Source organism: Dipodomys spectabilis, unplaced genomic scaffold, assembly GCF_019054845.1.
Source record: "Dipodomys spectabilis isolate Male_0828 unplaced genomic scaffold, ASM1905484v1 ptg000066l, whole genome shotgun sequence".
Lineage (NCBI taxonomy): Eukaryota > Metazoa > Chordata > Mammalia > Rodentia > Heteromyidae > Dipodomys > Dipodomys spectabilis.
In genome coordinates this window covers 10,097,440-10,385,797 of record NW_024870743.1, presented here as the reverse complement: position 1 = coordinate 10,385,797, position 288,358 = coordinate 10,097,440, and the positions used below count along the sequence as shown (strand labels likewise).

General features: G+C 40.0%; 5 protein-coding genes and 1 non-coding gene across 10 annotated transcripts; 2 read left to right on the top strand and 4 right to left on the bottom strand.

The window, feature by feature from the left end:
- Positions 1 to 43,685: 43,685 nt before the first annotated feature.
- Msgn1 (mesogenin 1) lies at positions 43,686 to 44,264 on the bottom strand. Its single transcript, XM_042680733.1, has one exon. The coding sequence runs from the start codon at positions 44,262 to 44,264 to the stop codon at positions 43,686 to 43,688; it is 579 nt and encodes a 192-aa protein (XP_042536667.1).
- A 29,664-nt stretch (positions 44,265 to 73,928) lies between these two features.
- Positions 73,929 to 101,886, bottom strand: Gen1 (GEN1 Holliday junction 5' flap endonuclease). 2 transcript variants are annotated; one of them, XM_042680844.1, is made up of 14 exons: positions 101,746 to 101,886; positions 94,935 to 95,117; positions 94,118 to 94,304; positions 90,013 to 90,189; positions 87,823 to 87,933; positions 86,573 to 86,646; positions 83,764 to 83,855; positions 82,315 to 82,465; positions 81,255 to 81,291; positions 81,085 to 81,165; positions 80,138 to 80,268; positions 77,816 to 77,877; positions 75,986 to 76,129; positions 73,929 to 75,372 (listed from the first exon to the last, which is right to left on the bottom strand). In XM_042680844.1, the coding sequence occupies exons 2-14, from the start codon at positions 95,093 to 95,095 to the stop codon at positions 74,063 to 74,065; spliced, it is 2,718 nt and encodes a 905-aa protein (XP_042536778.1). In that variant the 5' UTR covers positions 95,096 to 95,117; positions 101,746 to 101,886; the 3' UTR covers positions 73,929 to 74,062. The 2 variants fall into 2 exon arrangements, with proteins under 2 accessions (XP_042536778.1, XP_042536779.1); XM_042680845.1 differs by having other exon boundaries at positions 94,935 to 95,107.
- Positions 76,012 to 159,254, top strand: Smc6 (structural maintenance of chromosomes 6). Of its 4 annotated transcripts, XM_042680840.1 has the most exons (29): positions 76,012 to 76,080; positions 99,764 to 99,796; positions 101,128 to 101,155; positions 109,331 to 109,473; positions 110,978 to 111,095; positions 113,646 to 113,751; positions 115,459 to 115,595; positions 116,129 to 116,190; positions 119,788 to 119,868; positions 121,193 to 121,294; positions 126,482 to 126,601; positions 126,686 to 126,784; positions 127,575 to 127,721; positions 129,583 to 129,671; positions 129,837 to 130,001; positions 130,517 to 130,695; positions 132,000 to 132,204; positions 132,639 to 132,753; positions 133,078 to 133,238; positions 135,886 to 136,021; positions 136,744 to 136,824; positions 138,081 to 138,251; positions 141,112 to 141,249; positions 142,285 to 142,430; positions 146,421 to 146,546; positions 149,228 to 149,333; positions 155,659 to 155,811; positions 157,764 to 157,861; positions 158,732 to 159,254. In XM_042680840.1, exons 2-29 carry the CDS (start codon positions 99,794 to 99,796, stop codon positions 158,844 to 158,846), a joined length of 3,330 nt encoding a protein of 1,109 aa, XP_042536774.1. In that variant the 5' UTR covers positions 76,012 to 76,080; positions 99,764 to 99,793; the 3' UTR covers positions 158,847 to 159,254. The 4 variants fall into 4 exon arrangements, with proteins under 4 accessions (XP_042536774.1, XP_042536776.1, XP_042536773.1 ...); XM_042680842.1 differs by lacking the exons at positions 76,012 to 76,080; positions 99,764 to 99,796; positions 101,128 to 101,155 and adding an exon at positions 102,263 to 102,433; XM_042680839.1 differs by lacking the exons at positions 76,012 to 76,080; positions 99,764 to 99,796; positions 101,128 to 101,155 and having other exon boundaries at positions 129,840 to 130,001.
- Positions 159,255 to 165,246: 5,992 nt separating this feature from the next.
- Positions 165,247 to 259,779, bottom strand: Vsnl1 (visinin like 1). Its single transcript, XM_042680786.1, has 4 exons — positions 259,492 to 259,779; positions 212,710 to 212,876; positions 171,265 to 171,480; positions 165,247 to 166,519 (listed from the first exon to the last, which is right to left on the bottom strand). The coding sequence occupies exons 2-4, from the start codon at positions 212,869 to 212,871 to the stop codon at positions 166,322 to 166,324; spliced, it is 576 nt and encodes a 191-aa protein (XP_042536720.1). The 5' UTR covers positions 212,872 to 212,876; positions 259,492 to 259,779; the 3' UTR covers positions 165,247 to 166,321.
- LOC122108857 lies at positions 238,965 to 239,072 on the bottom strand. The gene has a single exon (XR_006147644.1). It is a non-coding gene; the product is annotated as a U6 spliceosomal RNA (small nuclear RNA).
- An 18,950-nt stretch (positions 259,780 to 278,729) lies between the features above and the next one.
- Rad51ap2 (RAD51 associated protein 2) lies at positions 278,730 to 282,951 on the top strand. Its single transcript, XM_042680778.1, is given in 3 exon segments — positions 278,730 to 281,736; positions 282,168 to 282,251; positions 282,767 to 282,951. Coding segments are annotated over 3 exon segments (3,276 nt in total).
- Positions 282,952 to 288,358: the final 5,407 nt, after the last annotated feature.

Sequence of the window (288,358 nt, the reverse complement as noted above, 5' to 3'; positions counted from 1 at the left end):
CGGATGTCATCTAGAGAGTAGAAGCCTCTCAGCATCCCAGATGTCATTCTAGTCATTGTATACATATGAAACCAGAACCCTAGCCAGATGTTGGTGGCTGACACTTGTCATTCTAGCTTCCCAGACAGTTGAGATCTGAGGATCACAGTTCAAAGCCAACACAGGCAGAAAAGTCCATGAAACTAATATCGTCAATAAACCACCAAAAAGCCGTAAGTGGAGATATGGCCCAAGTGGTAGAGTGAAAAGGTTAAGGGACAGTTTCTAGACTCTGAGTTCAAGTTCTAGTACACACACACACACACACACACACCAAAGCAAAAAAAAAAAAAAAAAGGCAACTATAAATACCAAACCCACCAGGCCTTCTTAGTGGAATTCCCTCTGCTTAGAACCATTTTCAACCACCAAGCCCTTCTTTCCTCAACAAACCATTGACTGTTGATAATCAGTACCCTCTGGTGAGTTTCTCATCATGAGTTATATATCCCCTTTCTATCGGATTAGCACCATGCCATGTCCTCCCCCGACCAAAGCTCCCATTCATAGCACCTAACACATGGATTTTTAACTATTCACTTTCCACTATTTAATGAGCTACTTAAACTTGTGTTTTCAGTAAGATCTGCATATTTGTGTAGTGAATAATTACAGAATGAGGTTGGATCCAGTCAGTTTCATCTGCTCCTGATAGGGACTTAATTCTTTTATCTCTATGCTTCCTTTTACCAGAAAAGAGAGAAAAATATGACTATCTTTCTCTCTTTATTCAGCTACTAGGAAGCTCAGAGCTAAATTTCTCTGAGTTAGATTTTATTCTTGATTAAATGCAATGTTCCTATTTCATATGATTTCAACATCGAACATGCTTATCATGTTTCTTTGAGTAAACTACGGTACATTTACCTTTCTGTTCTATGGCATTTTGTTTATTAAATATGCCTGAAAGCTTTATAGTCTTAAGGTCCAAAGACTTGAATTCCAGTTCACCTCTGCCCCTGATGATCTCAGCGGTATTTGCTCCCTGGCTGTCTATTCGGGTTTGGACCATACCATCTTTAAGGTCCTTGCCAGCTCTAAAAGCTTTATACTTCTGTAGATAAAAGGAAACAGTTTATAAATTATTAAAGAAAGAACCCAGTGGCTGAGCATGGCCCAAGTCTACAGGAACAAAGGCACACACTTGGAAATGCCCTTGAAGCACCCTTGAAGGTTACCCAAGGTGAGTCCCACAGAACACCTGTAACAATGAAAGGACTTTGGGCAAAAAATTCCACATTCTCTGCTGAATTACTCAGGAAAGGCTTTGTCTAACAAGTCAGACCATGCAAATACTCTAAGGGATGGTCTCACAGATGGTTCAGCATCTGGCCCAAACTTGACTTCTCACATTTCAAGCTCTTTACACTTTCTTCTCAGCCTTATTCATCCTCCCCTCCTCCCCCTCCCTTAGTGATCACCTTACATTACAGCCTTAGAGAACTGACCAATCTTTTCACCCTGCTCACTGCAGGCTATCTGAGCCTTCATCATGTCTGTGACCTGCCCCCTAATGCTTCACGTCTATATCTGGATGCTACCAATTTCAACTCTAGCATCAAGCCCAGTGTTACCTGTGCTGAGAGAACTTCTCTCATTCACTGTTAGGGCTTGACTGTGAAATGCTGCTCAAAGGCTCATGGTTGAACGTTCCTTATACAGTTGACAATGCTATTTGGAGAAGTGGTAGAAACTTTAGGAGATGGATTCTGGCTAGAGAAGGGGGTTACTTGGAGTTTGCCTTTGAAGGTGATACCTGACTCTAGTTCACCATGAGTCTCCCCGAAGATATCCCTGCCGCCACCGATATTCCATCTCACCACACATTTAGAATCAAAGGAGCCAAAGAGTATGGACTGAAACTTCTCAGATGACAAGTTAAAAGAAACATCCCTTATATTCCTTATGTCAGGTATGTTGTCACAGTGACAAGATAACTAATACAGAAAAACACAGTGGGGTCATTATTGTGATTAAACTTAACCATATGTTTTTGTTAATATGTGGGAATAATTTTCAGGAAGAATTTGAAAGAGTTTGGAGATATAGGCCAGTGAAGCTCTAGAATGCTATCAACAAATCTTAATGGGCTGTTCTGATGGAAGATCAGAAGGCCAGATGCTAATAGAAATATGGACCATAAACTGTGCACATTATCACTGTGCATTGAACTAATAGTGTTTCCGCTAGAAATGAAGACTCTATTAGTAATTAATTGGTCTACAGGCCACTATCATATTCTGGGAAGGAACTTGTTTATATGTTGTCTGTGTTCTGAAACTGTGGGATACTCCATGTAGTTAATCCTGCAATGAAATTTCAAGGCAGGCCAGTGTTTAGTCTGGGGTGTGGTTTTGGCTTGCTGCTTTTAGTCATATTTACAATGAGAATTGAGAATAAAAAGAAGGGACTAAAGATGAGGGAAAACTTACGGTTTGGTCCAAAGAGCCTGTGTAAAGGCATGGTTTCTGAAGAGATTGGCACCATGAAAAAGCTTGTGATTGGACAATATTAAGGATGCTTTGACATAATCTTGGGAATTGGCCAGACCATATCTATCAGTCTCAAGGGTACAAAGGATCAAACTTGGGGCTGGGAAGGTGGCTCAGTGGTAGAGCGCTTGCCTTGCATGCTCGAGGCCCTGGGTTCGATTCCTCAGCACCACATAAGCAAAAAGAAAAAAGCCAGAAATGGTGCTGTGGCTCAAGTGTTAGAGCGCTAGCCTTGAGCTGAAGAGCTGAGGGACAGCGCCCAGGCCTAGAGTTCAGGGCCCATGACCGGACCCAAAAAAAAAAAAAAAACAAAGGATCAAACTTACCTGCAAAGCTTTCTTTGGCAATGTCTGGTGCTCACACAAGGCCATCTAAGAAATTGTATTCTCTGGATTTGTTTCGTGGTACTCAGCTTCTCAGGAACTCGGAGGCTAGTAGAGCCACAGTCCCAGGGAGCCTGGCTACTGCTCAAGCTGGGGACAGACCTTAGCATCATCCATGTGATGCTGGTGTTTCATTTATACTGATTGCAAGAGTTATGAGAACATGGAGGTGCCCAGACAGATTTCAAAGGCAAGCCTTGTAGTCAAGACAATATGGGACATTAGGGGAGTGGGGAGGGTCCCTGCAGACCGCTCCTGCAAGAGTGATGCATAAAACTATGAGAGTGCAGTGAAGATTCAAGGTGCTGTTGGGGGAAGAAGCAGAGATGCCAGAAATAGGGAACCTCTGTCAGGTAAAGTCAGGGCAATGAGCAGAATCACTTTGAGAGAGGCCATTCAGCTGCAACTGGCAAGGCCATAGCTGTGGAACTGCCCAAACCCATTGGAGCTAAAATTATTAAACCCCTGCTCTACATGCAGCACATGGAGCTATGTAGGATTTCACATTTTCACTACTGGATTTGGACTTGCTTTGGTTTCATAGTTTCTCCTAACTATTTTCCTACTCTACCTGTTTAGAATGGGAATCTTTCCTTGGTGCCATTACCATTGGAAATATCTACATCACAGAACCTCCCTATGCTCCTGAGAGTCAAACTGCTCAGGACTGAGGATTCTGGGTTTTCACTTTTAAAACTGGAATAGTTCAAGACAAACTGGGAAGAACTGGTCACTCTGATACCTAGGTAACAATTGGAGATAAGTATGGAAGATACAAAAAGTTCCATGGGGTGTGTGGAGTAGCCCCTGTCATGAAGATGCTCTTTGCTCTTCTCATTGTAAACAAGGGATAGACTATAAATTCCAGTCCACACACAAAGAGCTAGCTACATTTTATCTTAGAAAAGTGCACCTTTCTGTTTTATTTCACAGGAGCTCACAGCTAAAAGTTTTCTTTGAGTCTCCATGGAGACTTTTCAACTTTTGAACAATGTTGGAACTGTTAAGGCTTTAGGGGTTCTGGGAGATGGACTAAATGCATTTTGCCTCATGAGGCAGCCATGACCCCTTACGGGCCAGTAGTGGGATGTTATGGCTTGAATATGAAATACCTGCCCAACCCCACAGGCTCTTGTTGAACACTTGGTCCTTAGCCGGTGGTGCCATTTGTGGAAGGAGTGGATACCTCAGGAGATGGGTCATAGCTAGAGGAAGCAGGCCATTGTGAACATGCCTTTAAAACTTACACCTGGTCCCAAGTCCATTCCTCTCCCTGTTTCTGGTCCACTATGAATTGAACAACTCATTCCTCCATACACTCCCACAGCATTCTGCCTCATTAATGGACCAGAATCAATAAAGTCAAGGGCTGTGAATGAAACCTCTGAAATGATGAACTAAAATAAATCTCCCCTTACGTTGTTTCTATCTTGTCACAATGATAAGAAAAGTAACTAATAAGTTCATGGACCAATTCTATACCTCTTGAGTAACCCTTCGTCTACTGGTTTACATTACACTCTATACAAAGCTTTAATTCTAGCTATACTCCTATATTAATAAATACTTGTTTGGGTTGAGTCTCTTGAATCAAACTGTGTGTTTGATTGAGGATAAAAACCACATGGAGTCATTCATCTTGATACCTTCAGAATCCTATGATTCTTCGATACATTATGTGATGTGTGTGTGTGTGTGTGTGTGTGTGTGTGTGTGTGTGTCTGTCTGTCTGTCTGTCTGTCTGTCTGTCTGTCTGTCTATGTCTATTTTGGTACTAGTACTAAGACTTAAACTCAAGGCTTTACAATCACACTCCACTTTTTCACTTGTGGCTGGCACTGAGCCAAGTGAACTATTCCTCCAATTAAGCTTTTGGCTGGTTGATTAGAAATAAGCATTGCTCAGACTTGTCTGCTGGCTCCAAATTGTGATCCTCAGATATGTGTAGCTAAGATTACAGGTATAAGCCACTAGTGCCTAGCTCAATAGATGCTTTAAGAATGAAAAAGTGGGTGCTAGAAGATTGGTGAATGGATGGATGGATGGATGGACTTTGTGGGAAGATGCAGAAGAGCAAACCAGGGGGTAACCAAAATTAGAAATACAGCCCTCATGGTTTTCCCCCAGGGAAATTCTATACTTCTTGAGTAACCCTGTGGATTCAGCTTATAGCTTAGCACTATCTCCAACTAGTACAGTGAAGGGATAGAAACTGTTCAACAGACCTCCATAAGATTTTCTACTTCCTCAGTCAGTACATCCAATGACTGTCCAGGTATTAGGGTGACTAACTCTTCCTTGTTTAAAATTACTCCAGTTTTAAAACAGAAAACCTGACATCCTGAGAATAACCTCAGTCTAGGGCAAACCAGGACAGTTGGCTATTCTCCTAGCACATTGCTGCTGAGGATAAAATCTGCATGCCTTACCCTCCTCTGAAATAGAGAAGGGTATGTGACTTAGTTATTTCCAATAAGATACCAGAAGAAGTGGCATGTCCAGCTTCTGAATCATACCCTCAAAAAAGGAAAAAGGAGGTGTCCCCCTCCTCTCTTTTTTGTCTTCGTGCCCTCTGCCCTATAGAGAAGACAGGTAGATCTGGACCACATACGCCGCATGACAAAGGTAGCAAAGAAATAGATGAAAGGGGCCTGTGTGACCTTAACAGCCATGTCTTCTTCTAGTCATAGGAGGGGAAAATGTATTATATTTAAGCCATTGTTATTTGAGGTTTTTCTCTCATTCCCTGATGACCCTCATGTTCGTTTATGGATGTTGCCCTCAGACCTGGTTACAGGATTGACAAGGCTCTTCCTCCTAAATGTCCTGAGCCTCTTGGATTCCAGTTAGATTCCTTGTGTTGCTGGAAGTCATTGCTCCAAGGGCAGAAACTTCCTTCAGCCCTATCTGCGAGAACTGGCAAACTCATTCCCCAGCTTCACGGGAGCTATTAAGAAAAAACAAGACACCTGGAGTGATCCAGGATCAGAGAAGAGTAAGATATGAGGACTCATCACTGAGATGTGAAGGGTTCTCAAAACACTCGAGTGTTGTCCTCATCATCTTCCAACATAGAGCTCAAGTCCTCTTAAAGATCGAACTGTATACAGAGGAGAGCTGTACATGCCATTAACTGGCTTTATCTAGGAGGAAAGGTTCCTGCTCTTCTAAGAGAAAGAAAAGGAACATTAGAAGCCCTTTAGGACATAAGTTCCCAGGAAACGCCATCTGCCCTGCCCTGAATGGCTCCTTAGGTGGTAGGCTGGCATGAGGTCACAGCCAGAGGCCCATTTGGGGCAATGAAGGGAGTCCAAGCAGGTGTCCTGCAGAAATGGCCAGGAGAGTGGTAACTAGAACACTAGTTTCTTAGGATTCAAAAACAAAAATTCTTTGGGGTATGTTTCTCTACATTTCTAGCTACTCTACATATTTCCTCTTCTTTCATTTTCTCATAAAGTTTCTCTTTAATAAAACAACTGTTAGCGAAAGGAGCCCCTTTCCCATAGCTTAGTCCACTCCCTCCCCTCTCCACAGCTTAGCCTGCTAGCTTCCTAGGCAACACCAGGCCCATGTAGTAAAGGCAGTAAATAATCAACCTCCCCCCCCTTTACCTAGGGATGGCACTTCTCTGGGGCAGCTACCACCACATAAGACAACAAGAAACCCTGAAAGTGACCTGCAGGATCCTTATCTGTTTGGACAGCAGCCATCAATCCTGGTCCACCATGATGAAGCCCCTGGCCCTCAAATCCATACCAGGGTCTCCACCTCCTAGCCCCTTTAGCCCCTCCTAAACCTCCTAGGTTATATAGGTTACCCCAGACAATAGCCAGTACTTCTTCTCACTTCTCCCTTGTGAGAAATAGTCTTGCTAGCCTCCTTTCCTGGCAATAAACCTTTCTTTGTTCCCTGTACCTGGATGTCTGTGTGGCTCTCTGGCAAAGTCTAATAATCTATTATTTAAGCTTTCAACAACATTTTAGCATTTTCCAGGGGTTCGTGCCTACAATCCCAGCTATGAGGGAGGTGGTTGAGATTGAGGATCTCAGTTTCAGGCCACCCCAAGATTTAAAAAAAGTTTGAAATGTCCATTTCTCATCAGGAAATGCTGAGTTTGGTGGCCCACACTTATTATCCCAGTTATGGGTTATGATAGAAAGCCTAAAATAGGTCTCAATCCAGGCACTAGCTTGGGGGAACAAAAGCAAGACACTAACTCAAAATAAGCAGTGCAAAAAAAAAAAAAAAGGTGGAGGCATGGCTTAGTAGTATTTCATATTTCATCTGCCTAGCTAAGTACAAGGCCTTGAATTCAAAACTCCCATATTGTCCCTCCCCCCCACAAAAAAAATAATCATTTTTGCTACATTGGAGATGTGACCCAGAGCCCCACCTATGCTAGGCAAGTGCTTCACCAAGGAGTTAATTACTAGCCCCAAAGCTGTAATTCCCTACCACAATAATGAGGAGAGTTTCTACCATATCAGGATTCGGTGGTAAGGAAGAGTTCAAGGTCTTTCTGAAGGAGATACGTGGACAGCCAAGGCCCTGCTTTCTGCAGGCAATAACTGGCAGGTCATGTCACACTTCCCTGTCCCTCTCACTCTACACAAAGGGCCACACCAATGTGCTTATTGATAGCCTTTGGCTTCCATGTGTCCTTGTCAAATGTCTATGACTGCATGGAACACATCTACTTTTAGTTTATACAATGGTAATATGTCCTTTAGCCCAATCTTCTCTAGTCTATTGAATGCAATAGACGTCATGACCTTACGTCCACCCCCTATTGCTCTATGTGAATCTGGTCTGTTTTATTCCACCATATAGCCTCATATGCTACTCATCTCCTCTCCAAAGAGAGAAGCGTTACGTCCCAATGCCACACACAATAATGGAGTGACCCTCCTTGGTTGGTAAATTGCTTTGTTCCTGATCTCCCTGAGTAGCTTTCCCATTGCTGTAGCTCTTTCTCTAGGACTCTTTCGGATTGTCTACAATCTAGCAACAAAATATTTTATGCCAAGATCAGTTAAAATGATAGTCTTTTCAGGAGTTGTTAATTAATTTGATTATCATTCATAGATGTGGAAATTCTTACTATGATTGTCTCAGTCCTTACTTTTTTGCTCTCTTCAGATATGATCAATAGGAAAGCCCAAGTTCTCCTCTTGAAATAAGGACACCAGATCTAAGTAACAATGTCTGTTCCTCACAGCCATCCTGGTGCCTTGCTGTGTGGTGGGGGCTTTTCATCCAGCTCTGAAAAGCATCCAGAGGTGAGAAAGGCCATTCTTTGAACTGTAGATGCATCATGTATTTTAGCTCCAATAGAGCTCAGAGAGCTCTGCTCCAGAGAATATGTTGATTCAGTCAGCCCAGGAAAGTTTTGCTGAGGAGAATGCTGGATCATGATTACTCCTTTGTATGGTTTGCTTCTGTTGGGCTTGTGTCCCCACCCCAAACATGGGGTTTTTGCCTTTAAAAACTTTGTGCAAGCTACTTTCTGGGCTGCCGGTCTTTGAGACAGGAGTCCACCTGCTTTCTAATAAAGACTCCCAATTTGACATCTCAAAATATGGCTTCTCTATATCTTACTATTGAATTCCAGTATAACACTCACAGCTGGACCATCTGCACCCTACTGTATCCTCGGGCTCTTAGGTTTCACCTCTTTGACAGCTCATAAAGCTGCTCAATAAGCCAAATACATCTTCCCAAGGATGAGAGAAAAACCTCCTACCTTTCTCTCACTACAAAACCTGCCTTCCACAGGGGAACCAAGTAAAGAAAAAGGAATTTTTAATGGCAGTAACCTGATAGGCTACCTCCTGGGGGGAAGGGGGGCGCAGACAATAGTTGGGCTCTAAGCACAGTTTTATAGGGTTGGGTTCATGTAGAATGTGAGAGTGGGAAACTGCATTGTGGAAGGGGTTAACATCGTGCAGTTTTAACTGCACAAACAATGGGGAGGGAAATTGTATTTGGGGGAGGGGCTGACATTTGAGATTGCAGCTACCTGTGTCACTTGTTTCCAGGTAAGCCTGCATCTCCTGTCTTCAGGGAAAGGCCTTTGTCACCTAATTTTAGGGTAAGGCATGTTTTGTTTCTGCCAAAGGTCTAAGGTGGCAGGCTGGGCAGGAAGATAGAGGTGGTTAGGCTATCACACAGCTCCTCTTGATTCGTTCTGCTGCTGAGTATCATTTCATAGAGCCCTGCATAACCTATAGCATCCTCCTCCCTTGGCATGTGAGGGAATGTAACAACAAACTACTACTGGCCATCATCTCTCCATTGTTCAGTGTCCTGCATTCAGCCACTGCAATGTAGGACATCGAATGTGGTATATAGAAAGTAATCACAAAAACTGCCATCTCAAAGACTAAAGGGAATAGCACACTTGAAGCACTAAACACTGGTAGAAGCTCATTCAAACAAAGAGAAAAGCAAACAAGAAGTTGGTTCAGCTGGTGACAGACAGAAGGTAAGGTGGGAATCCACTAGAAGGTTTTTTTATTGTGCTTCTGAAAAGACCTACCTGAGGCTGACTAGCTTGATGTTTTCCTCACCAAAAAAGAAAACACATAGAAAATGCCTTCTGTTATCTTGGTACAATGATAAAATGTTGTTATTCATAAGTGAAGTAGTGGCTCCATAGACAGATTACATTACTGCATTGCCAGGATTTGAAAAATGAAGGTATAATATAATGGCTGCTTTCTTCCCCAAATCACTTATAGAAGACAATGGGTCTCTGCAATTCACAGCAGCTAACGGGTGATAAATAACCACGGGGTGGCTGGTGGCAGACTGACTCTCTCCTCAGTTCTAACATTCATCTGCACCGTAAGTCACTTATCTCCCTTTGGCTGCTTTCTGACTGGTAAAAGGGATTTTGAACTTATGGATATGCCAGTTAGAAAGCTAAAGAACACCGGGAAGACTGACAAGTCCCTCCCTGAAAGAACTCCCAATTCAAATGTGTTAATGCCATCTGACTTCACCACCAAGTAGGTGAGTTCAGATGAGCTGGGATTATAGAGTTCAGAGATAAGAGCACCGTGTGCCAGGGCAGGGAATGCCACTAACACTCCATTTCCATTCTTCCCATTCATGTTAGAAACAGAACTTCAGTGTTTTCAGACTAGTCACATGACTAAACACATTCACTTCCTAACTTTTCCTGCAACCAGTGTGGCTATTCCGACATTTTAGTCAAATTTAAGCACACGTGTTCTGAAGTTTTTCCAAGAAGGCTCTTGGTAAGGAAAAAGTGTAGGAGTTGATGTAAATCTAGAATGCCACTACTTGTGGCATTTAGCAATCTAAAATTGCTACTATCTGCACCCCTTTCTACAATTCTCGGTTTTCTTTTAATCTCAACTTGGAATTAATAGCTCCTGCCCTCAGAGCTTATGAGTTGAATAAACTCCCCTCACAGGTTATTCAAGGGGCCCTCTGCTAGTCAGCAAACTTGTTCATTCAACTCCAGTTTCCCTAGTACTTCCCACAAAGTCTCATCCAAGTCCCTTCCACTCTAAATCCTGAAATGTCTGCATCCTAATTCAACAAACAGAATTCAGCAGGAGCTGATACCAGCAGCCATTGAAGAAGCAAGAAAATAGAGGCAATTGAAGTATAGTTCCTCAGCTCCTTCTTGTCTATCTTCAAGAGTTCCTGGTCCCACAAATGTCCTTCTTTCTCTTCTGCTTTGAATTATAAAGCCTTAAGTTATAGAGGAGGTGTTGGTCAGAATTAGGATTGCTGTGATGAATGCATGGCATAAACAACTTTGAGGCAGGAGGGGTTCATTTCAAGCTTGCAATTCAAAGGTTTCTAGTCCATAGTCCTTGGACCCACTGATTATCGTGAGGATGTGAACATGTGGCAGACGCTATTCACCTCGTGGAAGACAGCAAGCAAAAAGGGCCTGGGACAAGGTATAGGCCAATGTATGCCCTGTGACCTACTTCCTCCATTGGAGACCCACCTCCTAAGATTCTTACCCCACCCAAAATAGTGCCACCAGCTGATGACCAGCTGCTGGGGGTATTTTCTATTCAAACCATAACCTCCAGCATCAAATGTTGTGGCTATCCCAAAGTATCAAATGCATAAAGTTCTTTAGCTCCAAAAATCCCCAAACAGTTCCAACATTTTTTCAAAAGTTTCTGGTCCAGAGGCTCAAGTGAAACTAACAACAACAAAAAACCCTTATCTGTGAACACTGGTGAATATCAAATGTCAAGTTAGATATTTCCAACACACAATGACACCAGGTTTTAAAAAAATGGAGAAACAGAGGCATAGAAAGGAGAAATCAAAAAAACAACCAACAAAGTGGGGCAAACTCTATGACATGAGCTCCTAAGGGAATAGGCCGCATTGCTTCTACAGTCTTTCCAGCTGTATCCCATGAGCCCTCTCTCCTGACTCTGCTCAGCTTGTTTCCAGCTTTCCTTTGCCCATGGTTCACATTTCTGGCATCTCCATCATCCTGGGGTCTTAACTGCATCTTCAGCTTCACCACCATAGTTTTACCCATCACTCTTGCAAATTCTCCCATTGCAGTGACTCCAACCACATCAAGTATTACCCAGCCTGCCACACTTTCCTCTGAAATCTGAGTGGAAGCCTCCATGACCCCATAACTCTTCTACTTTTTTTCTCGATCATGGGGCTTGAACTCTGGGCTTGGGCGTTGTCCCTCAGCTCTTCAGCTCAAGGCTAGCACTCTACCACTTGAGCTACAGTGCCACTTCCAGTTCTCTGAAGTCTCATGGACTTTCCTGCCCTGGCTGGCTTTGAACTTCCATCCTCAGATCTCAGCCTCCTGAGTTAGCTAGTACAGGTGTGAGCCACAGGCACCTGGCTAGTCTATCACCTTTTAACTCAGCTTCATGCAAAGTTTTAAGACACAAGCAAAATATAAACAAATTCTCAGTCCAAATATAGCCTGTAGTCCAATTCCCCAGGTCTTTGTTCCAATCTGAAACATCATGAACACAGATTTTTCTATACACTTCTATTGCCATTTTGATATTCTAAGCTGCAACCATAAATACCCATTACGTTCTACTTAAAGCATTTTAGGCTTTTCCTCCAAACTTTTCAGATTCCTCCCACAGATTTTTTTAACCAAATTAAACTACTTTAACCAAGTTCAAGTTTAGTCATAGCAATAGCCTTCCTCCGATATGTATTTTCTTTTTTTAAATTTTATTTCATTGTAAAGATGCTGTACAGAGGGGTGACAGTTACATCAGTAAGGTAATGAGTCCATTTCTTGTTGAGCGTTGTTACCCCCTCCTGTGTTGTTCTCCCACTATCCCTTCTCTCCCCCACCTCAATCACTCCTCCCCCCTCCCCAAAGGTGTAAAATTCATTTCCAATATACTGTCCTGTGGGTATCATTGTTGCAGTGGGTCATCCTGGGTCCTTGTTTCAGCATTTTGTTATTCCCCTTCCCCTCCCCAGATTAGACAAATGTACATACAAGATGCAGGGTACCAAAATCAAAAACAGTGACAACAGGGGATATACCATAGGTGGAAGAACATATAAAGGAAACAAAAAAATAACATAGTACATTAAAAACAACAACGAAGAAAGGCCTCTTGTGTCCATCTCTTGGGGTTCATTTTGCTTAGCTTCATCTTATATGGTCCTATGTGCACAGCTTTTGAGCTTATCTGCTCACCTGATAAAACTATCCTAGACGTATACTAGTTATTGCTAATGAGTGAACCCATGGGACCTGTATTTCTGTATTCGACTTTGCATGGCTTTGACAAAATGCCTGACATAAAGAAGTTAAAAAGATTTAAGTTCATGGTTTCAGAGGTTTCAATCCATAGTCTTTGGCTCCACTGATGCTGGGCCTATGGTAAATACAGCATCATAAGGCAGAGACCACTCCACTCGTGCCAGCCAGGAAACCAGGAGTCAGAGCTGAGAGGCTTGAGCCAAGAAAGATCCCCCAAGGATAGGCACTCAGTGATCTACTAGGCTTCATCTCCTAATGTTTTCAGAACTGAAAACCAAATAGTTCCCACCAGCAGCTCAAGACTAAGCTTCATGAGTTTGAGCGGGACATTCCATATTCAAACCATAACAGAGCACATCTAACAGACCACCAGAGAACTAATATTGGAGAGAGAACTTCCAAATGTCAAGGATGCAGGAATGCTGTAGGCAGAGAGTACCCATAGCAACCATAGAACTGTTTATACATGAGAGAAAGCAGATAAATTGAACCACTTTGGAAGGCCCATGTGCATGATTTATCCTTTAAAAAAACATCAGACATCACAGTGGGGGAAAAATACCTTATGAATGCAATGAATATGGAAAAGCCTTCAGCTGCAATCCATCACTTAGTGGACACAAGAAAATCCACAGGATAAACGAATGCCTTCCCAAAGAATGTGTAAAAACTATATTTGAACAAAAGTCTGGTTTAAATCGGTGATTCTATCCTTAAAGGTGTCAAGGCTCAGATTTAAAGGCTTGACATAATCACATAGACTTTTTCATTTTTCCCATTGCATATATCAATACTATATTGGTAAATACCAGCTACTGGCACATTGTCACAAAGTAATTAAGAAAAAAAGACTGAACCGTAAATTCAAAAATAAATGCATAAAATAAATGATCATTATTATTATTTGAATGCATCCTCCCAAATTCTGGTGCTGAAAGTTAAGAGACATCGTGATAGTAATTTTTAAGTATTTTAACCGGGGATAGGTGTTGGTTGCTCACACCTGAAATTGTCACTACTCGGGAGGCTAATATCTGAAGACAGTGTCTAAAGTCACCCTGAGCAGAAAAGTCCATGAGACCTTAACTCCAATTAACCAGCAAAAAGCCTGATTTGGAGGTAGAGCTCAAATGACAGAGTGCCAGCCTTGAGTGAAAGAGCCAAATCAGAGCTCAAAGCCCTGAGTTCAAGTTCCAGTACTAGTACACATAAAAAGTAAGGTTAGAACTGGGTGTTGGTAGCTCATGCCTGTAATCTTAGCTACGCAGGAGGCTGAGGTCTCAGTATCACAGATGGAAGGCAGCCTGAGCAGAAAAATCCATGAGCTTCTTAGCTCCAATAAACTACCAAGAAAAAGCTGGAAGTAGTGCTGTGGCTCAAGGAGCAGAGCACTGGCCTTAAGTGAAAGAAATTCAGGCACAGCTCCTGGGGCCCTGAGTTCAAGCTCCAGGACCAGCACAAAACAATAACAACAACAACAACAACAATAATAATAATATAGAGCCCCTATTAAAGTCTTGCATAAGTGAGCTCCCCCTTTTCTGCTCTTCTACCATGTAAGGACACATGATAGAAGATACCATTTGGAAGCAATAACTAGACTGATGGGGGCCTCAATCTTGAACTTTCTAGCCTCCAAAACTATCAAAAATGAATTTTTATTACTTATAGATTGTCTGGTCTTATTTTCTTACAACAGCACATACAGATCTATGATCATCTCCAGGGAGCTAATTTACAACCATGGTATGTCCTTCATGACATTATAAAAAAATATATAGGCTTCTTCAGTCATTTACAAGCTCAACTAGGTATGGCCTGTGCAGCCTTGAACATGTGATATAGCTTATATTCATTAATTTATTCAGTCCATCTATGAGGGTCTATTGAGCGCTTAGTGCACAAACAAAAGCCACAATTTAACAATTATAAAATGAAGGTGAAACTAATACTAACTTACAAGTTTGTCTTGAGGCATCAGCGCCCAGCCAAGCACAATAGGGAATAATAAATGTGAATTACCATCTATTATCCTTCCTGGCTCTTCATAACCATACTGCTTTTCTGTCTATAAAGAGATTTCTCATAAAACAAGTTCCTAGTTGGATAATGAAGATCGTCAATATAAATCCTAAATAAACTTCCAGGCATCCTCTTCCACTCTGATAATGGAGTACTGATCTATGAGCAGTGTGGTTCAACTAAATCCTTATTTTTGTGTAAATCAGACCAGGACAAAGTCACCCAGTACTGGTATATGATGACAAGTAGGATCCTGTAGGCTAGAGGGCTGGCAGTGTGGCCAAACACACTCTGTCCCACAATCTTTCTTCTTTCCCTCAATTAACAATTGTTTTCTAAACTTTAATATAATACTAGGAAGAGTGCAAAGAATCAGGACTGTTGTAAATGTTTTTAATTGTCTTTATTCCTCTATCACAGGATTTATAACAGCAGAAAACAGTAAGCATCAGTTTTAAATAGAAAAGCAATGGGGATGGGGGAGCAAAGGTATGCATTCTTACAGTTACAGGTGTGGCCTGGCTGGTCTTTATCCCGGTTCTGCTTCTTTTGGGTTCCAGAGAAGTTGTTATAACTATCATCATTTAAGGATCATTTAAGGGTGCCAGCCAATCTGGTTCCAGTGAGGTAGCTCCTTCTGCTCCAGGATACACTCTGATCATGCCTTGTAATAATCTCTTTTCTCTGCCACATTTCTTTCCCAATAAATTTTCCTATCACTTTCATCTGCCTGAATTCTCTCATCAGAAGCAAGGACTAAGCTAGGATCTCTGCTCTTGTTCCAGGAACAACTCCACTGATCGAACTTAATTACCTTTGCAGGACTCAGAAACTCACTCCATAAATCAGAAATCCTTAGTCTATTTCTAAACTGCTCACCCAGCTACTCTGGTTCAAATGTCGTGCTGAAAGCCCATTGTCTCCACATGGTTTTAAAAAATAGAATTGAGCCAATCACCAGTGGCTCATGCCTGTAATCCTAGATACTCAGGAGGCTGAGATCTAAGGATCACAGTTGAAAGCCAGACCAGGCAGGTTACATTTACCAGGGTTACATTTACATCAGTAAGGTAATGGGCACATTTCTAGTGGAGCATTGTTACCCCTCCTTTGTTGTTCTCCCACTATCCCTTCCCTCTTCCACCTCCCTCACTCCTTCTTCCCTCCCCAAGTTGTAAAGTTCATTTCCAATATACTATCTGGTGGTTAACATTGTTGCAATGGGTCATCCTGTGTCCTTGTTTCAGTGTTTTGTTATTCCCCTTCCCCTCTCCAAATTAGACAAATGTATATACAAGATTCAGAGTACCAAAATCAAGTACAGTGACCATAGGGGGAAGAACATACAAAGGAATAAAAAAAATCACATAGTACATTAAAAAAACAACAACATTGTTGTGAGACTCTAATCGCCAACTCATGACCCAAAAGCTGGGAATGGGGCTGTGGCTCACATAATAGAGCATTAGACTTGAGCCAAAGAGCTTAGAAACAGTGCTTAGGCCCTAAGTTCAAGCCCAGGACTGACACAATTAATTAATTAATTAATTTTTAATTTAAAAAACAGTACTGGTATCTTCTACTTTGAAATCTTTCCAAAGCTACCTGGGGTTTCCACCTTTCCCTTTTTCTAAAGCTCTCACCAATGTTCTCAAATTTAAGTCCCACAGGTCTCCAAGCCACCTGATGCTCCACTTCTCACAGCAAGCTTTATAAACTCATCTCAATTTTCCATCTGTTGTTTGTCCCAGAATCCAGGCTCTGGTACTTCAGTAATTAATCCCTTTCTTTCAGAGTTATTGATATGATCTTCAAGAGCCTATTTTGCAAGTCAAAGGTGAAATTATGGCACTTCCATTTTGCATTTCTATAGTAAAAATAAAAATAAAAATCCCAGTCTTCCCTAAGGTAACAGGCTGGCTCTGACTAAATAAGTACGGAGGACATCTGCAGGAAAGAATACAGAAAGTCAAACATCCCAATTCATGTTTTAAAGTATTATTACACTAAGTATAAATCATACATAGTCCCTGCCTTGAAAATATTTGGCCAGTGGGAAATTTTCACTAAATGCTGAGAAAGCCAATTGAACATATTGGACATAAACCGAAAAGATTAACTGTGGTAACAAAACTGGTTTGTAATCCCTAGATTCAGCCCTAACTCAAACATTCTGGGGTCAGGATTAGAGCACAAACCCAACTCTATTCTGATTCCTTCCAATCAGAACTAGAATTGCCTTTTAAGTGTGTGTGTGTGCACGCGCGCGCCTCATATTCTTCCTAAAGGGCACCTAAACCCAAACATTCAAGATGTCTGTAAAGTGTGGTTTAAGGGCATATTATACCAAAAAGCTTTTACTTTTGTTATAAGTGGCTTGGGTGTTCCAGATGTTTCTTGTTTCTTGGGTATAATACCTAAGATATAGCTACTGCCCCAGGTGCAGCAAAAAGAAACATGAAGACGAGGAAGACAACAAAGTGTGGTTTATTAGGAAAGTGTAATTGTACCTTAAGGGGTGCAGAAATAGGGACACAGGAAAGCTGATTAGGCTCAGGCAGAGATGACAGCTGAGAATATGACTTTTCCATCATTGGGCCAGCAGAATTGTAGTTTTCATGAAATGAAATAGCCTTCATATCCAAGAGCAAAATGCTACTCTGCAGCCTGGAGGTGGGAAATGTAATTAAATGTTAAAGTCTTGAGAGGCCCAAATGAGATAAGTAGCAGGATTAAGATCTGATCCAGGTGATCGTTATCTCAGGATTGAGACCTTGTCAGGGGGAGAAATTTTAAGTCTCCGGAAAAAATCATATTAAGTGAAGTAAGCCAGGCTCAAAGAGACAAAGGGCAAAAGTTTCTTCTCATATGTGGAAGCGAGACCTAATTTATAAATGTGCTTGTAAACACTTCCTAGCTGCATTTAAGTGTACACAAGTATATTAATTGAAATATGGTATTTTCAGATGAGAACTCAAATGGTGTAATTCTTAGAAAGGCTAACTCACCGTCCAACAAAATGATTGAGTACTTGAAAGGTGCAGGGTGGGGTCAAAGGGAGGGAGGTAGATGAATGAGGAGAGGAAGGAGGGGAGAATAAACTCATTCAATTTAATGCTTATCCAATAAAATTAAGAGAATTGATGGGAAGAGTAGAATTGGCGGGGAGGGAAGAATGATGAAAGGGGTAGCAAAGACAAAGATGCCTTGTATTCATAAACTGATGTGTTGAATGGTAACTCCTTGGTTCCACTACTTACTGATAATAAATAAAGTACATAGTGAAACGAAAAAAGAGGGAGGGAGGGAAGGAAGGAAGGAAGAAGGGAGGAAGGGAGGGAGGGAGGGAAGGAGGAAAGAAGGAAGTGTTAGTATTATGCTCACATTTGCTCCTCAGCTCCACCCACAGCTGAGTTCTTCCCATTCCTGGAGTTCCTGCCATACAGCTGGCCCCTCCCTTTGTCAGCCCAGACCAACCTGAACTCCCATCTACCTCACTTCCTATCCCCCCCCCCCCCCCCCGACCCTCCTGCTACCTGGACAGGTGCCATGTGCTCCCTCTTGGGGGAAATATGGCTCCTCTAATAAACCTTATATTAAATAATAATCGTTCTGCTGTGCCTGCCTCTGTGTGGTCCCCTGGGATGGATGTGTGGGATCCTTCAGAAAAGAAGGAAGGAAGGGAGGAAGGGAGGAAGGAAGGGAGGGAGGGAGGGAGGGAGGGAGGGAGGGAGGGAGAGGAAAGGAGGAGGAAAGGGAGGGACGAAGGGAGGAAAGGAAGAAAGGAAGGAAGAAAGGGAGGGAGGCAGGCAGGCAGGCAGGGAGGAAGGAAGTGAGGGAAAGAGGAAGTTATTAGTGGCTAAGGGGATTTGCTTATTGTCCAAAGAAGTTTATCAGTTGCTAGAGAAGACGCTGATCCAGAACAAGGAATCATACCATTTGAAGCAGAACCTTGGTGGGTTCTTGTTAAGCAGTTTAAGATAATTTTATGGTTTTTTTATTAGCATGCATTAGTTTTACAAAGGGGAAGAGCTCACTGTGACATTTCCACACATGTAAACAATGCAGCCTGGTTCCATGGGCCGCCTCTTATTCTCCCTTCTCCCACTCCCCTACTAATGCAATTTCAACAGGTATCTGTTTTATTTTCATATATGCAAAAAACCCACCCAATCCTACTTTGAGAGGATTCATCCTCATTCACCCTCACCATTTGCCTTTTCTTCTCCCACTGTATCTTAAGTACCTGTTTTAACTCCCTGTGTTTAGACATTTCTCATTCTTGATAGAAACTGAGTGTTGGTCAATCTACCTTCATAAGGTACTGTGTACAGATAAACTAGTCCAACAAATCCTACTGGCTGAAGCAAAAACAGCCAGATGTTTAAGCCTAGAGACAGAAATATTATAAAGCAAATTATAAGAGGGAGTCAAAGATCAGGGCATCAGTGGCTCATGCCTATAATCCTAGCTATTCAGGAGGCTGAGATCTGAGGATATTGAGGTTTGAAGCCAGCCTGGGCAGGAAAGTCTGTGAGACTCCTATCTCCGATAATCGCCTAATCACCAGGAAACCTGAAGTGGTGCTGTGACTCAAAGTGGTAGAGCACTACCCTGGAGCAAAAAGGCTCAGGGACAGCACCCAGGCCCTGAGTGTAAGTCCCATGACAAAAAAAAAAAAAAAAGAGGGAGTCCAAGTCAGAAGATAGGCATTTTATCTATGAAGTGTTTTACTGTCAGGTAACCATGCATAAAACCTTTTCTCCATAACATCTTAGCTTCAAGTTCTTTTGAAAGGTTTGGTTGAATTGATTCCATTTTTGCTGTTGATTTTCAGATAACCTATACAGATGGAGTTATCCTAGAACTTGCAATGTAGCTGTTAGATTATTTTAGACTTTGCCCGAAAACCACACAGACATCCAGGTAGGAAGAACAAAGAAAAAGAAAAGGTTTATTGCCAGGAAAGGGGCCGGCAAGAAGTAAGAAGAAGTGCCGGCTATTGTCTGAGGTGACATATATACCCTCAGAGGTTTAGGAGGGGCTAGAAGGGGCTAGGAGGCAGAGACCCTGGTGTGGATGTGAAGGCCAGGGGCTTCATCATGGTGGACTAGGATTGATGGCTGCTGTCCAAATAGTAGAAAAGGAGCTCTGCAGCTGCTCAGACCTGAAGGTCACTGTAAGGGGCTCTTGCTGCCTTATATGGTGATAGCTACCCCAGAGAAGTGTCATCTCAAAGCAAAGGGTGTTGGAAGCTGATTATTTACTGCCTTGACTACGTGGGCCTGGTGTTGCCTAGGAAGGGAGCATGCCAAGCTGTGGGAGGGGGAAGGAGCATGCTAAGCTATGGGAAGGGAGCTCATTGAGCTAACAGTATCTCAGGCTACAAACTCATGATCCTCCTGCATCCTCCTCCCAAATGTTAGAGCTACAGGCATGTAGCATAATACTCAGCTTCATTCCATTTTTATTCTGACAATTTCTCCTCTTATGCCTAGACAATTTTCTCTGAAAACATCTCTGATTAATCTTTCTTTGGCTTGGCTTTAATGGCCCCCCCCATTGCAGCTGTGGGAATGAGATTTTGCAGTCTGATTTGATACTATGATGGGAAAAAGTGAGTCAGCTGGGAGTCAATGTCAATAAGACTATTTTGGCCCAATTGAAGCACTATCTTTGAGACTTGGCTTACCTTAAGTTCATTTTGAAGTTTAATTCTGTCCCTCCTGTAGATGGTGTCTCAGAACACTGCTCAGGTTATATTGGTAGAAGCTAGGATTCTATAGAATATCAACAGGCAAAAGTTACCAAGTTTTGGAAGGAAAATACAAGAAAAGCCAGCATGAGCAAATATTTAAAGAAAATCAACTAGCCGGGCTCTGGTGGCTCATGCCTGTAATCCTAGCTACTCAGGAGGCTGAGATCTAAGGATCGTGGTTCAAAGCCAGCCCAGGCAGGAAAGACTGAGACTCCTATCTCCAATAAACCACCAGAAAACCGGAAGTGGCGCTGTAGCTCAAGTGGTAGAGCGCTTGCCTTGAGCTGAAGAGCTGAGGGACAGCACCCCCCAAGACCGATCCAAAAAAAGAAAAGAAAATCAATTTGTATGACAAGTAAGTACTTGTAAGAGGCAGGCTCTGTGTGCAGAAAAGGAAGCAAACTATTAAGAGATTATGAAGGAGTCAGATCTGAAAAGAACAGGAAGACTACTTCCTTTGGGGTTTTGTAATCTAGACCTGGGTTTCTGCATAAAGCCATAAATGCGTGGATATACTGGCCTTCTGATGATATCCCCCAAACTTCTACAGGATAGGTACTTTAAGAAGATATTGTTGTCTGTGTATGTGTTTGGTAGGCCAGTATATCCCATCTCTCAGAGTATATTGGAGATGAATATATAAAGACATTTTTTACTTGAGAAGGAGCAGCTGACTTCCTTCCAGTGGTATTGAGACAACCCAAAGGAGAATCCTGAGGTAGGGAAGACTGGTTCCCCATTTCTGAAAGAAAGAGGACAAGTACATAAAATCCAAGACAGGTGGTTGAGGACAACCCTTCCACATGAACCTACCTAGAGGGGGTGTGTTCTTCACTTCCTGTGATGACTCTGGGTGAATCTCTGAACCTGGGTGTCATGTCAGAGGCCCTGCACTAGGTCCTCCTTTATGTCCAATTGAGCATACGTTTCGTGGCCCATGATGGGCACCTAACCTGGATAAACATCCGATAACTGCAAATCCTTCAATCCATTGTTCTCTTAAATAAACAGACCACTATTTGTTGGCTGGCCATGATCTATAATCTTAAAGGTCCATGAATGCAGAGTCTTTATAGATTCTCTTAGCTTCTAACCTATGACCTTGGAGGAGATGACTAAGAACAGCAGATGGGTTCTAAATCAAAGTGTAAAAGAGGTCTTATTTCATGAGATATGCAAAGTGGGCTGGGAATGGTAAGTGTAATGCCAAGGTCGCAGGACCCCCCACAAGAAGACCACCTAGAGTCAGACTCTACAGCTGTTTAATTTAAACGGGCTGCAGCTCAGGCCTCGTCCTATACTCTGACACAGCGGAGCTCAGGATTTGCAGGTCTTATATAGGCACACAATCAACCAGGTGTTTTGATTACCACCACGTGTTGCTTTGTTAGACAGAAAAAAGCAACAAGTGGTTGTCACTGCCTCAAACTTTAACCTTTCATTCCCCCCCGCCCCCTTGACTTATGGTCCTGAGCCACAATCTTGTGGCTCTGGCTCAAAACTAAACTCCAACAGTTCTTGATCTTGAACGGGTATACCAATAACAATCAGTCCATTTTTCTTTTCTTGAGGCGTATGTGGAGTGGTTGGGTAGGATGCTTGAAGACTTCCCATGTTTCCCCATGGTTGTGCAGGGCAAAGGGGTCAGTGGGTCTGGCGTGGGAACAGAGGATCCAAGCAGCAATACCATCCACCTTAAGGGTAGTAGGTGTAGCCAATAGTACCATGTAAGGTCCCTTCCACCGTGGTTCCAGAGATCTCAAGTTGTACCTTCAAACTATCACCCAGTCCCCTGGTTTAAACAAATGGGGGATAGGAATAGAAGCAGAATCATATAATGCTTTAAGTTGGGGCCACATACTCTTATGCACCAGCTGTAAATAGTCAAGCTTACAGAGAAATTTAGTATCATCTAAATCAGCAAGCAATGAAAGCCAAGCCAATAGGGTGAATTTCTTATACTAAACAAGGCAAAAGGAAGGAGTGATACCCAGTCTGTGCCAGTCTCCAAGGCCAATTTAGTTAAGGTCTCTTTTAGAGTCCGATTCATTCTTTCTACCTCCCCTGAACTCTGGGGTCTATAAGCACAGTGCAATTTCCAATCTGTTCCCAGTGCTGTGGCTATTCCCTGGCTTACTTTTGAGACGAAGGCCGATCCATTGTCCGACCCGATGGTGGATGGGAAGCCATACCTAGGTAGGATTTCTTCCAGGATCTTCTTAGCCATGACGTTCACAGTCTCATGCTTTGTTGGGTAGGCTTCAACCCATTCTGAAAAAGTGTCTACAAAAACTAGCAAATATTTATATCCAAATTTTCCAGTTTTAATTTCTGTGATGTCTACTTCCCAATATTCACTTGGCCTATCTCCACGGAGGCGAGCTCCTTTTGTAACGGGTTGATTGGGGGCATTGGGGAGCTGACAGGCTTTACAATTTTTAACAATGTCCTCAATGAGTTGATTTCCTTGCCTAATTTTACTTCTGAGTGTCGGAGCAAGTCCTGCATTCTTCAGGTTCCCATGTAAGAGACCCAATGGATTCTCTTAAGAATCCCCTTGCCCAATCTTTGTGGCAAGGTAAGTTTCCCCTCACTAGTTTTCCACCAGTCTGTTTCCTTCTCTGTCTGGGGGTTTATAGGCCATAGGAATTTTCTTTATCCACTCCAAGTCTTCTTGGGTGTACTGAGGCTCAGGAGGCAAAGCCTGTGGCCCTGGGTCTACTAGAGTCAGCACTTCTGCTCTGGGCTGGAGGGCCGCCTCCTTAGCTGCCTGATTGGCCAAGTTATTTCCTTTGGTTATTGAATCAGTTCCCTTTTGATGGCCAGGGCAGTGCATAATGGCAATATTTGCTGGTTCCCATAAGGCCCGGATGAGGCTTAAAATTTCCTGTTTGTTTTTAATAGCCTTTCCCTCAGCTGTCAGCAGCCCCCTCTCTTGGTAAATGGCTCCATGGACATGCACAGTGGCAAAAGCATACCGACTGTCTGTGTAAATGTTTAGTCTCTTCCCTTTTCCCATTTGTAGGGCTTTTGTTAGTGCCACTAGTTCTGCTCTTTGTGCAGACGTTCCCTGGGGGAGTGCTTCTGCCCACACTATCTCAGTGTCCGCGGTGACCGCTGCACCCGCGTGCCTTTCTCCAACTCGAATGAAACTGCTGCTGTCTGTGAACCAGGTATGCTCAGCATGCAATAGTGGCGAGTCCAACAAGTCTGGCCTCTTTTCCTTGGCCCGGTCTCTCTTTTCACGCTCAATTTCATGTTCTGTCCTTCCTTTCCTGTCTTTGCTCCTCTGTCTGTCTTATTGTAAACCTTTTCCACCGCAGCTACTAGATCCCTAATAGACTTTTCACCAAGTTTGTCTAGATCCTGCAACTTACTCTTTATGTCTGGTGCAGCTTGATTTATATAGGCAAACATAATCATCTGAGCCAACTCCTGGGTCTCAAGATCATATGGAGTATATTGACTAAAAGCTTCCATGAACCACTCAAGATATGCTGCTGGACTTTCACTTCCTCCCTGTCTAACATCATAAACTTTGGCCATATTAGTAGGTCGGGGAGCCGCCGCCTTGAGACCTGCCAACAGAGCCTGGTGGTAGAGGAGGAGTCGCTCCCTACCTTCAACTGTATTGTAGTCCCATGTTGATTGGATCTCAGGAAAATAGGCAGCGATCAGGGCAGGATCCTTGATGGGTGCTCATGTGGGGCCAGGGATATGTTTCTGGGCCGCCTCTCAGATACGGTCTCTATCTTCGGTGGGGAAAAGGACCTGTAAAAGCTGACTGCAATCATTCCAAGTGGGCTGATGAGTAAAGAGAATAGTTTCAAGCAAACGAATTAAATCCTGGGGTTTCTCAGAAAAGGGGGCATTTGGGGTACCCAATTGTATAGGTCACTGGTAGAAAATGGCCAATATTGGAGTTGCTGTCGACCATTCGCATCCACAGGACCTACAGGGCATAAAGGAAAAACAGCTGCATTAGATAGGGGGTTGATCCCACAGCGGCGTGGAGTGACTGGCTCCTCAGAAACTTTAAGGGCAGGTGCTGAGGTTTCTATAGCTTCCTCCTCCTCTTGATCATTCTTTTGATCATTCCTTTTGCAGAACCTGGGAAAGGGAGTGTGGGGGAGGAAACATTTCTTCTTCTGAGTTATCTCCCTGAAAAACCGGGGGGTACAATTTCTTTTCCTCTTTCTCAGTTTCTTTTTGTAAGTCTAGGGGCTAGATGGAGTGGTGCCCATGGTTTCCAGTCCCATCAGTCGTTAAGTCCGAAAAAACAATAAACAGTACAAACAAGACACATGCAGGCCTGACGGTTACAAAAAAAAAGCTTACGAAGTGGAGATCTCCCGAATTGGTCCGCTGACTCCTGTAATGGGACACCCACGCCCCACAGCAGAAGGAGCAGACCCACAGTGGGCGAGTTGGGCCTCAGTTAACACCGAACCGACCTTCGCCCCACAATTCACATGGGCCAGGTTCCAAGGACCCCCCCTGCCCCACACAGCGGGGTTCCAAGGATCCCCAACCCACACGGCGGGGTTCCTAGGACCCCTGACCCACACGGTAGGGTTACTCCCACCCCACAAGAGGACCTGGGACATCTCCCAGTTCCTCCAGGGTTGTCGTGCAAGCGCGTCTGCTTCGACAACCCTTTACGAATCAGAGCGGCCATACTCACAAGGGAAAACAAAGTAAAACAGACAAACGACAGGACAAGACAAATTAACAAAGACAGCGCTGTTTTACCTTTGGAGTCTGAGGTCTCGAGGGTCTTTGGGGGGGTATCCCGGACAAGCCCCCACTAATATGTAATGCCAAGGTCACAGGACCCTCCACAAGAAGACCACCTAGAGTCAGACTCTACAGCTGTTTTATTTAAATGGGCTGCAGCTCAGGCCTTGTCTGCTCTGACACAGCGGAGCCCAGGAGGAGAGCCCCAAGCTCAGGATTTGCAGGTCTTATATAGGCACACAATCAACCAGGTGTTTTGATTACCACCACGTGTTGCTTTGCTAGACAGAAACAAGCAACACATGGTCACTGCCTAAAACTTTAACCTTTCAGTAAGAAATATCTTGAAAGTGTTGGGAAAATATCAACCATTCCAGAAAGCTAGGAAGGTATTGGTATTTGGTCCTGGCAGAAACTAGGTGGGGTGGGGCGTGGGATGGGGGGTGAGGGGAGACACATAAGCTTAGAAAAAACTGGAAAGGCAGGAAACCAGAAACAGTCTTCTAGCCAAAAGAGCAGGTGAGAACAGTGTTCAGTCCATTAGCAGCAGATCAAAGTCAGGGCACCAAAATGGTACAGGTGATTAGGGGGTTCCTCAAGCACCTTTGTGCCTGCACTCACCCCCTAAGGTAAGGATACTGTCCCAGGTGCAGCTAAAGAACCACAAGAGTGAGAAAACCATGAATACTGACTGACTAGAGAAGCAGAATTATACCTTAAGGGAAGGGATACAGGCAATTTGATTAATGACAGGCTACTGAAACAGGGACGGTACTCCACAAGGGATGCTCAAGTAATGACTATATGGAAGCTGCCAGAGCTTGGAGTTTTATCCAGTTGAGAGAGGTTACGAGGTGGCACTAAATCAGAGTCTTCCCATAGGAGCCCTCCCCAAATAATCTGGCCACGAGGCTGGTTTTCCAGCCGTGGAAATACATACCTTGGACATTCGATCCTCTTTGCTTTTCCTGATTCAACCCTGACCTAGGAAATGAGATCCAAAAGATAGGAGCTATCTTAATTGTATGTATTATCTTAATAGTATGTCATTTGCTGGTCATGGTTATTGCCAGCTGGGGGTTTTAGAATGAAGTCTCCTAGGAAGTGGCGCTGTGGCTCAAGTGGTAGAGCGCTCGCCTTGAGCTGAAGAGCTGAGGGACAGCGCCCAAGCCCAGAGTTCAAGCCCTATGACCAACCAAAAAAAAAAAAATGAAGTCTCCTAGGCATTTCCCCATACTTAGTCATGTCTTATCTCTCTGCCTATGTTATTATTTTCATGTTTAGGTTAAGGTCTGGGCTTGGTTGTTCTATGGATTAGAAGGGTATATAAACACAAAACCCTCACTGTGAGAGTAGAGAAATGGTATTCCTTCCAGAATACACATTGAAACACGCAGGGTATTTGGGGTCAGCTTCTTTTTTTTTCTATGTGTTAGTTGAGGCTAAGAGTAGCAAGGTTGGTGAGACCAAACATATGAGTGGATGTTGGAGAATGCCAGCTATTTTTTTTCTCAGGAAAAAGGAGCAGAGCAATTGAACTCCAGTAGAGAAATGTATTTTCCCACCAACCACTCTCTCCTGGGGCTTTGTGTTATAAGCAGGGGGGGTGGGGGACACACTTGAAGTGTGCAGTGGTGGTGTAGTCTGTGGAGAGGCAGGGGGATGGCAGGTTTGATACAGTTGTTATTGACTTCCAGACTTTGCCACTTCCTGAGGGTGATCTCAACTCGCCTGAACTCTCTCAGCTCCCAAGAAATTACCCTTTGATCAAAGTTTCCAGTCATTTTTCATTGGCTTACATCCAGGTCATTGATGAAATTTGGCATGCATCTCTAAGTCTAATGAACTCTATACCAAGCTTTCTTTCTTTTCTCTATTGGTAGATTGAAGAAGACTGTTTTTGTTTTTGTTTTCTTTTTTTGGTACTGGAGCTCAAACTCAGGACACTGTACTTGCTAGGCAAGTGCTTTGCCACTGAGCTACATTCCAGCCGCAAAGCACGGTTTTTTGGTGGTGATGAGCCTACCTTCTGCCTCCTGATAGCTCCAGGTTATCAGCCATGGCACCTTTTTCCAGAACCAGCCCCTTGGTCATTCTATATGACCTGTTCTTTCTCATGCAGGTGAGGCTAAGAGTTGGAGGTTGGAACTGGCAAAACAAAACCCCCCACAAAACCCCTACATTTAGACTTGTATGATGCTCACTTCTAAAATCAAATATGAAAACCAATGAAGCACTACTAAATATACTAGGGTAGTCTAAGCCTGGAGCTACTATGATCCATTTACTTGATGTCCCATAAGTGACACATATTTTATTTTGTAATGCTTTTTGCATTCTAATGCATGTTAGAGATACAAAAGAAGGTTTAAACTCTTATGCCACAGATTGCTTTAACACACTCCCTGAAATCATTACTGTGATAGAATGGTTCTCTCAAAGGATTCTTAAAATATCACAGTCAGACAGTTATACTAAAAATCATTCAACTGTGCATCCTGTGCACATTCACAGACATGTATATACACATATGTATATGTGTGCATACTTTTTGCTCAAATCTAGCAACCTATCTCCTACCTGTGCATTTCTTGAATGCTTTGTGCCATGTGTATTCACACACACACACACAAACACACACACACACACACACACAAATCCACAGCCTTAGGTAGCTGGTAGCATATAATATTGCTGCCCAAGCTTCCTATGTAACCACCGCCAAGTCTTACTGCCCACTCATGTCCTTCCACCAATACTGCCAAATTGCTAAAGATTTCCTCTCCCTCCTAAACAAAAAGAGCAGGAGATTTTTCTTTCTCTTAAATTCCCACATTGAACTATAGTCACTTATGAAATTACCTGAACAGGTCACTTTCACCTATGAGATTCTATACAGGAAACAGTCAGATAAATTTCACACAGCAAAGCAAAGGTCCAGGCTCCTGATTGAAACATCCATTCTCAATTAGACTCTAGGGCTGTCTTGGTGAACCTCTCACCTCTCCTGGGCACCATTTTGCTAGGACCTGTGATGTCACAGTGAGACCCTCCAAACCCCAATTCTATGGTATGCTTGGACTTAGGGATGGTAGGATGCTTTCCACTTTTACTTGTAAGATCCTAGGATGTATGCTTTTTAACTTTGGAAAGCTTTTTTTTTTAACAATTCAGGGAAAAGAAGTATGTCCAAAACTTCAGAGACATGATGCTCAGGTAGGAGAGAGAAAACAGGCATACAAAGATAGGTCAGGCGCTTTCCGCCCTTACTGAGCCAGGAAAGAACATGATAACGGACCTCCTTCTTCTAGAGTGCCCTTCTCTACACATGCCACATGTCACATGTCACGTGAACAAGCCCTTCTGTGGTACGGTCAGACCTACTTCTAAGTTAAGATAACTGAAAGAAGACTTTATAATAATAATGGTCACTTTTCTCAAGCCCTTTTCTCAAGCAGACATCTTCTTTTTGCAGCGTCTGACATCTATTAATACACGAGCTAGGGACCCAAGCACCTCAGAAGACAGTTTTTAGAACAAAGAAATAGTTCAAGGTGTCTCCTTAGAGAAAGGAAATACAAAAAGGGTTTTTCTCCAGGTAGCTCTGGCCTTCCAGCTCTCCCCAGCCTTCTCATTAAAGGGCACCTAAAGGAAGAGAAAGCAGCAGCTTAATTCTCTGGTTTGACCTCTGCTAACAGAGCAAGCTTGTTAATTTATCCCTGTGTTTATCTAAAGAGCGTGAAGAACATATGAAAGAGCTAGAGGTGAAAAAAAGAAGGGCTTCTCTTTGTCCCTTGAGTTGCTGTAACAAACCGACTGCTTGAGCTCATAAGCAACTGAAATTCCTTTCTCATAGTTCTGCATGGGGAAGTCCATGGTCCATGTCCTGAGCACCACCTCTCCATTCACAAATGGCCCCCTTTCCCAGTGCTATCACAGGGTAGAAGCAGCAGTGGAACTCTCTGGGTTATGATGTATGGGCACCAATCCCATCCATGATCTCACAAGCGAACCACTTCCCAAAAGGAGACCCACCATCTAATACAGCCTAGCCTATTGGGTTGGGACTCTAATAAGTGATTCTCAGAGAAAACAAACATTGAGACCATCCCAAACTGTACACCCTACAGTCCTGTGATTTGCCATCGGGGATATGTGCTTTCCCCAAGGTTCCAAGAAAGCTCAACTTGGACGTGGGGTACAGGCCTACACACCAGGCCCTGGGACACACGATTAGCCAGAGTCCTTGCCTGCGTGGTGGTCGTAGGAGCTGGGGAGGAAAAACTTAGGAAGTCAGATCTCTGACTTGCTAAGGACCATGACCTGAGCAGGCCCTGGGAGCCCACGACGGAGCTAGCTCACAAATGACCTCAGAGGCCCATGGGTGTCAACCGGAGCAGCAGCAACCTCAGCAGAGAGAGAATTATCCATGCACACATTGGTTCACACCAGCCTGCAAGAGTGCACTCCTGCCTAGCTCTTCCCAATTCTACACTCAATGACACCACCAGAACAGCTTCAAGCCAGCCACAGTGGGACATCTATCCCACAAAATCTGGAAACACTACAAAAAGAGCATTTTTTTTCAGAGAGCTGATTGTTAACCTTTTACTGGCATTCCACCACCCATTGCCCCCACCTTGGCTTGTGCATACCGCTGGAATGAAGGCTGGACTAGGAAGGAGAGGAAGGAAAAGAAAAGGGACCACACGCAGCCCACCCCCTCTCCAAGCCGTTTTGTGCAGACACAGCTTCAGATGGCTGAGGAGAGCAGTTATGAATCATATATGAGGTTGATGTTATAAACAATACTGTTGGGTTGATTTTGGGGGGGTCCCCATCGTGAGGCCTGCCTGAACTCTGGGCCTGGGCCTGTCCCTCAGCTCTTCAGCTCAAGGCTAGCGTTCTACCACTTGAGCCACAGCACCACTTCTGGCTTTTTTCTTTTTGCTTATGTGGTGCTGAGGAATCGAACTCAGGGCCTCAGGCATGCAAGGCAAGCACTCTACCACTGAGCCACCTTCCCAGCCCCTGTTGGGTTGATTCTAATAAAGAAACCATGGAATCATCCTAGATGCCCCTCAGTGGGTGAATGGATCAAGAGAACATAGTATATGTACACAATAAAATTTGACTCATCTATTAGGAAGAACGATATTGTGGCATTTGTAAAGAAATGGAAAGACTTGGGGAAAATATGTTATGTTATGTAAGTCATGCGCAAAGAGACAAAGGATCCATGTTTTCCTTACATGTGGAAGCTAGATTTAGCTTATGACTTCCTAAGTAAATATGTTGGGTAGGATGCAAGTGTTCATATAGATGTAGTAACTGAAATACAGTACATTCAAGGAAGATCTCAAATAGAGTAATTTGTTTGAAAACCCAAACCAAAGTTCAGCAAAATAAAACACCAGGAAGCAGGTACTCAGAAGAGATGGGATCAAGTCAAGGGGTGAGGGGCTGACCAAGGAAGAGGAGAAGAAGGGGGAAATGTAGACAAGAATCCAATGTATATCCTGAAAAATGAAGAAGCGTGAGGGAAGAAGTGGGAGGAGAGCGATGGGTGAGAATGTGGAAAGGGGTAACATTCATCGTTACATTGTATTCATAAACTGCTTCGTTAAATGGCAACTCCTTAGTACAACCACTTAAAGATAATAATAAAAAAACAATTATAAGTAATTAAAAGAAAAGAAACCAAAATCTATTCGAAGTCTGCCCATGATATAGGAAGGGAAAATCAGTTGTGTCCCAGATGAAGACAGTAACTGTACGGAATACACATTCTTTGTTATATCTAGTAAACAGAGGCATCAGGAAACAGGGTTGTCTTCTCGCAGGCAGGGAGCTGAGCCATAGAGACCTTCCAAAGGCACATGCGTCCTTCTCCCCCTGTACCTGAGCCCTAGTCCTTGCCTAGCTCCTAGGCTACTGTATGTTCTTAGATTAATGAATTGCTTGCCTCCTAGGGCCTCCTTCTCATCAGTGAAAAGGTGAGCAGAGGAGAGGAGGCTTCTCAGGCCAGCATGTACAACTTCCTCTGGAGACCCCATCCACGTGGTCTCCGCAGGCCACTGAGTCTGTCACCATGGAGGCCTAGAGTCACTACCTCCAAGTAGTGCACAGTCAAGAGAGGAGAAAACAAGCAAAGTGAGCCAACAGGCCTCGGTGTGAGAATCTATAGCCAATCCCTCATGCTGAGCGTCCGGAGCAGCAATGTAAGGTTTTAGAGTCCAAGCCCTGGAATTGGCTTATGGGGATCTGTAACTTCCTTGCATTGTGTTCTCCGCAGGGGTGGGGATTTGAAGAGAGCTTCACCAGGAACATTCAATCATGGATCAACATAATCATAATGGGAACCACCTGAGACAGAGGGTTGTAAACTGCTGTGAAAGTTTAAGAGTTGTTGAGCAAGTTCAAAGAAGAACACAGCTTCCTAACACTTGAGTTACCTGGCTGTACATAGTATTAGTTATGATATACAAGTTCTTCAGTTACTTGGAGCCCAGCCACACCCACTCCTTTGTGTGATTCCCGTCTCTTTCGGGCAAGTGGGATGTTTGCCACAAGACTATATGGCCCACTACCTAGCTTGGCAGAAAGTCTGCCTACCAATGACATATCTTCTTCTGTAATCTGTAATTCCTCTTCTTCTCTAATTAATGAAAACATTGATCCCACAAACTCAAGACAGGTGTCAGCAGTTTTCCTACAAATGTCTTTAGACCCTGGGAGGGTAAAACAAAGCCAGCCATAAGAAATCCTAGAGACTCAGGAGCCTGAGACCTAAAAGCTCACCAAGCCAGCCTGGGCAGCCTGGCCAGAAAAGTCTGTGAGATTCTATCTTCTATTAACCAGCAAAATGCTGGACTGGGGGCATGGCTCAAGTGCTAAAGCACCAACTGTGAGCAAGAAAGCCGAGCAGCAGCCTCAGGGCCTGAATTCAAACCCCATACTGACACAAAAGAGAAAGGGCAGCTGGGCTGTGCACAATCTTCATGCTTACTGCTCCATACCTGTTCCTCACGGCGGCCCTGCCTGCCTGACCCTCAGCGCTGCCTTGTGCACTCAGTGGGAGAACACGCACCAGTGCTGCATGGAAATATCAATCACTCTCAACTCAAGAATCAACCAGACAGGATCCCCCTCCCCATTTGCCAGTTTCAGCCACGTCCTTCCCCAACCTTTTGGCTAGTTTCAATAAAAATGAAATTTCATCTTGTCATCAGCCATATGACTGGTGACAGCTTTCCCTTCCCTTGTTGTAGGCTGGTATTGAAGCTGAAAGGACCTGAATCTGGAGACAAATATGGTATGGCCCTTCCTTGTGGGTAAACAGAGAAAGAGTGATGTGCTTTCTCGCTGTTACCTCTCCTTTAGGACCAAGACCTCTGGTTTACTGGGGCACAGAGGCAGGAGAGAGGGAAAAAATCAACAAGCATTTGTGGTGAGCATATGTGGCTGTTATTTGGGGTGTCTTTGTTCTTGGTGTCTCCTGTTAGGGATCACTCTTCTCTGGTCACCACCAATTAGTCAGCAATACTCTAGGATGACAGAGAGGAAGAAAGGCCCAAGGCTCCCTGCTGTGGCCAACTTTACACTCAGAGAACCTGCCCTGCACTAGGGCTGATATGAGAACTTCTACTCCAGATTCTCAGCTCTTCCTGTCCCATTTCCCTCATCCGGTTACTATTTGGACCCCTCACCTGACACATGCATTCATGGGGTCAAAATTACATGTTGAAGGGTCTTCTGTGGTATCCAGAAAGCCATATAAGATATACAAATATATTATATATGGTATATATATTAATTGTATAATTAATATATAATATATACAATATATGATATATAATATGGCTAACATGTAACATAATATATACTAATATATAATCTATAATATAAATATTAATGTTATATGATATTGTATATAAATATAATATATATTGGTATATATTCTCCATGTCATCATACTTCCTTGCCTCCAACCCCTCTGATTCCCTCCTCAGACTTGTTGTTCCTTGTTCAGGCCCACTCAGGAACAGGGCTACATAGGTCACTACTTGGCAGGTGTCTATTCAAGGAACCAGATGTTAGACTCACCTTCACCCCATCTCCTGTATGATGCGCTGGTTCCGCATGGGCACCTTCTGTTTGCAGTATCATTTTCACTTTCTTCCTCATTGGTCACAATCTATATGGGGCAAAGGAATAGCCTCACCATACCCAAGAGAGTAAGCCAGAGTCTGGTGGGAAACCATGTTAACAGTGGATTGTGGGCTTCCTGAGGACTCCACTGTGAGTGATGCCAGTTAAGGTGATTCAGGAGGGACTTGGGGTAGGTTTTAATTTCCCGAGGCCTTTGTCAGACTCTAGTCACTAAGTACTCCTTGGCAGAAATGGTTCAGCAGTTACTGAGCTCATCAATGCTTCATTCGAGGGGGACAGGCTCCCTCGTGTGGCCAGAACAAAAATTGAATTAGAATTCTACACGGAGAAAAAAAGTCATGTTTATTTCCTTGTTCTGGGGGTCTTTGCATGAGAACGTCATTATGCAGACAATTTAATATTGCCACTCTTGGGCATTTCCAACATAAAAATAATTTTTCCCAAATACAGTGAAGTAATTTCTGACATTTTAAAATATAATCACTTAACACTCATTAGTTCTTTCTGTTTGTCTCTCTGTGTCTGTCTGTCTGTCTTTCTCACTCTCTCTCTCTCTCTCTCTCTCTCTCGCTCTCTCTCTCTCTCTCTCTCTCTCTCTCTCTCACACACACACACACACACACACACACACACACACATTTTTGGTAAACTCTTCCTGATTTTGCTGTTTCTTCCAAACAGGAGGTTTAGGGTGGAAAGAAGCCAAGAGTTCCTTGTCTGTCCCTGTTAGTTTGTGCCTTGAATGTACAGGTGTTGTTGTTGTTTTTATGAAAACCCATGGCACAAGAACTGCATACCTTACAAGTGAAGAAACTCCATTCTAAAGAATTCTAAAGGATTTTATCAAAGTCACCCAACTAATGATGTCAAGATCAGAGATCAGCACATTCCATGATGACCTCCAAAGACTTGTGATCTCTGATATACTAGACATTCCAAGCCACAGCTCCCCTCCTCCCCCATCCCCCAACCTCGCCCCAGCCCCTGAAAATACTACTGCTGCTTGAACTAAGAGCCTCAAACTTGCACTTACCCTTTTCATTATACTGTCTGACCTATATCTTCATTGCTTACTTTATGCTAGTTGATTAGTCTGCCTGGGCTGGCTTTGAACCATGATCCTCAGATCTCAGCCTTTTGAGTAGCTAGGATTACAGGTGTGAGCACTAGCATCCAGATCAAAGTTACTTTCAATCAATGAATTCATTTAACCAGTGTGGCACTGTCTCTCCCTCAGTTACCCAAGTGTGTGCCACCTCATGTTGCCTGTAAGGAGTCACTCCTGGCTTGACTTTCTCCTGTACCCCAGTAAATACTCACAGCTGCCTAGAGATGGCCCAGAGCCCTTGTATTCTTAGAGTTCTCCCTTAACATGATTAACAACAGGTGCTAAGGTGAAAACAAAGTTTCAAAGGGAAATCCTCCCACATCCCTTAGTGCCCACTAACTCTTACTCCAGTGAGACCTTCACAGGCTTTTGTTGTTGTTGTTGTTTTATAGGAGGGTTGTGGTTCAGTGACCTTGGCCTTTGTAAGAAGATTCCTTTATCAAAAGAACAAAAACAAAACCTCAGAAGTTAGCATAGCGTTCAGATTCCATCTTGCTCGTGTTACTAATAAGAACATAGAAAGCCTAGAGAGGATGGGGGCCTCCTGAGCACTCCAGGGGCTCGTGACCACACACCTCCACAGTGCTCCCCAGGGACAGAGAAGAGCACAATGTGTGGTCCACTGCTGGCTGCGGCCAAAGACCTGGCCTAACGCTGCTCATGTCTTTGGTGTCAGATCCCCTCCCATCACGGCTGGGAGGAAGGGACCTGGCTTTTCCTCCTGGCCCTCAGCAGGGCTCACCTGCTCCAGGCCAGGCCAGGGAAGTGCACACAGGAGCAGCGCCAGGAGCTCGTCTGCAATTTCCGCAACTTCCTGAAGGGGGCGCGCCAGGCCGCGGGAGCGGAGAATGGGCTGCAGCTGCCTCTGCACCTCTGAGCTCCCGGTGCGATGTCTGTCTGCTGATGTCTGTCCTCAAGTGGACCTGGCAGGGACTCTGAGAGAAGGGGAAATTGTATCTGTCTCAGGGTCCTGTGAGCCCAACTCTGGCTCAGCAGGAGGCGCAAAGACGGTGCTCCCGAATGACAAGAAGTCCTCAGGTTTATTAGATCAGCCTCTGATCAAGATACATTGTTCTCATAAATTGAAACCCCTTTATGTAACTAGACAGACAGACAGATAGATAGATTAAAAAATAGGAGATCATTTGTTCCTTCCTGGTGCTTAAAATACACCACGAACAAAACAAAGTTCTAGCCTTTGCTTGGCACCATTTGCTCCTTTTAACTAGAGGCCTTTATGATGGAGCCCCCTCCCCTGTCTGTCCCTCTGGCCCCCAGGGGTGCCCTTTGGTTCCTCCAACCTCATTAACAGGGTTAAAAGCAGGCCCTGGAGACCCTTGATGCTCACCAAGTAGGAAAGACTCAAAGGGCCTCTTTGGCAAGAGTATTTTTACCAGGTTGAAGTAAATTGCTGTTATATCCATGCTTAAACTTCTAGGATCTTTGGAAAGGTTTTCCCTCAGATGAAAAAACCAAAACAACAACAACAAAGCAAAATACAAGAGAAATTTTTCCCTGCTTTGCATGATTTCTAAAAGGGAGAGTAGATATCTCTCCGTGTCTCTGTCTCTCTCTCTCAGACACACACACACACACACACACACACACACACATGCACACACACACACACCATTTTAAAATTTGGATTAGTCCCAGGGCATGAGGTTCTGGGACACTCACTTTAGCCCATAACTGTCATATCCTAAAACACAAACATTGTTAGGAGGTGGGCATCTTTAATCTCAATTTGAAGATGAAAAAATAAAGTTAAATGGGAGAGGACTCAAGAAAATTTGCTGGGGCTCATGCCTAGGAGGAGGTTCCTCAGGACAGAGCTTGCTTATCAGCTGCATGAGCATTTGCAAATGATAAATCTCTGTGTGTGTGCTCAGGTCCTGGGATCTATCCCTTAGCTTCTGTGTTCAAGGCTAGCATTCTACCACTTGACCACTTGAGCCATAGCTCAAAAACCATAGTTTTTTGGAGATAAGAGTTCTATGGACTTCCCTGCCCAAGCTGATTTTGAGCTGTGATCCTCAGATCTCAGCCCCCTGAGTAGCATTGGCTTTTCCAACCATTGCAAACCTGGGCCCATGGTTTTTCACCCTACTAGTTTTCTTAGCTTCTCATTCACTCTACTTTCCAGAACCCCCAGGACTGCTCTGCTTACTGCTCCCTTTCTTCTCCTCCAGCCTCAGCTCTCTTCTTTGGAAACTCTAAATACCTCTTCTTATCCTCTAGTTCCTCAAGGAATGTCCCTCCATCAAGAAGTTCCTATGAGACTCACTGTCAACAGGCACAGTTCATTGATCAGTCACAGATTCAAATAAGCATCCAGAAGGCAGGAAGTTTATGTCTCAGCATCCAAAACATACGACTCATACATTTGTGTTCATTGAACAAATTTGCCATCTACACATAGCTTCTTAGAGGTAAGGTGTATAGAGGTGTTTACTAATTCTGACCCTCATCTTGGCATTCCAGCCTGTTGTAATCTATACTCTAACCCTCTCTTCTGCACGCTCTCTCTCTCTCTCTCTCCCTCCCTCCATCCCTACCTCCTCTCTCTCTCTCTCTCTCTCTCCTGCCCCCCCCCTCCTTCCTTCCCAGAACACCATGCTGCCGACTGATTCCTGGATTTGCACCATGTCCTTGTTCTTTCCTTTGAAATACTCCGCTCCTGATCAAGACTCTACCCTATCCTTCTACTTTCAGGCTCAGTTCCAGTTTATTCACAAAATGAGGTATTGTATTGTACAGAAAAGCTTTCCTCATCTATTTTAATCTGTTTCTGCTATAGCAAAACAGCCTAGACTGGATCACTTTAACATAACAGAAATTGAGTTCTCACATTTATAGACATTAGAGCTAGAGGTCAGGTTAAATTTTTCATCAGTAATCTCTGTTCAACCTCACAAGCAATAAGGTTTAAGTAAGAATTAAGCAGGATTATATGCATTAAAATGCATTGTAATTGCTAAGCAACAGAAGCCCCCTCTGATAAAGAACTATAACATTCAATATTGGAGGAGAGGGTAAAGTGTATCACATTTTTTGTGCCAGTACTGGACTTTTTTACCCAGGTTGACACTCTACCTCTTGAACCACAGCTCCACTTCCAAGTTTTTGCTAGTTAATTGCAGATAAGAGTCTCATTACGTTCCCTGGGCTGGCTTTGAACTGCGATCCTCAGATCTCAGCCTCTTGAGTTGCTAGGATTACAGGTGTGAACCACTGGTGCTCAGGTTGGTGTCCCAGTTGACTATATCCTCACTCATAAAACATCAAGGAAGTTGGTTGGATGCCAGATGCAAAGCTTTTTCAAATGAGAGCAAAGGCTTGTGGAAAAGATTTGACTACAGAGACATTTCTTTTTTTTCTTTTCTTTTTTTTTTGGTCGGTCATGGGGCTTGAACTCTAGACCTGGGCGCTGTCTCTGAGCTCCTCAGCTCAAGGCTAGCGCTGTACCAGTTGAGCCACAGTGCTACTTCCGACCTTTTCTGTTTATGTGGTGCTGAGGAATCGAATCCAGGGCCTCATGCATGCAAGGCAAGCACTCTACCACTGAGCCACCTACCCAGGCCCCTACAGAGACATTTCTAGATGGTTTTGTTCACTGCTGCATTTTGGCCACAGAGACTCACTTAGTATTGATGAAGTCATGAGTAAACCAGACCTGGGTAGAGGAATTCTTGGTTTCACACAGATTCTGTGACCATGGGCACAGTTCCTTGGCCTCTTGATACCTATCTCCAGGTAATAGCTAAAGAAAAAAGAAACAATACAGAGCCCTTGATTGTGAGGCTGACACTTGCAATGGTGACTTGCAGTGTTCCTGAGCTGGGTGTGATCCAAGGCAATGATTTCTAAACTATACCTCTCCAGGTCCCCGGCCTCCAGCCCTGCCAAGTCTCCACAGCTAATGAAGAGAAACAGAAGTTACTAGAGTTCGTGTGGAGAAGAACGTAAAAGAGGAAAGCCAACAGCTTCCAAACCTGAGACAATAACTCCCCTATTCCCTAGCTTCCCGGCAGTCAGCCTGCTTTCTTCTCCCTCCGAGTTCAAGGTGCTTTCTGGAACCAAAATAGCAAGATCAAGTCCTTCCTGGCAGCAGTGAATGGTACTGCTCCAGCCCCAGAATACCATTGGTAAGGCAGAAGCCTTCTCAGGTTCCCGGCTGGAGGATCAGAGGAGAGGAGCCAGCTGGGGCTCTGGCTCCTTGCAAGCTATCCTAAGCTAAGCCCACAGGCCAGCATCCAGGCTTAGGCTGGGGCATGGATCTCTCTCTAGAAGCCTGGAGTATATGTGCGAAGCCAAGGCCTTGGTCTCAGCTAGACATGTATGTAATACACTAAGTCCTTTAAACAGGATCTGAGAAGCTAGGTGTGCTTATGAGTGCATCTTCCTTGATGGCTTTGGTTATTGTTGCTCTTGTTTTGCTAGGACCAGGGATGGGATCCAGCAAACCCATTCTACTGAAAAACGTCCCCAGCCCTTGCTATTGTTTCTTTGGGGAAGGGCAGTCCTGGGACATGAACTTAGGGTCTAGGCGCTGTCCCTGAGCTTTTGTCTTCAAGGCTACTTTACTACTTGAACCACAGCTCTGCTTCTGGCTTTGGTTGTTGTTCGTGGTGGTGGTAGTGGTTGTGTGGTTTAAACTCAGGGCCTGGCACTGTCCTTGAACTCTTTTGCTTAAGGCTAGTGCCCTACCACTTTGAGCCACAGTTCCACTTCTTATTTTCAGGGTGTTAATTGGAGCTAAGGGTCTCACAGACTTTCCTGCCCAGACTGGGTTTGAACCGCTATCTACAGATCTTAGTCTCCTAAGTAGCTAGGACTACAAGTGTGAGCTACCAGCATCTGGCTTTGCTGTGTTTTTTGTTTCTTTTGCTTTGTTTTTTATCATTTATCAAGTGTAATTCTGTCAACTTGTAAAATTTCAAGATATAGTCCCCAATTACACACACACACACACACACACACACACACACACACACACACACACACACCCTGATTTGGCCTCTTCCCTGATGAGCTCATGTGGCAGAAACTACCAGCAGAACAAAGAAACCTCAACCTGGTGTGAATTGTAGAACAATTTATTGAACACAAACAAACAGAAGTCAGATTTCCTCTGCAGATTAAGAAACACTCTAGGTGCCAGCAAAGGGGAATTTCTGAGGAAGCATTCAAGACAGAGGCAGAAGTTCAAAGGGAAACCATTTAGAGCAAATACTGAATAGCTCCTTCTGACATGCTTTCATTGGTGAAAGAAATGAGGGCCCCGAAGGGAGGGAGAGAGAGGGAGGGAGGGGGAGAGAGAGACAGAGAGACAGAGACAGAGACAGAGAGAAAGAAGGAGGGAGGGAGAGAGAGACAGAGACAGAGACAGAGAGACAGAGAGAAAGAGAGAGGTGGTCCAAAGCCTGGGAGTGAGCGAGCTCAGAAGGCTTCCCCTGACCAAGCCCAGTGCACATGGTGTCCTTCAAGCAAGCTGGGAATAACAGTGGCTCTATACAGGCAGAAAGCCTGAACTCGCTCCCTCACGAGAGCTGAAGCCAAGAGCTAAGGAATTCCTGTGTGCCACTAGCTAGCATGTGGCTAGGTGGCTGTCCTAACCTCAGCTACTGCAGCCTCAAAATAGGAATGACAATGCCCAACTCCTTTGGGGTGTTATGAGGCTTATATGAACTAATGAAAGAGGAAATATTGACCAAGACAACACTTGTAAATGCAATGTAAATACAATCCTTTCTCTGTCTAAGCACCAGAAATAACTTGTTCCAAGTCCCGAGCTTGACTTGGGCCAAATGCTTTCAACCACTCTCTAGAGGGATCTTGGACAAATTCCAGGGAAGCAGCTTGTGCAAGCGGTCTGGGAGGACACAGATGGGACTGGGGCCAGCGGCCTCCTCCCAGAAAGCTGTCACCTTTGTGGTGACGCTGATACCTCCTCTCCAGTGGGCCCCCGGAAATGCTGAAGACAGCTCCAGCTAATGATGGCATTGGTAGCTTTGAGAGATTAGGAGCCTTGTAACTCATCTCAGTACTTAGTCCCAGGACAAACACAATGTTCCAAATGGTTGAACCACTCTCAATAATTGAGCATGAAGATCCAAAGCCTAGAGTATTTGGTCCCCATGTGCTTATTAAAACAGAACAAAACAAAACAAAACTTCCCCATTGATGTAAAAGTTTTTAGAATATATGATGATCCTTTCTGCTCCTTTACTAACAGCTAAAACAACACACACCTGCATAGGTGCCTGCATACACACAAATACATGTACACACGTACATACAAATATACTACTGCACAGACACCTATACATGCCCAGGTAAGCATTTATTGGAGAAAATCTTGATATTCTCCAACGTGTGCATGCGCATACACACATGCATACACACACACACACACACACACACACACACACACACACACACACACATACAGAGAAGCAGATGAGAAGCTAATGAAAGTAAGTGGGTAAGTATAATTATCTACTCCTACCTGGCCTACTTTGATGACAGTTATAAAAATAGCAGTCAGAAATAAGATTAAGTTCTATAGAGAAAACAAAATTTCAGATGTATCAAAGACCCATATATGAATTTTTAAAACTTTAGAAATTTTGAAAAAATCAGGAGAACAATGAAACCATTTTGGTACCAGGAAAAACTAATAAGAGGAAATCCACATGTCATCCAACAAACAAACAAAAAAAATGTGTCCACATAAAACTTCAGTTTAAATTAAATTAATTAAAATTAAAAATTTAAATCAGAAGACATCATTATAAAGGATATAACAAAATGATAAATTGTAAGGAATTATTTATTTTTTTTAGACGATCTTAATTTTAATTTTATCCCAATGGAGTTTGGATAGGTATTAAATTACAGGTAGATATAATTGTTTTCCTTGAAAACTTGATCATGTCTCTATCTTCTTCTTCCAATGTTACTAAGTCCAATGCTATCATTTTCATTATAAAGAAACTTCTGTTGGGATTGTAAGGAGTATTTCAACACTCATGTACAAAGAAATCTCCAAAATTCCAAGAAGATAATCCAATAGAACATAAACTGCCATGAACCAAGATTAATAATAGTCACATAAAATACGGAAGATATTCCATCTCAACTGATAAAAAAAATTAAAATTAACACAATGACACAACTGTTTTTATTTGTTACAAGTTCTTACAATTGCCAGCATCCTGTGGCAATGCAGGGCAAACAGCTTCTGCCATATGATATTAGTGAGCCTGTAAGTAACTACAAACCTTTATAAAATGATCTAACAGTATTTGTCAAAAATTAAAAATGTGCATCTAGTCTGATCCCCTTTCTAATTACCTTTTCTAGGACAATTAAAATACCAGTGAATAAAGCTAGCTGTCTGTGATTTTTTTAATTTTTATTTTCTTGTAAAAGTTGCAGTACAGAGAGTAAGATAATGAGTATTAAATCAGTAAGATAATGAGTACACTACTTGTCGAGCATTGTTTATGATCTTTCTATAGCATTTTGCTAATTAAAAATTCTGAATGACTTAAATTTCATTCAAAAGGTACTCCACAAAGAACTTTGCCAGAATCTGTGCGATTAAATGTTGAAAGCTCTTTCAACTATACTTCCCGCACGATAACTCTTCATCTATAAAAATCAAGCTAACAGTGGTCCCCACATCACAAGTTTAGCCGTGTAACTCAGAAGAAATTTTACTACAGACTGATGAACAATGAAAATAATTTTCAGAATTAAATGCATATATACATTTAAGCATATATATACATGGATATATACATGTTCACGTTTTGTATCAGCAAAGAAAAAATAAGGAAAGGTTACACGTGAAATTGTAAACGCAATTTCTCTTTACCATGTATATCACAGAAAAGAAGAAAAAATTTAAGTAGAAAAAAAATGGTAGGAAATATGAACAGATGATTGTCTAGAAGCAAATGCTAGTGGTTAATTGCAGGGAGAAAAAGGCAATCTTAGACAAGCCTAAAGTTTCGGAGAACTTTCTTAACTTAAAAGCCATTTCAGTTTCCTGTGCAGTCAAATTAGCCAGACAAATACTGCAAGACAGGCCCTGTGAAGCTGGCCTGTGTTTGTGCCTTGGGTAGGTGGGTGGAGAGGGGCATGTGGGGGTGGGGGGTAGGGTGGCATCTATGGTAGAGAGGAGCATGTGGAATAGAAGAAGGACTGTGGGGTGAGGAGAGGCATCCAGAGTAAAGAGAAGCAACTGGATACGAGGGCAGGAATTTGTAGCTGAAGAATAAAAGCTTTTGGAATGGTCCAAAACCAACTTGAGTTCTAATCCTTGCCTTTTCACTCTGCATCCATGGAGTTCAAATGGTCTTTGTAGGTTTCTTTTCAGCCAATTCCTTCATTTGGTAAATGAGTAAGTGAAGGAATAAATGATGTCTCATTCACACCAGGCCTAGGACAGGGAGCTCTGGTGTCTCAACCCTACTTCAGACCATCCTCTAGCACTCTGATTTTTCTCCTTCCTCCTGCATGCACATCGCCTTCCTTGCCCTGCCTCAGACAGGAGATTCAGATCACTGGATCTTCACTGTCTTAACTTAGATGTCTGCTGTGACTTCTACCTGGCATGTCACTAATCTCTTCTGCATTGAGGTGATTTTAATTCCATTCAAAGGCATGCTTTCAGCCTCTCTGTGTCTATCTCTCTTTCTCTCTGGGTCTCTCTCTCTCTCCCTCCCTCCCCCCTCCATATCTCTCTCATACATTAAAACAGGACTTCTAGGACCCCTTGCTTGGCACAGAGCTTTTGGAATAAGAATCCAGGATAGTATATTAGGTTAGTTAGCAACAGAAAGTTTCCAATACACACAAAAAAAAATGGCAGAAGATTAATTATAACAATTTTACATTAATTGAAAAAGGTGCATTTAAAATGCATCGATCTTTTAAAATACCTTGAACCGACACAGAGAGCAAAGCAGTCTGTCTCTTTGCAAAGGATGAGTCTCTGGAGAGCTGTGAGCAAAGAGCTGGAGGCCAGTTTCTGCTGGACTAGTAGTCAGGAGGCTCCAGCAGGCAGATGGGATCCCTTTAGAACTCAGAGCCCAAGATTACCACCCTAAGTGGACATGAATAATTCTATGCTGCTGTCTGGTGAGACAGTGTTTCCAGCTCCTCTATTCCTGCCCAGCTCCTCGGGCAATGGAGTTCACATACTCTGGGGTCTGGAGTCTCTACTACTGTTGAGGAGTTCTGTCAGTTCCCCAATGTACTTGATGGTGTACTTGAGCGTCTGGATCTTGGTGAGTGGCTGGCCTCTCTGGCTGTAGACAGGTGGCAGGTAGTTCCGGAGAGTGTGCAAGGCATCTGCCAAGGTCCGCATCCTGAGCTTCTCTCTCTCGCTGGCCTTCCGTCTCCGCTGGACAGACATCTTGACTTTGGTGCCTTTTTGAGCCTTGGGGCCATCCGTACCCTGCAAGTAGGCAGGCTGGAAGGCCAGCATATTGTAGTCCACTTCTAAGCCACCGGCCCCATGGCTGCTGCAGCCATCACTGCCCCCACTGCTGGTCCCATCGTGTTTACAGGGCAGCCCAGCCCCAACTGGACAGGGGGAAGCAGAATAAGACTCCAGTGATGGAACTGGAGAAAGGCTCTGGGCTGGGGAGGCCTGGCTCAGCTCGAAGGGCCTTGTCCTGCTTTTCCAGTCCCAGCAGGACAGCAGGCCAGGGCTGCTGGAGGAATCCAGGCCATCCTCCAGGCTGAGGAAGGTCTCCTGCAGGTTGTCCATGCCCTCCCGAGAGGCACAGCTGTGGAAGAAACAACTGCCTGGCAAGTTGAGAAAGAAGAGTTCTGTCTCCAGCCAGGGAAGAGCTCTCTTTTATGATGGTGGGGGAGAACAGATGAAGTGGCAAAGAGGGCCGGGTGGAGAGAGTTCAAAAGAAAACCCAGGACCAAGATGGAAAATGAACTCTTCAGGTGTGACTTTCTCCTCATTGATAATTAGCATCTTCCAGCTAAAATGTCTTTACACAGAAAGGCCTCCAAGAGAAGAAAAAAGGAATTATCTTGTTGTAACTAAACCAATTAAGGCTCCATAACTAGACTTAGCATTGTGCTGTGGAACTCATTAATGAGGGAGGCAAAGAAAACAAACCTGGGCATGAACAAGAAGGAGGGGCTGGCCCAGGGGCCCAGTGAAGAGACCAGAGAGGCCTTCCCTCCCTGTCTCCTCCTGGCAGCCTTCTTGGATATATCAGAACAGAAGAAGTGCATTGTTGGAGAAAATTGGAGAAAGAGCACAGTATGAGGACATTGCTATATACCCTGAACATTGACTCACTCTTAGGTCAAATACAGATCAAAAGAGCTCCTATTTCCTGGGGCCGCTGGAAGGCTAGGACAAACAGAAGGCTAAAGATGGGTATCAGTTTCCTTCTTTCCATCCACTTGGGTAAATTTTCCCACATTTTGAAGAGCGTGGACATGGCCCCCACAGTGTGCCTATACACAGAATGACAAAGACCAGCCATTCTAGAAAGCCCAGAGCCTTCCTGAGTAAAGAATATTCCTCCAGAAGCTGAGAGCCCTGGATTTCACTGAGCACATTTGGGTTCCTCATAGTAAACAGATGCCAGGAAACCCCTTAAAGCCAGGATTCTTACAAGTATACCTGGCACTTAATCTTCTGAAGGACTTTTTAAAATCCAGTTGCCTAGTCACACCCTGTTTTTGAAATGTATAGAGGAAGTGTGAAATTAACAAGAGAGCTTGTTTTCCCCCACCCCAGTTCCAAATGCCACTGAATGTGTTAAGTTGGATGGTCCTGTGAGCTCCTTCCATTGCCTATAATGCCCCTGTGGACCCTATATTTGAGGGGGGGGGGAGGAGAGAGGGTCTGTGTTTCTCCATTTGTCCCACGAACGTGACTTTGTCCCCATACAACTAATTCTACAAATTAATATGAACATTGGAGTCCCAGGGAGCTACATTTTAGAGTAAAACATGAAGATGTCCTTTACCATAGTTATTTAAGTCTCTTTGCAATTACTGCAAAGAAACGTTCAGGACCTAGTTAGGACGTTTATGGTATTTTTTAATTAGCAAGGCTCAGGGAAGAAAAATGTTAAGCGAATGATCTATAGAAGAATGCTTTTAGTTTTACCATTTACTGAAGGGCACCAAGCAGGATGCGGAGTTGTAATACAAACAAAACATAATTTATGTAGTAAACAGTGTTTCCTTCTCCTTTTTCTTTGCTTTCAAGTCTTGTTGGGAAGCCTAAAATATGCTGAAACTGCTCAAGGAGCATAACATATAGAGTAATTAATCTGTTTTTTATTCTTCTTTGTGTATGGGTGGGGGGTGGGAGGGACTAGGGCTCTAAATTCAGGTCTGCACACTGTGTCTTGGCTTTTTCACACAAGGTTAGCCTTCTACTACTTGAACCACTCCTTTCTTTTTCTTTCTTTTTCTCTTTTCCTTTCATTTTCTTTCTCTTTCTTCCTTTCTTTTTTCTCTTCTTTTTCTTTTCTCCATTCTCTTTCTTTGATTTTTTCTTTCTTTTCTCCTCTTTTTCTCTTTCTTTCATTTTCTTTCCCTCTCTCCCTTCCTCCTTTCTTTCTTCCTTCCCATCGTTCTATCTTTCTTTCTTTTTCTTTTTCTTTCCCAGTATTGGAGAGTCAATTCAGAATCTCTCTTCTGGATTTTTCTGAGTAGTTTATTGGAGATCAGGGTCTCATGGACTTTTCTGCCTGAGCTGGCTTTGAACTGCCATCCTCAGATCTCAGACTCCCGAGGAGCTAGGATTACAGGCGTGAGCCTCCAGCACCCAGCGACTTTTTCCTTTTTTAATGGAGAAAATTCATCAGATATGAAGAAAGTGGGCCAAAGGATCATCTCTTTCAGCTCTAAAATGTATGAAAACGTCACTATGTTGTAAACATACTTGATTTAAAAAATACTATACTGGTAGCCAAGCTCATAATCTTAACTACTTGGGTGGCAGAGATCAGGAGATAGTAGTTTGAGACTAGCGTGAGCATAAAAGTTCAAGAGACTACCTTACTAGATGGTTGAACGTGGTAGCCCATAAATGTTGTCTCAACAATGGCTGTTTCCAGCAGTATGAAGAGGCGCAAGTAGAAGGATCATAGTACAGGCTGGTCTGGGCATTAAAAACACGAGTCCCAGCCAGGCACCGGTGGCTCACGTCTATAATCCTAGCTGCTTAGGAGGCTGAAATCTGAGGATTGCAGTTTTGACGCCTGCCTGGGCAGGAAAGTCCCATGAGACTCTTATCTCCAACGAACCACTCAAAAACCAGAAGTGGTGCTGTGGCATAAGTGGTAGAGTGCCAGTTTTGAGCACAAAGAGGCTCAGAGACCGCACCCAGGCCTTGAGTCAAGCCCCCCAACTGACAAAAAAAAAAAAAAAAAATGACCCTATCCCAAAAATAAGCAAGACAAAAGGGAGCTGAAGGCATGCTCAATGGTAAAATACCTGCCTTAGCAATAATGAGGTTCTGAATTGAATCTCCAATACTGGGAAAGAAAAAGCAAAAGAAAGAAAGAATGAAAGACAGGAAGGAAGAAAGGAGGGAAGAAAGGAGGGGGGGAGAGAGGGAGAGAAAGAAAATGAAAGAGAAAAAAAGAGAGGAGAAAGGAAAGGAAAGAAAAAGAAAGTGGAAGAACGAGAACAGAGAGAAAGAAAAAGAAAGGAACAAAGAGAAAAAGAGAAGAGAAAGAAGAAAAAAAAGTAGGAGAAAAAGGAAAGCAACATATCACAGCAGGAAGGGATTCAGAAATCATTGAGCCAGTCATTTCATTTGCATTATAAAGATCCTCAATGCCACACCAAAAGGCAGGGATAGAAGTGGGTAGAGAAGATCCCAAACTCCCTAACTTCAGATCTGCTTTTCCGCTTCTTTTGAACCTGTGTGTGCTACACTTTCATATCAAGCAACTACATATTTTCAACCTTGCTTTGTTATTGGGACAAGTACTTTATTTCAATGTTCATTGCTCTCAGCTAAAATCTATAAGCAATGATCACTATGATTTTTTATTTTCTTGTAAAGATGCTGTACAGAGGGGTTACAGTTACATCAGTAAGGTAATGAGTACAGTTTTTGTCGAGCATTTTTACCCCCTCCTTTGTTTTTCTCCCACTATCCCTTCCCTCCCCCAACTACCCCCACCCCAAGTTGTAAAGTTCATTTCCAACATAGTGTCTTGTGGGTATCATTGTTGCAATGGGTCATCCTGTGTCCTTGTTTCAGCATTTTGTTATTCCCCTTCCCCTCCCCAGATTAGATAAATGTATATACAAGATACAAGGTACCAAAATCAAGTACAGTGACAACAGGGATATACCATAGGAAGAAGATCATACAAAAGAAACAACAAAAATCACAGTATATTAAAAACAACAACCACAAAGAAAAACCTCTTGTGTCCATATCTTGGGGTTCATTTCATTTAGCATTATCTTATATGGTTATATGTACATAGCTTTCGAGCTTTTCTGCTCATCTGATAAGATTCTCCTAGACAATGTTCACTATGATTTTAACAGGCCGTTTCAATATTTGCAACATTTACAAGACTAAGTAGTTTCAGCAAGGAAATTAGCCACTCTGAACCTGGTGATATTGCTAGGTAAAGCAGCATGGAAAGTGTTATGTGAGAGATGTATTTGTTCTAGGTTATTTGTCTCCTCCCCAGAAACTCTCAAATAGGTGATAAGGTCACAAAAATATGGAGTACAAATTTCAAACTTCAAATCCCACTTCCTCTCTTTCTGTCTCTGCCCTCAGAATTGCACCCTTCTTCAAAGACCAACATTTTGTCTGCACTTCTGGTTTTCTACTCAAATAGATAGAGTTCTATCTGGGACTGTTCGGTGAACAGAAAGCAAATTAAAAAGATTTTTGCCTTCAGGAATGGATCATCTTCTTAGCTCCTTCCTTGTATCACCATAATAAGACCTAGAAAAATAGCTGTTTATGCCTTCAAAGAATTTCTACTATAATTAGGGAAGATAAGCCATAAGTACATGCATTATTATCACTACCAATGCTTTCTGATTATAAGAAATTGGAGCACCAAGGTTTAACGTAACTCTCCCATCTATCTCATACCGGAAGTCTGGTCTCCCCAGACTAGATTCAGAGACACTGACTGGAGTTGGGGGCCATTAACCATGAGCCCTGCTACCTCCTGAAGACAGAAAGGCCACCCTGCACAGCTCCTGAAGCTGAAAATAGAACCGGCACTCAGAAAAGACAGGGCAGTATTCACACAGCAGGCCTAGGTGGGGCATCTGAGATCAGTCAGTGCACTGAGAACTATTGGGACTAAAAATTATATAATAGCCTCCTCCTAAACCACTGGGTTTTATTAGTTTGTGCTGGTCCTTGTACTTGTTCTGGGGTTTGAATTCAGGGCCTGGGTACTATCCCTGAATGTTTTTTGTTTGTGCCAGTCCTGGGGCTTGAACTCAAGGCCTGAGTGTTGTCCCTGAACTTTTTTTTTTTTTGCTCAAGGCTAGAGCTCTACCGCCTGAGCAACAGCTCCACTGGTGGCTTTTTGGTGGTTAATTGGAAATAAAAGTTTCGTGGACTTTTCTGCCCAGGCTGGTTTTGAACTGTGATCCTCAGTCTCCTTAATAGTTAGGATTACAGGCAGGAGCTACTATAGCCTCATTTTCTAAGGGTTTAGAAACTCACAATCAACCATGTTTCAAAAATATTAGATGAAAATACCAGAAATAAACATAATTGTACACCATGATGAAATCTCACACTATGGTGTTGTTAGTAGCTATCCCATATATCAGATTGCCTATTGAGGTATTGTGGATTACACTGAAGTTACTCATGTAGTAACCTAATGTTACATCATAGTGCCTTGGTCATTTACCTCCTAGTTTCCCCTCAGCACATGGCATTGTAGAATTTCAAGAAGGGTAATATACAGTAATACAGTAAGATGTTCTGAGAGAAAACATAAGCTGGGCACTGGGGGCTCACACCTGTAATCCTAGCTACTCAGAAGGCTGAGATCTGAGGATCACGGGGCAGGAAAGTCCTTGAGACTCTTATCTCCAAAAAAAAAAAACCACTCCAAAACTGGAAGTGGCACTATGGCTCAAGGGGTAGAGCACTTGCCTTGAGCTGAAGAGCACAGGGACAGCGCCAAGCCCAGAGTTCAAGCCCCACGACCAACCAAAAAAAAAAGAAAGAGAAAACATATTCACAGTTATTAAAGTATATTATTAGCTTATTATTTTTTTTACATTACTGTTGTTAATATCTTACTGGGGCCTAATTTGTATATTAAATTTTATCATACGTATAGATAGAGAAAATAACATATAGAGAGTATATATACACACATATGTACATATATACCTCATACATACATATATACAGCCATGTATGTATCTAATTACACATATGCATGTAAGTATATGTTTGTATGTATGTATGTATGTATCTATCATATCTTTGTATCTATGTATCCATGGTTTGGTGCCATTTAAGGTTTTAAGCCTCCACTGGGTATTGGAATAAATCCACTGATGACAGGGAGACTGTTAGAGCATGTTTATATTTTGTTTGTATTCCTAAAGTAGATGGTTGGATAAGACAAGAACTCATATCAGTATTTTCTGCACTGGATAATATGGGGCCTAGTTCTTGTAGTCCTAAAATGTGTGTGTGTGTGTGTGCGTGTGTGTGTGTGTGTGTGTGTGTGTGTGTGTGTGTGTACCCTTCCTTGCTCATATTTCTTATTATCCCATTGAGGGAAATAATAATTACAATTATAAATTATTTCTAGTGCTGAGGGCTTTATACAGTTTACTCCATTAACTTCTTATAAAATGTTATTTTTATTCCTATTTAAATTAGGAAAAACATGTGAAGTTGAAGAGAAGCTGAAGAGTTGCCCCAAGTGATCAGATGAAGTGGTGGAGCATGGTTTGGACTCAGGCTGGCTTGAACCCACCAGGGGCTCCAGACGGCAGGAGGCATGAGGTCCAGAGGGAGGAGAGAGGTGGGCGAGAAGCACTGATGTAAGCACTGCAGTGTAATGTCTGTGTCTCCCACCTCCTAATATTTTCCCTGGTCTTGGGGCACACAATAATCTGTCTCAAGCAGAAGGTAGGAGTGATAGGCATTTTTTGATAAGTGGAAATTTTAGAAAGCATATCGTGTGTGTGTGTGTGTGTGTGTGTGTGTGTGTGTGTGTGTGTGTACTGATCATGGGACTAGACTTTGCCCTCCTGCTTGGCTTTTTCACTCATGGCTGACCGGCACTCTATCACTTGAACCATACTTCCACTTGCAGCTTTTTGTGGGATAATGAGCAATGAGGGTCTCATAAGCTTTTCTGCTCAGGCTGGCTTCAAACCACAGTCCTCAGATCTCAAACTCCTGGGTAGCTGGGATTACAGGCCCAGCAGGAAAATCTTACTCTTTTTTAAATTGAACACATTTACGTGTTCATATGCACAACAGTAACAACACTTTTGATATCTTGCCTGCTAAGAACTAAAAACAGCTGATATAATCATGTGACCTTTGATCTATAGGTAGGTTTTGTCTTCATCTCACAAGGGAGGAAGCAAAGCTCAAATGGTAAAAGAGTCCTACAAGGTTGCTCGGTAGGTCTCACAGCCACAACAGCAGACACACCCAGAGCCATTGGCAGTAAAGCTACCAGTTTTGTTCTCACTTCCTCGCCGGAGACATCTACACCCCGGACTTGGTGTGCTTGATTGTGATTGCTATTCTGGAGATGGGAGTTTCTACCCCGAGCACTGAAAGTTCTACCCAACCCACTGGCCAGATCATATCTGGCTTTTGGCCAGCAGTGTTTTTGTTTTTTAACACCTAGCGAACAGGTGTGTGTGTGTGTGTGTGTGTGTGTGTGTGTGTGTGTGTGTGTGTGTGTAATAAACAAGTAAGTGCAATGCAATGTCTCCCTTGTGTCCTTGAGCTAGGAAAGTGAAATTAGGGCAGAGATGTGCACGGGCACTGGCCTAGATCCTGGGTGTGGTCAAGCTTCCAGGAGAATGAGCTAAGCCAGTGTGAGGTCTGTGAAGTTTGACTCGCAAGTCATTCACTTATACTTTCTACAAGTAAAGGAAATAATAAAGTGTTTGGCTCTTCCTGCTTGCGTTTACTGGTCATTGTAAAGCCCAATACCTTGGAGAGCAATGTGAACAGAGGCTTTCCACAGGCAATCAAAACGAAGTCTCAGAAGAAGAGAGAAATAGTTAGATTTGCTTCATAGGAAATGTGAGATGTAGAAAAGACGTACTCTAAACTGTCACCATCCTTCTACATTGAAAGAAAACTTCTGTGGACTTCTGTAGAAGCTTTCCTGATTGGAAGTTAAGCTCACTCCCGCCCAAGTCCTGAGGATGAGCATCCACCTCCCTCCTGGAAGACCAAGAGGCTTCCTTTCTCAAGCATGCCGACAGTCCGAGCTCCACAGCGAATCTCCTTAGTTCACTCCAGAGTCAAGTGCTGCGTGCGCTCTCTTTGCACAGTGAATATAGGCAAAAGCCAAAGCCGAGTGACTTTGTAAAACAAAACAAAACAAGTCCATTCCCAGGTAGCCAGGCCCCTGCAGGATCCCTGGTACCTAAATAGAAGCCTCTGTCACTTTGGAAAATATCATTAAGTACATTCATTTGGGACAAAAAAGAAACAAACCCAGTTACCCTATGTGCACAAAATGGGCACAAAAAGGGCTAAGCAGAAAAGGAGCTCAGCGGAGATAGGAAGACAAGGTGTGTGGGTGGGTGTGGTGGAGAAACATCGCAGCAGAGGAAGGACTCATAAAGAGAGGAAGCAGAAGCTAATTTTCCCCAGAGAGCAGGAAAGCAGGATGTTTTGGTTATTTTTTATTGCAAGTTGAATGCGGTTTGGTTCGAAACTTTCCGAATGTTAACAAGTAGCCTCAAATCGTGGAGTTCTTTCCACCCGCCGGCCACAGACAGCAGCTTCTAGCGCTCCACCAATGCTTCCTCTGCAACTGGCTACCAAGATTTAACAGAAACTTACGTGTTACATTTACACCTAGTCCTCCTTTCAAGTCAGATTCTTTATTACCACTGGTATTTTGGGGTGGCATTTTAATACCCATGTCAAAAAGTTGAAAGCAATTTACAGGGATGTTGTTCTCAAGGAGCCCCTTTTCTGTTTTTTACCAGCCGGAAGAATAAAAAAAAAAAAGTGCAGAACCAATCACTTCTTCATTTTTCTCCAATAGTGCCCAAACACCTGTCATTAGAATTAATACCAACAATGTCTTGTGAAGGATATAGGCTTGGCAAAGAACTTTTTTGCATGATGCCTGGCCTCTGTGCCCATGTTCAATTCAGATTTCTAAATTACCAAGTAAACCAACACCTACAAAAAAAATACAAGGCAAAGAACATATTTGAAGACATATTTCTCAAGCCATTGAGATGATGTATTTAAATATGATAGACAAAAGCAAACTACTATGATGAACTTATACAGGTAAGAAGAATACTGCTTTGCCATTGGGGAAATACACAAGGCCATGAAGAAACAGCTCACAGAAGAAATACAAGGAACTAAAGAACATGGAAGAAAATTGTCTCCCTTACTAGCAATCAAAGACATGTAAATAGATACAAGGCCAGACATTTTCACCTCCCACATGAGCAGTTGGCAAGAGGGTGAGGAAGAGGTTCTTCCCAACATGCTACTTGTGGGAGACTCCACTGGCTCAATTTTGAAAGACATTTTACAGTCCCTAAAATGCATGTTGGACTTGGAAGTACTTTTTATACCAGGACTTGATTTTACTGAACTAAGCAAACTGGCGGCCGGTTACTTATGAACAAGAATACTCTCCATCATTGTGATAGTAAAATATTTGAATCAGATATCTACCAAAAAAGGGAGGGTCTACAACAGTTTTGTTCTCTTCACATGATAGAACATTATATAGTTGACAAAATGAATCATAGTTATAAAGAACATTTGTTCCAGGAGATATGATAAATAGAACATAAGAAGAGTATTTAGAATTAAAGAATTGTTTCCTCCATAGAACAACAACACGCAGGAACTGAGAGGAAGCTTTTCTTATTTCTTGTTTAGGAATAATGGGTTGATCTGGGGCGTAACTCTGGAGCCAGCCTTTCCAGGCTGAAATGTCGACAACTCCATGCACTATACTATCCAAAGCAGGAAACATCATCTCTTTATATCTCACTTTTTCTATTTGTAATATGTGGATAATAACAGTTTCTATGTCAAAGGCCATGTGAAAATTGATACAGATAAGGACATTTCCTATTAATGAGTCTCAGAAAAAAGGATAATAAACACTCAACTGTTAAGAAATGCTACTATTAGGGCTGGGAAGGTGGCTCAGTGGTAGAGCGCTTGCCTTGCATGCATGAGGCCCTGGGTTCAATTCCTCAGCACCACATAAGCAAAAAAGAAAAAAAGCCAGAAGTGGCACTGTGGCTCAAGTGGTAAAGCGCTAGCCTTGAGCTGAAGAGCTGAGGGCCAGCGCCCAAGCCCAGAGTTCAGGCCCCACGACTGGACCCAAAAAAGAAATGCTACTATTACTTTGTTTATCAGTATTTTCTAACTTAAAAATATATTACTTTAAAAGTTAGGTTACCAATGACTTGACAAAACCTTCCTGAGTAAGTCTACATATAAATGAAAAATTCTTAGCCAGACATAATGGCTCATGTTTGTACATCTCTGCTCAGAAGGAAGAGATGAACAGGATTGCTATTTAAGGCTGGTACCAGGGAAAACTCGTGTGACCCTGTCTCAACAAACAAGCTAGATAGTGGTGGTGCATAAGTGTAATTCCCCATTACTCAGGAGGCATAACTGGGGAGGATCATGATCTAATGCTGGCCCTGGACAAAAAGATGAGAACTTCTCTGAAAAACAGCTAAAGCAAAAATATACTGGAGGTGTGGCTCAGGTGGTAGAGTACCTCTGAGTTCAGATCTCAATATGAACAGAAAGGAGGAGAGAATAGGAGAAGAGGAGAGGAGAAGAGAGGAGAGGAGAGGAGAGGAGAGGGGAGGAGAGGGGGAGAATGAGGGTAGGGGGAGGGGCAGAGGAGAAGAGGAGAGAAAGCCAGGCACCTATGCCTCACGCCTGTCATCCTAGCTACTCAGGAGGCTGAGATCTGAGGATCAAGGTTCAAAGCCAGCCCAGGCAGGAAAGGCTGTGAGACTCTTATCTCCAATAAACCACTCAGAAAAGCAGAAGTCGCGCTGTGGCTCAAGTGGTAGAGCACTTAGCCTTGAGCTGAAGAGCTGAGGGAGAGTGCCCAGGCCCAGAGTTCAAGCCCCACAACCGACAAAAAAAAAAAAAAAAAAAAAAAAAAGAAGAAGAAGAAGAGAAGAGAAGAAGATTTACCTCTTTGACTTACCATATTATTGAAACTTTCTTTGTCATTTAAGATTGCACACAGTTGGGGCTTTGCTGCTTTCCAAAACTATGTGTCCCTCCCTCTCCCTCATCCCTAGATCCATTCTCTCCCTGTTTTCAGAATGGCTCTGCATTCTTTTTCTAGCCTTCATTTGGATTGTGTCCTTAACCCAGAATACACACACTCTCTCTCTCCCTCTCCTTCTCCCTCTCCCCGACCCCCCACTCTGTGTCTGATCTCTTGGCTTCTACTTCTCCAAGCTAGGATATCATGCCAGACTCCCTTTCTGCCTCCTTCAGCCCTCAACAAACAAGTATTTGGACCAGCTATCTCAGAACTTTGCTGTAGTATCCTATATTTTTTCGGTAATTTTCTTTCCATTGGTTGTACTTGAGAAGGAGTACCTTCATAATTGTAAATACAAAAGCACTGCCTTATAGCTGACCATATAAGAGATTTTCACGTGCATCACATCTTTGGCAAGTCATCACAACTTCACAGGGTGTGTAATGTCTCTATTGAGTGAAGAAAACCAAGGTCAGAGAGGTTTTACATGGTTTCTTGTGATAAAACTACCATTAAGTAGCAGAATCAAGACTGTCACCGGGGAAAGGACTAGGGAATCCCCCTCCAGGAACATTTGAAACGTAAGAGTGTCATGAATGGTTCTCTTTGTTGTTCAGACCAGAGGGAGGGGCAAGACATCGCTTTCAAGAACAGCTGCATGGTGGGCTGGGACTGTGTGTCTGCCACACACTCAAATGGCACCTGCTGTTGTCTTTAGGAGCCAGACAGCTGTTGCCAGGGGTGGCTTCAAACCGAACAAAGGAAATGGAATCCTGTGATAATGACTGTGCCCGTATGTATGTGCACGATGTTCTTAGTTCTCAGAGTTCAAAGTGTTCTAAAGATATAATCTAATTATTCCCCCCCAGGAAGGCCAGGCTTGCTGAGCACAAGTGAGAAAGCCAGGCAGAGAGAAGGTAAGTGTTTTTTTAAAGTAGCCTTTGTGGAACATTCTTAAGAAGGGTATGGAGCGTCTTGGGGGGCTGCCCAAGCTTTTCAATTCTTGTGCTGTCATTTGAAATAGACACTGCAGAAGTCCCTTCTTGGCAAAGCTGGGAGCCCTAGGTGGGGTCTGCACTGAAGAGTGAACAATGGGACCAGAGATGACTAACTCCTCTGACACACCAGCTATTCCTTCCTATTGGATGGCTTTTAACTTTTATCTTCTTAGGTCCTGATAGTGCCTGCTGAAAAGTCCCCAGTGTATTTCTTTTCTTTCTATAAAATAATAATGCCATTTTACCTCCCATGTTTCTCTTCTTCCACTCTTGATTTTCCTTTTCTTAGTGTCCGGGGAAGACATGTAGCCTAACGTAAGACATTCCTGCTCTGTCCCCTTACTAGGCTACCAGTTGGGAAAAAAGGGGAGTTCACTTCTCATTACTTTCATTGTCTTCCTCTTGGCCTATATATGATAGATATGTATGCAACACCCATTTGTTAGAACTATGGCTTTGACTCTGGGCTGCATGCTTGCTGGGCAGGCATTCTACAGCTGAGCTATGTCCATAACCTTTTTTGTCCTGGTTATTTTTAAGGCAGGAAATTTGGAAAATAATGATTCCTCACTGCCCAGATGTGTGCTTCAATGGTGACCCACCTATTTTAGGCTTGGTGCCCTAGTTGAGCTGTCAGACACAGGCAACCAAGCCCAGCATCTTTCCATTAAATGGTGCCTCTCATACTTTTCTCTGGGCTGCCTCTAACTCCATTGCTTCCATTCTCACCCTTCCATGTGCCAGGATTAAAGGCCTGAGCCACAGTGTTTGATTTCTTTTAAACTCACATTTCTGCTTTACATGATCTTCTGTATGGTGAGCTTCATTTGTGGATAGTGAGGAACTTTTATGAGTTCTTTCTGTGCATTTTGAGTAGTACTTTATGGCATGGAGTAACACACAACCTGCAAAGGAGGGACTATCCTACTCATGTTTAAGAGCTGAAGAATTTATGGCTTAAAGAGATAAAGTAACTTGCTTCAAGTCATAAGCTAGTGGTCCAAGAACATAACTGTTTGCTACAGTATTTTCCATAAGACACCAAAATCCCTTTTAAGAAGTATACAAGATATACTAGTTATTGCAAATAAGGGAAACCACGAGACCTATGTTTCTTTGGGCCTGGCTTACTTCCAAGTCTTTCCATTTCCTAACAAATGGGGCAATGTCATTCTTTTTGATGGAAGCATAGAATGCCATTACTGAGGGGCATCTGGGTTGGTTCCATATCTTAGCTATGGTAAATAATGCAGCAATAAGTATAGTTGCGCTGGTAGCTTTAGTATGGTCTTGTTTGTGATCATTAGGGTAAATGCCCCAAATGTGGGATTTCTGGGTCATAGGGGAGCTCTATGTGGAGTTTGAGAAACCTCCATACTACTTTCCAAAGTGGTTGAACAAGTTTACACTCCTATCAACAATGCAGTAGGATTCCCTTCTGGCCACATCCCCTCCAGCATCTGTTGTTATAAGAGTTCTTGATTATAGCCATTCTAACTGGGGTGAAGTGGTATCTCAGTGTTGTTTTGCTTTCATTTCTTTTATGGCTAGGGAGGTTGAGCATTTCTTCATGTGTCTATTGGCCATCCTTCTTTCCTCTTCAGAGAAGTTTCTCTGTAAGTCTTTAGGTGAAATGAACCCCATGATAAGGACTCAAATGGTTTTCTTTCTTGCTATTGTTTCTAACACATTTATAAGATGATTTCTTTGTTGCTTTGTATGTCCCTCCCCCACGGTATAATCCCTGTTTTTACTGTATTTGATGTTGGTATAATTTGTGGAGGGGAATGGAAAAAGCAAATTGTTCAAATAGGGATACAGGTGGACCCATTGCAACAATGAGATGTACAAGATGTTATGTCGAAAAACGAACTTTACAATTTTGGTGATGGGGGAGGTGGGGTAAGGGGGGAATGGGAGGGCAGAGGAAACAGGAGGAAGCAACAATGCTTGATAAGAAATGTACTCATTACCTTGCTCATGTAATTGTAACCCCTCTGTACAGTATTTTCAGAATAAAAAATCTTATTAATAAAAACAAATAATAAAAGGAAGTATGCAAGAGAAGGGTATTGATATAATACAAGTTTCAAATAAATTGATGGCCAGGAATTTAGAAAATAATAATACTCTCTAAAGTCTGCCCCTTGCCACCATCATCTGGGACTGATCGGGTCAGCTGAGGGTTGGGTAAGCCTTGGACACTCTATTAATAAAGTATAGCATTGCTCCAGCCTCTCTGCATTGAGGATTTGACCTAAGGATGGGGCCTGAACTCTGATTTACTCAGAAGATTTCCTGGAAAGCTGTGATCATGTGTCTGTGAGCACTGCTTTAGCATAGACACATGATCACAGCCTTAGCCTGAGAGGCAACACTTTATTGACAAAGGCAATAACTCTTTTCTTTTTCCTAACTGCACCAATTGTAGCTGAGCTATGAAGTAAGCCAGTGAAATCTGGGAAGCCTGTGGCCAGGGCATGAACTGACTCGACCTGTTTTTCAGAAGAAATCTGTAGTAGCTTTGTTTTAGAAACTTCCTTGCTCACATTATAAGTTGATCAAACTGCTTAGGCAGTGAATATAGCAAGGAGGGGGGTCGCTGAGTATGTGCTCAGAGCCCCACTGTCTTTTGTCTGCACTGTCTATAACTCCACAGGGCAGAAAGCAAGAGATAATGATATCTGCTCCACTCCACTCCACTCCCACATCCGGTGTCCTTGAGCTTTGGAAAAGAAATCTGCTTTGGAGTCTTCTTTGATTAAAAGGGAAGTGTGTATCATCTCCGTTGACACTATGCCTTCAAACATCTAGCCAAAAAATCCCCAAGGATAGTCTCTGGAAGGAATTTGGAATTTGCTCAGCTCAGGGTGTGTGTGTGTGTGTGTGTGTGTGTGTGTGTGTGTGAAAATTACATGGGCAAGGTAGCAGGGTTTGTTTTTTTAAATAAGTTTTTTATTGTAAAAATACTGTACAGAGGGGTTACAGTTACATGAGCAAGGTAATGAGTACATTTCTTATCAAGTATTATTGCTTCCCCTTTGTTTTTCCCCTACCATACCTTCCTTCCCACCTCCACAACTACCCCCCCTCAATTGTAAAGTTCATTTTTCAACATAATGTCTTGTACATCTCATTGTTAGAATGGGTCAACCTGTATCTCTATTTAAACATTTTGTTTTTTCCCCTCCCCTCCCCAAATTATACCAACATCAAATATAGTGAAAACAGGGGTTATACTGTGGGGGAGAAACATACAAAGCAACCAAAAAATCATATGGTACCTTATAAATACGTTAGAAACAATAGCAAGAAAGAAAATACCACTGTATCCCTATGTTGGGGTTCATTTCGCTTAAGTTTATCTTATCTTGTCATATGTACATCGCTTTTGACCTTTTCTACTTGTCCCAGACATATACTAGTTATTGCAAATAAGGGAAACCATGGGACCTATGTTTCTTTGGGCCTGTTTACTTCACTTAATTGGAAAGTAGCATGGAGGTTCCTCAAAAGACTCCACATAGAGCTCCCCCACTGTGACCCAGAAATCCCACTTCAGGGCATTTACCCAAATGATCACAAACAGGACCATACTAAGCTACCAGCACAACTATGTTTATTGCAGCATTATTTACCATAGCTAAGATATGGAACCAACCCTAATGCCCCTCAGTAGATGAATGGATCAAGAAAATGTGATATATTATATCTATATCTATATAGATAGATATAGATATAGATATAGATATAGATATAGATATGCCTCCATAAGAAAGAATGGCATTGCCCCATTTGTTAGGAAATGGAAAGACTTGGGAAAAAAAATCAGCTTTTTATTTCCTCCTTCTCCTCCTCCTCCTCCTCCTCCTCCTCTTTTGTCAGTACTGGGGTTCAAATTCAAAGCTTCATACTTTCTCAACTTCTTTATTTAGATGGTGCTATTTGAACCACACTTCCAACCTTTCTTTTTTCTAGTAATTTTGAAGATGGGGTCTGGCAGATTTTCCTGCCTGGACTGGCCTCAAACTGCCATCCTCAGGAAGTCATCCTCCTAAGTAGCTAGGTATGAGCCACTGGTACCCGGCTTGGCTCAGATACTTTCTAAATATTTGTCATGTGCTATTTCTTCGCAGAATCCTGAGTCAGAGGTCACAGGCTTTGCCTCAAAGAACCAGCACTGTGCTCTCTAGTATAGTGTCCTCACACATGGCTATGGAGCAACTGGACAAGTAGCCAGAACTGGAACTGGCTGAAACTGACACTGAATCCCAAATATGTAATATGAATAAGAAGTGTAAAGTATCTCATTAGTAATTTTTGAATTTTGAAAATGCTGAAATACCATTTTGAATATACTGCATTTAATGAAGGATATTATTTCAACCAATTTCACTTGTTTATTCTACAAGTGTGGCTACTAGAAAGGTAAAGATTAGATATGCAGCTGGCTTTGTAATTCTGTTGTACAGTGTTAGTGGATAAGTGTCACATGAAGAGAGGGAAGATACTTCAAAGTAAGGATCCTGCAAAAAGTACTAGGTGAGAATAGAGGGACAAGGGAATTTCAGTTGTGGGCCCAGGAAGGCTTTGTGGAAAACAGTGGACATAGAAGTGAGGATAGGGGATCAAAAGGCATCCTACTCATTAATTTGTATGTTAAATTAAAACCCTGTTTACAACTACCTGAAGATAATTTTAGAGGAATTAAAAAGAAGAAGTAGGATCAGGATTATAAGGGCAGAGCCTGTGTGAGATATAGCTGGGGGATTTTGGCCTCAGTCAGTTGGAAGACTGGAACAGTTAGGTGGTGCTACTTTCCTCCTCAGTTTCCAATCTGATTGCCCATCGTAATCACCCGGTTGACAGTCCCCTGGGCTTTCCCCAAACTCTATGAGCCAGGATTGGTTGTTGTAAGGCATAGATATCCCTGCTTCCCTTACAGCTCATCTGAACCTGGTTTTGGGGCACTGTGTGTAGACATGCAGTGCAAAAATGGTCACCTCTGTTGAAAGAGCAGCCACAAGTGAGCTTTCCATAGTCCACAGCTAGCCATGATCCCCTCTGTTCTTGTAGTGCGTCCTTTGAGGAGAGGCACCAAGCAAGAAGCATCCAAAACATAGAGGTCAGAGCAAGCTTCACAGGCAGCAGGTGGGCTGGTACATGTGCCCGGAGGAGTGGGAGAGTTCAGGGCCTGGTCAGCCTCTACTCTCCTCAGCTGCCAACTACGTAACTCATGAGATGGCACTTCCTACACACACAGGGGCAGCAGAAATTTCAGCAGGCTAGACTATGATCACTCTGATCAGTGATCTCAACTTCTTCATATTCTCAAAAGCCCTTTTTATAAGCAGGGTGCCATTGGCTCATGTCTATAATCCTAGCTACTCAGGAGGCTGAAATCTGAGGATTTCAGTTTGAAGCCAGCCCAGGCAGGAAAGTCCATAGGACTCTTATCTCCAGCTCTATGACTCAAGTGATATAGTGCTAGCCTTGAAAAAAAAGGTCAGGGACAGCACCCAGACCCTGACTTCAAGCCCTAGGTGTAGACAGAGCCTTTTATAGCCATATTAAATTAAGAGCAGAACAAGGCTGACGCTGGCATTATATTTCTATAATAAGATGGGATGAGGAAAGGGGGAGAGAGAATACTTTTTCTGTGTTTGGTGAATAAAACTGAAATAAAATGTCCCACTTTTTCCCCCTCACCATTTTTTCCTCATTATCTTCCTATCACATCTCTCTCTCTCTCTCTCTCTCTCTCGCTCTAATATAACTATATGATAGGTGTAGTCCCAAGACCTCTTAAAATCATAATCTCTGGGGGTAGGTTCTAATAATCTGCTTTCATTAAAATTAACCTCTTAGATAAGTTCTGTAAGACTTAGGAATTCTAAACTCTTAGATAAATTCTGTAAGTTCAGTTAGATAAGTTCTGTAAGATCAGTTCTGTAATGAGTACCATCGAGTGCTACTTATTGGCTTACAGGTTAATAATCTTGACTTACTGACTTGGCACCTGTTCTAGGACATACTACCCAAAAGTATTTTCCTCTTTGATGCTGATCACTTCATTTGTCCCCCCCCCCCTCTCATTTCTGCCCTAAGTGCATCCCTTTGCTGTGCAAAGTGTCCGTTGGTGCCTTTTTTTCCCCCTTGGCAGAAGAGATAAGACCTCCTTCACAGAGGAACCAGTCCCTGGCCTGGGAGCTCACTGTCTAACTTTCTCATTGTGAAAGTTCAGAAACAAGTTTCAGACATGGAAAAATCTGCATGTATTTTACTGGTATATACGTGTGTGTGTGTGTGTGTGTATGTGTGTGTGTGTGTGTGTGTGTGTGTGTGTGTGGTTTTAAAGGTTTTGCATAACTCCCAAAGGGCTAAGAGCTACTTAACCTTGGGCTGATAACAATGACAAATGCTTCCTAATAATAGAAAATGTCATCACTGACAAGCTTACAAAATAATGCCAACTAGTGATCTTTAAAAGCACTGTCCTTAGCAGGCCAACTATTTTGCTTAGAAGGGTAAAGACGAGATGGAGAAAAATGCTGTAGGTAGAGAGGTCAAAGTTTTTGTAGAGGTACATCACAGCCAGTCCATGAGGGTCTGTTCTAATGATAGCTAGACGAGTGTAGATTTCATCTCCAACCAGGATTTAGTATGAGAGATAGTCAAGCCAATTTCTTGAAAGAAATGATCAGTGAGTTGCACCTTTAGAGAAACTGGGATTGGGCCACAAATAGCTGATTAGGATTCAAAGCTACTATCCATTGTGCTAAATGCTGGACCCAAAGTTGCAAGTTTGACCAGGGAATCACTGAGGAGAACATAAGAATGCCCAGTCCACCTCTAAATCTACCCTGGGCACAACAACAGGTAGATTTTACTTCTGAAGCTGTTTTTCCTGAGAGGGATTTTTCCTCTGTGGGGTCAGGGTCCTTGTGGAGAGAATAGAAAGAATATTTAGGATTCTCAACCTTATCCCCAGGAAGGCATGATCCTCAGGATTTTTACAAGGACCTGTGGTGGGGGAAAGGCAGGACCTGGTCCCATTTTGGATTAGAGGTGGGATGGGAAGAGAATGGGAGCTGCGGCTAGAGCTTTGAACATGATCTCTCAACCTCAACAGGAACACTCAGCAACTAGCGGTGACTGTCTTATGGCTCTCCATTTGGCACTTCTAAAGCCCCCTCTTCAAGGGTGGGAGGTAGATTCTCTAAGGAGCAAAGGAACTTGCAGAGTCCTCTGACTTGTCACACACAGACTCCGAAAGTGTCAGAAGAGGTTGTGTGTCACCAAGTCCTCCTCCCTGTATTTCAGCAGACTTGGATTGCTGTAAAAACCAGGAAGGAGATTTAGGGTTGCAGACTTGGCTTCCTTAAATCATAAAATGACTGAATGTACCTTGTGATGTTAGCTTATTGCTTTGTCACAGGGGCAAATTTCACAGTTCACCTGGTTACCTCAGGCTGCATATTTGGTTTTGCTAGTCACCTGAGCTCAGATTCTTGCTTCCCAGGCCACTCTGTGGAACCTTGAGTCATTTAGTCCTCTGACCCAGTGCTTATCTGGGACACAAGAATAATGCCGAATCCTACCCCACTGGCTTGTACCGACCAGTTAAAAAAAGTGCCTAAACCACTGTCTTGTCTCATTTGTCTTTCATGGTTAGCATATCAGGTTTTGTGTTTAGGACATCAGTTACATTGCCTAAGTCATTCTCTAAACCTCACTTTCATTGGTGGCTGTCAGGAATTCGAAGTTCTGATATTCTGAGCTTATTTTCAATAGGCTTTCTTTGGAGAGAGACTCTGTTCCATGGATTCCAGGTGACAGGTCCAAACCCAGACATGCAGCTGTTAGTTCTAGTGATCTGTGTGAAAGAAGAGTAAAAGGAGAGGGAGAAGTCAGAGCTCACGAAGAGCTGCAAAAGAAAAGACAGCTGCAAGTCTGTCCTCAAGTAAATCAAATTGTGACATTTATTGGGCTATTGCCAGATAACACTAGCAAGAAGCCTGGAATGCAGGATTACTTTTTCCAAGAAGGATCTTAGTTAAGAAGACTGCAGTAGCCAACTTTGTCTACCTGAGTTAGCTCGGCCTAACCAAAGCACTCAGATAAAGGTTTTAGTTCTGTCTCTCCAAGTTGTTTAGTGATTTGGGACAGGCTATTGAATCTGTTTGAGCCCTATTTTCTCCTCACTTTTTAAAAACAGGTAAATGAAATATCAGTTGCAGGGGAATTACGGGTGTGAGGAATTAAAAACACTTGATAGGTAGCTGGAATTTGATTAAGTAGGAGCTCCATTGCTAGGAGAACATTGTATCAGAGCACACATCACTGAATCCTCTACATCTGGAGCAATCATTTCTCCAGTCCATCTAGTACAGGATGAACAACTGAGGGAGGGGGCAGACAGGCAGCAAGGCTAGGGTCCCTGGGAGAGAGGAGAAAGGAGATCAAAAGGCCTATAAATATCTGTCGAACTTTAAAATGCAAATCCCCTGCCTGTGGCCCAGTTGGGTTCAAATCTTTCATTATCACCCTTCTGAGAAGGGCTTGAGAGAAAGAAAGAAAAAAAGAGAGAAGTTAATTATACTCTTTCTCTCCATAGAACATTTTGATTTGCTGAGTGAGGTTCTGTGGCGAAGCCTGAGTATGTGGTAAATGTTTGATTAAACTCAGATCTGGAAATGTGGAGAGTTAAGAAGCTAACTTCATACAGGTTCCTATGAATACACTATGAGTTCCTCAAGGAAAGCAGATTGTCTAAATCTTACACTGGTTACTGCCCTCTGAATAACTGGCTGGCTAAGTACATGTAAATTCTGAGCATAGTAAGTGTTTTCACTGGCTGGCCACCTTGCTCTCAGGTATTTCTTCTTCACACTTCCTTGGAAGTCATGACAGCAGTGGCTCTCAAAAGGTGTAGCTGTGATTTTTCCTGAAACTCCAGTGGGCTGGAAAGCCTTCTTCCAGTGGCCATGACTCTATGCAGCTCCAACAACCTGGTCATGTTGGGTACAGCATGGGAGCTTTAGCCTAACATTCCCCCGAGGATGTGGCCTGCTCTTATGAGTACCACAGTTGGTGGCTGATTTCTGTAGAAAGCTCAAGGTGAGTGTTCTACCTCTTCGAGCCACAGCTCTACTTCTGGTTTTCTGGTGGTTAATTGGAGAAAAAGAGTCTTACTGACCTTCCTGCTCCGGCTGGCTTCAAACCACGATTCTCAGATCTCAGCCTCCTGAGTTGCTAGGATTATAGGCATGAGCCACCAGTGTCCGGCTCCTTCTCCCTCACAAATTATATGGAGTCTCTTGTTTCTAAGAAGAGATTCATCTTGTCTATATTCTGATGACCTCTGGTAGCAATCTCTTCTATCACTACCAAGAGTGAGTGAGTTTCTTGGGCATTGGTGGCTCACACCTGTAATCCTAGCTACTGAAAAGGCTGAGGGCTGAGGATCTCAGTTCAAAGCCAGACCAGGAAGAAAAGTCCATGAGACTCTATCTCCAATTAAAAAGCCAGAAGTGAAGGTGTGGCCCGAGTGGTAGAATGGCAGACCTTAGCAAAAAAGCCAAGTGAGAATATGAGCCCTAATACCAGTACACATAAAAAAAAATGAGTCGGCCATCACAACTAAGTTATGAATGTCTTGAAGGGAGGGATCAGTTATTATTCCTGTACATTCTGCATCAGGTACTGCTCAAAACTGAATTTCCCTCAAAATTAAAGCATATTGGTGTTTAAAGCATGGGTTTTGGCTTCCCATGGGTTTAGTTCAAAGGTTAATTAATTATGTATGCATGAAGTGAATGTTAAATGTTGTTACTATGGGGATGGGAGAGATGTGAGCCAGAAAAAAAAAATCAAATCATTCGTTGAGGATATAACACAGGACAAAAGGCAAATGAGAAGGCTTGGGGATATAAGGAGGAAGTGGCTGATTAGCTCCTGGTCACAGAAGTAGTCACTGAAGCTGAGAGTGGAGTGATGATAAAAGGCTTACTACACAAGGTCCTTCCGAGAGTCAGAGGGAACAGCAAGTATAAGAGTCACACTGTGGGGCTGGGAAGTGGCTCAGTGGTAGAGCACTTGCCTTGCATGCTGAGGCCCTGGGTTCGATTCCTCAGCACCACATAAGCAAAAAGAAAAATGCCGGAAAGTGGCGCCGTGGCTCAAGTGGTAGAGCACTAGCTTTGAGCTGAAGAGCTGAGGGATAGCTCCCAGGCCCAGAGTTCAGGCCCCATTACCGTACCCCCCCAAAAAATAAACAAAAAGTGTCACACTGTGGAGTGAGGCTGATGCATTTAAGAAAAGCAAGTTGAGCAGAAGCAGATGGTGGAAGACAGGTGAGGGAGGTGGGCATTCAAGCAGGACCTTGCAGGCTCTGGAAGGAAGGTAGGATGCGTACTGAGATGGTACACCATGAAGCATTCACACAGGGGCGGGTTAGAATGTAATCTGTCTGCACTAGATTCACCTGACTGGTTCATAGGCTATCGGAGGTGTATGAGTGCTTTGAGGCAGAAAGATCATTTAGAAAGTTCTTTTACTGGTTCCTAGATGAGCATGACACTTGGCTTTTGGAGGTAGCAATATAGCTGCAAGATTTGTGTTCTAACAGTGGAACCTCAGGCATGCTGTTTTACTTCCTTGGGTTGCTTTCAAGATAAATGAAAAATCCATGTAAGGTGACTAATAAAGGGCCTGGTTAGTCGCAGGCTTTGTGTGAAGATGATTCACATAAGAAATGAACACTAAAATGGTGATGCTTGGTGGAGCGCTACCTGAGAACACTCTGTCTTTGGTAAGTGGAGCTCTGAGAGGAGATGTACCTTCTAGGTGGTTTGGAAGCCTGCCTATTTCTCTCATCTTCACATAGCAGTATGTGTGAGTTGACTGTACCAATTGTTTTTTTTTTTAATTCTGAAAATATAAATAAGCTTTGAGATAATTTAAGTGTTCCTAAGACTGTGTTGCTGAGATCACAAATTACTCCTATTTAGTAGTCATTCTACAAATCGTTAGATACCACTGCATTTCTGGTGGCTGCTTTCCTTAATGCTGTCTTGGACTTAGCCATATAGAGTATATAGAAACCTCAATTCTTGCCAAGGGAAGCTAGGAATTGGGAGTGAGTTGTAATCAAGTTTTAGAGTTTAGAGCAGCTCTGGGTTCAAATTTTGGTGTTGATAAGTTGACCTTGGATAAACCTCCTCACATGTAAATAGGGGACAAAAGTGCCTGTGTTTCAGAGATTTTTGTGGGCTATATATGAGGTGTTTGAAAAACAACCACAATGTAAACATTCAATGTCTGTCTGTCTTCTAAGACTCACTAATGCTTTGTGTTATACTTTCTAAATGTCATGAACCTTATTCATACTCAGTTGTGCTCAGTATTCTCCCTTTTTTCTTCTTCATATCTAAGTAGGGACAATCACTGCCTAAAAAAATTGTAGATTATGGGCTGGGAAGGTGGCTCAGTGGTAGAGCGCTTGCCTTGCATGCCTGAGGCCCTGGGTTCGATTCCTCAGCACCACATAAGCAAAAAAAAAAAAAAAAAAAGAAAAAGAAAAAAATTGTACATTATAATGGAACACATTTCAAAGACATCATTTTTGGCTCATGAATAGACAGCAAATAAGTCAATAATGCAGTTGGGCACTAGTGACTAGCTCCTGTAACCCTAGCTACTCAAGGCTGAGATCTAAGGATCACAGTTCAAAGCCAGCAAAAATCCAGAAACAGAGGCATGGCTCAAGTGGTAGAATGCCAGCCTTGAGCAAAAAAGCTCATAGGCAGCACCCAGGCCCTGATTTCAAGCCCCAGGACCAGCACACATGTACACATAAAAAGTCAATAATGCTAAATTTATACCTAGGTAAATCTTTCAAAGGACAGTTTCTCCTCAACACAAAGTTGAGAGTAAACAGAAGTGGGAGCATGATCCTCCCTTTCTGGAAGAGAAGTGAGGTTGCTGCTCAGCGTAGCTAGTCTATAGCAGAATCAGGATAGTGACCCAGCCCACTGACTCCCATGTTTAAGAACATGTTCTTTGGTTTGTCTCACAGGATGTAGACGTAGACTAGTTGAATTAAGTTCTGACACCTCTCCTGGAACGATCCCAGCTGTGAAGTTGTGAGGTCCTCACAGGGCCTAGATTACAGAGGTCTGTGCCTAGACAACCAACCCTATAATAATAAACTGTTGGGCATCAGGCATTCGATCAGCATTTTCAGTTGAACACAAAGGAGGATTTATAGTCTACCTCCACATGGGTGGTGGTTCGAAACATTTGTAAGGATAACTCTTTCAGACTTCACTTCCAATTGAAAGGCAGGAATCTGTTGAACAATAGATGTAGAGACTTCAGTTAACGATGATGGAAAGTTTAGGGGAGTCTTTTTTATTGGATCAAAGAATTCTAAAATAGTCTTTGTCATTTTGAAAGGTCAATCTTTTTTTTTGGGGGGGGGGCATCTTCGCATAGAATAACAGGTAAGCTTTGGAGCTTATAAATAGAAGCATTAGCAAAAAACTGTCATCCTGCCCACAGAAGGGCTAGTCTCTTTAGCTGATGACTCCCTCCATTGCTGCACAGGTGATTTATTGGATTTATCTGGTCTGGCATGAAGGGTATTCGTTCTGAAGCAGCAGACAAGGTCTACATTTTAGACTATTATCAGGGTGCACACTATATAGTGACTTTGTATCCTGTCCCTTTAAAGACAAGGTGGCAAGTCCTTGAAAGAGGCTAATGCAAGCTGTTAGCTGAGCCTGATAAAAGCTTTTCCTGGCTAAGAAGGTGATAAACATTGCCACGTTAATCTGCAGATGAAAGGAGGCTGCCTTAGCAATATTATTTAAGCTGTTTGACCCTAAGTGTTACAGCACAACAGGAACAACAGTTCATTTAGCCCCTTCTCTTTCAGAGAGCAAGCATCTCACCAGGGCATCTTAAGACACCTAAAGGTGACTAGTGATCAAGCTGATGGAGGGAATCATCCAATTGGCTTTGGTGTCTCCTCACAAGGAGCCAAAGAACTAAAGACACTGAATTCACTACCAGTCAATCAGCCTGCACTCACTGAATGTTCTGACAAGTCCCTCTATTGGATGCTACAGATTAGAAATACAAGATGAGTTCTCAGTCTGGTGTGGGAGACAAAAATGCAAATCAAGGCAACATCATTTGCAGGTAATAGTTGAGAGAAATATATAATAGCAGACATCCATAGAAGCAATATAAATCTGGTAGAGAAGACCATTTACACTCTAGTCATTAATGAGTAAGGAAGAATAGATGAAGCAGAAATAGGTACTAAATTCCCAACAGGGCTCTGAGAGGAATCTGATTTGATCCTTATGCCTAGTGATGTATTATCATTGGGTGGGAATGGGGGACAAGGAAACGGACACATTCTCAGAAGAGTGGAATTATGCTCCCTACCTTGTAAAAGTCCCATTACTCTACAAGTACTACTGCTGGTAGAGTGGGATGGGGAAAGTCATCCATACATCTAAGAGTTATTGTGAAAACCAAAGATCTAAAATCTTTGCTTTCACTAACTTTATATTCTAGTTTGGGAAATAGATGATAAAAGGACAAAATAATAATAATAATAATGATAATAGTAAACTCCCAAACAACCCACATAACATTTATGCCAGACACTAGAAAGTGTAAAGAAAAGGGGGCTGGGAAGGTGGCTCAGTGGTAGAGCGCTTGCCTTGCATGCCTGAGGCCCTGGGTTCGATTCCTCAGCACCACATAAGCAAAAAGAAAAAAAGCTGGAAGTGGCGCTGTGGCCCAGGCCCAGAGTTCAGGCCCCACGACCAGATCCCCCCCTCCCAAAAAAAGAAAAATATAACTGAAGCAGGGTGGAGTAACAGAGAAGAAAAAAAGAAGACTGTGAGGTGATATATGAGGCAAAAAGTGAATGAAGCATGAAAACATAAATATAGGGAATTATCTTTATCAATGAAATTGGGAATTTGAGGACTAGTTCCAGCCTTTTCTAGTTGGGTGGCCTAGAGAAGGTATTGTAAACTCATTGGGGCACCAGCATGTTACATACAGAAAGCTTGAACTTTGCATAAAGCATGTACTCAATAACTATGTTAGGTTACTGGGTTAATACGGGTTACAGCAAGTACATTTTTTTCCTAGTATTAACCTTAGCTCAAAAGTTACCGTTTAGAATCTTTCAGTGTTACCCAAGAAAGTTTCCTATTTGTTGAAAATACCTCCTCTGACACTACCATACTACCTCCAAAAAAAGGGTTATAATAATCACATTTTTTTACCCAAAGGGCAGTGTTTGTTTGTATTTGACCTGAAATCAGATCTGAAAGTTATTTTTTTCTTCCAAATGATGTTAACCAACGCAGCTATCATTTACAGAGTATCTTAATGTTCCAGTGGAGGCGGGTGTGCTCTAAACATAAGCAGCCTTATAGGACACAATTTACCATTGAATCTCTAGTGCCCAGTCCAATGTCTGTCACATAAGAAATGGTATACAGATAGTTATATAAAAGAGTTTCATATAAGTTAGGAAAGAACTTTGGTGTCATGAGAAAATCTAGCAGAAAAGTGCCTAAAGTTAGGCATGAGCCAAAGGCCTGAGCCAAAAACAAGGCCTTTCTCGGTGTGAACTTTCGAAGAAAAACAAAATCCCAAGAACTAAAGACTGATCTTATGAAACCTAGGCTAGGCAGACTTGAACAGGGCACTAATACACAAAACAAATGAAAAACAAAAACAAAAACCAGAACAGTTCCAGGTTCTGAGTAGCTTGAGGCAGATCTTGAGCAAAGTATTTCAGAGACGAGAGCTAATGAAGCACTAAAAACATTAAAAGCAATGTATGATAAAAAAAAAAAAAAAAAGATACACAAGTAACAAGATCATCCAGGGATCAGTATTCTGTAAAAGGATTGGTCTGAGCTAGACAATTCCCTGAAAAGTAAAAGGTGATATGAGTGCATATATTTTATGCCTGGATGAGTTTTAGAGCAAAATAAATCCAGACTTCACTCTTGCTATTTTCATCTAAAAAACAAAACTCATGAAACTAAATATTGTCTCTGCCTAGACTGGATGATTCTAAAATATCTATCCAGGATAATGGATGACAAACCAAGGCAGACATCTAGGAAAATGTTTTAATGGGACTTTTATCCTTGAGTAATCAAAACATTACAATATAGCACCATGGCGTTACAGAGGTCATAAGAATTTTATAAAGAATTTAATGGAGTACTTATACTCAGCACCAGTCAGTACTCAATACATATAGGCTTCCTTTTCCTTGGCAATTTGGATTACTTCTATCTCTTGACTACAATGAGTAATGTTATGGATGAATGTTTATGCATAAGTTTTGATATGGGTACATATTTTCACTTCACTTTGAGATATGCTTGGGAGAACTTCTGGGTGACTGTGACTAATGATTTGAGGATTAGGCTAAGTGGCTGCCCGATTTTGTCCTTATCACAAAAGCAGGCAATGAGGGTTCCAATTCTTCACATCCTCATTACCCTCTTCATATTGAACATTTCAGCCATCTTACTGGGCATGATGTTTTTGGTTTGCATTTTTGTGATGACTTATGGTGAAGGGAATTGTTAAGTATATTAAGTATACTTATGTGGCATTTGTGTATCTTTGATGAAGTATATATTTGGATACTTTACTCATGTTGTTAGTTTTGTTATTAAGTTTATATAAATCCCTTTTCATATCTATGATTTGGAAATATTTCCTCCCATTTTAAAATGTTAATTTCTTTTCTTTTCTTTCTTTTTTTTTTTGCCAATACTGGGGTTTGAATTGAGGACTTCATGCTTGCTAGACAGACACTACCACTTCAGTTACATCTGTAGAATAATTTTTCCCCTTGGTTTTCAGATAGGGATTTATGTTTTGCCTAGGCTAGACAGTTGCATTTTTGTACCTCTATCTCTTGCATAGCTGGAATCACAAGGTGTACGACCACACCTTGTTTGTTGAGATGGGGTCAAAATAACCTTTCGTGCTTGGGCTGGCCTCAAATGGAACTGCAATCATCTCAAGTAGCTGGGATTTCAGAAGTGAATCATCAAGGCTGTGTCTTGTTACATAATGGTGTCCTTTGAAACATGAATGTTTTGATGAAGTTAATTTACTATTTTTTTTTGCATATGGAGTTAGTGCTGTTTTTAAGAAAACTGTGTAACTCAAAGTCACAATTTGTGTTTTTAGTTGTCTCACAATGTTAGCTCAAAGTTTTTTGATGCAATTTTAATTATAGTACAGGGCAGGGATTAATCATGTGAATAGCTAATAATCCCAGTAGCATTTACCAATTGTATACATTTGTATACATGTATACATTGGTAAATTTCTGGACTCTAAGAGCCACTACGTGATCTTCATTAACTTGGCATTTGGTTTTGAAATCAGGAAGGGGGAGCCCTTGATTTCTTTTCAAGATCATCTAAATATTCTGTCTCTTAAATTTCCATGTGTTAGATTTGGCTTGCCAGTTTCCATAAAAACCAGCATCAAATGATACTGCATTAAAACCGAAGATCAGCAAAGTATTTCTAAAGTATTTTCTTCGTTTTAAATTGAAATTCTTTAAACTTTTCATTTGGTAAACTTTCAGTTTCCTGTTTTGAGAGTACAGAAATACAACTGATTTTTATGTAACATTATGTCCTGCTGAACCCATCTATCAGCTTCAATAGATTTCTTTTAATGGATTCTTTAGGTTTTCCAATATTCAAAATCTCATCATTTGCCAATAAGGCTTTGTTTCCATATGTGGATGCCTTTTTGGAATTTTTACAAAACAATCTTTATCAGTATTAATGTAAGTCATGTATAGATTTTTTTTAAAGAAAAGGGGAAGAAAAATGAACCATAGGAAAAATTAAAAGTAGAATATACCACAGAATTAGAAGAATAGTTCCCATAACATTACTGTATTACTCATTAGCTGTGTGATCCTCAGTAGGTTTTCAATCCTTTTCTGGTTATACATTTAATTTTCCAAATCTTCTTTTTCTACTTACAATATCTATGAATTTCTGCAGATATACAAAGAGTAATTTTCCTCAGTTTATTCAGCAATCACAAACTTCTTTTTTCAATTGACCATCCTCTTTTTCATTTTGTCCCTTACTATGGAGAATATTTTCAAAGGTGGGGAGAGTAAAGGTATACTCACAGAGAGAAAAACAGTATAATAGCCGGGCGCTGGTGGCTCATTCCTGTAATCCTACTCAGGAGGCTGAGATCTGAGGATCGTGGTTCAAAGCCAGCCCGGGCAGGAGAGACCGTGAGACTCCTATCTCTAATAAACCACCAGAAGACCAGAAGTGGCGCTGTAGCTCAAGTGGTAGAGTGCTCGTCTTGAGCTGAAGAGCTGAGGGACAGCACTCAGGCCCAGAGTTCAAGCCCCATTACCGACCAAAAAAAAAAAGAAAGAAAACAGTATAATAGAAGGTACAGGAAGATGGCAATGAAGAGTTACCTTCTTGGGAACAAATGCTTCAGAGGATTGGAGAAGGAAAAGTAAAATTGAACAAATGGATAACATTTATTCTGTCAGATAATTATTAATATTTTAAACTATAAAGCATAATCTATAAGCATATATATATACATATATATATACATATGTATATATATATGTATAAACTTTTTGTTGGTTGTGAGGCCTGGGCGCTGTCCCTCAGCTCTTCAGCTCAAGGCTAGCACTCTACTTGAGCCACAGTGGCACTTCCAACTTTTTCTGCTTAAGTGGTACTGAGGAATCAAAGCCAGGGCCTCATGCATGCAAGGCAAGCACTCTACCACTGAGCTACCTTCCCAGCCCAATGAGCATATTTTTAAATGGTAAAAAATGTCTTAAAATACATTATCTGGAGTTGTCACTAACATTTTAAATTACAATTTGATTAAAATGGATGTTTCATGACATATAAAATCATATTAACTTTTCTACTAAAAATCAGATATCATGCTTCTGCTAATGCCAACAGCAATAGAGTATGTTGTATTTATTTCTTTTAAATTTCATTTAAAGTGTTTTGGAACCTTAGTTTTAATCGCTGGCGTAAAGGAAGAGGACTATCCAAACAAGTTTCAGGATCATCGTCTTTCTTAAAAAAACTCTGATAACTTTTTACTGTATCTGGGAAACAGTTTTCTTCATTTCTAGCTGTCTTATAAGATTCAACAGGCAGTTCAGTTTCTTTAGTACTACCGAATTTGTTGTAGCCACTTTCTTTCAACTGGGGGTTATTTTTCTGAGTACTGTGCTTTACATTTCGAGTCGTGTTCTTCGCTTTCCAAAACGTTGGGTCACTTTCTTCATCAGAGGAGGATTTGTCAAGGCAAACACTACTCTTCACAATTTTCTTAGTGGTTTGCTTGTCTTTTCTACTGTGATCTAAAGCAGTAATTGGTGGCCCGATGTGAACATTGGAGGTCTTTACTAGTGGGTTATTGACAGTATATGGTAGAGAAGTATTCATCTTACACTTTTCTTGAAACAGCTGGTCTCCTTTTAGAACTTCAGAGATTCTGGATTCATTTTGCAACTGAATTCCTGCAAGATCATTTGAAAGATGCAATGGACAAGCAAAATTACTATTAATCTTGTGTGATTCTTTTTCCCTTGATAAGGATACTGTTTTGAGGCCCACATCTGGTTGTGCATTGCTTTTGGCATATGCTAATTTTATATTTATTCGTTCCTTTAAAGGCAAATCCTGAAGATATAAATTAGTAATACCAGAGAGAAGATGCTCTTCAGGACTAATCTTCTGAAGATCCCCACCCAACACTTTATTGCTTGTGGTGCAATTTTCTGATTCGCATGGGAATTGTTCTGGGATATTTTCAAAGCCATGAGAGATGGCTGCTAGCTCTGATTGAAGTTCTGGTTTTAAGTTGTGAGAGAATGTAGTCCTTTGATTATCTGGAGAATTACTAAAAGAAGTATCTTCCCAGTCAATGGTGCTCAAATGTAGATTAGCAATCACAGATATACTATGAGATGAAGTATTGGGTTGATTAGATTCTGAAATTAGAGACTTATTAACATCTTTAATTGGCTCTGTAATAAAAAGCCTTGGAGAAGGCTTTAACTGTTCTTGTATATTCAAACAAGGAGCATCTTCATGTAAAAGCAAGCTGTTCAGGGAGGCAGAAAGAGATTCCTGTGGTAATAGAGAATGAGAAGAAATTTCCAAATTTAACTTGGAATTCTGCTTAGGAAAAACTTCACATATGGGTTTTAAAGTCAAAGGTGACTGAAAAGTTATTACATCATCTGATTGTGGCAAATTGTTTTCTTTAGGCTTAACTTTCATACCTGAAAAGAAAAAAAAAGTATAATTAATACTTACTTCTTTTCCTTTACTTAGATTAAAAAATGAAGAGTTCAGATAAGAAACTATAGTAGCCACTTTTGCCTTCAGTTCATTCACAGAAAAGTTGTCAAACATTATCCTTTGGAAACTGGTTATTGAGTTGTGTTCCTCACTGAGTTGCAAGAAATAAAATGCATTTATAACTAAAAAAAAGTCCTATTTTGCTTTAAAACTGGTAAACATTATTATTAACACCTGGTTGAGTAGACTCAGAGACAGACAGTATACTCCTAGAGTGTTGGGGATATAGCACAATGGGAGGGTGCTTGCCTAGCACTGCAAATAAAGTTCAACAGTCATGAACACACACACACACACACACACACACACACACACACACACACACACACACACACACACACACACACACACACACACACACACACACACACACACACACACACACACACACACAGAGTTCATGAAGACAAGGAAGAATATCATACTTCTTTTATTCTTCATTTCATAGAACTTTCACCAAAGTTTAGACAAGATAAACTCAACAGAAAAGAGGGAACTAGTGTGGTATATATAGCTAGCCAGCCCAATACTTACTTTTTTGTTTCTTCCCTTTAACTTCCAGCTTTTGTTTTTGGTAAAGAGCAACAATCTCAGGATAGGCTGCTTGAAACAGTGATTCTTCTTCAACTGTAAGTAGACCAAGTTCTCCAGGTTGTTTTTCTTCTATAGCATAATGTTCTAAAAGATCAAAAAGAAAGCAAAGCAACCTTAATTACACATAGGAAAAATAATTTTTTCCAGGTCAATAAGTTTACCAACAAGTTTAACTAAATCATCCACAAATTGGTCATTCATTGTAAATTTTGCTTTGTAACATGATTTATCTAATAGTCTGTTGATACAAGGAAGGAATTTATTTTCTTTTGCCTGGCAAGAGCTAAAAGGAGATTCCTTCAAGTTAAGGCTTTAAATTCTCTTCTTTCAAAGATGGCAGCAGCAGCGTTGAGTATAAAAACGTTTTCTTTGGATACAGGTGGTTGGTTTTTAGTTGAGGAAGTCTACTAAAAAAGGGATTTGTTTTGCAAAACTTTAACATCAACTTTCTTTAAGTGATAGTTTCTGAAAAGAACAGAATTGAACAGGGCATTCAAAAAGACTACAATTTCCTAGACTGCTATTTCAGAGGTATTCTCTCTCTCTTTTCCTTTCTTATGGTTTATGGCACTGGAGATGGAACCAAGTGGGAGTTAGAAAAATGCTCTATCACTGAGCTATACCCTCAGTCTTCCTGGAGGATATTCTCAATTTTACTGGATTGATATGAATCTGAAACACAAAAACAAGAATGTCAGGTGTAAACTAACAATATGATATGTAAGTGGTAGGTTAGATTTTTGTATTTATTCTACATGTGGGAAAAATGTATGAGAATCCAAATTATAATGAAGATATCAAAAACAAAAAGCATAAAAATAGAAATCATGTGATCTTAACATGTTTCTCACACTAGCTTGGGATATATTTCCTCCCTTAGAGGAAAGTTCTATAGGATGAAGGGACTTGAGTGTCAGACAGGGATGACACACTGTCAAACTGGCTAAATCTCTCTTTCTATCCAGAAAGTTTATTAATCAGTGGAATTGTTGCAATACAATTTTCAAAATCTTTCAGCCTCCTATCTTCCTATTATGGCCTAGATTCGTTTATCTAATTCTTTATAATTTTATTCTTCAAAGTTCACTACAAAAGATTTGAACAAATCTACCTTTATTAATCTACTACTTATTAATTTAAAAGCCAAATAGAAATGAGTTTGGGATCACTTTCCATTTTAAATTATCTGTGTTTTACTTGCCTCTAGTTTGTGAGCTAAGTCAGAGTTTAAAGTATCTCTTTCTGTAGGAAAAATGAGGTTTTAAAAAATATACTATTATAAATTCTCATGAACTAAACAGAGTAAAGAGGAAGAGTAATCTAGCTACTATTTAGCAGACTTGATTGCTCTAAATCAGGTTATACATGAAGGGCTGGGATGTAGCTCAGTGGCAAAGCGCTTGCCTAGCAAGTGCAACGTCCTGGGTTCGATCCCCAGTACCAAAAAAGAAAAGACAAAAAAATACAGTTAAAAAAACCCAAACAACAGGTTATACATGAAATTTGATAACCAGACCATTTGTAGAAGGCTTTTCTTAAGAAAGATAAGTCAAAACCCTTTGGGCATAACTTTCCTAATCATTGCAAAAGAAAGGTTAAACACATAACTTAAAGTTTATATTTATTACTAACCAAGGTTTCTTTAAAATAACATGAGTAAATGAAGAAGCAGATGGTGTATATATGACCAAATATATGATATGTATATATATCAAAATATGTATGATCAAATGTTGTAAATAAAAGATTTTTCTCACAGTAAATACATACCAGGCTTTTCCCATTCTATTTCAAAACAACGGACTCCATTTCTGATTCGGGGCTTGACAATCCTGAAAAATAAAGTTATCCACTGAGGTCTAAGTGTATGAGGTTGTTAGGAACTTTCAATCATAGATTGAATAATTCATTTTTTATTCATCTTTTATTCTAAGTAAAGATATAATGAGTTACTGTCAGTTATTTCTTTAAGTAGTTTATTGAAGAGTAAAAAAAAAATTTTTTTTTTTGCTGCCAGTCCTAGGGATTGAACTCGGGGACAGTGTGCAGTCTCTAACTTGCTTTTGTTCAAGGCTAGTGTTCCACCATTTGAGCAACAGCATTACTTCAGCATTTTCTAAGTAGTTTATTAGAGATAAGTCTCACAGACTTTTCTGACAGGGTTGACTTTGAACTGGGACCTTCAGATCTCAGCCGCCTGAGTAGTTAGGATTATATGTGTAAGCCACCTGTGCCTGGCTTCAAAGGGTACGTTTTTTGAAAGGTGTACAGTATATCACGTGAGGCTTTCTCAGTGATTGCTCCTTTTATTTTTCTATAATAGCAACATAATATACAATATGCATACGATATATTGGATATTAATATTACAATATTAATATATAATAATCTTTTCTATGATGGTTTTTGTTTTAAAGTCTACTTGGTTTCATTACTTTAGTAGACATTTGCCAATAAATCTTCTTAAATCTGTTTTGAATGCTGTGTAGCATTCAAATATTTTATAGCATTGTTTTGCCTGTTCCTTATAAACACAATATTGCTGAACTTTACTCATCTAATATAATCAGTATTTTAATAGATAAAGTTTAATCCATCTACATTTACTGTGACTATTGTTGTATCTGGGCTGATTGATTCATAAGTCTTATTTTGACTTTTTTTTTTAATTGTAAATTCCTGTTTCCCTGATTTGACCCTTTCTAATATTTTCCCTTCATGTTTAATATCTATAATACACTGGATTTGCTTATTGTGCCTTATACTTGTAGTATGATTTGATCAAAGAACATTTTGTCTTACATTTTAGAAAACTCAGATATGAACTCTTCAAAAGTTACTTCTCATGCTATATGTATGCATGAAAATAGAACAATGGAACTTGTTGACAAAATTTTAAGATTGAGAAAGAATGGAAGCAGAACTTGAATGCCATACACACTGTATGTGTGTATAGAAATATCAATGAGCACCAGCTCCCATGCAACAGATTTGTGCTAGCAAAAATAACAAATAAGTAAACCATTTCTCCACTTTTCTATTAGCTTCTAAAAATATACTGGAAATAAATTATTATGTAGGTCAAATATTCTCAAGTGTTTTTTATCTGAGTCTTTAAGATGTCTTCTCTCTGATTTGATCAGCACTATGCTTCAATTTCCTAATTTACTTTGACCAAGTTTATCCAGAGTCCCATTTATTGCTTTTTATTTAAACAACCTGTTCTCTTAGGATTTCTTTTTCTTTCTAATCTGGAGTGAACTCATGATGCAATTGCTGTTTTCTGATCTATTGGATTTTTCATATTGGATGTGTTTTTTATTTTTTTTGTATTTTATCTCTGCCCTCACTTCTACCTCTAATCCTTTGTTGAATACTTCCAGTGTGTTTTGGTTGGTGTTTTAATTAACTATCCCAGCCTCTACTCAGATAGGAACAGAGAAATTCTAGCCTCACTGGAAATAAGGCTGCTTCCATCAAACTTCTTGTATTTTTGGTTTCTGCTTATCCTTTAACTTTTGGTGATTTATCTCTACTGCTGCTGCTGTTCTGAATCCAAGGCCTTATTTCTGTCTCCTCGTATACTTTATTCTCTTGTTCCTTTTCTGGTTCATAGAAATAGTTAACTTGTTAATAAGCCTTGTTATATGTATTCTTTTTGCATTATCTCTAATTACTAGATAACAGAGTATGCCTTACTATGTTGCCCTGTGAGCCCTGAATATGGTTCTAATATCCCAGCAGGCCTTGCCTCCACCTTGAAAAAACTCAGAGCTACATAACCCACAATGAGAGAAACAGACTATTTCACATCATCAGGTATTCAAATTAAACATTGAGTATTCATCATACAATTCTTTTTTTTTTGGGGGGTCTGGTCGTGGGGGCTGAACTCTGGGCCTGGGCACTCTCCCTCAGCTCTTCAGCTCAAGGCTAGTGCTCTATCACTTGAGCTACAGCGCCACTTGCGGCTTTTTTCTCTTTGCTTATGTGGTGCTAAGGAATCAAACCCAGGGCCTCATGCATGCAAGGCAAGCACTCTACCACTGAGCCACCTTCCCAGCCCCCATCATACAATTCTTTAAGTCATACCTGATTGGCTGCAGTTGGTTAGAGTTCTTTCTACCAAGCTTTCTTTCAATCATGTCATAGCGGGTCAAAAGCACCAATAGTTTCTCACAGGCATAGTGATTTGGCCACTCCATTTTTTCAAGAGTGAATCTCTGTAAATAAAATAAACAAGATTTAGAAAAAAAAACTCTTAGAGACAAATAATATTCTCTGGTGATACTAGGTTTTCCTTTTAAATTAACAATGAAGCAGTATTATTGAGGACATTGTCAGAAAAAGCAAGAAGCTTTCTAAAGAGGAAGTATTATATAATGATGATATTAAAAGACTTCTTGGTTTTAATACTAGTATAATATTTCCTAGATGCTGGTTACATTCCTTATCTCTCTTATAGGCTGTTTTCTCCATCTACAAAAAGAATATAATATAACCTGGGTCACAGATTGTGAGATTAAGTGAGAATATATGTAATTTATTAAATATAATAGTTTTCAAGTGTCCAATACATGTTACTACTAATATGGCATTACTGTGGTTGATGGTGGAGGTAAACAGCAAGTACATACAATTTACTGAACTTCTCTGTGCTTTTAACTATTGTTAGGTTAATATAAATCATATGTTTTAATGCTTATAGTGGCTGTAAGACACAAATAATATTTCTATTTTGATGACAATACATATCCAAGGTCATTAGCTATATGACCTTGGATTTCATTTACTATATGACTGTTCAAATTTATCTCATTTTGTAAATTATACTGCCTTCCACAGCTTTAGGTGTAGACCCTGAAGCATGGCCATTGTATAGCAGAGGAATAAAGACATAAATAGTGAAAGCGTATAGGTAAACAACAGCTATGTGTTTTAATTGTTAAACCTCCTCTTAAACTAATCAAAGTAAATATCTCTTCAAATCTTTCTAAATCTAACTTTGTACTACCAAGGAAGCACTTATTTTCAGATACCTGAAAGAGTAATAAGTTAGGTCTCTGGTACCAGATAACTTTCACCAATTTATCCTTGTTCACAAGGAATTCTTGAATAACCTAGTAGAAAAAATAAATCAATGAAAATCAGGACTTTAAAATGTCTAAAAATTTTGCAAAAGGAATGTACAATTGAATAACAGCATTACCTCATGGAATGGAAATCCCTCACAACGGCAAGCTTTCCTGAAGATTAAGTATATACATATTACTACTAGTTATACACACATTCTATGTACTTCACTACTAAATCAAGCAACTTTACACAAATATCAACTTTTCACCAAATATCTTCTCACTTACTAAAAAATATTTATGTACTGTATTGTTCCTGGGGTTTTGAGGGGTGGAAACAAATTTTATTTTATTTATTTTTATTTAAAAAATTTTTTTGGGGGTCCATTCGTGGGGCCTGAACTCTGGGCCTGGGCGCTGTCCCTCAGCTCTTCAGCTCAAGGCTAGCGCTCTACCACTTGAGCTATAGCACCACTTCTGGCCTTTGTATTTTCTGCTTATATGGTGCTGAGGAATCGAACCCAGGGCCTCATGCATGCAAGGCAAGCGCTCTACCACTGAGCCACTTTCCTAGCCCTAGAACAAATTTTAAACTCAAGACCCTATCCTTGTTAGGCAAACACCCTACACTGAGCTATCCTTCTGCGCACTACCACTGAGCTATCTTTTAAACCCTTTTTAATACTTTGAGACGGAGTCTCTATTGCCAGGGAACCTTCTAGGACTGAGATCGTATTTTGGGTTCCCTAAAATTTTTAGGACAGGTATGTCTAGCTTTTTCTTTCAGGAATTTCTTTGCCTGGGATGGCCTGGAACCACAAGTCATCTGATCTTAGCTTCCTGTGTAGCTGGGAAGACAGGTTTATGCATCTACTGGTTAAGGAGAAGTCTTGCTAACTTTTTGACTGGCCTTGAACCTCACTCCTCCCAATTTCAGCTTCCTGAGTAGTTAGGATTATATGTGTGAGCCACTGCACCTGGCTTCATATACAGTATCTTAAATAATCATGAAGCTATTCCTAAGAACTATTAAATTACTAAATTATGCACGGCTGGATTTTTAAAAAATAGAATCAAGAAAAGAATATGCAAAACATGACTAATGTAAACATGTGGGTGAGATTTAATGTGCAAATAATTTAACAACATATATAGGGCATGCCAGAAAAAAATGAGTGTTTAAAACAAACTTACTTCATAATATTGTTCTCTACTTCATGCAGTTGCCTATCATGTTCTGACTGGTGCCATTCACAAGGACAGCTGTATTCATAATCATGGGGCTCACAATACCTATCACTTTTGCAAAATTTGCAGCCATTACGCTCATGATCCTTAGGTGAACCTTTTTGGAGACATTGAAGAAGTATAACTTTCACTGCTTTTTACAATTGTCTTATAAATGCTTGCTTTTGTTTTGCTACTATCTAAAATTTAGTATCTAAAATTTAGTGTTTAGTATAAAGGTTTCAACATACATACATTGAATAGTGTAATGCACGCTACAGTAAATCTTGAGATAAAGTAGAACTTAATCCTACCACAAGACACCTTTAAAAATTACTCTTGTATTTGAAAGTTTAAATTTGTAATATGAAAGTATACATTTATTAATAATCAGTAATGGGAGAACTTTCTGGCATCTGTACTAGCCACATGCTAGAAAAGTCAAATTATTAGTAAGGGATTCATTTATTAGAAAAATTCATGACTTCTTTTAAGTAGAATATTAAAAGAATATACCAGTTAATTACTTCTTCCAGGATGTGACTCTGAGTTATGGGTATAGTTATTTTTAAACTGTGCCAGGAACATGAACAGAATATGACTGCATAACAGGTGTAGGGGCTCTAATTTCCTTTAAAAGCAAGTGTGATAACCTTCAGTATTGTTTTGAGATATGGAAGAGTGCAGTATTTGGCATGACCAAAACCTTGTCACTTGTAATCATAGAAAATATAGAATGGTATTTTATGTATTTCTCACAGGATTTAACTTATAATTTAAAAATGTTAGCAAAAACATATTAGGAGATATAGATATAGTTGAATTTCTTTTAAGAGATGATCAAACATGATCTCCTAATCTCTTTTGGGAAGGAAAGGCATTTCTGACCCAATATTATGTTCAATGATATCTCTGTTTCACTAAGACTAATGAAGACCCAATGCATTTCCAAGAAGAACAAATGTGCATTAGAAATTAGTTTTAAGTCACGATCTTTACACCCAGTTGAAAACATATTATAAGACAAAAAAATGTTTTAATAATGTAAATATAAATCACTGGTAAAAGGAATGGTTTCATTTCCCTTTAAGACTCTGTGTCCCCACCCCACAAAATGAGTTTGTAAATCAAAAGATGATAATGTTAAGATCTAAGTAATTTGATATAATAGTTTTAAGTTGTACTTCTCCTATATTTATCATTTCAATCACATTATTTCATTCCAAAAACATTTACAAAGTGCCTTCTCTGTGGATATAATACTACTCCTGACAACTGCAAGGCATTCTCAATATAGTGGCAGGACCATTTGAAGACCTCACATGTTTATAAAGGTATGTAAAAGTACAGTGGGAACAGGAATAAGACCAAGGGGGTCAGTCTAATATTCTAGAGCTATTTTTCAGCTCTGCTTACCTGGGTGGGAGCACACAGAGCAATGAGCCACTTTTTTAGTGGCTAGTGGTTGTGAAGTAGCAGAACAAGATTTTTCATTCCACTGATTAAACCTTTAACAGAAAATGTTTAATGAAAAAAAATAAGCTAGGTCATAAAAATGGCAACTGTCAGTCTATTTCATTTTAACCCATCAAATTATTTTCCCTGTAATGTCCATCAATTTGATAGCCTAGCTTGGGAAAAGCCACAGTGACAAGTTTTGGAATGTGGCCTCAATGACAGAGAGTAGAATTTGTTAAGAGGACAATGTGTTGTATGTATGGGTGTATATATAAAATTATATCTAATGCATTCACCCAGATTTTTAAAGAAGCTTTTGACAGGTAGCATCATGTGGAAAGAATGATCTGGATATCGAATTTTGATCTCTTCTTTGTGCCAGAATACAAGACAAATGCCAGAATACAAGACAAATACAACTGTATAAATTAACATTTTTTTCTATATTGGAAATAAGAGTCAAGAGAAACATATAAAGACAAATCAAATGCTAAGCTACTAATTTAACACTTTTAAAAGTCTGGATCTCAAACCAGGTGCTGGTGGCTTACGCCTGTAATCCTAATTACAGAAATCAAAGGATCATAGTTCAAAGATACCCCAGGCAGAAAAGTCCCTGAGACTTTTCAAGTGTTGACAAATACTAAACACTGCCAAAAAATACAAACTTGCTGAAACTATTATGTAAGAGTGTCTTGCAGGTAGCCAAGCACAGAATTTGCTTGCTTTTCCCTTTTATGTTATTCTTTTTCTATTCTCAAAAGGTTCTCTCATTCACCCCTATGACCAAGTATGCCCTTCTCTCCTCATTTAGCACAATAGTCATGGATGTCAATAGTGGACGTAAGCCTTAGATCTGCCAAGAGCTTTATAGGAAAGACTGCATGGGATCTTTCGTGATTACTCCATCTTCATTTCTGTCACTTAGCATTTCTTTCTTTTTTTTTTTTTAAATGTTTATTTTTGGGTCTGGTCGTGGGGCCTGAACTCTGGGCCTGGGCGCTGTCCCTCAGCTCTTCAGCTCAAGGCTAGTGCTCTACCACTTGAGCCACAGCGCCACTTCTGGCTTTTTCTTTTTGCTTATGTGGTGCTGAGGAATCGAACCCAGGGCCTCAGGCATGCAAGGCAAGCACTCTACCACTGAGTCACCTTCCCAGCCCCCTGTCACTTAGCATTTCTTTCCAGATATTCACCATCCCAAACCAAGAGCCAAGACTTCCAGTCTCCTTTTTCTTTTGGTCATGGGGCCTGAACTCTGGGCCTGGGTGCTGTACCTCAGCTCTTCAGCTCAAGCCTAGCACCCTACCACCTGAGCCACAGTGCCACTTCCAGCTTTCTCTGCTTATGTAATGCTGAGGAATCGAACCCAGAGCCTTATGCATGCAAGGCAAGCAGTCTACCACTGAGCCCATCTTCCTAGCTCCTTTCTTTCTTATTCATCCTATATCCTGCTACAATTAATACTAATTTGTATAAACCACTGCTTTCAGCAAGTAAATACAACTCATGTAATTTAAAAAGACTAAATAGCAGAGCTTGTAAATTTCAATATAAGCTGTATTTTCAATTAGCTTGAATCCCCAAATTATAGAGCTCAAATTAATATAATGAAGCCAGACACTGGTGGCTCATACCTATAATCCTAACTACTTATGAGGCTGAGATCAGACAATCATGAGTTGAAGCCAGCTGGACAGAAATGTCCTTGAGACACTTATTTCCAAATAACCAGCAAAAGGCCAGAAGCAGAGGTGTGAATCAAGTGGTAAAATGTCAGCACTGAGTAGAAAAAGCTAAGCAAGAACTTTCCAGGCCCAGAGTTGAAGCACACAAACATATGAAAATAATTATCATAATTAATGTATTACTAAATGTGTAGCTGCAGAACAGTCCAAAGCAAAACAAATTTATTTTTTGGCAGTACTAGCATTTTGAACTTAAGAGTTCCATGCTTGCTAGACAGGTGTTCTACCACTAAACTCATACCTCCAGTCCTTTTTATTTTAGTTATTCTTCCAGATAGGGTCTTTGTGCCCAGAACTGACCTCAACTCCAATCCTCTCTCCCACCCATGCCTCTCACAAAGCTGGCATCGCAGATGAAGGCCACAACCTCTGCCTTGGTAGTAGAGATAGGGTCTTGCTAACTATTGCCTGTCTATAATTTTCCCTTACTCATCACCACCTATCACATGGTTAGGATTATATGTGTGTGCTACCAAAATAAAAGCTTTGATCAAGTCTTTCTTATTATCCTACCTAAATACTCAGGAGGCTGAGATCTGAGGATAGAAGTTTGAAGCCAGCCTGGGCAGGAAAAGTCCTCGAGATTCTTATCTCCAGAAAACTACCAAAAACTACCAGTATATAAAAATAAAAATTGCAACAGGCTATATACACTTCATTTATTAAAAAGTAAATACAATTTAAGGTTTCCAATATAAAATTAATTTTAACATGTTAAACTAGTCTGAAAATACCTATGGTTACAAATAACTTTAAATAAATATATTCATTTGACACCACACTAATTCTATTTAGTGAGTGAATAACACTTTTTAAAAAAATATGTATCTCATATGGCTTAGAACATATATATTCTCTTCCTTTGGAAAACTTCAAAATAAATAAATTACTTTAAGTGAAAACATGGAACAGTTTAAAAATATAAAACCCCTTTTCTAGAATGCACAATCATTTATGTAATAATCACTATTAAACTCAAAGAATAAAAGTCCAATGTTGCAAGAAAATAATGTTTTAGTTACCTCTGAAGCAAACTTTGCCCTTCTAAAATCTGTATAAGTTTTAATGCTTGTTCTTTTCCAACTCCAGGGATTCCCTTTCACAAAGCAGAAAAATAAATTCAAATGTTAAGACCTAGGGAATGGCAAAAGGGTAGCTCATAAATATAATGGAAGCTTGTTCAGTCAGAACAAAGTCTCCTCTCTAGTCTTTACCTTGGACATGTCAATTGTTAGGTATTTTGAGTATCATCCTTCTTATATTATGATTTAGCTACATCTCAAAGCAAAACCTGATGGAGTACAATATTAAAAATATTCAAGAAATGTGCTTAATTAGGATACAAGAGGTAAAAAATCAAAAGCTTAATTCATTATTGTAATTATTTCTGTACTAAAGCTGGTTTCAAGTTAGCTATTTCTAGATTTTAATTACAATATAATTACATAGGAAAATAAGGGTCTTTTACTTCAGAAGAATTACAATAAAATGGCTTGTGGTAGTTACAGGTTTCTTTCTTCCTGCTTTCTTTGCTTACTAACTTGAAAAAACTGGCTTCTATATTTAGCTATTTAAGACAAGTTAGAAATCAGGGATAATGACTTTATATCTTTTATATTTTAATTTCTTTTAGCTTAAGTGAAAAAAAATTATATGCTGCTCTTCTTTGAACTTCTCAGGTATATGAGTGTGTGTGTGTGTGTGTGTGTGTGTGTACACATGTGTACATGTGTGTGGAGAGAGAGAACTGTTCATTCTAAGGCCATGAACAAAACGTTTTCATGAACAAAACCCAATTCAATGTTGAAAGGCATTGTAAATGGCTCACCTCAATAATCATGTTGCTTAGCAACAGTAATGCTACATTGGGCATATGCATAACTGGAAAGCTACGATGAATACTGAAAACTAAAAAATAGACAAAACAAGAACAGAAACTAGTACTGGAACAATATAACAAAAGAACAATTTCTGTATTTCTCTGAAAGTATAGTCACACTTGAATGTGTCAGCTTTCAGGGTGCAGTGGCTTACTGAGATTCAAGCTGTAGTACTACTTATTGTTCTATGCTTGTACATAACATTCTGCCTCACAAATCAGCTTTTTAACAGCATCTGAAATGCTCATTATTTTAGTTCCTGAGTACTTTATTGTATTTAAGCTTACATTTCTAATTAGAGTCTCATAATCATATCACATGCATATTTATATAGCATGTAAGGTAGCAAAAAAAGCACACTATGAAAAGTAAATGAATATGGTTCTGCTTGCCTTTGGAAGATAATCACAACCAAGAAGTATTGCTAGTCCAACCAGAGCATCTCTGTCCAAACCCAGTTTACTCTTGATAGATGACATTGTGTAACAGTCAACATGTGGGTCCTAAAAAAAGTACACATTCAGTAATCCTCAAACTGTAGCACGTGCTCATTCATTAAACAGTACAAAAAGATCTGCCAAGGTTAGGTATTTTATCTATCCGTCTGTCTGACTGCCTGTCTGTCATCTACTTACTACTGTAGTTTGAAATCAGGGCTTTATGTTTGCTAAGCAGGGGACTCTACCTCTTGAGCCTTGTCCCCACTTTGCATCCACACACATTTTGTCTGTTATTTTTGAATAGGGACTTCTATTTAGGATGAGATGAGTCTGGCCTAAAATCCTCATATTTACACTTTCCATTTAGATGAGATGATGCCTGTGTGCTATTACATCCAGGTTTTATTGCATGAAAGGGGTTTTATGGGCTGGTTTTTTTTTTGGCTTGGAACCACACTCTTCCAAATAGCAGCCTCCTAGGGAGTTAGACAAAGAAGCATGAGCCATTGCACCTGGCTCTGAACATGTTTATTCCTAAATTTAGACTGGAAAATTATTTCAATCACCATAATCTTCACATTTCAGTAGACAGCCATAGCTTCAAAAATGGCTTAAACATAAACCATGGGGGAAATTTTTTCTTCTCTTGAATTGTTCTTTGGTGTCTAAAAGGTATGATCTATAATACATATGATAAAAAATAAACAGTCCCTGTAATTATTGAATTTCCTAAGTTAATTATTTTTAGTAGCTTGGTGCATGTTCTTCAAAGACAAAACAATTTTCCTCAACACATCCTAATACTGAATTAACTCTACAAAAAAGTAGAATTAAATAAAATACTGCAGTATTTTTTCTCCAGTAGTATGTCTAAGTATCTTTTTTTTCATTATCACCCACTTTCTTTTTTTTTATTAAAAATTTTTTTTTATTGTGAGAATACTGTACGGAGGAGTTACAATTACACGGGCAAGATAACGAGTACATTTCTTATCAAGTTTATGACAGCACTTACACTGTTTTAAAATGACAGCTTAGTAATGGATCGCACTGACTTGTGGGTGATGTTCCCAGTGGGGCACTATTTAACATCTGGAGAAGATAACATGATTGTTTGCCAGGAGGTTGTCTGCCTGGCCACAATCCTTGAGATGTCTAGGCACAGGCTCCCTTGTATTGTAACTATAAGGTATTTAACCATTCCTCTAGGAGTGTTGGCATTTTCTTTTTTTAAAAAAAAAAATTGTTGTTTTGTCTTTGCCCATTTGGAGATGTTTTTGAGCATAAAAAAGTAAAACAGGTAATTCTTGGTCAAAACAATATACCTCAGATACAATTTTGTGATGTGTTGATGAAAATGATATAGAGTTCAAAAATGTGAAAAAAAAGTCCAGTCTGGCAGATAAGTCTGCATTTTGAGGAGAATAAACTATGTGTCAATGTTCTTTTTAAAAATTTTGACAATGTTTTCATGCATGCATACAATTACTAATGTTTAAATGAGCTTATAACGTATCTCTTCAGAATATTTGTAACTTATTTATGGTCCAAACTTCCAAGATCTTTTCCTCTGTATGAAATGAAGAGTAAAAAGCAATTACTGTATATTTTAATAACAGTAAGCATTATTTTATTTAGTAACTGCTATTCGGCAAGCATTATGGTCAACATTTTACATGTATGTAATTTTACTCCCTTTCCCCACATGGCAATCCTGGAGTTTAAATTCAGGACTTGCTACTCAGGTGGTTTATCACTACAGCCAGTGTTCTAGTCTAATCAGCTCTTTGAAAAAGGTAACTTGCAGCTGGGTATATTGGTGGCTGATACCTATAATAATAGGGTTTTTTTTTTTTTTTTGCAAGACTCCATCTCAACAGAAGCTAAGCATGGTAGAAAGCCTTTGTTATTCCAGCTGGAGAGGAAGCCTAAAAAATAGGTGGACTGCAATCCAGGAGCATGTCTGGGCAGGGCAGCAAGACCCTATCTCAATAACGAGCACACAAAGTTCTGAAGACCAAACTCACAGGTAAAGCACCTGTTGAGTAAGCACAAGTCCTTGAGTTTAAAACTTTCATTAACATCAAAATAAAAAAAAATCTTGCAAATAAACAATGAAGTGAGATAGAAAATATAAAATACCTTTGTGTTCATAGTGAAATTCCTGTAAACAGTGTGGGCTCCATAGAGAAAGGCATCCCCATCATTGGTAAGACAGCCATCTACATGGCCAGCAGCGTTGAGGTAAGCACACATGGCCTCTGCTTCCCCCGCAGCTTGGACCCAGGGGATTCCCAAACATTCAAGCATTTCAAGGCACTGAAACAAAAAGTAGGTGCAAGACATTACTTTCTCCAGTGCTTAACTTATTTTTGTACTCATCACACTGTTCATTTTCTTTTTCTAGAGACACAGGATTATACAGGATTGCAGGTGGGATTTGCTTTAAGATAATGGGGGAATAGGAGAGTGGGTAGGGAACATGAGACAAAAGAGTTATTGATGGATGGATTGGTGTTGGATTACTTCTGAGCCAATTTAAAATTTTCTGTCATGAAAAAGTTCAGATTGTTAATGTCAATTACAAAGTAGCCCATGTTTGTTTGCCATTGTTTTGTTCAATGCTATTATCTTCTGATTCTGGAAATGTCTTTAAGAACTTGTGTGTGTGAAACTACGAAATTGCTTTTTCAAGATGAGCTCTTCCAAAGAAGATGCTAGTATCAATTTGGTTTAAGGAATTAAATTTATTCCATCTCTCTATGGACTAATAAACACATCTTGATCATATTAATTGCTTGCATGCTATATTACATAAGAAAAAAAAATCTGTCAGTGGTGCCCAGTTGGACAAGTTTTGAAAAGGCAAAGATTCTTTTTAAAAAAATTTTTTTTATTGTGAAAATACTGTACAGAGGGGTTACAATTACATGGGCAAGATAATGAGTACATTTCTTATCAAGCATTGTAGCCTCCTCCTTTGTTTCCCCTTCCCATCCCTTCCCATCTCCCCCTACCCAATCCTTCCCCCACCCACCAAAGTTGTAAAGTTCGTTTTTGACATAAGGACTTGTACTTCTCATTGTTGCAATGGGTCCACCTGTATCCTTATTTAAACGACTTGTTTTTCCCCTTCCCCTCCACAAACTATACCGACATCAAATACAGTGAAAGCAGGGGTTATACTGTGGGGGAGGGACATACAAGGCAACATCTTATAAATAATCATCTTATAAATGCGTTAGAAACAATCGCATGAAAGAAAAAAAACATTTGAATACTTATCTTGGGGTTCATTCCCCTAACATCACCTTATCTGACCTTTTCTGCTTGACTCAGACATATACTAGATATTGCAAATACGGGAAACCATGGGACCTATGTTTCTTTGGGCTTGGCTTACTTCACTTAATATAATTTTTTCCAAGCCTTTCCATTTCCTAACAAATGGGGCAATGTCATTCATGTTTTCAAAAGGCAAAGATTCTTTTAAAAAAGCAAATTAAACCTCTGCAAAGACAATGTACTTATGGGTGGGGAAGTGCACCCCTGTTATCACAGCATTTTGGAAGGCAGCGGCAGGAGGATTATATGCTTAATGTCAGCCCCGTTTACATGGCAAGCCTTTATTTATTCTTCCTTCTTAAAAAACAAGACAAAGCTTTACTTCTTGGTATTCTATAGCCAGATAAATTTATTTTTTCTACAGTCGTATTGTTACCTTAATCTTAGATAAAAGTATCCATTCAAAGTAAGCAAATATCAGCTCCTGCTACCAAGTGTCCTTTCAAAGAACTCATGGCAGAAATTGTAAAAGCAAGAAATGGATAAGAAGGAAGTGGGGTCTACTACTGAAAGCAAGGAAATATGAAAACGATAGATGAGCAATATTTAGCTGATAGTATATGCCCAGGAATACTTAATAATAGTAATGAAGAAACAGGAATGGGACAATTCTTTTAAGAAGAGATAGCGATACCAGATATGTGATGTTTTAAGGAAGAGGTCCACAGGAATTTCCAGGAACTAATTTTACAAGAAGTAGAGTGAAGCACAGACACTTACTTCAGCGATTGGAAATTATTAGGTGGAATAATTCAGTACTTAAAAACCACATTAAAAAAAAGCAACACGTAAGGATGGAAATTAGACAATATTTCAGAGAGGAAAAAAGTAACTCTAATGTCTTTTATGTGATGCCTTTTAAAATATGTTTTAAACCAAAATTGAAATGACAAATTGGAACTCAAAGAGAATATAAGATTTGTATCATTAATACCCAAAGACCTTGCACAAAACAAAAATAACAACCTGAAGAGAGAAGTAGGTAAGAGACCTAATGAAGGAGTAAAAACTGAAAATGGGTGTGATATTTAATCTCATGATTAAAATGTCAACACATGCCAAATGAAATACCTTTATTTTTGCATGACACAAAGTTAATTAACCATCCAAGTTTCTTGTGAGTGCAATGTAATTGTTTATTTCACATATGTACTAATAGCAAAAACATTCTAAATTTTGCTTTATCAATTTCATTTTTGGTAAATTTAAATAAAATCAGAAAGCACAAGAAAAAGGTGTATGCACAAAAAATAGTCTAAAAGTTCATGTATTAGGAAACTAAAGTGAAAATGATACATACAATCTTAGGAAGGGTTTCCAGCTTGACACAAGTTAACCAACCACTACGTTACATTTCAAAAGTAAGTGACAATTAGGAATTATGCATGCTATGTGAAGCAAAAGCCCACAATAAAAATGATTTGTGTAGTATTATAGCAAATCTTTAAAAACATAACATTTGAAAAGAAAATGATTAATAGGTTCTTATAGTTTTAATTATACATGTGTATATAATCAACTAAAATCATGTACTAGGTATATACATATGCACATATAGCAACTAAATACATATGTATACATGTATACATATATATGGATCTAATTAGATATACATATACACATATAATTTTAGTTGGTTTCTTAATTTACAAAAATACACTATAACAAATTATAAGTAATATAACTTATTTTGTACAAATGTATGTATGTGTGTGCTAGGATGGGGCTTGAACTTATGGCCTGGGTATTGTCCCTTAGATTTTTAACTCAAGTCTGCCACCTAACACTTGAGCTCCACATTTAATTGGAGATCAGAGTCTCACGGACTTTCCTGAAGGGGCTTACTTCTAATCACTGTCTCCAGATCTCGGCTTCCAGAGTAGCTAGGATTACAAGTGTGAAACACTAGCACTTAGTAACCATCACTTAAAAAAATTACAATACCTTATTAAACTGAAATATTCCATAGATAAGCTATCATAAAATTTTAATGGGTGAAGCAGGAATTGAGATCGCATACATTCTGGGAACCTATGTGCTAAAGATGTTACAAAGGATAAAATGATCAAAGTCCCTACACTGTGTATTACTTTTTTTTTGGGGGGGGCGGGTGAGGCTAGATGCAAGATGCATTGGTGATCAAGGTGATTGAACTTGGCCTTGCGTAAGGCTTCAACCACATAATCTTTATGCTGTGGCCTGGTGTATTACCTTTTTTTTGGGGGGCGGGGGTGGCGGATGAGGCTGGATGCAAGATGCATTGGTGATCAAGGTGATTGAACCTTGGCATTGTGTAAGGCTTCAACCACATAATCTTTATGCTGTGGCCTGGTGTGGACGCACATGATTACCTGGTCAATGTGAATTTTAGCCACTGTGCCTGGGTACTTCCCAAAGGCACCCTATATACCTGCCAGAAGCATAGATAGGAGACAGTGTGAGATCAAACATGAACATCTACTGGGACTCTGTTTCCAAGGTCCCAGAGGATGTCCCATACAAAAAGCATGCTGATAAACTATGTACACCACCCAGGGGATTCTGTTGACAGCCAGTGCAGGAGTTCCAAGTTCCTGTGAGAAAAGGCCCCTAATGGGCTTAGTTAACGACAGCTGTGCTAGTTATTTCAGAGACATTTTCTCTTATTTTGATCACATTCCCGCAAAGTGTTCAGAGTCAGAACCATGCTTCAGATAAGTGAAAAGTCCTGCCTTTGATGGCTCAGAATTCCTCAGTGCCAGAGGCCAAGACTGAGCTCAGGTCAGTTTTTACTCTAAAACATAAATTTTTTTTGTTTATTCTTCTAGTTGCAGCCCAGTTAATAAGTATTAAAATGTATTAACTTCATAGAGTTCATGTATTGTTCAATTCAAATCAGAATTAACTGAATAAATAAGCTCACCTCTTTCAAGACTGACTTGAAATGTGATCTCCCTGTTTTCTGAGACCACATTTTTCCAGAAGTCCCGTAACGCATCTGATTCCTCTTGTTTATGACATCAGCTTTCAGCTGTGGTGGCGCCCCTTCCATAACAAAAACTAGTTTTACATCCATTTGAGTTAAATATGAAATACGAAAAAATAAATTCCTGAAATACAGAAATTATTGACATATTAATCACTGTACTGACAACCAAAGTCTAAATAGCAGTACTACCAAAAGGTAAGAACATTCAGCTAGTATAAAACATATTATATTTAATTAATTAGGATTTGATTTTACTTGCTGGGTAAAAACACTAGATGTTTCAAAGCTAAGGAGGTTTACGACTATTCTTGCTGCTATATAGAAACTCGAAGAGCAGGCCAATAGCAAAGGAAGGGGTAGAAGAAGAGGTTGTTTCAGCAGTATATATTAGAAAAGAGTTTGGCAAGGACTGAGGATATGGAAAGATAAACCCCAAGTATGTTTTAGAAGAAAAACTGGCAGGACTTGATGGATTGATTGGATGTGGAGTAGAGGTAAAACAGGGAGATAATGTCTCTCAAAACCCTACTTTTTATTAATGGAAGCGCTCTGATGGTTATGCTTAGTAGAGGTTAGATACATGGGTCTGGTGGTTCTGATGTTTCTAATATACAAATTTGTAAGTCAGTAGTACAAAAAAAGGCAGACTTGGATGTATGAAATATATTTTGACAAAAGAGAAGTAAACTTAAAGTAAAACCAAGGCACCATGACTGCATTTGCAAGCATACGTTTATATGTATTTTTATACCTGAGGTGAGGCTTCATGACCGTTCCAATCATTTTTTTGACTGTCTGCGCCTCACAAACCCAGAGACTGAGATCGACTGCAATGGTTTTCCCACTGAGATTCTGCAAATGGATGTGTTGCTTAACAGGCTCCAAAATTGGCCACAAGTCATTCACTCCCATTCCGGTGATTATCTACAACACATTTCACCAAATCAAAACAACAACAAAAAAGTTAAACCCAAAAGGTCAAAGCAGGAATTCAAACAAGTGCAAATTCAGGATAATTGAGATGTTTCTCCTGGCTATTTATTAGTCAGCATTTTGAAACAAATCAAAAAATACCCAAAACATTAAAAAAAAAAAAAGTAGGAACTGCTTTTTTCTTGCTATTAGCTGTCTCTTCAACTCTGTTGTCAACTACTTAGAAATTTTCTTTCTTTCTTTTTTTCTTTCTTTCTTTCTGTCGGTCATGGGGCTTGAACTCTGGGCCTGGGAGCTGACCCTCAGCTCTTCAGCTCAAGGTTAGCTCTCTACCATTTGAGCCACAGCACCACTTTTCGGTTTTCTGGTAGTTTACTGGAGATTAGAGTCTTATGGACTTGCCTTCCTGGTCTGGTTTTGAACTGCACTCCTCAGGTCTCAGCCTCCTGAGTAACTAGGATTACAGGTGTGAGCCACTGGCTCCCAGCTATTTAGATATTTTCTATAGGCTAACGTTAAAATATTGAACATCTACATGCTTTTCATTTGTAATTATTTGTCAGACATGTACAGCACTTGCCATAAAGTTCAAGTGTGACTAGACAAACACAATGTCAGATTGCTATCTTCTTAATGACTAAATACATCCCAAACTAGAAGGTAGGAGGCAAGAATATATTAAGATGATATGCAGACTCCTTCCAAATAAAAACCACTGTACTCTTTTCCTTCAGCAGAATCCATCTAAATTTTCTCACATTGTAAGGAAAAGACAAATGCTACAAGTGTTGCTATCTGTAATTTTCCCAGTGGGTTTTTTTTTATAATTTTAATTATACAATGTTACAAGGACCAATATCAGTATCATTTTGTGCACTCATTTTTTTATGAAGTACACACATATACATTATGTCACTTTACAAAGAAAAAGACAGATTTAAACACAACCAAGCATCCAGTCGTTAATGTGGCCCACTAATAACATTGTCTTTCACATCAAGTTCTGGTTAACTTTAACACTGTGGCAGATTCAGTTATTTTAAAACATTGTGGTTAATTCTACAATGGGAGACACAGAATTTCTAAGATATTTGTATAAAAAGAAATTAGATCTTTAAAGCATTAGGAAACAAATCTATTCTTAGTTTTGCTTTCATTTGTCATTTATAATTTATAGTGGAGTAGATTGTTACCAAAGAACATTATCATCTAATTTCATTTAATTGTGACTACTATTGTTACTGCCAAATTTAAAATCAAATGTCTTCTGATGTAACCTTTTTTTTCTAGAAATCTATTTTAAGGTATGTTATTAGAGGTGTACAGATTGACACTATATAAATATTCATGGTAGCATTGCTTATACTAGGAAGAACCAAGTGTCCATCAGTAGAGAAACATATGTACTGATGAAAAAATAGTCTCCAAGATCCAAAATGAAAACAGAGATATATGGGGTGTAATGAACAGGTACTAGTTATATATCAGGCATGATTGCAGCTTAAGAATAGAAAGAAGAGCTGGGTGCTGGTGGCTCATGCCTATAATCCTAGCTACTCAGGAGGCTGAGCGCTGAGGATTGCCAGCCCAGGCAGCAAAGTCTGTGAGACTCTAATCTCCAATTAACTACACAGAAAAAGTTGGAGGTGGTGCTGTGACTCGAGTGGTAGAGTACTAGCCTTGAACCAGCACCCAGGCCTAGAGTTCAAGCCCCAGAACTATCAAAAAAGAATGGGAAGAATCACTCTTCTAAGTATTTAACTTTGTATTCTGTTAGTTTTAAAATAATTATATGTATGTATTATTGTTCACCATACTTTTTTTTTTCCTCTGTCAGTACTGGGACTTGAACTCAGGGCCTAGGCATGGTCTCTGATCTGTTTTACTCAAGATTAGCGCTCTACTACTAGAGCCACAGCTCCAATTCATGCTTTTTAAATTGGCTTTAAGAGTCCCACCGACTTGCCTGATATCTGCACCTGCCCCTAACTAGCAATATTTACATGGTTTGCCTCTTGACTAAATATTAAGAGGCCAAATATGCATAACATTCATGATGAAATTTTAAAAGTGATGCTTTACAAATCTGAGTCCTTGAAGATTAAATGTAACTTCAATATGGCTTTCTGAGAGATGCTCATTTTCCAATTTCCTTCATTTTCTCCTTTTAGTGCTATATTTGGTATATCTTTGTTCAATAAATCATTACAAACTTTAAAACAAAAGAGGCAGCCACCAATGAATCAAGCCTAGAATCTCAGGAGGTTGAGATCTGAAGATTGTGATTCAAAGCCAGCCAGGGCAGCAAAGTCTGTGAGACTCTTATCTCAAGTTAACCAGCAGAAAGCTGGAAGTGGAGCTTTGGCCCAAATGGTACAGAGCTAGCCTTGAGCAAAAAACAAAACAAAACAAAAAACAACTGCAGGGACAGCAAGTAACTCAGGTCCTGACTTCCAGACCCAGGACTAACACAAAACAGTAAACAAAAACATGTGATCTTGGTCAAGGTGAATCTTTTTTTTTGTTGTTGTTCTGAGGTGAATCTTTTCTCTGGCTCTTCTAACTTTTTTAGTCCTGCCTATCAGGGCTCCATTGTCTCATGTAAGTTGCCCACACGTATACGACAGCATAAGGAATACCACTTGGGCAATTTTATTATGGAACCAATTTTGGAGTATCTACATATACATGAACACATTGGGGATGGGATCCATGTCTAAACAAGAAATTCTTAAATTTCACATATTCCAAATACATATGGTCTGAAAGCGATTTTAAATAATTTTAAAACATAACCAACATCTAGAGTATTGTAACAACAGCTATTTAAACATACACTGCTATGAACATTAGCTAAGAAAACATAAGGAAAAAATGGTTATAACAAAATTATCTGTTGATACCCTAGAAGTAAAATTTGAGTTACTATGTCTATGCTAAAACCACTCTCCTCTTTTTTTTCCCCCTTGATTATGTGACAGAAAAAAAGTCTCATTACCAATCCTTTTCAATGTCATATTCTTTATCTCAAATCTTTCTGAATCATTAGGTACCTTAGTGTACAGTGACCATGTATCAACTGAAAAATATAGGCCTTATTTTTAATATAATCATCAAAGAATTGCTATTGCAGAATATACTATTTTTTTTGCATTTTTTTCTGAATGATAAAAATCAATATGACTTTTTAAAAGAGCTGTATTCTTTTTAATGACACATTCCAACAAATGTTTTTAATCCTCCAAACTTATCATTAATTTCTCCTAGACCTTGAATCATTGCATAATGACACAGTATTTACTATTTTTAACTAAAAGATACAGTAATATGCTAAGCAACAATGTTCAACGGACCAAGGAAACACATGGGAAATGGAACATTTCTGCATTGTTCTGGCCTTCTCTAATATTATTGATCCCACTGATTCTGATATACTTTGAGTTCTTGACTAGAAGTATCTGTCTGGTTATTGTCTTCCTATTGTGACTAATATACATCTTTTCTGTTTTCTTTTGGAGACAGGGTAAAGTAGGTAGTCCAGGCTAGCTACTTACTCACAATTCTGCTTCAGCCTCCTAAATGCAAGGATTAAAGGCATGTACCACCACAACCTGCTTTGCATCTAACTCTTGATTTTACCGCTTCTCAAAATGGTGGTCTTATTCTTTCTCCACAAACCTGTGATTCTTGATACTTCGATTTACTTTGCCCCCCAAACAGCAATGGATTATCAAGTATTTGCCCTCCAAAATACATTAGAAATTTCCCATTTCTAATGCCACTCCCCTAATTTTGCCTGTCGAAAAGTAAGTCTTCTAGTAAGCCTTACTGCTTCTACTTTTTACTACCTTCCACTGCCACACAACCCTTCCACCACAAAAGCTCAAGTTCTTATTGAAGATCATTTTTAAAAGTAGAATAGTATCTCAAAGTACAGCATGGGAACCAGCGGCTCACGCCTGTAATCCTAATTACTGAGGAGGCAAAGAACAAAAGGATTGTAGTTTTAGGCCAGCCTAGGTAGAAAAAAAAAGTCATGTTCTCAACTGATAGCTGGGACAGCATTGTGTCTGTCATCTCAAACTACATGGGAGGCCGAGATGGGAAGATTGTGGTGCCAGGCCAGTCCTGGCAGAAAAGTCCATGAGACTCTGTCTCCTTAAAAGCGAAGCTGGTACAGGGGGGAAGTGTCAGTGGTCCTAGCAACAATGGAAGCTTAAAAGCAAATTATAGGTCCTGGATGGGAGGCAGGATCTATCCTAAAAACAACCAGAAAAAAGAGGGCTGGAGGCATTGCTTTGAGATATCCTGCCAGTCTCCCTAGAGACATCCTAAGTTCTATCCAAGATCTCTAGTTCCATCATTGCCTTTACTTCTTTGTCACTTTTTTGTCTGCAATGATATTACATAGCAATGGCTAACACCATGAAAGCACATAAAATTCCTAAAAGGTACAGAAAATTCCTAAAAAGTACAGAACACAACAGCTTTTAAAATACCAAACTACACTGAAAGAACAAAGATTCTTTCATGAGGTCACCATCCACAGGAGGAGGTTACTTGAAAGTAGCTCATCAAGTAAAATCTAAAAAAATAGCTCACCAAAAACAATGTATAATTTTGCTTGGTTTTGTATTTCCTTAATAGGGTGAAAACTGAAGCTTTGTGCTGTGGAATATGGTGAGTCTCTACTCAACCAAATCTCTCATAATGAAATTACTGGTATCGATATGATCATGTAATCAATATATAGTATATACAAAATATATTCACAAGTCTTAAGAACACAAAAATAATTACATGAGTCAACAAAGATAGAACAGTACATAGCAAATTAGCTTCATAACCTAGGGATGGCTTCAATTTCATAAAGAGTACTAGAACTGGAACACAGAAAGCCTAGGGAGGAGCTATTGGATACATAACTGACTGTCTGACCTTGGGAAGACATATAACCTTTCTTCAAAGTGAGATTATTAGACCAGATGAATTATTTTGAATCTGATGAACAATTTTGGTAGTTTGGAGTAAATGATTATTACTCTTATTTCAGAAATCATCATTTAGTAGAAAGAACATCAATTTCTGCTTAAAGAGTTTAAGAATGCACTCCATGTTAAAACACAAACAAATCCTTTGATGCAGCCATATGGTGTTCATAAATCAATTCATGCTCCTTAAACTTCCTTAAAAGCTATTAAGCTTTTATTGGTTAATTATAAAACTGAATGAGGTGAGAAAAACACAGTACCTTGCTAATTCCACTAATGAATCAAATTTAAAGAACATAAAGTCAGTGCTTGATTTATGCATTTGTGCATTGCACTGAATCAGGCTTTCTAATTTAATGTGGAGCAAAAAATTATACAAGATGAGACAGAACAATTAAATCTCCCAATTTTCATTTAAATGCCTATACTTTCATATAGACTGACAAATGGTGTAAACTTTGCATCAGTGCAGGACTGTATTTATTGTATGTGATTTATCACATTTCATTAAGTAATATTTCTTTTAAAATCAGTTTTATTTTTTATATAAATGTACCCTACACTTTGAAGCTTACTTATTAATCATATCATTATTAATATTTATTAGAAATGCTCCTAGATGCTGGAGATTCAATGGATTAGATTTAAAGTCCTGGGTAAGGTGAGGGGAAAAGGATAGTGTAACTTTATTCTCAGACAGCAGAGCCAGTAAAGGAGAGCAAAATGTGGGAGGAGCAAACAGACAAAAGGTGTCCCCACCTCTTCTGGGGCAAAGTGAAGTGTCATTCTAAGCAAGGAGCACTCCACTGTATTCCCCATTCATTTCTGAAACAAGAAGGCCCCATTTTCAACCCATTTTGTCGTACTTTAAACTAGTACATGGCAATTAAATTAGTACAGAGTTGATTATCCTGATATATCTGATTATACTTCACTCCTTTTAGACATAAAAGTGCTCTTGAATGATAGAATTTAGTAAATGGAAGCCAGAACTTTGACATCGATTTGATCCCCATCCAGGAGGAAGATTTGGGAGTACGGAAGGAAGGTAGGTTACTGAATATAATCAGTATATTTATAAAGGGTTGTATAAAGAATGAAAGTGATCGGAAAACGACACCGAGGAACTTCACTGGTTCGGTATTCTTTAAGGGGTTTACAGTATCGATTAGCGTAGGGTAGAAAAGGTTAGGCATCACAACACAAATACTGTAAGAGAAATACTGTCTATCTGCAACCTTCACACGAAAAGGACACCATCAGGTGGCGTTTGGGCATCGGGGAAGGCTGGCCCGGATGACCTTCAGCGAGGCGTGGGAGTCCATCCCTGGGAATAACAGGGAGGGACCACCGGGGCCCAGTAGCCTCGGGAAAGCGGGTAGGGAGCAGAGCGCAGGGTGGCAGGTGACCTTTCTGGGAGTAAGTCGCAGGACCGGTTCAAGGCCAGGCCTGAGAACTTGGGCCGGGTGGGTCGGACGTCTTGGCTCAGGGTGCGCACTAAAATGAAGCCGCAGAAGACATTTTTAGAGGAAGCTGAAGGTGGTCGGTTGCGACCCGGGGGCCAACCCCGAGTTCACCCCTAACTCAGGCCGCCACAGGAAGGGGCGCTTGATCTCTCCACCGTCCCGCAGGACTTACCCGGACAGCCCTTCCTGCTTGGCTTTGGAAGAAGCCCCTTCGTCATTTACAGTTGGGCCTGAAGTCTAACTACTGCCTCCAACTTTCTGAATTTTCTTAAAAATAGAGAACAAGCCAATAACACGACACAGCCCCAAGAACTTGGCGCCCAGAGTACTTTCGAATTCCGCGCTCTAGCCACAACCCCCGCCTCTTCCGGGAAGAGACTTCCTTCTCCCCGCCCCCATACCCGGGCCACCCCCTCAGCTAAAGCTTCTTTGCGCCTAACAGGCCGAAGTGCGCAGGCGTAAGCCTGTAGCCTGGCCCGCCCGGCGAGCTTCACTTTCACTTAAGCAAATCGCCCGCCTCCCGCGGCTTCCGTTCTCCGTGGAGCCGCGCGTGCTCGGGGCACTTCCGGCCCCTCCCCTCGGGTTGGAGTGGCGCGAAATCCCTGGAGCGCGCACGCGCCGGCTGAGTCCGCGAGCGGAGCGGGCGGGGCGCACGCGCGCAGCGTCCGCGGCGGGCGCCGGGCCGTCCGGGCTCCCGCCTTCTCCTCGGGCTGTCCGTTGCTCGGTTCTTTGCACGGGCCGGGCCAGCGGCGGTCGGCCGAGGCCCGGATACCCGTCTCCGGTGGCGGTCGCCGACGCTCGGCTCGCCTCGCCTCAGCCCCGCCGGCGGGGTTCCTGTGGGAGACTGCGACTTGGTGGAGGTACGACGAGGGCTCCGCGGTCCCTCAGTCCGGGGTCCGACCCTCGGGGAGCCCCCCTGCCCCCCGCCGGTCACCGGGGCCTCGGGCCGCCCCACGAGCGCGGGACCGGCGGGACCTTCACGCCGGGGAAACTTAGCCGTCGCCGCCGGTCCCGCCTCGGCGTGTCCGCAGGCGGCCGGGGCGGGGCGCCCGCGGGGTCGGGGCGGGACGAGGCCCGCCCGGGGGTCGGGGTCGCCTTGCAGGACCTGGGGGGGCCCTCGCCGCGCCCCGACTTCCCCGTGCTTAAAAGGGTGCGCGGATACTTCGGTCTGGATTTACCGAGGAACCCCAGATTCTTGGAACGACAGCCGGATTATCCGACAGCTTGGTCTTTAGTGAAAGGGTTTTTGTTTCTTCTCTGCCTTCTTGTTCCTGTCTGTCTGTCTGTCTGTCTGGCAGGCATCCTTTCCTTTTAATGTTACACAAACGAACTGGGGCAGAAACTCCTTTGGGACTTGAGGAAAGCAGGACCCGAGGGTAGAGAAAGGGTCGCAAGAGCCATAGGGTTTAAGGGAATTCTGTGATCCTTCCTGGAAAGAGCAACTCTTTGAGGTTTAAACCCCGGAGACAAGTTACCACGAGCTATTTTTTACTCTGCACAATTAGTGAGCAAAAGATTAAGCCAGTGTTTGAAAGATAAAACTATTCAGGCTTGTATATATTCAGAGGAAAAGTCTAGAGTCCCGGACTTTTAAGAAGGTGCTCGCACAGTATACTATATACTGAATCCTGCAAATGGTTTCAAGGAGTGCTGAGATGATGGAACATAAAATTTCTGCTTAGATTTACTTTTACCCTCAGTCTCTAAGTTAACAGGGTTGTTTTTTTTAATGCGGAATGTATGTTCCAAATTTCTTTGCCTAAATGGATTGTAAGTACAAAAAAGTTAAGACTCCCTTTTTATGTTGCATTAAAAACAGACAGAAGCAGGTGTCTGATCTTTTGCAGTAGTCAGTAGTATGGTCTCTTCCCATGTCAATTCCTAAGTCCCTGGATTCTTAAATATATGAAGAGAAGGCTGTGTTGTGTAGTTACATGTAATATCTATCTGTAATTAGTGAAACCTGGCCAAAAAAAAGTACAAAGTACATATTAAAGTTTACTGAGTGCCAAGTCTGCAGAATTTTATGTAAAACGCGCATAAACCTTGGCTATTTTGTTAGGAAAATTAATTAGAGATACACTTGGCTACCTCGCTGGATGGACTCAGTGGTAGAGTACTTGCTTAGTATGCTAAAAACGTTGGGTTCAATCTCAGTGAACCTGCCCCCATCCCAAAGTACTTAATTTAGGAATTTATAAATAACAAAATGTTAGCATAATTATATTCATTATAGTTGAGAAATAGTAAAATGCCACCGTTTATATACACAAACCTAAGTCTAGCTGAATTTCAGGTCAAGCATCACTTAATCTGTGTTAATGATAGTACTTTTTATTCTCTAGAAAATGAGTTACCTCTTTCCTAACATTCTTTCCTTAGTTAACAAGTTGTAACTATCTGTAGTCTTTTCTCCACTTCGTAAGCCACTTCTATTGCAGAAGATATTTTAGTACCCCACTGGTGTATCTCACTATCCTAGGTGTGCAAGTGTCTTCAGACAATATGTATCTCCACTCCTTGGCATGCCTGCTTTGTATATAGAATGGCAGGTAGAATTAGGTGAGAAGTTGAAATACAAAATGAAATTTTATGAAACAGGCCCAGTATTTTCATTGGCTTTACTAGGAACATTTAAAAGGATATATGGAATACTTTTTGTTGTTTTAATGAGCGACATTCAAAGTAAAGAACAAATTAATAACCATTTTTACTGCCCATGAATAATTAAAACGCAGTGTTTCACCAAATAGGAACTTGGACATTAAAGAAGTTTGAGTTCCTGTTTAACAAACCTGCATTGCTAGGCTCCCCTAGCTTGTAGTTATTTGCATAAGTTCAAGTCTTTATCTCACACCTTAATTTCCCTTGCAAAAAAAGGGCATTACTTAAAAGGATGTTGAACATCACAGAAAATATTTTAAAAACTCTTTGCGTAGTTATTCATATGTTGGTTCTATTCATCTGAAGTTTTACCCAATTTTAAGGATCTTTTGGTTTCCTCTTTGTTGTTTATTCCTGATATTGCCAGTCTTCTGATCTTTATGGTGTAGAAACTAATCTTCACTGACACTCTTTCTTCTGCTTACTGTGTTGAGACCACTGAGATTCTGTTAGAATGTTAATCGTATTGCCAGACAAGCTTCATATTTCTCCTAGTTGCGTTAATCTTACATATTTTTCATCTACTTCTTAATACATTTTCTTCTATTATTTCCTTTGATTTCAAAATACACTATAATGTACTTAATTCAGAACATTAACAATGAAGTTGTTTAATATAGAATCAATGTCTTTTGGCGAGTGAAATTGGGAATCTACCACAGCTTCTGAGTGGCGGTAATAAGTTCATATTGTATTTCTGAAATATCCTATGTATCTACAAGCTGCAATAATTCCTTGGTTATGGATTTTTAATTCATATGAGCTCCTAATTTCCTATGTATCTATACACTATAGTCCCTTAGTTACTAATTTTTGTGTGTGTTTATATGTGCCTGTACTGGGTTTGAGCTCAGGATGTAGCACTTGCGTCTCGACTTTTTTGCTTCAGATTGGTACTTTACCACTTGTACTTGAGCCCTGATTCCACTCCTAGTTTTCTTCCTTGGCTAGCTTTGAACCATGATCCTCAAATCTCAGCCTCCTGAATAGGTAGGATTATAGGCATGAGCGCCTGGCACCTGCCCTGATTTTTCTTTTTTTTGAAATTGTTTATTTTTTATTGCAAAGTTACTGTACAGAAGGGTTACAGTTACAAGTAAGGCAATAAGTACATTTCCTATCAAGCATTGTTAACCCCCTCCTTTGTTTTTCCCTACCATCCCTTGCAGCCCTACTTCCCCCCCCCCCATTTTCCCCGCCCCCCAAGTTGTAAAGTTCGTTTTCAATATAGTGTCTTGTACATCTCATTGCTACAGTAGGTCAACTTGTATCCTTATTTCAACATTCTGATTTTTCTTTTGAATTTATTTTTTTATTGATGATCTTCAGATGATGAGTGCTTACTGTATCAAGTATGGAGGTTTCTCCACATAGAGCTCCCCTATGACCCAGCAATCCCACTTTTGGGCATTTATCCAAATGATCACAAACAAGACCATACTAAAGCTACCAGCACAACTATGTTTATTGCTGCATTATTTACCATAGCTAAGATATGGAACCAACCCAAATGCCCCTCAGAAGATGAATGAATCAAGAAAATGTAGTATATATACACAATGGAATTCTGTGCCTTCATCAGAAAGAATGACATTGCCCTATTTGTTAGGAAATGGAAAGACTTGGAAAAAATTATATTAAGTGAAGTAAGCCAGGCCCAAAGAAATATAGGTCCCATGGTTTCCCTTATTTGCAATAACTAGTATATGTCCGAATCAAGCAGAAAAGGTCAGATAAGTTGATGTTAGGGGAATGAACCCCAAGATAAGTATTCAAATTTTTTTTTTCTTTCATGCAATTGTTTCTAACATTTATAAGATGATTTCTTTGTTGCTTTGTATGTCCCACCCCCACGGCATAACCCCTGCTTTACTGTATTTGATGTCGGTATAATTTGTGGAGAGGAAGAGCAAAAACAAATCGTTTAACTAGGGATACAGATGGACCCATTGCAACAATGAGATATACAAGTTGTTATGTCGAAAAACAAACTTTACAACTTTGGTGGGGGGGGGAAGGATTGAGTGGGGAGAGGTGAAGGGAGTATGGGAAGGAATGGGAAGGGGAAACAAAGAGGAAGCAACAATGCTTGATAAGAAACGAACTTGTTATCTTGCCCATGTAATTGTAACTCCTCTGTACGTTATTTTCACAATAAAAATAAAAATTTATTTTTTTAAATTTAAATTTTTAATTTTATTAATTAAATTTTAGTCTTTTATTGTAAATAAGTAAATATCAAATTGTATAAAGCTTTATCAATATATTGAAAAGCCCAGAGGAGCTTTCTTGTTTGTTTATTCCAGAATATTTAAAATACCTTTTATGTGTGCTTATGTGTCTGTCTGATTGATAACAGCTTTACTATTTTAACTTTATCTACTTCTTAATACATTAATAACTTTTTGAAAATATTAGCATTAAATTACAAAGTGATACCTGGTTTTTTTGTTCCTTTTGTTACTACTATTATTACTGTTGTTGTTTTGAGACAATCTCCCTTTGTATCCCAGGCTGATGTCCAGCTCACCATCTCCTGGTTTAAAAGACCTCACCCTTATCCCAGTCCTAAGTTCACAGACCTGTGCCACTGTGTATAGTGTGATTATTAATTTAAAAGGTGAATCCTTCAGTATTTGTTAGGTGAAAGTTACCTTGGCAACCCTAGTAGCAAACCACGAATCCTCAGGCTCTACCCAGCAAATAAAAAAGTCATGAAATATTTAATGTGTATTATCTTCTGTGTAGCATAGAATCTCACATTTATTGTAAGAACCTCATTACACTAAGCCTAGTGCATCTCCCTTCCCACTAATTTTACTTGAAAAATTGTTTTCTATTCTGATGACCAAATCGGTTTACAATGACTAAATGCTTGCTGTCAGGTCATATGTTAATTAAAATAGTGCCTAAAAGGACATTCAGTGTTGTACAAACCAGAAAATAATAGTTTCTTTGCTTTTCTGTGATAAATTACTGCTAAGTAATTGATATGGGAGAAAAGAATGGCAGAAACAGAAGAAAGTGTTGCTGGAAGAATAACGATCTGGGAGTATTTGGGTAATGTAGCAACAAGCTGAATATATTACTATACATTGCTTTTTCTTAAATAACTAAAAATGTTTGATTTTGAAGTTTTTACTTACATAATAGATTCAAAACCAACATGAAATTATTTGCTGAAAAGGATGGTAGTGTTAAATAGTTGTGACTATATGGAACTATTCTCTGGAAAGGAATTTAGGTTAAATGCCTTTTGGATAATTGTAATCCAATAAATGGCATTCAATTTATGTATATCATGGTGAAGCCTGAGTTCAGTATGATCTATCAGTTCTCAGACTTTGTAAAAGTGTTTTTATACATCTCTTGAAGTCTTGTGTAGATTCTGGTTTACTTGCTCTAGAATGTGGCCTGATATTTTAGATACTAGAAGTTCCCACAACATAGAGGTGCTGCTTGCTGGTCTTTGAATCAGACTTGGTAGTCTACAAACAGCTTCTCCACTGTTCTAACTTAATTAGTTGCTAGGTATGTATACTTTTTGATTTATAGCACTATTTCAAGGATTTATTTATCTCTTGCATTTTGCAAAATGTGGTGCAAGGATCCTTGAAACTTCATTTGAGTGTGTAATGGAGTTCTCTAGAGGCTACATGATGTAATGATGTCATTGATGTATGGAATGTATATTGTATGTTTTTAGATTTCTCAGGTTTAATTTCTAGTGTGGTAAATATAAGCAAAAGCTCTTTGATGCCCTTGTGGATTTTAACTTTACATTTTATAGTTTTTTGGAAACTAGATGAGGTTGGTTAGAGAACAGAGAAACAACTAGCTTTGTGCATCACTGCTTCAGAATGTTCTTTGGACTGCTCAGGAAGAGGAGGGAAAAGGGAAAATGGAAAAAGAGAGTATGAATAGCTAGCACATTTCAAGTATATTTGAGGGCAGCATAGATAGAAGAGAAACAGATTCTGGGTGGGTGGGGACCAGTGGGAGATGATTGTGATAATAAAGAATATTGAATACTGTCCAAAGAGATTACTATAGAGACTATGCAAATGGAACCAGGAAACCTGTTGGGGGATTCCTCATCTTAGAGGGAACAACAAATATGAAGGGGGAGGAGGGTGGTGAGAGTCATTGGAATGTAATGTAAACTTGTGGAAATATAACAAGGAAATCTCTTTTTGTGTAACCGATTTATGTCAATAAAAATATGCTTCTTTAAAGAATTAAAAATCAGAAATCTTATTTAATTTTCTGTAGATCACTTGTAAACACAGGATGAGTACTCTGAATAATCTTAGAAGGTACTGTGCTATTTCTGCTAAGTAGCTCTAAGCAACTAGAAGCTGCTGCTTCACAAATAAAATCTACCTTTTGTGAATTTAGGAGTTAAAACATTCAGGTGGGTTCATATCAATACAGTTTGGCCTTGGCCATGATAAACTGAAATAAAATCAGCTACTGCAGATGAATTACATGAAACTTTTTTTTTTTTTTTTTTTTTGTGCGGGAGTGGGGAGGGGAGATGGTGGATGTAGAGCTTGAACTCAGGGCCTAGACACTGATGATGAGCTTTTTTGCATAGCACTCTGCCACGAGCCACTTCCTGTTTTCTGGTGGTTAATTGGAGATAAGAGTATCATGGACTTTATCTGCCCTATCTGGCTTTGAGCTGCAGTCCTCAGATCTAAGCCTCCTGAGTAACTAGGATACACGTGTGAGCCAGTGGTACCTGTCTACATGACACTTTCTAAAGTATATTACTTACCTGGAAATTAAAAGTCCAATTCCGGTCTCAAAATGCTAAGAGTCAGTAGAGCTGGGTTCCTTTGCGGAGGTTCTAGGGAAATCTTTTTCCTTTTCTTTCCAACATTTTTTTTTTATTTCATGCCACTTTACCCCATGCAGGATAGAGGACTTTAATTTACTTTTTAATTTAATTTTTAAAGTCAAATTAGTGGGCCTAGTACTTAAAATTTAATAAACTCTGTATGACTTATCTTGTTATGATTAATGCTTATTATGTAATCATATAGGTACTATATTTGATTTACTTCATTGTTTTTATGAAATTTCTTCAGACCTGATGGCCAAGAGAAAGGAAGAAAATTTCTTGTCTCCTGAAAATGCAAAAAGACCAAGACAAGAAGAATTAGAGGATTTAGATAAAGATGGTGATGAAGATGAATGTACGGTTTCTTTCACTAATGGTACCTCTACTTTGGTAAGTGCAAAATTACCAAGTTCTAGTTTTCGGTTGATTTATTTTTTGTGTATATTTTATCAATGATAATTTGTAATCAGGATAAAGCAATATAATTTTTAAAGAGCTGAGGTAAAATAACTTCTGAGTGTTTTGGAAGTTTTATGACCAAAGACTGTAGGCATCAAAACATAAGGAAAGAGAGGCTAATGACTGTGTAAATCTAGAACTTTTTGTGAGGAATTTAACATGCATATAACCCAGCGCATGTTCCAGAGAAATAGTTGTCTTCATGAAAAATCCTGCATATATCTAGGAGCTTTATTTGTAATAGCTAAACTCTGGAAACAACCATGTAAGCAAATACAGTAAGCAAATACAACTGTACACCTATCCCAAGAAACACTGTTTAACAATGCAGAGAAGTAAATGACAAAACAACTGAGTATATCCCAATTACATTTTAAATGATTCCATTTAAATTCATGAAATCACAAGTTATAGAAAGGGAGAACAGACTAGTGGGTAAGGTATTGGGTGGTTATTGAGTGGGATGTGCATTGAGTGTGACCATGATGGGGCTGCTTAATGGGTGCTTGTGATGGTAGAAATGCTCTGTCAGGACCTTGGCTGTGATATTGTGCTTTAGTCTTGTAAAATGTTCCCTAGGAAAAGAGGACAAACATACAATCCTTATTTTATAATAAGTGCATGTGAAACTGCACTTATCTCAAAGTTGAAGATTTTTTTTTAGAAAGTCATGAATCATTTTGATACTTATATGTAGATATACATTAATTTTCTCTTTAATCAGAATGTGTCTAATACAGAGATGGAGTTTCTAAGCCACTAAAATGATAAGTCATGCCTATAATTCTAGCTTCTCAGAAAGCTGAGATCTGAGGATCGAGATTCATAGCCAGCCCCGTTAAGAAAGTGTGAGAGACCCTTATCTCCAGTTAGCCACCAGAAAACCAGAAGTGGTGCTGTGGCTCAAAGTGGTAGAGTAATAACCTTGAGCAAAAAAGCTCAGGGACAGCATCAAGGCCCTGAGTTCAAGCCCCACAACGGGCCAAAAGAAAAGTGCCATTTAACTGATCTGCAGTAGCTGATTTTACTTCAATTATTCATGGCCAAAACTATTGATATGAACCTACCTTGGATTCCCCTTCACTAGGACATTTAGCAGTATCTGGATTTGTTTTTGGTTGTCATAGTTGCTGGGCAGATGCTATGGGTATCTGGTGAATAGAGACAGAACTGTAGATGCTACTAAATATTCTCCAGTGTGAAGTACAAATGATCTGATCAAAATGTCATTTTTGTTATATTATAAAACTTTAATTTTTCTAGAATTAGTGGTGACTCTGAAAATTTCCCATTAATCATTAAAGTTAATATTATTCACTTCTTGTAACTTTTTGTATTGTTAATACTAATTGGTCTTTTGTTACAAATGTTCATATGATGACATTGAGGGAATTGGGCAGACTTATGTTTTTTCTCCACTGTTATTTATTAATAGACTGCAGCAGAAGTTGGAATAATTGAGAGCATTCAGCTAAGAAACTTCATGTGCCATTCCATGCTTGGACCTTTTAAATTTGGTTCTAATGTCAATTTTGTTGTTGGCAACAATGGAAGTAAGTGGTTTGCTCCTCTTTTTTATTGTACTATGGGATTACAATGTATGAGCTTTTTGAAATTAATAATGTGGTTATGAATATTCTTAGTATTTGTTGTCAGTTTACACTTAAACTATTGAATTAATTCTAAGTATTATTCAAGTAATAGGGATTGACTCTCCCATTCCCCCACTTTTTTTGAGACCAGCTCTCACTATTTTGCCCAGGCTGACTTTGAGCTACTGGGCTCAGTTGACCTTCTGCCTCAGCCTACTTAGTAGCTAGGAGTCAGGCATGTGCCTGGAAACTTATTTTAAAATTTATTTATCTTGAAATCCATGCCATAAAAAGGTGACTGATTGAAGTCAAGATAGCCTTTTGTTTTAAGTGGAATAAAATTGTTGTAGATTGCAAATGAAGTACCTTAGAATCCAAATTTGACACCAACAGTTCTTTCCCTTGTGATTTATAAAATCTATAAGTGTAGATAGTATTCATGCTTGAATGAAATATAGATTGTTTAGGTCTCATTTGGAACAAAACTGAGATGTTCCAGGCAGATTGCTCATTCCAGATGTTTAGAAAATTAGATTATATAAATGTCCTAGCTACCCAGAAGATGGAGAGTTTGATTATCAAGGTTTATAACTATCCCAGGAAGACACATCCAAGAGACCCTTATCCCCAAATGTCAGAAGTGAATGTATGGTTCAAGTGATAGAGTGCCAATTGTGAGCAAAAAGTGCTGAACAAGGTGAGGCCCTGAGCTTAAGCATCTGTATCTGTTCACCCCCCCCCCCCCCCCCCCAGGAAGAAAAACCAATATATGTATGGGAAATGTGAATAACCTTACATGGTTTTGTCATGTGGTCTAGTGGGGAAGGGTAGAAACTGACACTGGAGAGTTGTCATGCACTATATTACAGAGGATTTTGAATTTTATAATAAATATTTTTTAAATTTTGTTCATAACTGTCAAAGAGGAGCCCCATAAAAGTCTTGAGGAAAGTGGTAACATGGCCAGCGTTTTTGAGACAAACTGGCCACAGTGGAGGATGAATTAGAAAGGTGAAACATGGAGGGCAAAGGGTGAAAACTGGGAAGGACATGTGTATACTCCACAGTTCCATTCTTGTTCTTTGGTTATCCTTCTCTACCCTTCATTCCAGAAGGAAAAAGGTTGGGGAGGAAAGTATGGACAGAGAACAGGATCAGTATTATAGGGAAAAGGAGGTCAGGCAAGAATGATAGCTTCTTTTTTATAGGGCAAGTGGCCCCCTGAAATGGTACTGGGGCTTGAACTGAGGGGAGGGCCTCATGCTTTCTAGGCCAGTGGTTCAAGCATTTGTTACCCTCCAGTCTATTTTACTTTTGTTTTTTTCTAAAGGGTTTCATTTTTTAATGTGTTGATCAAGGAGTTCAGAAAATAGTTCCCATGTTGTAGGTGATTGTTAAGTGGTTTGGAAATTGTAGAGTGGGTAAAAAGAATGATTTTTAAAGAACTATACAACAATATACCAAAATACAATGCCAAAATATTATGTAACATCTGTGTAACATTGTCAGTGGTTTTCTATGTAAGTCATTCAACAAATATGTGAATGTACTTAGATATTGTGTCCTTAGATATTGTGGTGCATCACTGAATGAAACACAGAGTTCCTGTGCATATGGAGCTTTGCATTTAGGGATGTTAAAATAGTTTCTAATGTCTGAGACTTTGTGATATATAATTAAATTAGCCAGGCACTGGTGATTGACACGTGTAATCATAGCTACTTGGGAGATTGAGATCTGAGGATCTCAATTCAAAGCCATCCTAGGCAGGAAAGTCCGTGAGACTCTTAGCTTCAATAAACCACCACAAAACTGCAAGTGGCGCTGTGGCTTTAAGCGATAGAGTGCTAGCTTTGCACAAAAGAGCTCAGAAACAGCACCCAGGCTGTAAGTTCCAGCCCCATGACTGGCAAAAAAATAAATTGGGTTATATAATTAAATTAACAAATATTACTAAGTTAGAATGCAATGAAAATGATACAAACTTAGTACATAAATGTAAATGGAGGAATAAGTTAATTTATTAGTTTGATGAACCAAAGTGGCATGGTTCTTGAAAGGTACAATTAAAAAAAAAAATCAGCTAGGCGCCGGTGGCTCACATCTGTAATCCTAGCTACTCAGGAGGCTGAGATCTGAGGGTCCGGTAGAAAGCCAGCCCGAGAAGGAAAGTCCATGAGACTCTTATCTTCAAAAAAACCACTAGAAAACCCGAAGTGGTGCTGTGGCTCAAGTGGTAGAGGGCTTGCCTTGAGCTGAAGAGCATAGGGACAGTGCCCACTCCCAGAGTTCAAGCCCCGTGACCGATTCCCCCCCCCTCCCAAAAAAAGTTAAGAAAAATCAACATTCAATATTTCAAGATATATGTCCAACCTGTTTGCTGCTTTGGCACTGGAAGAAAATAATATGAATTTATAGCGTTTTATTTTAGGACAGGACTAATTCAGAAATCTTTTTGCACCAAATTATAGATGTCAGCCTTGTGTGAATTTTTCAAACCTGTTTCTTTAGGTGGCAAGAGTGCCGTCCTTACAGCTCTCATAGTCGGTCTTGGTGGAAAAGCAATTGCTACCAATAGAGGATCCTCTTTAAAAGGTTTTGTGAAAGATGGACAGAAGTAAGTGCTTTCTGCATGTACTTTTAATTTCTTAAGCAATAAGCAGCTGCTGTAGAATCTCACTTCATATAGACCAACAGGAATGGAGTAGCTTCTAGAACTGGAGCAGGGATTTCATAGCTTTTCATTCCTTTCTCTTGTGCTTCCTGCCAACGTGACCCATTGTTTTGGGGAATTACTGGTATATGCTGCCCTCCTGTACAATGCTCTTGTTACTTTTCTGGAATCCATTTATCTACTTGTATACATTGTACCTTTTAGGGTCTCGAACCGAATCCAACATCACAGGACCATATTGATATGATGATGGTGAGAGTAAATTCACTGATTAGCCATGGTGTTTTTGCACAAAATTGCTTTCCATAGTTTGCTAAGAATTTCAAAATATTATCCTATTTTTCTGACTTTGATTTTATATCCTTAATGAGTATGATCATGCTATTATAAGTGTTAATAGTCAAAGTTTCTAAAATTCTAGGCACTGAGCACATTAGAGAAAATAAGCAATCTTGCACTGGGAAAGAATGTAACAGAATTGAGGACCTTTAGTTGTATGAGACACAAGGATTTTTTCAGAGTTATATGGTGATGTAAAAATCACAAATCATTTTTTTAATCTACTGATGGAAGACTTGGCTAAACAGTTGTTACTCTTTCCTGGCTTCACATTTATATTTCTTTTTCTGTAAATTGCCTTCATATATTAATTGTTGTATTAGTTATCCATTGCATCATTGTGGACTTGTTACCTTTGCCTACTAACAGTTCTTTCTCCAGACTGATTTCTCTCCTGGCTCTCTTTCTTTTTCCTTGTTCTGCTCTTCTTTAATTTCCCTCCCATAACAGATAACACACAAATTCATATTCTCCTCTCTGTCTCTTGCTTTCTCAGGCTTTCTCTCTGAGCTGCAGCCTCAGTCCCTCTTCATTCTTCTTCATATTACACCATATACCACTGAAAGAATCCTTGTCTCTCAGGACAACTAAGGCCTTAAATTCTATTATTTTCTCCCAGTATATCTAATGTACTCAATGCCTAGAATTATAGAAATGTTGACTATTAATACCAATATACAATAGGTTATATAGTAGACTTTCCTTTTCTATAACTATTCAAGAATCCAACCTGAATAAGATACATATTGCTCAAAAGATTTCTAGTTCCTTCTAAGAGAAGAAAAGATACATAGAAAATACTTCTGAGCCACATAATCACCTCCCTGCTCTTTCCCAATTTATATTTCTTAACATCAGATAGTTTTATTTTCTTAATTCCCAAGTAATTGAAAAATGAAAATTTCTTTAATCCTAATCTTAGAAAAATCATTACTGTACCATGCATATTAAAGGTCTGCTGTTACCATAATGCTTTATTATGTAATTCAGAGCCATCAACAATGTAATGTTGATACAATCTTTATATGAAAATGTATCTTATCTATATGATGTGAAACAGCCACAATTTAATGTTTTCTGTGTGAATATGATGTTGCTTTTTTGCACATAATAGTTGATTACATTTTATTAAGCATAATATTGTCAGGCACAGTATCTTTAACAGTTTTCTTTAGGAGACTGTGCCATCAACCTTCAATGAAAAGTTAATTTTCTAATGATTTACAGATTATTTAGATTTTTGAAAATCATAACCTACTATTATAACTGCACTTTACCTCTATGTGACTTAACTCAGCCTCATTGTTTTAGCTCAGCAGATATCTCAATAACATTACGGAACAGAGGAGATGATGCCTACAGGGCAAATGTGTATGGTGACACCATCGTGGTACAACAGCACATCAGCGTGGATGGAGGCCGATCTTACAAACTAAAAAGTGGAGCTGGTTTGTGTTTTCATTTTATATGAAATACTAGTCAATCCTCAAATATTCATTTAAAGGACACTTTTTCTCAGACACTTGAAACCACAACAAATCTGATTATTCTAAGGGACATTCTGGGTGCAGTGCTACGATTACAGAATTTGATGGATTTGATACAGGCTGTGACATTTTGTTCTCAACTGCAACCCCCCCTTTCCTTTTTATGATTTCTACAGAGATAGCTGAAGGAAAAAGAAGGGAGGTTCAGGTTTAGAGTTATTGGAAAGAAGAGATTGGTAAGAAACAAGGTAATATGGTTAGTTGCAAGAAGAAATAGGTACTTAACTGCATATCGCATTCTTTCTTTCTCTGTATACTTCTGTTATGCCTAGGATATCAACCCAGTCCATTCAGATTTAGGCATACTTAGTTGTACCTTTTTTGTTGACACAATGAAAGGTAATTAGTAGTTACATTTTGTAAATAATTATACATTTTTTTTCTGTATTATCGCTCTAGAAGCAGTCTGGTCATTTTATGTTTCTTACAACTAGGGACTTTAGTTTCTACTAAGAAAGAAGAGCTGGTTGCAATTCTTGATCACTTTAACATACAGGTAAGACAAATTTGATTTATTAAGTTGATACAACTGGTTTTTTTGGTGTGGTTTTACGTGTGGCATATAACAATTAAAATGATCTTGTAAATAAATTGACCACCAGAAGAATAGTTGTACTATAAATTTTTTAGTGAAGCTCTTTAAAATTTCCCAGTGTAACATGATTTCTTTTTCTTTTTCTTTTTTTTGGTGGCTGTATTACTTGAGACATATTTATGTTCAGTCGATTTTCTTACATTCTTGCCCAGGGTTGGCAGTTCCCTTACCTCAACTTCCAAGTAACTGGTGGGATTAGAAGCATGCAACACCATATCCACCTAGTTCTTTGTGGTAGACTCACCATCTTTTTTGTCCAGGCTGATCTTGTACATATGGTCTCCTATTTCCACCGCCCAAGTAGCTGGGATTACAGGTGTGAACCATACCATGCCTGACTTGAGCATGAAGTTTAATGTTTAATATAGTACCTTTAATTTGATATAGCAGTAAAGAACATTTAGTCTAAACTGATATGTGCTAAAATTAATGTTGATAAGGCTGTAGAACTTCTTTGCTTTCTTCTGCATTCAAAATACCAGGTAATTCTTGAAGGAAGAACGTTTCTTCTGAAAAGAAACAAACATTTCTTTATGTACTCTGAAGTTATTGATCACACTTGCAAGAGACAAGGTTTGAGTCCTTTCTGTTAAGATACTTCGGCTGAATTTATTGAAATGAGGAATATGTATTCCTCTAACATTAACAGTGGAATTATCTTTAGAGATCATGTGCTTCAGATCCTTTGTTTTGCAGGTGAGAAACTAAAAGTCAGAAAAAAGATAAATTTGCGCCTAAGGCTGTAAAGGTGTGGTTTTTGTTAGAGTCTGGGTTGGATCTTTGGCATCTTTGTTTCATTCTACTATTCTGTCTGTAGTACCTATCCCAGGATTAAAAATACCAAAACTAATTATCGAAGAAAAAAAAACAATTAGTAGTTTGCATCTTTTGCCCAGTTTGAGTTAGGAAAAAGCCATCTAAGAACATATGGGATGCTGTATACTAGGGTAGCTACTAATTTTTCAATTACGTATTTCAAGTGGTCAAAGGGCCTTTGACCACTTGAAATATGTAATTGAAAAATTGAAATTTAGATTGTATTAAACTTCATGAAGAGAAAAAAAACCATGTGGATTGGACTTCCATTTTGGACAATGCAGGTTTTAAGACACTATCATTAAAAATTGAGGACAACCAGATAATAGAGCAAATACTTTCCAGCCTAGAACATAACATTTCATTAAAAATAATCCAAAAGCCCTAAAGTTAGAATTAAGGAACCATCAGTGTTGGGAGAATCTTGAGCATCCAGTATAGTTGCATACTCCATGCTTGCCCTGTGGGGATCTCTACTTGATGGTCCTGTAGTAAGCACAGTGGTTGGAAATCACCTCTACCCTGGGCTTCTTATAATTTCATTAGAAAGCTTTCATTTTGTGGAAAGTTGAATTGAGCCTATTTCTATGTATTCCTACAGCCTTGAAAATATAAAACCTATTTATTTTCTCTTGAAATACTTGGCATTTATTACCATGAATCACTTAATTCTCTTATATTGTCTTATTAAGCCATAAGTAAAGATATGGGTTCACTGATCAAAAAAAGAGTCCTATATAGTAGCTTCTGTCCACACATAGATGCTAAGCATTCAAGGTGTTAATCAACTCAAATTGAGATATGCTGAAATGCAAAGTGCTAGACTTTAAACTTAATGTTTCTTTTTTGTTGATTACATATTAAAGATAGCATTTTTGCACTACAGTAGATTAATATACATTAGTAAAATTTTGCACTTTTGGCATTTTTAATGTGAAATACTAAAATTTTAAATTTTATGTGTGGATAGCATGTTTCTATTGGCTTGTGATGACCTAGAATAATTAGGACAGAGAAGTGTATTTAGAATTTTCTTGAATTAATCTGATTATTTCTCCTGTGTTGCCTATTCCAAGGTATTAAAAGGTAAATCTACAAAATTCTCCCATAACCCTAAGAATTGCATACGGACTAAAAGCCCATTTCACATGCAATCAAAGTGTTACAAAGAAAGACAATAAATGTTGATGAAGTGATTAATCCCAAATTGTTGATAAAATATCTGATAATAAAGCTAATGTGTAAAATTTTACTTTGAAGTGTCCAGATGCAAGGTGAAACTAATGTTTCAGGAGGTATTGTAAAAAATTATGTGGCAGAGTCTGTAAAATTAAAACAATGTAATAGATATAATGATTTCTTTATAATTGTTGTTTATTTCTTTTTTTTTTTTTTGGGTCCAGTCATGGGTCCTGAACTCTGGGCCTGGGCACTGTCCCTCAGCTCTTCAGCTCAAGGCTAGCGCTCTACCACTTGAGCCACAGCGCCACTGCCGGCTTTTTTCTTTTCTCTGCTTATGTGGTGCTAGGAATTGAACCCAGGGCCTCATGCATGCAAGGCAAGAGCTCTACCACTGAGCTACCTTCCCAGCCCCTGTTGTTTATTTCTTTACTTAAATGCTTTTCATTATTTTAGAAGCGAATAGCCCAGCATTTTATTTAAAAGAAAATTTTTAGTTCATGTCTTAGTAATGTTACGTAATCTGTATTGTACACATAGTAAAAATGAAGAGTTTTAAAGAGTTACCCCACATTTATGCTGATCTTATATAATCTCTTACCTATGAGCAAGAGTTTTTAGCATAGAAATTGCTTTGTCATTAAAATAAAGATATAGTTGATTCATGATTCTGAATTTTTTTGAAACAAGTTCTTCACCCCCATCCCTATCCCCCCTTAAAAAACACATTTCCATGGGCTGGGAATGTGGCTTAGTGGTAGAGTACTTGCCTAGCATACATGAAGCCCTGGGTTTGATTCCTCAGTACCAAATAAACAGAAAAGGACAGAAATGGTGCTGTGGCTCAAGAGATAGAATGTTAGTCTTGAGCACAGAGAGGTTCAGGGACATGCCCAAGCCCTGAGTTCAAGCTAAGGATTGGCAAAAAATCCCCACCAAAAACCAAAAAGCACACTTCCCACTGTTCTTTGATGGTTTCAAATTGGTAGTCAAAGATAGTTGAAGCAATGACTTATTTTAGATGACTCTTACTCCAGAAAAAAATAAATTACTTCATTTCTATTCGTTTTATATTTAGTTAAAACATAAACACATAGGACATCTGGAATCAGAGCTGTGAGAGAAACAATTTTTATCACTATAATTCTGATTAGTAGTAACCAAATTGTACTGTGTATAGTTGGAAAAGCTCACTAGAGTTAGTGGGACAGAGCACAACAAAAACTCAAGACAGCTGACTTCTGGGTATATTCCCATGCAGTTGTCCTGTGATTGCAGTGGCATAAGGTAGTGTAATCTTTATGGAAGTAAAAAACCTTCCAAGACAACACTTGCGAGTTCTTGATGTTGTGCCCTCTGGGATGATAAAAGGTTGAATGTGACTTTCATTTATTTTGGTATCATGAAGTTTGCCCCATGTCAATTATGTATCTTTCAGGTTTTTCTTGAAGATACTAAGATGAAATGTTAAAAATTGATGTTTTTTAAAAAATTTGTTTTCAGGTGGATAACCCAGTGTCCGTTTTAACACAAGAGATGAGCAAGCAGTTTTTACAGTCGAAAAATGAGGGAGACAAATACAAAGTAAGAAACACCACAACAAATACAAATCAACTCCCCCCAATGTACTTTATTCATGCCTGCATAGAAGATGATGAGATCTTTCTTTCAAAGTCAGGTTTTTAAAATAATAATGAATAAATAGATAAGAAGCCTGCTAAGTAAGACAATGTGTATAATTTTCTTGTCAGGTCGTTGTTTTTACTTTATGTCTTTTAATTCTTAAAGAATAATTATTGAATTAAGGGCCTGGGCACTGTCCTTGAGCTTTTTTGCTCAAGACTAGCACTTTACCACTTTGAACCAAAACTTCACTCCAGTTTCTGGGTGGTTAATTGAACTCTGGGACTGGGCACTGTCCCTAAGCTCTTCAGCTCAAAGCTAGTGCTCTACCACTTGAGACACAGTGCCACTTTTGGTTTTCTGGTGGTTAATTAGACTTTCCTGACCAGGCTGGCTTTGAACTGCAGTCCTCAGATCTCAGCCTCCTGCGTAGCTAGGATTACAGGCATGAGCCACAGGTACCCAGCTCACACACTTTTCTTCTGGGCTGCCTTTTGAACCATGATACACAAATCGCAGCATCCTGAGTAGCCAGAGTATAGGCATGAGCCACCAGTGCCCAGTGTAAGAGTGGATTACTTTTAAGAAATAAACTTTAAGGAAACACAAAGGAACAATGAATAATATTTATTGAATAATAATTTAGAAATTTTAAACTTTAAAAATTTAAAAGTTAACCATTTCTAGCTACTTAGGAAGTTGGGACCTGTAGGATTATGGTTCAAAGCCAGCCTGTATAGAAATTTCCATGAGACTACATCTCCAGTTAACTAGCAAAATGTCTGGCTAAAAGAATGGCTTGAGTAGAATGCTGATAATGAGCTAGCAAACCAAATTAGAATAAGGACCTGATATCAACTCCCCAAAGCAATCGAGGGAGAGGGAGTTGGGGAGGGGAAGAGAAGAGGAGAGGTAATAGTGTTTTCAGTAAGTTTTAATATTTCCTGTTCTAAATAGTTTTACAACTTAACTACTTTTGAGGATAACAGTGCTGTTTGTTTCTCTTAAAGGATGGAAAAATTTGTGCACATGAGTTTTCAGAATTACATTTACTCTTACACACAAAGGGCTTGCTCTTGTGAATCATGAAGAACAGTACCCATTAACATGTAGATGTGAACATAGCAGGAGTGTACTTAACAGTTCTGTTTTTATCTACATACTTGTATTTTTAATCTTTTTTTTACATATGAGTCTGGTTGTCAGAAGTCAAGTTTGTCTTTATTTTTCTTAGATCCATGGAAGTTTAAAACTCTTACATGTATTTTTCTTTTGATTTACAAAGTTCTTCATGAAAGCAACGCAACTGGAACAGATGAAGGAAGATTATTCATACATTATGGAGACAAAAGAAAGAACAAAGGAGCAGATAAATCAAGGCGAAGAGGTTTGTAAATAGCATATAACTTTTTGAAATAAACCAAATTTCTATAGTAGTTATGGTAATTGTATCATAAAATTACCTTTCTCAGCTGGGTGCCAGTGGCTCATGCCTGTAATCCTAGCTACTCAGGAGGCTGAGATCTGAGGATCGTGGTTGGAAGCCAGCCTAGGCAGGAAAGTCCATGAGACTCTCTATCTCCAATAAACTACTAGAAAACCAGAAGTGGCGTTGTGGCTTAAGCAGTAGTGCACTTGTATTGAGCTGAACTGCTGAAGGACAGCGCCTAAGCCCAGAGTTCAAGCCCGTGACCTACCAAAAAAAAAAAAAAATTACCTTTCTCTAGCCTAGGAGTACACCTGTACTCCTAGTTAAGGCAAAGATGCCTTAAGGCTTGATGTCAGCCTGGACAAATTGATTGAGGTTCTCTTTGTAAAGCAAACATGTTCATCAAACCTGATGTGTATGAACATGTGGTCCTATCTACTTGAGAGATGAAGGTAGAAAGAAGGGTATTGGTTGGAGACAAGTCCTGGAAAAGTTAGCAGAAGACACTATGGGGGTGGTGGTGGGGGCCCAAAACTGAAATAGCCAGGTGCTATTAATGTAATCATGAGCTAGTGGCACATGACTGTAATCTTAGCTGTTTGTGAGGCTGATATTGGGAGATGTGTGGTTTGAGACCAATGTGAGAAAAAACTTTCTTTACCTTCCATACCAAGAGCTGGATGGAGTGGCCTTGTGCCTGAGCTTCACGGTAAGGCTAACATAGCTGGGTTGATTGTGTTCAGGCTCGTGCCCATGCAAAAACTAGACCCTATCTCAGAAGAAATCAGCAGAAGTCAGGGTTACAGGTGTAGTTCAACTGTAAGTGTGCCTACCCTCCATGCTCTCCTACACCTCCCCAAAAGGGACAAAAGCACTCTGACATATATTTGCTTTCTAATTTAATTCATTAACAATTATTTTTGTAATAATGGGTATGTACATGTCTTACTTCTACTAAACTATAAATCACATTATATTTTTTAACCTTGACATATGAGTAATTATTTCCAAATTAAGCTATCACTAATTTCCAGTATAGTTTGAAAACATTACAAAGAATCCAGTTTCTGCAAGTTGATCTTAAACATGAGGTGCAATTATAATGACATATAGTAGCTGACTCATTACATCAGCAAATTGTTACCATTCTTAAATTGTTAGCATTCTTTAAGCAGCTAATAGCTTGGTAGCAGCTGTCACATCAGTACTCATCAACTTGGCAGCCATACAAATAGTTCAAATTTTAAGGCACTGCCACCAACCATGGTTTACAACAGTTTGTCGTTAATATCTGTTAGACTCTTTTGAATACTCTCATCTTCTTCAGATTCCTGAAGATCCAGCTTTCTGTCTGATAACCAGAGATTTCCAAATAAGATGACTTATATTACTTAAGGTATTCCACCAGTTTTACATGAGTCTGTATCTTACTGTTTTGTTAAAAGATCAGTCGAGTCTTTAGCAACATTTTACTTTCAAGATAGAATGAAATTTTGAATACCAAATTTATTAGATCACTCTTGCCATTGTACCTCTGTTTATGAGAAATGTTTATTTTGAGTTAGGTCTATAGTTATGGTAATTCACTAAGTGAAAACTCAAAAATCAAACACCAGCATATTTATATTTATTTTGATTCTTTACATATTGTTCTTTCACACCTGTATTAATGTGGTAGTATATTAAGGAACTACTAAAACACATAGAATTAATACAATGTCCTGTCTTGGAGTATGTTGTTCTTATACACAGGTAATATTTGCATATTTGACATTTATTATTTAAAAGATAAAAATCAGAAAACAATTTCTTTCTTGAGGCCAGTTTGGGTTTAAAATACCCACTTTTTCCATGGTGTACCTTGTTCTCAAAGTTAGAGATATTTTGGTTATGAAGTTTAAGGACTGTGTCCATATATTATATAACAGCATACCCAGTGCATAATTGTGGGACTGTTTGAGAGGGTTAGAGAAGCGAGAGGAAAAGAGAGTATTAGTGTTTGAATTATACCGAATATATTATGCCTATAAATGAAGATAGCAAAACAATTGTTATTAGTTGTACAAAGAGATTATAACTCCAGAAGTGTGGTTGTGAGTCTGAGACATCTTCGTCAGTGTCATCCCTTACGCCATTCTCCTTGATTCCACCCCCCATCACTACCCTCAAGTTATATAGTTTGATTTCTGTATAATATACATTGAATATAATGCCTGTATTTGCAAGAATGTAAAACAGGTCTTAAGGGGTGAGGATTCTAGTAGGATAGAGGAGAGTGAAGGAGGGTAAATAAGGTCAAAATATTTATGTACATGTTTAAAAACAGTGAAGCTTAAATAGCGGTAGGAGGGAGATTGAGGGAAGAGAGTAAGTCTAAGCAAGTTATATTACATGCATATAGAAACTATTCAACAGTACGACTAATTGATATTAATAAAAAATGTTAGAAAAAAAGCATTTTTCTAAGCATATAGGCACTGGTCAAGTTGGTAGAGCCTTTAATAAGTATAAAGTTCTAAGTTCAAATTCTAGTACTACAAAAAGTTCATAGTTAACTATATGTCCTATTCCTTAAAATTAGCCCTCTGCTTAACTAGTTACGTCTTTAAGAAATAGCATATGAAGATGAGGAATGAATGTCCTTGTGTGCATGACTATTAAGTAGCTTACAATGGAGTTGCCACTTAACAAAGCAGTTTATGAATACAATACATCTTGATCAGTGCCATCCCTTTCAACATTCTCACTCATTCCTCCCATCACATTCCTTCCCTCACTTTTCTTAATTTTGTAGGATATACATTGACTGCATTTTCTCCTCCCCCTTCTCCTCTTGTTGCATCTTCCCTCCTCTGCTTGACCCCAACTCACTCCTTTTAAGTATTCACTTCCTCATGTTGATTTTGTTAAATGTTGACTTAGTCTTTCTAAGGAATTTGCAGTACAAGTTCTCCCTTGAAACTACCATATTTCAGTTTATACATTTATATACACTTGCATACCACCCAACGCATATGCTTTTAAGTTAATAAGCTAATTCCAGCTTTCACATGAGGGAAGACATGCAGCCTTTGTCTTTCTAAGCCTGACATCCCTTAACAGTTTTTTTCTAGGTCTTTACATTTCTTTACAAATGATACAATGTTCATTCTAATGGATGAGTAAAATTTCATTGTGTATATATATACCATGTTTTCTTAATCCATTTGTCCATTGAGGGCCATTTGGTCTGATTCCATACTTTGACGGTGGTGAGTGTGGAAAAAACTGAAACTGGATCCTTACTTATCACCTTGCACCAGCATCAATTAAAAATGAACCAGAAACCTTAATGTGAGATCTGTACCATAAAGCTATTACAAGATGGAGTAGGAGAGACATCCTAATACTTCTTTTGGCATAGGAAGAACTTTCTGAGTACAAATCCAGAAGCACGGCAAATCAAAGAAAGATGTAATAAATGGGATTGTATCAAACTGAAAAGTTTCTGCATGATACAACATAGATTGCTGGATATAGCCACAACTACCAACAACCTAAGAAGACAGCCTACAGAATGGGAGATTATTTTTTATTTTATTTTATTTTTTTGGTTGGGCTTGGGGCTTGGGCACTATCCCTGCGCAGCTCAAGGCAAGCGCTGCTCTACTGCTTGAGCCACAGCACCACTTCCGGTTTTCTAGTGGTTTATTGGAGATAAGAGTCTCATGGACTTTCCTGCCCGGGCTGGCTTTGAACCGTGACCCTCAGATCTCAGCCTCCTGAGGAGCTAAGATGACAGGCGTGAGCCACCAGCGCCCAGCAGAATGGGAGATTATTGCCAGCTATACATCAGCTAGTGGCATAATATCCAGAATATATGGAGCACTTAAAAAACTCTCAACCAACAACCTAATTAATGAATGGGCTAATGAGGTAAAGAGCGTCTTCTAAGAAGAAGTAGTAAAAATGGTCAGTAGACACATGAAGAAGTCCTCAACAGTTCTAGCCATAAAGGAACTGCAAATCAAAACAACACTGAGATGCCACCTTACCTTAGAATTATTAAGAAAACAGTAACACAATATGTTTGAGGATGTGATCAAAAGAGAACTTTAACACACATTGGTGGGAATGTAAACTTGCTTAACCACTTTAAGCATTATGGAGGTCCCTCAAAAAACTAACCACAGATCTACTCTATGATCCAGTATTTCCATTCCTGAGCTCCCCCAAAGATAAACCAGGGTATAGTACAGCCGCTACCATAACCGTGTTCATTGTAGTGCTGTTCACCATAGTCAAGGTATAGAGTCAGCCCAGACACCCCTCATTGGACAGATGGGTAACAGTTTTGTTCATAAAGTGGAAATACAAAATAGAGCATAAGAATGGGTAAAGTTAGAAGCATAAAATATGGAGTAGAAGATCTATGGTTTTTGACCTCTTGAGAGTCAGTAGGGAGACAAAGGTCCAATATATACAAAGGGGGATGGAAGCTATTTTGTAGCTTCAGGTAGAGACAGCTGCCCTAGATTTGTATCTTACGATTGTTGGAAGTTGAAAAGGTTTCCATCTGATGGTTTCTATATCTGAAGCAAGAGAGGAGGAGGGGAGAATGAAGCTATATGTGAGATTCGTATAAAGTGATCATTGATTAAAATAATCTTGGAGAAAGGGAAAGTGAATTGGATCTAGAAGACAAAATAAGATCTACAGGTTTAAGTTCTTGCTTAATATGGAAGATAGGAGTGAAGTGAGAGAGACTGTACAGAATATGCAGTCTGTTCTAATGGCATGATATTTAATACTTATTTGGTGTTTTTTTTAAGGTAACTAAAACATTAGGTATAAAAATTATAACTTGTTTGATCTTTGGTTATAAATTCTTTATGATCATTACATTATCTTTGGAATAGTTACTGCATAATACCTGTGCTTTGCCTTTAAGAACCAGCCTGTGAAGACAGGGAGTAAAAAGAAAAATGGGACAGTGGGTTTATGGAATTGTCATCTTGAGCCTTTAATTCTTTTGCTCTTCTGTGAAGAATAGTTGACCATTTTGTATTGCAGATATTAGCAAACTATTACATTTGGTTTTGGCATGAACAAGATTTTTTTTTTTTTAATCAGTGTTACTAAGAAATTATTCTTTTTTCTTTTAAGCGACTCACTGAACTAAAGCGCCAGTGTTTGGAGAAAGAAGAACGTTTTCAAAGTATTGCTGGTTTAAGTACAATGAAGACTAACCTTGAGTATTTGAAACATGAAATGGCTTGGGCAGTGGTAATTTTTACTTATTTACTAGTTTGTCACATTTAGAATATATTTCATTACTATTTTAATAATTTGCCATATATTTCATTTTAGGTCAATGAAATTGAAAAGCAACTGAATGCTATTAGAGATAATATCAAAATCGGAGAAGATCGTGCTGCTAGACTCAACAGGAAAATGGAAGAACAACAGGTAGTTATAGTTCCTTTTAATGCAGATATAATGGCTTAAATCATGAGATTGTGATATTAGTCTATTTCTGACCTATGAGAGTAGAAGTTTTCATTGAAGTTACAGTTGAATTTATTATTCTGTTAAAGCAGAGATGTGCTTTTTCTGTGGGCTGTTGTAGCTGTCTTTTTTTAAAAACAATACTGTTTGGCTGTCATGAGCCTGAGCTTGGTTGTGGTGAGGGCCACTGATCTTGTAAGCCTGTGGGTGATGGAAGTTTGTTTCTGACAAGAAGTACTAGAATATAAAGCTTTTACTCTTGAGTTCATTGAGAAATATAGGAGTACTAGGATAATAGTCAATTAGAGTAGTGTTAAGGGAACTTTAAGGAAATTGAATTTTAGAACCCAGAAGCTAGATTTCCTGAGACAGGGAGTTAAATGTATGGTCCATGTTGTCAGTGTCCCATTTTGGTCCCTTAAAATTTTTGTTCTACATTATTAACATCTCCAATCTTTAATTTTTCCCTCCGGCCTGCCTTCCACGTGCTTGTGGAGTAAACTATATGCAAATTTGATCATCTGTTATTTGATCATCTGGGAGTGAGAGACTTTCTGTTACAGCTTTGTAACCTCAGAAATTAACACTTGTTGTTAACTAAATGTGGGTCAAATTAAATTATGTCTTAGTATTTTATGTATGTTTATCTGATGTCTTGAGTAATATTAAATTTATTATAGGAATATAAATCATACATAATTAAAATTTTTTTCTCAGAAGGAAATATTTCAATAATATTATTTTGTTAAAGGTCAGACTTAATGATGCAGAAAATAAATATAAAGATATTCAAGATAAATTAGAAAAGATTAGTCAAGAGACAAAAGCACGAGCCCCAGAATGTATGGCCTTGAAAGCTGATCTCACTGAAAAGAAAAGAACTTTCAATGAAGCTGAGGTAAGAGAGATGTTTAATCTGAATATTACAAACTCCATAGAAATGTAAAGACTGTGTTACTTGGCCCTTCTCTGTCAGGTGACCTGGGTCAAAACTGTGTGCTTTCACTCTAAAAAATGTAGAGGTTTCCCAGAAATGAAACCATTCACTTAATTTTTTTATCTGATAATTTGATTAGGGAGCCAAAGATATACAATGGGGGAAAAAAAACAGCCTCTTCAATAATTGCTGTTGGGAAAACTAGCCATCCATATGCAGAAAACTAAAAGTGGATCCCTATTTGTCTCCATGCACTAATATCAAAGTTGGATCAAAGAATTTGTCAGACCCCAAACTTTGAACACTACAAGAGAGAATAAGAGAAACATTAGGACTTACAGTGAAGGTAGAAATTTCTTGAAAAGAGTTAGGGGCACAACAGATAGGAGAAAGGCATGAAAAATGACAAGTGAGACTACATCAAAACAAAAAAATTCTGTACAGCTTAAAACATAGTTACTAAACTAGAAAGACAGCCAACCAATTGGGAAAAGAATTTTACCAGCAATTTATCAAAGGCCAAGGAGCCTCTCCCAGACCTAATAAACCAGTCACTAACTAAACGGGCAAAGAAATACATATACTAATAAGTTAATAATCTAATTCTAGAAGAAGAGGTAAGAATGGCAAAGAAATATGTGAGGAAATGCTCACCATCATCCCTGGCCATAAAGGTAATGCAAATTGAAAACAATTCTGAGATTCTATCTCATCCCCAGTTATATTGGCCAACATTGTGAATTTGAACAACAACAAATGTTTGTTGGGGATGTATGAAAACCCTACTGTGCTATTGGTTGGAATGTAAACTAGTGCAACCATTCTGGAAATCAGTCTGGAGGTTCCTCAAAATATTAAGCATAGATTTTTTTCCTTATAACCCAGCAATACCACCCCTGAACAACTACCCTGAACATCAAAGGCCAGGATATGATAAAGAAATCTGTACATCAGTGTTCATTGCTACCACTATTCACAATAGCCAAGATAGAGAAACAGGCCAGATGCCCCACAGTAGATGAATGGATCTAAAAAATATGCTACCTATATTATAATGGAATTTTACACAGCCATTAGAAAGAGTAAGATAATGTCATTTGCAGGGAAATGGATGGAACTAGAACCAATCATGTTGAATGAGATAAGCTATGTTAAGAGAGTCAAATGGCACATGTTCTCTCTGATACATAGAAATTAGATCTAAAATACACTGGGATATGATAAATTATACAGGATTCTAGCTCCTCCTACACAGAACAAAAGAGGATATTCAAGGCACAATGCCTATGCACTTCTTCATATTAACATAAAATTATATATATGTATATACATAAATGAACAAGATAGGGAAATAAAAGACCTCTATTTTTTATTTTAATTTTTTTAGTTTTATATTTATATTTTTTGATGATTCTGTCTTTTTCTTACGTATGGTATATTCAAGTGTATATCTTTAGGAGAAAACGGGTGGAAAAGTGCAGCAGTGGAACTCTCTGGACATTTGTGAAAGTGAACTATGCAACTCATAGGTGGAGATGGGAAGAAGGGACTGAGAGAGCATGAGGGAACAGAACATACTGTACAAAGGAAATATACCTATTACCTCACTCATATAACTGTAATTATAGTCCTTCTGTACATCGTTTCCATAACAATAATAAAATAAATTAATAAAAAATGTAGAGGTTTTAAATATGTGCTTTCTTATAAAATCATATTTCTGTACATAATGCAGCCTCTAATTTTGGAAATTAGCCAAAAGTGGACTTGAGTGGAATATTTGTTTTTTCAAATTATTACAATATGTCCAATTTTTTGTTAGGTTTTGTATAATCGGTCACTAAATGAATATAAAGCACTAAAAAAAGATGATGAGCAGCTCTGTAAAAGAATTGAAGAGCTAAAGAAAAGGTAAGAGTTACTCTACAATTTTCACATATCTTGTCATAAATAAGTAATTTAAGTGCAGTGTAGTATTTATATTTCTTGTGTTATTAATGATATTTTATACTTTTTCAGTGTTGGAATATATCTTTTTTTAATTTGACATTTTCCTACTTTACTCTTTACTGTTAGTAGTGATCAATCTTTGGAACCTGAGCGATTGGAAAGGCAGAAAAAAATCTGTTGGTTAAAAGAGAGAGTGAAGTCCTTACAGGATCAGGAAAATTCAGTCAATCAGGAAATTGAACAATTCCAGCAAGCTATAGAAAAGTACAAAGAAGAGCATAACAGACTTAGGTAAGTTCAGAATCCTTAAAATCTATTTAGTTATTTGAACATCATGTAGTTTTGCTGCTTATAAAACATACTTTTTTTGTTGTTTGGTACATTTCTTATACAAATAAGCGATCTTTTCAAAGTGTTTTCCCAGAGTCTGTCTTCTTGAGTCATTTGGGGATTCTCAGGTTATTACTTTGCTGTTTTTCCCCAGTCCTGGCATTTGAACTCATCCTCATATAGCTTGGGTTGCTTGTTTGGCTGCCACTGCCACTTAAGCCATACTTCAACTCTGGTTTTTGCTAGTTATTATAGAGATAGTCTCTGACTCTTTTGCCTGGACTGCCTTCAAACCGTAATCCTCTGAACCTCAGCCTCCTGAATATTTAGGAGTCTGGTAACAAAATTATTTTCAAATAATGAGTTCTGATTAGATGGATTGTTTTATTAACATGCAGGCTAATAAATGAATAGAAGCTAAACTTTTCTATATACCTATCCCATGCCTGTTTTGGTTCTGTACTTTCATTTTTCAGGAGAGAAGAATTCGATGTGAAGCAAGCAATGAACTACAATCAGAGGCAACTAAAAGAGTTGAAAGATAGTAAAACTGATCGAATAAAAAGATTTGGTTCGCATGTTCCAGCACTTCTGGAAGCAATAGATGATGCTTACAGACGGGGACATTTTGCCCACAAACCTGTAGGCCCTTTAGGTATTTGTTACTACTTAGTGAGAATATAATAAACATAACTCCTATTCACAGGAAGATGTGGACTTGGATTGTACATATATATTTTTTTTATTGTGAAAATACTGTACAGAGGGGTTACAATTACATGGGTAAGATAATGAGCACATTTCTTATCAAGCATTGTAGCCTCCTCCTTTGTTTCCCCTTCCTATCCCTTCATATCCTCCCCCCCACTCCCCATCCCCTCCCACCAAAGTTGTAAAGTTCGTTTTTCGACATAACAACTTGTACATCTCATTGTTGCAATGGGTCCTCCTGTATCCCTGTTTTAACGATTTGTTTTTTCCCTTCCCCTCCACATATACCAACATCATATATAGTGAAAGCAGGGGTTATACCATGGGGGAGGGACATACAAAGCAACAAAGACATAATCTTATAAATATGTACATATATATTTTAAAAATAATGAGAAACCTGCTTTATGCTTTCTAATTTTACTTTCATAATTTTAAAGCATAAAACAACTGAAGAAAGAGAACTTTGTAAACATAATACAGTTAATAATATGGTCCATATTTTCTCCTGAACAAATAAGTAATCACAACTGATTTAAATACTAGTTGATCGGACAAAACAAAAAAAATTGGCATAAAATAAACACCTGAATCTTTAAGAAATGACTTTGTTCTTTGTTTCTATTTAAGTTGGACAGCATGATTTCTGAGTCCTTCCTATTGATCAAGTCTGTGTTTATTCATGAATTTTCTTAATCAATACTCCTACAAGTGTTTTCTAATTCTATATGTTATTAGTTGATGAAGTTATGGGTATACTTTCTACTTTTAAACAACTGCATTTAGCTGTGCCAGTAACTAATCTCCTTTCACTAAGTAGAAATGAGCCTATATACATATCATGATCTAGTTCAGTAAATGAGCCTTGTTTTCTTCATCCTTAAATCTAACATTCTGATACTGACTAATTTCACATAAAATAACAAAGAATTTATTTGTAAATCATTTATCTTGACTTCAGAACACTATTTTAAGATCTGGAATTGTGTAAACTTACATGGAAAAGCTGTTGTTGATGTTTATGAGATTTTTTTCACAAGATTTGGTGTTTTCTCCTTTTTGCAAGTGATTCATGTGGGGATTCCCCCTTGTAGTTCAAAGGAGATCTGTGGTATTTTTTGAACTATTTTATATGGAAATAATAAAGTCACTTATGAACTGTTAAAAAATTAATATTTTTAAATAAGTACTAATGGACACTTGTAAATAAGTACTAATGGACATTTTTACAATTGCTGTCGCATTTAGGAGCCTGCATTTATCCTAAAGACCCTGAGCTTGCTTTGGCTATTGAATCTTGTTTAAAAGGACTTCTACAGGCCTATTGTTGCCATAATCATGCTGATGAAAGAGTACTGCAGTCACTAATGAAAAGGTTCTATCCACCTGGAACCCCTCGGCCACAGATAATAGTGTCTGAATTTCGGAATGAAGTTTATGATGTAAGACACAGGTAATCAGATTATATACTGTCTCTGATTTTGCTTAGTCACATATGCAATATTGGAAAGAGTTTAATAGCTTTGAATGTTTACCATATATGTCATACTGATTTGTAAAACTTCTCCAAGCAAGCCTGTATACCTTCAGTGTAGTTAATGGTCCTAGACATTATAAGCAGGTTCTTATTTAATAACCCTGAGGTGCTTACATGTTAAGGAAGTATAGCATAACAATTTTATTGATGAAGGAAATGATAACAGACTTACCAAGTAGATAGAAAAGTCCTAAAGGAAGGCCCTGGTGCATGTACATACAATACACACACACAACTTTTATGTGTATGAAATTACATTATATATACACACGCACAACTTTTATATGCCTGAGATTTATGTATTATGATTAAAGTTTGGTAAATAAAGTTTGACCCTTTTTGTCTCCTAGAGCTGCTTACCATCCAGAGTATCCAACAGTTCTGACAGCTTTAGAAATAGATAATGCAGTTGTTGCAAATAGCCTGATCGACATGAGGGGCATTGAGACAGTGCTGCTAATCAAAGTAAGCCAAACTCAAGATTGTTTTATAATTACTGTTCCTTTGTCATCATAGAATGATTGATAAGCTATTTTTTTTACGTCATAAGAAAATCTATGGAAAATAATAAAGCTTTAGGTTTATGTTTGCTACCTAAAGGAACAATATAACTTTTAAGTTTTTCTTTGTGAAATAATTTCACAAATGGATAGTATTAAGTATTTCATTTGACTACCTAAATAAGAATATGTTGTCTGAAAATAATGAGAAGTAATATTTTTAAATTGTATCCATGAGAAATACTTTGGCATTGTTTCAAACATATTTTTCCTTGTATTTTTTGTTTAGAATAATTCCGTAGCTCGTTCAATAATGCAGTCCCAAAAGCCGCCTAAAAATTGTAGAGAAGCTTTTACTGCTGATGGTGATCAAGTTTTTTCAGGACGTTATTATTCATCTGAAAATACAAGACCTAAATTCCTAAGCAGAGATGTGGATTCTGAAATAAGGTTGTAGTCAAGTTTAGCTTTACTATATTTTTCCCACTGCTTTCTTTGGGGTTTAATTTCTTTAATATCACTGTTGGTGTTTTCTTTCACTGGTTTCCTATAATTTGTCTCTTTATGGGGTTAAAAGGTTGTTTACCTGCATGTGACATTCTGGATTTGTAATAATTCTCCTTCATCACATTGACAACAGTATTCTGGGCTTCAGAATTCATTGTTCTCTGTCCACAAAGAGCTCAAAGGACTGAGCTTCATCACTGCCCACTGTTGCATATGGCCAACTGGCCTACATTCTGTCTGAAGCTCTTACGTTTGGTGCTTCGAATTGTACTGTTTTAATAAATATCAATTGACATAATTAAAATACATGCCTAGGAAAATAAATTGGCTAGAGAAAAAAAACTTAAGAAGTTAAGTAAAACTAATAATGCATTTAGTGATACTTTAAGAGTACACGAAGTTTTGGGTGCCATTAAAATTAAGGGTTTTTCAAAAAAAATTAAGGGTTTTTCAACCAAATGAATACAGCTGGTGAATTAATGGGTTGAATCTGAATTAATGATGTAGGAGATGTAAAAAGAACTTAAAAGAAATTAGGTAAATTGAAGTAAAAAAAAGTAAAGTATTCTAAATGAGTATATAAAGGAGACAGGAGAATTTTGTTGTAATAGATTTTTTAATTTTTATAATATTGGTCATTTGCATATGATTATAAGAACAGTATAAAATAATGAATTGGAATGTTTCAGAGCATTTGTTCAACAGGAAAAAGTTCAGTGCCCATTGGGTAGTAATTGGGCACTTGGTTTTATTTATTATCTCAATGAGCTTTCCAGTTATAAAAGTACATGCTATTTATAAGCAAGCTCCCTAGTGCAGTTTATAAAACAATACCTTTGCATTTTTGAATTGCCAAAATAATATATTGATAGTTTTCTAAATTAGGCTTTTCAAATTGTATTCTTTAATTTTTCTTGCAAGCAACCAATATTTAGTGATTACCCAGTGCGGTAAGAGAAGTGGTCAGCTGGTCATTGGATTAGTGCAGTGGAACAGACATAATGTGCCGCTGCAGGAGAGGGAGTGCTGCTGGAGAGCACATCTCCTCCCGCCACACAACTATTCTAGTAGGTCAGACATTACACATCTCATTAGAGAGGAACTGTTCTCCTGTTAAAACGAACTGAAAACTAAAGAGAAGCACTATCACGGGTAAAATTTAGTCACCCTAGCAAAAAATTTACAAAAATTTTTAACATTTTTATGAATGAGTTCTATTGGTCCCTCAAATTTATTCCCAGTTTTCAGAAAACTTTACAATAATGTTATTTACTTGATCTTTCTTACTCCCAGCAAATTGCTGTTCATAAAGGTGTCAACACTTATTTTTTCTTTTTTTTTGCTGCTCCCAGTGCTTGAACTCAGGGCCTGGGCACTGTCCTTGAGCCTCTCTGTGCTCAAGGCAAGTGCTCTACCATTTGAGGCATGGCACCACTTCTGGCATCTATGTCGTACTGAGGAATTGAACCCACGGCTTTATGCCTGCTAGGCAAGCACACTACCTCTAAGCTACATTCCCAGCCCCTCAACATCTACTATTGAGTAAATATTTCTTACTAAATGCTGTAGAATTAAACTAAATGTATCTGTTCTCATTTTTGTCAGAAATAGCACACCACTTCTCATTCTCTTCATTTTTATTGTTTATTATCTACTCAGCAAAACTTACTGAATTTTTTGAAGAAAACAAAGGTAGCACAGTTAATTTACTACCAGTACATATTTTATGTATGGTGCATGTATCAATAAAAAGAAAAATGCTATCTTACCATTTCAGCAACAAGAAGTCTTGAACTACTATGTAACCTCTGTAACCTCTTCTCTTCATTCTCTGCTTTGTGTATTTCTTTATTCTCCTACTTGGCCCAGCTAGCTGATGGAAACTTGTTTTTAGTTGTGATCCTTGTCAGGTCTTTTTTTTTTGATGGAAACTTTTGAGATTACAGTTTCTTCTTCCAGACTCCCTCTGTGTTCATGTACTTCTCTGGATGTATGCTATCCCTGTGCACAGTTTTTTTTTTCTTTTTCTCTTTTTGTCATTCGTGGGGCTTAAACTCGGCCTGGGCTCTGTCCCTGAGCTCTTCAGCTCTCGAAGGGCAATCTATCAGCTGAGCCACAGTACCGCTTCTAGTTTTCTGGTGGTTCATTGGAGATAAAGAGTCTTACAGACTTTCCAGCCTGAGTTGGCTTTGAACTGTGATCCTCAGATCTCAGCCCCCTGAGTAGCTAGGATTACAGGTGTGATCCACCAGCACCTGGCTCCTGACCACATAAAATGTTCATTTATCCCCCTTTTCAGGGATTGTGTCTTCATTCTGTTCCTGCTTCTTGCTATGATTATACACAATGCCTGTAACAGGAATTCTTAGCATAAGCACTTATTTACAAAAGAAGTGAAACAGTTTTTACAAGGTATTTTTTAATGTTTCTGTAATAATTTTCATGTTATTTATAACTTGGCATGGTTATGGAACTACTTTAATGGAAAAAGGTAATATGAATAAGTTATTATAAATAAACTTTTCTTTGGAAGGGCTCTAAAGTATTTGTAATATTGGAAAAATAAGTATTTTTGGTACTCTCCTTCAAGTGATTTGGAGAATGAAGTTGAAAATAAGAAGGCGCAGATAGTAAAACTTCACCAACATTTGTCTGCACTTGAAAAAGATATTAAACACAACGATGAACTTCTTAAAAGGTGTCAGCTACATTATAAAGAGTTAAAGGTAAAACAAAATGTCCTTTTATTTTTCTTATCACTTTGAACTTAATATAAAAATCTTTAATTTTTTTTTTTTCTTGCTGGGCTCAGTGGCTTACTACTGTAATCCAGCTACCCAGAAGGAAGTGATTGGGAGTACTGCTATTTGAAGCAGCTTAGGCAAAGTTGGGGAGACCCTGTTTGAACCACGAAGCTGAATATAGTCATAGTTGCCTGTCTGTCATTCAGGCTAGTTGGGAGTCATAAATAGGAGAATTGTGGTCCTGGTTGCCTAGGTAAAAGCACAAGACCCTATCTAACAAAATAAAGCCAAAAGAAGGTGATTGAGGCTCTATATCTATCCACTAAGTTTGATATCCTGAATTCAAACCAGTACTGCCCCCTGCTAAAGAAAAATTATTAGTGTAGTTTAACTGTATAAAGAAGTTTTGTTGTAATATTTCCATCCCTACATAGGATACATGTCTTACTCATCTCTGAGTCTTCGGCGGTCATTGTAAATGCTCATAGATTACTTGTCTTATTTACATGGACTTCATGAGCAATAAGTTTGATCCTGCCAAAATTTTATTTATAAATCTTTTTTACTAGTAGTGTTCTCTTTTGCAAACTATGAAATTCTTCTGTATCATAATGCATGCCTAGAGCTTTGTGGATTAAAACATTCTAAGGCTTATGGTTTTTATTTATGTTTATGTTAATAAGTTATGAACATTTTCCTTTCAGATGAAAATAAGAAAAACTATTTCTGAAATTCGGGAACTTGAGAATATTGAAGAACACCAATCTGTAGATATTGCAACCTTGGTAAGAATGCTCTTTTTCAGTTTAAATTCTAAAGGATTAAACGGTCATTAAGAATTGGTATAATTTGTGGAGGGGAAGGGAAAAAACAAATCGTTTACTAGGGATACAGGTGGACCTATTGCAACAATGAGATGTACAAGTCGTTACGTTGAAAAATGAACTTTACAACTTTGGTGGGGTGGGGGGGAGGAGTATGGGAAGGGATGGGAAGGGGAAACAAAGAGGAGGCAGCAATGCTTGATAAGAAATGTACTCGTTATCTTGCCCATGTAACTGTAACTCCTCTGTACGGTATTCTCACAATTAAAAAAAAAAAAGAATAACCATCAAGTCTCTGTCTTTTAACAATGTCCTTTAACTTGTAGCAACTCTTTATGAATGCTATCGCCTTTCATAAATTTGAAAGTACCTGGGGTTTAGCTATCACATTCCTTAGTATTTTTTCCATGTGCGATTGCGTTTTGTCTTTCACCATATAAACAGTTTTTAAGAACTAGTTGTAAACAGTGGCCATCAAAATAGACTGCCTTGATGACGTAGTTCAGCACCATCAATCTGCCTGGGTGGAGGTTTCACTGACTCCTTTCACTCAGTTTTACTTTGTTTTCTCTCTCAAATTTTCTGTAAGTTTTTCAGACATCCACTGTGCTTAGGACATCCAGCTAAACTTTCTCTGGAGGTAATAAACAGTAACTTAGGCAAATGGCATAGTTGTTACAATGAATGTTTGTTAAGTGGTTCTTTTGTGTCCGCATTTGAAGCACTGAAGTTTCAGCAATAGTGAACAAAGGCTGACAGCCTTAGTGAGAATTGTGGGATTTCCTAGTGGACTTCTTTTCAACTTTTTGCTTTTCTTCTTTTTAGTCACAGATCATGTTTCCTAGATATATGGATTGCATCCTGAATTATTTTTAGTTTATAATATGTAAAACATTATTTGGCAATAGACACACTGTGTATGTGTATAAGTCTACACACACATTTACTTAGTCTATTTTCAAAACAATGAGAGGATAGAATAAGAATTACTACTTTATATGGTGATTTCAAGTAGAATATGTTTACCTTTCCTGCCAACTGGCATCTCTACTTCGAAGTTTTCTTTTACTTTCTAATTCACCATTAAAGATATGAAAGCAAAGATTCTAATTTTATCTTAGATCTGATTTGCCTATAACCTGGAGTTTTTTTCTTTGAGAATTATGTGTATATATATTTTCATAAATATTTTAATTCTGTTTTTTAAATGTTGTCAGGAAGATGAAGCTGAAGAAAATAAAATCAAAATGAAAATGGTTGAGAAAAATATGGAGCAACAAAAAGAAAACATGGAACATTTTAAAAGTCTGAAAATAGAAGCGGAAAACAAGTATGATGCAATGAAATTGAAAATTAACCAGCTGTCCGAGATGGCAGATCCACTTAAGGTATATGCTACTGTTACTCTGTTTTCTGTGTGTGTGTGTTTATGTTTAGTTACAAAGAATTTACTGAATCTTCCTTAAAGCAGTACAAATATAACCACATGAGGTGGTATGTAATTAGATCAATATTTTCATAATAAGATCAATTGTTTAGGAAAAAAAAAATAAAGTGTATTCATACCTTTCTGTTTCCATAGAGGATTATAACTTTTTTTTACCTTTTTATTCTGTAATTTTACCCCCAGAGCCAGAAACTGGTGTCTATACATCTGTTTGTATGTCTTTTTCTGCTATCCCACCTACGCTACTACTCACAACTAATTGCTATAGAAATGTTGCCCAACTCCTGCTTTTTAGCATATCTTACTGACATTAGGGTAAATCCAGTTGACTTTTACATTTGCTAAGTTTTTAAAATTGGCTTTTAAGTATCCTACAGACAAGAAAAAAATGATTGTTTTTCCTTTTAATAGCTCACTGTATTATTTATTTATAGGCTATAACTTAGACACTAAGTTTTGATTTAATATGTGGATTTACCCAGAAGTCAGGAGCCATATCACTAAATGATTTTTATTTAATATTTCTCTCACTTTCTTTTTTTGTTGTTGTTGTTGAACTTACGGCCTGAGTGCTGTCTCTGAGCTTTTTTGACTTAAGGCTAGCACTCTACCACTAGAGCCACAGCTTGACTTCTGGCTTTTTGATGGGAGATTGGAGATGAGAGTCTCGAGGATTTTTCTGCTGGGGCTGGCTTTGAACTGCTTTAAACTCAGTCTCCTGAGGAGCTAGAATTACAGGCATCACCCAGCTTCTTACTTTCATTTGTTCAAAAAAATAACATGAAGTACTTTCTTTTTTTTTCTTAAATTCAGCAGTACTCAGGACACACAAATATTGCTAAAAATATAAGACTAAATCCCAAACTATAAGATGTGTACTTATTAATAACCTTTGGGGTGTTTTTTCACTTTTTCATTCTATTTCATAAGGTGAATGGCTCCCTTTTTATCTATTTTAAAAGTTTGGGGCTGGGAAGGTGGCTCAGTGGGAGAGTGCTTGCCTTGCCTTGCATGAGGCCTTGGGTTCAATTCCTCAGCACCACATAAGCAGAAAAAGCAGGAAGTGGTGCTTTATGGCTCAAGTGGAAGAACACTAGCCTTGAGTTGAACCCAGGGACATCTCCCAGGCTCAGAGTTCAGGCCCCATGACTGACAAAAAAAAAAGTTTCTACCAAAAACTGATTTAAAATTAATGATTACACATTTTGTCTTATAAACATTGTAGTATCTCCTTTAACATAAGATATTCCCATTTCTTACTCTGTTGGAAGTGAAGAGGCAGTTGATTCCTGTCTTTCATAATGTTTTATGAGAACTCTCTTATGGGAGTTATGTATTATCAAACTTCCATCATATGTGATAACATACATATTTTTAGCTGTATAAACAATAGTGCATTTACTTGTTTTGTACCTTATAAACAATTGTGCATTTACTTGTTTTGTACCTTAGGAGATCATGTAAATCCTGTTACATAAGGCAAATATTTTCAGTTTTGAGGTGTTTTTCAAGTTACGTTCTTTCCTGATATCCACATGCTCTTTTTCATGATGTTATGGTTTGTATTTCTCTGAGTAGAGTTGTGATTCTTGAAGCTAAATATGATAATTATAGTTTATGTGACCAATTCTGGGATCAGAAAGCATGAAGAAACTAATCAAAATTTAGTTTGGTTATTCTAATGTCAGGATTAGCAGTTTTATTGACATAGCTATGTACACTTTGTTAAGTTTCCTCAAGTATAAACCTTTGAGACCATCCCTACAATCTTTATGCCTAGACATTTCTTCTCATTCTTTGTTAGTCTTTCTCCCCACTTCGCTGCAGACCTCTCAGTAGTCACTATTTCATTTTCTAATACTGTGGTTTGCACATATTCTAGAATTATATGCATTTAGATTTTCCATTATCCACAGTTCCACTCTGCCACTTCATTACACATGGCTAACCAAAGTATAAAAAAGTAGGTAGGAATATTTATTTTTAGTCTTTTGAGAGAACATATTCACAAGAACTTTTATTATATATACTGTTATTTTATTGTTGTTAATCTCTTACTGTGCCTAATTTAGAAATTAAGCTATCATGTACACTGTATTGGAAAGAACACATACATACAACACGCAGTTATATCCCCTGCACAGGGAACTGGTGTGCTAAGTACTGCTAAGAGGAGAGTATTGAGTATAACACTCATTGTTTTAAGTTTCTTAAGATTAACATGGGTCTCCTCTACCCCACTTAAGCTCACTTCTTTACTAAAATTAAGTTGAAAGCAAGCACTTTTTATGGAAACTTCATGTAAGAATTGGAATATATGTAGTTTTTTTTTTAATTTCAGGAACTTCTGTTTAGTCGCACATGAACATAAACTGTAGCACTTGCCTCCTCAGGCACCATAATCTTGCCTGCTTTATTGAATGTTTAATCTTATACCTAGATTGAAATATTCACAATTTGTTGCCCTTGTTTTTTAAAAAAACAATCTGTGTGTGTGTGTGTGTGTGTGTGTGTGCATGCGTGCGTGCATGTGTGTGTGTGCGGCGCTTGAACTCAGGGCCTTGTACTCTCTCCCTTATCTTGCTTGCTCCGAGCTGCAGCTGTACTGCTTGAGCCATTCCCCCAGTTGCATTTTGTTGGTTAGTTGAAGATGAAATCCCTTGGACTTTCTTTCTAAGCTGGTTTCAAACATTGTACTTTTGAATCTCTGCCTCTGAGTAGTTAGGATTACAGGTGGCTAGCACCTACTTTAAATACAATAATACTTTCTTACAAGATTATTTTTTGCTTTATTCAAACAGGATGAATTAGACCTTGCTGATTCTGAAGTGGATAACCAAAAACGAGGGAAGCGGCATTATGAAGATAAACAGAAAGAACACTTGAATACTTTAAATAAAAAGAAACGGGAACTTGACCTGAAAGAAAAGGAGCTAGAGGTTATCCACTGTTTTCTTTTCCTTGTAATTTATTTTGTTTACAACTTTAGTCATGATTATTATTAAAGTGCGTTTTCTCATGTTCCCAGAAACAGACACACTGTCTGAATTTCTATTCCCCATAAAATAATTGTTCAGATGAGTCAGAGGAAGAAGAGACTTAGGATCTCTTGAAAGGTAAAGATTTAACCAGGCCAAACTGTCCCATGTTGCTTCTCAGTGATTGTGGTAGTCACATACATGGCTCCATAAATGCCTGGCTTGGCAAGTGGGTAGCTACTTTGTGTCAGAAAAAGACATCCCTTCTTCCCAGTAAATGGGATATGGGGTGGAATCTGATTTACTACCAGTCATGCTTCTTGATAAGCAAGGTCCTGTGTTTAGAGTGAATCAAAGCAGTTTTATAAGTAGAGGAGGTGGATTCCAGCATGGCTTTTGTATATCTTAAGGAAAATAAATTGAACTTTGTAGTCTATTTTCTTGTTTAAAAACACTGTACATATTTTGAATATAAAATGAGACACTGTATGTGAAAATGTTTTGCATTTCTTCATTATTTTTAACTGTGATAGTTTGTGTTTTCAATCCATTGATGTGTTCAGAGTCCATCCCTAAAGCTATATCCGGTCTCAGCACACTGGGGGCCAAGGCTTTTCTGTCTACCACTTTAAATTTGTTTTGATATGAAGTTTAGAGATGTTAGAAATAACTAAAGTTGTACACATAAGTGGAATTTTTGTCTTAAAGATTTATAATGGCTATGGATTGTGTCCTCAAGTATAGTTACATGTAACTGAAGTACAGAATTTTATGTTAGAATTGAAATTTTCAGTCCATCATTTTAGGTTGCATATTTTTGTACAAGTTGTAGAGATGAAGATGTAGCTCTAACAGAAGAGCATCTCTCTAGCAAGCATGAAACCCTGAGTTCAAACCCTCATACCACCAAAAATTTAAAAAAACCTGTTTGGCACAAGTTGAATGATAAATTGTCATATCAAAAGAGTTGAGAGATATTAAATATCTTTTTCTCAGGAGAAAATGTCACAAGCAAGACAGATTTGCCCAGAGCGGATAGAAGTAAAAAAATCGGCATCAATTCTAGATAAAGAAATTAATAGATTAAGACAAAAGATACAGGCTGAACATGCTAGCCATGGAGATCGAGAGGAAATAATGAAGTAAGTGGTTTGTAGTTTTTCTACGTTATTGTATCTTCTGCATATAATTACAACCTGAAAATTATACGTAAATCTTTAAGTTGGATGAAGTGCTACTGTTGTCGATAGTTAGAGCTACTTTGTAAATGTGGTAAAATATAGACAAAATATTCAGCTTTACTAGAAATACAAGTGAAACAATTAAAAGCCACTTTAAAATCTAGTCTAAGTCAGTGATTAAAAACAAACTTTAATAGAATTTGAGCAGATTCTAAAGAAAGAGTAGCTCTATTACCTATCTCCTGAACCTTTAATTTCCTTTTGCAAAATGAATATAATTATTATACCTTAGAAGGCTGTTAGGAAGATCAAATGCTAATTCTGTTTTAATCAATTGTAAAACATGTAATAGTAAGAATAAGAAGCAATTGGTCCTCAACTATGCAGTTCTAGTGAATTTCCCTGTACAAAACTAATAAAGTATGGGATGCAGAAATTATTTTGATTCAGTTGACATTAATATATATTACATTATTACAAAACACAAGTTTTATAGCAATACAAGCGTTGTTGAAAGGGGGGGTGTATTTTAGTGTGTATATAGACTTATACACATACACTTAAAAATATTTCTGCACTAGCATGTTGTATATACCATGACCCTATACCTGTTAGTACTTTTAAGATATGTTTTAAGAACTAGAACAGCCTCTTTTGTAACCACAATATAAAAATGTAGGACATTTTAACTGATAAAATCCAGTCAGACTCCAACGTTATAGTTTCTTAGTGTCTGAGATCATATATTTCATTTAATTGTCATATTACTTTGCAGAGTACTGTTTGGGTTTACCTGATATTTCCTGTTAAGGAGATTACTGTTTCATTATTGGTCAGGATCTTACAATAAATGATGATGCTTCTCTGAGTGTCACATCCAGAAGCACATTTGTCTCCCACCTTTACTGGTGATGTAAATTTTGACCGTCCAGTAAAGGTATTTGGTTTCTTCATTATATGTTTCACTATATTTCCCCTTGAAACTTGCTCAAGCATTCTTTAGAGAGAGACACTTTGCAGGACTGCTAATATCCTGCTTTTCATCATACAGTTGTACTAGATTTGTGTTTGATTCTTCCAGGACCCAATCTTTAGTTTGCTAGTTGCAAAAATGGTAACTTTTCTGTTTCATTGCCACTGCCAGGTTTAGCACTCACTTGTAAGGACGAGCTCTCTCTTTTCTTCTCTCTCTCTCTCTCTCTCTCTCTTTCTTTTTCTCTTTTTCTCTCTCTCTCTTTCTCTTCTTTTCCCCCCATATAGATATGTATTTACTTATGTACTTGACTGTTACCTATATTTGGTTTATGGATACCTGTCTTATTAATGAGCTATAACCATAGTTTTATTCATTTTTATGCAGACACTAAGTTGTATCTTTTTTTAAGATTTTTCTTTAAGCTTTCTCAGTTGTTTTTGAACATTTCTTTGTTTCTATTTTTTTTTTTTTTCAAGCTAGTACCAGGGCTTGAACTCATGGGCTTGAGCTCTTGCTTGATTTTCTTGGCTGGTGCTCTACCACTTGAGCCATGCTTACAGTTACACATTTTATTGCTTAATTGGAAATGGACTCTCAGACTTTTTCAAAACTCAATCCTACCAAGTCTCAGCTTCCTTAGTAGCTCAAATTACAGGTCTTGAGCTTGCCAGCTATTTCTTTACATTTTGACAACATGCTGTAAGCCCGTTCTTTACCTTTTACTAGCTTTGGAATCAGTCATTTCTCCAAGAGTCATTTCTCCTGGTTCCTTTCAGTGTGGGTATTATATCACAAAATGTGGTTTGTAGAGATTCTAAGTGTCTACGGTTGACATTTCTTCCAGGGTTCTTTCAGTGAGCTAAAATCATGTGGCTCTGCAATGACAATGTGATCCCACAGAAGCTTGTTTTTGCCTCACCCTGTTCTAGGTTTCTGGCCTTTCACACCAGGAATCTGACACCCAGTGACATTAACATTTATCAGTCCTACAGATCTAAAAGTGTTTTCAAGTTTTCATTAGTGTTAATAAACTTAACTGGTTGCCAAAGTTACTTGGGTAATTCTCTCTTGTGCTCTGGACCTTCCTCTCTCACTTTGAGTAAGTAGTAGTAGTAGTAGTAGTAGTAGTAGTAGTAGTAGTAGTAGTAGTAGTAATTAGCAGGAATTAAAATACTTTTTTAACAGTTCTTACTTGCATTAAGTTTTAGATTCCACCAATCCATGTTTGTTTAATTTCATTGTAGAGGAGTATGTGTAGAAGTTAACATCATTGTTCTGAAATCAAGTTTTCTTTCATTTATTTTTCTGTCCTGTATCCTTCTACCTTCCCATTATAGATGGCAGTTCTTTTGTTTTTCATACCATGTAAAAATAGCCAGGTTCACTTGTGTTTCTTTCTTTTTCCTTATTGCTTCTATTTCACAAAATATAGACAAACTTCTTTGTTTTCATTACTTACCATATTCTGAAAACTCATTTATTGGTATTACTCTTTTTCAGCTTTATTGTACACTATACATATATGCAACACATGGTTCGTTTTTACCATAGTTTTTTAGTCATTCTTAGTAATACATTTAGATCATTTATAGGATTTTGCAGTTGTAGGGAATACTACAATGAACTATTGTGATGTGGGGATGTATTTATTTCATATTTTTCAATACCTATATTTGCTTTCACACAAAAAAATTCCTTTTTTTTTTTTTTGTCGGTTATGGGGCTTGAACTTTGGGCCTGGGCGCTGTCCTTCAGCTCTTCAGCCTCAAGGCAAGCGCTCTACCACTTGAGCTACAGTGCCACTTCTGGTTTTCTGAGTGGTTTATTGGAGATAAGAGTTTCATGGACTTTCCTGCCTGGACTGGCTTTGAACCACAATCCTCAGATCTCAGTCTCCTGAGTAGATTAGATTACAGGCGTAGATTAGATTACAGGTGTGAGCCACCGCCCCCGGCAAAAAATTCCATTATTAAAACATAAATGTATAGATTGTTTTGTCAGACATAGTTCAATCTCCTTGATATACAGAGTGGATGCTCTTTGTGCATTTGCATCAGCACTTGTTCCCTTACAGCCTTACCAATAAAGTATATAGTATCTTGCTTGTGCTCAAGAAATGGTATGCTAATACACTTTTAGTGTAATCTTTTACCTGTTTACCTTAGGTTTAGGTTTTCCCTAATTCTTACTTTACTTTCTCTTACTATTGGGTTATCACTTTTATTACTTAACTATTCTATGAGTTGTTTCTGCTTTGAGAAATTTGTTTCTGGTAGCAGTAGCACTTACCTCTTGGGTTTTTTTTTTTTTTAATTCATGGTGTTCGGCTACAATTTGCACCTGCTTTGTGGAATCCCATTCTTCTGTTTTTTGTAGAATTTTGATATTTTTATCTTTGTATGAATGCCATAATTGTGTCTGTCTTGTAACTTATTTCCTAATCAACTAGATTTTCTTGAACTGGTTATTTGAAGGAGGATGAAAGGAGTTACTATGTAAGCCTGATCCAAAGTTGCCTTTCATACTTAGTCAGGATTGGATCTCTTTGTCATGTGCAGTGGTGTCGGTGGATGGCTTCTATATTGGTACTTCTGAGTTGCCATGACTTGTCTGTCCCTTTCTTGTTTGTTGAGGAATTAGGGGTTGTATTGTTGAACGCCTTTCTTACCATGTGACCCCCTCACTTTTAGAAGATGTATAGTTGCTGTTTTCTCTTTAACACCTGCCATTTCTGGGCCACACCTACTCACTTTCTCTCTCTTCCTTCTGTATGGCATGGACTGGGTTTTTTCCTATTTAGTTATGGCATTGTCTTGATTCTGTATCATGGGGCCATTCTGAAAATATATTTTGGCCTCAAATTTATGAAATCAGCTGCTGATGGCATCTTTTTTGTCTCTGTAAAATATTTAAATTTTCTACTTACTGTGTATCCATGATATTTATTCACTGAATATTTTGTTCATATTAATTAGGCAGTACCAGGAAGCAAGAGAAAACTATCTTGATCTGGATAATAAAGTAAGGACTTTAAGAAGATTTATTAAATTACTAGAAGAAATAATGATCCATAGATTCAAAACATATCAGCAGTTTAGAAGGTAAGTATATTAAACATATTGTATTTTTTTAGATTTCACATTACCTTTACAAATTATAAAATTGAGCTAAATGAGTTTTACACAGTTCAGTTACAGCAGTTATGATTGTGCTTTGATTTTAGTATTTAGGATTCTATACTCAGAATTCTGATCAAAAGTACCTATTAAGCAAACTTAAACCAGTTTTCCCATTCTGCAAGATACCTCTTGAGGGATGATGGTACTGGATCTTGATCTCAGTGACTAGGTGCTCTCTAGCTTTCTGCCCAAGACTTGAGCCATACTTATTCTACTGGTTTATTTTCTGGTTAATTGGAGATAAGAGTCTCATAGACTTTTCTGCCTGGGCTGGTTTCAAGCTGTGATCTTCTGATCTTAGCCTCCTGAGTACTTTGGATTACAGATGTGAGAGACTGGTGCATGGCTAGTAGATACTCTTTTCTGTTTAGCTTTTACATGCTGTTTCTAATTTAATAGGTTATTTTTAGTGGAAACTCCTAATTCTGAAATATCCTGTTTTCCCCTTTTACATTCCATGTTCTTATAGGATATGGAAGTTTAGGAGTGCTATCTTAGGGGGTAGTATCTCAGTTGATTTCCATGGTCTGTTAGAATGATATAGCTGCATAAATATAGAAGTTTTTATTTACTGCTGTATCTCCAGTGTTTCTTTTTTTTTAATTTTATTTTATTGTAAAGACGCTGTACAGAGGGGTTACAGTTACATGAGTAAGGCAATGAGTATATTACTTGTGGATCATTATTACCCCTTTCCTTGTTGTTGTCCCACTATCCCTTCCCTCCCCCACCTTCCCCACTCCTCACCCTCGCACCCCTACCCCCCCCATCCCGGCCCGAAGTTGTAAATAAAGTTCATTTCCAATATACTGTCCTGTGAACATCATTGTTGCAATAGGTCATCCTGTGCCCTTGTTTCAGCGTTTTGTTATGACTTTTTATGAAATATAGTAGGTACTTGGTACAAAATATAGTAGGTACTTGATTGAATAGGTGATTTTAAAACCGAGGAAACCAAACATTAATAACATATCAAAAGATGTATAAATTCTTTGGTAAGTTGGCTCTAATTAGTATCATAAGTGAGATTAAAACCAAAGGACAATTCATAAGGAAGGATAATTATATAAATACTCAATCCAAGGCAGTACTAGTTGGTTCACTTGCTTATTTTCCCCAAAGGTACTGCCCTAGTAACTATACCTAAACTATACCTAAAATTCTATAATCTTAAGACTGTAGAAATAAGTATAAAAATGTAAATATACCTACCTGTAGTTTTTGTGGGGACCTTTAGAGAAAAATATAAAAATAAATATGTTTGGCAACATTCCTGAACTAAACTATAGGTCAACTTTGAAATCCATGTTTTTAGTTGCTGGGTTTTCTTTTGAATATGATTTTTGTTTCTAACTGACACATAGTAATTGTCTTATAGGGTACCTGTATGCAATGTATTATGATACAATCAGGGTCCTGACATTGATTATTACTTTGCTGGAAACATTGAAAGTTGTACTCCATTTTTATAGGTACATTATTACAACTTGAATTAACAATGAATTTTATCCTTTTAGGCTGCTACTCAGCTTTGTCAGGGATTAATTGTACCCTAACTCTGAGATATAGTACTCTGCTGAGTACTATATTCACCCATTGTGAACTGGGAGATTTTCACTCTAGCCTGTGGAACTGAACTCTTTGGGTCTGTGTGAGCTTCCATGGTGCTTTTCTTCCTTATGTTTCTTTCCTCATGTACTGATCAGTGCAGAGCTCCAGCCTGGAGCAGGACCTTAGTGAATCCTCTGCAGTTCTCCCATAGTATCTCCCCTATGATGTTTTGCTCCCCAGAATTCAAGCTCTATCCAACACTTACTATCCACTCTCTTTACTCTTTCTGTGAGAAGTAATGGGGCACATCCACATGGCTCAGTGTGTGCCCAAAGTCATTCAGGAATCTTTGACTAGAACTGCCTGTGCTACCTGACACCCAGAGTCTGAAAACTTTAATACTTTTTATCTAGTTGTTGACAGAATGAGAAGAATAATGAATGGTAGGGATAAGTTTAAAATGGATTCAGTGAATAAAATAAGGGTCTTTAACTCCACCCTAAAATTGAATGGTAGATTAGTAAATTAAAAATTGAGGAAGAAGGAAACATTCTTATAAAAGTGTCATCTAATCTACAGTAATGGATGAGAGGAGGTTTGCATTGTGTCAAGCAATGCATGAGATACAGTTAAGATCAAGAGATTTCCCTTCTCCTTTGTGCTGCTGTGACGTTGGGAGGAGACAGGCATATCAACAGGCAGTTTTATTTATCTTAATATACTTATTCATACTAAGGACACAATTTATGTCTTATGTATTTGGGAAGCATTGCCTTATATATACATTAGTTGAATGATTTGTACATTTATGTCTGCTGACAGGTGTAATGAGCATATTAAATATGGGATGATAGATTTATTCATTTTTATAGGTATTCATTACAAAAGCAAACTGGTTAGAATCTGGGGGGGAAATGAATATAAAAGTGGGGAAAATCACCTTAAACCTACATGTAAGTAGACAGCCAGTGTCAACGTTTCAGCCTGGTTCTCTGTTCTTAAGCTTTGCCAGACATGTATCTTTCTTAATGTGCCTAATTTCTTATTTCAAGGTGTTTGACTTTAAGATGCAAATTATACTTTGACAACTTATTATCTCAGCGGGCCTATTGTGGAAAAATGAATTTTGACCACAAGAGTGAAACTCTTACTATATCAGTAAGTATCTTGACTCTGCATCTTAATTATTAGGAATACTAGGAGCTTCTTTTCTTTTAATGAAAACCATTGATAATCATTTAACATCCTTGGAAAATGGCAGCACTTATTTCTAAGATTTTATTTATTCTCATAATACGGGTATATTGGAGTTGCTATAGGAAAGAACGAGGAATAAGCACTTGCAGATAATGGTTGGGAATTTTCAAAACTGAAGCACATCAACCCAAACTCAGAGATTCCAGCAAACTGCAAGTGGATTAATTCAGTGTAAAGCACCCTTGATACTGTGTAGTCATATAGCTGAAAGCCAAGAAACAAAATGGTAGTATGAAAAGGAACAGTAATAACACTGACCGTAGATGCTTTCTTTCTGTTGAGTTGCTGGGATTACTGGCATGCACCACTGGACACAGCTTAAATTGTGGAAGACAAACTTCATTTGACAGACTTTAAAGTGCTACTAAAGGAATAAAAAAAAAAACAATAAAACCTTGCCATTTATAATTCTACGACCAGCAAAAATTCAAAAATAAAAATGAAATATCTTAGGTTTCATATAGCAAAGCTAAAAAAAAAATGCATTAAACCTACAAAAACTACTGAAAAATACCTTTAAGTGAAAAGAAAGTTATTCCTGATAGAAATATAGAATTACCAAAGGCAAAGGGATCATTGCAAAAGATAAATGTATAAATGTAAGTGTAGGGCTGGGAAGGTGGCTCAGTGGTAGAGTGCTTATTACCTTGCATGCCTGAGGCCCTGGGTTCGATTCCTCAGTACCACATAAGCAAAAAGAAAAAAGCCAGAAGTGGTGCTGTGGCTCAAGTGGTAGAGCGCTAGCCTTAAGCTGAAGGGCTGAGGGACAGCGCCCAGGCCCAGAGTTCAGGCCCATGACCGGACCCAAATAAATAAATAAATAAATAAATGTAAGTGTAAAATACAGCTTTGGCTGTCTAAAACAGTTCTTATGTTTTAAGAGGTTTATGAAATGTAACATGAAAATATGTCACAGCACATTAAGATGATAAAAATGTATAGTAGGTTAAACTGTTAAAGATTCACAATTTAGGAAGTAATGCTAAATTAAGATAAATTAATATATATATATATCAGATATATTTCCTGCTATCTCTAGAGTAGCTACTGGAAGAATTTTGAAAAAAAAATCTATAATAGAGACTAAATAAAAGGAATAGAATAGACTCAGTTAAAGGCACAAAGGGGAGGAGAATCAATGGAACAGAAAAAACATAGGTAAATAGCCTAAAATCCTAAGTAAAATACGGAAAATAGACATTCCACATAAGTATTAGCCAAAAGAAAGCTGATAAATTGATAATGAAATGGAGTTTGCACAAGAAGTATTACTTAGTCATGATGTTTCAAAACACTTCAATTATGTATAACTAATAAAATAGATTCAGAATTAAAAATGGAATGACTAGGCAAAGTAGAATTGTCAGATATAGTTGGAACTTTTAAAAGTTTTTAGTAATTGATGAAACAATTTTATGTCAGTAAAGTTATACAAGATTTACATAGCTAATAAAATTGGCATAGCTGTACAACTACCAAACTACCATACATTGTAGATTTTGTAATGTTTAGGAAATGCACCGTTTTTCTAGCCACAATCTAATCTCAGTAAGTTTCAAAGGATTGAAGTCAAATGTAGTATATTACACAGTTGGATGAAAATACAAATTAAAAGATAACCTAAAGTTTCTGAAATTATAAAATTATGTAGCACATTTGTAAATGATCACATATGGGAATTAGAGGTAATTTTGAACTAAGCATTAATAAATAAAACATAAAACAAAGCTTGTAGAAGACAGCATAGAGTGTGTGTATGTCGGTGTGTCTGTGTGTTTTTGCCTGGGGCTTGAGTTTCGGGCCTGGGAACTGTCCCTGAGCTCTTTGGCTCAAGGCTAGCCAACTCTACCACTTTGAGCCACAGTTCCACTTCTGGTTTTCTAGTGGCTAATTAGAGATAAGAGTAGCACAGATTTCCTGCCTAGGCTGGTTTTGAACTGCGATCCTCAGAGTTCAGCCTCTTGAGAAGCTAGGATTACAGGTATGAGCCACTGACACCTGTTCAACATAACTTTGGCCTTATAAAATTATTTCTTTATAAAAATAAGGAAATATATAGCTCTGTGTATGTATGTTAGAAGAAAAGATAGTTCAGACATTAGTGCTCTTAGGAAGCTAGGAAAGGAAATGCCTATTATTTAAAACAAGTAGAAAAAGCTATAGAATGAGGATAAATAGGCATAGTTGTAAGAAGAGCAAGCAAATGTACAGTAACAATACAGTAGAGAACCTGTGGCATACCATCTGTGTATGCTTTTATAGTGAAAAACAAAATTCACTATACAAGCCGAGGAGAAAATGGGGGACATTGGTATTGGGTTCAAATTATTGAGTGTCCTTTGGGGAAAAAAGTAAATATTGACTCACAAATATTTTTGTGAGTGCAAAAAAGTGATTAAAATGTTCTATATAAATGTTCCCTATAAAATTTCTAAAAGAAAATATCTTCCCTATTCTCTACATCTTTGCTAGCCAGCTTTTTTTGGGGGGGGGGGCATTGTCAAGCTGGAATGATATCTCATAGAATTTTGGTTTTGTGTTGTAGTTTACTGATGGCTAAAGATACAGTTTCTCATGTACTTGTTCTTCAGAGAAATGTACCTTTATATCATTTGTCTGTTTTTAATTGGATTTCTTTTTTATTGTAATTAGTTAAACCTAAGGGGTTTCAGTTTAAGTCAGATTATCAGTATAATGCATCTTGATCACTGTTTCCATTGTTTTCTTCTGTCTTTCCCAATCCCATCCATATCCACCATTCCTTACTTTTTTTTTTTTGGTCTTGGGGCTTGAACTCTGAGCTTGGGCTCTGCCTCTGCACTCTTCAGCTCAAGACAAGCGCTCTACTGCTTGAGCCACAGTGCCACTACCAGTTTTTTAGTGGTTTATTGGAGATAAGAGTCTCATGGACTTCCCTGCCCAGGCTGGCTTTGAAGCACGATCCTCAGATCTCAGCCTCCTGAGGAGCTAGGATTACAGGTGTGAGCCATCGGTGCCCGGCTCTTCATTACTTATTATTGTTAATTTTTTTCAGTTTCTTACAGAATCTGATTATTAAATCCTTTGCCATTTGAATAGCTTGCAGATGTTTTCACCCATTCTGAGGGTTATCTCGTTTTATAATTGCTTTCTTTGTGTTCAGAAGTTTCTTAGTTTGATATAATCCAAGTTGTTTCTTTTTTTTTTTTTTTTTTTTTGTCGGTCATGGGGCTTGAACTCTGGGCCTGGGCGCTGTCCCTCAGCTCTTCAGCTCAAGGCGAGCGCTCTACCACTTGAGCTACAGCGCCACTTCCGGTTTTCTGGTGGTTTATTGGAGATAGGAGTCTCATGGTCTCTCCTGCCCGGGCTGGCTTTGAACCGTGATCCTCAGATCTCAGCCTCCTGAGTAGCTAGGATTACAGGCGTGAGCCACCAGCGCCCGGCTCCAAGTTGTTTCTTTTGTTGCCTGGGTTTTGAGGTCTTTGAAATTTCTTTCTTTCTTTCTTTCTTTCTTTCTCTCTCTCTCTTTCTCTTTCTCTCTTTCTTTCTTTCTCTTTCTCTCTTTCTCTTTCTTTTTTTCTTTCCTTCCTTCCCTCCCTCCTTCTTTCTCTCTTTCCTTCCTCCCTCCCTCCCTCCCTCCCCCACCTCTCTCTCTTTTTTTCTTTCATCAGTCCTGGGGCTTGAACTAAGGGCCTTGGTGCTGTCCCTGAGCCTCTTTGTTCTCAAGGCTAGCACTCTACTTCCTAAGCCACAGTACCTCTTCCAGCTTTTCCTGAGTAGTTTATTGGAGATACGAGCCTCATGCCCTTTTTCTGCCTGGGCTGGCTTCAAACCACCATCCTCAGATCTCAGCCTCCTGAGTAGCTAGGATTCCAGGATGAGCTACCAGACTTCCCACATATTTTTCATACATTGCTGGTAGGTATGTAAATTATTGCAGTCATTATGGAGAAGAGTATGAAGGCTCCTCAAAAAACTAAAAACAAGACTACCATATGACCCAACAGGGTACTACTTCTAGGTATAGAAAAGGGAATAAAGTCAGTATTAGAGAAGTACCTACATTCCACTGTTATTTGGAATACTGTTCACAGTAGACAAGACTTGGAATCTAGAGGTGTAAAGAAAATGTGTTGTACACACACACACACACACACAGTCTATAACATTCAGCCGTATAAAAGAATGCATTTGTGGGCTGGGAAGGTGGTTCAGTGGTAGAGTGCTTGCTTTGCATGCATGAGGCCCTGGGTTCGATTCCTCAGCACCACATAAAGCAGAAACAGCTGGAAGTGGCGCTGTGGCTCAAGTGGTAGAGCGTGAGCCTTGAGCTGAAGAACTGAGGGACAGTGCCCAGGCCCAGAGTGCAGGCTCCACAACCGGCAAAAAAGAAAGAAAGAAAGCAAAAGGAAAGAAAGCATTTGTGACAAAAGAGATATAACTGAAAGACATTATGTTAAGTGAAAGGAGCCAAATACAAAAAGATAAATACTCAAGTTCTGTTATATGTGATCTGAACATACAATGATAGAGGTTGGATAAAGTGTGGGAGAAGAGGCTAAGGAAAAGATTGGACAGTAAATACCAAATCATTTAGATACAAGAAGTCCAAAGTGTTCACAACATAGTCAGATACCTACTACATATTTTATGAGGAATTAGAGGAGAGAAGGTCCAAGCATTCAAGAAACAATAAATGTAGACTACCCTGACTTGATCTGTATGCATGCGTGGAAATTGCAGTATTCCATAAATGTATACAGATAGTACAGTAGTAACTAAAACAGTGTATTCCATGAGTGTATACAGTTGTTACAATAGTTACATTACCTATATGTTCTATGAGGATTTTTAAAGTGGGACACAACAAGCAATAACCAAAGGTGATCATTTACATTATTAAAATAACTACTCCATTATACCTAGAGTTTTTAAAGAATAATAAGTATTAAGACACATTTAAAACTAGCCAAAAGGCATAAATACTAAATAACCTCTTCATTAAGGTATCCAGTGGTGACTGTGCACATAGAATAGTGCTCAGAATTATTAGTCATCACAGAGGTTATTTCTTACATGCAATTTACCTCAGTAGTTCTGAAATGAACAAGCTGGAAACACTGATGGTAAAGATAAAAGTATTTCTTGTTACATATATGTGTGGATGGAATCTCTCCCAGTGTTACTTTATATTATTTTCTGGAAGTTGTGCAAAAGAGGTGGTTGTTGGGGCTGGGAAGGTGGTTCAGTGGTAGAGCGCTTGCCTTGCATGCCCGAGGCCCTGGGTTCGATTCCTCAGCACCACATAAGCAAAAAGAAAAAAGCCGGAAATGGTGCTGTAGCTCAAGTGGTAGAGTTCTGGCCTTGAGCTGAAGAGCTGAGGGACAGCGCCCAGGCCCAGAGTTCAGGCCCCATGACCGGACCCAAAAAAAAAAAAAAAGAGGTGGTTGTTAATTTCAATAGTTGTTTTTAAGTTACCATTCCCAAAGACCATTAGTATAGAGGATTTTTAAGTTGTTGTTGTTTTTTTTTCTTTTTGTTAGTTATGGGGCTTAGACTCAGCCTGAGTGCTGTCCCTGAGCTTTTTTGCTTAAGGCTAACACTCTAGTACTTTAAGCCACAGCACCACTTCTGGTTTTTTGGTGGGTAATTGGAGATAGTCTCAGGGACTTTCCTGCCCAAGCTGGCTTAGGACTAGGATCCCTAGATCTCTGTTTCCTGAGTAGCTAGGGTTATAGGTGTGAGCCACCAGCACCCAGCTTTTAAGATTTTGTTTTAAAGAATGTATTTGTCTATTCCTACTGTTAAAATCTTCTGTTTTTTGCCATTTAGTAATTACTTTTAAAGCAGCCCTAACCACTAGATGTCACTGTAATTCAAGAAATACAAAAATTACCTCATCATTTCCAAATGTTTGAAACAGTAATAATTTCAGGAAAACCGCTTTAAATTCTTTATTTTGATACACAATATTTAGTTAAATTGTACTTTATTGTTAAGCCTTTGAAATGTGTTTGTTTGTTATGATGGGAAAACATCTCCAGTTTGATTCTCAAAGTAAAACAAAACCGTTATGTAGCCACTGTTTCTCCATAAACTATTTGTAGTAAATATTTAAACATTTTTTTCACTCCACCAAATGAGGATTTTAGTTTCAAACCCTTCTGCTGCAATTTTTTTTCTTTATCTATATTGTAGATTTAATATTTTACTAGCTTTTCTTCCTTGTCTCTTCTTTCTCCTGAAGGTTCAGCCTGGAGAGGGAAATAAAGCATCCTTCAACGACATGCGAGCTTTGTCTGGCGGTGAGCGATCTTTTTCCACAGTGTGCTTCATCCTTTCCCTGTGGTCCATTGCTGAGTCACCTTTCCGATGCCTGGATGAGTTTGATGTCTATATGGTATTGTTACATTTTGATCTTCTGTTATTGTTTGAATAAGGTATTTTGAAAGGAAGCAAGCCTTTTCTGTAGTTGACCCATTGCAGGAAAGATCCTGCCTGACATTGCAATCTGATATGAGTGTAAGGAGTACCTTGAAGTTGGAATTCTCTCCCCTGTGCCATATAGTGCCTCTAGGAGCCCTGCGCTATTATTTCATGTCTTCTTTCCCAGCCTGCACATCATGACTGTCAGGCTCATAGTCTTGCTCCTTCAGCCTCTTCCTAGCTTATTTCTAGTAAGATAGAGTTGTAACCAGTTCACCACCCTTGCTACCAACTGCATTAGCTCTGGGTTCTCCAGGCCCTGCAAACCAGTGCACATAAAATAAAGATACAAGAACATTTGACTTTGGAGTTAGAAGCCTCAGATTTAGGAACTATCTCTGCTTCTGACCATGCAAATGGCTTTAGGCAAAATATGTATCTTTCTTGGGTTTTTTTATACCCACGAAGGGTATTTTATAAAGCAATGGTGTTATTACTGCTGCCTACTCAGAGGGCAGTGGAGGTGCAGGTGAAGTCCTAAATGTGATGCACTTGCTGTGATCCAGCTGCAACTAAATTCTCACAAATCAGCAGCTGATCACCAACTGACTGCTTCTTCTCTCTTTCTTAAGTGCCACATGGTCTGAGTCCAGATATACTTCTTGAGTCACTCTTGACTAGCAAAGGCTGTACATGAGCTAAAAAGCCTCACCTTATCTGTTGAAGGACTTGTCATCATCAGTTTATTTCCATCCTTTAGGAAAGGTTATCTGACTACCTCCACACTCCTTCTACTTCCTGGTTTCCTGTATCTTTCATCTCAGTCTGCCATGTTGTCTCCATTGGTTCTGATGCCTTTAAATGTTTCCTTAGTTTGTTGGTTACACTTCCTACTTCTACAGATACATAGTCCTCAAAGCTACTGCTTGAATATAGACATCTACCATTTCCTACTTCAGGGCTCTCTTACAGTGTAGACCTTGGTCATCTTAGTGAGTTTGAGAATGAATGTATTTTCCTTTTTAAGTCTTTTTTCTTTTCCTAGGTTTCCTATCTTGATTAGTGGCAAATTGTCAATATCAACACAGTCACCCAGCTATAAAGTCTGATTTATCTCTTCTTCCCTTTTACTTCACATTGTCTGCTCCTCTTTTGAAATCTCCCTAATCTCCAGCTTCTCCCTCTCCATGTGATTTGTCCTTCTCTGTAACTCTTTTATGCTAAACTTGACTTTTTTCCAGAATCTCTCTCCTTCAGTCTGCCCTCCACTTTTTCAGCAAGTTTGTATTTCTAAAACATAATTTACTTTGGTCACTAACCTATTAAAATCTCACAGTGATTATTATATATGTATGAATATTTATTTCTGTACAGTAACTTTGGAGACTTCATGATGGTATTATTTATCAACTTTCAGCTATGTTAATAGACTATGATTCTAAACATGGTGCCTCTGTTGATGTGTCCTCTTTTGTCATGTGATAAATTCTGTTTATATTTTAATACATAGTTCAGATGTCATCTTTATGAAGCCTCCTATAACCACCATACTTTTGAAAACATCCCTTAATCATTGAGGGACAGTTTGATAGATTTGAAGCTAAGCACTTTTGTTTATAACTACCCTGCTAATTAGATTCTCTTTGAAACATGAAATATGTCATTTGTGTATTTGCTAATTATTTTTTATTCCTACTCATATCTGAAGGAGGAGGAACACAGGAATATTTTGATTATAGAAATATAACCTACAAGTTCTGTTTATTCAGTTATTACTCCAATATTTTCTGACACTATCTTTCTGTAGATGAAATTGATTGTTATTTTAAAGTAATAGAGGAAAATCCAGTTTATATGAGCCAGCAGAATGCTGTTTAGAAGTCTGTTTGATTCAACACAATCCTAACTTGTGCTTTTGTTCTTCAGGATATGGTTAATAGAAGAATTGCAATGGACATGATACTTAAGATGGCAGATTCCCAACGATTTAGACAATTTATCTTGCTTACTCCTCAAAGTATGAGGTAACTTTCTGAGAATGTATATGTAAACACAGATTTATGTAAAAAAGCAGGAAATAAAAGTTTTTATAATCTTTAATTTTTTAATGTAAATGCAGAACTGACCAATGTAAACTAAAATTAGTCTTATAACTGGTTTAGAAGATTTAAAGTGATTTCTTATTTTCTAGATATTTAAAACTTGATTCTGTCTTATCCCATAAGTTGGCTATTATTAACTTACTAACATTTGTGTTGTGGATTCATTCCTTTATGGTTATCATAACCAAGCAAAACAAAATAAGTTTAGTAAATCTATTTAGGAGAAGAAACAATTCATGATTTTCCTGGTCTTTTTTCTTGGGACTTAACGGTGCCAGTCTTCCTAAATAGGTGTTATACTCTGTTGTCAATCAGCATTTGTCAGGTGCCTACAGTGTGTCAGGCACTGTCGCCTAGAGTTGGTATTCTATCTCAACAGGATTCCTGGGATCATGTGACTATTGAAACTTGAGGTTAGAAATATTAGGTAACTCCTACCTATATAAGAGCAAGTTTAAAGTAGTGTCTATAAATCTCCTTTATTTCCTTTTCTTCCATGCTGAAAATGCATAGACTATGTCAAGAACTTAATTTTTTAAATGAAAACAATTCTCTATTGTAATTTTTTGTCTCCTGGAATTCTTACCAGTATATGTATCCTACTAGTAGATTTTTAACTTATTTTGGCTTATTTTTTTCCTTGGTAGTGGTAATGGTGTTGGTGGCCGAGTTCTTATTTATATGTGTCAAGGCGAAGTTTTTCCACTGAGCTATGCCCCCTAACCCGTGGAAGTTGTTTTAAAGGGTAAAAGGTGTTTTGGAAATTGGGGTAATTGATTTGTCTTCTTGTAGCTCACTTCCTTCAAGTAAGCTGATTAGAATTCTTCGGATGTCTGATCCTGAAAGAGGACAAACCACATTGCCTTTTCGACCTGTAACCCAAGAGGAAGAAGATGACCAAAGTTGATCATTTATATGCCTTGACCTCATGCTGAAAGATGAGAAAGTGGGAAACAATATTGAGAGGGGGAAATAATGCTGGACTATTTGGTGAAATAAAATGAGATTGATTCTGAAATAAAAGAAACTCCCCATCTGACCACCATAAAGTGTATAAATTAGCCTCAAAAACCAGCTTATAGCAAGGTATTAAAATTACTGTTACTTTCCTTTGTGAAAACCAAATTTCATAGTACTGGTTTTAAATCTTGTTAAGTTTACATGTGAGTTGTTCTGTTTTCGTTTTTACCATCTATTTTTATAGTTTCCTTTTTTAGAAGTAAAATTTGTACATAAGCACATGTACATATTTCTTTAGTCTGAGTTCATTTCTATAGTATTTTGTAAGAATTAAAATAAAATTTTGAGCACCTGATTATATTTAGTTTGGCTTTTCTGAAATACTACATTCTATAGTTAGATAACTAAACAGAGACAAAGAGGGATTCTTCTGGCAGGGAGCATGGTACAAGGTGTGCTATGGACACCATGGATTTACTGTCAGGTTTTGTTAATATTGAAGACCTCACATAATACTGTCAATCCTGTTAGGCAGAATCTCTGCCTATAGGTAATTTTTAGCCTTAAGGGCAGAGCTGTAGAAGAGCTGTGACTAAGCTTGAGAGAATGGCTAGAAAAACTGGGAGTTGGCTCCTCATAGAACAAGAAGGTAGCCAACGGCCACGCTTAATGGTGAGCTGTCATCAAATAGAAGACACATTCTGATTTGAGAGATGCTTAAAGTGATCAAATGTGGTTCATTGTAAAAAAAAAATGTATTTTTTTAAAGAAAACATAAATAGGACTACTGCCTTTATTCTTTGATACTTGAATTAGTGTTAAACTTTTACAAAACACAAAACCTGCCTTATATTGCTAGCAATAAATACCAGAATACATAACAATGAAGTTGACAAGGAAGTTTTTTAAGCAAAGAATTTTAAGATCACAGACATTTCTATAATAGGTTTCTAAGAAATAACTGAATTTTGGTTTTGGTGAAGCAAGGAATCTAAGGTCACTTGCTATGAGAAGTCCAAAAACATGCTTTGTAACCTATGAATTTATAGGAAGTAGAGACTTCTAAATCTTTAAGATACTCCTTGCTGATCATAAAACAAATTTATAACTCATTTGTATCAAAAATATTTCAACATACACATACTTTTTCAAATAAAAATAGAATTTACCAAATGCAATTACCTTTTCTTAGCAAAAAGAAAATTTGGTATGAATTACTGAGATAGTTTTAATGTTATGCCGCGTAACACCAAGTAGGAAAGTAATCCTGAGATGAATCCATCTGAGCATCTCGTTGAAATAATTATGATTCATCGCTTTGGTGTCAGAGAGTTGATTTCAGCCATCATAAGTGAATATATCGTCATAGAATGTTCTACCTACTGCTTATAATAAGAGTAAATGTAGAAAAATGTTCTTCTTAAATATGTATAACTTAAAAATAAAACAAATTTATATATATTAAAGTCATGTTTTTGTGCATTGGGAAAGGAAATGTTAATTGACTAACAAGCCTCTTAATCTGTAGTGACTTAAATATCTCATATAGATGACTCTAGAAGAAGTTTCAGGAAACAAGGAAGAAAGGTTTCTTTGAATCCTAAGTTTTACCTTTGGCATTTATTCTGGAAATGATCCAAATTATTCTCAAAATGACAAACGTGAGTTTTAGTAAGCCAAGCTGTTAATGATATGATGCAGTTGCTGAAATTGACAATGCTGAAAATTGAAGATTAGGTATTTTCCAAGTTTTATTACTATTTTATGTTAGGCCAAGGCTGTTTATATATGGAGACCAAAATGTTTAAACTCTAGGACTCTTGAATTAAGTCAGGAAATTCTCCTGCGGTGAAGACCTTTGTTGCCAATCTGTGATGCTATCAGGAGCTAGTGGGATTAGCAAACGGTATAATCCTCTGGAAGGAAGTTAGGTGACTGGTGTGGCCTTGAAGGGACATTGAGACCCTGGCCAGAATCCTCTTTGTAACCCTGGCCATGAGGAGAGCCAGGCCTCTGCCACATATTGTACCAAGTGTGGCCTAACTAGAGGCCCAAAGCAACAGGACACCCTGGGCTGCGGCCTCTGAAAGTCAGCCAGCCGTCAAATGAGCCGTCATAAATCCTTCCTTTATGAGAGTTACTTCTTGTTGTCATGGGAAGTTCGTCATGAAGCTGATGTCTTCTACTTTGACTAATTGAGATGAGAACTGATTTGAAGCTGTATTATAGTCTTAAAAGTTTAGTTACTAATACTTCATGACTTAACCTTAGTGTCCCTGGATTTAAGACTCCAGCAAACTATGTAAGAGGAGCAAGTTTTATTCTTTTTTTTATTTTTTGGGTCCGGTCGTGGGCCTGAACTCTGGGCCTGGGCACTGTCCCTCAGCTCTTCAGCTCAAGTCTAGTGCTCTACCACTTGAGCACAGCGTTACTTCCGGCTTTTGTTTTTTTTGCTGCTTATATGGTGCTGAGGAATCGAACCCAGGGCCTCATGCATGCAAGGCAAGCACTCTACCACTGAGCCACCTTCCCAGCCCTTATTCTTTAAAAGAATTTAATAATGTGGCTATACATCATCTGTTCCTTGAATCAGCTAATGAAGTTTCCTTAATTTGGTATCATATAACTTGTGTATTTAGTCTTTGTGATGACATCAAGGTAGAATCTACAGGAGCAAGTGTGGTGAAGCTTCAGGGAATTCCTGCTGCCTAGTTGATGAATGTAGAAATCCATTTTTTTTTTTTTGCTAATCATGATACTGTACATAATTTCAGATAATGTTAGCTCCTATGAATTATAAAGCAGTAAAGAGGTTGTTTGGCTGGAGGAAAGGCTTTTCAGAAGGTAATATCTGAGCCAGGTAAGAGTACAGGGAAGGTGGTCATGGGTCAAGGCTGAGGAAGCGAGAGCCAAGTCCTCTTGTGGGTGCTGAGGGTAGGTATGAGATGAGGCTCGGGTAGGAGAAGCAAAATCATTGCAGCCCTAAAACCAGTAAGCAGGTCGGGTAAGTATTCCAGGAGTCCCTTTGGCTTCAGTGCTCGGAGCTGAGGGTGGGGCAAGCATGGGAAGAGTGGACATGTATTTGGACCAATTTGTAGTGGTTGGTCCACACAAGAGCAGCCGTGATGATTGGGACACAGAGATAGTCCGTTCTGAGGGTGAGCGGCAGTGGACTTCTGATGAGAATGCTGTGAGGAGTCAGACAACTTTGCCACCTGGCCTAAAGAGCTGGATGAATGGTGCCATGCATGGTGGAAGAAGAGCAGGGTGAAGAAGAGTGTGGGGAAGATGAAAAGGTCACCGATTTAAACTGGTGACATTTGAAATAATGGTTTGGATGCTAGTAGTTCTTTGGTTAATTTGCTATTTAATGGGTAACTTTTCATTGGAAAACAAGAAAAGTCAAGTCTGCAGATCTGTGTTTACCTGCAAATATTGTGGGGAAACTCCAAATTGTGTAATCAAACTGATCAGAACACTTAATAGTTGAAGAGATGCTAAGGCAGCCCTGTCATTTAAGAGCTCTAATTGGGCATCAGTGCCTTGCTAGATGCCGACCCATCCTTTCCTTAGAATCTTTCAAGGTGTCTGTTGAAGCCTGGAATTACTTGATATAGTTCCCAAGCATTGGGGAGAAATAAGCATCTGACTGTTTTAAGAAATGAGTTTATATTTATTCAGAGACTGATTCTAAATGAACTATAGAAAAAAAATCAAGTGTCAGTGCAATTTCTTGCCCTTTTAAAAACAAGCAGAGGAAATATGGAAACTTGGGACTTCAAAATGCAAGGGGAAAAAATGAAGTCTACAAAGTGAAATGCTTGTGGTATTTTCCATTTAGAACTGCAATGGGGAGTTAAACAGCTACCCTAATGGCAGCTGAGTGTGAACCAGACCTAGAGCCTAGGCCTGGGCCTAGTTGAATGATGTACCTTAGTGGGTACTTTGTGAAGAAAGCACTTTGGCCGAGATAGGAGGGGCTCAGTGGGACCCCGGTTGGTGGGGTGTGGTGGTTAAGTGGAACTCTGGTAGAGGGATGAATGAGTTCAACACATCTCAGTTCCTGGACCCTTTGACCATTAGTCCATGCAGTGCTTATTTCCTGTTTTCTGTATTCTTCATTCCCAGTAACAGTGTTTTCCAGAAATGACTACCACAGTAAGTCCCTCCTATGTTCTTTTAGAACTTTATAGAAGCTCTTCTTGATCTAGATTTATAACTTACCATCAAGCGGATCCAGTAGGAGCAGTACCAAGCTGAGTTTTTCTCTTAATTCCTGACATGGAAGCCGTAAGAAATGGTAAGATGATTGTGTTAGGTTTAGGGTTTGAGTTGTTATGCAGCAGTAGTAACTAAACCAGTCCTTCTGTCATCCACTCCTCTAGAAACCATTGTCATGGCACATTTTCTATGTGACTTGGGAGTTCTTTTTGTAAGAATATATTTTCATCGATAGCATACTTCGCAATCCATTTTGGTTCCCCCACCACCAACAGCAGCATTTTAGAACCCTGGTCTAGGTTGACTGTGTATGTCAGTCTGTTGTTCTCAGCTAATCCAGACTATATTTGACTTGGATGAACCACTAGATTGTCTCCAAAGCCCACGCACACCACACACAGAACCGTCACAAATGACTTTGGTTATGTTTCTGTATGGCCCTCCGAGAGCCGTTCCCGGGGACAGGCAAGGGATTGCTGGACCAGAGCAGGTATGCAGTCGGCTGCTGTCCAGATCCAGCCTACCCCGGTTCCAGCAGCAAGGACTAGAGCAAGTGACGAGATTCCTACTTGCTGGCCCGGTTTCTGCAGTTTAGTTAGAGCTAGTGAAGTTACTGGGGATAGCCATTGTTTTCTTCCCTGGCTCCTTTCCTCCATCCCTCCCTCTCTGCCATCCTCCCTCCGCTTCTGGAAGATTTTGAGATGCCTTCTCACCACTCCACTGCCAAATGCCACCATATCTCAGTATTCTCCTTTCTTCGTCCTGTGCTTTCCCCCCTATTTGGAATATCACACACGCACACATGTAGCTTTCTCTGAACACACATTAGTGTGGTGTTACATGCTAGTAGGTGATCAGTGAAGATGTGAATGATTACCCACAGTCTGTCTTAGCCAGGTGACCCCATGGACCCTCTTCCCCACCCCCCAGCTCACCCACCTCCCTCCTCACTAAGTAGTAGAAAGGCATTTAACCTCTTGGATCTCTCCTTGCTACATTTTGGGTTCACCATGCACAGGGGACAAAGGACACTTAAGATATTTATTATCACATGGAACTGTCTCCTCTAAGGGCAGAATTTAGGTTCTCTGAGTCTTTTAGATAACCTTCCTATCTGAAGCCTCAGTGTCCTAAGTGTTTATAGGTTTGCTTATTTAGTTTCTTGCTGGATAGAGGAATGAAATCATGCCCTGGTTGCTAGTGTCATTGAATGATCCAAAGAGAAAGAAACAAAAATCTACTTGATTAAAAAAAAAAAAAAAATGCAGCTGGGAGCAGACGGCCCACCCTGTAACCCTAGCTTCTCAGGAGGCGGAGACCTGAGGACTGACTTGAAGCCAGCCCAGGCAAGGGAGTCCGTGAGATTCTCATCTCCAGAAACCTGGAAGTGGTGCTGTGGCTGAAAGTGGTAGAGTGCTACCCTTGGGTGAAAAAGCTCAGGGACAGCACCAAAGCCCTGACTGCCAAAAAACCCCCACCAAAAAACACTTGAAAAATAGAGTACTGCATAGTCTTGAGCCAAATAGCCACTAACTCTACTTAACAAATTAATTGAAATGAAATTTAGTAATTCAGTTATTCAGTCGTACTAGCCATTCTTAAAGGGCTCGGTAGCCACATGTCGCTAGCCACATGCCGATGTTTCCATTATCAATGGAAGTAACTCGATGTTGGGGATCTGGTAGGTACAGGTAGGTGATCAGTACAAAATTGTTAGGAATAACTCCCTAGAGTCTAACCCAGCAACATTCCACACACACACACACACACACACACACACACACACACACACACACCACAATTGGCACACACACACACACACACACACACACACACACACCACAATTGGGAGGAAAGAGTATTTTGAGGGCACTGTGTGAACTCCAGCCACATTCTGAAAATGCTAACTTGCTTTAGAATTCTTAATGGACTCTCATCTGCCTGCTTCCCCTCACTGAGGCCAGGAGAGTTTTGTTCTATCATTAAAAATAAAATCCAGCACACCTTGTATGCAGGAGGCAGAAGTCTTTCCTCAGCCTATCTTGGAGGCTACATCTCAGCCCACTCAATGTGCCTTCCCCCCTCCCCCGAGTTTTGTAGAACATAATATATTGTTAGCACCAAAGTCACACTGAGATATAGTTTATTGTCATATAATGAGCATTTTTTCATAATGAACAAGTCTCTTTTAAATGTTACATGCCATGTGGAGTGTCCCTCTTTGGGGAAATGGCCTGGATGAAGAAGTTGCTTTATTTCCCTTTTGTCATTTAGTTCTTCAAACTCCAAAGATATGTATTGAAAATATTTAGTAAGTTGTTGCTGGCTGACTTTTGCTTATGAGCATCTGTTTCGTTTAATTGTAAAGGGGAAGGTAAATAAAATGTTAGAAATTGTGTAATCAATTACCACCTTTTTTGGAAGTCTTTGAAAATAAGTGGGAATCAATACATTTCTATCTTTTTTTTTTACTTTCAATAAATAATATCTTTGTATATCTTTACTTTCAATAAATATTCTTTGTGTATATGTATATATAGATAGATAGATATACTTAATGAGTCATTTAGCAGGATTTTTAAATTTTATACTGCATTCATCCAAAACAGCTCTTTCCAGATTGATAGGATGCAGATGAGGTGAGAATTAAGGCAAACCCAAAAGGCATGCAAATATAGTACATTTATATTCACTGATAATACAAGCTGTTGTGTGTGGACCAGACACAGGAGTGAAGTGCCCCTCTGTGTGTCTGTCTAGTACTATTTTACAGGAGAATGGTGACACAGCTCATAATTAAGGTACATTACCGTGGGGGTCTCAGTGCTACTAAAATTATGTAATCAAGGAGACACAAGCATTAGCAAAACATGTACCAGAAATCATAGAATTCTTTGCAGCACATTTCTGCCCAGGCTTTGGAAGAGGAGTATTTGTATGAAATGATCTTACACATATCACATTGTGGCAGGTTGTTCTGTTTGTTTTTATAGTATATGCTTTTAAAATTCATCAGCAAATGACATTCTCATGCACACAAGTGTTTCAAACACAAGAAGCAAGTCCATTTATAGGTAGTCCAAGCGACTGTGTGTGTGTGTGTGTGTGTGTGTGTGTGTGTGTGTGTGTGTGTGTGTGTGTGTAGCTGCAGACTGAATGGGACGTTGACACCTCCGTGCAGTCCATGGTATAGACACCAGCTCATTTCTGAATGTCACACTGCAGAAGTAATACAATGGACGGGTCGCTCTTTGCAGCTTCTTTGAATTCATCCAGAGTAATCTGGTCATCTTTGTTCTTATCCATCTTGCTGAAAATCTTGTCTACTCGCTGCTCAGGTGTGAGACCATCCTCATTCATTTTCATCATGATCACAGTGCCCACCATTTTGTAGATAGCCTTTAAGGGGGGGGGGGGGGGAAGTGTAAAGTCAATTAGCAGAAGCCCGGGAGAGCAAAGAGCTCTCCCTACCTCTCTTTCATCTAACTGGATCCTACTTCACTCTTCAAGATTTAGCTTCTCCTTCCCCAGAGGAGGTTCTGTTCCCATGCTTCAAGTTGCCATGGCAACCCATACCATCTTCTCCAAGGGAAGATATTGCACACACTATTACAGTAATTCCTTTGTCTTCCTCACCAGACAGTACATGTTATGAAGCTGGGAATCATCTTTTTCTCACTTCTGTAAACTCCAGGGCTTGGCCCTATGTCTGTCACATCATAGGTCTTCAATAAGTATTTATTATTAATTAAAAACGAAGTCTAGTTCCTTGGCTGGCAGTTGGGATATGGAGTAAAGAGGCAGTAGGAGGAAGGAGCAAATGAGGTGTTGGCTAGAGATGGAGTTAGAAGCAAGTCAGAACACAACGTCCTCTTACAGATAATGATTTTTAACTTAGTAACTTTCCTAAGTGGCTTTCAATAGGGAATGTGTGATGTAATCAAGTAAGTCTTGAGATGAATTAGAAATAGAAGAATTTTGGATGATTACTGGTTTTCTGTCTGGAGGAAGTGGATAGAAAAGGGCATTCAGTGGTGAGATGAATCATAGATTAGAAACAGGCTCAGGAAAGCAAATGTTAAGATGTTTTTAATTTCAAATATTCTGAATTGAAATGCAAATAAGTCAATAAACACTAATGGTGGGAGTCTTAGGTAACATTAGATCCCTATGACAAGGACCACATAATGTGTTCAGAAAGCCAAGGCAGGTATACCCATTAAAGTTTAGCTCTGAAATATTCGTTTAGATCTGTTGATTAAATGTAAGATAAGTCAAAGAACACTGAGATAACTGCCTTCTCCAGGTCAAATGGTGGTCCATAATGAGTTCTCAGTAGGGGTGTGGCCTAGGCTGCAGTGGTTTTCTTTCTAGAATAGTGCCCTAATGCTGGGTGCTGTTGGCTCAGGAGGCTGAGATCTGAGGGTCGTGACTTGAAGCCAGCTCAGGAAGAGAAGTTCCAATTAACTAACAAGGAACTGAAGTGAAACTGTGACTCAAGTGGTAGAGCACTAGCTTTAAGCATGAAAGCTCAAGGACAGCACCTAGGCCGTAAGTTTAAGCCCAGGACTAGCAAAATAAATAGGAAAAGTCCCTTAAAATGATAAATGCCCATCTTAAATGAATAAAACAATTATACAATGGAATGCTGCTTTATCATTTGTGAAGAATGGATTACAATAAATGCCACAGCACCAATAAACTGTAGGAAAGAGATGGAGAAGCAGGGCTAACAGTCAGACACAGGGCCAGTCCCTGGATGAGTACATTGGTGTGAAAGGTAGAAGAAAATCCGGCCAACATAGGGTAGTGGTTGTCTGAATTGAGATTGGAAGCAAGCATGTACACATTAAGGACCTTATCAAAAATTTTTAAATGCCTTAAAATTGCAATATGGTGATAGCTGAATTCTTCTGTAAGTTTAGTTGAAAAAAATTATTGAATCCTACTTAGGAGGGGTGACTTTATTGTCTGTAAGCCATAGATTGCTTGTAAAGATTGCTTTAAAAACTGCCAATTGAAAACAAATCACTAGTAAGTGCCTTATTTAACAAGTTAGTATGGACATTATGAGTTGTGTGTGCCTATCAATTGTAAGATCCTGAGTTCAAACCTCAGAACCACAGAGAGACAGGGGGGGGGGGGGAGGAAAGGAAGGTAGGAGGGAAGGAAGGAAGGGAGGGAGGGAGGGAAGGAAGGGAGGAAGGGAGGGAGGAAGGAAGGAAGGAAAAGAGGGAGGGAAAATAAAGATATGCAAAAATGTTCACCAAGATTAAATAGTTTGTGTTTAGTTTGTATTGATATATGGTGGAAAAAAGGAATTTAGAAGAGGCAGACTACTGAAGTTTCTTTTGTAGACAATTGGTAGACAGAGTCCTGATTAGCCTAGTAGAATTAGTGTACACAAGGTAAAATATACACTGTGCTTTATGTCCACAATTTTAAGAGATACATGGGCCATCTATATTTGAGTTGTCATGCGCTCTCTGCCCTTTGAAAGTTATAATCAAAAGGATTTACGTGATGGTCGGTACAGTCAGAAGATTGTACTATTGGGCGGGGAATGTGGGTCAGTGCCTTCCGTGCATGAAGCCCCGGGTTCGATTCCTTTGTACCACATACACTGAAAAAGCCAGAAGTGGAGCTGTGGCTCAAGTGGTCGAGCGCTAGCCTTGAGCAAAAAGAAACTCAAGGACAGTGCCGAGGCCCAGAATTCAAGCCCCAGGACTGGCAAAGAGAAAAGTGCACTATTAATAAAATATAAACAAGAAATCTGTCCTGGGTAAGTTTGAAATGGCAAGGTCAGGGTCTCATCAACTGTAGCCCTGTGATCTGAGCCACTAATGTGAGAATGAGAAAAAGACACCCCCAGTGCAGACTTGTACCCCAACATTGACACAGAGACAGGGATGGCATTGAAGACTCAGATCCAAATCACAGGCCCCATGCAAATGGACCTAATCCCTGAAGGACATGAGCAGATGTTTAGTGTGAACTTTGTGGAAAGCATATTATTGCATGTGCTTTCTTTTTTTCCAGTCATGGGGCTTCAACTCAGGGTCTGGGCACTGTCCCCGAGCTGTTTTGCTCAAGGCTAGCACTCTACCACTTTGAGCCACAGCTCCACTTCTGGTATTCTGCTGGTTCTCACAGACTTTCCTGCCTGGGCTGGCTTTGAACTGTGATCCTCAGCACTCAGCCTCCTGAGTAGCTAGGCTTACAGGCGTGAGCCACCAGCGCCTGTTTGCACGTGCTTTTCTAAGGAGGAATAATGAAGTCTCAAGCATTTCTCAATCTTATGGACCCATTTTTCCTGTGCTGAGCACCCCAACTCAGACATACTGTCCTTCTGGGTTTCCACAGCTCTTCCTCTTCTTCCCTCTCCATTGATCAATACCTGCCTCAGTGATCCTGGCCTCTTTTATTGGTTGGGCACTGGCCCCCTGGGTCTGTGGCCTTGATATCAGACACCTTTGTCTTTTCATATCTGACTCTCTGACATTTGGCCTTGGAGAGTGTTAACCACATCCTCAAGAAGCCTATGAAAGAGAAGTCTGGAGTAAAGTGGGCTAAGAAGGCCTCATGAATGAGACAAGTTCACCTAGACCCCGAGGGGTGAGAGGATTCGGAGGGGCAGAGCCAGGAATTGCTGCTTTGTCATGAGCCAAAGTGCACAGCTGGGTGTGCAATGAGAAGGAGGCAGAGGTGGTAGACGTGATGGCTCTGAGGAGGGCAAGCACACAGAGCTCCGGGAAGCCGCGTGCCTGTGCCCGTAGGCGCCTGGCATCTGCTCAGAAAGGGCTTTGGGTAGAATGGAAGAGAAGCTGCTGCGGGACAGGATGTTGTCATGTGATTATTACACAGGCGGACAGGGGCAGTGTGTGGATGGCGGGCCAGGCTTCTGAGGCAGGCAGACTAGGGTTGGGGGTGCTGGAGATGCCCCTGAGCAAGGGGGTGAGCTTGATGGAGCTGGGGTGGGGATCCCACGTGTGGATACCCTGTGTCCATGACCAGTAGTGCCTTTGTCTCCAGAGCCATGCTGGGCTCTGGGGTGGGCTGTGCCCTAAGACATTCCATCTAAGCAAAGTCCCTGGTGCATGGTCTACTGTGGAGTGTCTGCCAAGTTCCAGGCTGGCTTCCAGGTTGCGGGGACGGGGCAGTGAGCAAGCAGAGTCCTCTTCTCACGAAGTCACTGCTGGGTGAGGCACGCTCTTGTGCATGCCCACGGCAGTGACAGCCCCTTCTTTGCTTCGGGATCAGCTGGCACTGGGAGGGGGTGGAGCCATCTGGGAAGGCCAGCTTGGTGACAGGTGGCAGGGAGCGGTGAAGGGGGGGGACATTCTGGGCAGAGGGGGAGAAGGGGACCAAGCCAGGGAAGCTGCCCTATCCGGAGGGCAGTGGGCAGGGAGGGAGGGGGAAGATGGGGTCGGAGCAGAAGGCAGAGGAATTCTGAGTGGGTGCCAACATGACTAAAAATGCCCCCTGGATGTGGTAAGATAGGGGAGCCCAGAAGGACAGCCCAGAAGAAGCAGGTGGCAGGTTCAGCAGTGCAGAACTACACAAAGCAGGAGAATGGGGCCGGGGGTGGGTGGGGTGGGGGGATCGTCTTAGGCACCCAGTCCAGTGAGCCTCGTGTGTGGCAGGCCTCCTGGTGAATCACCCCGGGTTAGGTGCGACTCCGTGGACGGGAAGGGCTCAAAGTTCGGCTCTGTGACTCCTCCCGGGCTGTACTTGCGGTGGGGAGCAGGGCAAGGTCAAAACAGGGTGCATAATAGCAAGAGAGGGTCGTGGACACGTGCCCTGCCCGGCTGCATGGGGGCCTCTGCCTGCCCTCTGCCGCCCCCCGCCCCCGGCCAGGTGGGCGGCCTCACCTCTATGATCTCCAGCCTCTCCCCGGCTGGGTGGGGGCCTCTGACCCCCGACCCCCGACCCCCCCCCCGGCCCGGTGGGCGGCCTCACCTCTATGATCTCCAGCCTCTCCCCGGCTGGGTGGGGGCCTCTGACCCCCGACCCCCGACCCCCCCCCCCCGGCCCGGTGGGCGGCCTCACCTCTATGATCTCCAGCCTCTCCCCGGCTGGGTGGGGGCCTCTGACCCCCGACCCCCGACCCCCGACCCCCCCCCCGGCCCGGTGGGCGGCCTCACCTCTATGATCTCCAGCATCTCCACCCGGGTGATCTTGCCGTCGCCGTCCAGGTCGTACATGTTGAAGGCCCAGTTGAGCTTCTGCTCGAAGCTGCCCCTGGAGGTAATGGACAGGGCGCAGATGAACTCTCGGAAGTCGATGGTGCCGTCCCCATTCTTGTCGAAGGTTCGGAAGGCGTGCTGGGCAAACTTGGAGGCGTCCCCGTAAGGGAAGAACTGCGAAGCAAGAGCGCGCAAGTCAGGAGCCAGAAGTCAGGGTCCGGAAGGCAGGACGCGCAGGCGCAGGAGGACCCCGGCCTGGAGAGCTAGTGCACCAGAGCTATTCCCGTTGTGGCCACGGGGTGGGGCTGCTGAGGCCGGGTTGGCCTGCCCAGTGGGCTGTGTGTGTGTGTGTGTGTGTGTGTGTGTGTGTGTGTGTGTGTGTGTGTGTGTGTGTGTGTGTGTGTGTGTGTGTGTGTGTGTGTGTGTGTGTGTGTGTGTGTGTGTGTGTGTGTGTGTGTGTGTGTGTGTGTGTGTGTGTGTGTGTCCTGCCCCCATTCTCTGATTTCTTTATACAGGGCCTTTGCTTTTCCTTTTCTTGTCAAGAACTGTTATTTAAAATAGACTCTGTTAAAACAGGGTTTCTTTTTGAGAGACATAAAGAGGTTTCTTCTGAGCGCCAGCAGTGACCGAGGGCGCTGGGCACAGGCAACGCACAGGGAGATAAGGCCTCAGAGAGGCGGTCCTTCCCATTCCCAGCCCCACTTGACGCTTGCTGCAAATGACAACGACCTACAGACACATCCCAAAGCCACAAGCAAATTGTGTGTTGTATGCCCTATACTCAGCCTAGAAATAAAATGTGCCTTTCCACATAAGGATTCAGGAGAAACGAGACAGGAGTTCCAGAGACAGGAGAGGCTGTCTCTGGCTTCAGTCACAGACACAAGTCTGTTCTGGCTCCTGCTCCTGTGCAGCAAATCACCCAGTGCTTAGTGATTTCCAACATTAGCAATCGAGCTGCGTGCTGGTGGCTCACACCTGTGATCCTACCTACTCTGGAGGCTGAGATCTGAGCATTGGGGTTCGAAGCCAGCCCAGGCAAGAAAGTCTGTGAGACTGTTAGCTCCAATTAATCACAGAAAAAGCCAGAAGTGGGGCTGTGGCTCAAGTGGCAGAGTGCTAGCCTTGAGCAAAAGCTGCTTGGTGACAGTATTCAGGCCTAGAGTTTAAGCCCTAGGACTGGAAAAAAAAAAAAAGAAAAAATAGCAATCATTTATCTCATTATCACAGGGAACAAACCCTAAAAGAACCATCTTTTTATTCCTCACACAACTTGTATCCATGTGGCTGAGAAGGACATCTTTGCCCTTTGTTTTCTGCTTTCCTGAACACATTCCATTCTTGCTTACCCCCCCCCCCCTCCATTTTTATTACACCTCAGACTTTCCTTCCACACCAGGCCCTGTCAGAGAGCTGTGTGCTCTGGGCCTCACAGGACCCACAGGTAGAAGGGGAACCCAACTTGACATTTACCGTAGCCCTATTATCTAACAGGAGCTGGCGCAGGAGTGTGGGGAATTGGGGAATTGGGGGTGGGCAAAGCATTCCTAAAACTCAGAAAATGAGCAGAGGGTAGTGGGGGGAGGGCATCTAGACAAAGACGTTCTTCCTCTTTGACTTGCTCAGCACCATTCCCACTCATCCCCCCAATATTATCCAGGGGCCTGGCACCTGAGGACTGGATGCCAGGTGCTGTGTTCAGAAGTTGGTGTTTGGGAACTTGGAAATCAGGAAGCAATCTAGGTCTTCCTGTGCCTTGTACATGGGTGGCTGGGCTTTGTTTCTTTCTACGCAGCAGGTGCTATTTGCCGAGGTGTTCAGCTGTCTTGTGATAAAATGGTCTGGGGAGAACGGGCCTCAGAGCAGAGGCAAACCTGGGCACACTCTTACGTTCCTGGAGGGCAATTTGCCCACCAGTGTTTCCACCAGCGCTGATAGGAGACCACTGGGCATTTTTCTTCATTCCTGCAGGTTTCTGGCAATGCACCACCTCCACTTTCCTGCCCCTCCCAGCATCCTCTTCAGTTAAGAGATATCTGACAGCTTTAGCTAAAAATAGCTGGGCACCTTAGGTCAGTATATTAAAAATTAACTTGGACCTGAAAACCCTGAGAGGGAAATCGATCACGAAATTTGAGCTATAAAAGTTACATGTGCCTCGCAGAAGGTCTTCTCCCTGATTTGCACCAGCCCCGTGGTTGTTTGGGAAAGACTAAGCGAGAGCTTGAGAGGCCTCAGGGAGTCGGGGGGTGGGGGGGAGGGTCATTTCTATTCCTGGCAGGCTCTGAGTGCTTTGAGCTTTTCTAATGGTGGAATCCTGAGTGGGTCATCATGGGAAAACGCGCCCACGCTGCCCCATCTCCAAGAGGAAGTCGGGCTCTTCAATGTGCACTCCATCCTCTCAACAGGATCCAAAAAGCACCAGAAGTTTCCATACAGTATTGCTCAAAATTTGTTTTGTTTTGTTTTTTAATATCTTGTTTCATCTTCTTATTAGATGTTGGCATGAAAGTATTTGGGGGGGGAAAGGATAACTATGGATATTTTCATTATATTATAGATATAGGACATGCTGAATTACAGACTATACTATTTATAATGTAGCTAGAAATAATGGTGATGTTGAAAAATGGCATCTAGATAAAATATCAGAGGATCTCCTTTAATCCTGATAATGAGCCCTGACATTACAAATTTCTTCTTGTCAATGAGAAATGGAAGCTGGGAAGATCAACATGTTTAATTCCAATTTCCAAACTGTCTGAGGTAGGGGTTGGATTTGATGCAGATCTGTTCAACCAATCCTGTCACCCCTTGAGATTTCTCTTAATCAGGTGTTAGCTGAGATGAATTTAAATCCACATTTGCTGAAGCATTTTGTAATTCTTACCGTCTAACATTTCTAAGGCTGTATTTTTTTCTCCATTGTATACATGGCCACCTTCTGGTAGCCTTTGGGTACTGCAGTGACATTCCTTAAATGCCCCTGAGATCCTTTTTAATGACTCTAACTCAATAAACTGAGTAGCTATTATGTGTCAACACAGTGTTAGGCGTTGGTTCTGAAAATCAAAAAAAAAGAACATTATGGGTATCATAGGAAATAGATATCAAACTGCTGAGAGGTGAGGGTAGTTCTTATGAAAGATTAAAGTTTGAGGCAGTGACCACCACATGTTGCTTGTTTCTGTCTAGCAAAGCAACACGTGGTGATAATCAAAACACCTGGTTGATTGTGTGCCTATGTAAGACCTGCAAATCCTTAGCTCAGGGCTCTCCTCCTGGGCTCCACTGTGTCAGAGTGTAGGACGAAGCCCGAGCTGCAGCCCGTTTAAATAAAACAGCTGTAGAGTCTGACTCTCGGTGGTCTTCTTGTGGGGGGGTCCTGCAACCTTGACATTACACTTAATACTACACAAATAAGCGTAAAGTCTTCCTATGATAAATTTCAAGTGTTGAGATCCACAGATGACACAAGATGAGTGGATTTTTAAAATTCAGTCCTCCCTGCCTTCAGTCATTGCTACGTCATTGCTTTTCACCATAGCCTAGAGCTCCAGAGTCAGAAATCCTCAAGATCCTATAAATCTTCACTGCCCCCGGCTATACTGCACCCCACTACCCTGAACAGAACAACACACAGGAGAAGAAATGCTAGCAGGAAATGCTTGCCGTTGTGTTTCTCCCCAGGAGGACTGTGGGAGTCTTGGCAGGATTAACCATCTCCATGACAGAACTGTCTCCTTCAGATGAGGCTGTCCCTGTCCATTTCCCCTCAGAGGTAGTGAGTACCGGCCACTCTGTACTAAATACAAGCACTGTCTTTAGAGCCTCCTTCTCCAGGTCATCCAACACAGGCTGATTGGCGGTTGAATAGTCCAAGAACACAAAGCCTTCCATTCCAGATGCTGTTCTTGCCAGCTCCCTGCCCAGCCCTTCCTGGAACCTTCAGGAAAGCATGGCAATTTGCAGCATGTGAATCTCTTTCCCTTTCAAGACCGTGGTTTCTTCTGGAAATCCCTCAGTCCAACGAGTAAGCCAGGTCTTGGTAGGACTCTCCACAGCTCTCCACTGTGACAGCTGAGGTGCTGGGCCTCGAAGGGCTTGGGTGCCAGCAAAGCACAGCAGAGCACCTTCTCTGTCCAGGGCTCTGCCACATGTCTGGCTCTGGCCTAGGCGGGGCAAGCCCTCAGATCTCAGAATGGATTTCTGTTGTTAGCCTGAATAGAGCTCATGGGAAGACTGGATGGAAAATCCCTGGGCTGTTCTGCTGCTCGGCTGTGGAGAGCCTGTGTCTTATCCCTCCTTGGATTCCCTTCTCTTGTTCTCAAGGTCTCAAGATTCTGCCTATCCCCCATGATGAGCTTTCTTTACCACACTTGTGAGGCTTGGAGGCTCTAGCAGTGATGTCATCTCCTTTGCCCTGTTGACACCAGCAGGGTTTCCAGGCCCTGTGGATGGCCTGGACTTGGCCCAGACTTACCAGGCCCTGGTACAAAGCCATGTAGCTATCACTACACAAGATAAACAGGTTCCTTCCCTGGGCTGTCTCAGCTTGCTAGGTCTTTGAGTTTAGGACCTAGAGGTGCATCATTGTTTGACTAAGTTACTAGAATAAAGCTACAGCACTAAGCATCTGGAGTGAGTCCCAAGCCAGTGTGCTTTGTTAAAGTCCTGGCTTTTCCCTGTTAGTTGTTGTTGTTGTTTTTGTTGTTGTTGTAGGTCATGGGGCTTGAACTCAGGGTCTGGGTGCTGTCTCTGAACTTTATTGTTCAAGGCTAGTGTTCTACCACAGTACCACTTCTGGTTTTCTGGGGGTTAATTGGAAGTAAGACTCTCACTGACTTTTCTGCCCAGGCTGGCTTTGAACTGCGATCCTCAGATCTCAGCCTTCTGACTTGGTAGGATTACAGGAGGGAGCCACCAGCATCCGGCCTTTTCCCCTTTGCTATAAGCCAATGGAAATCTTCGCTTCCGGGAGTAACTCTGGGGCAAGGTCCCCAGGCTGTCTTCCAGGGTGTCCATCTCCTTGGCCTTGCTGCAGTCCCCTCAGGGAATAATCTCTGAAGGGATCTGGAGCTCTCACGTTTTATCATTCTATTACTCTGGGTTTTGCTTCTGTCCTGTTGGGCTTGCTTACTTCCTGTGGAAGCGCTCAGAGGTTAGAACCCATCTGATGTACTCAGTCCTAGTACTCTGGGAGCTGAGGCCTTATGCTAGCGGTGGCGAGGCTCTGCAGTCTGGGGCAGCTGGGGAAGCAGGTGGCTGATAATAGGATCTGCAGTCCCCCTCCCTCCACCACACTCCCCTGCAGCCTAGGTGAGCAGGTGGCCAGTGACAGGGTCTCAGGGCACCTTTCCAGGCTGCTAGTTGACACAGTGTCCTTGAGGTTAACTTAGCATTTGGTTTGGGCTTCCAGCTGGTAAGGCCCACGAGGCCGAGGATAGGACCCACTGCCTTCACTGGCTGCGTCACTGGCTGACACGACATGATCCTTGTCTCCTAACTCGCCCTACATCTGACCCATTGTCCCTACAACTCCCGAGGGAGCAAGGCTTACCTGCAGTGGCTGAGTCCCTGTGGTCCAATCCCCACTCTGGGCAGCTCTGCTTCCTGCTCCTGTCACTTCCCAGGGTCCTCTCTGCTTGCTCTGGCTACAGTGATGCTGTGTGCCTTCATCTGAAAAGCTCCTTCTCTGCCCCCAGCCCATTTCACCCCTCCCTCTTCATTCTTCAGACCTTGGCTCAGTCTTCATTGTTCCTAAGACCAGGTCAGAATCACCCATACACTCACCTCACAGGTCCCCTCCCTGCTGACCTTTCTCATGGTTTGTAAGAAGTGTTCATAGGATTGCTGTCGTATGCCTTTCTCTCTCCTTGGCTCCAAGCTAAATGGATGGGAGGAAATGGCCTGGTTTTCCCATTGCCCGGTATAGGGCCAACTACACAGTAGGTGCTCAGTAAGTATCAGTTGAATAAACACTCAGCTCAGCACTACAAGGCTATTTTGGGTCCCCTTGGCCAACAACAGAACTGAAATGTACACTGAAGGCGTCTTCAGTCAGCTGTGCTAAAGAAGGCTCATGATCTGGCCTTAGGGCTCATTCTCGTTACTACTTTAGCTGATGATTCAGGGAAGGATGACTCAGCCCGGAGCAGCCCTGATACTCGCTCACGTGCATGGTTAAGAGAGAGATAGTTTCCCTTAATTAGCAGTGGTGAGTCCAAAAACAGGTTTCCTGCCAAAGCATTCATTCAATAGATCCTCGCTCGCAGAAGCCCGTGGTGCCAGGCTCTATGCCCAGCTCCGTGGGCAGGAGCTGGGGGGAGGAGGAGCAGATCTGGTCCTTGCCCTCAGGTAGGTGCAATAAACCAGAGGAAGATGCAGCCCTGACCGCAGCGCAGACCTGAGGCGGCACAGGGAGGAGGTCAAGGACTCCATCACCCTCCTCAACCCCAGTGCGTCACCAGATCTGGGGATCTACTCAGCGCTGCCCCTTCACTCACCCTCTGGGGAGCAACACGCATTCCCTATGATCGCTGCTGCCCAGTGAAATCTTTAAGCAAAGGCAGTGCTAATAGCTGGTGGTTCTTGGACAGTGACTTCTACCTATGAGAGAAACAGTCTTGGACCATTTTTAGAGGAAGGATTTTTGGATCTTAGGGCAGTGGTGTGCAATGTTCGTTTCTAACCTAGACTGGGGTTCTCTGCCCAGATCTGTCAGCCACTTAATGATCATGAGCTCTGTCCACAGAGGCTCATTTTCTGTCTTTCCTTAACTGCAAAACAAGACCGAGGCACCAGAAATCCACACTGCTCACGTGTCCAGACCTCTTCTACTCCACAGTTCTCACCATGGGATGAGCCCAAATCAGCAGAATGTTAGAAGTATCATATTATTCTCTGCCGTATCCTTGTTCCTCTGAGAATAGGATCTGGTCTACTGTGTTGCTCAATACATGCTTACTGGATGGGGAAAAGGAGCTGGATCGGGTGGCAAGGGGTCTGGGTGTGACTGGGCCAAAGCCATCGTATTTCTTAGGACTTCCTAAGGGATAAATCAGAACAGCTTAACAATTCCCTTTTAGCTATAATATTGTGTTTGTTTACTTTTGTGAGTTCTAAAAGTGAAATCAGAGAGAGAGAGGCAGGGAGAGGTGGGAGGAAAGAGAGAGAGGAAGAAGGGAGGGGAAGAGGGGAGGAAAGTGGAGGAGAGGAGGAAGGTAGAGGGCTGGGAGGGGAAGAGAGGAGATAAGAGAGAGAGGAAGAAAGAAAAAAGGAGAGCAAAGCAAATAACATGACATTTTCATGTTTTTGATTTCTCATCGACTAGAGAACCTCTCTTCTGTCTCTAATGTTTTAATTACAGGATTAAATTTGGGAGGTGACTTTCTTTGAAAGTGAATAACTCTTTTCCTTCCTTCCTTCCTTCCTTCCCTCCATCCCTCCCTCCTTCCTTCCAGCCTTCCCTCCTTCCCTTCTTCCCTCCTTCCTTCCTTTCCTTTCCTTCTTCCATACTTATTAAGTCTATGTGTATATCATGTCTCCATAGCTATACCTAAATCTGTCTCCATTTTGTACTATCTTGGTCTCTGTCTCAGTTGGAAGTGTCACAGACCCTGAAGGACATTCCCTGAGGATGTAGATTTTAAAATTAAATGAAGTCTCTTTACTTCTGTCCAGTACACAATTTGCACTATAAATCGGGTCCCTGGGGTATTGATGGTCACAGGGGATTCCTGCAAAAGGAAAGCATATTCTGGAAATAGTCACCAGTTTTTCACTTAGATCCAACCTGCTAGATCTGATTGTTTCCTCCCTTTTAAAGTGAACTGACTTGTGAACCTAGGTCAGGGCTGAGGAATGCAGAAGGTGCTGGTAGAAGCTGGGTGCTACGGGGAGAGCCCGTGAGGGCCCTCACGTCACGTTCGTTTCCCTGGCTCCGCTCAAGGGGTAGAACAGTGGATTCTGAAGAAAAAGAAGTCTACTTACCTCTGAGACCCTCTAGAGTAAAATGGTCTATTTGTGATTGACTTTCATTTCATCTGGCATCCCACTCATTCCATAGAATCATGGGGACAGTGGGGAGACCCAGGCTGCATCTCGCTGAGATGCAGTTCTAACAGCATCTCAATTAGAACCGGGACTGGCTGGAGAAGCAGAGCTGTTACGACAGCTCATTACCAAAGCCTGTAGAAGTCAAACACGTTTGCGAGAAACGAACCACATATCCAGGCCATGAAATAATCCAGCCCCACAAAAGCCCTATCTCTATAACCAGAGGCATGGCACGAGGTCAGATTATGGACCAGCACACAAAGAAATTCCAGCACGTGCAGAGGTGAGGATGAAATGTCATGGTGGATGCGAAGAGCTTTGGAGACAGATAGGTCTGGGATTCAATATTACTTCTGCAGTTTACTAGTGGTAGGACCCTGGGCAATAGGCTCTTCATTGTTTTCAAAGCTTTAGTCCCTCTTTATGAATGAACACACACTGGTGAGGTGTGGGGGAGGGGAGGATGAGCTGCTGGGTTGGGCCCTCTGGGGCAGAGGATATTAGAACTGAGTTAGAATGTCACAGACTGGTACTAGGTCTTGAACTAGGAAGAATGGAGCAATGAGAGGCTTCCTTTTGAGGATGATGATGGAGGAAACAATGACCACTGCACAGTGCTTGGCTCATAGTAGGTACTCAATAAATGAAACATGATAGGTCTGTTATGACTTTATGTGAGCAAGGCTGTACTCCAGTGTGCAAAAATATGAAAAACGAGGAACATTTAAAGTGCACGTAGAAGAGATTATGTTTTATTCCTTCATGGAGAGGATAAAGGGCATGATAAATGAATAATCATCTGATGTGCACCTATGATGTGCCAGGTTCTAGGTAGATGCTGAGAGGAATGTGAAAAAGCATAAACTGGGATTGAGGAGCTTCAGGTGGCTGGAGAGGAAGATGCAGAGATGCACACCAAGTTAATCTGGACACGCTGTTAAAAGCACAAGACAGGTCAAGGTCATGCACAGCCTGCCGGTGTCCGGGCATTAGCCTTCCCTGAGTAGGATGAGTCTATGCATCCTAACACGCCTGTGCACACCCATGAGTCTATGCATCCTAACACTCCTGTGCACACCCATGAGTCTATGCATCCTAACACACCTGTGCACACCCATGAGTCTATGCATCCTAACACGCCTGTGCACACCCATGAGTCTATGCATCCTAACACGCCTGTGCACACCCATGAGTCTATGCATCCTAACACTCCTATGCACACTCATAAGTCTATGCATCCTAACACATCTGTGCACACCCATGAGTCTATGCATCCTAACCCTCCTGTGCACACCCATAAGTCTATGCATCCTAACACGTCTGTGCACACCCATGAGTCTATGCATCCTAACACTCCTATGCACACCCATGCATCTATACATTCTAGCATGCTTATGCACACCCACAAGTCTATGCATCCTAACACGCCTGTGCACACCCATGAGTCTATGCATCCTAACACTCCTGTGCACACCCATGAGTCTATGCATCCTAACACTCCTGTGCACACCCATAAGTCTATGCATTCTAACACGCCTGTGGACACCCATGAGTCTATGCATCCTAACACTCCTGTGCACACCCAAGGGTCTATGCATCCTAACATGCCTGTGCACACCCATGCATCTATACATTCTAGCATGCTTATGAACACCCACAAGTCTATGCATCCTAACACAGCCATGCACACCCACGAGTCTATGCATCCTAACATGCCTGTGCATACCCATGAGTCTATGCATCCTAAGCTCTGCACACCTTGGAGACCATTGAAACCCTTACAGACTCTGGTCAGCCAGGGTCCAGATCTGCTCCACAGTTCATTCAGTTGACGAATACTGCAGCATGAGAAGGACTCACTCCAAGGCTTCCTTCTTCCCTGCCGAACAGCTTGGGTGACATATCCAGTGCTGCAGCTCTAATACTCTTAAGCAGAAGTGTACACTAAGAACCAACTCAACAGATCCCAGAGGAAACACCCAGCTCCCTGTCTCCAGATCTTCCTAGCTCCAGAGACTCAATCCTAGGATCAAAACCACTTCCTGATAACCTAGGATCTGTGGGGCCCTTCTTTGGGTGAGACCGCATAAGTACTAAGGCAGGTGCATGAATTGGCCCCAGGTGGCCACACCAGGTCCTGGGGGCCCTCATTATCCATACTATAAAGGGTCTGAGAGAGGCCTGAGACAGCTGAGCCACCTTTAGGACATACACACTCCTTCCAAACCCATCTCTTTGACTTTCCTTCTCCTTGAGAACTAGTGATGGAAAAAAAAAGTGATCTAATTTCTTGACCCCGGGGGTCAAGAAGGACCAATGAAGAGATTAGATCACAGGCACAAGGTAGTGTCTGGAGAGTTTGCCAAGGTATTCCAGTCAGGGACCTCTACACTCAGAAGGAAGGCAAGTGACCACAGGTGGGCAGGCTGGACTCCAGTATTCAATCCAGAACTTTCTAACGTTGTTCAGGGAGTAGTGATGAGGAACAGACTTAAGTGGACAAGAAGAAGAGTCCTGCTTCCCACAGGGCTGCGATTGACCAGGGAGGGGCCATGGGGGAGTGGGCTTTGGCAATCTGAGCTCATTTCCTTTGGAGTAGAAGATGAACTTGGCTCTCTCAGAGTCCCAGGGCTTCTCTTTAGCTTTGTGATTCTAAAGCTGAACACTTTTCAACATAACATTTGATGAAAGGCTCTCATACAACTAAATTTTATAATATTAACTACTGGGTTCTCTCTAAACACATTTCCAGGGCCTAACCTGCAGTCCTCTGTCACCCCTGGAAGGTAGGTACTCCCGATGTCTCTATTACATGAGCATAAATAGATCCAACGCTATTATGTAACTCGCCCTTGGTCATTACTGTGTTAGTGGCAGAATCTGAACTCAGTCAGTTCGGCCCTGGGCCTAGCCATTCCACACCTCTCATCTAACTAACCAAAGAACAGAGACATTGAAGAGTCATGATCTCAGATCTTTGGCAGTGAGCCATCAGCTTCCATCCTGAGAGGCAGTGCAGACCCAGCCAGAGGCCCAGGCATCGCCAACAGGCTGTAAGCAGAGCCAAAGGTTCTTGACTTAACTGCTCAGCAAAACCAGAGCTCTGTGTGTGTGTGTGTGTGTGTGTGTGTGTGTGTGTGTGTGTGTGATTACATCTGGGAAATGTCACACTGATCTCAGATCAAAGGACACAACAGAGGTCATTCTGCCTGTTATCAGAAGATGGATGCCAAGGCCGATGTGCCAGACAGGGCCACAGTGGGTACAGCAGGTATGGCATGAACCCAGCACACGGCCTGCTCTCTCCGGGGTGAGGCAGAGCTGTGCAGGTGAAATCTCCTGGAGGGAGGGCGGGGCGGGGATCTTAGGAAATGCAGATTTGGAAGGGTCTAGTTCTACAGGTCTGCCACATTCTGGCAGCAAGGAGCAGGAAGTCCTCCTCCTTCTACCACACTCCGGGCAGCGATGGGACGTGGCACAGCCTGGGGCATTTGTGTATGAAGCTGGAGAACCCAGGCAGGCAGGAGAACCCTGGAGATGAGCTGGTGGGTTGGGTCCCTGCTGGGTTCTGGGAGGGGTGGAGGGTGGCCATGTGGCAGAACCGAAGCCCAGCCCAGGCTGGGGGTGGGGTAGGGAGCCTCCCCTCCACCCTCCACCTCCACCTCTTGTTTATGCATTAGCTTTGGTGGCAGTTCCGACCTCTCACTGGGAAACTCGCCTCTCCTTTCACCTTTCCATATTTATCTCTGCAGGGAAAGCAGAGAGAGGCCTCCAGGGCTCCCAGGGCTCCCCTCCAGCTAATGAATAAAGATGCTGGTTCTGGGAGAGTTCTCTAAGCCTTCCCTCAGGGGAGAGGAGGGACTGGGAAGGTCTGGAAGGATCTGAAATGATCTAGGAGGGCCTGGGAGGGCTTGGCTGCAGGTGTTGGAGCTTGAGAGACTCCAGCCCTAGGGTGGGGGAGGAATGGGTGGAGACAGGTGGTAAAGGTAGGTGAAGCTACAGGAAAAACTGGAAACCGCAAAGTCATTTTTCTTCCCTTGCCTCAGTTTCTCTGCCTGTAATAAGGTGGAACAAAAATGGTTTAAGGTCTGGCTCCCAGTGTACCTGGTATGGGCGGTTCCTGCATGGAATCCTAACTACTCAGGAGAATGAGATCCGAGAAGCTGCTTGGAAGTCAGCTTGATCAGACAAATTGGAGACATTCATCTCCAATTAACCAGCAAAAAGCTGGAAGGGGAGGTGTAGCTCAGGTGGTAGCGTGCCAGCCTTTTACTCATGGTTGAAAAAGCTCAGCGACAGCACTCAGGCCCAGAGTTCAAACCTTAGTATTGGTTGCATGTATGTGTATGTACATGTGCGCGTGCGTGCACACGCACACACGAACACACACACACACACTGATATTTTGTGACAGCTAGCATGCTCGCAGTGCATATGTCCAGTGGGAGATGTGCTGAGCCATTCAGTTGAAGCCACATATGTAACTTAGAGATTCTGAATTCTAGAAATTGGTGGATGAGGCTCCTTATTCCAAAAGAATGTTTCACTTTTTCACACTTCATTTATTACATCCAACTCTCCCTTGAGATGTGCAGAACTGAGAGACCCCATTGGCTCTGACTTTGCTTCACATACTTTTAGAGCAGGCCAAGCTGTGGAGGACAAAAACCTGCAGCTGGCTACTATTTCCTGAGCTTACATACAGTACACCAGGGGGCGCTTCAGCAATCACAATGTAATTATATACTCCTTCTGAAAGGTTTCCAGCACCCCTGACTCTCCACGAGAAACGAGTAGTTCCACTTCTCTGAGGAGCAATAGGGGATGCTGGTTGTCTGAAAGGAAGTCATCTCAGTCCCAGTGATCATGTCAAATCCTGGCTCCATTTTTGAAGAGAGGCCTTGAACAGGGCCAGCCTCAGTTTCCCTATGTGTGAAGGATGGCTGGGAGAGGGAATGTATAAGTTGTCTGTAGGATGCCTAGCGCATAGAGGGTGCTCAAAAGAATGAACAAAGCAGCTTCCTGCCCTGCCTCACCCCTCAGCACGTGTTTGTAGCGGAGTATGTGGCACACTGAGTCCTTTAGCCTAGAGAAATGTAACTGGCCACATATATTGTTTCACACCTAGGTGCTAGACATTATTCTCCAGCTTTTTTACCTGGTTTAAGTCTAACAACAGATCTCCTAGATGAGGAAGCTGCATCACAGACAGCTGGAACAACTTTATCTGAGACTTGAACCCAGAAAATGAGGACTCTTCGGGGAAAGGGGGAAGGTTGGCTGTTGATCTTAAGCTCCTAACAGAAGCACTGAGACCCAGGATGGACTGGAAGGTCTCCGAGGCATGATCTGCAGATCTCAGCCTCCTGAGTAAGCAGAGACACTGGTGCTGGAGATATTTACACATTTGTACGTTTCTTTCCTCTGCTACCCATTATCAGCCTCCCGGGGCCCTCCTAACACCCACTACTTTCCACAGGGGTTCTGTTTTCTGGAGCATCATTCCCAGAAGGCCTCTGAGATTTCCTGGCATGGTACCAGAGGCGTGAATGTATCATCTCTGTTTCTGAGGGGTTGAAATGGTAGGGGGGGAGGGGGAGGGGGGGAAGGTGGAGAGGGGGGAAGGGGCTGCCCTTCAGCCCAAGCCTGTTCCATGACCCTTTCCCTTCTGGGGACCTTGTGATTGTAGAAACCCAAGGGGGTGTTCAATTCCTTGCTCTGCCCAGCAGCTCATTGCTAAGCAGCTGCGGCACACTGAGGTATGAGGAGAGGAGCCCTCCTGACAAAAACAAACCCTGATACCCTGATGTGGAGACAAAGAGAGCACGCAAGAGAGAGAGAGAGAGAGAGAGAGACAGAGACAGACAGAGACAGACAGAGACAGACAGAGACAGAGACAGAGAGACAGAGACAGAGAGACAGAGACAGACAGAGACAGAGACAGAGACAGAGACAGAGAGACAGAGACAGAGAGACAGAGACAGACAGAGAAAGAGACAGAGAGACAGACAGAGAGAAAGAGAGAGACAGAGAGAGATAGAACAGAGGCAGAGAGAGAAGAGAAAGAGAGAGAGAGAGACAGAGAAAGACAGAGAGAGAAGAAGAGCAAGAGAACAAGAGAGCGAGGGAGAGAGGAAGAAGGAGAGGGAGAGAGAGAAGGAGGAGGAGGAGGAGGAGGGAGAAAGAGAGAGGGAGAAGGAAAGGGAGAGAGAAAGAGAGAGGGAGAGAGAGAGAGGGAGAGGGAGAGGGAGAGAGAGAAAGCTAGAGGCTGAGCTTCCTCCTCCTCAGGTACTCAGGCCTGGACACCAGCTAGGGCCCAATCCCAGGGCAGAGCAAGGGACTTCCTGCAGGAGGAATGAGAGGGGCTGATCCAGGAGAGGTGTCTGCAGGGTGTGTGTGGGGGGGGGCGGGGGAGGTGGCTCCAGAGTTCTGCAGGCGGGCAGAGGGCAGAATGGAGCTGTAGGACATGAAAGTGAGGTCATCATGTTCTCCTAGCACAGAGTGTTGATGCTTGTAGCAAACCCAACACAAGTATACCCAATCCCCTACCTTCCACCTTTCCCCGCGTTTCCCTGAGAAACTTCTGTCCTTGCTGATCACAGAGGGGAAATCAGAGGAAGTGAAGGGCACTATGAAGCTTTACCTTGGTTTCGTTTGTACCTCGAATGCAGTGCAGGGGTGTCTTTGCTCACCTGGATAAAGTCACAGGTTGCCATTGGCTTTATTTCTTTCCAGAAGCCTGGGGAATAAGTAAGTTGGGCTGGACCAAGAGGGCAGCCAAGTGGCCACAGCCAGGTCAACTGCCGTGCCAAAGCTCCCTCTGCTGTGGCCAGGGCTCTCTACCTGATTTGTAGGGTCTCATGCAAAGTGAAGTGCAGAGAGGCTTTGCTGCAGAATTATGAAAGCTTCAAGAGAGCCAGCAGAGTATTAATCCAGCAGCTGAACCTGTCTGATCATGTGACAACTGCCCTCACCCTTGGTTTCTTGCCCAGGCCCAGGAAGCCAGCCGGGATTGTGTGGCCTCAATGATGCGCTGAGCATGAACTAGAGGATATGCAAATCTAACCCTAGGTCTTCTTTCACACCAACTCCCTGTCTTCTTAATAAGCAGTCATGCCACGCCTTCTGGACTTACTTGGTCCCTGAAAACCTCTCCAGTTTCTTTCCTTTACCCGATCTCTGCTGCTCCAAACCCTTACTGATCTATGGGAAGTTCTTTCAAGGTGCTCTTCCATTCTTCCCACATCTCTCTCTGCCAGGAATCCCATTTCCTCTCCATCTCTGATGCTCTCACTAGTTCTTTGTCACACTGTCCTTTCTGACTTAAATGTCTCTTTATTCCATACACTCAGGCCTATGTTTGAACTAAGTTTCTATTTCTTTAATTGCTAGGCTCTTCCTCTGTCAACACCACAGTATCTTAATCATCACAAGCTTATAATACATTTTAATATGTGAAAGGTATTCCATTCCCTGAGGGAAAGCTGGAATCTTTGCAATACTGAAACTTCCCTTTTTCTGGCCCTAAAGCTGTTGAGATGAAGGTTGAAATGAGGATAGGGCTGCTGGAATAATCCAGAAAGAGTGGATCTTGGACAACAGAATCCATTATTGCATTTATGCTGTTTCTCAAAGCTGATTCCATCCAGAATCTCTGCGGTAGACCCACAGGACCCAGCAGGCTCTGACAATGGTCAGTTCAAGTTCAAGTGTGGATGGCTGATGAATCTCATGAGTCTTCCTTATTTAAACGAATGCAGGAATCCTCCCTGTATCTCTTCCTAGCCAATGACAGGAATTGTGACCCACACCAGAAACTTACAATCAAAGGGGCCAAGCAACCCATTCTAATTGCCTAGAGTGCTGGCAGGTTGGGTCCAGGATAGGCAGGTTGGGTTTATGGAACAGTACTACCTCAGGAAGCAGCCTTGCACCCAGTTATCATGCCCCAAGTCAGCATAGAGAGTTGGTTCGCTGCTTTCAGTCAGGCAAAGAGCCAAAGCAACCTTGCCTCATTCAGTCAGGCACAGGGACAATTCCTGTGTTCATTCACATGATGAAGAATCCCGGCCTTCAGATGTCAGCCCTACTTCTAGCTTGGCTTGACCCTTGCCAGCATGGCTGAATCCAGGGTTACTGCCCAGACTCTGGATGGGCCCTGAGAAGTCTTTTTAGCATCAAGGAAAGCAATAAAGAACTCTTTGTGCAAGATCCACTGTGCCTGGATTATCATCTTCCACTCAGGCAAGAGAGCAGGAGCATGGTGTGTGGTGGTGGTAGAATGGGTGAGTGCTCCCCCTGGTGGTTTCAAGAGTGAAAGAATGGCAGTTCTTACGCGTTTGCAAAGGAAGGATGTCTCTAGGTGGTCCCTATGGGGCCTTCCGAATGGGGGAAAGAGAATTGCAGGGACATAGACAAGTGGGTAGTGAGGCAGGAAATCCTTGTCCCGTTCACCCTTTCTGGTTCCCAGATGCTTAAAGGACTGGACAATGGATTTTGCATGTGCCCACTGGTTTAAGAATTGGCCTGGATTGTGGCTGGAGTTAGTGGTGTGTGTGTATACATGTGTGCATGTGTGTGTGCACACACACATGCACACACATTTGCCATGAAGGGAGCGGGAGGAGGAGAGGATATGAGTCCTCACAGGAATGACGCCAGAGTTCCCAAGGGGCAGCCAAGGCATGTAAACCTTACTTTAGGGATGGGATGCACTGGAGACATAGCCTGCCCATAGGCGTCCAGAGGGGATGAGCGGGAAGACCAGTCAGAGAGCCACTGCAGCCTTGCTTCATTCTATGGGGAAAGTCCCAAACCATTTTTTTCTCTGTCTCCTCCCCGTCACAGGGGATGAAGGAGTGGAAGAGCTAGTTGTGGTAGAGGGGGATGTGTCACAGAGTTTGGTGAGTGACATGTTCCTCACGCCCTGCTTCCTGCCTGCAGCCACAGACAAGTCAGCCTGTGCTGGGAGGGGAAGGAGAGAGCTGAACTGAGTTGGAGATGGAGTTTTTCTTTTTAAATTAATGAGTAGGATTCTGTCTTAAACTCCTGATAACCGATAGCTGAGAGGGACTGCAGGGAATCCTGCCAAACTGCTGTCAAAGCCACTATGGCAAGGGAGAGTAGTTCAGCATGGCAGGGCTGCCACGTGGAGTTAGGAGGGGAGAAAAGAATAATCCCATGTTTATACATCAACTAGAGACTTTGGAAGTCCCAGTGTGGAGATCCAGTACCATTATTCATTATCGTGAGTTATTCATTCTATTTATTGCATCTTACTGCTATCGCCTCAAATGTCCTGGCTTAATTCAACACCAATCTCTTCTTTATAGTCCCTTAGAAGAGTGACTCAGGTCTCGTGGGCACCAATCATGGCATGGCAGAGCCACAGTCCTTACTAGAAAGTCAAAGAAGAATCGATTTCTTTACCTTCTCTTTGCTGTAAAGGATGCCTACCATTCCTTGGCTGCTGGCCTCTCCCTTCATCTTTAAAGCCAAAGTGTCAGGTGGAGTCCTCATCTTGAATCCTTCCAACCTTCTCTTCTGTTGTAAACACTCATCCAGCTTCTCGCTGGAAAAATCCAAGTTTACCTCTCTAGGTTAAGACTAGCTTAGTAACGCATGTTCTCTCTGCCATTCTAAATCCCCTTTGTCAAGCAAACTAACATGTTTATAAATCCCAGGGATTCACGTGGGGATATCTTGATGGAATATGGGAGAGTGCATTAATTCTGTCAACATCAGTTGCCATTTTCCGCATAGTACACACAATATTGAAGGCATAGAAGTGAAGCAGCAAATCCAAGCTTATCCTCAGAGTCAGTGTGGACCTGGAGAACATCATCTGACCATCACAGTTAGGCTTTGTTCCCTAGAAACAGTGACACTGACATTTATTAGCTGAAATCCATATTCGCTTTTCACCCAGATACAAGCGTGGGAGACTTGTCCTCTTCCTTTTCCCCGTGGTGGCCTTGCCAGTTCGTGCTCTTCATGAGCTGTTGGGTCCCTGGGGTAATTTACAACAAGTTCCAGGGTTTTTGTCCCCCTGCCCCCTTAGTTCATTCTTGGTCAGTAATTTGGAGTGTGGCATTTTGCTAGGATTATTTCTAACCAACGTTCACACCATTTGTCTATTATGCACTACTAGAACATTGTTTTAATTACTAGAGTCATAAATAGATGTTTAAACATCAAGAACAACCATGCCGATTATTTCAAAGTCAGTTGGTATCAAATTTATTCTTCTAAGTGCACCTTGGGATAAATTTACATTGACATTCCCATACCCCTAAAACTAACCAGGGAGCATTTGACAGCCTTCTAATAAGTGACTTTCAGATCTAGTAACACTGTGCTTCTGTCTTCCTTTGTTCAAGCTCTCTTTATGTCTTCCAGCAAAGTTTTCTTCCTGCGTGCCTCATGCTTCCCCTCCCCGAAGATTACTTCTAATTATTTTGTTATATTGTTATTGCAAGTTTTGTATTTCTGAAGTTATTTATTTGTGGAATATAGGAAACAATGATATTTATACATTTCTATCATTTATATCTGCCTGTCTACCTATCCACCCATCTGTTTATCTAATCTATTTATCCTGGTAATACTTGGGTTTGAACTTGGCCTTTGTACTTGCTAGGTAAGCACCTAACCACTTGAGCATGTCCCAAGAATTTTTTGCATTTGTTACTTTTTAGACAGTGCCTGGGCTGTCCTGGACAGTGATCCTCTTATTTATGTCTCTCTCATAGCTGGAATTACAAATGTGTACCACCCTATCTAGTTATTGATTAAGATTAAGTCTTACAGACATTTTTTACTGGCTGGCTTTGAACCACCACCCTGTCAAATAACTGGAATTAAAGGCATGAATCAGTATGCCTGGCCTATGAGATCTAGGTTTTAGATGATTGCAACTAGTTACTTAAATAATTTAATCTTTTTTTCCTCTTGATGCTCTTAGATGCTGAGGGGTACATATTCTCTCAATAAGGATAAGTGTACCCTTTAATGTTGGTACTTGTGTTGCATCTAGGGAACTTCCATAACAAAATTACATGACAGCAACTTGCAGAAAGAGAACTATCTCTTATTTTCTCTTAATTTTAATAGATGCTTCTGCCTAAAGATAATGTTTCTTATGAAAGTTTAAGACAGCAAAACCTTTTAAAGTCAAATACTCTGCTTTGGTTATTCAACATTTTTTTCTTTAAGATATTGCTGTTGTTTTTACATTCATTCCTATGAATCTATTATTGAATAACTGAAATAATCTACTCAATTAGTTTCTTCATATATTGATATAGTTATATCACAGAGCATTTATAGTTTTACTAATACTAAACTGCCTTTGAATTCTTGGCAAAATAACTCCCTCGACTGAGGTGAATGATGGCTTTAATGTTCATGAAACAGAAAGACTAGAATTCGCAGAAGACTTCCATGCTATGAGAGATAGGATTCAGGAGGTAAGGTGAGAGAGGGCTGATGGCTTTGGGTGTCTCTGTTCTTATATCTGCGATGGATGAGGGAAGAGGAAGGGGCAGGCAACAGGACCTAGAGGAACTAAGAAGGATGAACGAATCCCTGAGGAAAAGTTCGCTATTCAAATTATGTCTCGTTATGGCACCTCAGGGTCTTTCCAGCTGCCTAGAAGAATTCAATTGGAAAATCAGCAACTTCCCTAGGAACTGCTGGCTTTTACAGGAGTGTCCGGTGAGTTCCCCAGGCACATGGGAGAGACGGTGAGGTTGTCAGACAGCAATCCTTGGACCCATGCATTCTTCTATGGAAAATGACTGGCCTGCTTCCCCAAGGATTCAACAACTAGAACATAAATCTGTTAACTTAGTCTCTTCCTTCGCATTTGAATGTACAAATACCCTCTGAAGGTTTCATTATGCTTGGTTGTATGAGGATTAAAATTGCACTTCTTTGGAACAATAACATTTAAATTTGCCTTCCCTAGTGAGTTTAAATTGAGAGGTTTCATTCTGTGTTTTTCTTTAAAAAAAAAATCAGGAAGTTACTCTGCAACGAGTAAATGGATATTGTTTAATCTGTGCTATTTTTTAAAAAACCTGTTTATGCTCTTTGATTTCTGAGGCTTACATCTATTTGTATGTCACTAAAGAAAAGACAATGGTGGGTGAGAAATTGTCTCAACAATATTACATTATGAAGAGTTTATTGCTCACCTGCCCACCCACTTACACAGGGGAGGACAGATGACTGTGTTTTCCTCCTCTGTGGCCCCTCTATTTTAATTAGAGGCTAGATCTGTGGGTGAGGAATCCTAGGCTGGAGTCAGGGAGAGTCCATTACGTGCAATGCATTCAAAGCCCAGCAGACTTTTCCTGCCAGGAGTGGGCAGCCCTCATGTCCCACCTGCCGCCCAAATCCATCCAATTCGCTGAAGTCTTCCTGCCTCTAGTCTGTCATTCCTTTGCTGTCAACCCATTCACCTCTCTGTCTCCAAATGAACTGCTTAAAAAGGAAAACTCCATGAGCTATCTTATTGAAAACTCAGCACTGTGTTTTGGTTTGGTTTTGGGTCACTTTCTGGAAAGTCAAACCTTCATGAGAGAGGCTGTGCTCACCTCTCCAATTTGATTCCAGAAATTCAGGGACACCATGCGGAATGAAACTTCGTGTTTTCCAATGTGCCTCCCAGAGGAGGACCTGCCTTGCGCCTCCCTACTTCCCCACCCCCCTCTCAAGCTTCCTTCTCAGACCCAGCTCTGGCTGTCATTTCCCATATATCCTTCTGTATGTCTCACATAGAAAGCGTACACTTAGGGTTCTTAATGCCTTTGTCCTTTTAACAGTCTGAGCATGACTCCACACTCTAACCACAGGCAATCGCCATTGCTTTTAATAGCCTGCAACACCCCTGGTTTCCTGGAGCATTGAGCCTGCACTGATTTTTCTTCAAGATCAATGAACTCATCCTTGACTCCTGGTATCTATTTGCAGGTCCCTATCATAACGAGTGTCCAGGCACTCTTTCGTCAATGGATGAATGTATCTCTTGTTTTGCAAGTGAGGAAACATACAACTAGGAGGTAGCCAAAGATAGACATGGATTAGGGATGGATTGCCTGGTATTTTAATCTGCACTTGTGTTCTGGTTACTTGATCTTTGAGCCTGGAAGATGTCTTTCCTAAGAAGGCAAGTACAGTGAAAGCCCATCGAAGGTAAATACCCAAACTTTTCCTTCAAAATAGTTTCTTTTATTTTTTTTTCGTTGTGTTTTCTTTTATTAGACTGGGGGTTGAGCTCAAGGCCATCTGTTCTTGCTTGGATTTTCACTCAAGGCAGATGCTCTACCATTAAGCCACCTCTCTACTTCTATCTTTTGTGTGTTAATTGGAGATAAGAATCTCTCAGACTTTTCTACCAGGGCTGGCTCTGAACCATGATTCTCAGATCTCAACTTCCTGAACAGCTAGGATTATAGACATGGACTACCAGCACCAGGCTCAATGTATTCTGAAGTACAGAAAAACTACCTAGTATCACAGCCAGTTAGTCCATCACTGAGTCTGAAGTTTCATATTTTAGTTAACATTTACTTGGGTTTATGCCATATTCCCCAAAATGTCTCTTAAAAAATCAAAACAAGGTAATAATACCTACCAATAGGTGAAGTTACTCAGTCTCCCTCAGTGATAGATTTAGCAAACCTCCTCTGATCACCAGGTATCATGACAATAGTGGATCCCTCTAATACTTCCTTCATCTACCACCCTACCTTCCTTCTCCAGGATGCTTTCTGGAACTAGAAAGAGACAGCCATGCTGAAAACATGCTGCTGGGAACCACACTAGTTCTATCTGGGCAAAGAGGAAAAGGTAGGGGTGTGTGTGTGTGTGTGTGTGTGTGTGTAGACAAAGGTGTCTCAATACCAAAATGTGTTACATGATGAGGGTAATCATCTAGTCCTGCCCAGCTCCAAAATGTCCAAGCTAAGGATAAACAAGCTAAGGATAAACAGCAGTTGCCATGGCAACAGCATCCTTGCTCCTGCTCGCTTCCTTCTCAGTGCAGCTCACCGTTGTGCCTGTGGTGAAGTCACCACCCAGCACGTGGCAGTACATCACCTTGAGAGATCCCCTGTATCACAACGCTGCACACTGCTGTGAGACAGATGGCATGGATGGTAGGAAACAGGAAATAGTTTGGGGAACAGGTGGGAGGCCTGAAGGTACAGTGGACTGAGTCCTCAACTCTCAGAACCTTTGGTTACAATCCCCTCTTTCCCTTCTGCCATTGGCTAGATTGCTCTGAGAGCCCTTCTTACCGCTATGAGGTTAAATCCAGGGGAAATCATGGACTTAGCCTAAGTGAAGAGCCACGGAATGGACAGCTTGATGGCTGCTTTTCAATGTTCCTGCAAACCAATGCCTATCACCAGCTGTCAAGCCCCAAGGGAGAGACGGTGTCAAAGGACACCTCCTCTTTTGCAGAAGTTTTTCCATTCTGAAGTAAAGGGTTAAGAGAATGGGTGATGAGCATGTCCACTGGGGGGTCACTGAATTCCCAAGAGGACACTTCTTCACTATGCTCCGGGGACCAGTCCCAGTCCTGAAGCTTTGCCACTCATCAAAGGAACTGCCAGATATCATAAAGCAGCAGGGAATCCTCAGCCCATCTAATGAAACAGCTAACTTTTCAAAGAACCTTCCATCCGTGCTCCCATTTCCAAAAGTCACCAAGCAGGGAAGTGGAGACATTTCCCTGCAATTTGGGGTCTACCTTGAGCTTCTGCTGTGGGGAAAGCAGTTCTATTTCCCTCCACCAGCTCTTGCCAATGTGCAAGGCAGTTTTGGGAGAGGGATCTTGTTGCGTAGAGGGATTGGGTATGGCAGTCTGATGAAGACAGCTACTCCATGTCAGCTCACAAAGTCACCAACTGGAGTTCTTCAATTAAATATGGAGCCACGGAGCTTGCCACAGAGCTGGGTCACGCAGAGTCAGCACACAGTATGAGCTTGCTGGATTCCACTCTAATGTGATGCTTGGTGTGTGTGAATGCTGTTCCCCTCACTATAGCCATCCAAGGGAGAAGCTCAGAGGCCACAGGAACAGTTTGAGTTCAGTGTCGGAGGTACAGCATAAAGGATATTAGATGACTGTACAGTGACTATAGTAAGGAAAGTTGTAAGGACAGTCCTGTCAACCTTCTTAAGTTGTCCTTACTGAAGTAACTGTGCTTTTGTGCAAGCGACTCATGCTCCTAGCCCTAGAAAACAGCTGATAATTGTAAAAATGAATCCTGATAATCCTGTATCCTTCCCTTTATTAATTTAACAATGGTATAGTTCAGGTTGAAAAAAAGGAGAATAAATCTACTGAAGCTAACTAAGTAAAAGACACTTTGTGACACACTAGAATGGTAACCCAATAGCTGGAATTGCCGCAGTCATCTTGTACCCACGAGAGAAAAGCCAAGAGCGACTCAAAGATATTCAGAAGTCAAGATCCACTACTAAACAAGTAGGCATCTCCAAATTTTTACTCATGTAAGGAACATAAATTTCCATTGGTCTAAGCCATTGTTTGCTGTATTTTCTTCTACTTTTAGCCAAGTAACTGAGAGAAGCACAGTGCCAGGAAATGGAATTGATCCTGTTTTCCAGTTGGGCAATTTTGTTATTGTTCAAGGTTGGTTTCAAAGGAAATGGAGCACATGTAAATTGTGAAAATTTCAAGAGATAAAGACATGCATGTGGGCTGGGAAGGTGGCTCAGTGGTAGTGCATTTGCCTTGCATGCATGAGGCCCTGGGTTCAATTCCTCAGCAGAAAAAAAAAGCCAGAAGTGGTGTGATGGCTCAAGTGGTAGTGCACTAGCCTTGAGCTGAAGAGCCCAGAGTTCAGGTCCCACGACTGGACCCCCCCCCCCCAAAAAAAGACACTCATATATACATGTGTATGCACATACACATATGCATATATATGGCTATATCCATCTCTCTCTCTCTCTCTCTCTGGGTATGAAGTGCCTCTTTTTTTTTTTTTTTTGGGTTCGGTCATGGGGCCTGAACTCTGGGCCTAGGCGCTGTCCCTCAGCTCTTCAGCTCAAGTCTAGCGCTTTACCACTTGAGCCACAGTGCCACTTCCAGCTTTTTTCTTTTTGCTTATGTGGTACTGAGGAATCGAACCCAGGGCCTTAGGTATGCAAGGCAAGCGCTCTACCACTGAACCACCTTCCCAGCCCTGAAGTGCCTCTTAGTGACCCCTTGCTAACCTTATTTCTTGGAAGTAAACACTATGAAGAAAGGTATTTTTGGCTATTTTGTGAAAATAGACCTTGGGATGTACAGTGTTTTGTAACTACCTTTTTCCACCTGATCTATCATGCATTCAGGTTTCAGAGGGGACATGAGAGCTGAACTAAAGGAAGATAAACCTGCCATTTATAAAATCAGGAAATCAGCTATGGAAGACAAAAACCTCCCCTTGCACTGAAAAGAGGGGAAACAGAAACAATGTACTTTCCCAACTGCAGGCATGTGTGAGGCAGTTTCATTCAACTCCAATGACTGAAATTATTCTCTTTTTACACACGAGGAAGCAGTCTCACTCAAAATTGGAACCACTCAAAATTGAGCCAAAGGCCTGGTCTGTTTGGCAACCATGTACGTCTCCATTCCTTATGGGGAAGTCTATCACAACTACAGGATTCTCAGGATGCAGAATGTAAATGTTAGAGTTCCCTTAGGAATTCCACATGAATGTCACAGTAATGTCTCCAGACTTTTTCCCAGTTGCTCTGCTAAGAATAATAGTGCTGTGAAACCAATCCTAGAAGAGAACAGGCCCATCTGGGGTTGGCCAAAGCTGCGTGAGTGAGGCAGGAACAATTTGGCATGGTTTTGGAGGAAAAAGGGAGGCAGGACAACAAAGCCAATAAAAATGTCCCATGGAGTCCATTGGGCTGGCATCCTGCTGGCCTTTAGGCAAAGGCAGAGGCGTCTCCAAAGCTTTTGGGAAAATGATAACTGGCAAAACTCATACCCAGTGCTAATTATGCTGTCAGAGCCATTGCCTGGTGCTAAGGGTCAGGAAGATCTGCCAACAGGATTCCCTGAGAATATGTAATTTGCTGAACAGCATTGAGCCAATGTTTCCCCAACCAGGAAGTTGGACAACAGGACAGTATGTTCCATCAATGGCCCTTAGAAAGAGCTGTCAGCCCCGAGTACCACAAACAATGGTGTTGAGAAAGGCCACTGAGTCTTCTCATGCCCACATACTGTTCCACCCAGAGGACTTTGTCCACACAGAATTTCTGGCTGGAATTCTACCACTTTGAGTAGAGATATCTGTAGCAGAGAACGCAGCGTAGGGAAGCGGAAGTGAGGTGCTGGAGACAGAGTTGGATTCTTTCACATTCTGAGCTATCGCTGTTCTCAGGAGACTGGAATTTACTATATTTCAAGGGGTCTGGAATAATCTTTCAAAACTTCCACTCATGTGCAAGAATTCTATCTTTTGGCCAAGACCAAAGCATACTTCTTAGATGAAGCCTGCCCCTAAAGCAACCATCTGTGAGCACATGTGCCCATATATGGCAGGAGCACTTTTCATTTTGTCTCTGAATGTTCTTGGTTCCAGATATATAGACAACAAGCATCAACCCAGAACACAGACATGCTCATGACAGAGCTGTGTGTGAGGTAGTGCAATCCCCATCATTGATATGGAGAAACCAAGGCTGGAATTGTTGATGTCACTTGCCTAAGGTGAGAGCCAGAGCTGGGAACTCCAAAGTCAGCCCTTATACGCAGCTCAGCCATTCACCATTAGCGTGAATGTAGGCACGTCTCTTTCTCCCTTTGTTGTCCTCTTGGTAATGTGGAGATTGTAACAAGTACCCAGTGCAGAAGGCTGCTGGATGAATTACATAGAAATCACGGAGGAGAGGGACCAACTACTGCCTGGCACATGGAAAATGCTTCCTAAAAGTTTACTGTCATTCTTGTTCTTATGCAGCTCTCCCTCCACAGTGTACTGGTTTCTCTGCTGTGCTCACAGCCAGCACCCTACTTGATACCTAATAGAAGTTCAATAGACATTATTAGTTCCTTTTGGTTTTCCTTTGGAAAACTACCATCAGGACTACCAAATGTCATAACTGCTTGTTTTATCGAGCAAAGCTTTTTAATCTGCCTTGAGAGGAAGGGCCAGTTCTGGCACTGCCAGATCAAAGCAAGGAGAGTTCAGGGCCTCCAAGGGTGACCTCTGCCTGGCTAGAGTTCAGAGAAAGTTTTCTTGGAAACATGCAGTAGGGATGCAGCACCCATCCCCAGCATCCGCACGCTTCCAAGGCCACATCACTGACACATGGCCGTCCAGCGTGGTGTGCGCTGTCCTCTACAAGGCTGTTCTGATAAAGGGCTGACTAATGGGCAGGAAGGGAAGCATCTTGCCAATGTGTTTGTTTCCATTAGATTATGAATGTATTTTTAGAGTGCCTGAGAAAGATCTAGGATCTCGCCTTGCAAGATGATTTTGTGGTCTAGAGACTAGAAAGAAAGAAATCTCAGCAAAAAAAAAAAAAAAAAAAGGGTGTGTGTGGGGGGGGGGGGGGAGGGGGGGATTACAAATGCATCCTATGGCCCAGAGCCTCTTGTTTTCACTACCACTTAACTGTGTTAAGATGGGGCCAGAGCATTATTGCCTCTGAGGAGACTTCCTAAAGCCTCTTCTGAGCACTTCCCACTTCTTATAGCACTGTAGGCAACTTCTACCTTGCTGTATTGGTGGTGGTTGGCTTGCAGGTTTCTTTCATTGGCTGAGTTCCTTAAGGGTAGGTGCCCATGTCTGTAGCCTCTTTTAGTCTCACCAGCTCTCACTTTGAGCTTTCCATAGAGTAGATAATAGATAAGGTTTAATGAATTAATAGCTAGGTGGATGGATGGACAGATGAGTGGATGGATGGGTGAAATACAAAGGCTACTCATTTAGTATCAGTAAATCTCACTATGAGTGGGACCACAGGTCCACGCACCTGTGTCTCATCATCTCATACCCATTGCTAGTCATTTGTCCCTCATGCCATGCTGCATTTTCTTGATGTCACCCCATATATTCCTTATATGATCTTCTAATCATGCAAGCACTTCCATTGCCAAACCATCACAGGTGATGAAATTAAAGCTTTGGTCACAGACTAACCAGTCTGAAACATACCCCATGGACTTCAAGTAGGTATTCAGGTCAGGAGATGAGTGAGTGAGTGGAACATGGGGTGTGGGGAGTGAGAGTGAGAGAGTGAGGAAAAGAGAGGGAGGGAGGGAGGTGTGTAGAGTTGACTGAAGGCCTTCTCCTACCAAGTGATAGCTAACAGTTTCACATGTTTTTACCATTGACCTCACTGTGGGCCATTTTGGGCAGCACATAGCTCTATTTAGGTGAAGTTCCATCAGTCCTCAGCAAAACCCAGGGAGATCATTACATCCAGCAGAAACAGTAGAGCAGTACATACAAAGGAGTCTCATCCCACCTGGCAAGGACCCCAGTCTCATCCACAGGGGCCCTCAAGTAGCTTCAGATCATCCCTCTCCTGCTCCTTCTATCTTTCCTTCACCTTAGCCAGAGTGTGACATCCTTAGGTCATAGAATGAGTGGTCACAGAATCAGAGCAATGCCCTGGGACTGTGGGAGACACAGACCCTGACAACTTGAGCAGCAGAACTGAAAGACCAACTCAGATTATGCATAAGAGAAAAATGACTTCAGTCATGTGGAAGCCATGTCAGTGTCTGACCTTTGAGCTTGACCAAGGCATGCACATAAGTTAACTGAATATGAATCATAGATGTATGTATATACATATATGCACATGTATAAAATCATACATACACAGAAGTTCCTTTTATTGAATCTACAAATTCAGTGGAGAATTGGTCTTTCATATGAACCATTTGTCCATTTGAATAACACATACTTATTAACATATATTCCTAACACAAAATAATAGAAAAACTTCGTCTTTAAGGTCTCAGAAATCAGTGATGAGACAGATTCTTAGAAAAAGTGGTCATCCTTGCCTATGATTCTCTGTCTTCTGTGTTTTTTTTTCTTATTGTGATGGATGACCTAGGTGTCTGATGACACCTACTTCTAAATGTCACCACCCATGTCCTCATCCTAAAGGCTTAACAGATGGCAATCCCAAGTCTTTTCACCCGCAGGATATCCCTTGACTCTTCCCAGTTGGTCTTATGTAATCTTTCCCCAAAGCCAGCTAGAGCCTTATCCAGTGAGTTACCCTGGCAACCCAGCTGTGGTATCTTGAAAGATGTCTCCAGGCACAGGTTTCTGAGACTGCAAGAGACTTGACTGGAGCAGAGTTGTGAAGCTACAATATATTAGCTCTAACATGATGTCATCATTGATTGTGCTTCTGGTAGACCTGTCACATTTAAAGAACACGGACTAAAATAAGTCCTAGCCTGACAATGCAGTGAGATTTACTTAGAAAACAGACAAAGCTATCTATTTTGAGAGACAATCTAATGTCTTTTATGGTCGACATTACATTTATTCTGAAAGAAAATCCTTTCAGCTTTTGCATTTTTCTCTGAAAAATCTCATTACGCGCTCAGACACAAGCAACCCAATTTCCATCAGATAGCCTTTTCATATTGGAAAGCGCAAGTTTTATGTTTTATCCCTTCATTTCCTCTTGGGAAAACAGTGTTTAAGGAAGTTCATTGACAACTCTTTGCTGGTAATTGCTCCAAGTATTCATAAGAAAATTAGGTAGCCGCTTGGCTAGGAGAATGAGGAAATTATGTTATTCTTTTACATTTACTTTGTATTCTACTTATTGAAACATCTATATGGAAAGGGTCATTGGGAATCTCTGTAGCTTATTACTCGGAAAAACTCATTTCAAAATGTTTCATTTCGTTATTCTTTGAACTGAATTTCAGTTTGGCTATGAGAGACTATTTTATTAATTCAGCCATTTATTCTACCAACTCTTGCTTTTGAATATTGGACATTCCAAGATGAACAAGACACAGCCCTTATGCTTGGAGAGTTGGAGAAGGAAATAGCCACAAGGAAAAGGGACTGGTGCTACAAGAATAAGCCTGTTGGAGCAAAGATCTAGTGACAAGTCTGTGTGGTTTCTAGAGTCTTGAGATTAAAGGGAAATTAAGTTATATAGTTCTACTTTACAAAGGAAGAAATGATAGCCATGCCATGTACTGCTCAATTCCTAACTCTCATCCCTTCATCCTCACTTTGCAGTCATTCTTGAAACAATATATGAAATAAAGGTCAGAAATGTTTCTCTCAGGTAGTCTCTGTAGGAATAGGGCAGAGATTTCTACTCCCTTTCAAGAGACCAAGCCTGTAATAACCTAAGCTTGTGACTGGCTCGGATTCCACATCAACTTCCTGACTAGGCTCTGTCCTCGGATATAAGCTCATTCTCCTACATATGAAGTTGGGTTCATTCTTTGTGAGGAACGTACTCAACAAAGGCACCCTCACTGCAAAGGGTTAATTCTCCTGCGTAACATGGAGTCTATTAGGGTTTCAGGACTAATTCTGTAATTCAGGTTGCCTTCCTGTCTTTCCAGCTGGCCATGCTCATCTTCCAGTTGGAAGTCACATCTACCCCATCACTGAAAAGCAGCTGTGGCAATTCCAAGCAAACAAATGCAAACACTGCAAAACCTGGCATGCTTAGCTATGAGAAAGGAAAAAGTTCTCCAGGCCCCATTCCCACCCCCAACACCTTTTACCTTGGTACCTCTTTAGTTATCTGACATTTCAACCAACACAATGGTTTTCTATCCTCAATACCAACTATGCGTCTTCCTGAATGCTGTCATATCAGTATTTGTGGATTTCCAAGTCCATTGTTTGAAATCCTAAGGTTATGATTAAGGTACAAATGAGGAGCCATCATGAATGAGATTCTTTCTAGCATAAAAGAGGACCTAGAGAGCTCATTACATCTTCCTACCACCTGAGGACGCCCAGAGCAAGCACCTTTTATGAATCAGGCCTTCCCCAGGTATGTAGCAGCCTAAAGAACAATGGGGAATAAATTTTAGTTGTTTATAAACTATACAGTTTAGGGTAATTTTATTAAAAAATTTTTTTTGGGGGTCCGGTCATGGGGTCTGAACTCTGGGCCTGGGCGCTGTCCCTCAGCTCTTCAGCTCAAGGCTAGCACTCTACCACTTGAGCCACAGCGCCACTTCCAGCTTTTTTCTGCTTATGTGGTGCTGAGGAATCGAACCCAGGGCCTTATGCATGCGAGGCAAGCACTCTACCACTGAGCTAACTTCCCAGCCCCTAGGGTAATTTTTTTTATAGCAGTTGCAATGAAAACTGCCCTGTGGTCTTTCTTAGGTGGTATTTTCCCATTTAACTTTGCCGCTGCAAGTCTTACTTAAATTTCAAGGTATCTTGAAATCTTTACTGTGGAAATTTCCTAGACTAGAATATCTGCCCCTGTCTTGGGCAAATACCATTTTCCTCCCTCTCTTTTAGCTGTGTATTTATATGAGCAGATGGTTACATTCTTCTTGCAGGCTAAGAGACCCGGATGAGTGTGGGAGTCTAGCACAAAGTCCACAACCCTTAGAGCTCTTGGCTGCTGATTTGTTGTAGACATCATGGGTAATTGTTGGCTGAAAATGAGTGACTGCTGATAGCTTCGCATTACTGTACTCAGTAGGACTTTCCTAGGATGTAGCTGATGAGGATCTGAAAGACAGATTTAGGCCTATTTGATTATGGACTCCTTTCTAGTGACAAGGACTATATTTCAGCTGAGGATTCTATTTCAGCTATTTTAGAAATCAGAGCAGGATCTATTCACAACCACCTCAGGGCAGAGGACAGGCCCATCAGCTCCATAAGAACCATCAGAGAGAAACAGTCCAAGTTCCAACAACCATTGCAAGTGGAGACAAAAGAAGGCATCAGTAAGACAGGATTTTCTTCCAGTAGATGCCCAATGGAGCACTGGAGAGGGAAGGGCCTGATTCCCATCTGTGGGCATCAGTCAGCCACCTTCACAGACCCAAGGTGGGCCACAGATATCAAGTCTGGATCATGGCTTCAAAGATTGGAAACAAAATCCAACAATGTAAAAACAACTTTTTATTTGTAACCCAGGAGAGATTTATACATAACTTTGCATGCACAAATGTAATCCTGTAACAAACATAGGCTACTTTTTTTTTTCTTCTTTTTTGGCCAAAAGAATAACCTATTTCTTCTTCTTTTTTTCCTCTTTGGCTCTATTTCCAATTAGAAATAGACAATACTTGGACAATTATTTATAGACATAACTAGCTAGAGAGCAGGTGCTTTGGGTTTTAAATCCCCATTATTAGGCTGGAGTTGAGACCCATTTTTTTTTTAGATATTAGCTGGGGCAGAAAAGAAGTGGATATACGTTGGGTATCAGTGCCCTCATTTGTAAAACACAGGAGAGAGGGAACTGGGAGATGTTCCAACCTTATCCTGAGGACATAGAAGTTTAGGAATCATCTAAAAGCATTCCTTCAGGATGTCATGGGACTCGTGTGATAGCCCTCTAACTGACACCTGCCCTATCATGGCAAAGCTAAATAGTAAGATGTGGAAGCTATCCAAAGTGCTTTCACACCCTGAGACAGGGCAAGGCTATCGCTGGAACTCTTCTGAGGGGAGTGCTGTCTCTAATGCAAACCACATTGTAGGGAGCCATTCTATGAGACAATCTTGAAATAATGAAATGCTGTTAGAACCTCACTGGGGACCTGTTTTCCCAGACTACTGGATTGTTCTTACTTCCTGGAGATTTCTGACACCAGTTCTTGTTTTCCACATGATTCCAAGTTGATGTGCAGCCTCAGTCACATCAGCTGCAACATTTACTTCCAAATTGAAACAAATTCCCAGATTTTCACTAAAAAAAATTATATCCTCAGCAGCCCAATCTGGGTGACATTATGGGTTTTATGTAACAGCTATTTCCCTAAGGGATTAAAACATGTCTGTAGACAGCTCTGCCTAACATTTTTTTAAAATAAGCTCTACTCCCAATTATCTCTTATTAAAGAACACAATCTAAATCCCAGAAAAATAATTGACCATCCAAAAATCTTGTTTTTTGAGCCAAGGGTTTTATTTTCACAATGTATTTAGATTAGAAGTTAAGAAGAGATAATAGGCAACCTTGTTATCAATTCCTTTGATAAAATATCTAATAAGGGTGCAGGGAAGGTTGCTCATTCGTAGAGTGCTTGCCTTGCATGCATGATGCCCTGGGTTCGATTCCTGAGCACCACATATACAGAAAAAGCCAGAAGTGGCGCTGTGACTCAAGTGGTAGAGCGCTAGCCTTGAGCTGAAGAGCTGAGGGATAGTGCCCAGGCCCAGAGTTCAGGCCCCACCACCGACAAAAAAAAAAAAAAAAAAATCTAATAAGGGAGCAAGTTATGGAAATCATAGCTTGAGAAACCCCTTCCATATGCTAGGAACATGGGTTCCTAGCATCAAACTACTCCCTGCCCTGAGCAAGAAGATTTATTCTTTGTAAAGTACTTATACTTTTACCACTTTACTGATACAACAACCTATGAAATAAGCAGGGATCAGTGTTGTCAAGTTTGACAAGAACACTGTATTGACTCAGTTAATGAAACTACTAGCCCAAGGGACTCTCCCAAATTCCTAATGCTAGTGCATGGTAGAGCTAGATATATAGTCAGTCTTCGGATTAAGCCACATTCCATTTACCTGTAAGGTGTGTGTGTGTGTGTGTGTGTGTGTGTGTGTGTGTGTGAGATGGGGCTTGAACTTAGGGCCTAGGTGCTGTCCTTAAGCTTCTTTGATCAAAGCTAGCACTCTACCATTTTGAGCTACAGCTTCACTTCTGGCTTCTCTAATGGTTTATTGGAGGTAAGTGTCTCTTGGACTTTCCTGCTTGGGCTGGCTTTGGACGGTGATCCTTAGATCTCAGCATCCTGAGTAGCTGGGATTACAGAAGCTGCCAGCACCAGGAGAATATGGATTTCTTGATGGCACTAGACCACAGCTGCCTGGGAAGGCATCTGCGATGCTACATTCAGCAAAGCCAGTGTTCCATAGCCTCTGCACACAGGCACACTCAAGAAAACAAATAGAGGGAAAGGACTGTATTTTATCCCACGGGAGTGTCTCCATTTGTATTAGCTTGGAGCTCTAATAGGCCCTGAGTAAATCAGGAGCAACACTACCTACAAACTGAAAACAAGTTTAACAAAATGCAGATTAGAAACCATTATTCTTATTCTTACTCCAGTGAAGTTTATTTGACAGGCATAGTTTAGAATCTTTTTCTTTTGTGTTAATGTCAATTAAGATTCAATAATGGCTGTCACTGAACCTAGGATGTTAGATCTGTCAGTGTTAAAAGCATCTTCTGGGATTCTTAACTTTTCTCGGGCATTTAGAGTCATGTGTGAATATGCCTAGAGCTGCCATGTAATTTCATATAATTTCAGTATGTATAGCACTCACCACACCCACTCCCAGCTAAATATCTAGACACATTCTCAATGTCATTTGTGGATTTTCCCCATTAGAACCATCTGGGCAGTCAGTGACCAGTCATTTGTTAATGGAGGGTCCCACCCACATGATTTTGATGAATGCTGAAATTTGAGAATATTTGCATCGATACTAAATGTTTACAATACAAAAGCACTTGTCCAAAGTCATGCAGCAAACAAACCTCAATGCACACATTTTGTTGCACATTCCACAAAACAAAGGTTATATGCATATAATCCTCTATTGATTACATTTGCACACAACTTTCAGGGGAAATGCCTTTTATCTTTTGTAGTTAGTTCTTAGCCATAAGAATACAATTTGAAAGTAGAATTCTAAAACTGGGCAGAGACTTATGGGATATTTTCATAACACTAGCTAGGTAATGTTTATTATTTCATTAAAATATTTTATTAGCCAGGAGCCAGTGGGTTAAACCTATAATCTAGCTACTAAGCAAGCTGCGATCTGAGGATTGTGGTTTGAAGCCAGCCTGGACAGAAAAGTCTGTGATCCTCTTAACTCCAATTAACTAGGAAAAATCCAGAAATGTAGATATGGCTCAAGTGATAGAGAACCAGTTTTGAATAAAATGAATAAGCATGAGCACAAGGCCTTGAGTTCAAGCCCTAGTACTGGCACAAACAAAAAAGTGTGTGTGTGTGTGTGTGTGTGTGTGTGTGTGTGTGTGTGTGTGTGTGTAATTCACTATTCAGGAATTCTTGATTCTATGCCATTTAATTTTTTTTTTCATTTTTATCAATTGTCACTGAGTAGTTGTGTCAATGGGAATTTTCACAGGTAAACTTATTTTCTAGTGCTTTAGGTCTAGCAAATTTATTTTTTGGTGTGTGTGTTAGTACTGGGACTTGTAATCAGGCTTCATGCTCTCGCTTGGCTTTTTTACTCAAGGCTGGTTTTCTAGCACTTGAGCTATACTTCCACTTCTGGCTTTTGGTTACCTAATTGGAGATAAGAGTTTCACTGATTTTTCTGCCTATGATGGCTTTTTTCTGTGATCCTCAGATCTTCGTCTCTGAGTAGGTAGGATTACAGGCTTGAGCCACCAGCTCCCAAGTAGGCCTGGATAATTTCTTATTGGACTCCACCAATGTATTTTGTTGCAGACTAAAGATAGTTTCATGAAATACAATTAAGATGAATTGCCAGCTCTTCTAGGATCTAAGTTTTCTGAGGCCATTACATTCCAGTGCAGTGGTCAGCCTTCAAAAAACCAAAGGAAATGGGTCATGAATGAGCAGATGAATCAATGAATGAAGCTGCTCCTAGTCGGAGTTGCTGGAAGAGTATTTCCTAATGCCAAATGACAGAAGCTCTTCAGGAAATGACCACTGGGAGAGAGATGGAATGCTTTGGCAGAAACTCTGCTGTTACATGCAAATACATTTTAGAAACAATTCAAACTGTTGAGCCAGTGATGGTCAGATTGGAATCTAGTCAAATTCTTAGCCCTTCTGCTTTTCTCAGGTGCATCTGACAGTCTTTGGAGTGGAAAACTTGATGGCAATGAAACACACAGAAGCTTGGGAGACTTGGGCTAGAGCTTTTCAGAATGGCTTTGACTATCTAGTTCCCTGTGAGAACCAATCCTAATCTTTGTTTACAATATGAGAAGCAGTTGAGATTGAGCAGGGAAGTCTCCTTTTTGGAAGAGTGGTATAATGTCTGGGATTGGTGGGGATGGATATAAGCAGTCCTTGAATGGGTATTCTTCCTGTCTGGTGGCTAGGAGCTAGGGAAGGGCTTTGTGCTTGGGTGGACGTTCTGCTCAGGTTAGAGAGTGGAGATGGGAATGGGAATGACAACCTCATTCTGCGTCTTGCCATACCAGTGTCCCAGCCTGGAATGTATAATAGACATCACTGTTAGGGTCATGGTTTTCCTATAGAACTTTTATAAACCTTCCCATTTCTTCCATATGCCATTCTATTCTGCCACTGGACTTGGCCTGTGGAATAAAATTTATGTCCATCTTGGCTCTCTGCAAGCAAATGAGTACGCCATCAATCATGAGGCAAACACAACCGAGGATGGGTTGTAAATCACTCTCCCTTCTTTCTTTCAGGTTTCTACCATGTGAGATGAGAAGACAGCCTTATTATTTCCAACTGTAGATAAAGAAATTGTGATTCGAAGAGGCAGAGATTTGGCAAACATAGCATAGCTAGGATTGAGTCTCTTGACAGCTGTCAAGTTCCTGGTCCCATGATTTATTTCATTTTAGTTTAGTTTAGCTTTGGGTAGCTATACTGGAATTACCTTTTCAACTCAACCTGAGCCAGCCCAAATTCCTGATGAAAACATTCTCAAAAAGAAAGTCAAACTGCAAACACATACCAATGGGTATGTAGGGTCCACTATAGGACTCTGCTGGGATTCATACTTTGGGTTGTTATTTTGCTTTCATAACAACTAAGTAAACTAGAAATAGCACTAGATATGCATGGAAGAAGATCCCAGAGAGTGGTATATCCTCCCTTACATGGTTGCTTGCTCTTCCCCAGAGTTGGTTTTTCTTTTATTTATAAAACTGTCTGCTTTTCTGTGAAAGCAGTTAAAATCGCAAATTCTCCCTCTTGATTTTTGATCTCAATTTGGCCATCAAAATGATTGCTGGAAACAGGAAATTCTCCTGGAGAGAAAAATCATCTCCTTAGTTCTGGTGTTTTTCCCCAGCCCATCGGCAGTAGTGCTAATGGTGGGGATGACAGCCTCTGCTGCAACCTCTGTGGCCAACAAAGTCCCCTTTGTGTCTGTATGTGTCTGTGTAAAAGTGTACACACATGCTTGCTGGGGGAGGGCGAAGCCAGACTCTCCTGATAGGGGTCTTTTAATCAGTTACAGAAATCTCTGAGTTCACATCTATCAACAGCAAAGAAATCTGGAGTGCTCTAGTTTGTAGGGATACCATCACAAAGTACCACAAACTATATATATCTGAAAACTGTATCAGGAAACTCGAGAAGATGGGTGGGAATGGGATAGATAAGGGGAAGGGAAAACAATAAAAGGTGACATTGATCAAGATGCCTCGGACACATAAACTGATTGTTGAACTGAAACACCTTGGTGCAAGTATTTGAAGAAAACAATAAAAAATAAACAGACTAATTGACTAAAACAACAGAAATGCACTGTCTTCTGGCTGTGGAAGCTGGAAATTCTATCAAGGTGGAGACAGCTTGAGGTTTCCCTCTGTGGAAGGTAGATGTTTTGGGGCTGATTCAGTCTGTATCTTCATTACAGTCTTCCCTGTGCTTGTCTCAGGAATTTCCTTTTCTTATGAGAACATTAATCATATTGGCTTAGGGTCCACTTCATTTAATCTCACTTTAACATAACTACCTATTTAAATCCTCTAGCTACAAATGTAATCATTTTCTGACATCCTGAGAGATAACGGCTTCACTGTACGAACTTATGGGAGACACAATTCAGCTGATAACAGGTATCAAGCTTGAAAAAGTTAAAAATTGTCACTATAAAAATATTTTATCTTGTAAGGCTAAGAGCAAAGCATGCTCCTCCTGTCACTGCATTAATTATCATCTTGTGTTAATATTCCATGTTGAAATTAACCTCTCTCCTTATCACTATTGGCCCTAATACCAAGTATGCAAGGTTCTTCCTTGAGATGTATGTGTCTTCCTGATTAGTGCCTGAGCTCCTGGAGGGCAGGTGGGATTGCTTTTTCAGTTGTCTTAGGATGTCTTAGCATGAACCTGCTTTGGAAGGGGACACACAGCCAGCAGCAAATGCTTACTCACTAAGCCTTGCTCTACAGCAGGACCTGTGCTCACCCCTGGGCTTATGGTGATTGACAGGATGTGACCTGTGGCCTATATGACTTCAGAATGAGACATGTATAAAACTGGGAAGGCCTATGTTAAGCAGACCAAACCAAACTCACTCTAGCAGCTGCATGCTAGGATAAGAATTCAATTGAGAGGCTGGATCAGTGGTAGTCAGCATCCTTGGTGTGTGTGTGTGTGTGTGTGTGTGTGTATGTGTGTGTGTGTTCTAGGACTTGAACTCAGGAACATGGTGCTGTCTCTTTTTTGTTCGAGGCCAGTACTCTATCATTTGAGCTACAGCTCCACCTCTGGTTTTTGGTAATGAGTTGAAGATAAGAAACTCATGGACTTTTCTGCCCAGCCTGACTTCAAACTGTGATCCTTAGGTCTCAGATTGCTAAATAGCTAGGATTACAGGTATGAGCCAGTGGTTTGTCTTTGTCTTTAATGTCTATCTTACTTTCACTCTCTGCAATGCTGAACAATTTGCCTCACTTTTCTGAACCTTTTATAATGATATTGAATGAAGACCTAATGAAGAAGTATGTTCCTGTACATTTGGGGCACAGGAGATTTGGAAAGTATGGATTTGTGTCTCTTGGCTATGCAGTTGGGCATCCACCATTCTCTTGGTCCTACCTAAATTCTCACCAGAGCTGGCACAAGGGCAGCTGAGACAACTCTGCTAGAACAGGAAATGTTTGAGTCAGCAATACTGACCATACTAAGTTAGCAGCACAGACAGGAGAACAGAGGCCTCTCCACTCTGCTCAATAAGTAGTTTCCTGGGTGGCTCATTTCCACACACTGCAAAGAAGGATGTACTTGCAAAGACCCATTCTCCAGGATAATGACTGTGTCTTGCTGAACACTATTATTTTTTTATTCTGAAGCATTAAAGGAAGCTGTTTGTCTTGAATCCCTCTCCCAGGTCTCTTACATAACCCAAAGCTTCCTTTTGTCCCTCCCTGCTTCCCATCAGAACTGCTCTTCTTCCTTCCTCCCTTCCTTTTCCTTCCCTCCCTTCCTTCCTTCCCTTCCTTCCTTCCTTCCTTCTTTCCTTACTTTCTTCCTCCTTCCCTCCCTCCCTCCCTCCCTCTCTCACTCCCTCTCCCTCTCTCTCTCTCTCTCTTTCTTTCCTTTCTTTCTTTCTCTCTCTCTTTCTCTCTTTCTTTCCTTCTTTCTCTGTGCATATGTTATATTTCTTCTACAGTTCTGCCTTGATTTCTGTCCTTGGACAATACTGGCAGGAAAGAAAGAAATGCTTCTTTCTGCCTACTTGTCAGAAGAGCAGAGGTCATTTGAATCTTACTGTTAAGAGGCTGTCAGGAATATCCTTAGAGTTCAGAAAGTTGATTCCCTTTCTGGAACAACAATAACAAAAATCCCAGTGGGGTGAGGGTAAGAGATAGCAGGTGATTTGGGTTCTAATACATCAGTTGTATTATCCAATACTGAGGTATTTTTTGTGACCCTAGCTTGAGGCTGGGATTTTTGCTGTGCAGAATATTCTCAGTATGTAAGGGAAACGTTTCTTCAACAATTTCAAAGGCAAACTCCTCTAAGTTCCAAAAGCCATGAGACATGTGGCACCATGAGCTTCGTTAGTTACAGGGTTGACTTACAGACACAGGGTTATAACCTTTCCTGACAGGGAGGGAGGTGACGGTGACACATCTCATCTGCCTGTGCTTTCCGTGGGGCTAAGAGTAGGATGGTTCTGGAGCAGGGGTGAACTCCAGGTGAGAAAACAGTGGAAGATACAACAGAGACTGTGAAGACTGGTATAGCATTCTAAGAAATTCATGTTTTGATTTATAAGATTATCTCTTTGTTGCTTTGTATGTCCCTCCCCCACAGTATAACCCGTGCTTTCACTGTATTTGATGTCGGTATAATTTGTGGAGGAAAAGGGGAAAACAAATAGTTTAAATAGGGATACAGGTGGACCCATTGCAACAATGAGATGTACAAGTTGTTATGTTGAAAATGAACTTTACAACTTTGGTGGGGGGGGAGGCAGGGAGGATTGGGTGGGGGGTAGGGGTAGGATTGGAAGGGATGGGAAGGGAAAACAAAGGAGGAGGCTGCAATACTTGATAAGAAATGTACTCATCTTGCCCATGTAACTGTAACCCGTCTGTACAGTATTTTCACAATAAAAAAAAGAAATTCATGTTTTGCTTTTTTGCAAAAGTAGTTCTTATCAATGAAATAATCATGGTTGGCTGAGCATTAGTGGCTCATGCCTGTAATCCTAGCTACTCAGGAGGCTGAGATCTGAGGATCAATGTTCAAAGCTAGCCCAGGCAGAAAAGTCAATGAGACTTTTAGCTCCAATTAACAGTAAAGAACTAGAAATGGAGGTGTAACTCAAATTGGTAGAGTGCCAACCTTAAGTGAAAAAAGCCTGGCGGGAGTGTGAGGCCTTGGGTTCAAGAGCTAGGACAGGCATAACAAATAAAATAGAATACTGGCAGCATACCTCAGCATTTCTATATAAAGGATCTGTACAGGCTAACATTCAAAACTCAGGTCTTCTTAAAATGGCACAATGGTCTTATTACACAGACATATGCTACTATATGTGATCTTAAGGATATAATTTTATATACACTTGTGTGGTGCACAGCAGCTAGTTAGTCATAACACTGGGTGCCTGATATTCATCAGTAATTCAGGCAGTAGTTGACCATTTATTTGTTTAGTTGGTTAAATAGCTTTTTATGCAATAAGTGGTTCAAATCCACCATCTCAAACAATAACTGAATTTAACTACATAGCTGGACTCCTATCCCTTTCCTTGCTTTTTCCCTTCCAAAAGCAATCATCAACCTAATCCTGTATTCATGACTCCTTTGCTTTCATTTTTTCTGACAGCTCATTGCATTCATTTATCATCCTGTAATATATATTATTATTTTATTTCTATTTAATTTAGAATCATGTTTTAGTATTGCTAGCGCCAACCATTTTGATTACTATAGAACATTTTATTGTGTAAATGCAGTACAGTTTGTTTTTCACTTTGCCTTTGATAGGCATTTGGGTTGCCTCCCAGTTTTATTACACACAGGGCAGCTATGAGCATGCCCTCTCTTCCACATGCCTCTGCTTGTACAAGTACAAGAGTGGAATTGTTGGATCACAGGGTATAGGGAATACTTAGTTTCAGAAATAATGACAATGTTAAAAAGCCTACATGAACAGACCCCCCACATATGCACCTAGATGATTCTCATTATTCCAACTGACATTTGCCACCATGAAATAATATAAACAATGTTTTTCATTCAGTGTTCAATCAGAAAAAGTTTAAAAATCACATTGTGTTCCCAAATATAATATTATATATAATATATAATATATATATGATGTAAAATGGGATGTCACGCTGAAACTAGAACTAACAGAGCTTGGAAGCTCAGAGGTGCCAAAGCAATGCCTCTGTAGTACAACTATGCATTGATAGGACAGTTCTATGGAAAGGCCAGAAAACAAGTAGATTAGCTTCTATATAGGAAAACATGTTAAGAGTTCATGATGGAAACACTGAGGACCCGATGTATTCTGCACTCCTTCTAAATGGGCTATTGTGGTAGCCTGGGTTCTTATCTGCAGGTAGTAGCACCTTTCCTGGAGAAAAATCATCCTGTATACTTCCTCTTTAGCTCAGACAGATATGAATTGTGATGTGTGTATATGTAAGTGTATTTACACTTTTACACATTTACATACATATGTATATAAGGGCATATATTGTTAAAGTATATATACACAAATGTATATGTTTAACAAGCCAATCACTTTTTATTAGCAGCTTTTCATATATATATATATGTCTTATAAGTCATATATTCACATATATATGTATCTATATATATAAATATATACACATATGTCCATGTTCAGCTACATTTTGTGAAGATAGTATGTTCTGGCCAAGGCAATGGCTGAAAGCCTCTTACCTTCACATAGAGCTGCTGGAACTCTTCCAGGTTCAGCCTCCCGCTGGGACAGTCCTTGAGGAACCCCTTGTACCACTGCTTGAGTTCATGCTCATTGAACTCTGTGCTCTTCACCAGATCCTCCATGACTTCAGGGGCCAGTTTGCTATTCTGTTTCCCCATTGTGCCTGGAGAAAAGCAAATCAATGCAATTAGTTCTCTGACTGTGATCACTTCAAACTGGATTAGGAGCCAAATTGGAGTTCTGAGCAATCCCTTGGTCAGAATGTGTTCCAATGAATCTGTTCACTGTCTGCCTGCGTCTGCCTCCTCCTTCTTGTTATTTTAGAACAGACAGAAGCAAAAAAGACCCTTCAGACAGCCCAAAGGGCTGTAAAACTCACTGTCTTCCTCTTTGTGTTGTCTGCCACAAGACATCAAATAACAAGTGAAATTCAGGCAGCCATTTTTTTCTTCAGGCTGTTATTATCATGTAAGTGAAAGTTGTCTCTCTCTTCTCTTTCTCAGACTTTCCTGCTGAGGGTGGCTTTGAACTGTGATCCTCAGATCTCAGCCTCCTGAGTAGCTCAGGTAATAGGTGTAAGCCACCGGCAGCCAGTAGTGGAAGCTCTCTTTTTGCTACTCTTTCTGTGAATACAATTTATTAACACTTACTGTGCAGTATCTCAGTCTATATTTAGTTTGTAGGGATATATAAGATACTCTTAGGTCTGCTGGGGAAAAAAAATGGGCCCTTCCCCTCTTTTGCCCCTCCATGCACACGTGGCCCTCTCTACAAGTCTCTACTCATCACCTGTAACCCAGGTAACTGGCACACCTGGGGGCAGTGGGAGGTTCTCCAGGCCTTGAGGTCCTCCCCTACCTTCTCCCCTTCCCCTTTCCTTCTATAACTTTTCTCCCTGTCATAGTCCGCCCTCTGCACATCTCCTTCTGGTGCAGGCTGGCCAGTTGGCTCTGCTAATAAACTCTTTTCTGTCTGAAGAACCATGCGGAGGTCTCCTTTCTCCAAACCTTACAGATACAAATGGGACTACTGGCAAGAACTACAAGATTTTCTAACCCAGTGATGAAAAGTAGTTTAGAAAATCTGATTGGCAAGCATGGGCTGTCTTGGTTGGTCTAGTTCTGAAGCTGTAACTTCCTTTTACAAATGAAAATATCTCATTTTTGTCAATTGCATTTAGTCCTTACTTCTTTCATCTTAGAAACTGCTTATTTTCAGAGCTGAAAGTTCTATGGCTTTTTTCTAGGGGCTGGTTGGTGAATATTCACTGATGTAATTCCAGGCTGTTATTACTGATAGAAAGTCAAATTAAATAATGCTACCTGTATTCTAGTTTATGTGGCCAACCTCATAGTAGAGTACAGGGGGACAAGGAAGGTTTGGAATCACTTTTGATGATTGATTGATTGATTGATTTGGTGCTGGTACTGGGGTTTGAGCTCAGAGCCTGGGTGCTCTCTCTTAAGTATCTCTCTTTTTGCTCAAGGCTGGCATTTTACCACTTGAGCTATAGTTCCACTTCTGGCTTCTTGATAGTTAGTTGGAGATAAGTCTCATATATTCTTCTGCCTGGACTAGCTTCAAACTATGAACCTAAAACCTCAGTCTCTTGAATAGCTAGGATTACAGATATGAGCCAAAGGCTCCCAGTTTCTGATGGTGACTAATCTGACCATTTACTATTTGTGCTGCTTTTAACAATATTAATCATTGTCTTAAATTTCTTCATTCGTAAAGTAGATAGAATGAAACTTAAGTTTACTATGATGAGTAACTAAGAAATAAATAGAGAAACAAAGATCCAAAAGAATATTTCAGAATCAGAATAGTTGGATTAGTGCTGGAGAATCTTGATAATAGTTTCTGAAGAAAATTCTCTTCAATGTTATTGCTTTATAATAATAAAATTTAAGTGCAATAAGTTAAACATTGGTTTAAAAAGTGGAGATAGTCTTAAAAATTCTGAGGGACCATCAAAACTAAAAAAAAGTAGCAGAAGATCTTTAAATGAAATTGGAAGTATTTACTTGAATGGACCTGAAATGTACATGAAATGAATTTCCTCGCAAGTTCTAGGCAGGTCTACACTTGCAAGGGCTCATAGGGAAAACGTCATCACATATTTTAATGCTATTTGACAAACCTCTAAAACAGATTCTACACCCACTATTAGTAGCGTGACCTAACATTGAGCAATTCTTTCACTGTAGATGGTACCAAACCATGCTCATAACAACCAACGAAATTGTCCACCTAGGCTGCTGCTCTACAGATGAGACTGTAGAGATGGCCAACTATTCTCTTTCAAGATCCTCTGTTTGATAAAAGTACCCAGAGCTCAACAGCTATGCCCTCTGTCTTGAAGCTTCTCTATTTATTTTGGTTCTTCATTTCAAGTTCCAAGTCTTTTATTAGCAACTGTCTCTTAATTATGTTACTGTGGGATTCCACAGCTGGATATGGAAATCAAGTAGGTATTCAGGTGTCAGGTTTAATTAATCTGGGTAAGAAAACTATAATTCACAGTTATCCTGAGAATCAAAAGGTGAATTGCAAAACCTTTCTGTACATAACTCTGTTCTTTCAGTAGTGATACATAACTCTTCAGTTTTGTTTTTTGTTTTTTATTTTTTTGGTCCTGGGGCTTGAACTCTGTCTGTCCCTGAGCTCCTCAGCTCAAGACAAGTGCTCTACCACTTGAGCTACAGCGCCACTTCTGATTTTCTGGTAGTTAATTGGAAATAAGAGTCTCATGGACTTTCCTTCCTGGGCTGGCTTTGAACTGTGATCCTCAGATCTCAGCCTCCTGAGTAGCTAGGATTACAGGTGTGAAACCACTGGTGAATCTTCACTTCTTGTGTGTGTATGTGCTGCTCCTGGGACTTGAACTCAGGTCCTGGGTGCTGTCTCTGAGCTTTTCTGCTCAGAGTTAATGCTCTACTACTTAAGTCACAATTCCACTTCCAGCCTTTTGGTGGTTAACTAGAGATAAGACTATCAGTCTTTTCTTGTCCAGGCTGGCTTTGAACCATGATACTTGAATCTAAACCTCCTGAATAGTTAAGATAATAGGCATGAGCCACTGATACCCTGCTATAAACCTTCATTATTGAACTAGAATCCCTCTAATAATAATAACATCTACTGTGAAGAAGACCTTAAATGGAACACATAATAAACCTTAACTATAGCTTTGTGTGATCAACTAAGCAACCAAGACTTGAGAAGCTTCATGACATTTAGAATGCAATTCTTACAAGATCACACAACTAAAGCATGCAGAGCTGAAATTTAAACGTACATCTTCAAGACTCTGACATACCATCATAGACAGGAAGATGAGAGACATTTCAGGGGCAGGAACAGAAAGAACAGAAGCAGGAAGGTCAGCTAAATCTGAACTACTTCCAAGAAGGGATGAAAGAGAGATCAGTGAGTTTGCCCAACTCCGCCTTGTTTGGAAAAGACAGAATCACCAAAACCGCAAGCTAAGAAATGACTTTGAATTAATACTGGGAAAATGAATTGAAGGGTATTAAATACCGCCTCCCCCAAGTGCCTTTAGAAACTCAACAATGTATCAGCTCAAGGAAGCTTAGATTCTTCATGGATCTCTGTTTCTCTCTGTATTCCCCTCCCCTCCCCCCCCCCCCCCCCCACACACACACAAATGAAGCATTGTGATGGCCATGAATCACAATTCTGGAGAATCCAATACATAACTTCATGCTTTCGGTTTGGGGTCCTGCCTGGTTAGTACCTTCACTCAGGTGTGTCTGACAATGGATGGATTGTGCCAAAAGTCCAGTTCTGGCCTGGTTTACAGTGATGTTGCCTATGCCCTCATCAAGCCTCATCATGTCTTGCCTGGGTTAATAAAGAGCTTTCTCCAGGAGCTTCTCAGTTCCAGACTATCTTCCATAGGGCTGCCTGAGTAAATTTCTGAAATATGGACTTTGTCATCTGATCTGCTCCCTGAAGACCTCAACATTTCCCCTCTGCCTCCAAGATTCATCTCCATCTCCTTCCCACCACGCAAATCCTGCCTACTTGTATCCTGATTTTCTACCAGTCTGTCCCTTCTGTTTCCTATGCCAACCATAATGAACTATTTACAATTTGCAGAACTTGAACATTCGACATGGCTCTGCGTATGCTGTTCTCATTTCCTGGAATGACATCCTCTCCTGCCTGTTCAGACATCTTCCCTTTCTTCAAGTGATCTCAGCTCACACCCTGCCTCCTCCATGAAGCCTCATGGCACACTTACGTGGCGTTTCTCTCGTGTCTTCCTTCCCTTGTAAAAAGCTTGCATAATCATGATTTATTTCTCTACTGGATTGTTAGTTTCTTTTACTTATCTCTGCATCCCTGGTAATTTGTGTAGGTGCTTAGCAAATACCTTTTGAAGGAATGAATAAATGAGGGGCACTGAGCTGTTTGACATATTTCTTCCAGGGAAGATCAGTCTCATCAGCTATATCCTAGGAGAGTTAGAGCCATTCCAAGTATAATATAAACTGAAGTTCATAGGCAGGAATATTTAACTGCAAGGAAAACAGCTTGCCCTTTGGAAAGCAGATCACTTGCCTCTTGTCACTATTTAATTTTGAACACTTTGAAGGCAGGAACTATGTCTATTACCTCAGTATCCTTACTAACTGGCACAAAGATGGTCCTTAGTAATATTTAACAAATAAATGAAAGTGTGGGTGGATGGATATCTCAACTTATGCTCCTTTTGTTCTGGGCCAAGTAGTAGTTCTAATTACAGGGATGAAAAAACAATGACAGTAGATCTTAAAATATTCTCAGTAGAGGCATGATAATGTGAGAGGAGAAGAATGCCAGCTCTGCCTTGATCTTATTCTGTGATCCTGAGCAAGATCCTTTGCTTCCTTTTATTCACTTTCCCCATTTAAAAAATGAGCAAATTGGACCAAGGCAGTCCTGAAGGTCTACTCTACTCTGCTCTGATTTGCTACACAGGTGTTATAAATAAGAATCACAGACTTCACCTTGACATGTCCTGGCACAAGTCAGCTCTAGATTTTTTTTTTAACCTAAGAACCAGTCAGGACACAAGTGTTTTGTTAAGAGGGGAGGGAACGGGAGGGAAGGTGAATGAGTTACTTTTAAGCTCACATTCCAGAAAATGATGTTAAATCCAGCCCCACCCTAAACCAAAAGAGAATCTCGTTGCTTGAATTGCATTAGTGCTAGGCATAAAAAGAAATGGGCTGAAGGGCTGTGGTGGGCAAGAGGATTTGATGAGGAACCAAGCCCTTGGGGAAGAAAGCCCAGCAGTACTTGATGGCAAATGATATCCAGAATAGATGGGTTTTTGTAAACTGCCTTAGTATATAGGGAGATTTGAGCATCATCATTTTCCCATATAACATTGCTCTCAGAAAGTAATACTCATTACTTCCTTTTTACTGAAGAACACTCTGAAGGTCAAAGAGATGAATTATTCTTCCTTGGCTCAACCAGCTAGGAAAGGTTTCATAATGAATGAATGGAGTTCTCTTGAATCTCTTTATTTTCTAATACTGGCCATCATTTTCTCTTGCTTGGAAGTTTCCTGCCTTGATGTTTGCTTATTTCTCTTTTACTTCCTACCCTATAACAGGTTCCAGGATGAAAGAGGCAGAGCAGGCAATCAGGTCCATTCTTGGAAGAGGGCCAGGTGAGCTTCCTGGAGGAAGAAAAGACCCTTCAAGGAGCAGAGAAGTATCCACGTGAGTCTTGACCCTTTAAGTATTGAAGAGGATTCCAGACAAAATAAAAGTGTGTGTGTGTGTGTGTGTGTGTGTGTGTTGCTGTGAGTGTATCTCTAACCCACTCCATGCGCTCCCTAGGACATACCAGGGCCTGTGGAGTGTGATGGTACACTGTTGAGTGTGATGGCACAGCCAGCTCCACCCAGGTAGTCTGGCAATCAGCCTGGCTGATTTGTCAAAAAACTGGGTGGCTGAGATGGAGCAGTCCAGACACATGTAGAGACATACAGCAGCACAAGCGCATGAGTGGCAAAACAGGCTTGGAAACAGGCCCAGAACAGCAAAAAGAAAGGGCGTTGGAACTCAGGCTGTAGGCCTCTGGAATGCATGCAATGCAGCAGAGCAGGCAATTGTGCTGGGAGCGAGGCTGGTTCCAGTGTCCGCTTACCCAGATCAACCTTGAATCAATCAGATCTCTCCAGGCCTAGGTCTCTGGCCTGCACACTGAAATAATGGGAAGAGAATGGCCTTGCTCTTGCTCTAACTCCTGCCTGACATGGAGGAATTGTCTCTGTCATCTGTCTGAATATTCTCACAAAGCTTTGTGCAGCCCTTCCTTCTGTTCTAGTGGCTTTCACTGCTCTGCTCTTTCTCTTGTACTTAGTATCATAGTTCAGTGTCTCTAATGACAAGTGTCACAATTAACTTAACAGACAGAAAACTCCCAAGGAAACTCGGTCTGAAAGACATTCCTATTCATTTTCTGTGGGAAAGGCTCCATGCTGGGAAAGGTGGTATGGGAAATTCTAGTTTCTGTCTTGAAGGCCCAGGTCTAGGTGATGTTTACACCTCTTTAACAAAACAAGTATGATGGCATGAGCTATCACAACAAAGAGCTAGGACAGCAGGGTGCATGCACCAAGACCAATTCCCACCAATCCAGTGGAACTTGTCCCCAGGTGAAAACTTTTAAGCAGGATTTCCCAAATCTGCTTGAATACAATAATGATCCTTGGCTTCCTTTGTGGGATCAAGCCTTAGAGGGAAGTCTACACATGTAACTTGCAGCCCAATGTGTGCTACACTGCTGTAGGTATGGAGGAAAGTAACAGAAGATTGTCTTAAGCAGAGAACACCCAAAGCTGTGCAGCTGCTACTCACATTTTTATTCTTCCCACCTGGCATCCCTGATATGGTTTCAAGATCCTCGTTCTAGAAGCCAGCATTACGAACTCATAAACTACACACTTAGTGAAGACGGAAGGTTGAGAGATCATCCTCTGGGTTCTTCAGGTTCAAACCCTGTGGTTTTAGGGGATGGGGTTGAGAACAAAGACGGATTCTTCTAGATCCATAGGACAGCTAATGGCGGGGCTATGACAGAAAGCCTAGGCTTCTCTAACCTTCTAGCACACTATGTGGGTCAAACATCGGAGGCCTATAAGCTACCAGTCATTTTTTTTTTAATTTAATTTTATTTTATTTGAGAACATACTGTACAGAGGGGTTACAGTTACATGGGCAGGATAATGCATACATTTCTTACCAAGCATTGCAGCCTCCTCCTTTGTTTACCCTTCACCTCCCTTCCCACCCTCCCCCTCCCCCCCCAATCAAACCCCCCCCTCCCCCCCACTCCGACATTGTAGAGCTGGTTTTGACATGACATTTTGTACTTCTCATTGTTGCAACAGGTCCACCTGAATCCTTAAACGACTTGTTTGTCCCCGTCTCCTCCACATGTTATACTGACATCAAATATAGTGAAAGCGGGGGTTACACTGTGGGGGAGGGACATACAAAGCAACAAAGAAATAATCTTATAAATGCGTTAGAAACACATGCATGAAAGAAACAAAAACATTAAAATACATATTTGAGGGTTCGTTTTCCTAACATCACATTATCTGACTTTTTCCGCTTGACTCATATCTATACTAGATATTGCAAATAAGGGAAACCATGGGACCTATGTTTCTTTGGGCCTGGCTTACTTCACTTAATATAATTTTTTCCAAGCCTTTCCATTTCCTAACAAATGGGGAAATGTCATTCTTTCTGATGGAGCCATAGAATTCCATTGTGTATATATACCACATTTTCTTGATCCATTCATCTACTGAGGGGCATCTGGGTTGGTTCCATATCTTAGCTATGGTAAATAATGCTGCAATAAACATAGTTGTGCTGGTAGCTTTAGTGTGGTCTTTTTTGTAAACATTAGGGTAAATGCCCAAAAGTGGGATTGCTGGGTCATAGGGGAGCTCTATGTGAAGTCTTTTGAGGAACCTCCATACTGCTTTCCAAAGTGGTTGAACAAGTTTACATTCCCACCAACAATGAAATAAGGTTCCTTTCTGTCCACATCCCCTCCAGCATCTGTTGTTGTTAGAGTTCTTGATTTTTGCTGTTCTAACTGGAGTGAGGTGATATCTCAATGTTGTTTTGATTTGCATTTCTTTTATGGCTAGGGATGTTGAACATTTCTTCATGTGTCTATTGGCCATCCTTCTTTCTTCTTCAGAGAAGCTTCTCTTTAAGTCTTTCGCCCACTTACTTATTGGGCAGTTGTTTCTTTGAGGATTTGTTGTTGGGTGGTTTAATTTTTTGAGTTCCAAGTATATTTTAGATATGAGACCCTTGTCCGTTGTATGGCTAGTAAAGATCTTCTCCCAATCCGTGGGCTTTCTATTGATCTTAAGCTACCAGTCATTTTTAACTCTGTGTAAAGATGTCAAAATGACTTCTATTATCAACCCCCTCAGATCCAGAAAACCAATGTGTGCCAGCACAATGTGTGGGCTTTTCCTTTCCGACAAAGACAAATATCTGAGGTTCTGCCTTTTTCTGTTTCTTTTCTTCCTCCTCCCAAAGCCAAAGTGCTCACAAGGGCCTGGGAGCCTTTCCTGGGGGAGTGAAGACAGAGCGTTGATCACAGGCTGGCATTGCATTGTCTGTCTGGGAAGCAGAGCCTGCTTTGGTAAGAGAATGCCAGCAGCACAGCATTCTCCACTGCTGCAGCATCAAACCCAAACCTTGTGGGATTACAGCCGAGGTGCTGGCCCACAAGCAGGAAACAAGCAGTGGAGCACAGACTCTGTCCTCAGGGAACCCAAGATAAAAGGTAAAAGTACATATTTGATCTATAATAAATGAGGAAAAATACTTTGATAGCAGAGGCAGTGGCACTGTTAGGGCAAGTGATGAGAGAGTTTGTTCAAAAAAACGTGTAATGAATACATGAAGGGAAAGCAGAAGTGGGCCCTGGGGTTCAATCAGCTGATCCAGACGATCTGTTTTCTAGAGGAGGCCTGGGGAGGTTAGACATTTATACCAGGGGAACATAGTGGGCTTGTAACACATCCCAGAAGTGCCAGTCTCAGCAGGAGGCTTGTAGGCTCCTATTACACCCAGGCTTTTGATCCTTAGGCACTGAGATGGGCTGGGCATCCTGGACCCTGTGGCACTGGAGTCACTGCATGAGACCCGGCTGTGAGGAATGGGCCTGCCCCAGCTGCTCCCAAGTTCCCAGCGGAGCTCTCCTTCTGTAGTGAAGGGACTGAGGGCCAGAGGGTTCCAGTGGCCTTTCTGGAGGAACCGTTTTGACTCTAGACTGGAAGCTGTGGGTAGACATCAGTCCTTGGGTCTAGTTGGTCCAGAGCTAAACCCAATTGATAGCTGGGGTGGGGGTGGGAGGGAGTGAGAGGGTAAGAGGGTAGGAGAGGGTGAGGGGGTGGGAGTAAAACTTGAGTATGCAAAGGACCAGAATGGGAAAATCAGCTCTTAGGGATCAGAATAACCCATCCTCTGCTTTGTAATTTTCAGGACACAATGGAAATTTCCTAGGCACCTGAGAATTTCTCAGACCAAAGCCTAGGATTGTGTTCACTGCTTCATGCCCTCCTCCTACATCTTCAAAGATTCTGCTGCACCATAAACTTGTGAAATTCTTTGAACCCTCCAGTGACCTGTGACCCTGCCTTCACCCACTACCCTACTTAAGTCCCTTTACCCCTGCTCCCATTACGTCTTTTGTCTTCTGACTCTCCTCCCATCACCATAGCATCCCTCTTCAACTTTCCATAAAAATTGAGCTTTCCTTGCCCCAAATTTTGTTGATTCTCTTTCCTTTCTATTATTAGAGCTCAGTCTCTCTCTCTCTCTCTCGCTCTTTAAAAATTTATTTATTGTTATTGTGAAGGTGATGCACAAAGGGGTTATGATGACATAAGTCAGTCTCTCTTATTTTCACATCGTTGAAGGTGCTGGAGTCATACCTGGGATCCAACGATGTTCCCATTAAATACAAGATGAGCGACTTAGCACAGTGGAGCCCCGGTTGCCTTGTTTGTCAAATGGAAATTGTGCTATTTGCTCACAGAGCTATGAAACGATAGAGAACATGTTGAGTTCTTTCCAATAGGTTTTGCCACAAAGCAAGGAGTTTGGTTAACAGTAGCCATTTCTGTATTCATCCTTCATCAGCAAACTGAGCTGTTACAGAAGATAGAGTAGCAGATGCTTTAAGATTTTGGTCCTGAGAGACTTCTAGGAGTCACCTGGCTCAGTACATGTGATTAGAAGCACATAAATTCGGAGACAGAGGAATTCTCTTTTGGATCCTGTTGACTCAGTATCCTTCAAGTAAAAGTGCTGGTCATGTGACTTGAGAGAGGAAAGTCACTTGAGGATCCCATAGCCCAAGCTAAGCATCAGCTGTTGAGTTAGGGAGATTTCCTTTCAGTTCCTCACTCACCCACTGAACAGAAGTTTGAGCTGATTAATAGCTGATGACCTTTCATAGGAGGGTATTTCAGGCAGCCACCCGCTTTTATGCATCTTATTTTTGCTTCCCTGGGCATCCTGAGAACTGGTTTGTATGAAAGGAAACAGGCCATCTTTGGCAGTGTCAGAACCTCTCATGCTTCTGTGAAGTATCTAACAGAGGAAATGCTTTCATTAATAATCACTGCCTTCTGCCCAACAGATTGTGTTCTAGGCTGTGCTGCCAAGTCTCAGTGGGGAGGGATGGTGGTCCTTACTTCAGAGCATCAGGGAGCTGCCAGGAAGGAGCAGACCAGTGTCCTGTATCACCGGGCACGTCCCCTCAGTCTCTTAAACTCTGGGAGTGCCACCTTATCCTTGCAGTAGATAGCAGAGGGATGGGTGACATGGCCCTGTGTGTGTCCACGGTAATGGCTGAGTCAGTGTTCACTGGTCTTTTGATCCTCATGCCATTGTTCTTTCCCTCAGAGATGTTTGTACTCAGCATGATCCTAAGTAGTCATCCCTACAATAATTCTCAAACTTGCATAGATAAGACTTTTTTTTTTTTTAGTTGTGGGGAATGAACTCAGAGCCTAGGCACTGTCCTGAGCCTCTTTGTGCTCAAGGCTAATGCTCTACCACTTTGAGCCATAGCTCCACTTCTAGTTTTCTGGTGGTTCATTAGAGTTAAAGCCTCACAGACTTTCCTGCCCAGGCTGGCTTAGAACCATGATCCGCAGATCCCAGCTAGGAGCTAGGATTACAAGAGTGAGTCGCCAGCACCTGGCTCAAGTAAGTCTTAAATAAGACAACTTTAAAATACTCACAATGGTGGTTTTATATAGGTACCATGTTCTACTTGAGTGATTAATTAGCCAATTCATTTACTCAACATATTTTTGCTCAGAATTGTAATAGGGTTCCCAAATCTACTTCCACAGCAGATCTTCCCTGGAAACTTGGTAATCTACCCAGCTGCCCATTTGACATTTCCATTATTGTGTGCTATAACCACAGCAAACTCCACATATTATTCAAACATTCTTTCATCCCTCAAAATTCCTTCCTACCACCACTCCTCTCTGGGTAAATGGTGCTGCCATCTGCCAAACATCCCACTTAGAGTTTGTTTGCCCTGGACTTCTTCATTTCTTCCATGTCCCTGTATCTAGTCTACTGTCAAGTTAAGTAGTTGGCAGATTTTGTTACCCAACTTTCTATCTCATCACATTGGCACAGGCTATAACTTCTCTCACTCCGACAATAACCACATAACTTGCTTCTCTATTCACAGTTTTGCTCTGAGCCCAGAAACCTACATTCCATCCTGTAGCCAACAAAATGTCTTTAAAACCTGAAGTTTACCATCTCCTTCTCCTGCTTATAGCAGCTATGGTCTGTTACTGCCCTCACTCTGGACTCCAAACATTTCAGGACTTTCTAGACCTTTTCATCTGGGCCTGTCCTGCCACAGCAGCCTCTCCCTACTCCCCTGTACTGTTTTTCCCTGTTCCTTCTCCCCTGCCCTCTCCTAGCATACACTTCTTTAGTCTTCTTCTCACCCTTCTTCCAGCTTGCTTTAGCAAGTCCAGCTTCTTGATTGTGTTCCCTTTTGCTGTTTCTTTTTGATCTGAGACCAGTTTTCATTAGTCCATCTTGTTCTTTTAATTCATATTTCACGTACATAAGACATAATATCAATAACTTCATTGTCTGGTTCTCTTTTTCATATCTTGACTGTGCTTTGTAGAGCTTCCATCCATAGTAATATCTGTCATTCTCATCTGTTATCTCACCAGACTTGGAGTGTGGGTGTGTTTTTCCAGGGGCAGAGTGATTGTCTCATTCCTCTAGCACTGAGTTCAGAGCCCATCACGGATCAGGTTCTCAGGAAATGTCAAATCCATTCACTAGCCAGAGATCCCTACTATCAACAGGTGGAACTTATCAGTTGAGCCATAAGAAAGAATCTACATGATGACTATGCTAAGTGCCATTTGTGAACCAACCAAGGGGGAAGTGGGAAGGAAGAAGAGAAGGAAGAAGAAAGAGAGGAAAAGAGGGAGAGAGAGCATGCATGCACAAACATGCTTATTCCTAAAGAACTGGCAATGAAACTTGTTTAGAAGCTATAAGATTGAGGGGAAATGTTTTATAGAGTGATTTCGCTGAAGTATCTCAAAAATAATCATGTGAGTATATGCATACATATTCATATACACCAACAGCATTGTTTAAAATGATTCAAGCAAGGGTATGGTTATACAAGCCTGTAATCCTGGCTGCTGGGAAGATTAAAGTAGCAAGTTTTTAGCCTGAGGTTGGCTAGCAAAATGTCAAGACCTGTCTGAAAAATAAACTAAAAGCACAAGGGCTGGGTGTGTGACATAAGTGATAGAGCACTTGCCTAGTAAGTGTGAGGCCTGGAATTCAAAAACCAGTCACACCAAACAACAACAACAAAACAAACAACAAAAACCAGCCTAGTATCTACCTCAGGAAACTAGGTAGGTAAATTTTGATTGAACTGAACGGTGGGAATTATGAAGCTGTTAAAACAGATACTGAGATCTACGTTGGTTGATTCATTGGTATTGATTCATATCATCAAGCTAAAACATAAAGACATAAGCAAACTCTACTTATTTTCAAAAATATACATTTGCCTTAAGATATGTATTCAACACATAGACTAGAGGAAGGGAATGGAAGTTTATCAAAAATAAAGGAGAAAAAAATCACATAAGAAAATCTGAGAAGGGCTTTACAAAGGCAGTGATAGTGATGTGCCACATGCTAACTGATGTAATGAATCTGAGTGAGCCTCGTGCCCAAAAAAGGAAGACAAAAGGAGAGAAGATATTGTAATCAACTGTTAAGTGAGAAAAGCAGGTCACAAAATGATAGTAGCACCCTGCCTTTGCCTTATACGCACCCTCACTCAAACTTGTATGCACAGGAAATATCAAAAATCCTTATTGTGGTTGTCACTGCTGGCAGTGAAATTCAAGTGTCTCCGTGTCTCTCTGAACTTGTTATAGTGAACATATAGAACATATATAATCAGAAAAAGTCCACAAGACATTAAGAAACAAAAAACAGCTTTCATTCACAGATAGGTCTCAGGACCTATTTCAAATAATGTATTCACAGCATTATTTTGGGACTCATTTGTAGGACATGGGCCTACCCTGCTTAGCTCTGGATGTCATTGTTACAAAGGAGGGGAACTGGGATGACATCTCAGCACTCATCAGAAGCTGTGTAGGAGACATTGTGTTGGAAGTGCAGTCTCCCTAGGGCAGAATATACCAGGTCACTCATGTCACTGAGGGTCTATTTTGTCCACATGAGATTATTGATGTTACTATGTTTTCACTAGAGATGTGTGTGTGTGTGTGTGTGTATGTGTGTGTGTGTGTGTGTGAGAGAGAGCGAGAGAGGGAAAGAGAGAGAGAGAGCAGGCAGTAATGGTGTTTGAACTACTCAGAAGGAACTAGCCAGTGTTAATGCGCTCTCTGATAATCATTATAACAATTGAAATTCAATTCAAATAGTGCAAATTCAGAAAGAAAAGAATGATGAACCCATAGATCATCACTTCTTGGTGCCTAAGGCTGTGTCAAGGATGGTCCAGAAAAGAATTAGTTGAAAGCAAAGGAGAGATCCAAACAGGCTTTGGAAACAGGAACATCTCTGAATCAACCTTAGCTGTCCAGATTGGACAGGACATGACTCTTTGCCTGGAAGTGGAGTGTGGCATTCTGGTGTCTTGACCTGATCTATTGGCAACAAAACCATGTGCTACCCCAGGGTAATTACCTTAGGTCCCTGTGGGTTTCCTGGGTTTTGGTAGCTTTGTGTCCTAAACCTTTCCCTAAAGCATTCAGAACTAGCTTCTAGTTCCAATTCACACAGTTTCCTGAGTGACTTTTGCACAAATTTTGAGTCCTCACTGATTTTTTTTTTTTTTTTTTTGCCGGTTGTGGGGCCTGAACTCTGGGCCTGGGCGCTGTCCCTCAGCAATTCAGCTCAAGGCTAGCGCTCTACCACACGAGCCACAGCACCACTTCTGGCTTTTTCTGCTTATGTGGTGCTGAGGAATCGAACCCAGGGCCTCATGCATGCAAGGCAAGCACTCTACCACTGAACTACCTCCCCAGCCCCATCCTCACTGAATTTTTGTTTTCTCCCATGTGTGAGTTCTATGAAATGTATTACCTGAAATAATTGCTAAAGTCATTGAAAGAAACATACCATGGAAATAGTTTGTAAATTGTACAGTTGTCTCTACTTCCAGAATCTAGTGTATATTCCATGACAGGTTAGTTTAGCAAATAAAGCCCAGATGTACAGATAGACAAGCTTTGTTTGATACAGAGGGGCAGAGGAAGCAGATTTCATATCTACTGCCTGAAGTTGTAAAGACATCCGTGATGAGCAACCACAGAAGGTTCACTAAAAAGAAGGCAGAGGAAGTAAGAAGACTGTCTAGAAGAAGCATATCTAAGACACCTTTCTTGAAGTGTCTTGATGGATGGATGAAAAGGCTTATTTGCTAGAGAGGTGTGTTAACCCTCTCTAGTCCAGGCTTCTGGTCATTGATTTGTGTCTAGGTCTAAATTTGATTTATTCTGACCTTGTCAGATTTTTGTGTAGGATCCAGTAAGATTGGAACAAAGCACTTCATTGTGGCATATAAAAATTATCTTGGTTGAAAGTCAACAATGCCAAGGCCAACCAGACTAAAATTAGACCTTCCGGGTGTATTTGGCTTGGCAGTCTTGTGTGCAGGCAGTACATGGCATCCTCTACCTGTCCTCCCTCCCAGCCACGGAGAGCACAGGTAACAGGTGCTGAAGGAGCAGAAGTCTTCCTTCCTTTGGCACCCTGTAGGGATGACAAATGCTTCTGGGCCGGTGTCACTGCCACTTGAAGCAGTGTGCTGGGTAATACTTAGTTTCCACACAGCTGAGTTGCAGATTAAGATAAAATAATATTGTCTCTTCCCATTAATCTGATGCTCTTCCGTGTTGACACCGAAAGGAAACCTCTAGACAATCAGACAGTATAATTGAACCTTAAGTTTACCTTAATCAAGGATTGGCAGATTTGCCTATACAAACACTTCAGAACCCCATTAACCAGTGCCTTTTGTCCTACTGAGGATGGTATCCTCTGCAGGGAGCAGGCTAGACCTGGGTGACATCCAGATGAAGTGAGATATCCTCTCTAGCTCATTGGTGTCTTTGTAGAACCTGTTCTATCTTTAAAAAAATTATTACCAGTCATGGGGCTTGAACTCAGGACCTAGGTGCTGACCCTGAGCTCTTTAACTCAGGCTAGCACTCTACCACTTTGAGCCACAATACTACTTCTGGTTTCTGAGTGGTTAATAGGAGATAAAAAGTTTCATGGGGACTTGACTGCCTGGGCTGGCTTCAACCTGCAATCCTCAAATCTCAGCCTCTTAAGCAGCTAGGATTACATGTGTGAACCTTTCTTATTCAATTTGTTACATATATTAATAACGTCTTCAAAATATTAAATAGCTAATCTATAGCAATAACAACAGTAAGAACATCATCTTTATGATAACATTATTCAGTAGCTAGTACTGTTTTCATTTTCCGGTTGAGGGAAATAGGGCTGAGGGAGTACACAAAACTTGTCCAAAGTCACACAGTGAGAAAATAGGGGAGTTGGAATTTCAACCCTATTTAAGATAGGATTTTCTACAGTAGAAACTATTATTTCAGAGTAAGACTGTCCCTCTTCCTCCTCTTGGCTGGATACTTCTTTTATCTGAGGGGTATTACTAGGGAGTTGAACTCAGGGCCTCAAACTGGCATGGGCAAGCACTCTCCCACTTGAATCACCTCTCCAGTCTCTTCTGGCATTAGTTATTTTTGACAAGTAGGTCACTTTATAGCCTCACTGGCCTCCACTGGGCTGAGATCCTTCTCCTTGTGTTTCCTATTTTTACTGGGAATCACAGGTGTATTCCACTGTACCCAGCCATCATGTTTTCCCTATAGCTGAAATAACAGGTGTATAACATTGTGTCTTACCATTGTTGAAATGGAGTCTCCCAAACTTTGTTTTTTCCCAAGCTGTCCTCCCTGATTTCTGCCTTCAAAGTAGCTAGAATTACAGATTAGAACCACAGGACTCAGCTTTAATGCTTACTTCTGTCCTTAGGTGAGTCAATTTCTGAGCACTGTAAGGCCTAGTCTTTCATCTCACTAAGGCCTGATTTAGCCCAGAGGGCCTGGGCTAGGACTTGTATGCTAAGCACAAGAGCAGCAATTCAAAGAGCAAGGAGTGTTTAGCTTGCCGAAGCACAAACTCAAGAATGGAAATTTGAGCTCTCTTCAAATAAATGCAGTTTACTGGCACAAAAATAGACATATGGATCAGCATAACAGCATGGAAGCTCAAGAAATAGATCCAGCTATATATAATCACTTAATATATGATCAAGGAAGCATTACAGACTAAGGGGGACAGGAAGATAATTTTGTAATTGACATCAACATCCCTTGATAACAATTTTGATGATAAAAGTTAGGATCAAATAACACTATCATATATATTTTAAAAACATTGATATTTGGAATAAAAAGTTGAGACAATCCTATTTATTAAGATCTAGATGGATTTTTCTGAACATAAATGCCAAGGCGGAAGCTACAAAAGATAAAATTGGTACATATTTAAATATGTATATATTCAAATGAATAGAAATTCAAAGCTTGGGGAGTCCAAGAAATCAAACAACATGGAAAAATAGAAGCAAGTATCTTTAAAGTATGATAGATGCTTAGAAGTAAAAGGAAAGAAGATTTTGAGCAGGTTAGGTAGAGGATATAAGCAGCATATGGACAAAAGATGGAATATCAATAGCTAATGAAAATGAAATGTACTTACATGGTATGTTGGTACAGCCCACCAGAGAAAGCTAAAATCAAGAAGCATCAAATACCAACACTTTTAATTCCAGTAGAAGATATCTTAAGAAGATAACCGAGTAAGAAGTTACATAGAAAGATATATTTACTAAAGCTTTATTTAATAATAGCAAAAGCTATAAGCATTCTCCATTAGAGGGATGGATGTGAATTACAGAACTTGATCTCAATGGAATGAAGAATGAATACAGTGGTACTAATTTTTTAATACTATACCATACTATTCTTGTTATTTCACAGTTTATACCAACTTATTAAAGTTAACTTCAAAACACTATACCACAGTATGTTTTCTAGAATACGAGCCCCAGAAGCTCAAGCTTCTAGTCTGTTTGGTTTGCTGTTGTTTATATACTGAGAATATGCTTATATATGTTTATATACTGAGTATATGCTTTCTAAATACATGTGACATGAATGGGCTTCTCTTTCTGTCATTTAAAAATGCAAGCTCAGGACATTAGTGGCTCATGCCTGTAATCCTAGCAACTCAGGAGGCTGAGATCTGAGTATTAAGTTATAAAGCCAGCAAGTCAAGGAAGAGAAGTCCATAAGATTCTTTTTTTATTTTTGGGTCCGGTTGTGGGCCCTGAACCCTGGGCCTGGGCGCTGTCCTTAAGCTCTTCAGCTCAAGGCTAGCACTCTACCACTTGAGCCACAGCACCACTTCTGGCTTTTTTTCCTGCTTATGTGGTGCTGAGGAATCGAACCCAGGGCCTCATGCATGCAAGGCAAGTGCTTTACTACTGAGCCACCTTCCCAGCCCAAGATTCTTATTTCTAATTAAAAAACAAAAAGACCGAAGTAGAGGTGGCTCAAGGGAAAGCATGAGACCCCGACTTCAAGCCCTAGTACTGGAACACACACACACACACACACACACACACACACACACACACACACACACACACACACACACACACACACACACACACACACACACACACACACACACACAGAGATCCAAGCTCCTTATCTTGATAATGATGACATTTGATAGTATTATATAAACAGGCTCATTTCATACATAAATGCAGAGGGAGGTATCTGACAAATTGGTTGACAAATATGGCAATTGTAAGTTCCTTTGCTTGCTATCTTGCTCAAGAGAGCTATATAATGAGCAGAAGATGCTTAATTACTAATGACTTCAAAGAATTGAAATAGTTGTAAAACAGATTAGAGGCTATAGTGTTGCTCTGAAAATTATTATTAATTCTCTTATATTTGAACAAGATTGTATCTAGTTCCTAAAGGAAAAAAGGTTTAGGTTACAAAACACAGGTTATCTTACTCAATCATTTTGGATATTTTGAGGTAATAAATTAAGTTCATTCTCTGCTACTTTGGAGTGCTATTGGAAGGGTTTGTAAAAATTTCCTTTTTTAAAAAAATTAAGTTTGGACAAAAGATACATTTTAAATAAATACATTTTGAAAAAAAGATACATTTTAAATAAAATTTTCTTTCCATTCTGGATAATTAATTAACCTTTCTAAGTTTTATCATCTACTAGCTTGTGATAATACTGCTCAACTCAAATAACATTTAGTTTGTTAATTAAAGGTAATAAGCAAAGAAAGCTAGCACAGTAGCTGATGTAAGTAGATGCTCAAGAAACAGCATATACTGGTACTGTTTATTTTCTCAGATTTTTGCTGATCTGTGCATTTCATTTTCCTATGCCTAATGTTTTAAATTAATACAGATCCATTGATACTCATACCCATTTTTTGAAAATCCCATCGATACTGATACTCATTAAAAAAATCACTGCCAAATAAGGTAAACACTTTGATATTCACAGATTTAACATTTGAAATATCAACTTTCAAACATGGGCATAATGTGCATTAAGTTACATGATCTTTAACTGTCCAGGAACACATGTTTGAGACATGTTTGGTAGAGGACTGGGGTATAAGAATAAGTCACTCAGTTAATGAGGAGTTCTCCAAGGCATTTTCATCTCAGTGCTGCTTTTTTAATTGCTCTTTTTTCCCTCAGGCCTATAAAATCTCTCTTAAATGGTCATAATGCAGAGAAACACAAGAGAAGCTATTCTCCTTTGTGGGAAATACACCCTCAAAAAAACATCTCCTTGCCGGGCACCGGGCACCTGTAGTCCTAGCTACTCAGGATGCTGAGATCTGAGGATCCTGGTTCAAAGAAAGCCTGGGTAGGAAAGTCTGTGAGACTCTTATCTCCAATAAATCACTCAGAAAACCGTAAGTGGCACTGTGGTTCAAGTGGTAGAGCGCTAGCCTTGAGCTGAAGAGCTGAGGGACAGCGCCCAGGCCCAGAGTTCAAGCCCCATGACCGCTCCCCTACTCCCTACCCCCCCAAAAAGAAAAAAAAACCCTCCTCCTCTTGATGGGCACTGGGGGCTCATGCCTACAATTTTAACTACTCAGGAGACTGATATGAGGATTGGGGTTCAAAACAAGCCTTGGACTCTTATGTCCAATTAATAACCAAAAATTCCAGAAGTGGAGTTGTAGTTAAAGTGGTAAAGCACTTGCCTTGAGTAGAAATAGCTAAGGGACAGTATCCAGGCCTTTAAGCCCCAGAATGGGCATGAAAGCATAAACAAAAACAGAAAAAATAATCACCCTTTCTTTTTAGTAATAGATGTGAATGGAAACTGAGGCCAGTCATTTAACCATAGATGAAGGAAATTACTGGTCAGTCACTTACTTTAGAGATTCAACAAGATTTTGAGATGTTTCTTCCCATTGCATTGTGGCAGGTATAAAATGGAGAGAAATTACTTTGAGACAATATGTGATAGTGCTGCCTAAAAGGAAAATGTATTCTATAAAATTATGTTAAGATATCTGATTGCTCAAACAATGAAGAGTTAACCTACAACCTCCTACCAACCACAAACATGCATTTCAGATATATTAACACACAAGCTAAACAAAATATGTGCAAAGTATAGCAAAACACTGATAAATTTGACTATTTCAGAATTAAAACTTTAAATAAAGGAAGGATGAAAGATCTACAAGATATACAGCAGAGGTTTTATATCCAGAATATACTTTAAATTCCAAATACTAATCCATCTAGATGATGTAGGCCCATAATCTTAACTACTCAGGAGGCTGAGATCCATAGGATTCAAAGCCAGCTTGGGGCAAAAAAGTCTTTGAGACTCCATTTCCAAAATCATCAGCAAAGAACAGGGCTAGAGGCATGGCTCAAGTGGTGGAGCTCCAGCTGAGCAAACAAGTCAAGCAAGTTTGAGGCCCTAATGTCCATCAAATAGGAAATAAATAACTTTGAGGTATGGTCACATGATGAGTTAACTGAATAGTAGTTAAAAAGAATGATGAATCCAAGAATAAAAAGACTGATCAGAATCTTATGTGATGATTCAGGTCTATGATCCCAGCCAAGTGGAGACAGTGGTAGAAAGACTGGCCAAGCTGGTTCAGGAGAAAATGCATGAGATCCTTTAGGAAAAAATAAACTAAAGTAAAAATGGGCGAGTATGGCTTTGGTGTTTGAGTGCTTGTGTAGGAAACAAAAGTCTACCAAGAAAAGGTGTATATATATAATTTTTAAATATAAATATATATAATTTAATATATATTATATATAATATAATATATATTATATATATTATATATTATATTCTATATAATGATATATAATTAAATAATTACATATATATATATGTATAATATAAAGGAGTTTGAGGCATGGTTCAGGTGGTAGAGACCAGCCATTGAATAAAAGCTTCAGGTGCTTAATTTGAGTACCAAGCATAGAAAAGAGAAAATAAAAATAAAAATTCATGAAAAAAAATGTATGCTAAGTCTAGTAGAATGTTTGTTTCTTAGGAAGAAAGGAGTTCAGGAAGTCTGAGTAAGGAGATGAAAGCAATTTCAAAATATGAGAGGGTGTTAATACTTGAAATTTCTGGGTAATAGATCAGTGGGTATGTTATATTGTTTCCTACTTGCTGTACTTATGATGTTTTCACAATAAAAATACAGTTCAGTGTCATCCTTTTCAACATTCTCCTCTCCCTTTGACCCACCCCTTTCCTTACTTTAGTAACATTTTATTATTCAGATTTATCCCTAATCTAGACTGACTTTTTCCCAGATACTCCACAATGGAAGATTAACTGCTCAAATAGCTATCTTTGATTTGGGATAATCATTCTTTTTTTCTCCTGCTCTTGTCATCCTGAGTAATTATATTCATTTCAAAAGAAACCTTCAGTAGAATACTAAAGAAAAACTATGCCTATAAGTATGAGATTTTCACTAACTTAGAGAACATTTTTTTTAATTATAGGAAAAGATAGTTTTTCTGCCATAGATAATTCTCAAGTGATTTAATTCTCATGATATCAAATTTTTATAGCAAGTTAAAATGTGAATTTAAGGCCTTCATGAGACTTGTTGGTACCAAATTTATTGATACTACAATAGTATTTGAAGTTAATACTTTCCAATTAGCTTTTGTGTATTACAATAACTTCCTTATTTGTGATTCTACTGGAGTCTTGAGCTTTGATGGTGGAGACTCTGTCTTTCTCATCAATGCCTATATTACACAGACATCCAGCAAGTGCTTTAAACACATTATTTAAGAAAATGTCTGCTTTTTGATGTGCTTGGAAATACTGGATGCAACAGTTTAACCATATGTTTATAGGACAACTTGAGAAATTTTGGTATGTTGAAGTTGTGTTCTAGAAAGACATAGTGAAGTTGGAAAGAGTAACTCTGCCATTGGCTTATGCACATGAAATGAGTGTGTGGTCATTTGCAGTTGATACCTTTGTCTTTACAAAAGTCTAAGCTTAAGTGTTGGAATAATTTCTTAAGACCACTCTGAACAGCCTTGTGAGATAGTATATTTAACTATAAGTACGTGTTTCATTGCCAAATCCAACACAGTCACTGGTCAGCTATCTAGACATAGCTTCCTTCATTTTGTACCTCTGACAGTGCCTATAGGTGGGAAGAATTCAAGGAAGGCTCAGAGAAGGCTACTGGCCACATGGAAAACTTGTGCTTAACAGTCAGAAGTGTGGGCTATGATTATAAATCAGAAGAAAACCTGTTTTCTTTTTGTTTTGAAACTTGCATTTTTTAACATGTGATACAAGTTCTAAACCTAAGTGAGATTCTTTTGAAGCAGAAAAGACTAGATAAGACATAGAAATACAAAGGTACAGCCAATGTCATTTTCTTTAAGGTGGTGCTGGGTATTGAACCTCCAGGGCCTAGAACATGCTGAGTAGTACTCCCAAACTGAGCTACATACCCAGCTATTGGCTTTTTCAGACACGATTTCACAATGTAGCCCAAGATCCTAATTCATCCTTTGAAATGCTGGGATTTCAAGCACGTATCACTATGTCCATCAAAGCAATTGGTCTCCTTCCTTCCTTCCTCCCTCCCTCCCTCCCTCCCTCCTTTCCTTCCTTTCCTTTTTCTCCTCTCTCTTTTCCTTTCCCTCCCTCATACCCTTCCTCCCTATCTCCCATCCCTCCCTGTCCTTCCTCCTTCACCTCTTCCCTACTCCCCCACTCACAGTGATGCTGGGTTTAGAACTCAGATCCTTATGCTTGCTACACTCCACACCCTTCTGTGTAGTTATTTTGCAGATAGGATTCTGTGTTTTGGCCTAGGTCCAGCCTTGTGCTATGGTCCTTCCTACACTTCTGAGCATAAGGTCTATGAGCACCTGACTAAGAAGGTCAATTTTATAGCACCACTATGTTAAAGAAAAACTAGGTATGTAGATTAGAGATGTGATATCAATATGTCAAGTAATAGAAATTATTTATCTTTAGTATTAGGGTTATGATTTTATTTCTTTCTACTACATTTTTCAGATTCTTTTTATTGTGAAATATTCCCTCTGTAACAAAACTGTGTTGTCCAATGAAAAGGCTTACAAATTCACATTGCTGATGGGCAATTTTCGTATGTTTGCCAATTGTCTATTTTGTATCTTAGAGCTGCCTTGACTTATCATAGCTTATAACCTATTGATTGTCGATGTTGGCTGACAGATCAATATTGCTCAGTGCTCTCTACTTTCACCATTGTGCATTCAGCATTAATGGATGCCAGGCACAGCTAGATGTTCTGGGTTTGCAAACAGCTCAAGCTCAGAGTCAAACAGGCCAAGACCTGCTGAGTGGCCAAGCACAACACATGTTTCCTCAAGGCCTCACTTTCCTCTTCTGTGAAATGGGGCTGCAAGCATAAACCTGCAGGGCTTTGTGGTAAGGACAATATATTATGTAATGCATGGATATGGTGCCTAAATTATTCTTGTCAGGAAGCGGGTCTTTCCCTTCTCACCTTTCCGGTTGTTCCTTGCTTACCACATTGACATATCAGTTATTAATATGTCTTTCATGGAAATGGCTTTTTCAATATTCACGTTCAAGTAAGTAGTGGTAAGTGGTTTTTATTTAGAGATAGTTTCACATGCAATCAAGGTTGGGATGCTGACCCAAGTGGTTCAGCAAAGGCCAGCTAATGAGACTGATGAGGTGGGTAAGTGGGAAAGAATCTTCCGGGAGGGGTAAAAATAGTCAGACTTGCTCTTCTAGGATTCAGAATGAAAAGCAGGTGGTATATGATCATTTGGCCATAATTCAGAGCTCAGCTGCAGAGAGGGGAGCTGCAATGCAGTATATGGATAGACAAATGTCTTGGATATCCCACAAGTCTCACAAAAAAGAAACTGAGGCTAGGGTTCTGTTGGTTCTTGCTGGCTCTGCGGGTCTAGCTCTTATTCTTAAAAATAGACACTCTGCAAAATAATGTTCAATGGTGAAAATGAAACAAAACACAATACAACTGGTTTACTGCAATGCTAAGCTTAGGACCAAAGTTAGAAGGAAAGAGAAAACAAAAACCTGCTTATATAATCTGATGACCTATATAAATGTATCATCAGGAAGCAAATATTCAGTGCTTTGATTTCTAAAGACTGTGGAAATGTTACAAAAGCTTTGCTTTTCATTTCAAACAGTAACAAAAAAGTTTACAATCATCAGAAAAAAAAATCTATAAGATTCCTGGGTGAAATCCAGGGATAAGAGGACCCATTAAATTATTGCTAAAGATCTAAGAATCCATACTCCAAATGATCACTAAGCCTTACAAGCTTAATAGTTAACCTCTCACTTACTGATGCATTTTTTTCAAATATATGCCAGTGTCATTGCTATTATTTAAATGTGAATTAATTTTAAATGTTGTTCAATTATAGCAGCTATTCAACATTATTGGTTTCTCATTCGACCACTATCCTTGGGAGCTTAAAAAAGTAGTTGACATTAAAAGAAGTCCTAGAAATATAATCAGCGCTAGAAAGAATAAGAACACCTGCCATGAACTGTCAACCCAAGGAAACCTCAAGAGGTTTGAATTGAACCTCAATAGAATCATAGCAGTTCAGCAGTCCAAGAGAATCACAGACCCTGCCAGCTGGGTGAGAGAATTCAGGGTGAGTCACGGTTTTTTGTCGTTGCTGTTCTGATGAGAACCTATTAGAACAATGCAAAAGGAGTGTCGTTTTCTGGTTTAGCTTCTGGGAGGTATTGTTATAAGTCAGAAGAAGAATAGATACTTGGCAAGGATTCTCTCTCTGAAGAATTGTACCACCATCCGACTGCCCATGAACACAGCCTTCCTCTTTCTCCTTCCTTCTCACCACAAATACAGTCATGATTTGCTAGCATTTCTAAAGACTGTGGAAATGTTACAAAAGCTTTGCTTTTCATTTCATACAGTAACAAAAAAGTTTACAATCATCAGAAAAAAAAATCTATAAGATTCCTGGGTGAAATCCAGGGATAAGAGGACCCATTAAATTATTGCTAAAGATCTAAGAATCCATACTCCAAATGATCACTAAGCCTTAGAAGCTTAATAGTTAACCTCTCACTTACTGATGCATTTTTTTCAAATATATGCCAGTGTCATTGCTATTATTTAAATGTGAATTAATTTTAAATGTTGTTCAATTATAGCAGCTATTCAACATTATTGGTTTCTCATTCGACCACTATCCTTGGGAGCTTAAAAAAGTAGTTGACATTAAAAGAAGTCCTAGAAATATAATCCTAGAAATATAATCATTTCCTCTTAGATACCTCTCCATTTTGTACACGTCTTGAAATCTGTGTTAAACCACTTCAGACCAAGTTAGCTTCATCTTTCACTATTCAGCTATACCTGCCTAAAAGTGATCTGATTCCATCTAGTTTTATCTTATATATTTTTTAAAATTTGAAATATCTTTTATTATCTTGATTGCTATTGTGTGTGGAATATTTTTTCCACATTTTCATTCCTGAATTCTGTGTTTTCTCACAGTGCTGTGAGTTGAACCCAGAGCTTTGTACTTCCAGTTTTGTTTTTTTTTTTGGGTCCGGTCGTGGGGCCTGAACTCTGGGCCTGGGCACTGTCCCTCAGCTCTTCAGCTCAAGGCTAGCGCTCTACCACTTGAGCCATAGTGCCACTTCTGGCTTTTTTCTTTTTGCTTATGTGGTGCTGAGGAATTGAACCCAGGGCCTCAGGCATGCAAGGCAAGCGCTCTACCACTGAGCCACCTTCCCAACCCCGAGCTTTGTACTTCCAAGACAAATGCTATGCCAGTGAACTACCTCCCTAGCCCTCTAAATATTTTTTGATAAACTGACAGGAAAGATGATTTGCTTTTGTAATTTATTCTTAATCTAGCCTTCTTAGGGGGAAAATGTGTTAATTTTGTATTTATTTGGAATCTATGAGTTTAAAAAATATGGAATGCTTCTACAAATTTTGCCAGTTGTCTTTGCTCAGGGGCTATGTTAATCTCCTTTGTATTGTTCCAATTTTGGTATATGTGCTGTGAAGCAAGAACTTTGTATGTGTATATAATCAACCAAAAAGCGTATCGTTTACTTTCTTTTCTGATGTTTACTTTGCTTGTTTTGTTTCCTTTTCAAATTGTCTAGCACAAATGAAAAAACATAGAAGGCCTTAATCCTTTCTGTGGGAAGACTGGGTATCAAAGACAAATCTGTATCTATTTTTGAGGAAAACTAGCTCATGAATAGATTTTATCATATAACACACTTTAAAAAGAGAATGAAATTTGATTACAGCATTCAGTGATAGGTAGAACTGGAAGTATATCAGATATTTTAATTTAATTCTACTCATTTTACATATGATAAATCTAAGCAAAAGGAAGTCAAATTGGCAAAGGTAAAAAGATAGACACAAAGCTCATAGAGTGCGGAAACTTCATGACAGTTGGGATAATGTTCTTAGTAAGAGATGTAGTTATCTTAGACATTAATTTAGAATATCATTCGTCTGTGCTCATTTTTCTTCTCTTGTTTTTAGTTGGGAGACTGGGACTCAAACTCAGTACTTGACACTTTGGCTTATTAACTAGTGCTCTACTAATTGAGGCATGCCTCCAACCCCTCTGTGCTGATTTTTATATTTTAAACAACTGGGCAATCTAAATTAAAACATTTATTATAATTATTAAATTTTGCCGCTACTAGGATGTCTGAAAAATTTCAGTCCTCCAACAATCCTGTTTCATCTTACTCAAGAACAAAAACACACAAAAAAGAACAATAACAAAAGCGTTTTAGCAAGGATTTTGCTAAAATATGACTAAATTTTGGAGACTGGTATTTATGCCAATTTTTCAGTGTGATTTGAAGAAGGATTTTTAATATACAAGAAGGCATCCTTTGTCTCCTTTTCCTCCATCTTGCTGGCTAGACAGTAGACGTTCATGATAGCTATGACATGTGCTCCACAGGGTTCAGCTACCTGCTAAGGTGGCACAGCAGAGAAACAGAGGATGTGGGTTCCTAGGAACTTTATGAGCAGTCTCATAAGTCTGAGTTTCCCTTCCTTTCAATTTATTTATTTGTGTGAGAAATAAATTTCTCTCTTACTTAAAACAATTCTCATTTGGGCTCTTCTACCATTTAAAAAGGAGATCTAACTGATATAAAAAAGCAAATGATACAATGTAACAGCAAAAGTTGAAATTCTCTGCTAGCTTTTATCCCAGGGGAAAAAACCCACAATGTCTCAAGCATTTCACAAAATGGCCATAGTGATTATGTCAGTAGTTATAATAAAGGATGGGTATTGACAGTGACAGGAGGGCAGTTAACACATGGCCTATGTGGCTATGTGCATGTATGTTACATATTGTTTAAAAGCCTCTACTTCTTCATCTTCATAATAAGGATAATAGCAATCTTTAGCATGAAGTTGTAAGCATTAGACAAAAGTACAGCATAAATTAGCCTTATGTTGTGTCATTATCTTACCATTAAAATCATTATTACTACTACTTCTAAAGGCAAGACATCAGATGACACTTGTATACCAATATTTATATAAATACCACAACAGTAGTGCCACTTTGATATTATTATTTGAATTTTACAGATAAAATGATTCACAAATCCCTAAATATTTTGGTGAGAGAGCTGGGTTAGAACCAAGGCCTGGCTTGCAGAATCCATATTTCTTTTTGTGGGCCCATGCTCATCTTACTCATGAGCAGGGTTCTTTACTGCTTTAGAACATTACATCAGATATATATATATTTGACAATATTTTCCTGCCACTATTGGTTCTTGGTCCTTTGGTTGGTAACAGCATCCCTACTCCCATTGTCTATTTACTAGCCGTTTCCTGATTGGGCACCTCTAGAAACAGAGAATCACCTCACCTCCAAACCTTGCACTAGCGGCAGTTGAGTTCCTTGTGCCCAGAATGTTTGGGCAGCACCCATGTTTCATTCTTTCCTAGCTCTCTGTGCTTCTCTCACAGACTGTGAAAGCACATGGAATTTTCTGAGGGCTCAGGTATATGTAATGTACATAATGCCCCATACATCGACGCCACAGGAAAGCAATGTGGATTTGGGGAAAGCACCTGTGTAGAAAGCACCTAAGACAGGTGTTTTCCAGTTTCTTATCTGGAAGCCACTCCAAGGAATTTTGCTTAAGAAAGGGAGGATCCCTGAGAGATTTACTAACATCAAAAGCTCTGTTGTCCTCTGTTATAGAGGTTGGAAGTGAGGAATAAATTGGGTGATGCTAAATCTTAGGAGGAAGATCCATTATCCTCTTCTCAAAGGAAATGTTTCCACAGTCCTCTTTGTGAGGCCCTGTGACAGTAAACAAGTCTTAGTGGCAATCCCAGGAGGCTGGGTTGGGCACTTAGGCCTCAGTGGATTTCCTTGGAATCTCTTACTTTCAACATCTGCAAATAGGCATCCTGTTGTATTTGCTAACAACATCATGTATTTTCATCTATGACAATGTAACCTATTGTAACCTGATACCCTTTTGTGATGGTTTAATATCTGTTCCTCCAATTAAACTCTGATTTTGATGAAGGATAATATGAGGCAAATGATAAACAATAAATATTTGTTAGACAAATAAATGAATGGGTAAAGCAAAGAGCAAGTTCCTCATATAAAAGCCACAGAGCTAGCTCCTCATACAGCATAACAACGTTTATTGCAGCACTATTCATCATAGTCAAGGTATGGAATCATTCTAGATGCCCCACAATGGACAAAGGGATCAAGAAAATGTGGTATATGTACAAAATGAAATTTTACTCATTCATTACAAAGAATAATATTGTACCATTTGTAAAGAAATAGAAAAACCTGGAAAAAATTATGTTAAGTGAAACAAGTCAGGCCCAGAGAGACAGAGATTGCATATTTTCCCTTATATGTGGAAGTTACATTTAGTTTCCAAACTTAGAAGTAAATATGTTGGGTTATGTGCAAGTGTATACAGATGTACTAACTGAAATACGATAGATTAAAGGGAGAACTCAGATAGTGTAATTCTTTAGAAAGGCAAATACAGGGCTGGGAAGGTGGCTCAGTGGTAGAGCGCTTGCCTTGCATGCATGAGGCCCTGGGTTCAATTCCTCAGCACCACATAAGCAGAAAAAGCCGGAAGTGGGGCTGACGCTCAAGTGGTAGAGTGCTAGCCTTCAGCTGAAGATCTGAGGGACAGCACCCAGGCCCAGAGTTCAGGCCCCACGACCGACCAAAAAAAAAAAAAAAAAGAAAGGCAAAGACAAAGTTCAGCAAAATAAAACACCCAAAGTGGGTACTTGAAAAGGGTGGGGCAGGGTCAAGGAGAAAAGATGGACAAATGAATAAGAGAAGAAAATGCAATCAAAACTCCAGTTCGGGCTGGGAAGGTGGCTCAGTGGTAGAGTGCTTGCCTTGCATGCATGAGGCTCTGGGTTCGATTCCTCAGTACCACATAAGTAGAAAAAGCTGGAAGTGGTACTGTGGCTCAAGTGGTAGAGCGCTAGTCTTGAGCTGAAGAGCTGAGGGACAGTGCCCAGGCCCAGAGCTCAGGCTCCATGATAGACAAAAAAAAAAAAAAAAAACACCCAACCCAAAACAAATAAAAACAACCCCTCTTCCCCCCAAAAACTCCAATGCTTATCCTATAAAATTAAGACTAGTGAAGAAAAGAATAGGTAGGGGAGGGATGGGTGGGAATGTTGAAAGGGGTGACATTGTCAGAGATATACCATACTCATAAACTGCCTTGTTAAATGGCAGCTCTTTTGTGAAACTACTTAAAGGTAATAATAAAAAATAAAAAGTTCTACTTGAAAAAAGAAAGAAATGCAACACAGTGAACAGGAAAATAAAAACAAGGTGAGGTTGCTTGATCTTTGTGAGTATGGCTTTCTCCACATAGAGTAAGGATCATTCAAATTGTATTGTTTGAATTGTTCAGGTGATACGTAAGTATCACTTTTGGTGTAGTCCTTGGTGAAGAGGCCAGTGTGTTAGTGAGTATTTACAGACGTGGTGTACTTCCTATTTCTTCTTAGTTCTCCTTCTTGCTGGATTACTGTGGGGCTATGGGAACACATGAACACCCTAAGGCATCTGTGAGAAGTGTAATACTTCAGGCTACTGAAGTCAGATATAAACATTTTGTCCCTGAAATACCTTCCCCATATGGTCAGAAATTCTGCCTTTCTTCTGTATCTATTTAGGCACTTAGGAACAATTTGGCATCCTAGGACTCATTGAGGGCTTATCTACTGAGTACTTACAATATGTTCGGCACTGGACAGGGGTCAAAGAACACACTGGTGAATTAAACAAGAAATGTTTGATCTTAGCATGTTGTTTGAATGTAAGTCCTGAAAGAAACTAGAGGTTTTATTTTTTCATATATAGCTGTGAATAATCCTATCTTATGTTGTACTTCTCTGTATCCCCAGCTGTCTGCTAGGTATACTGCATGAATCTCATGTAATTTTCACAAGAACTACCCAAGATAGACGTAACAGTGTCTATTGTACAGCCAAGGCAGCAGAAGCCCTGCAGCACACGAGTGGCAAATTGTAATGCTGAAGTGTTTTCATTTTGTCAGTCGTGGGCCTTGAACTCAGTGCCTGGGTGCTGTCTCTGAGCTCTCTTTGATCAAGGCTAGCACTCTACCATTTAGCCTCCTGAATAGCTAGGATTATAGGTGTGACCCACCGGTGCCTGGCTGGTAATGCTGAAGTTTGAATTCGGGTCTGTGTGACACTATCACTTCTTACTGTTGTTGTTCTTCCTTCCTTCCTTCCTTTCCTTCTTTCCTTCCTTTCCTTCCTTCCTTCCTTCCTTCCTTCCTTCCTTCCTTCCTTCCTTCCTTCCTTCCTTCCTTCCTTCCTTCCTTCCTTTCTTCTCCTCCTCTTCCTCCTCGTTCTCATTCTCCTTTTCCTTTTCTTTCTTCTTTCCTTTATATTTTCCTTCTATATGAAGTCTGCTAGTCAAACACTTTTAATGGTCTAATTGATTAATGAAGTGATGAACTGGCAATGTTTTATAATTTGTTTCATTTTAGTAAATTGTATACATATAGGGCTTATATTTCTTATAATGACAGATTTAAAAATAAGAGTTCATAAATGTTAGATTTTCATGACAAATAGACAGTATCTGCATGTATTATAAAGGTCTTTTTTAAATACCTTTACTATGGATAGTTAAAATGGAGCTAACTGGCTAGAGATTGTAGGATAGAACATTTGCTTATCATGTTCAATGAATTGGGTTTGATCCCCAGAACTGCAAGAAAAAAAAAATAGAAGCAAAAGTAAGGGTTCAGGAGATTTTTTTTTTTTTTGGAGGGGGAGAGGTGTCAAACTTGTTGATCTGGAACTACATAAAAACATAGATGAGGCCATGTTTGAAAAGAGAAAGAAACTGGGCAGATTTTCTGTCTGCTCAAAATGCCATCATTTTAAAATTATTAAGCACAGGCTCATTTACTTTAGCTCCTGCTTTAGACCAGGAGGAACAGTTTCCTCCTCCTTCTCTTGCTCTTTCTTCTCATTCTCCTCTTTCTCCTCTTCTTCCTTCTCCTTCCTCCTCCTTCTCCCTCCTCCGCCTCCTAGCCCTTGTCCTCATTTTCTTTTGTTTGGGTTTTTTTAAACTGTATTCTTTTTGTCTTTTCTTTTTTCGTACTGGGGATCGAACCCAGGACGTTGCACTTGCTAGGCAAGCACTTTGCCACTGAGCTACATTCCCAGCCCTGTCTTCATTTTCTTATTCATCCTCTTCTTCTAGAGAGGGACTTACCATGTAGTCTGGGTAGACATTGGGCTTGTGATCTCACTAAACATCATGACTAACCATCCATAAAGTTCAGGGTATTTGTCTCTCTGGGGCCAAACTTAATTCCTAGCATACAGTAGACACAGAATATGCTTGCTTTATGAGTGATTTTAAAAAGTCCTGTTATATGCTTTTTTAGACTGTCAAAGTAGGGTTTTGCATCTGGCATGAGATGAACACATGCAATTCCTCATTCCTCTACCTGTGCATGCTTTCCATCTCATTTCTTTTAACAAAGCTTGTTTTAATGGAAAAAATATAAACATAAATCAATAAATCAGAGCTATAACCAGTAAGATCCATCTTAAGGTATCTTTATGTGTTTCCCAAAAAGCCTGTCAATGTGCAGATATCTGAGAGATCCAAAGACTAACAGGGTATCAGGGCTATTGTTGAGAAACCCACAGACTGGTTGTGAAAATGGCTGTCAGAAGCAGTGCAGATGGTGGTGAAGCTAGCGCTAACACTGCAAAGTGAAAGCAGTGCATGCTACAAGAACTGTATACACCAGTGTGGTGGGCTCTCAGCCCAGACTCAGTTCTCCTACCACTTTCCTGTTCCAAAACAAAAAGACAAAAATAATGGATTTTCAGACAATTTAAGATAGGTTTGCATCAAGTTAAGGTTTCCAGTGCTTCTGAATGTGGCCATCTGCTTATAAATCGGCTCTGAGAGTTACTGCCTCATCTAAATGCTCTTCCCTTAAATGTTCTGACTCTATAAGCAAGTGTTGTTTAGAGCCTAAGCCTTTGCCTGTGAAGAAGCCCTCTGGGTTCAAAGAAGTTATTTCTCTGTGGACCTGGGTAGAAATTCACACAGAACATTGCTCAGGCTGTGGCCAGAGCTATATAAATAAAATGATGCTACTTCCTAGTAAAATGTTAAAAAGTTAAAATGTCTAAGAGTAAGAAAATGGTGAAGTGAGCCTCTATACCTACCTATGCACACAATGAACTATAATCAGCATTTAAAAGTTATACTTGCAAGTCATATTTCTACTCTAATATTAGGAGAAAAGAAGGACATTGATTTTAAGCATTGAGTAGTTTCAACTTTAAAGCCAAGAAAATCTGATGAGTTTGTGATGTTCTTTTTTTCTGCTGTCCCCCCCCCCCCCCCGCCATGTTTTCTATATGGAGCAAACATTCTTTTTACTCAGAAAAAAGTCTTGCCAAATTGTTAGAAAGCATAATTCCAAGATTTCAATGAACCTCTCTTTACAGTCACGTTAAGGCCAGGGATCTGAAGGAGCCAGTGTCTGCTAAACAATTACTCTTTAGTTTTACCATGTAGAGTTTGTAAAATAAGAATAAAAGTCTTCTGAAAGAAAAAAAAGCAATGTCTGTCTCCTTTGCTTAATTAAAACACAATTATGTACTTCAGTCTGGTCTTATTCACAGAGCTGGGACAGTCTCACAGCAAGGCAATTTCAATCATCATGACAGTGGTACCCAAGTCATTTTTAGATCCAAATGATGATTTCCTTCCGAGTTTAACTATCACAGAAGCCAGTCTCTACAACTTAGACAAGCCAGCTGGAGTATTAATGGAATTTTGTCCTTCAATGATACCATCTCCCAGCAAGTTTCCATGTACAGATAGGTAATCTTACAGACCTATCACAAGACTCTCAGTATTCTTACTGCCAACCTCCACGTACCATTTTGGAAATGTTTTCATATAATATCAAAGAAAGTGGCTCACTTTACAAAAATGCATACAGAGATCATGAAAACCATGCTATGGCCATTGTTGTATGAGTCCTTGAGAATACAATGTACCAAATTCAGCTATGCTTTGGATGAAATTTCCATGAACCTCACAAATGCTGTTAGATTTGCCCAATGTGAATGTGCCTGTCAGATACATGCAGTTCTGTATTTTTGACTATAAATTTTCTGACTTATTGATTTAAATAAAACTTGTTTGAGAATAGCAAATACTTCTTTTGTATTAAGAACTAACAATCATTATAATAGCCATCAATAAGTGTCTGAAAGACTAGGGCTCTGCTGAACATGTAATATATATTATTTTTCATCTTCACAATAATTTTGTGAGATGAATTATAATTTGTATTTAACAAACAAGAAGAATGGGACAAAGAGCAAATTAGTTGCCTATGTAAGGTACATATTCATTAAGTGGGAGTTAAAATTCGGATTTGGCTCTAACATATAGTGCAGTTTTCTTTCTTCTTTCCTATGTGCTGCTGACATTTTTAGGCTAATAGTATTCTTTATTAAGAATGTAGGTCTTAAACCCTGAGAAGTTGAAACTTTGAGGAATGTAGTGACTTGCCAAAATTTATATGAACAAAAAGCAAGCACAGCCCTGAATTGGATTACTTGCTTTTATTTGTTTAGTTTTATATTGTTATCTCTGAAACAAAATTGCAACTTCTGTTAATAATGTCATATTATACTATTGTTTTGAGACTGAAGTTTGAACTCAAGGCCTGTGCTTTTAGGCAGATACTCATGCTTCTAGGGTTTTGTTTTTGCTTGTGTGTGTGTGTGTGTGTGTGTGTGTGTGTGTGTGTATCTATCTATCTATATATATAGATAGATATACACATATAAATGGTCTTGGTTTTTGCCTGCACCAGCCTGTAACTCAATCCCCCTATTGCTGAAATAAGTGGCATGCCATGGTGCCCATGTTATATTGGCTGAGATGAGGGCTTGCCAACTTGTTTCCCAGGTTGGCCTGGAACTATGATCCTCCCTCCTATAGGCCTCCCAAATAGCTGGGATTACAAGCATGAGAAATTGCACCTGGTTATATTTCCATTTCTTTGACTGGTTTTAACTGATATGAAGTTAAATTATTTTTTATAATATTGTTATTTTATGCATTTGAGATAATTGTGAAGTCACAAATTTCCTTCTTTATTGAATGGGAAACGATGCAGAGCTGTGGATGGCAATGGGAAACATTCAGAGCTGCTAGTCATTAGCCACTTTGGCACAATTATGGTCAAATTTCCATCCAGAAACAAAATGGAAATGCTCTCAAGGGATCAGAAGCCAAAGCGCTCCAAGAAGTTTCCTCAAGCTTCTTGGCCAGTTACTCTATCTTCCCCTTTTAATTTTTTTCTCTCTATTTAGGAAAGGAAATTAACATTCATGGAGGACCTGCCCCATGCCAGAGACTGCACTCAGCACTTTCAAAGATATTGTATGAATCTTTGCAATTAATCTCCAAGTATGAATTTCATTCTCCAAAATGTAGAGTTGTTCAATGTTTGGGTCTAACTATGAACTATATTTTTTCTATCTTAATGACATTCTCTCTAGTGAGAAGAGTCCTGTTTTGGATGAATAGATTAGACTCTGTTTACCACCAGATGTGGTAAACAGATGATTCTGTTTGGATTATGATTTAAATAAAATATAAAATTATTTATGAGATTCAAGCACTGACCAAGATATTCAATGATATTAAATAAAATTTTTTGCTAGGTAAATAGTACTTTGGATATTTTTAAAGACTTCTTATGGATACATAGTTTTAAAAATACATAAAATGACATGCTTTCTGAATTTGTTCACAATAACTCATTGACAGGGAAAAGACTAGAAGTTAAACAAAATCACTTTAATGATTGTTAAAGTTGGCTGATAATGCATGGGTTTATCATATTGTTCTCTTCAAATGTATATACACTCCACAATGAAAGAATTTAAAGTTTGTATTTAGATAGCTTGGTTGTAAACTGGTAAAGGAAATGAGTTGAGTGTTTGAGTAACACTTTTATTTTGTAGTAAATTTGTGAGCTTTTGTCTCTGAGACCCTTTTTGTCATAGAATAAATCTTACCTTGCAATACATACCTTGCAGTCCTGCAACACGGAATCCAGGAAATAAGGTACATAAATATGCAACACAGTTCCCACTGCATGCTATGCTCTTTGCAAAGTTACTGGCAGCTCATATAAGGTACAAAAGACACCTGCTTTCATTTGCATCTTCCCAAGACTTGGTTGAAAGAGAACTTCATCTTTGGCTGCTAGCCAAAACTGAGTGATATAAACCTTCCATAGTGGGGCACTGGTGGTTCATGCCTGTAATCCTAGCTACTCAGGAGGCTGAAATCTGAGGATGACAGTTCAAAACTGCAAGAAAGTCTTGAGAGTCTTATCTCCAATTAACCACCAGAAAATCCAGAAGTGGAGCTGTGGCTCAAAGTGGTACAACACTAGCCTTGAGTTAAAGAGCTCGGAGATAGCACCCAGGCCCTGAGTTCAAGCGCCATGACCCACAAAAAATTCTAAAATTATCTACTTTCTCTTTTTTGAGCTTAATTTAGAACAATGGATTTGCTCTAGCAATGGAGAAATTACTTGCTTGCTTTCTTCATTTGTCTGGTAGATCCCTGGCAGGAGGCAAAAAAAAAGGAGGCTACAAAGGAAATGGGCCAACTTGATGAATAGAGCCAATGTATCTTAGTTACATCTGTGACAAGTCAGATAACCCAAGTTGTTTCTCATTATCATAGGGCTACATGATGGACACATGATTATATAAAGGACAACCAGGTACAGCAGGAGGACAGAGATAATTTAGGCTAGAAGAACAAGGGAAAGATTCCTACAGAAGGATTAGGTGTTGATAATCAGAGCTGTGGACAGCTCATGAGAAATGATCTCCACAGTTCCCATGTAGACAATTTGACCTTGTTAGCTTGTATAAGAAGGCTCAAAGGTTGGCCAAGACTGGTTCCCTTGTGGGCATAGGAATGCATAAGACTTAGATTTCTCTGGAAGTTTCTCTGTGAGGGTTAGGGATCTATATACACATGCTGGTTCCAGGAGTAGAAGGTCCAATTACTTTTGTAGGTCTCTCTGAACCCCATAGAGATGAATAAAATGTATTTCCAAAGCCTGTGTTAGAACAACTGTACAAGCATAACCATGAATAAGAATTCCAATAAGGGCTGGGAAAGTGGCTCAGTGGTAGAGTACTTGCCTTGCATGCATGAGGCCCTGGGTTTGATTCCTCAGCACCACATAAGCAAAAAGAAAAAAGCCGGAAGTGGCGCTGTGGCTCAAGTGGTAGAGCACTAGCATTGAGCTGAAGAGCTGAGGGACCGCGCCCAGGCCCAGAGTTCAGGCCCCCACGACTGGACCCAGAAAAAAAAAAAAAAAGAATTCCAATAAGAATCTTTCTGGAAATAGCTGTAGGCTCAAGTTCTACATCCACACAGAACATCCTCAAGTAAATATTCCTCAGCTTTTTAACAATATAAGGTTTTTCTCTCTAGATTATTTCACTTCAAAAAATAATTTTTCAATTTAACAGAGAAGACATGGTTGATATTATGATAGAGTGATCATACTATTCCAGGATGTGGAGCCAGGGTATAAAAAGGACAAGAATTTATTTTTAGCAGATATAACTTTCTTATGATTTAGCACAAACTCAGCATCATGATTCTTGAGTTACCTAGTTTTTAAAAATAATTAATGATAACAAGAAATTCCTTACCACTATATGGTACTATCCAGTCTATAGTGTATGTTCATAAATACCTCCATCCCCCAGTAATCCTAATTTGGTACAGTAGATGTATCTTAATTTTTTGTCACATGAGGAGGCTACAAAGGAAATGGGAGGAAATGAAAACTCAGAGCTGAACACCATGATGCTTAGAGCAAGTAGTAATGACAGAAAGTCATGCCTAATGAGTCCTCTGCTTGTACGCAGATTTCATCATATAGTTCAAGTTTTGTCTTTTACCACTAGCTCTCCAGCTCTCCAGTTCTTCAGAACTATGGTGAAATATACAGCATTTCCTAGACTGTTTTACTGGTTATAAGTATGTTTCAACAAACATTCCTATGCAAACATAGGAATGTAACAAAGCAAAGTAAAGCTCAAGTCCATAATTCTAGCTTCTTGGGAAGCACAAATAGGGGGATTTCAATGCAAGGCCAGTCTGAGCATACAAGTTTCTGAGACTGCATCTCAACCAATGGCTGGGTATGTGCTTGTTATTCCAACTATCAGGAGAGCACAATGTCTGGGTGCTATGGCACACTCTTGTTAACAAAGTACAAGTAGGAAGGAAGCAGCCCAGGCTGCTTTGGGCATAAAGCTAAACCCTTGAAAAATAACCAATTCAAAAAGGGAGACATGTAGTGGTTCAAGTGGCAAATGCCTGCTTCACAAGCATGAGGCCAAGAGCTCAATCCCTTCTACTGCCAATGTTCATTAAAACACATTTCTACAAACCCTCAGCAAATGGAGGCTCTTATGGGTTAATCCTGGCTTGAACCATTTTCTATAACATGTTTTGTGTGCACCAAGGTGGCTTCTCTTTCTGCCATTTATTCAGTGTTATTCTATAGACATTTACTTGATGGACAAAGGGTATGAAAGTGACACTGCCAAACCTTGAACAAGAGGCAAAGTAGGAGCTAGGTATGGTGGTAAACTCCTGTAATCCCAGGTATTCAGGTGGCAGAGACAAGGAGGATTGAAACACTGAAGCCAGCCTGTGCAAAATTAGTGAGACCTTGATCTTGTTGCAAACAAACAAACAAACAAACAAAAGGCTCAAATAATGGAGCACTTGCCTAACAGGTTTGAGGCCTTAGGTTTCATAAGAAATGAGGTATGGTATTTCTTGGAGTGTTTTACAGGTGAAAAAGTTACCTTGGAGGAAAAGGTAAAGGAAAGAAATAGAATAAAGATCAGAGGACATTTAAGAGTAGACCGATATCATTTGATATTACTTATAAATGACACTATAGAGCCACTGGAGTGCGAGGAGATTGATTGTTCATCAAATGAATATTAGTCATTAAAATATTTGGAAACTTAGGTAAAAGACATGTCTGGAACCAATGGAAGGGCTTTTCCAAACAGATCTAGGATCTTATGTTGAGTTGCTTAGCATAAATTTTCTAGAACCATACAAGGCTACCTGAGATAGGTGTTGTTACATCTTACTTAGTTACCAGCCCATCAGGAAAAGCGTATTTGGGAAAATACAACAGGACTCCTCAAATGCAAGGGGAGAAGAAGTAGGGATATGAACACTGAGAGGGTAGGAAAGAGAGAAGGGAGATGGGCAGGTGAAGAGGAGGAGGACTGCAAGAGAAAGGAATTGTTTACTGGGCATTAAGTTCTTTTTGATGCTTTATATGCATTGCTACGTTAGTTGTTCCAGTACACCTGTAAGGTAAATATACTATTCACATTTTCATAAGTGAGAAAACGAGCTCAGAAGATTGGAATCAAAAGTCCTACCCAATTCTGGGATTTACTCAGGACTTCTCAAGGAAGCATCAGAATTTAATTTCAATAGGACAAAAGGATATTCTAATATTATTGTTTACAGGTTAAAAATATGCTTGAAGGTCCCCAATAAATAGAAAAAAATGTAGAAGGAGACAGGCAAAATGGTTAAGGGGAAATGAAAGAAGTTCTTAGAAGAATTAAAGACAGATCAGAGAGTATGAATGTTGAGTGTGCATGCATGCATGTGCATGAGTGCGTAAGGACTAGAACAAGTTTTTGATTCAGGAGGAAAACGTCGGTAAGAGGTATATTTTCTTTATAGTAAGAGCCCTTAGGAAAAAAAGAATGAATGAGTAGGTCACGTAAGACTCCTCCTAGAGACACACATTGAAAGATTAGTCACAAAATGAGTGGAAATGATAGAGAATGTGTGGGGAGTGTATCAGGAATTCCTTTTTTAGAAGGTACTAAAGGGAAAAAAAATATTACAGTATAATAGTTCATGTTAACCTTTAGAAAAAGGCAAGGCTTTTGAACTGCTTCTATTAAGTTTAAGTGATCAACTGTAGACATGTGGGATAAGGTCAAAGGTCATGACAGCTAGCTTGAAATAAGGATCCCTAGATAAAGTTCAAATGTGCTCCATGAGGATATGCACTTTCAATTCCATAGTTTGTTATTTCCAGTTATGTGTGGGTGTCATATGAAGGGTCAGAATGGTAGAGAAAAGGGGATGCCTTTAAAGAAGCAATAAGAGAAGCAGGAAATTTGAGCAATCAGTGCAGGTCTTTATTTCAGAAGAAATAAAGGAAGTCTTTCTTATATGCATTTACATCACTTTAAAAAATTCACTTAGCTTACTGACTTGGGTTTCTCTGTCTTCCTCTTTTGGCATAATGAGATGACAACATCTCATTTAATGTCGGTCATCCTACAGTGAATACAGTCTTGGCACATTTACTTGATAAGTATTTATCAAGTACATGAAGCACCGTCCATTGGTTGTCACAGACCCAGTCCTAATTTAGAAGTTGTCTTGTGAATGGGATTACTATAACCCAATGACCAAAATGGCTGAGAAGTTGATTCCTGATGATTCTTAAATGAAAATATCTATCATGTATTGTATTTTTCAACAATGATGCAGCATAGTCTTGTGTATACAATGTATTTTCTGCTCAAGAGTGCTGTGGACTACCATAGAAAATGGGTGGTGAATTAAAATAATTTATTTGGGATCACAGAACTAATAAGCTTCAGAGGATCCAGTTTGAAAATTCTTATTTATCTTTCCTATCATAATTTTCCTTGAGCTAATGGAAATCTCAGTGAGGACTTTCCCCATTTGCAAATTAAAATTGATGGAAGACAAAATACATGGTTTTTATGTCACTCCAAGGAAGAGTCTCTTTATAGTCACTTAAAGAAAAATGAATTGTTTTATATGTTGCAATTAAATTGATTCACTTTTCTTATTTTCCTAAAGCATCCCATATGAGCAGGAAAGCAAACCTCAAACATGTTGTGCAAAAAGCTACAGAAACATTTGAAGTTTTGGAATAAATGAAAGAGATGGTTTTCCATGAAGTCATAATATCCTGTGCCAAGAATTCACCAAACAGAAGCTGCTAATTGAAAGTCAAACTGGCCAAGCATTCCTTGCTATTTTAAACATAAAAAATTATATGATTAAGCATTTCAATTATATTGATTATGCTTGATTGGGCTTCTGTGCAGACATTTTATCCACAAATTAAAAACTATATTTCAAGAAATAAAAAAGAAACATATTAATCACATTAACACAATCAGAGCAAAATATGAGACATGGAAAATCCTGTAGCACAGTCTGTTAGTTTTAAAGAACAGTTAACTACCAAAGCACACCCTAAAATGTAAACTGATAGAAATAATAGATTCTGATCATTTGCATTAGCAAAAATTCACTCAGGCTTCAAAGCAGATTTTAACATGTTAATGGTCTGCAAAAACTCTACTTATACATAGCTCTTCAAAAGTTAGGTCTTCCAGAGCCTCAAAGAAAATAAACAAGCATCAAAGAAAGGAGAAAAAAATACTTAAAGTGACAGATCTCTGTTTTCAGAAAAGGACTTTTTTGAGCAAGAATTGAGAAAAATAGACTTCATTCTATGGATCTATAATAATTGCAAGTAAATTTACTGATCAAAGAACACTTTGCTTTTTATGAGCAATCCTCAATAATAATAATAAAATCCTTTTAATCAAAATTATCCAACGTTCTATAAAAAGATCAGCAATTATTGTTTTAGATATACTGAGACTAAAGGGCACGTGGTGAAAGACAATACTCCCAAGTCTTAATTATAATTTAGAACAAAGGGAAATAAATGCTCACCCAGAAATAATGCAATAAGTCATTGGAAATAACCATGCATATTGTAAACCCAAATAAAAAATTGGTGGTCACACAGAAGGTTGACTGGGTTAAGCCTGCAGAAGAGAAATTCAAAGATCGCTTTAAGTTAACTGATCTTCATCTCTCCAATGTACTCAGAGGCACTTTGTTATTAAAGTGTCAAACTGTCTTTGAAGATTCTTCAGTAACTTGCTATTCCATGGCTGCTTCATTCATTAAATAGTTTCTAAAGCATTCCTAAACTCTTTCCCTCAGCTGAGTTTTCAATGAATCAAACTGGGAACAGCTCAAAGTCTTTTGATTCACTTAAGAGAGTATATGTAACCTTTAGAAACAATTCAGTGTTCCTTCACAGTGTGATCAAGTTACAAAAATTCTCTAACTTGAAAGATCATGATCTAAATAAGCACAGTACAGAACATCAACAGTCTAGATTTGTTTTATTGTCTTTTTCACTTACCAATTTTTGCAGACAGGTAGAAATAATTTATCTATTCTACTTATTAAGAAATAAAAGGGGGCATACTCATATGAGTAGGTTAAAATGGATTGGATTGGAGAAAGGGTGGATATAATGTGTTTATATCTTTACTAAAAATAAATTATAAAATGATCTTTAATATTTTGTTAATACCAAAGACATATAAAGCAATATTAATTATGCACATGGTTTTAATAGAAATTATTTGATTGCTACATACAAATATTTAATTGACAGATACCAAGTTTCTACTATAAAAAACATTGTGCAGACATTGTGGAAACATGATAAGGATCATTGGAATAGTCATGCTTGCAGACTATGATTCATGCTCTAGACCTGTCTGCAAGATGAAGAATTTCCTTAAATACTGTATTTTGATGTATTAAAGGACGGATTAGACAACCTATACCAGCTCTATTCTATTAATTGTATAATTTAAGCGATGAGTGCAGAAATATTACTTATTTATTAATTGACCTCTGTATCACTTGATAGTTTAGAAAAGTTAATGTGACAATTTCAACCTTAGTAGTTGAATAGGATACTTTACATAGTAACATTCTTCATCTAGTCCAAGATAACCACTAATTTAATTAAGGTGCACAGAAATCACTCAATGCAAAGAAAAAGACTTTTAGAATGACATTCAAAGAAATAATACTTGGGGCTGGAAAGGTGGCTCAGTGGTAGAGCACTTGCCTTGCATGCATGAGGCCCTGGGTTTGATTCCTCAGCACCACATAAGCAAAAAGAAAAAAAGACAGAAGTGTCGCTGTGGCTCAAGTGGTAGAGCGCTAGCCTTGAGCTGAAGAGCTGAGGGACAGCACCCAGGCCCAGAGTTCAGGCTCCATGACCAGACCTCTCCCCCCCCAAAAGAAATAATACTTATCAATTAGGAAGAACATGGCAGTCCATAGAACTCCCCAGGAAGTGACTTCAAAAATGTTTGGAAACCATACCTCTGTGCAACCCAAATAAAAAGAACCTTTAATATGTCCAGGACAGACAACATTCCTGAGCATGTTAGTCTATATAGAAATTCCAGTACAGGAAGGTTATAACATTCTGAATCCTGTTACCCAGTCACAGAATATGAGTCCTATATAGCATGTCAAAGTCAGGTACTTTGTCATTCTAAGTTTCCAAGTTTCTGGGTGTCTGTAGAGGCTGCCTAGTGTTTAGAATAGCTTGGAGTGGAATAGCAAAACTAGATAATATCCAATTTACCAAGAACGTTTTAAAGAGCAGAAACTATCTAAGTTGGCATTCATCCCATTTTGAGAAAGGTTTGTCAAGATAGGTGGTGTTGTATTGCATTGCTGATTAATGGATATGCTGAGAAATTCATCACTTGCCTGTTCAGCTTCAACACCCTCCCAGACTGTTTAGCTCCTCTATCAAATGAGAAAGTACATCCAACTCAGTCTTCCTCTGGCCTGCCTCCCATCCTTCACATCCCTATCCTGAAAACCTCAGGTTAAGATTTGCTGGCATTTCCCCAAGGAGGAAATTGCTGGTGATTGCTATCTTCCCCAGGGTTTGGGAGATGACATGTTTTGCAGAAGGAACAGGAGGACCCAGATCTCTTAGAACAATATTATGTAGGCACCCAGGAAATTTGTGTGGAAGAAAGAAAGAAAGAAAATGAGAGAGACATGGTGAAAGAGAGACAAGAAAAGAAGGAGACACAAAAAGGAGGAAGGGAGACAACTAGGAAGGCCATACTGACTGCTGAAGAAAACTGCACAAGAGGAAAGAAGCAAGCATAGCCTGAGGAGAAGCTGTGCTGATATGGTGAGGGGTTAAAAAGCCTCAGGATCTCCTCTACAGGGCCACTTCCAGTTGACTTGGGCAAGCATTCCTCCTGTAGTTGTCTGCCTCCCCTTCCTCTCCCCTTCTTTGCAGATGTCTTTCTGGAAGATTTCCAGGAAGGAAGGAGATAGGCATCTCTGATTTGGGTTCTTCCTTCTAGGAGTCAGAGGAGCTGGCAGAGCCCACTGTGCATTGGTGCTGCAGCTTCCTCACCCCATTAGGCCTCCATCCCCGCAGCTGCAGTGGTTCTGGAGAAGGCCAATGTGGCAGAAGGGTGGGGATTGTACCTGCAGTGTCTTTGAAGGCTGGATTTCCTGAGGATTATAAGGGACAAGCAGGGAGCAATGGAGATGGGCCCCAGGATGTTCTCATGCAGCCCACTGGTTTGCCAGTGCCCCCATATTCCACAGAGAACCCATAATTGACTGAGATGCAAAAGAAGCCAGAAAGATGAGCCAAAAAAGTCCAATGAAGTGGGTATGTTAGAGTTGAGGGCAAAAGGAAGAGGTAGGCATTCCAAGGTTTATAAAGAGAGGGGAAGAAGAGAGAAGGTGTCAAAAGGCCCTTGAAGACTCTCACAAATGTGCTGCAGAGCAGATATTTATTTAAGGACTGCAGCACTGTCATGGAGGATGCAGAAACTGCAGAGATAGGGGCTGTTCCCATTCAAGATTCCCTTTTGATGGTTTATTCCATAGACCAGAAGTTGAATTCATTTTTTCTTTAGCTCCATGGTTCTGAGCCTCAGTTTTCTCATCTGTACAACAAAGGGTTTGGACTAGATATCTTAAATAAGATCTCTGTTTTACCTAACCTTCTGTAACTCAATCTATAAGCTAGCAAATCTGACACCAAATGAGTCTTACTACTTGATTCTGTCCATTCCTTTTTCTTTTCTGCCACCCATTTATCAATACAGAACAACACCAGTACCATTCATTGAACTAATGCCTACTCAATGATATAAGGAACATCAATTGGGACAAATGATTGGGTTGGTCTTTCTATTCTGAAGTAAGTGAAGGATCTGAGAAAGCAGTATGCTTTATACTGTGCACTTCCAAGGAGAGGCTGCTCTCAAATTTTAAATTTCCAGTGTCATCATGTAAATAAATTATAAATTCCTTGTGGGGTTGGGATTGTTGGACCGATGGAGATGCCTAAAGAAGCTGACACTGGCTCTTCTCACCTTATTTTATTTCATTTTTATCCAGCAATTGGACCCGATCTTCCATGCAACCCAGCACATACTGGCCAGCTTCTGCTTGCGAAATGGAATTCTGCCCAACTGCTATAGTGCAGCACTTTATGGGGTGCACTCATGAGGAAGCGATACAAAGATGCACCAGCATCCCCAAAAGGTAACACATGGGCCACACACACTCACACACACGTATCAGTTCAGTCACAGTGGGGGTAAAATAGGTTTTCATAGGAGTTTCATTGTACATTTGTCTCGAATCTCCTTTCATTTTTAAAAGATTAACATGTAGAAATAAAACTCCTCTGTCTCCAAGGGGGAAGTCACCTAGAGACAATATATACTTCGGGTTTTTGACATCCACCAGTGTTTCCATTCCATTTCAGTTCCCCAAATAAGGACAGGAGGCCAACTCCAGTAAGATGGGGCCCCTTCTCCCCTCCCCCGCCCCGCACCTCTCAAGGCACTGATGTGTGCAGAGCCTAGTCCTCCCTACCTCTTCGACCCTAAGGAACACCCTACCTCTTTGCCCCCTCTCTGCACATTGTCTTACAGCAATCTGATTTCCATATGGGGTTTGACCTTGTAAACAGCCTTGTACCACTTTCCGGACAAGGAGCAACCCATTTTAACTCAAAATCACAGAGCGACCTTTTCTCCTTTAAGGAAACACAACCCAAACATAAGGCGTCTGGGTATGTGCTTCTCAAGCCTGCATTCCGGAAGGCAAGGCGGAATGTAAAGGCAGGTAACCAGTTTGGGTCTGAAGTGAAGGTCCCCACTCAGCGATAATCCATCTCAGTTCTACCCAAAAATCCACGGTGCAGTAGAATAGCTTTCCTTTTCTTGTCCATTCACCATTGTGACAGGGGGGAGCTGGGGGGGGGGGGGGGAGGGAGAATCCCAGACGAAAAATGATCGTTTCTAAGGACTAATTTTATTTTACACCTATCTCCTTAGATTTTTTTTTTACACACTAACATCTCTCTGAACAAGGAAGCCCGATATCCACACCAGTCAGTCACTCAATCTTACTTAGCAAACACCTTTTGTTGCTCTTCCAATAGCGATTAAAAAAAAAACAAACACAAATGGTGCACCAACCCCACCGATGACAGGTTGGTACTTGACTGCAACCACTCAATAGTTCAGAAACTGGAAAACTTCACGATCGGTTAATCAGCTATTTAAATCTCTCTATGGAAATCCACCTATTTATAGACCTAAACTAAAAAAGCATCTCAATTTCACTTGTCTTACATCTAACTTAAGACAGTTCCCCTAACATGCTGCATATATAAACACCCCCCACTCCCCCGACCCCCATTATCCCCCAAAGCCCCCCACGGACTAATAGCCAGTAATTGTCCCCGTGCAGTTAGACATATCTATGCAAAGCAAGTGTGTGACAATAGCCAAAGCATCTCCCTGACAACTGGCTGCGCTACACATTCAGAAACGCAAGGAAGATTGTATTTTCCACTTACAGTTACAGCGCTGCGCACGGTCAGTTAACGAAAACGGTAAAGACTCAACAGTTCTTTTAAATAAATATATGTATGCCTATATTTAACTGGCAAACGGTTAAAACGTCTGTCTACGTGGTTCTCTAGCTCGCTCGCTCGCTCGCTCGCTCGCTCTTTTTTCTCGGAGCTCAGGGCTGCTTAAATCCCTCCTGGATCGCGCCCTGCCAGCCGAGCCGTCGCCGCAACACGCTCGGGTGAATCTCTGCTGCAGACTGGGAATCCCATAGAAAACCTAGGGTCCCTGGAGCTGGATGCGCAGGCGCACGAGCTTCCGCCTCCCAGGCACCCCCTCCCTGCTCCTCTCCTCCCGCCTCCCTGGGCTCTGCAGCCCAGCCTGGAGAACTGGGGAGCGGTGACCAAAAGCCGCCAGGCAATGGCGCATGCTCAGTTGGCGGGGGTGGGGTGTGTGCGGTGGGGGTGTCGTCGGAGTTTCCGCAGGTCGATTCCCAGGATCCAGATTTTATCAGACAGGCCAAAAGGAGAGTAGATTCGGGAATGGGGCCCGGCTGGTTCTCTAAGCCGGCCCTTGGACAGGCGTGAGGGGGCAGATGGGGTCAACCCTGCTTTGCAAGTTACCTAATCTGGAGGCTCAAAGGTGGAGGTCTGAGGTGGGACCGGTGGAGTCGGCTTCCCGCTTCCCTCCACCCTCTCCCGCCCTCCACTGGTGGTCAGGTTGCAAAGTGAAGAGGAAAAACTGCAGAAATCCGGGAAGAATGCCTACCTGGCTAGGGGCTCACCGGGAGAATGGTGGGGCTTTCATGCTCCACGGGCCCGGTCATCTGTGGGTCTCGGGCTAGATGGCATCTAGAGGACTAGATGCCAGCTCTACCAGCTCTGAAGGAGGTTTCTTTAACTCCACACCTTGGACAAGCCATATATATTGGCAAATAGAGGGTTGAGGGCTGGGCCTAGGAGATCCATGAAGCCCCTTCTTGTATCATCACTGAAGGAACACCTTGCCGGCCCTGCCCCGCCCCCCACTGGCCTGCCAAAGCCTAGAAGACTTGGCAAGGACTAGTGCCCAGCAAGTGCTGGTCTCTCTTCCCTACCTGGAAAGCCAGGGCAGGGCATGTCCCAGATGTCCCCAACCTGATCAATGCCGTTAGCACAAACCTTTCATAGGTTTTCATTCAAGTGAGGTGTGTGTGTGTGTGTGTGTGTGTGTGTGTGTGTGTGTGTGTGTGTGTGTGTGTGTCTGTCTGTCTGTCTGTCCTGGGGCTTAAAATCAGGGCATGGGCGCTGTCATTGAGCTTGTGTTCTCCAGGACAGTGTTTTACCATTTGAGCCACAGCTCCACTACTTCTTCTTCTTCTTCTTCTTCTTTTTTTTTTTTTGGTAGTTAATTGGAGATAAGAGTCTCACAGATTTTCCGGACTGAGCTGACTTCCAACCTTTATCCTCAGATCTCTGCCTATTCAGTAGCTAGGATTACAAATTTGAGTAGCTAGGATTACTGGTGTGAGTTAGATAGGATTACTTTTAAGAGAAGATAAATTCTGGGGGTTCCAAGAAGATGGAAGTTCTCCTCGAGCTTTACAGTTTGCCCAGTGTCTTCACACTACGTTCCAGAAACCTGCAGTTGACCTTTAGGGACTGTGGACACCCAGAGCGCCTCCTGCGGCAGCTGGATTGGAAATCCACAAGTCACCGCCCGGAGGCAGCAGCCCCAGGCTTCAACGCCTGAGTTCGGCTTTGAGCTCCCTTAAACTGCCTAAGTGGGGACCCAGAGAATCTGTGCCCAGCGAGTGTCTGGCACCAGAAGCGGCGGGGCTCAGGCGATGCCTAGTGGCGACGTTCAGTGCTATCCTTTTGGGACCTAGAGCTCAGGGACGCGCGTTCCCAGCCCAGATGCTCGGAAAAGCAGCACCGAGGGACAGCAAGGTTTGGGGACTCCCGGGACACCACCCTCGGCCGGCCCTGCTCTGCGGGGTTTCTTCCGCCGGGTGCTGGTGACCGTGGAAACCCGGAGTGCGGAGCCGCACGGACCAGGGCGCGCTGCGGCAGCCGGGCGCATTTGGAGACTGACCGGCACCGCAGTGCGCACTGCGCCGCGGGCAGCCCCGGGGCCAGGCGGCTCCTCTCCGTTTCCCGGATGCGGCGGGGCCCCAGTCAGTTCTGGCTAAGTCACCTTTGCTAGCCGGAGAGGCAGCCTTCAAGGCTGGCGAAGTGATTCCCGTCTTTTGTGGGTTTCATCCACTACTGCACTTTAAGCATGCCTCTCCGGTTTCTCCTTCTGCAACTCCCCTCAGCCCGCGGTCTGGCTGCCATTTCTCAGCTCCAGACATAATTAAGTGGCAATATTCAATTTGGATAACTTACTTTTCACACACACAAAAGCACACACGCGCGCACGCGCGTACACACATATATCAGGATACTTTAAATCGTACTCTGCTGCAGAGTACAATTTGATTTAGATGTGTGAGTTTGAGTTTTTGTAGAGCATTTACTAATGGGCAGGCAGCTGTGTGTGTATGTGTGTGTGTGTGTGTGTGTGTGTGTGTGTGTGTGTACGTCTGGTCCGTGTATGTATATATATGTGAATGTGCACATGTACATACAGGTGCAAACACACATAACTATCTAACAACACAAACACCTATCCCGTGTGCTGTGTCATTGTTTAGTATTCTCGATGTCACATCTTAATCTCCAATTATGGTGCAGCTTTGCCTCCTTAAACTCGAATAAGTTTTGCTATTTAAATCATTTTAAGGCTTTTTAGTTAACTTTTAAATGCAGCCAAGTCACAGTGGGGATACATCTGTAAGAGGCATCGAATGTTAGCATTCAGATTCCAGAAAGCCATTCCCCTCTTTAGGAGGAAAGGGGAACGTGCTGGAGCCACTAGATGGTGAAGGGAGCTCTCTGTTCCTTTTCTCCATTAGCCATTTGCAGAGATCACTGGGAGGGAGACTTGCTGCCCAGAATTCTGCGTGCACAGGAACTAGGATACGGCACCTTGGCTGAGTAAGAATGTCAACAGCTCTAGCAATTGTCTGATATGTAGAACCACCATATTCTTAACACAGAAAACTTCAGTGAGCTTTCCCACCCTGGGTATTAGGTGAAGGGGGGACGGGGGAGGTAGAGGAGGGAAGAAGGTACCACAGCCTGTGGGGTTGTACGGGGGAGGTAGAGGAGGGAAGAAGGTACCACAGCCTGTGGGGTTGTTGCTTTTATTGGAGTACTAGGTGGCCTGCTCTACTGAGCAGAAAAAAAAATTTTTTTCTTAATTTTTTTTTTTTTTTTGATCAAGCCCAGTATGTGGGCTTGATCTCAGGGCCAGAGTGCTGTTCCTGAGCCTGTTTGTTCAAGACTGGCACTCTATCACTTGAGCCACAGCTCCACTTCCAGCTTTTTGATTGTTAATTGGAGATAAGAGTCCCATGGACATTCATGCCTGGGTTGGCTTCCGATCCTGACCCTCAGATCTCAGCCTCTTGAGTAACTAGGGTTACAAGCATGAGCCACCAGCCCCTGTCATAATTATTTTTTGTACCGGATAGCAATAAATTATAATTGTGTATATTTTGAGATTAGAAGCTGGTGCTATTATATAATACATGTATATGTGTGTCCCTATATACGTATATATATGGAATGATGGACTCAAGGCAATTAACATATTTACCACCACAGATACCATTTCATTCTTTAAGTTTAAATGAAACATTGTATCTTTCATCAACAGCAAGTTATATTGTTTACAGCAGTTTCTAGAATTCCGTCTCACTCCAGGTACAAATAAACAAAATAAAAGCAAGGATAACTTTTAGGTACACACTCCATTACCTTTAATTTTGATGTGAGTAAGTAGAAAACTGAGAATGGGCATGAACATGGCAAAGACCAATTGTGGAAGAGGTCTGAGCTTCTGGCCCTGTGAACTCATGGTAATATTTTTTAAAAATATTTTGAATAAAATATATGAGCCAACAAGGGCAAGAGTTAAGGTATGAGAACAGTTAGGAAACTAGAAGAAAAGTTGTGCTTGAAATTCATTATTAGAAAATGAGGGTCAGAAATTTAGAAAATGGATTTATGCTCATTTAAAGGCATAAAGAATAGTTCTGGAAATTTTTTATAGAGGTAAAGTACCATTATTCTAAAGTCTGACTTTTAAAATATGATTTTTAAAATTGTTTTAAATACGATTTTTAAGTTTTAGATATGATTTTAGGTTGTTGAACATAGGCATTTCAATTCAGCATGTCACTTTATGAATAAATTGCATCATGATCAATATCACCTTTTCTGTTTTCCCATTGTACTCCCCCGTCTCTCTCAACCGTCACCACAAGTTACATGGTTCCTCTTAAAATCTAATTCTTATACAAGATGCATTATATAAGATATTTACGTTTTTCTTTTAAAAGCTATGTATGTTGACTAATAAAACAACCTCCCTGAAATTTCTTGGGAAATTCTTAAAAATGATATAATAGAATAAATTTTTACTGCGTTCTTTTGCCTGAAACAAAAAAAAAGCATTCACCATATTGATTATATTCCTTCTATATGTTTTTTCTACAGGAAGTGGAAAAGTGTGAGACTATGAAACAATGAGTTCCATGAAATCAGAAGAGTTCCATGAGTACGGAGAGGAGGTAAACTTCTAATTATAATAGGCCTTGTTGCTCATTTCGCTTAGTCCATCTTCATTTCTGTAACCTGTGACTAAGAGAGAGATCTAAATTCAGTCTGAAACTTGCTCTCTAGATCTGAGAATCACTTTTCTTTATAGTGAGCAATCAAACTTTCTTGACTTATTATCAAAATGCTGAGTTTCTTGGAAGTTTCTTAGAATCCCATACATGGGTATAGCAAACCAGGTAACCTAAGTACATAGGAGAATGGGTCAAAGGTCTATAAATTTGAGTACAGTTTATGCTACTTAAGGAGACCCTGCTTTAATACACACAAAGCCAGAAACAAATAAAACAAAGCAAACAGAAATGCAAAGAACGACAGAAAGAACAAAGAACAAAACAAACAAACCAAAACAAAGACAATGTTGTATTCTACGTTTGAGCATGAGTTTTTTTTTTTTAAGTTCATAAAATTTTTACCTTTCTTGTCAAAGGTGCTGCTGGCTAACACCTGTAATCGTAGTTACTCAAGAGGCTGAGATCTGAGGATAGCAGTCCAAAACCAGCCTGGGCAGAGAAGTCCATAAGACTTTTTTTTTTTTTTTTTTGTGAACATACTGTACAGAGGGGTTACAATTACATGGGCAGGATAATGCATACATTTCTTATCAAGCATTGCAGCCTCCTCCTTTGTTTACCCTTCTCCACGAGACTTATATATCCAATTAACAATCAGAAAACGAAATGGAGCTGTGACTCAAAGTGGTAGAGTGATAGGTCTGAGCAAAAGAGTTCAGGGGCAGAGAGCACTGAGGCCCTGAGTTCAAGCCCCATGACAGAAAAAAAAAATAGTTGTAAAAAAATTAGGGCTTTTATTAATGACAAGGAAAAGGAAATGATAATACAATCAAGTTAGGAGTGACCCTTACTTCTTTTCTTCAATGGCTTTTATGTTAGTCTTTATTAGACTTTGTAGCATCATCTTTTTAATTGTGTAAATAACCTCTGCAAATAGTATCATGCATACAGATTCCGGGGGTGTCTGTGTTTTGGGCAGCGATTGTTCCAAAAAGAATTCTACAGAGCTGACCTTACTGACTTGTTTCTCCTTTCAATCTTTGTTTTAATATAGATTAAAAAATGAATCTCTCAATTTTAGTCTCAATCTTCTCATTGTTGGCATACAGAAAAGCTACTGAATGGTGGGATGAGGTCAAGGAGAAAGGAGTATCAAGAGGAGAAGAGAGGGAAAATGCAGACAAGAGTCCAATGTATGTCCTGCAAAATTTAGAAGAGTGAGGGAAGGGTTGGGTAGGGGAGGAATGGGTGAGAATGTCATCAAGAGATATATTCATAAACTGCTTTATTAAATGGCAACTTCTATGTACAACTACTTAAAAATAATAAAAGTTAAAAAACTACTTAAAATAATAATAGTAATAATGGTAATAATAATAGACAAAAATAAATTTCTCAACCCCAACTGGGAACCTTAACATAAATCTAAAGAACATAAAAGTAGCCAATCTTATGCCTCTTTCCCAGAGATACCCAGCACAAGTAAATTCCACATTGTTTTATATTTTAAAAAATCGCAATTTAGTTTCTATTTTTACTTACTGCCTGAAGGAGGCAATAGATTCCTTCAATTTTTAGTATTGTTTCCATTATTTCTCCTTTAAAATTCACTTTTCTATCCTAAAGTGGTAGTATTCAAAAAGGGAATTACTAACCAGTGATCATATTTGATTTATTTTTCAGAGTGTAGTTTTATTTTCTAGACCACAGTTTCTAGGAGATTGGACTAGCCTTATTTTAAATGCTTGAGTAACTAACTAGAAGTAGTATTTAGTAGTTGCTAGAGTTTGGTGGTTTAATGTTGCTGGAAGACTTATAGTTTAAGGATTTGGCCTACCCGATGGTGCTTTGGGAGATGCTGGAGCTGTAGACCTTCAGGAGGGAAGGCTTCGGGGCAGGTTGCTTGGTTATTGGAGGCTTGCTTACTAATGGAATTGTGGTAGCCTGGCTACTCTGCTTTCTAGTCAGCTTCCTAGACATGGAGTCAGCCGCTCTGCCTCATGTTCTTGACCATTGCCATCCATTATCTCTGTCAGAGGCACAAATGAATGAGTTTACCAAATCTTGGACTGGGAACTCCAAAACTGAGAGCCCAAATTAACCTTTTGTCTTTAGTTGTTAATCATCTGAGACATCTTGCTGTAGTGATGGTTGTTGATGAACACACCAATGGATACAAGATTGATTTATGTTTTATCTTATTTATCAAACATCATCTGGGCCCCAATTTTGGCCTAGGCAGTACATGAAGAGGGTTTTCAGGTCAATATACACCTTACAATAACTATTTGCTCATGAAATAAGTACCATAAGACTGATGTAAAATATGTATTAGTAATAGCTTCAGATGACTTTCTCTTTTTTTTAAAGAGGGGCATACATATGCTTATCTAAAATTTTACTATACAAATTTTAATTTTTTTAAAAGATGACAAAACCTATTCTATGACAAGAATATAAGCAATATTGTTCCAATATTACTCATGGGTACATCTAAAAGAGTTCTGATTACACATTAATAGTGTGATTTATAAATTTCCCAAATTGGATACTTAACTGAAACATCTGGAAGTGTTCGATGATATTTGATCCTATACAAGCATTTTATAATTACAATGGCAATGCCAACTTTCTTCAGTCTTAATTTATCCTAATCCCATTCTAATTAAAATTGTGATAATTTCTTACTTTTAATTTCTTATTTACAATTACTTAAAATAATTTTTATGAGAATTTCCTGCAGATATGTTAGACAGACCCAATCTCTATAAATAATTAGCTCTCTTCCCCCTTTGTCTCCACGGAGCTCTACTTCCTCCTCTTCCCGTCCCCTCCCCTAGCATTTTGATGGTGCTCACTGTAAACCTGTCATCTTATATGTCATCTTCAGCATCGCCCATTTTTCTCATTCTCTATCAAATAATTACATAATTTCTATGAAATACATATTCTAATTGTGTTATCGATCCATCATTCTTGCTGCTTACTGTAGTGTGTACTTGGGCTTGCTTTTCTCATTCCAGGATTATATTGAACACTCAAATGAAATCAAGTCACTCCCTTGAATAAAACTTTTAAGTGGTTTCCTTGGAGGAAAAAAATTCTTAGCACCACACTTTAAGACCATTTTCTGACTATCTATCCCAAGCCTATCCAGATCCATCTCTTGTGATGTTCTTCTAGTGCCTTATAGTCCACCACAATGTAGTACTGGTAGATTGCTAACCATTGAAAGCTTCAGTCCAGAAGACCCTGTGGACATCAAGTCACTTACAGTGAAGTTTATTGTCAGCAAGCTGACAGGCTGACCCTCTTGGGTAGGGACAGCACTTGTCCTTAAGCAAGGAGGTTTATATAGCTAGGAGGCTGAGGGTAGAGAATTTCACTAGGGGTGGGGAGTGGTTTGTGAGGTGTGTGAAAGTGGAGGATTTCTTTGTGGTGGGGCTGAGATTTATGGTTGCAGCTGTCAATTGAATCCATAAGATAAGATCTGAATCAGCTATTTTCGGGGAAGAGCCTGTATCATCAGATTTTGGGGATGGGCCATGCTTTACAGCAGGGCTTAAGATAGTGGAATTGCTACTAAGGAGGAGGAGATTAGGCTAAGAAGCATGCAATGTTTTATTTCTCTGTACTTTTGCAAATGTTCTTTCTTTGGGGAATGATCTTCTTTCCCTTGATTTGTTTCAAAGAGTCTTTTTGCTTGCTTGTTTGTTCTCTGGAACAGTAGAGAAATAAAGCCAGAAAAAGCAAAAAGTGAAAATAAAAATTAAAAAAACAACAAACAACAAACAAACCCTGGGGAAGAAGGCATATAATTCCAAAGCAAAATAAAAAGGCCACTTAGAAGAGTGTACATGCAAGAGTGAAAGGGGCTGCGAGCCCTTGTAATCCTTCAATTTCAACTGAAATATACCTTTACTGAAGGCTTTTCATCACATACAGCAGATAATTTATGAGCTGTAAAGATTAGTCAAGTTAAAATATCCAAAAATGTTCACAAAATATATAGCTGTATTTAAACACAAGATATTGTGTAATAGCAATCAGTTAAGGGCCTAATAAAAGCTTATGTTATCCAGTTTTTAACCTTAAAAAGTCAAATGAAAAGTTATAATATTATAAGTATGAAACTCAGATACAGAGAAAAAAGAGAGAGAATAAAAACCTCTTCTGACTGAGTTTAAAACTACTATCGCTAAAATAACAAATTTAGAAATTTGCACAAGTATCTTCTATCTTTGTTAAATTGATATTATAGTATGACATTTTTGCATGTGATGAATCTACATTTAAAGTATTTAAAATAGGACCTGGGAAGGTGGCTCAGTGGTAGAGTGCTTGCCTTGCATGCCTGAGGCCCTGGGTTCGATTCCTCAGCACCACATAAGCAGAAAAAGCTGGAAGTGGTGCTGTGGCTCTAATGACAGAGTGCTAGCCTTGAGCTAAAGAGCTGAGGGGCAGCACTCAGGCCCAGAGTTCAGGCCCCATGGCTGACAAAAAAAAAAAAAAAGTATTTAAAATATTCATTCACTAAGCAATTTTCAACAACTTCTATTATTCTTGTTTTCTTTACATTAGGTAGAAATTGTAAGTGTGAAACTATGGAAAATACTTCCTATTTTATAGCTTTAAAATGATTTCACAATCATATTTTATCTGACCCCTAGAGAGATATTACTGCTTTAATTTACAGTTTAGAAAGGCTACAAATCCTTTCTAGGAGTTACTGCCTATAGCAGTAGAACTAGGTGAAACTCTAGTGAAAGCCCAGTCCTAGTTTTTAGTAAATTCTCAGTGGGGCTAACACAATGTTTCTTCAATTTCCATCATCTTTTCCAGGTCCAGATTCTTGCTTGGGATGGCAACAATATTCAATAGTGAATTATAATTTAGGAATAAGAAAATTAATGAAAACAACAATAAATGTTTCAATATAATTTTATAAAATATTGATATTTAATTTAATTAATTTTTTATACATATACACATCACTATTTATGTACACATGCTTGTTTTTATATCTCTATGTATGGGTATATACATCTATAAATGTATCTATCCATAGATTATATTCACAGCTGGAGTCTGTAGTATTTTAAGAGGAGTTAATGCCTTGTCCACAGTTCAACAGCATTCTTAGTCTCTTACGTAATGGAAAGAAATGGCTCTGGCTATTATGTGTTGTGTGATCAAACACCAGAGCCAAAGTAGACCAATTAGATATTTATATTCTAGAACTTTATGGGTTAGTATGGAGATAGTTGTGTTAGTTTCTTCCTGTGTCAGAAAAATCTAATTTATGAAGTTTAAAAATGTCACATTCAACTTTGGTATTTCTTGTATATTTTATGGGTGGTGTAGCCTGTTAATTTTTATCATTGATTTTGGTCTTCTGTGGAATTAATTTTGCTTTTTCAATGTCCAGTGCAGATTTTGATTCTGGTCATACACTTAATATGGTTTCTTTTTTGCCTTAACATTCTGTGTTTATTTCAGTTAGTTATCTTTGTGCTTTGACTCCAGACAGGCCATTTCTTTCTTTTATTTTTTTTCTGAAAATGCTAAATGGCTATGTTCTAAAATTTTCTTTTTTATTTTTATGGAATAAAAATATGTTTTATTCACATGTATTTAGAGCAAAGGCCCCTTTGCTGTCTTTATTTTAATAAATAAGTACTATTTTGCTTTGTTGTTCATCCCTACTTCGGGGAGCACTAGTTGACTCAGAATTTTCCAAGAGGTGACATCTTCTTACTTTAAATCCCTTTCATTTTTCACTTGGATATTTTTAACTTCTCTCCAGTCTATATATAAGGGCAAATTAATATGCTTAGCCATTAGTTACATTTGTGAATCCTATTAAGTAGCTATCCAATCCAATTTTTTGAATTAATATTGGCACCAGTATTTGCTATTTCAGTCTTTTTAACTGAACGGTTACCGTTTGTAAGGTTTTATTTCTTTTTTCCTATTAGAACACAAGGAGTGTATGACTCTGTTTTCAAAGGCCAACAGTGCACTTGAATCAAATTTGAGGTTATTTATAGAACTCTGATTTAAAAGACTTACGGTATGCATTACAAGAACAAACTTCTTAATCTACTCTTATACCATTCAAGTTGAAAACCTCCTTTATCTATCAATCAAATTCTCTTAGATTTAGTTGAGTTTTTAGTGCATATTATTTCAAATATTGTTCTCTTTCTGTGATAATCTATAAGCAGCATCTTCTAAATGTATTTTCAAAAGCCCAAGTCATTATAACAAATAATTTTTCCTAGATATGGCATAAAAGGAACCTCTTATAGCAAACCATTATTGCCATCTATATCCAGCAAACATTTATTGAACACTTAATGCTATTCTGGATAATAATTTAATAATGCTAATTTGCATCTGAGATGACATTGAACCAGTTGCTTCCATTTGAAAACTGAATTAAATTTATGATTTTGATTTTGAGTTCATTAAATATAATTTCCTGAGAGGATTTTTATATTGTGGCTCATGAAAATCAGATTAAGTGCATAGATCATAGCAACATTGCTAGGAGTAATGTAAATTTTGTTTAATTTCCCAGGCTACCTGATGCATGTCTGAATAAAATTGAGTATTAGTAACACTGTAATGTTAAACAATAACTTGAAAATGAAATTACATAATACATTCTCAGTTATAGATCAGGCTTTTTTAATTTATTTATTTTGCCAGTTGTAGGGCTTGAACTCAGGGCCTGAGCACTGTTCCTGAGCCTCTTTGTGCTCAAGACTAGTACTCTACCACTTGAGGCACAGTGCCAATTCCAGCTTTTTCTTAGTAGTTTGGAGATAAGAGTCTCATGGACTTTTATGCCCTGCCTGGTTTCAAATCACTTTCCTCAGATCTCAGCCTCCTAAGTAGCTAGGATTACAGGTGTGAGCCACCAAGGCCAAACTAATAGGCTCTATTTTTTAGTGTACTTTTAGCTTTTTTTTCTTCCAGTTGTGGGGCTTGAACTCTGGGCCTGGGTGCTGTCCCTCAGCTCAAGGCAAGCACTCTTATCACTTGAGCCACAGCATCACTTCTGTACTTTTAGCTTTCTAGCACATGTGTATTCTCAGAAACAGTCATTGTCTCTACACCTTACTAATTTCTGAGTGAATGCTGCAGCAATACACTAATATGTTGATTGTGGATTGGCTGAAAAATAAGCCGATTTTGAGGCTTGAACTCAGGGCTTGGGCACTATCCTTAAGCTTTTTTTGCTCTAAGCTAGCACTCTACCATTTGATGCAAAGCTCTGTTTCCTGCTTTTTGGTGTTTTTTGTCTTGGTTTTTTTTTTTTTTTTGTCGGTCGTGAGGCTTGAACTCTAGGCTAGGGCACTGTCCCTGAGCTCTTCATCTCAAGGCAAGCACTCTACCACTTGAGCCATAGCGCCATTTCTGGTTTTCTGATGGTTTATTGAGATAAGAGTTTCACGAACTTTCCTGCACGGGCTGGCTTTGAACCAAGATCTTCAGATCTCAGCCTCTTGAGTAGCTAGGATTACAGGCATGAGCCATTGGTGCCCAGCTTTTGGTGTTTTTAATTGGATTTAAGAGTCTTCTGACTGGTCTGGTTTTGAACTACTATCCTCAGATCTCATTCTTCTGAGCCAGGATTACAAGTGAGCCACACAACTGACTGTTACATTGATTTTTTGTTTTGTTTTGTTTTGGTCAGCTGTGGGGCTTGAACTCTGGGCCTGGAACTCTAGGCCTGGATGCTGTCCCTCAGCTCTTCAGCTGAAGGCTAGCGCTCTACACATCTGGTTTTTGAGTGGTTAATTGAAGATAAGAGTCATGTGGGGACTTTCCTGCCCAGGCTGGCTTTGAACCACATTCCTCAGATCTCAGCCTCTGAGAAACTAGGATTACAGGCGTGAGCCACCAGCACCCTGCTGCATTGATTTTTTTTTTTTTTTTTGCCAGTCCTGGGGTTTGAGTTCAGAGCCAGGGCACTGTCCCTGAGCTTCTTTTGCTCAAGGCTAGCACTCTACCACTTGAGCCACAGCACAACTTTTGGCCTTTTCTGTGGTACTGAGGAATTGAACTCAGAGGGCTTCATGCATACTAGGTGAGCACCCCACCACTAAGCCACATTCCCAGCCCTGCATTGATTTTTAAGAGATAAAAATTTAAAGTAATTTTTAAAGAATAACATCACTTAACAACAATAATAAAAATATAATAAATGAATAATAAATCATTTATTACTGCTAATAAGTTAATTACTTTTACATTGAAATATTTAAATTGCGCATATTTGTATAGAAAATATATAATTTATATACTTAGCACAATGGGATGTTATGCTATATGGATATTAGAAAAATTTCACATCAATCAACAAGTGATTCTATGTTTTATGTAATACAAGTTTGCAGTAGATATGCTGGATATTATAAAAACATTTAAACTGAAAGTAACTTACTGTTTGAGTTAATTTCTATGCAATCAGACTAAGAGAATAAGGGAAACTGGATTTGACAGCGGGAATTTCTAGTCTTATTTGACTGGGCAACAGTTTTTACAATTGGCAACAGACACTGGAACCATCTTTTGGCAACCAGTGTAAACATTTGAAAGCCTAGGGAGATATTTATCCTCTTCTCTATATATTTCTCTCTCTCTTCTATTTTTCTAGACTATATTATTGTTCCCCTTGCTGTTCATTTGTTGGCTTTCCTAGAATTGATTACCTCTTTCTAAGGCCTTTGAAAAAGTTTGAAGAGTTTTCTCTTTTATTCTCTCCAAAAAAATGTCATACACTTTATATTTTTTAAAGTGATTATCAACTGGGTGCTGGAGACTCACAGGTATAACCCTAGATACTCAGAAGGCTGAGATCAGTTCAAGTCCAGCCTGGACAGAAAAGTTCTTTGAAACTCTCACTCCAAAATAACTCAAAAAGCCAGGCTGGGGATGTGACTCAAGTAATAGAATGCCAGGTGTCCAAACAAGCCAAACAAGCAAGCTGAACAAGTTTGAGACTCTGAGTTCTAAACCCAGTTTTTTAAAAGTGATTGTCTATCCTCAGGTTACTGTGAAATATATATGTTTATTGAGCAATTTTTTGCCCCTCACCCATTTCTATACTTGAAGAGAAAGTTAAAAGCCCACAGTATTTATTTATTTATTTACTTTAAGTAAGTATACAAAGGGATTTCAATTCAACATGTTCCTTTAAAAGTACAATGCATCTTGCTCAGTATTATACCCTCTCTCATTCTCCCCCATATCTGTCTCGCAATATTTATTTTTAGTAGTAGTAATTTTGTATATCACCCATTTGGTATATGTTTATATCAGTAATTGAGGATCTTGTCTGTTGTATGGCTGGTGTCATGGTAAACTCTGAAAATACGAGTGTCTACAAATTAATTTGTTTTTAATCAATGTCATAATGGTTTATTGAGCAAGATGGTATAGATACAGCTAACCATTATATAATCTTATAAACAATACAATCGATATCTGAAATGCTATGTAAATCTGGCTGAACAATTACTTAGTATGAAGGTGTACCAGACGACTCTTATGAACTGCTTGGCATACAACAGCTACAGCTAGGTAGTACGAATTAATTTACATGGAACTGTAGCTGAAATAGCATAAGATAGAATTTCATACAGTGCTTTTCTAAAAACAGTTTTACAACTGGCTTTCTAGAAGGAAAGCTGTGATCTGTAGCATTTGCTAATGTCAGTGGTGTAAATACTCCCATCAGGACCCACTCTAAACTACCCACGGGAAATCAGTCAAATCAGGAGTTGGGAATAAAGGCTGACAATCAGCTCATCTGAATCTGTAGGAGCTAGCTCAATGTGCTGAGAACTTCATAATAATGATCACAATTGAAATTAAAAAAAAAAAAAAACTTCAGTGGGCACTGACTTAGGTGCCCAGAACTTCACTTAAAGCTTTACATTTAATTCACACTATCACCTATGAGTCTGGTTCTATACCACAACTCCCACTTACAGGATCTGTGCTACTAAAATGGTAAATGTGTGTGTGTGTGCACGTGCGTGCGCGTGTGCACGTTGGCACCAGGGCTTGATCAACAAGGAATTTTGCTTGCACTTGGGATTTTTTTTTAATCAAGGATGATTTTTTTTAGTCAAAGCTGATATTCTACCACACCTCCATTTCCAGCTTTTTGCTGCTTAATTGGAGATAAGAATCTCATAGGCTTTCCTGCCAAGACTAGCTTCTAGCCAAGATTCTCAGATACCAACTTTCTGAATAGGTAAGATTATAGCTGTGAGTTGTGGGCCTAAAAGCTGCATAATTTTTGGATATTATATATCTAGGAAAAAGTGGACTACAGAATTTAAAGTCATATTGATTTCAGAGCCTACTCACCTCACTACTAATATATTTTGCTTTCAGAATTTAAGAAATATATTCAGCATGGTTTTTATTTAATATGAACATATATAATCCCTTTAAAAAGCTGGAGTAATTCCATTGTGTATATATACCACATTTTCTTGATCCATTCATCTACTGAGGGGCATCTGGGTTGGTTCCATATCTTAGCTATGGTAAATAATGCTGCAATAAACATAGTTGTGCTGTTAGTTTTAGTGTGGTCTTGTTTGTGAACATTTGGGTAAATGCCCAAAAGTGGGATTGCTGGGTCATAGGGGAGCTCTATGTGGAGTCTTTTGAGGAACCTCCATACTACTTTCCAAAGTGGTTGAACAAGTTTACACTCCCACCAACAATGAAGTAAGGTTCCCTTCTGTCCACATTCCCTCCAGCATCGGTTGTTATTAGAGTTCTTGATTTTTGCCATTCTAACTGGGGTGAGGTGGTATCTCAATGTTGTTTTGATTTGCATTTCTTTTATGGCTAGGGAGGTTGAGCATTTCTTCATGTGTCTATTGGCCATCCTTCTTTCTTCTTCAGAGAAGTTTCTCTTTAAGTCTTTAGCCCACTTATTTTTCAGAAAGAATGACATTGCCCCATTTGTTAGGAAATGGAAAGACTTGGAAAAAATTATATTAAGTGAAGTAAGCCAAGCCCAAAGAAACATAGGTCCCATGGTTTCCCTTATTTGCAATATCTAGTATATGTATGAGTCAAGCAGAAAAGGTCAGATAAGGTGATGTTAGGAAAATGAACCCTAAGATATGTATTTAAATGTTTTTTTCTTTCATGCATTTGTTTCTAACGCATTTATAAGATTACTTCTTTGTTGCTTTGTATGTCCCTCCCCCACAGTACAACCCCTGCTTTCACTGTATTTGATGTCGGTATAATTTGTGGAGGGGAAGGGGAAAAACAATTCATTTAAATAAGGATACAGGTGGACCCGTTGCAACAATGAGAAGTACAAGTTGTCATGTCGAAAACGAACTTTACAACTTTGGTGGGGGGGGGGAGGATTGGGGGGGAGACTGGGAAGGGATGGGAAGGGTAAACAAAGGAGGAGGCTACAATGCTTGATAAGAAATGTACTCACTATCTTGCCCATGTAATTATAACCCCTCCGTACAGTATTTTAACAATAAAATAAAAAAAAAGAAAGCTTCTGCCACATACTGGCTCCCCTAGATTAGATTTTCTAGCCTTCACAGCAATAAAAATACATATTTTTGTTAATTATAAAAAAAGCTGGAGTAAATAAGTAAGATGTATTAATTTGCAATGCCAACAAAATATGTATTGAGCAGTCAATCACAGTAAAATGATGAATCTCAGTCAAACAAAACTGTGAAAAAGCAATCTAAGTAAGTATAAATTTGTATGGTTAAAGGGTAGACATTCTTCTTTTTTTTAAAAAAAGGTAAACTGCCACCCCCAAATCTTGAAAAGATTCTTGTGGAAAGTTAATTGAAAGAGTACACAATTATGTTTTAAAAGGTGTTATTTATCACTGCCCCAAATCTAATACAATATAGCTTTCATTTCAGTGATGACTTTTTTTTTTTAAATTGAGGCTGAACTTTTCTGGAACTTCAGATAGATGTAGTAAATAGTTGAATATCTCTACCTGAGTTTTCAGTACTTTGGGCTCTGGGAAAAGGTTATCTCTGACTAGCTAAACATGCAGAAAATACATTAATGCACTCCTGACATGCAATTCAGACATGTAAAGGTTAGGAATCACCACAGAACATGAAGTAAAGCCTGCCACCATACACTAGGCAAATATGCCCACAACAAACCATGGGAAAACGATTGAGAGGAAGTACAGGTATAGAAAAGCAAGTCATGTTATGGAGGTAGACAAGGAGGAAAACTAGTCTCGATATATGCCAGATTTGGGCTTGAAGTAACGGTAAGGAATAGTGGGGGCTGTGGAAAACCTGAACAAACTTGTAGGTCATTTAAATTCTGATTTTTCAATCAAAATAATCTGGCTTGCAAACCACACACTGGCTACCTCTATCAGGAATAGGGTGATGAGTATCTCATAAAAGTAAGCTTGGGGCTGGGAAGGTGGCTCAATGTTAGAGTGCTTGCCTTGCATGCATGAGGCCCTGGGTTCAATTCCTCAGCACCACATAAGCAGAAAAGCCGCAAGTGGCACTGTGGCTAGCGCTAGCCTTGAGCTGAAGAGCTGAGGGACAGCACCCAGGCCCAGAGTTCAGGCTCCACAGATAATATTTGTGTTATAAGTTACTATCATTGTTCTGAAGAAAGGTTAATTGTATGTAAAGATTTACATGTATCAAGTTCTTTCTATCTTTTCTTTTTTCTTAATCTTGTCATCTTCTTTCCTTTCTTCCTTCCTTCCTTCCTTCTTTCCTTCCTTCCTTCCTTCCTTCCTTCCTTTCCTTCCTTCCTTCCTTCCTCTTTTTCCTATAGTGTGTGTGTGTGTGTGTGTGTGTGTGTGTGTGTGTGTGTGTGTGTGTGCGTGTGCAGGTACTGCAGTTTAAACACAGGACCAGGCCTGGGCACTGTCCTGAGCATTGTTGCTCAAGGTTAGCTTTCTACCACTTGAGCCACTCCACTTTTTGATGGTTAATTGGAGATGTGTCTCATAGACTTCAGGGTCTAAAGCTTACTAGGCAGGCACTCTAATAAATTAAGCACTCTTTTAGCCCTTCAAGGTATTTTGAAATATTTTCCTATCTAGTGCTTTTCATTGACTAGATAAAAATGCTATATATAATATTTAGAGTCATATTTATTTAGAATAATTTTACTGATATTTCCTGACCCCCTGCATTCAATATGAATATTTTTGTTAATGGTTCTTATTATTTTAAATATATTTTAATTTTTGTCTGTAAAGAAGTTTTAGGCTTAGAGTATTTATTAACCACTTATATGATTTATTAAATTAAGCAAAATAGAGGTTTTTGATTACTGAGCTAATTACATATTTATTAAGAAATATGTAAGAAAAAAAGCTGTTTTCTGCTTTGTTTTACAAAGAATATGCATTGGACTTAACAAATGCAGCACTGGTATTCAGTAGACATTATGTTGAAAATGAACTGTACAACTTGTATGTAGCGATGGGAAGGAAAAACTGGTAGAGAGCAAGGGAAGGGATGCTATTTTCCAAACAGAAATGTACTGTTTACCTGACTTAATGTAATTGTAGCCCCTCTGTACTTCATCATTACAATAACAATAAAATTGACTACTAATCACAAAAACACCGATTTTCAAAACAACAAACGGCATTATAAAAATTCATTGTTACGTATGAGTCAGTACTGGTTATGACTTAGGCTGACACTATGTCTAAAAGTCCAAACATAACTTTTATATCTTAGTAATATTATCCACAATAGGGAGAAAAGCTCCGACTGCCTATGTGAAAACGAATCATTGTCACAATTTTATTTGGACAATAGTCGTTATTAGGATATTTAGTTCCCCACCCACATCCCCCTTAGAAGGACTAGACTAGCTCTTTCCCTAAGTATACACAGGGAAGTGGAAGCAGGTTTGAAGTGTCTCTGGGATGTTTAAAAACTAAATTAAGCCAAGGAAAACAACACAACCCCTTTCCCCAGCCGCAGAGCTCGGAGTGGGGTTTCCTTGGTTTCACCAGACGCGTCCCCAGAGGAACCCAACCCGGCAACGGTCGCTTCTGGGGGAAACACTGACTTACAGCATTTTCAATAATAAAAGGTTTTTCCACTCACAACTATGAAAGCCGAGATTCGAATTTGTTTTTCCCGTTCTGTCAGAGGGAAGACTTGAAACTTTCTGACCCGCTTCGGTGGGGCTTTCACGAAAAGGCGGCAAAAACCGACAAAGTAAGTGCGTGCCGCGGGCTGGGCTGAGGCGAAGAGCCGCTCACGCGCAGGGGTGGGTGGGAGGACTGGGCGGGGCTTAGGGGGGGGGCGTGCTGGGGGCGAGTCATGGGCGTGGAAATCCGTAGTAAGAGCGCCTAGATTACAGCTAGGGGGCGTGTCGGGGGCGGGGAAAGGGAGGGTCCAGGGGGCGGGGCGAAGCCACTCTGCTCCTCTTTAAAAGGCTGGCGCGCGGCGGAGACCTTGGACAGATCCCGGGGGAAGGCAACTCGGCCCCTCCATGTCTCTCCCTCACCCCTCGCCTCCGCCGGCCGAGCGGGAAGGGTCCGAAGACCCTGACTCCCCACCACCCCCTAGCAAACGTCCTCGTCAGGAGGAGGCAAGCGGAGTCTCCCGGGCGGGGTGGCAGCCGCCCCGGGTGCCTGGGGTAGAACAGGTGTGGCGCTGGCGGCCTAGCAGCTTCCCGAGGCTCCTCGCCAGGCAGACCGCGGGCGTGGCGCGCGTGGCGGGCGCCAGGGGCCCGGGTGTGGGGGGCCCGGCCCGGGGGGTGAAGATATGGAACGTGGCCTGGCAGAAGAGCGAGTTCCCTTTCTCCTCACGAAGTTGGGGTTCCGGATGGAGGGCCTCAGGAAGGCCTGGGGAACCTGGGCGGCGGGAAGGAGAGGTTTTCCGTGTGGTCCGCGGAGACAGCTCCCAGGCTGAAGCCAGGTCGCCCCGCACCCCCGCAGGCCTTATTCATGGAGTCGCACACCAGACTCCCAAAGAGAGAGACGCTGTTCTAAAGTTCCCTAGTTCCGTAAGACCGCCCGAAAGCCCGTTTTTAGATGTTACCTTTAACGAGGAAGAGGACGAGAACAGATGCAGAGTTGACGGTGTCATGCCATCAGATTGGAAAGAAAATAGCATCTCCTCATCGGTACTAAAAATATCAAAGTCTCAAAACCTGCCCAGCTTGGAAATTACCAAACTCAGCTATTTTCGAGGTAGCATCACAACAAGTATCCTTGAGTTTCCAAAGGATTTAAATAGCAACATGTCCTTTGTCTATTTAAAGGAAATAGCAAAGAAAAAGAATGACAAATTGGAAGCATATGTTTGGGATTTCACAAACATTTACTGGTGCCAAAATAGACCTGATGTTGAGAAGCAAGAAGTACAGGATGATAAAAAAATTGTAGATGCAGAATATAATTTCCCTGACTATTTTGAAGGTATCCCGCAGTCAAACAGCAACCAAAACGCTCTTGAGAAGAAAAAAGGTTTGCTCAGTACAATCTATCACTATAGTAGTATCAAGTGTGTAAGAGACTCTAAAAAGAATTCCACTGAAATACTGGCAAACGCAGACTGGAAGGGAGCAAAAAGAAGCTGGGACAGTTTCATACCTGTCAGGTTGGAAAAATCTCAAGGCTGGGATAGCAGCATTAGACATATTTTGAAAAGAAACAGGCAAAATTGTTGGATTATAGAGAGTTACAAGAGTAACCGTGAAAATATGAAAAACACTGGAGAAATTTTGAATTTGCCTCAACTACTAGAATTAGACTTTTTACACAATGATTATCCCTGTACAAAACTCACAAGTATTCATACACAACAATCAAAGCCTCTGATGATAGGAAATGTGGGCAACCAGAAAACATTAATCAAAATTGTTCTGTTAAGTGATGAAGGACAAAATGATACTATGTTACAGTTAAGAGATACTATGGAAAATGATTTCCTTTTAGGCAACATTTTACACAGTATTACAGATGATAGTATTATAAACTGGTATGGAATTTTGAGGTGTGAAGGACAAATTAATGTGAAAGACAAATTAGTGATAGACAGAAATATGTTTATGAATATAAGCAATGCCATTTTGCACAAATATTTACAAGCTGGAGTTTCAGATGATTTAATTGACATTTTAAAAGCCAACATAATTTTTTTTCTAAATACATTTGATTTTTTATCAAGAATTGAAAATGATTCTGAATTACAATTAATAGTACATTTAAATTATCCAAAAAATAGTATAGTAGGGAATCACACAATAAGGATTCTAACTTTTTCGAGACCATTACAAAATAGCTTGAAACCTCTCTTAAAGAAAAGAAAGCTATCTGAAACTAAACAAGTTCTTGAGGGGCCTAAGAAACAAAACATTGATTCCATTAGCATGACCACTAAAAATAAATGTCTTCTTCTTTTTGAGGCATACAAGAAATTTCCTCTTCCAATATATTTTGATGATGCAGGAAAAAACAGTTTGACAAATGTATTTAATTTTAAGATTACCAGTTGTCCTGAACAACATACTAATGTGGAAAGCTGGGCTTGCCAGAGTTACATTGAAAGAAAACAGGATCATGATACAGTCAGTCATTTCAATTTTAAGTATATATTTGAAAATTTCTTTAATACCAAGCAACAGGCCATACCCATAAGCCAAAACACACTACATAGTGAACAGAACAATACCATAACTCACATGTTAAATTTTGAGAACTTGCCGAGTGAAATAGAAGGGAAAAGATATAACTTTACTTTCCCAAAAGAGGTAAAAGTCACAGCATCAAATTTAACAAAAACTTTATGGGGTTATAAAGATATTCATTTAGAAAAAGAAGAGAAAGATAGATTTTTTCCAATGGGGCGCATACATTCTGTGCAGGCTGTTTCATTAATGAATGAGAAAGTAAATGTGGAAGAAACCAAATTTGTTAGTCAAAATCACAGAGCTGACAAAAATGAATACAAGAGTATTTTTCAAGAAAGTAAGCCAGCAAATTCAAAGCCTTTTCATCTAAAGACTGACTCTATATTGTGTGTTAATCATCAATTTGAAACTGATTCAAGTGAAGAGAACAATGAATGTTTTCAAGCCTCAGTGGTTAAATGTTTGTCAACAAAAGCTCTGACAATAGCAAAAGATTTTGAGATGAAGAGTAAATTTGATTTAGTTCTTGAAGAACTTTGTCGGTTTCATGAAATTAGTAAAGAAAATGAAATTCTAAGCACTGTGGAAAAACACAAGAGCCAAGGAAATTACATTGAAGCAAGTAATGATGTGGAGGAGGCAAAAATGGAGAGAAGAAAGGATTTGAACATTTTTGCTACAAACAAAACATGTACAATTTCTTTGCCTTGTGATAAGATAGACCGTCCTACTACACTTAAAAGATACCAAAGTTTATTTAAATGGAAAATGGCACCTGGAGTCAGAGAACGGGAAGTTCTCTCTGAGTATTGTTATCCTAGAAGATCAGAGAAAAAAATACTATATTCTGCTTCTGAAGAAGGTATGCATACAGTTCACTTTCTATTTTTCCTTTTTTGTTTTTTGGCGCTAGGGTTTAAAATCAGGTCTTACAATTCCTTAGACCAGCATTCCATAGCTTGAACCACACACATCTAACCCCTGAAATTCACTTTAATCTTTTTTTACTATAAAAAGTTACTCCTTTCTCTTTTTCCTGTTTCAGACAAGCATGTTTTTTTAATGGAAAAGAATAATAGTAATATTTATTAGGAAACACTATTTTGCCATACAGGGCTCATTTGAAATTGAAGAAGTGTTTTGTAAGGAGTTATGAAGAATCTTTCCTACTTTATTTCTCTAAACATTAATAGCCAACTGAAAGAGTTATTTGTGGAAAAATAGTTTGCTTATAGCATTAACATTTTTTAAAGGAAACACATTTTGATATAACATATTAATCTTCATTTTCAGCTTGTAAAACTCCTTTACCTAATAGACATGCTTTTCTTCTTGATGAATGTAAGGAAGAAAAAATTAATGACTTATTGAAAGAAGGTAAGATCTTTAGTTAATTTTTTTCTAGATTATCTTTTAAGGTGATTGTCATATTCTTATGTTTTTAGCATGACAAAAATATTGTAAGTTGGTTTAAGATAAATACTGTTTCATACTTTTAGAAAATAGTCATAATTTACTGATACATATCCTAGCAGTAACAAATTGGTTAAACATCAAATGTTATTTAAAACAAAACTGGGAAATTCATTTTATAAAACTGTGTTTAAATATTTGCATTGATATATGTAAGCATGTTTTTGTTAAGATAAACAGCCTGTATATAATGCTGATTTTATTTAGTTATTGCTTTAGCTTGGATAAATCACCTAACTTTTCTGAGCTTAAGTGTCCATATTTTAATTTGCATGTGATATTAAGTGAAAGTGTATTTAAAATGGGTAGTACACTAAAACATCCTGAGCTAGTCTTATGATTAAAGGTAAGTAAAGATTTTTGAAGCATATTGATAACTTTTACTCCTTTATGTAATTTTTGTTGTCTTTTGCTTTTAGGCAGTCATTTTTCACAAGGCATTGCACGGGTACAACCTCTTAAGACATGTAACCGACCTATCAGGATCGGTTTGTCAAGAAAAGCTAGACTTGCACAACTTCACCCCTACCTAAAATAAATGAACTATGAGAGTGTAAAAGAAGATCTTGGACTTTTGTATTTGAAAATATTTCACAATATCTAGAATTCTTTTTCTTTCTTTGGATCAATTTTTTCTTTTAGCCTGCAGATTTCATATAGTATGATAAAGTATGAAGTCATTTTATGTGAAAAAAGTTTAGAGTTAAATGTTTCATGGATGTTTTTATATCATATGATCAATATATGCATTAAAATCTTTTCACAATCTTATGAACTAGATCTTGATATTATTATTATTGTTGTTGTTCCTCCTCCTCCTCCTCCTCCTCCTTTTCCTTCCTCCTCCTCCTCCTTTCTCCTCCTCCTCCTCCTCCTCCTCCTCCTCCTCCTCCTCCTCTTTCCTCCTCCTCTTCCTCCTCCTCCTTCTTTCTTCTTCTTCTTCTTCTTTCTTCTTGTTATTATTGTGTCAGTACTGGCACTTGAACTCAGGGCCTTGGCACGATCCCTGAGCTTATTTTGCTCAGTGAAGCCCCAGTTCCATTGCCATTATGTTAGTGATGGATTGATTGAAGGTAAGGGTCTCACAGACTTTCCTGCCTGGTCAGGAAAGGCTTTGAAACTTGGTCCTCAGATCTCAGCCCTGTAAGATAGCTAGAATTACAGGTGTGAGTCTCTGGTGCCTGGCTGGACTTATTATTTTTATGATATATATGCATGTGATCCTTTTGTACAGAAGATTGATAACATTGATCAATACTCCCTTCTTCTTCCTACATAGTTCTGTGAGTTTCTTTGTGGGGGATTAGAAAGCTGGCGGGCAATAGGGAGGCAACATTTTAGGTTTCTAAGTCTTTGTATGGCCAGGTTTGGAGAGACTGCATGGGAACTGTGCCAGAAGACATTTTAAATCAAATTATTCTACCTTGTTCTTTTTGCTCTTGTTCTTAAAATGTAAAAGTTGGATGCTTTCAGATCAGTAGAGAAATATTCAAAGGATAAAAAGCCCCTTCAAAAAAGGCTTCTTTTTAATTCAACCTTTGACTAAGTCTGTGACCTCGGTTTAAAGTAAGCACTCTTGGTGGTGGAACACTGAGCTTTTCTCCATTAACTTGGAAATGTTTGACTGGTAGTCAGTATCTTAAATATGTGAACTTCAGGTTAATATTAATCATTTTAGCTTAATTAGTTAGATAAAATGAAAAGTAAAAGATGCTGTGAAGTAGATCTCTAATTCCATCTAAATTGCATAAGAGAACCATTATACAGTCAACCATCATTCTAAGATAATTTTCTAATTATGGAAACATTTTTAGAGTCCTGTTCTAGTTTGTGGCAGTTTAAATTACTGAAATAATTTTTAGACTAGGGAATAGGATATAAAGATGTCAGAAGGGCACTAAATTATTTCCTCCCCAATTTATTGGAAAACAAATCACTATTTGTAGCATCCTTGCTATACAAACCAGTTTAATTTCATTTTAAGGCTCAGGAGTGTGACTCGACAGCACATTCAGGAGAACCAGTCACATACCTGCCCATCCTAAGACAAAAGTAAAGCTTTACTGATGTAACTGTAACCTCTCTGTACAGCATCTTTACAAGAAAATAAAATTAAAAAGAAAAGAAGAAACAACATGTGGCATAAAGCTCTCTTTAATTATGTTCCCTTAATTTGGTAAATTTTGTAATTTAGGGTACATTTAATTTAATAAAGTCTTGTTAGGTATAGTGATGCATGCTTATGAGTCCAACTACTGAGAAATAGGAGGGTCACTGTTCAAAGCCATGTGACTAGCAGTAGGGATGACTTAAATATGTCAGGATGAATATGTTTCTTCTTGTGGCAAATAACACAACTATTTAACTGCTTCCTTCCGGAATTTAAAATTCTCTTTCCTATTCTTTTCTGTGTTGCTGTACTTTCTCCTTGGTTCAAATAAATAGCCAAAGCTTGGATCTAGGTGCTGTGCATTACTTATGCATACATACACTACATATGTAAGTTGATTTTGAATGATAAGTATACTTTTCAAAATTTAATATTCTATCTTTTATCTCATTTAAAGTTCATTTAAAGAAAACAATAGACTAAACTTAGATTTTTTTAAAAAAAATTACTACTTCCATTTGAGTCCATAATAGCTATCTACAAAAGTTCTTGGTATTTTTATTGTTTTAATTGAGTTTTCCTATTTCCCGTTTAAATAATCTCTAAGTTTTTAATGATTCTTTCTTAAAAAGGTAATATTTAGATGTGATATTACTAAAGATTAAATTAAAATTGTGAATCTCTGTTATATTTTCAAGATATATAGTTAAATTTCTTATGGTGAAAAAATGTGCTTTATTCTATATTTAAAATCATTTTGATTTGGAGAATTTGATTTGTTTCAATAAGTCAAGTTTTTGAGAGGAAGCAGTTACTGAAATTCCAGAAATTAGGACAAATTCATTTTTTTTTGTAATTTATACATTACAGCTCCAAAGTTCACCCAGAGGTCTCCAGTGTCTTTGGATTGATATCTGCTTTTAAGTTCAATAGTATTTGTTTAATACAGTTGTGTCTTCACATGGTGAAATTTAGTTCTTTCTCTAAACCCTCCATGCTGAGACATAATTGAAAAGTAAATGAGACTCCTTCCTTCCTTTCTTTCTTCTTCTTTCTTTCTTTCTTTCCTTTCTTCCTTTCTTTCCTTATTGCTGATTCTATTTTTTTAATGTTTTATCCTTTTTCTAAATAGTATTTTTAAAAAATACTCCATTTGTTATCCTATTTACTCTTTATAATGCTCCCAATTGAAATATTTTGTGACAAGTATCTCTATAGTAGTGTAAATTTTATTACTCTCCACTTTCGTATACATTTTACTGTCTGTTTTCCTTACTTAAGCATGAGGTATATGAAGAATGCAAAATTGATATATATTTCAGTAATCTCTGGGATTTATTTTGCTAGTTTGTTGTACTGTTTTAAGAATCGGGAAAATTTCACCTTACTTTTGAAGCTACTTTATGTATGTGTGTGTGTGTGTGTGTGTGTGCATACAGCACTTGAACTTAAGGCCTAGGTTGTATCTCTTAGCTTTTTTGCTCAAGGCTAGCATTTTATCCCCTTGGGCCACAGCTTCATTTCTGTTTATTTGTTTGTTGACTTACTTATTTTACTGGGTTCTTTGAGTCACACAGCCTTTTCTGCTGAGGCTGACTTCAAATGGTGGCTTCAATGCTGAGCTTCTTAAGCTACTTCTAATTAACTCTCATTATGTTTGTTTGCAAAACTATTAGTAATTAATTCTCATCTTGAGGAACTTTTGTGTAGCTTTTTTAAAAAACTTAAGCATTTTCTATATTTCACTTAATTTAATTCATCCTAACAATTTACTATCATTCTGTTTTCAGATAATGAAAGAAATGTTTATGTTAAAAGACTTTCATATCTGTAAGCAGACTGTATAAAACTTTAGCTTCAAACCCAGTATCTGGCATGTACTAAATGTTTATTACACCAAAATGAGGTACAATATTCTGCTTATTAACTTCATGATTGATAGTTTTTCTTTCCCTCTTTTCCCTTTTACTTTTTTTGGTATGCAATATTTCAAGCTAATTCCTGGATATACAATGAACCTAAAATGTGGTCATAGTTCTCAAGAGTCTGATAACCTTGTTGGAGCTATGCAGCATTAATGCATTAAAAAATAGAGAGAAGACATTTATTATTTTTCCTTAAATAGTAAACAAGGACACAAGATGAAATTAAAAAATAGAAATATTTATTTACCTTTATTGCATAGTATTATAATGGATATTTATAAAGTTGAGACATATATTCATATTAAAAATTGATTATTAGTTGTACAAGAGGTTACAATACCATAAGTCAGGTTACAAATATAATGCATCAATGCATCTTGATCAGTGTTACTTTTTCCATCATTCTCCCACATTACTTCCCCTTCCTTCCCTCAAGTTACATAGACCAATTTTTACATGACGTACATTGACTATAATGAATTAAAAATATTCATTTTTACAATTACATTCATGGAAAGGTAATTTCAATTTACATATTGTAGGGTATTGACTGAAATAAAAATAACAAAGTTTAACTTATATAATAAAAATGTCAAGTTTTATATTAAATATTAAAGCCAGAATGATACTAAATAATGTTTAAATTTGTGGGCTCTTGATATAAAACTCTAAAAAATTACTTTATATTATCTTCTGGTTATTTTTTGATAAATTGCCATGGCCGTGTTTTAATATATAAAATATTATAAAAAGTCAAGTATTCATAAATATTTTAATAAATAGTTAAGTATTTAAGATGTTTCAGAAAACAATCAAGTTATACTCATGCCCTCATTTCTTACGACTAAATATGTATATGTACACAATTTTCATCCTAGTTTTGCTTATGTTAAACTCCAGCTTGAAAAGTTAGTAAAAAAATTTAAATGGGGGGTTGGGAAGGTGGCTCAGTGGTAGAGCGCTTGCTTTGCATGCATGAGGCCCTGGGTTCCTCAGCACCACATAAGCAAAAAGAAAAAAAAGCCAGAAGTGGCGCTGTGGCTCAAGTGGTAGAGTGCTAGCCTTGAGCTGAAGAGCTGAGGGACAGCACCCAGGCCCAGAGTTCAGGCCCCATGACCGGACCCCCCCCAAAAAATTAAATGGATTGTTTTGAATATATTAAAAACCTAGAAGACAATCTTTCCAAATTGTTACTACACGATTAGAATAATGATGTAAGATCTGAATTTAACTACAAAGGATTTTTATCTAACATTAATGAATCCCTAAAAATGAATTTATTATTAGTCTATTTTTAATCACATCTTATTTCTAAGTATCCACTGTGAGTGACATTGTACTTAATGATAGTAATTAAATTTTTTTCCCTAATATATATTTTTTTATTGTAAAGATACTCCACAAAGTGGATAAAATTACATGAGCAAGGTAATGAGTCCATTTCCTATCGAGAATTGTTACCATCTCCTTTATTATTCCCCTACCATCCCTTTCCTCCCCAATAATTAAACATTTTAAAGATTATTTGATGTACAGATTCAATTTTTTAAATCTTTAACTTTTGTAATATTGTTGGGCCCTCAGGAAAATTTTCTTTTTGAAATGATAAAATTTGACAAAATATGCCTATCTCATCTGGAGAAATAAATTGCTTTCTGATGATAAAGATGTGCTATTTTTTGAGCTTTGCTAATGAGATTCCGTGTTAGATATTCATCTTTCTGATGTAATATTTAGCTCTCTTACTTCCTTCTGATTTTAATACTATGGCAAATTCTAGACTAGTACCTCTGTCTCTGACATATGGGGGTATACTCAACAGATTGTGTGTGGCTTTGTAGTGGAAAAAAGGAGGCAGGCAAGAGATGAAAATAAATGCAGTGACTTTTGGTTTCATTATACTCTGCATTTCCAAAAAAGGGTGCTAAACAAATACATTGAAAGTAGAAGCGGCACATTGTTGCACAAAAGTAAGG

Bases quoted from the DNA above. Each gene is read 5' to 3' on its own strand.
- Msgn1 (XM_042680733.1), bottom strand. From the start codon at position 44,264: ATGGACAACCTGCAGGAGACCTTCCTCAGCCTGGAGGATGGCCTGGAT.
- Vsnl1 (XM_042680786.1), bottom strand. From the start codon at position 212,871: ATGGGGAAACAGAATAGCAAACTGGCCCCTGAAGTCATGGAGGATCTG. The intron at 171,481-212,709 runs GTAAGAGGCTTT...CTTGCTTCGCAG, and splicing joins TCCAGCAGCTCTATGTGAAG to TTCTTCCCTTACGGGGACGC. The intron at 166,520-171,264 runs GTGAGGCCGCCC...CCCCCCTTAAAG, and splicing joins AGATGCTGGAGATCATAGAG to GCTATCTACAAAATGGTGGG.
- Smc6 (XM_042680840.1), top strand. The intron at 133,239-135,885 runs GTTGTAGTCAAG...CTCTCCTTCAAG, and splicing joins GATGTGGATTCTGAAATAAG to TGATTTGGAGAATGAAGTTG. The intron at 136,825-138,080 runs GTAAGAATGCTC...AAATGTTGTCAG, and splicing joins CTGTAGATATTGCAACCTTG to GAAGATGAAGCTGAAGAAAA.
- Gen1 (XM_042680844.1), bottom strand. From the start codon at position 95,095: ATGGGAGTGAATGACTTGTGGCCAATTTTGGAGCCTGTTAAGCAACAC. The intron at 82,466-83,763 runs GTAAGCAGAGCT...GTCTCCAAAAAG, and splicing joins CTCTGTGTGCTCCCACCCAG to GTTCACCTAAGGATCATGAG. The intron at 75,373-75,985 runs GTAAGTATTGGG...TTTTCTTTTCAG, and splicing joins TAAAGGGAAGAAACAAAAAA to GTATGAAAGTTAAGCCTAAA.